We start from the raw sequence: 208,692 nt of genomic DNA on the forward strand, positions 1-208,692 counted from the left end.
CTTTGAATTTTCGCTCGGTACGCGTGCACTTTATCACGTCTCGTTATAACGGATCTCACTGTAGATCGTTGTCTCGATGGAAAAATTAAAAAAAAATAATTTTTATTCTACATTTTCGACTTCTTTTTTCGCGTAGAATCGCCCCCTTTCCGCTTGTACCACCAGTTACCAATCACCCTGTATAATCGAATCTTAACCAAGCGAATTCGAGACAGACATGAGCTTTTTCTCGTTACAATGATTTCCTATTTTAAGTTAATCGAAGAGAAAAAGAAATGATTAAACAAATAAAAAATATGTAGGATATATGTTACCTTTTTTTATATTTATCAACGTGTCAAATTGATTATAAGATCTGGATCATTTTCAATTTAGAATCCTGAAAAGTTTCTTTCTACGATATTCGTTTTAGTATTACTAAATCACGAAACAGTCGAAGAATTGAATATATCTTCTTTGAAAATTTGTATCTGTTTTAGCTATGAACGCAAAGTGCTCTCGAACGACAATAGTATTTCCAGATGGTCCACAAATTCTTGAGGAAAAAAGAGAAGCTCGAACGCACGAAAGCTTTCAATACTGAAGCTTCGTTACTTTCAACCTGTGCGTATCTATTGAACATTTTTTCACTCGCGTCCTTTTAAGATTCTCTAGAAATTCGGACTTATATGAAATCTGGAAGATTCCGGATTTCCAATATCTTCTTTGTCGTTAGTTAAAGGACGAAACTTTCGAGGTTCTACAATTTCCAGATCCGTAAACTTTTCAAATGGTTGATGAATCGAATGTAAAAGCACAATTTGAATGTAGAAACGTTGAGAGAATTTTCTTTCAAGAACTAAAGCAAAAGTCCTGGAAAATTAGAGAAGTTCTCCGTCACTTGTGTGACTTGCTTTTCGATAATTTCAAATATCTCAAATGCAACCAGAAGTGATCCATTTTAAAAGCAGATCGATGCTTCGCAACGCTTTGAAAGCAACTTAAATTATTCCAAACTATCCGCTATTCTAAATTGCACTGATAAACTATTATATTTAACCCATAACTGCTACGTTGATATAGAAACTCTACGCGAGTTCACTAGTTGTGAACTGTTCTGTTGTTAAGTTGTGAACTTAAATAAAAATTTAAATTTTATATTCTTGTAGGCTATAAATAAATATAAAATCCAATATCGTAATATTTTTAATTAATCGACATCGTAAATGTAACATTGTAATATCGTAAATAATGTAAAAATATCGTAGCTTTAATGTTACACGGTTTGTAATTATTAATAAAATAGTAACCGAAGGTTAGCGACACTCAATGTCATTTGTTACTTGAAAACAAAATTACGACGATATTTACAACATTCGAAATATCGCGTTATCTTACGTAGCAGTTAAGGGTTGATCATCCCTCAATCGCAATCGAATGATCTTAAAAATGAATTGTCATTCGTCTAAACTGCATTCTTTTGAAAATCATATAATTTAAAATTTCTGTCTTATTCTAAATACCAAATTGATCCGGTTAATACAATAAATAATCGCTGACAGATTACTCAAGCGTCTTGGTCGCCATGAAAGGTCGTCCTTGTCGAGATTCGTGAACGTTGGTGATCATCATCATCGACGTACGGCCCAACCGATGGTATAATTGCGGGAAGACCTTCCCGTGCGGTGTAGACGATCTGTGGAAAAAAGTCGCCCATCGATGGCCTTGTGTGAGAACATGTGACCAAGCTTGCTGATCTGGGATCCTCGAGTCCACTGAATCGATCGATCATTTGACGAAAAACACGGCGATTGCGTTTCTTTTCGAAGAAAATTCGACGTATCGTTATTTATATAATTGTGTCATGGAGAACGTGGCTGTTGCAATATAAGGCAGAATTTGTTTAAATGATTTCAACGTGGAGAAAACGGAATTTGAAAATTCATTGGATACTCTTGATTAACCTCGATTAACTAAAATTAGAAGTCAAGTATTTATTAATTATTTTTAACAGTGAACGAAGATAATGAATATTATAGAAACTAACGATTTTTTTTAACAAGTAAAAATATTGGAAAAAGTCTTCCTTCTTCTAAAAATCCAACAAGTTAAGATCTTTAAACTTGATTTTCCAAAGAATAAAAGTCATATTATGTCGTATTGAAGGATTCTTGTCCGGTATGAAATCACTATTTTCATTTATATCGCTTGTTTCAGGAAACCACTTCGTATCACGAAGATACTTTTCAAATAGTTGGAAGAGATTACAGGAGGATATTTTTGAACGTGGGGAAACGTTGAGTATTTTAAACAGTTGTTGAAGTGGAGGATCGAGGATTTCGGACGAGACTAAATGACTTACGGAGCAGATAATATTGAACTAAATGGGAAAGGAGGTTTTTAGAAAGGTAAGTTCTAAAAATAATTTTTACTGAGCAAATAGCTTTTTTGCATTCGGTCTCTTTAAATGAATAATCGAACGGTAATTTCAAAATAGAGCAGCATATGGTCCCAATTGAAGAAAGTAACAATTATTATTTTAAGTGTGCTTCGAGGAGCTTGAAATTTCTTTAAAAATAACCTCTTCTCATTTATTTATTCGGTTCACGACATATGAAACTCGCATATTTTAAGCGATAATGGGGTCAGAATGCACATATAGATCGATGTAACATTCTTGAATAATTTAAAACTTCTCAAACTACGAGATTAAAGGTACGAGCAATAAAGGAAAATTTGTTCTAAGGCAGAAAGAATTAGAGTTAAAATATAAAGCAATTTAGCCTCGACATTCTTTTGAATATAACATCGCTTGGCTGCAACAATTCTCCAGATAGAACTGTCTTGAATTATTTCGATTGGAGTCGTTCTCTAGACGCGAATTTCACTGGAGACGTTGTCGTGGAAATGTCCTGCTTCTGCATTCAATTGCATGTGATCTAAGTAATGATAAACACCGATAATGGAAAATTCACGGCGAATAATTTACTTAGTGTATCTAACTGGATTCTTAGCTGGATTCGTTTCTCGATTATAGAAAAGATGTAAATTAATTCGAGTTTTAAGAAATGCGAGTAGCAGGTACTTTTAACGCAAACACGACGATTAAGGATTAAAAATTACTTGTAAAAAAGAGCTTCAAAAAATTTTACAGGAACTAATTTTCTTCAAATAATTGAAACTTTGAGAATTTCATTGAAATATATTGTGTAACTGTATACTAATATTACGCGTATAATATTAAGAACAAAGTATTTCTACCTTTAATTTACGTTCAAAAAATTTCTTTTCGTTAAATAATGTAACTTTCAGATATGGAAAATCTTGCTAGCTCGGAATAACTCGAGGCAAGCTCTTTTTTCCACTTTCAGGAAATGTTTCCCTCTTAGGAAACAGGGATGTTCTACATGTGTATTGAATCGTAACATCTAATGAACACGTGTTTGCTTGAAAGCACTTCCTGAGTTTTAAAATGTGCACTTAAGAATATATAAATAGGAACGGTCTGTATTTCAATTAGCTAGTTCCTGAAAAAGAATCATCGTTCTTGCAATCGGAAGCTTAAAGTTTACATTCACAGTAAAATCCATAAACCAGCTACCCTCTGTTACTTGTTATACAAAATAACGTAAAACTAACACTCAATAGGAGACAAATTCTACAACGTTTCTTTACTATTTCTGAAGTTTAAACTATTTGTTGTTGTTTTTAAATATTCCAAGTATTCCTAGACAAATATAAATCAAGTTGAAGATAAATACTCCATCGAGTACAAACTATAGAAACCTTCTTCTTATTTGGCTTTCTTTCCTTAATCTTTTGACAATTTATTTCCAATAAATTTCATCGAAGATTACCTCAAGATCGTTAACTTTTTCTCAGATGTAGCGAACATCTTCAGGTTAGCACAGATTAGATAGCAAACATGTTATAGATTATGACATATTATTATAGGATTATGATTATATGATAGTAAACATTAGATAGATAACAAATATTCCCAAAATATACCTAAATAGCATTTTCAAATATCTAACACATTTTTAAACAGACGCAAACCAATTTAAATACTCGATCGACTATACTTTCCAATTCTTCAAATATAATTCAAGCGCAATGGAAAGATCCATCAACTCCCCGAATATCCCTAAATACGTTCCTGAACGCGAATAACAGTTTTCACGCTCTCTGTCGCTTAACGTCAACGACATCGAAATTTCAAAGGTTCATCGAAACGATAATTGTGCACGAGATCCGCGAGTTACAAACAGCGACGAGAGCGTAATGAATGATTTAAATTCCAGCGAGCTATGCTCGCGTTCAACCTCGATTCGTAGCTCGCGGAGATATAAATGGACGCGGAGGACTCTGAGGCCGAGGAAGATCAAAGCGACGCGACGCGACAGGGACAAAGCACGAAACGTGAAAAAACCGTGGCCACAGAAAAATGTCGGCCGACAGTTTGCAGTGACAGCATCTTTCGGAGGGATAATCCCAGCGGATACAGTATTCTCTTTTATTCCGTGACGCACGCGATTCCTAAAGTTTCAGTAATTAACGCGAACGGTTGTACGCCAGCCAACGTTTGTTTCACCGTGAAAATCTTCGGTTTTGAAAGGCTTAGGCTATCCCTGCTGTTGTGCGGGAAAATTTCGTCGGGAAAAGTTACGAATAAGTTGAAACGATGGCGAAAGTCGACGATTGGAATATAATTCTAAAGGATAGTTTATTGAAGAATGTGAATATGAAAAGTGTGTGGCGTTTCTTGTGTTGGAAAATGGAAATATTAATACATTCTTTTTGTTTCTCTTTTTTTGTTAATTGAGATTTCGTGAAAATAATAGAAATAGAAATTTTGTTAATAAAGATGTTACATAGAATTTTCATATATTATATATTATATATTATTATACAGATAGTTAATATCTAAATATTAGTATAAGAAGCCTTTGATTTTCTTTCAACAGATTAGAGAATAAATTAAAATTTTAAAGTGTCTTTATTATTTTCTGGTATATAATGTATTTCATAGAAAGAAAATAATGATAAGTAGTGGAGATTAAAGTTACCTTTTAAGAATGTAAAGCATATAGAGAGATTACAGCTAGATTACAAAATCATGCAACGTGTCTGTATGATAGATACAGATAGATAGGAAGAGATTATACAATAAAAATATATAGATTATATAAAAAAAAGGATTGATTAGGAGATTATACAATCTATGTGTATTTATCTCGCTGTTCATTATCTTATTACGTAAAATGTTTGTATAACTGTGCATTTTATACACACAGATTGTAGAAAAGTTAATTCAAATTTAACTCGTCGAACATAATTTAGAAAATGAAAATAATTATATTTGCTACTGTTTCAGTTCCTTATCGAAACGTATGTACCTGCTTTGAAAAAGAAGAAATCAATACGTATTTAAACCTAAACAATAAGTGTTTAAGTGTTTCATTTTGTAAAAAGAAATGTGATAATAATATCTGTATTTCCAATAAGAATATTGCAGACAATGTAGAGGATTTCGAAATCGTATTTAATCGTATTTTATCGTATTTAAATAAATACGATTTCTGCCTATAAAAATAAATACTTTTTCTTAAAAGGAAATTTATATCGAATATTTGTATTATAATTGTACTTATGTATATACATTTGTCAAATGTAGCGAATCGTTCTGAAATTTATTTGCGCTGAACGAAAATTAAAATTGAGGAAAAAGGACATCGGGTATCGAAGATTAATTATACGAAATATATTGCTCGAACTAGAAAATAATTTATCAAGGCTTTATCTTCGCGACACGCTTCGAAATTCCAGCACGGACGCATAAAAATTTCAAATTTTTCTTATACTTGGAAAACGGCTCTCCGATCGTGTAAACCAGCAAACAAATTACAACTTCGACGGAAATTACTATCTGGGATGTGCAAGCGTGGTACGCGCATTTTTAACGTGTCACCAACGTTTTCAACGATCTCGATAAGCAAAAAAGGTCTCCGTGCCGTTGGCAAATCGATTCTATCGGCGAGCGACGCGTTATTATGCAGAATATTGTTTAAAGTGCAAACACTGGCTCGGCCTGTATGCATTGGATGCAACATGTATTAATTAAAATCAGCCAGTCGTGACAATTTTAGGGAGAATCGATGAAACATTATGAACATTTGCTCCAGTTGAATTACTATTTTCGAGAATATATTCAAAACAGAGTTATACTGATTGAACAACATAACGTTGATTTTTATCGAATATTTTACGATCTTTCTGTCTATCTAAAGGAAGCTGAAATAATTTATGTATTCGTATAATGTAACGAAAAAATTGTCACACTGATAAACATCCATCTATAGCACATTCGATGCGTTATATACAATTTTTTATTTTTTCTTTGTCTTTTAAAAAGTACGATATTTATTTACCTTTTATTTATGCACAGCGACTACAAAAAGTATCTACATACTATTGTATTTATTATAGCATTTACGTACTAATTAACACCAAATATATTATATTTCGTATCAGATAGTAGTATTTTCAGGATTACAAAAATTTTATGTTATGAACGTACGAGTAAAATTGATATTATAACGTAAAACCTGATTGGAGACTAAAGCTACTATATGCAAATAGTTTTTATAGCTATTTTTACTCTTACGCCTGAGGTGGTGTCACTGAAGCAAAATTTGCTTTTTTTTATATATATAATTCTTAATTATTATTTTTAAATAATTATTAATTATTATTATATAAATAATTTTTAATTTCACGATCCCTAAAAAAGAAAAAACGAATTTTTAGTTTGACGAATCTTGAAAAGCGTACTTCTAGTTTGAAGTAGCAGTTTCCTCTTCCGATCTGGTCATAAATCAAAATTTGCGTTTCAAAACAGGGAATAATATGTAAAATTTTCAAACGAAAGCTACCAGTTATTGAAACACTTTAGTATTTGCAGTTAACAAAACATTTTCCTCCAAAATTATACAAACATCTATACATAAATAGAAAAATCTTATTTTTTTATCTTAACTAAATTGAAGCTGTGAGAACTACAAATATAATGCGATATATCAAACTTTTAATTCAATTTCATTAATAAAATTTTTCTTTGGAAAAAGCAATTACATTATATCGAACGCGAGTCACACGAAAAAATCTATCATATTACGAAAGGATTTCAGCTGGAAACCACAACAGTGACAGCGTCAATATGCGAACAACATTGATATTTGATATTTAAACAGCAAACTGTGGTTCCGCGTATTGCTTTTACAAACACAGTCTTGATTTTAGTCCGGTGTAAACGAAACTGACAGATTTCATGAATAAACTGTTTGTTATTCGACGACGATAAATGCATCAATTTTCAGCATTTCACCTCGAATCACATACCCTCCGACATTCTGTCTCGTCATCTTCCTCCTTCAAAATTTTTGACGTTTGCTTTCGAGAAAATAGTTCAGCCAATATTTTACGGTATTAATTTTAAACAACATACGGATCGCTATATTAGAGGAAATACAGGATAATAAGTAAAAAACTACAATTACGATTTCATTTTATTTATATAGAAAATATCGCCGTTTATAAAATAAAAAAAGTGTTAAAAAGTAATTAAAACGAACAAGGAAAGTGTTATTACGTATTCCTAGGTAAATGCAATGTATTAAATTTGAAAGACTAATTAACACGTTCGAAATTATACAATGCAGCAATTGCAATATCTTTTTTTGCAAAAATTCGACTGCAATAAATTCCCAATAATACGTATCATCAAAAAACGGAGTCGAAAGTCGTTGGAAATGGAAAAAAACAAATTCAGGTTGACGCGAATGGTAAAATTTGTCCGTCGATTTCCGAAACATTTCCGTTGATTTCTCATCAGGATGCCACCGTTGAAAGGGAGGGCCATTTTTTCTCCACAAATCATGAGGAATCGCGAACGACTATCGTATGGAAAACTTTCGGTAGAAATCAGATTTATCGGTGTGCCGTAATTTTTTTACAGAATAGGAGCGGCTGTGTCTGCCAGCGGGAGATAAATGAAACGCAGCCACGAAAAGTTTCGCGATCTGAATGGCGCATCCCGAATGTAGTCAAAAAGTATTTCGAGTATCGATCCACCGTTAGAACAGTAGCAGAGTCGATGCGTGACTACCTTTCTTCTGAAATTACACAATTCAAACCTCCATAGAGGAATTAAACTAAAAATTCACTTCTCCAAATTCCTTCCACCGAATCGTAATTTTTATCGGGAAGCATATAAAACATTTGACTTAACAGAATTCGCACAATGTAACGGAGACATTAACGATCACTTACGAAGTGAAAATATCACATCATAGAATTCTCATCATAGAAGCAGAATATTAATAACTAATTCATCAGTGATGAAAATCGTGAAAGATTTAATGAAAGTTCGTGATAATTTGTCAAGCTTGTCTCTTCTTTTCTAAGTGTCCTAATTCTTACGAACGAAGGTATACCTGACTTGATAGTTTTATTTCCGTATCGAAACTATAATAAAAATGTCTAAATATCCATTGAAAGTATTACCAAACCAATATATCGAAAAATTGCATATAAAACCACTGTATCTACCTAAAGGCCGTAACACCAATCCATCGATAAAATCTTCTTAAAAACAGAAACCCAACGAAACGTCTTACGTGTCCTTTATAAAATCATCGTTTACGCAACCGACTAACCAGATTCTCCGGAGGAAAAGCCACAATTTTCAAGAGGATATTCTATTAGCGAGTGTTCGTCAGCGAAGCCCGCGATGTCGTTTTACGCGGTTGCAACTGTACGCGTAATGATAAAGGGGGTGAGAGGTGGCGAATTCGGAAGCAAGCCGGACGAGAGAAAAGGCTCGTTTCACGGGACATTAAATTCCGACGTGGCACGTCCACTCGCGGATATATTCCTAAAAGGTTGTTGCGTCTAGGAAAACGCGAACACGAAGGAAAAATGGATGAAGAGAAAATAGCTGGGTGAAATTGGTGGAAGTTTCTCCCTGGCTGAGCGAGAGGATGAAACCCAGTGACGTGTCAATCGAGTGTGAAACGTTCGACTTCGTGATTCGAAGAAGTTTTCTTCTCTTCTCGTTTGCATTACGTCACCGGGTGAATCCGGTTGCCTGGAATCGTGAAACGCTTCCGTCGACGATCAACGTCGTCCGTGCGCATCGCTGCTTCAGTTTCGATGGCTGTTTGCAACCGATTTCCCACGCGAAAATAGTTCCTTCATTGGTCATCGTTTGAATTTCCAGGGCAGGGAAATCTTCGCTTGCACGGGACGAGTTCGATTGGTTCGCTTGGAAAGGACTTACGATGGGATTGCCGACGCCAGGATCGTTTACTTTTCGGGCTGTCTTTGGAGCTTGTAATAAACGTGAGTGGAATTGTAGAATTTGATGAGAGTTTGGGTAGAATTGTATTATTGTTCGAAAATTGTTCACCCGTATTGATTGGTGCTTGATCGACTAAGTTTCTTCGGCACAACGAAACTAATACCATTAGAGAAATATCACTAGCTGTGATCAGCGGCAATACATTTTTCTTGCGTAAGAGGAACGAGAAAGTTTGATAAATAATTCGTTTAACAATTTTTTACCTTTCAGAAATTGTTCGTGTTCGTTAACTGGTTAAATTTTGGGATAGAAATTCTACTGGTGTGACAATTGGGAACAATCGAGCTTCTAAAGTTCTCCATAGAATAACTATATTAACATACGACAAAACATGACAAGTCGTGGGTAAGAAACTAAAAAAAAAAAAAGAGAAAAAAGAAAAAATGATGTATTATATACTTTTAAAGTCAAAGATATATTAAACGATATATTAAAAATGGTATATTATCGAACGTGTTTTAATATTTAAACAATAAATTACGAATAATATCGAGTCGAGTTTATTAAAATTTTGATACACCTTAATTACAATTGAAACTGATTGAATCTGACCGAATAAAATCTGCGTTCAAACGAATAAGTGTATGAAATCGAATGAATTGCACTTTATTTTCCTAACGATATTGAAATCAACATTCAGCTTGATTTTGATTCAGCGAAACTTTTTTTCCTTAAGGGAAAATAGATCGTGTAACCATTAAGACGCCTTTTATAGTGGAATCGCTAATCTAGGTGGTCCATCACTTTTCTTCGTCGAGCTCGGGCAGAAAGCTTTCCGATTGACGTGCAACTTGCTGAGCAGAGTAATTAAGGCTAGTGTGTCGATGATCGGACTTAACCCAGCTCGGAACCAGAAAGAGCGCATCGATCGATCTTGACGCCACACTAGATTAATCGTAAGGGAAGGAAGCATCGTCTGGATTTGAATGGTACAAATTGAAACCCTTGTAACTTCCTACTACTCGAGGGCCAAGGATTTCCCAACTTTGGAACATAGAAATTCGCAATTTCGCAAATTCAATGAACCGCGTGCAAGACGAAATGGCTCCTCGTTCGAACGAATTATGTATATTAATTGGAATATTTTTAAGCAGGGATTCATAGTATTACAGTTTCAACCTTTACGATCCGAATCGTCCTCCTTAAGTGAAAAAGATATTAGTTTCGTGTAGCTAAATCTCGGGCCTTAAGAAATGAGAAAATTGAAAAATTGAAAACGTTGCTGCGATAAGGAGGCAGCTTCATTTTCTATAATAATTTGAGTTACGTAAAGAAAACCAGCTAAAATCGATCGATCGAGATCGATTATAAGTATAAATTCACGGTCAATCTAATAACCGTACCAATAAATTTTTGTAGCTTTCGAGACGAAACCTACGTCTTTCTTTCCCTTCTAAAAACTATTAATAACTATAAATATTATTTCAATGCTATAGCTGCCTTCTTATTACTGCAAATGAATCTAAAATGATTCTAGTTGCAGTTAGATATATGGAGCCTTGAGGCTTTTCATACGAATTATAAATTATGAGTTAATTGTTCCAAATAAAAGTCTACGGTTGAAGAGAGGGAAAGAGGTAGAAAAGAGGTCACTGTCCAATTAAGAAAGAAATTTTTGACATTAATTTAGGATAATCAGACAGCAATTCTATAATGGAATGTAGTTGTTATCTGAAGCACGATAATTAAATTTTATATGTTGTAAAAATAGCATAAAGTAATTAAAATTCTTATACTGAAGAAGGTTTAACTAATGTCTTACAAAAAAATTGCTGTTAGAACCTAGAAAGTCTGTATTTCTGTAGACAATATAAACAGATGTGTCGAAGGATAGACAGACGTATTGTAAACTCGTGACGTACGAGCAATTTATGGACACGGGGTATGTTGTCCCTTGGGCCTGGTCCTTACATTGACCTACTATCATCACCTAATCTCCCAATGATCAAGGTAGATTACATACACGAGATCCTACGAGAATTACCTAATAATTACCTAAGGTCAAAGATGTCCACTGATTCGTGAAAGATCTGGAATTATTTTGCAATTAATTTACATTTACAGTAGATCCCTTGCTAATTCTATTAAATTAATGCGACAAGTATCCAATCACAACTTTCTTTATTTCAATAGCTTCGCAATGAAAAAGTATTCCAAAGTGGAAGAATTCTAAGTTGATATCCCTTTCGATTGACTTAATTTGATTTCCCTATACAAAGAACAAATTTATTTCTATTGCATATCCTAATATTAAACGTACGAGTAACTTCATAACATTTAAATTTTGCTCAATTGAAAAATCAAATTCGTAACATAAAATCTTAGTAATTTCCCAATAACTGGATCAAATATCTCTAAAAATATATATATTTTTATACAATTTAATGCAATTAAAGATCTGAAACCCAAGCATTTGTTTTACCCACTCGATGTTGCAACGAGTATTCTACTCGTCTACTATTACGTATCATATTCATCGCGTGCATTTTACCTTTAAATTCCCCATAGATGCATTAAAATCCATAATCCGCTAATAACTTTCCCAATTTCCTCGTAAGCGTTATCGTTGTAACGATCACAAACGAGGGTGTGCCCCTTTCAAAGTTCGCTTAAAAATAATAAAAGCGAAAGAGCAGAAAAATTACACGCACAATCGCTTCCCAAGATACTGGAACAGAAAGAGTAGAGGGGTTGTAACGTGTGCCAAAAAACGCGGCCGGTAAAACGAGGAGGGGGAGATCGATCGTCTGGTTTACGCAAACGTATTGACGTCACGTGAATGCGGCCGTGTTATCGGATTGAGGCATTGCCGCGTTGTTACGTAACGCGTGAGCAAAAGGCGAGTTCCATGACGACAGGATCGTTAATAACCTCGCATTACAGCTTTCGCCGCGATATACGACCGCTGCGGCGCTCTCAGCCCGCGGGGAGACCCTCTACGATCCCTATTTCACGGCGAATTAATTATCAACGTGGCCGCGTAGACTGTGAAACAGAGACGACGCCAGTTTCACCGCTTCCACCGATGACAGTGCATCGGAAGCGCAATAGAATTACGGACCTCAATAATCATCCTGATAAATAATTCTAAGCCTTGTTCTCTACGTTTCGTGCACCTGTTTCGAGACACATTCGACCTATCAGTAGCTCATCCTAGTAGTCGAAACTAGTAGTGGAAACCTTTCACGTATATGTCATGCGTGTTGTATGAAACACTTTTTCATTGGCGCTGTTGCGAGTAGATGGCAAATTTTTATGCAAATTCATATTTTCATAAATACAAGTGAAAACAAAGCAAACACTTGTTTCATCCATCGAATGTTACAACGAGCATTATATTTTGAATTCTTATGTATTTTTACGTTTTAGGTATGTGAATTCGATGTTCGTGTTTTTACATGTTTTTTAAATGCGTATTAAAAGTCCGCGGTCCAGTTATGAGACTCGATCACGATGATTATATTGACAGAGTTTGGAAGAAATTTGAAGATACGTATGGAAATTATATTTATGATCATTAGGATCACAAAAAGTATGTAACAAGTTGACTGTCATGCAACTTTTATATATTTCTCTCTGGGAGCAAATACATTGAAATATGCACTGTAACGTTTAATATTTGCAAAATATTATATTGTAGTTGTGTCAATTTTTTTTGGCAATGTTATTTATATCATTCACGTTGATAAAAATTTTTTGTTCCATAAAATTTATCTTATCTTAAACATTGTACAAAATTTACTAATCACCGATGAGCATCGTGGCAGTCAACGTGTTAAACAGTCAACTATTAATAAAGCACGACATTCAACCTTAACATTTATTATAAAAGATTATTTTAAAATATTTAAGCCCATGTACCAAAGTAACGGTGGATTTTTTATCCTTTTGGCTACTACGAGGACAAAATCTTGCTTGAATGGCTTGAATATCTTGGCTCGGCTAATGATAAGTTATCGTGAACCATCCATTAACCGTGGTTTCATTACAGGATAATCCTAAAGAACAGGAATTTAATATGACGACATGATACAAAAAATATTGGACGATAAAAATAATAAAACGTAGCGTAACGGTACCCACTGATATGATTTAAACTTTTTATTATCAATTCAATTTTTCTCTCAGCTTTATGAATATATTTACTGGTAATATCAACATACACAAGTACGTACATATGTACATATTTTATCACACATCACGAAGTAATCGTCGAATTCGAATAAAACAGCGTGAAATCGAGAATATTATTTTGAATTTTAATTTCATTATCCTGTTGTAGAGAAAACCCTCTTTTGTTTTTTGCAATGATTTTGATTGCTTATTATTTCGTTTATTCGTTGTTACACGATGTCTTGATTAATTTCTACCTCTTTACTCGTAACATTCACTTTATCACAATTTCATTCGTCCTTTTACCGACATTGTGGGGGAGAAAAGAAAAAACAGGTCACGAGGAACTATTATAGCTATAACTATGCCATTATGGAAAACGTATAGCTAAAATCCTTGGCTTCGACCGCAGGATTTCCTTGCGACGAAGACTTGGCTTATTCTGGATCAATTTCGCAAACTGAATCGCTTAACCCACTACTCTATGATCATAAGTATACTTTGTAATCATAAGTCGCATAAAGACTGTTACGTAACCACATTCACCAATCCTGTCTTCCTATTTCATATAGGTATATAGATTTATATTCCACATATAAAACTCGTAAATGTGTAAAATATTATAATGCGATCAATCTATTAACCGGAGAAGACGAGTTAACCCATCGGGAATCTTTATATTATTCTTTTTTTTTTTTTTTTTTAAGTTTCTTTAACATTCGTTTCACAGCTGTCTCAGTCATCGGCACAGATGTGTCGCTAAACTTACTTTTATGAATGTGAATTCAACATACGTATAGTTTCTACGAAACAAGAACTATACATATTATTCTACTATTGAAATATATCTAATTCCATGCGACTTCTACGTGTTTCTGACACTGAACATGAAGCTGAAAGATAACGTTCCGCCTCGGTATAGGAAGTTTCAACAAGCCAGGCAGGTTCCCAAGTCGAGCAAAGAATACACCTGCTTGTGTATGTCTAACAATGGCAACGTGATAAGTGCGTCTATATCGTCTTTCTTCGCGAGTCCAGTTTTCTTTGATTTACCGTTTCAATCTTAGAAAGAACCTTCACCTTACGCTCAGTATCTCTAAAGTTAAGAGAAACATATATTTTTTACTACTAACCGTATGTAGGAATAATTAATTCTCGGAATTATTTGAGTCTCTAAGAAGCCAAACAGATCAACTTTATTTTCTTTTTTTTTTTTTTTTGGTTCACTTTTACTAGCTTTTAATTTAACGCCATTAATATTCAATGCCAATTACACAAATGACTTATCTCTGTAAGTTTATTCATCGCGTTCGAGAAAATGGCACAAATAATATGGCGAACTCGAAGGTTTTGAAAAACACAGTTTGTAGCATCATCACTTTCCTGTACTTTCCAATTTATGGGCTTGTTCATTCATCAGCGTTTATAAAAGTGAAAGAAAATCAATTTTTATTATTAAATCTATGGAAAGACGGGGCACAATCAGCGCTGAGAATTGTTTCTCAAATATTGGCGCAAGTTAAAAGAAAAACAATTTTCATCATAAAAGCTGTGATGACGAACAATTAACTCTGACAGTTGTTTATTAACGTTCGCAAAATTTGAAAGGAAAATAAATTTTTTTTCATGAAACCTATAGAGCGTCGAAAGAATGATTCTTTTTTTAACTTTTTTTTAACTTAACTTTTTTAATAAACGATTCATTTTAAAAATATTTCCCTGCTATGGGGTTAATAAGAAAGATTGATTTTGCAAAATTTCTATAGATTTTCATTTATAGTGGAAAATGTCTCAAACGTTGGTTACGTTATAGTAGAAACATCACTGAAATTCTAACAGTGCATCATTACGTGGATTGAACGCACGCCTCGTAATGTCACAGACGTGATACGAATTATGATTTATCAATTATGATTATACTTGCAACAGATTGAAGATCTCTATATACAAATTAATATATCTGAATATGTTATTTCATTAAAACCATAAATACTGCGAAAACCATAAGGTACCTAGTAAAAAAATCGTGTAGCGGCAGCATGCAATTAAATCCTATAATGATGTGTAGCACATGATGATGTACGTCCATCGGAAAATCTAAATATAATAGAACGTGTCGCGGTATAAAGATTAAACTAACGTGTATAAACTGATATTTCCGATATAAAAGTTTCAAACATTCCAAAAACTGAATTCTAGCTTCAATAGACAAACTCTTAACTTTAAACGTTTGGACAAAGATAAACCAATGGATCACAAATATTTCACCAGAGACTTTTTTCATGACATCCGCTTGTAAAAACATCAGGAATAGCTGGTTTCAGGAGAAAAAAAGATCCAATTTAATCGGCTGTAGCAAGAGCCGCAGAGGGGCGTGAATATCGGAAACGCAGCTGAAATGGATAGAAATAGAGGGGAAACGTCGAATTTCCGAAAACTATGAAATTTCTCGAGATGAATGCGCGCACGGTGATAGAGGAATCGACTTTAATATCCAGCGAGGAAAAATTGGTTCACGGGATCTGATGAAAGGGAGAAAAACCGGGCAGCCGAGGAAAAAAGAAGTAGAGGCGGCATCGATGACAGCGTAAAATCCAAAATAGATGAGACGAAATGGTCGACGATTTCTGACGAAGGATAAAAACCGAGGACGGTAAAACGAGAAGTAAAAAAAAAAAAAAAAGAAAAGAGTAAAAAACGAAGGAATAAAAAAATAAAAAGCAAGGCACGGTGAAGAAAAAACTGAGCCGTACGCAGGCCGGCTGAAAAAGTAATTGAAGCTCCAATTGGCAAATAAATTGGCTCGAACTTCTATCGCGAGTCTTGCCGGTTCCGCCGTTTTTCCGCCGGACCTGGCGTTTACCCGCCAATTTCGCGGAACAAAGTAGCACAGCCTGCATCAATCACAGGTAAAACCACGTGAATTTCCCCTGTTCCGCGTGTCTTTGTGCGTGCAAGAATGAAACACGTTGCACCGTGATCGTAATTATTCGAACGATATAACTTTTCAACTACATTTAATGGGTTTGTCTGCAATTTTAACGTCCATTGGTATTTCGTTCGCGTTTCTAGATTGTGTATTCGGTTATAAAATTGATCGCGAATTGGTGGATTGTTTGATCGAAGATGACTTTTTCCGAATTTATGTTTTGTGATAATTTCTCCGTATTTCTTGTATGTGTGTGTGTGTGTGTTATATTAATATAATTTCTTTGAAATGATAACAGACATTAAAAAACGTTTATAATATCGTAAATAAAATGAATGAGATATCACTTTAGATTCAGGAAAAATTATTTTGTTTGCGTTAAATTACAATGAAATTTAATGGAAAATGATAGAAATGATGGAATTGCGAATAATAAGCATTTCTAATAATAGTTGTTTACGTACTATGTTAAGTTCGTATATATATAATGATTTCTCAAATAGGAAAAGAATACATGTATTATGTAAATAAAATTTTACTATCATGGGAAGAATCTCTTATAAGGATATGGATGAGAGATATTTTATATTACATTGTTATCACTTCTTATACTAGAACCATATGCTTTTATTCTCGTATGGGTCTTTATCTATTTTATTATTTAAAAACATGATAAACTGCTACATCGTTCTAAGTAAACCTTAATTTATTGTCTTGAAGCACGTTAATTCTTTTAGGGTGATTATTTAATATAAACATTTTAGTGTCATTACTTCTTGCAATGGAACCATATGCTCTTATTATTTCGATATACTTTATCATTTCAGAAACCGGCTAAATTTTTATATTATTTGAAATATATGTTAATTCACTTCATTAGAAATTCAATTGCCACTGGTCCAGAATTTCTCATTTTTAGTGCCATGCCTTCTATCTTAAGAAAGTTACGTCGATTTCAAGTCCCAGTTATCTCGTAAACTTTATTCCTAGTCGTATCAGTACCAGGGACTCTCTCTTACCCTGTTTTATTATTTCATTGACTAAAATTTATCTATCTTGAGATGCTCGCTTTCACTTTATGTTAACTGAATTACACGAACGTAAATGAAATATGAATTAACTATTACGACAAGACAAGTAAATTCTTCATCGAAATCCTAATTAGAATTTTACAAATATACAAAAGCTCAATATACCAAAATTCATATTAATGTAAAACTCCGTTATTCTATTATTACAATTGAATGCTTAGACATAGAACTATAACTTCGAATTATAACGGCAAACGTATCGAAAATTGCCGATTAACTATGTATAATAAGTCGACGTTATATCGTATATAATAAGCTAATACAAATACCAAGATAGATAAATCGACAATTTTATTCAATCTTTCCCATTTCTTCCGCAATGACCAGGTTGTTTAACTTTTATTCCACAGGACTTCTATCCCAAACAGCACCGTTTCAATATTTACGTATAATAATCCTCGAAACTGGAACTTTCGAGAGAATTTAACACGGACTATCTTCATCTTTTACGTAACTCATAACGCAAACAAGCAATTTGCTTCGGCGTATCAACGCCAAGCGCAGGGGATGAACCGGAAACGGCGCGAAGAGCGCAAACACGTGCAGGTGAAATTGCTCGTAATCGCGTTCCTATACTGAAAATAATCTTCTTCGGTGTATTCGTGGACCGACGTACTTGGCGTTCTAAAATTTAACGAGACCTTCTAGGCGTGGATATTGACCAGGGACGAATTAACCCTACGACTGAATACAAATGGGTTCATTTGCAAAGGAAAGAACAGAGAGTTCAGCGGACAAACAGTCGGCCAAACCTCATTATTATTCTCCCGTCCTTAACATCATTCGCCGTAGTCCTCGGATCTTTCAACTCAAAATCCACCTACAATCGAGTCTACTCAGCTGACAAACGTTCAAAAGGGAAATCGACATAAATTTAATTAACTCACAACGCCAGTGTTCTCCCTTCCACGTGGAACTTGCAGGGTGTCAAAGTATTTCCGACTTAATACCTTTCTGTCATTCGATCGTTCGTTCAGTGTTCTCTTTTAATATTTTCTTACTGGTATTAATCACGGTAGATTAGTCACCATTTAATATGAACCCGTCAAGGATCAATTTTGCATTAACGCAATATTTCACTTGTCATGTCAACTAATTTATCTCATTGGAGTTTGATAAAAATTATATCGATGTGCTATTACTTCATAGAAAATAATGTAATTAGTTGGTTTATATCATCGAATTCTTCGTTCTAACGTTACTGAATATTTCTTTCAGTCAGTATCTCCTCTTCCAACTATCTTCTACGATTTAAAATAACACATGCAGAAATTGAGTATTTGTAACGCTATGATGGTAGTGTTCTTTTAATTAAAACATCTCTTCTTTGTATTTCTGATTCGCGTGGTAAAGTTCTTAACATCATCTATCATTCTAATACATTTGTTTTATCTTGATAAAGCAATAAATTGCTTGTTAGGAATTATTTCATTGCTTGGTCCTTAATGGGTTTGCTATGTTTTGGTCCTTGTGAGACCTACACAATCTCTATCAGTGCATATACATAATCAGTTAATTCTAACTCGCATTCGACAATCTGATTATTTATTAACGTTGAAATAATGGTCAAATATTACATTCAACTTTTCTCTTCAACCCAATACTTCTATTTAATACTTGTTAAACATTTGATGACCATCTTACAGATTCTCTACTGCAAACCAATGCGTGCTACCAAGCACTAATTAAAATAACGTTTGAATTAATATTTAATCACAATGGCTGTGTGTAGAAAATACTACTCTTGAGTGCAGTAAACAAAAATATACATTGAACAAAAAAAGATAGTGTTACAGAAACAGAAAATCTGTTTCCACCTACGACAATGTTGGAAGGTATATCTAAAAAAAAAAGAAGTATCAGTGCCACACGGATAAAAAATATCTAGCAAAAATGAAAAACCGCGCGAAAACGTATCGTGCAGTGCGATTTCTGTCGAGATTCGATGAGACACAAATATTTTCACGGCTAACAGAGTATCGAAACCCAAAACATCGTGCTCCCACGTTTCGGTCGAGATATGTTAATCAACATGCAAATTTTCGTAAATTCGGGAGCTCTTGGAATTTTTTCGAACGAATAGAAAATTTTACAGCCGTAGATTTGTTATACGAATTTAATTAGCAGGGAGTGAAAGCAATTTGAGATGCTTTGAACGTTAATCTGCTGTTTGCAGCAAGATTTCAGAAGCTTCAAAAAGATAATTCTTCAGATAAATCTCGGAAACGTCGGGACATTAAATTTTTTAAGGGAGAGACGGAAGAAGTAATTTAATAAACAATTGAAGATCAAATAAGCTTTCTGGTACGTATTTTGAATTCTTGGGACATTTAGACTAAATATTTAGCTTTTCTTCAATATGAAAGAAGCTTTGAAACTTTCAAATTGTAATTTTAGAATTCTCAGAGTTTTGAAGTTATTAATCCTTAAATGCATACATACTGGGTTGACAGTTTATAGCGTACTTTTATTTTATAATATAAATCAGATAAGTATTACTTACTGTATGGTATGTTGAATATAGTTATGTTACCAATATCAAATACATCCGCATTATACAACACGAAGTATTAATCTAAGCGAATAAAATAAAAAGTCAACTATTTTTCCATTTCATTATCTTTGTCCATTATAGTTTCAATATCCGGATGTTATTACGTTAAAATAATTTAAATACAACTAATAAGATATGATTCGTTTGTATGTTCTATAATATATCTCGTAGCTATTTTGAAACAAATTCTTCTTACAACTAAAAAGAACCGAAAAGATAAAACTAGTTTCAGAGTAGACGAATATTTTCAAAATCTTTTGTTATATTTAAAGAAATCATGCATTCGAGGATTAATATTCGCACGAATTTTAAATTCCCAAGCTTTCCAGGACGTTCATAAACATTGAACGAAAACCTACAAAAATTCCTACATTTCCAAACATTCGCCAACAGGACTTCAAATATTCGAAATTTCTCTACATTCGCGATTTCAAAGCTTTAAACATCTTCAAACTTACCGAACGTAGGATTTTCGCTAAACCTCATTGCACAAAATTTTTCCAAATTCCATGAACTTCTACGTTCGGAATATCCAAATAAATACCAAAGCTCGGAAAACTCGTCTCCCGAAGGACCTTTCATCGATAGTCGCTCTTTCAGGAAAAACCACCGCGAACGTTTTAAAAAGCATCGACACGCGGTTTTTGAGCAGCGTCCTATCGATTCAGTTCTATAATTTGTATAAATTGTTTGGAAATTTCACGGAACGAAATACGTACTCCCTAGCATCCGAGGCAATAGTTACTATGCTGCAGAACTCGAGAAACGTTCAGATGGTCGTTTCTGAACGAAATTACAGGAGGAACGCGTTTTGTACGGACGATGGAACACGGAATCGCAGGGGAAGCTCGCAAACAGTGGCGGGCGAACGCTCATTAGCAAACGCGGCGCGTGTTCCGCGAGCTCTCCTCCTACGATTATCCCGGAAAACATGTATCAGAGCGAGCAGCTTTAAAAAAGTCACGGTGGATAGTTTTAAACGTGTTATTATATGGAGTAACACGTACGCCCTACCCCGTGTAACTTGGCTGGTGGCACGATACAAGCTGCAGGTAGTTAACTACTCGTTGGGCGCACAGGATGCAATCTCGAAATCGACCAGGCAACTTGGGAGCACGCACGCCGATAAAAAGAGCTCTCGCGTCGTCTGATATATGTAGACACCAAGAAAATATTTTCCTAGCTATCGCCACCGAATTTTCAACCAACAATCGTTTATATAGAGCCAGCGGATCGTACGTTCAACCCTTAAACTGAAATAGTTTAACATTAGGATTAGTTCACAGGTTAGTAATTTTGTTTTCATCATATTTTGTTAAATTCTGTTTTATTATATTTCTAAGTAATTATAATTAAAGATGTTTCTTAGGAATTGTATATTAGTTGTATATTACACTGTTACGATTAAAACACGAATGAAGAAGTAACTATAAGTTTTTACCGAAACAGGAGAGTACTCTTTCTGTATATTACAAGATATGAACAAAAGTATAAGTTAATAGAAACGTTTCTTAAACATTTCCTATATATTAAGTTACACTTTTCCCAGCTACGATCATGGTCATCGTTAAAATTGTCTTTTATTATTATTACGATTGTCTCACCTTATATAGTTCAAATAGCGGATGTTCAAAAATTTCTCGAATCCCTTATCGCATGAACATTATATACTCGTATAATGTTATACACATGTAATTCTTAAATTCACGTATATTACGTACCAGCGTATATTATAGCATTATAATATTATATACTTACACTTCGTCGAACCCATCACGTTACCTCAAACCATTTCCATTTGCAAACTCATTGATTATCACTTACATGTACCCACTTGTAAAGAAACATTTGGTCAATTTCAAAGAACCAACGAAATTAATCGCCAAAACGACCATCGTCGTACAATAATAATTCAAAGAAGAGATAGAGAATCGGTGGAGCTGATTTAAGGGTTGAAGTAGAACTCGCTGCTCTCATTACCAGAGAATTATCGCTAGGGGGATCGTACATGATCGAGGTAAACAAACGGGGGACGAAATAGTGTATGCCAGAACGGTTTATTTGCGGTTTAATTTGCGCCAAAGTACAAATACTCATGCAAAACGAACATAGTATGTAACAGCGTGAACGTGCTCGGCCTTCAATGAGGCAGAGAATCGTCACGTAAAGCGGAGAGAATTTACGAAAAAAAAAAGGGAACAAAGACAGAAAAAGAGAAAAAAAGGGAAAAAACAAGAAAACAACACTCGGTTGGTTCATTATTCCCGATCGTTTGTTCGACGAATTTAAATGGAACGTGTCCCATCACGGATGCGTTGCGATTGGAATTGAAACAAACGCCGGAGAACGACATCGTTTTATTCTTCGACACATATTGACAGAGGCATAATATTAATACATAAAATGGAAAAAGAAGCTTCGCCAAGAACGTCCGCTTATCGATTCTTGTTCACAAGTTACACGATGCGAATTATCATTTACGTGAAATTATCATTTATGTCGCGAGCAATGCGTGATAGTAAGTGGTGTTTTTTCTTTTCTTTATGTATCTATATATATATATATATCTTATGCATATTATATATGTACGTATGTATAACATATAGGTAAATAAATATATAATATATGTACAAATAATACCTAGGCGAACGCCACTTCGCGTTAAGATGTCGCCACCCCGAGCCGGGACTGCCGTACTGCAACAGACACCCGAAACACTGTCATCATCTGCGTTCAGCATTTTAGAATTAAAAAATCTTCACCGATCGGTTGCATGCCGGTGAAGAGAATGCAATCGTTCAACACGCAGCACACACTTTTTCACGTCAGAGGTTGAAATTGATTAATGAAAGTTTGTTAAGTGAAAGTGGTTCTTATGCAAATGGTGTCCTGTAGTGTAGGGGATGATTCTTCGTGAAAGGAATCAAAGATGTTTAACGTAAACTTTTCATATCTGGGACTTCGTTTAAAAAAAAAAACAGAATCTTACTTTTTGTTTTCTAATTATTAAGAAAACGACCCCTGAATTTTATTTTTTATATTTTGATTATTTCAATAGAGAAAAATAAAATATCGTTAAAAGAGAATCTGTTTAAGTATTTTGAAAAATCAAAAACCACATTGAAACGCTGAGAAGCTCTCGCATTTAATTAATCAGATAGAACTGTCAATGATTACTCACATCATCCTTTTTTTCTGAATTATTTATATAATTTTGACAATGAAGGTAAAAGAAGCTTGAAGATTAATCGCTTAAAAATTTCCTAAGATTTTGATCAAACACATATTCTACAAAGTCCCACAAAAGAATATTGGATTACGCAATTTGAATATATTTCTTTTACGGAGAATCATCACCCGTATTAATAGTTATCTAACTGAAATCAAAGTCATATTTCAACCCCTGCTTTATACATATTTTTGCTCCGCCGCAAACGTTGCAAAGAGAATAATTCATTTCCATCAAAAAATATTCCGAGTAAACTCAAATAGAACAGGATAATTGCCTAGCTGTCTTCTTATCGACTCGCTGATGAAAGGAAAATATGTACATATTTTTTTAAACTGGTTGATTGTAAATTTTCCTCTTCCTTTACATCTTCTATTGATATAACATTTCTGATAAAATTCCAATTTTTCATCCTACAATTAATGAAACTTAACAGAAGATGATCTGCGGAAAAAATTTTTCCATCGGCTATTTCTCTCGTAGAAATTTAATAAAAAAAGATATTCTCCACTACTACAATTAAACATAAGCAACAATAATAACAAACTAATATCATACAGCTCTAACGAAGAAGCTCTATTTTGACGCTTCAGCTGAATATTTACGGCAAACAACACGATGATATCCGATTTATCTCGATGAAAAAAGGGAAGCTTTTCGAATCAATTATCGCGATTTCCGGCGTGCCAAAGCGCGCAACCGTTACACGATTAAAACCGGCGGAACTTCGAATTAGAAAGAGAAAGAGAGTGTCCCTGGCCTCGTTCAGAACGTAATCCGACCGGGAAAATTGCAATTTCCACGCGAGCCAGGAATAACCCGGGCGACGACGTAAAATATATCCGCGTGTGTGCTTGGCCATGGATGCTCGTTGCTTTTTAATTGTCTTTCGTTCGTCCCGAATTCGGACTTTCTATCGCAGAAATTGCTGCTGCTTTTTCCTAGAGTCGCTGATACATCCATCATGGCGCCGAATTAAACAACTTTCGTCTCGAGCCAGCAAACAGCGCGCGTTCGTTCGAGCTTCGTTAGGACATGCATCGGAGGGGGCAAACTGTTGGAAAAGTCCCCGTAGAATTCTTCTCTTTGCAACGTTTCGATGGAATGAATGGTTGAACAAGGACGAACCAAAGAATTTTACGACATTTCTACATTTCCTTTTTTTTTTTTTATATGATTTTCCGCAATTTCGAAACACTCGTCCTATCTGTGGAATTTTATTTTCAACGGAATTATTTTTCATCACGATCTGCTGGAAATATGCGACATCATTTAAATTCCTTTCATTTATATCGAGGAATTTTTCGTGGCACAGCTCTTGTCCAATATGACAGCGAATACATGTGAAATATTAAATCAATAACTAGTTCGTTAAATTACAATATGATCATTATACTGGACAAAAATAATATAATATTGTAATCTTTATCCAATATATAATTAATTTCAACAGTAAGCACAAAATCAATCGTGAGCGCAAAATTCTTTATAATTCGATCCTCGCATAAATCATTGGAGCTCCTTCCTTTTTCTTCTAGTAAAAGATTTACCAATAAAACTCCTTCGTTCCCGAATGCAAAAAGGAACGATATGTATACTTTCCACGCGTTAGTTCCATGCAAGAAGAAAGAAGCTCCACAAACGATCTTAACCCTTAAGGGTTACCATGGGTGAAATCTCACACCAAACGTATTTTTCTTTAATATTATCGTCCCTTAATAATACCACCTTTCGTCTAATATCAAACGTAAGGGTAACATCAATTACATTTACTTGACTTCATTTATTTCTAAATTAAAAATGATATATTTAGATAGAATTTCACCCATGATAGCGCATCAATGTAATTTCTTTCGACGATAGCTTTTAAGAGTTAATTGTCCAATCTGTTAGTAAAGAAAGAAAAGACAGGTCCAACTGCAAACAAGACGATCGTGTTAATCGAAAATATCGTATATCACGCTGTTATTTTCAAAGAAAACGTTTCAACACGTCGATGCACGTCACATTTCAAACACTGAAACAGAAGGGGAGGAAAGGTAGTGGATTTACGTGGAAACTCGTACGTCACAGCAATCTTTTAGCCTGGTAATAACACGTCCATGACGTGTTATGACGGAAACACGAGCGATCCGCTGGAAATTTCGTCGATGCATGAACATCGAGCACTTTGGAAATCCGCGGTGCTCGACGCTCGTTTGACATTTAAAGCGTTAAATTCGGCTAATCGTGAAAATCGTTCGACCACTGTGATGAAGTTTATGCCCGCAAATAGTTATCAGAAAGGCGAAATAAGCTCGCGCATAATCGATCCGATTTGGTCGGGGATTTACCGTTTCAACCATGTAAATTGGTCCACTTTCGAATAATTTCGATTTTCACGATTATTTTCTGGTTTTTAAGCGTTCGTTGAATAGCTGAAACTCTTTTCGTCGATGGATTTATATCATTATGAGGGTAGAATTTAGTGTCTAAAGTGATAGTTTTCATTAGTTTATATGTACCGATGAGATATTAGTTGTAATTAACCCTTTATTGTTCCGTGTTATTTTTAATTAAATATAATTTTCATGTTGTACATCGTATGCAATATAACTTTGCAAACAACAAGATGAAAAATGGATCGATTTAACATTAAAATATAATTTTTTGTATTATTTTAGATGTCAAGAAACATTTGAAAATCTCTTAGAATATTTATCGACTCTAATATTATATTAGATAATTGTTCATTTCGGAAAAATCGAAGAACAAAATTTTGCTTGTCTACGGATAAATAACAGTATGATTGACTTTTAAGATTTTTTCATATATATAATATTTATTCTTCTAAAAAAACTAAATAAAAATTGTTGGGCAAGAAAGGGTTAATAACTTTTACATAATTTAAAGAGCTTCTAGAAGATTCCTGAATGAACAGATAACCCCTTGCGTAACCAATAAATTTTCTATCCTGAATTAATTTAAATTTTCATTCCCTACACTTTTAGATGTATGACACAATTGCAGCTGTCCTCTCGCATATTAAAAATGTCTGGTTGTCTCGTTTGTCGCAAATAAATGTTTCACCATAGCATATTTAATAAGCTAGTGAAAAAATACCATCAAACGCGTGTTTATATAAAAAAATGTCACAGGCATTTTCGTGAAATGAAATGTTATACATTGATGCAGACATAGCCCAAAGCGTCAAAGTTGAGAATTTAATTTTATACAATCTCCGTGAAATACGAAACCCGTCAATTTTCCCGTCTGTTAAATTCCCACAAAACTGACACGTAGAATAAAATCTGGCTAATCTTAATACGCTAAAAACGTTGTAATACCGTTGTACGAAAAATTGTACGACCGTTTCAATTTATTACGCATTTATGTAACCATAAATCGAACGATCAAAGTATAACAAATTTACGAAATTTACATCGCACGCGGTACTAATTTCTAACTCTGCTAAACTATTATAGTCTAATTGACCAATTGCTTTCAAACGACTCTCGAAATGTCTCCGCTCAAATCAATAATAACTTGGTTGAAACGCAAGGGGTTAACAATACGACGTAAAAGGGCAAAATATAACTTGAGGAACTTCTAGCTGGCTTTTAGGCAAAAACATTGTGTCCCGTAGCTAAGTTGGAAAGTTATTCGCGTGACGAGAAGAAATTACTCCCGTATTCCTAGGCAAACAGCTAATCTGAGCTGTAAAGCGGCGATCTGGCTACGAACTTTCCACCAAACGACCGGTTAATTGAGTTGTACCCTCGCGCAAGGGAAAAACTTTATCGGGAGCAGTTCGCGGTTGATCCAACGGAACAGTTTCATCGCGATCCGAACCTGCTGCCATGTATCAGCGTGTATGGTAGTTACACTATCGCTGGCGTGCACTATCGGCCAAAAGTAAGAGACCTGGGCTCACATGAAAGCATTAAATATCGTTTTTCGAACACTATAAATCGAAAAATAAAAGAGGATATTATATATGTTATATATTATTTATAATTATTACAAAGTTAAAATATTTACAGACGTAAATAATAATATTAATAAATTGTCTCTTACTAAATGGAAAAAAGATTATATGTATATACGTGTTTAGCTTTTAGTTGTAATTATGTTAATGAGATACAGATTAGATTCTGATAATTGTAATGTTAATTGTAATTATTATATAAACTATCCTATAATATTATCTGAACTCTTTGCATGTAACAGGAAGAATATGATTCTTGAATGAAAATAAAGAAGTAAAAGAAGGTTTAGTCCTTGTACTACCAACCAAAAAAATATGCTAATTATTAAGATCATTTTACTATGATTAAATAACTAGTTGTTAGTTGCTCTTATTAAGGGTACAGCTTAATTATCATAGATTTCATCATAATTATACAGTCTCGTACTTTCGGCTGCTAGCGCACATTTAGTGATGGGATCATGAAAACGGTTATCGGAAATAGTATCACAATATAAAAAGCTATGAAATATTGTAAACTTGTATAACACAAAATTATTATCTTTATATGTTAATCGATTGAAATACTTTGTTAAAGTTTTGACAGTAACTAAAATATATCGAATAATATATTGAAATATATTAAACATACTATTAATTCCATTAAATCTTGAAGAAACATTTTCTAGAACAGTAACATTCTATAACATAAAATAATTATTGAAAAGTAATCTAATCATCAACTAAAAAATATTTCACAATCTCTACAAAGTGTAGTAACAAATAATATAAATTTTCAACGAATAAGGAGAACAAGATTAATTTCGAGTCGCTTTTACGTATCCGTTGGGAATACTTGACGGAAAATTCGAAGGCAATTAGTCAAATGCTTCATCAGACTTTACGATGTTACTCGCGATACGGTTGATCCCATCACTAGGCACGTCGTCACACGTTAAACCGCTCGCTGCTCGACATTTAACGTCGAGAGGACGTCACGCAAGGTGAACCGAGCTTCTGGAAGCTTGCGTGGAAATTAACGCGTCACGACTTCATCGGGTTTGATAGGATGTGCACCTAAATCCTGAGAGCGAGGCCGTCGACCAGAGTTAAAGCTCGTCTACAAACACCATTCGCAGTTAACGACGTGTCAGATCAAGCGCAAAACTCTGTTTTCGACTTTCATTACGAACTAACGTGTCGTGATGCATTACGAACGAGATACTAACCATGCAACGAATGAATCCTATGTTTTGTGAGATCCTCCTTGACATAAATTCATTCATTCTTAATTTCAACGGCGCATGATTCTTTGTCATTCAAAATTGTAAACCCGATACTATTATAAATTTCCATTTACTGGAAAATCTTTGTATTTTTATTGAAAATTATGTTATTGAATTTCAGCAGATACCAAAATTACAAATAGTTCAGAATTTCTTAAAAATAGATTCTTTCGTTGTCATATATATTATCTTTGAATCTAGATACCTTTATTTATACTATAACGTATGAAACAATATTAATTACAAAAGTTTGAAGGCTTAAAATATAACATATATATTACCGTAAACTATACTTTAAATATCTTTAGTAGAAAATACCAAAATAAAATAAAATTTTCATTACAATTTTCTTCCAATAATAAACTATTGTTGTAACTCTTTCACTATTAAGAATCTATGTCACAGAATCTCATAAAACATAATTTCCTAGAAATTGTAGACCTCTCAAGTAACCGTAAAAAGTTCTCAAATACTTGAACATCGTTCGTAGCCCAAAACGCTTTTACACTGATCCTGTCTTCCTCTCAAGCGCACAAAACCTTGCATCTATCGAAAAGCAACGTTAGTTAAGCTGCAAAGTAACAAGAGCAGTTAAGGCTTGCCGCAAGAAAAACGCGCAGCATCAATCTGTTGATCGACCACCACTTAAGGGGTAGCTACCTTTCATTGAATCAAGGCAGGTTTCCTGTGGTTCATGTTAAAGAATCGGAACTGTAGCCGCAGCGTTAGGTCTTTCCGTACTGTTGGGAAAGAATAGAGGTGTCGTAAGTATACATCGCAGCTCTGACTCGTAGAGTCTCATATCGGTGGGTGGTAAAATCGTTATACAAACTAATCCATTCTATATGGCGACTAAACAAAAATAAGAGAAATCGAAGCGATCCAAATCGGTCTTTTTCTTCATCATTAATCCTGCTTACTACATGCATTCATTTTCGAAATTGTGATATTAAATAGTTTCTTAAGTTTAATGGAAATATAGACATACGTGATTTCTCGTTTTAATTTTGTATAAAAGTTTTGCTTGAAATGTTGCAAATTTTTGTATTTGTTGAAACGAGATTGGAATGTAAAAATTTAAGGACTGTAGCAAGTGTGACACAGATAGATAACTTCATTACGATTAATTGATCGTTTCGAGATCCCTAATCAGTTAAAATAGGCGTGGCTCGCCATCGTAATCCTTTGGGCTCATCGTGATCACTGTAATTGTCGTACAACCTAAACGTTATGTGACGCGCATCTACGCGACAATGAGACCATAAATTGCGAAATAGGGTGTGGACCATTGGCATACGTTGATTTGAGGACTCCGCCTGGAAAGACAATCTGAGATGTGTGTACTTATCATATCAATTGATCATCGCATTGAAAGATTCGTTTGTGTTCGAATAGATTGTCGTATTTCTCTTCGTGTACTTTCTTATACTATAGTTTATCGTTATTGCTTTAGCAGATGTGTGCGACAGATTGAAATGAGAGAAGAGATAATGCGAGCAACTTAAAATAAAATCGTGCGGTGGATGCATGAATGTTAATAATAGTGTACGTATAAAAGATTGTTGTCATTGTTAGTCATTGTTGTCACTGTTACCGTCAATACGCAGCTATTAGTGCTGCAGATAATATAGTTTTTTGTTATATTTATATTTGATAACTATCATTGCTGTAAATATTTTTGATAATTGGTAATTATTATACTGATATACAGCCATGATAATTGTGCCATAATATCATTATAATATCAGATATTAATTGAATAGAATTCTCAATCCTAATAATGCTCATGATTATCCGCTAGTTATTTATTTTATTGTTAAAAGTACTGGCTATTTTCTTTTTTACTAATATAAAGAATATACAAATATGAACATATTTATTGACTCAAACTGATATTTTACGCTCAATTTTAAGAACTGTTAGACCAAGGTCTATTCATGAATTAATCAAACCGGTACAAAATGCAGTTAACAAATAAACAATCACAAGCAAATAATTTAATTTACGAATCAAGGATACCGTTTTATCTGGACATTCACTTACATTCGACATCATGAAAATTGTACATTGGTCGAAAAAATCAGGCATTAAAGACAAGTTTTCAATACAGGACTTTCTTGCCTACAAATATTACTCACTGCGCTATAAAAAGTCAACGCTACGTTTCGTTTCTTACACCACCTACTGGGATAGCGAAACTTTTAGGAAGTTCACCGGCCTCTAGCTTAGCGCGTTGCACACGACAGACTAACAAAATAAATAATTCGTTAAAATCTTTCGAATACTATTATAGCAATTTCGTAAGGATAGAACAAGTTTCAGACAAAATATAAATCAATGCAGGCGTTTCACATATTTACGTGAAACATTTTCAACATTATAATTGTGAGATGAACGTGAGAATGATAAAACGAAACAGATAAAAAGCTTGCACTGGAAACATGAAACTATGTGAAAGATATGCATGCTGCAAGGTGAATATAAGGCAAGGTTTGGACCTAGAAGAATTTATAGTTGAGAAGTTGTCATTGTCTTGAAAATTCATCGTTTTTTATCCGAAAATAATTAGTGTTTTCATGTTTTTTCTAAACTAATACTATTAACAATCATTTTCCTTAGTAAATTAAATAAAGCGAAACTGCACAAAAGCATGAATCAAAGTTTACATCTGCTCTGCTGCTTATCAATGTTAAATAAGCTATATATAAGCAATAATGGGAAATAATCGCGACTTAAATAGACTCATACCAAATTAAATGCCTATGCACTTTAATCTTTGGTCCTGTACTTGGCTGAAAATTGGAAACAGATTATATTTTACACTTGTCGATGAAGTTTCTAGGTACAACATCTTCCTAGTGCGAGAAATGAAATGGAACTTTCAAAGTGGCTAGATGAAAGGGGTTATTAGAGTGCATAGATTGTTAGAGATATGAAGAAATGTTGATTGCAAATGGGTACACTCATAATTACCTCTATATCACTAGCTAGAAAAATAATAAATGAATTTAGCAGGATGAATGGATGAATGATGATGTGCTAATAAAGCGCTATGAAAGACTACGAAGCAGATTCGGAAGAGTTAGAAGCATTTCGTCATATAATCTCCATGGTCCCCCATACAATTGCTCCCATCTAAACGAAAAATTAACAGTATGAATATCACTGCAGCATGAACGACAGGAAAAAATCATCTCTATTTAGAATGTGAGAATAATTGTTTGAATAATATAAAAAGTACGATTCCAATGTGGCACATATCCCTCGATAAATAAATCATCTGGAAAAACTTTTTTCATTATAAATGAATATTTGAGACATGTGAACTGATATTTTAATTATAATATACCTGAAAAAAGATTAATTGTTTGATCTAATGAATAATTGATATCTCTGATACAACTACAAAGTTATATCAAGAATGAGACATTAACACTTATGATTTATTTGATGAATATCACTTAAGACTTAAATGATAAATGATCATTTTATGTTAAAGAACAGATTCTGTATACAAAAATATATAGAAAAAGGAATAAAGTTATTTCTTATTTAAGTTCAATATAAAATTTTTCACAGAACCTTCATAAAAAATTATTTTGATATGTCCAAAATTAAAACTTCCACGAAGGAAATATTTTTTATAAATATATTATTTCTACTTACTCCTATCAATGTTGCGTTGTAAATGTGCGGCCACGCGATGTCTAGCATCGTTAAACTCCAAGTGAAGACCAAGTCGGAGCAATGTCGGATTTTGTTCCACCAATTGTGTAATTTCCATCTCAATTTTATTTCCCAGCACCTGTGACCTCTACATATTAAATGCAAAAACAAAATATATTAATCATCACGAAAATTTTATTATATTTGGTAGATAAATTAATAGATGTAAAAATATAAAATTTTTACTGCATCTTACCTGATTCGAACATCGAAATTCTTCTATTGACTTTGTTTTAAGGAGTGCCCTGATGAGCCTCACTATCACAGCTGGGCTTATAAAGTTTGTTTCCACACTAAAAAGTTATAGGTTTAACATATTATATCTAATAAAGATTATTTTTACAATACAAAGTAGATAAAATGCATTATACTAACTTGAGTACTCTGAGCGTAGAATTTTTCTCTAAGGCATCTGCCAACCTTTGTGCAGTCTTATCAGTGAGTCCCACATTTGTTAAACTTAAGGATTCGAGATGTGTATTTATCTCCAGTCCTTCAAATAGTTGGATAAACTTTTCATCAGATATATTCTGGAAAATAATAATGTTACATATAATAACGTTATGTAATCATAAATACCAAACGTTCTGTGAGTGTACAATCAGTAATAGGTTTCATATACCTACTTTAATGTTATTCCAATTTAAATCAATTAGCGAAGTATCATCTTCTCGCACTTGTTTAATAGTAGCGTCAACGTCTGTATCATTAGGTGGCTCCATTGGATAAGGTTTTGGTTGACTAGCTTTCGTTACACCATCCCAACCCAAACCAACAGGTTGGCCAGAATTTAATAGGGAAGCATGATACTGATCTTGATTCATCATGGAATGAAATCCAAGAATAGCTACACGCAAAAAATTAATATTAAATGTCAAAATAAATCTACCATTACTAAAACTAAAAATTATATTATTCTATCCTAGAAAATTATATTCACCAGCAAGATCAATAATTTCTTCTTGAGTAGCATTAGACAATGCTTGCTCATATTCCTCTCCAAGATCAATAGCAATTTGCTCATCTGCTTCTTTTTCTTTTGCAGTTTCTTGAGGAGGAGGAACCCACTAAAAGTATACAACAAAAACATATATATCAATATTTTTCATTTCAAATGTATTAAAAACAAAATATTTGATTTAAAACAATACCTTTTTCCCTCTTATTACACCAGGTACATAAGGTTTTAATTCTGGTCTATCTGGTGTCTCTAAAGCTTGTTTGTTGATGTGTTCAATAAGTTTCTTGCGATTTAGCGGTCCTGTAGGACTCTTGTCACATTCATAGCTGCAACGTTGCGATGGTGGCATAAAGCTATCCTATAAGAATAAAGAGTGTATGAAATATATTTATATCAGCTATCATAAATTAAACATGGCAACGACAATTCTAGTTCTCTTACATCAGGATCCACCTCCTTTGCTAATATATTAATTTCTTCTGGAGTGAGTTGTGCCAACAAATCGTCCACATCCACATCATCGTATTCACTCAAATCCTTGCCATACAGCTTTGCTGCAGTTGTCATAGTGGTAGTTTTGGTTGATGAAGAAGTCTGGAAAGTTTCCCATGGTTCTTGGTCAACTACAGAATGCCTCCGTGACATTTTATTAGCAGAGTTATTAGTATAATTATCTAATGCTATATAAAACTGCTATAATACTATTAAAGTATGTTAATATTCTAACACATCCGCATTATAACAGAACACAGAGTATGAATTCTTAAATACTGATTACTAAATATATGAAAAAATTGATGAAAATTTTTCTGATAATTTTCGTAATATTTTATTAACAAATAGTTTCACTCTCCTTAAATTTGCATAAATAGACACACGTAAAGTTCAATGAATGATTGAAACAACCGAATGATAAAAACAATGGCCTTCGACGGATGACCAGAAAATCGAAGCCGAAACGACGAATTATATTTTTCCGTATACAATATCAGCGACAGGGTATTTCGTCACGGAACACGTTCATCACTACGCCTAAGAGTACACGCAGGCAATGTTCCTGATCGAACGATCAGCAAATCGACAAGTTGCATTTAAATTCGGCAACTGTCCAATCCGGCTGATGCCCTTTGCCCCAGATAATTCGGGATCGATTTTCATTGACAACTCATCTGCCAAATCGACAACCCACGCTAAACGACGATTCGTGACCGTCTCTCAAATATTAACATCTAAACAAGAATGAAACTTACTACTGACAAATCGTTCACAACAATGAACCACAATGATACGGTCCTTCAATGCGAAATTAGGTGAACCGCTCGCAATCAAATACCTCACCCACTTCTCACGACAAACACACACTTCACTGACCAGTTCACCGATTGCGGCTGATTGCGGCAGCGCCCTTTGACGCTTATACCATATTTGAACAAAGAACCAGCGAAATGAATTATCACTCCGTAGTATATTTCATAATTATTCGAAGAAATCTCAAAATATTTACTCAATATGGAATAGCTTTTCAAAACGCAAGAAATATTTATTTAATTTTCCTAATTGTTTATAATAATGAGAAAGTTTTCATTCAATTATCGCCTTAAGCCGTTTGACAACCGTACGGAGTATTAGTTTGAATGAAGTATACAAGATGCTAACCCATGGAGAAAGTTTCTGCGCGTCTAGCGTCGCGCAGGTATTGACGTTGATGTAGCACCCGTGGCGGTTGTTTTAAAACACCTCCATATACGTATAAGATTCGCAAATTGAGAGAGGTTGAACAACCATTTACCATTTTCGCTCTTGGATTGAATCATTCAATACCGTTAAAAGTAGCTGACGATTCAAGATCTTTTAGCATAAAAGAGTTTGTCTTTCACATAAAATAGCTGAATTATACAATATTAAAGTACTATATACAGTATTACGCGACAATCCACGTTGAAGAAATTATTCATTCTAACGACTAACATCATTCTACGTTTACATGATACCATAATTTGTGACCTTATGATCCACTAAATTAGCCATCCAACGAAAATGATCTAACTAATAAGGTGATAAATAACCGACGAGAGCGTTATAATTATGACACATGATACACATATAGCTGCAGTTTTCGTGCGGAGTATGTACAATATGTAATCGAAAAGAATTTGATGAAACACGTGGACCCTCCACTGGTCCGTGTCAAGATGATTAACGCGATAAATCAATTCTACCCAAGGTCGCGCAAAGACCGGTAATCGGTGTGTATGCTAAGAGTGGGGAAATTGTGCATGCTAGGTGGGAGCGTGTTGCGTAGGCCCGTGGTTCGCGGTCGGAAAAGACAGAGCGGCCATCTCTGTCGTTCTTCGGCCGTGCAGTTTTGATTAGAGAGCGTCTATCGCGCGTTGTAGCGCTCGTAGCGGCGACAGCCTCAAAAATAGCTGAGGCCTCCTCGCAGGCTGGCAAACTCCCAACGGTCTATACTTGGACATCCCCGCGCCATGATTATTTATAGTGAGCGCGAGCGCGGCCACTGGCCTTCCCGCGAACTAACTAGCCGCCTCCAAAGACGATCCGCCGCCCGTGACCTAGGCCCGCATTAATAACGATTACACCCCTGCGCTCAGGAATACGGCAACTTAATATCTGCTGCTACCACGAATACGTTTTTGTCGTTTGATCGTACAATTGCTATTATTATTTTTATTATTGTTATTGTTATTAACAGGCGAGTCAAATAGTCCATTTTTCGCATCAAATTAGCGTCATATTACGTCAAATTGTACAAAAGAAAGGAAGAGAAAAAAGAATGCAACAAGAAAACCGATTAATGTAATATAATACAAAATAGGAGCGTATAACTGAATATAATTTATAAAAAAAGTACAAGTCGGACATTAATCTCTAGTTATGATGAACTGTAAGTGAGATTGATATGACTGAGACGAAGTGGGCTATTATGTGACCATTAATTAAATTATATATAAACAATACTAATGTATATACGAAAATCATTTTATTTTAACGTCATTTGATGACTAAAGACGAGTATTTTAATACGCAGATCATATTCAACAACATGATAAGTTATGTCTTTTTCTTTTGTTGAATTTTTAAAAGGTTTTAAACCTAGTGTACCTTAAACTTAATGCGAATAACAACGTTGTTCAAGCAATAATTTATTTATGTTTTCAAAATATCGTTAATAATATATTGGATGATGTATCAGAATTTAAGAATTGATACGTATTGTACGAAGTATAAAATTAAAATACATGTTTTTTCAAACGAATAAAATACGATGTTCATTTAGAATTTTTATCTATTAGATAAAAATTGCAGATTTCTAATATTCATATTCATCAATGTCTTCGCTTCATCACCAACTCCCTATTTTCTCATACGCAATTCTAGAGTTACGTAATTTCCGAAGAGGATGCAACCGAATATTAAATTATTAGCACACTCTTTCCATGACTATGATGTAACAGAATGTATTCCATTGAACCTGCATACTTTCCTCTTTCAATGCAAATATTATTCGTCACTGCACTGATGAATAACCGGAAGACAATACCGGGAGGAAGATCAATTATAGTGCCGTGCATATCGACGATCAGATCTAGAATGAAACTTTCAGTGTTCCAAATAACGAGCGCGTGTGCTCTCACTGGCCGCGAGAAATCTGCCCGCTAATTAATTTGTACGGTTTCTTGGCAGGTTTATTTCTGTATAGCCGAATGAAAACCGCTCCTGCTTACTTTCACGGTCACAAAAAAAGGCGAATCGTTTTCTATCCGGGCGGATCACACGCCGACAATAATTTTACGCCACATAACAGGCTCGCGTTGGAAAAAAGCTTTGTGTGAAAGCTCCTCGAAGAAAGAAAGTGAAAGGAAAAGGAAGCAAAAAAGAAGAAAACAAAACGCAACATCGACGGACTATTTGGTTCTCGCGAATACAGCATGCGTGAAAAATTGATCAGAATCGCGCGAAATTTGGATGCCACGGATGTCACTGTTTCTAATAATAACGGAAACAAAGCGAGCTGCTTGACGCTCGTCCAGAAAACTACACAAGCTCACCAAAATTATTCGAACACTTTATGAATACACCTTTTATGAATATTACGCTATTTGTGTTACGCGAAACATTTTTCGAAATTTCATTAGTACTATTTTATTTATTATTATTTATGGGATTCGACTATTATAATTGTATTGGAGAAGTTTGTTACAGAAGTATAAGTCGATACATTTTTCAGTTTCTGATTTCTGCAATTTTTGTTTGAATCAATAACGTAGAGTATGCTGAAACGTAGTTTGAACCTTCCTCATTACATATCGTAAATTAAACTTTCAGAAAAATATATGCGAAATAAGTTATAAAATGATTATTTGATGAATCTCCTGTGGTGGAGCATTTTGATACGATTAATTTTATTGTTATTCTTAAGAACCATTTTTATTGCCCGAAATATACTCGTGTTGTTGTTTAAATTAATAAATAAATTAATAAACTAATCATTGATAATATAATATACATAAATAAAATAAGTATAAATATTTTTACTTAAAAACAACATAAGGAGATAATTACTTTCTAAATCCAAGTAGTAATTAATACATACATAATTGGGAATGTCTTTACCACATTCCACACATAGTATGCATTGAATAAATTATTCACTTTCCTCAGATTTTTAACATGGTTCAGTTAAACATGTTAAACATAAGGCATCTTCAATTTCCGATTTTGATTCATTTTCATCAGGCGTAGGCTTATTATTAAGTCTTTCTAACTGACTTTTTTATTTATACTTTTCTTACCGCTACTTGCGGCTTTAATTTCTTCATCATTGTTATTTCTCATTAAAGAGTTACACAATTCCTTCCGTGCTCCTTCTTATTTTATTAGTTTTCTATTATCTTTTCCCCTTGCTTCATTTTTCAGCCGTTTTTTCACTGACGAGTCAGCAAGGGTTATTGAGGCCATTCCCTTCTTGCCTCTTGAATTTCTTTTTCTTTTACCAGCTTTAGGATACTTAGAATTTTTCCTGGATTATTGCTTATCCAATTATCCATTGCAGCTATTATTTATCTAGTGGCTGCAGCTACTGAATTACGCTATTATCGTTACAAAAATTAAGAACAATTATAAATAGATGAGATTCATGATTATCCAGAACGAATAAACAAAGTTTTGATATTGACGATTTTACGTGGTTATGAAAATTGATGCACTGTATCAGCCTTCTTCAAAGGAGACGTATCAGTGTATCCTTCTGGTAATTATATAAAAACATCTCCATAAAAAAATATAAATCACATAACCCAACGTAATTACGTTATTTTCAAACGACTTAATGTCAAATTATGTAATATAAAGTTCTGTATAGTATCTCCAGATAGATTGAAAAGGCAACACGAATATTTACTTTATTTCTCTAGAAACGGAAGCTATTGAATAGCGACTACCAACGCCTACGTATACGAATGTACACTGCAGTGTGTAAAGTACTTGGCTAATAAACTTCAGATACCCAGCCATAATATGTACATATAACGTGCAGATAATTTCACTACATCAACTTGCACCGGTTTTCCTTATTTAAATGCTCAATTATACATTATATTAATATATTTCAATATCTCTTCCATGGGTCAATATGTAATACTCATTATACGCTTAAGATGGCTATTCATGCTGTATAGTAATTTTTTACCAAATATACAGTAAATATCTTACAATTTTTATATAGCCATTTTTATATACCTAAATTTTACAAATATAACCATGACAATCGTGTCTCTCTACAGTGCTAATAAAAATTCAAATGTTTTATACATGACACACAATATGGAAATAAAAGTTCGTTCAAATATTTGCATCAGTCGATATATCGCGACGTTCCTTGCGAAGGTTTTATCCGACGCGACAGAAATTCCTTGTGTCTGATTCGTTTGGGAAACTTGCGTCGTTTGGGTCCGGACCGTCGGCGATGAAAGTAAACGCGAACTAGTTCGCAAGAAATATATACGTTTATGAGTTATTCGGTCGCCCCCATAAATCTGCCTGAAATTCTTAAAACTGTAAAGTTTTAACGATTCAATAACGCGGGTTATGGTAATGGTAAAATGATATCGACAAGCATCTGGGAAGAACCTTAGATATGAAGTTCGTATTCTGAAGAATAGGATCTTTTCTTTAAACACATTATATTGATATTAATAGTATAATTAGTAGAAGTATACAAAAGGTTTCAAGATCTTCTTGAAAGATAGTCAATACGTTCTGCGAGAAGAAATAAAAGAAACATTTTACGAGAACATAAATTGCTTAAAACTTTAGTAAAAGACTGTAATGAATGAAGGGGCTGATAGCGGCCTTAATATGAGGCAATACAGGAAGTTTGTGAAGTTATAAATTTAACTGTTCATTCATGTTAACTTTAAATTAGCAGCAGGAGGATATATTTTTATCTTGAGTGTTGATAGCAAGTGATTATGTCGATCATTCAGCTATTTTTACCTTGTTTAATTCTAAATACAAGCAAGTTTATTTTATATATTCATCATGCTTTTTTCATAAAGTTGTAAAGAATCCATTTTTATATAAAAATCTTTGTTTCTGTTTTTAGCATTCCTTAAATACAGGCTATACGATCCTAATTTCTAAAAATTATTGAAATAGATTCGGAACATCTACATATTGATCCAACTTTCACTGTTCCTATACCAGAAATGTCTATATTGAATTTATTAACATTGAATTAAAGCAATTTTAAATATCTGTCAAACTAACTATAATCTTCCAAATTCATTTAATCAAAATAATAAAAAATCAAATTTCTGCAACCCAAGCGCAAGATTCTCTCTCACGTTTATTACAAACATATATCAAATTGACGCAAACTACCTCAGTTTGTTAACAACTATCTTATCTAAACTAGTATTGCTCAAGTCTACCACGAAATATATAAAATTCATATCAGCATTTCTCTGAGACATAGCCCTTTCACCAACACTTTCGCCCAAAGCTCATTAACCGTGAGTGGACTGGAAACCGCGCCAACAACTTTGCGTCACAACAAAAGACTTCGTTTCAACCTAACTGGCTGTCGTCAGTTTCGAAACTTCCGCTCGCTCTCTACAGGTTACATTTCCCACAAAGTTTCGCGGTGTCTCGAAATTAGGTCGATTTAGGTATCGGTAATGGCCATAGAAGAAGGTCACAATCGGGACGATATACGTATCCTGTGCGTTGATAGCCTACGCTAATAGGTAGTGCACGCAATTAGCAGTCTATGTTTCCTCAAAAGAGCGCCTAACGAGTCTACAAAACTAATTTCTCAGCGGAACGAAGCGGGATTCATGATACAGTCCATAGAGGAATTTGAAAAGAAACAGCGACTGGTTTCCGAGAAACGCGTTTAATACACTTTAGACCAGTTACCATCAATTAACGTGACACGAAACGTAAATCATCTACTGTGTTAATTGACGCGGAAAGGAAAATTTTGCTGCTACATAGAGAATATATACTTTCATAAAGATAAGATGAAAAGATTTAATTTTATTCCTTACGATGAATTCACTTTTTATCTTCTGTTTAAGTTTGAATGAAATTCGTAACGTATCGTGTGTGATTTTTAATTTTACTTGCACCAGATCATTGCATAGTATCGTAATAAATAGTGTTGTATTTTACCATATTTAGCTCTGATCTCATCTTTATTCCATAAGAAATGTTGTCTGTTAAATCTATTAATTATTCGTGGAGATTAGAGTTAAGTATCTTAATTTTCTTCAGGCAGCTTTCTGAGTGAGGAATCAATGCTTTTATACAGCCGTGGAGGTTGAATTTTATTAAAGGATTATCGCGGAGAATACAAGTACAAGATCATAGAAAAGACCAGTTATTAAGTCTGCAGAATGCTCCATTAGTTTCCTTCTTTGTAGAGGACAATCTCGTGAGAGGATCTTAAATGGTATAACTATTCTTCCAGCTTATTATGTATGCTTTGAATTATGAAATGTTGGCTATGAAGTAAGCGTAATTCTTTACGAAACTAAATATTTCGTTAATAGACCTTCAATACTGTAGAGATTTATGAACGAAATGTACTTATGGTACTTTAAATCTTTAAAAATATCAAATAAATTCCAATTAATAATAATCTTGATACCACTGAAATTATTATTACAAATAATAGCCGATGAAGTAAAAGAACTTAGTCGCTAAAAGGAAACATAAATGAATGAAATACAACAACGAAAAGCCAATTTCAATTTTTATGAAACTCTCATTCGATAATATCCTATAAAACTTAAATATTACTTTCTCGTAAAAAATATTCTGAAATCTGATCTTATTCAAATATTATACTACAGAAAGTACACGTTGAAAATATTGTAGAAACAAAATATTAAAAAATCGATTTTATATAACTTACTTATGTTAGCAGCGAAATATGAAAAAATATATAGGCAAGCGACTATAAGGATTAACAATTTGTTTCATGAATACAACTTCCAGCGTATTTTGAAGACTGAACACGAAGCAAGTGTCGTTAAAGTAACATTCAATTAACAAAACTTATCGACAAGTTCCGATAAACCGAGCAACAGGAGTGGAAGCGAAGACCTTCTATGGTCAATCGAGGAATTGCGAAACTTAGACTCTCGAGGACTTCGAAGTTAATCGATAAGGTACAGTAATCTCTCCGCCGTCAACGGTTTGGGATATTTAAACTTCTAGATAATATTGCACAATGATCTCGTGTATTACTCGCGTGTGTTATTGAGGATCAATGATATCCATAGTGGCGTCTACAAGGCATGATTATTCGCCACCCACGCGCAATCAAGTATTCTGCAAGTCAATCGATTACATTGAAATGGAATAACTGTTTATCTAATGAAAAAAAAATGTATATTTCCTTGTACTATGAATTTAATTTAATGGTAAAAGTATGTAGGTTAGTTATGGGAATATACGTTGATGTTATCAACGATCGTTCATTATGAGAAAATAGTTGAAAAATATTATGTCTTATCCAAAATGTGTATGATGATTTTTACCATTTGATATATCGTGTGTTGTTATCGTAGTATATTTCACACGTATATTCAGTGTATAGTAATTTTTTGTACTTGGAAACTAATTTAACAACAAATTACTAAATCTTCTACGTATAAGACAGAAAGCCCATTATCTTGTGTCTTTATATAATTGTAATTAGGCTGATCTAACAGTGATATTAATATTCCAGCAACAATAATCCCTTATTCTCTGAAAGAGAGAATCGTCTGTGAGTTTCACAACCTACGTACGTTCGTCATAGTTTCTCCGAGTATTGCGTAGCATGCGACCGGATTGACTCGAATTTCCATGCGTAGAAATCGGAAACTCGAATCCTTTCGTGTCTTTCTCCTACAACGGAGCAACTGCCAGCTGTTCGCGCTAACATTCGCAATTAAAATCGATATGGACACAGGTAACACATTCGCGACAGCGGGAAAAGTTGACCGAAGGAAACGAGATGTGACCAAATATAGAGACAAGTTCGTCGAGTCTTCCTGTTGCTTGTGTAACATCGAGTTTTGAAATGTGTTTACTGTAGGTTTTATAAGAGTACGTCACTCTTAGTTTCTTTGGTACTTTATTTTATAGACATGAAGGAAATTATATTTTTCAACGAGTTGAATCGGATATTTTAAGGCATTTTGAAGTTTTTATTACTTTGTTTCGGAAAACAAGTTGCAATATTCTTAAATTTTAATCGCGTTTACTTTAACAGAGGTCATTTCTAAAATCTTAAATATCATCTTTAAACCTGAATCTACGAATTGACGAAGTTGATAAAATGAAAAGAAGTTTCAGGAAACGACATTAATCGTATCCTGCGAATATTAAAATTTACCTTAAAATTAAATCTGCATTACATCTTACAATTTATTTTGAATTTATATATTTAATGATAGTTTCTTAACATTTAAGGATATATTCTAATTTTTGTAAATGTTATTAATAACTCGGAGAATAATTTTCCACGAAGGAATGTAACGATGACGAGATTTCTCTTTGTACATCTTTATTTTCAACGATAAATATGTATTTGTCAAAATATGTACATATGTACATCTAATCGAATCGATATCTTGTACCAGACAAGTATTGAATTCTGCTTATCGACGTTTACTGCCTATTTGCTGAAAGTAAAAAGAATCTAATCTGTAATTTACTTTCTCATGTTGCAAAACGATGTTCTTTCAATCTCACCGTAATAGAAGCACTTACACGGCACATGTCTAATAGAACAAGTCGAGTATGTACATCTGTAAGGAATGAATTTGCACTTTTTACAGGATCCGAATCTGAGATGAACGACCGTAAACTTATACCTGATATATATACGTTCTACCTGATCTGGTATTAACACAGTTAATTGACTAGAAAATATTGCATCGATACTGTGAAATTGAAATAAAATTTTTTCTGTAATTCCAAAATGAAAATCATGGTACCTAATAAGTTAATTTATTTGCAAATATATTACCAATTGTAGATATGCCAGCATTTCTAGAACATTTTTTATATTTTCTGAAATGGAAAATTTTATATCATTAAGTAAACATCATAAATGTCCGTGAATTTGTTTATCCATTCGTATTCTCTTCTTCTTTTATCTTTTACCAGTGAAAACAAAATCAAATAACAATTCTCGCTCTGGCTGCGTCGCAATTCTACAAAGAGTTAAATACTAAATTTCATTCCTAAAAGAATCAAAGCTTTTTCTAAATAAAGGATAATACCGCTAAGTGATAAATCATTTGGAAAATTTCCCCAATAAATATCTTATTCGCAAAACAATCCCAAACTCGGTTCTCCGAAGCAAAACAAAAGGAGAAAAGATAAAAGAGGAAAATAGTTTCATTGAAAACGAAAAAGCACGAATTCTAAAGGCGCCAATTTCGAAGCGTCATCGGCCATTCAGAAACACGAGGGTTATGCAACGCGGTGTTCGCACGGATCGACATCGCGCTACCTGTTGTCCCAAGATAGATAGCGGCCTGTACTAAACTGTTGGCCGCTTGGAAATAGCTCATCCTGCAACAGGAACCGTTGTTGCAGCCGTCACGGGTGCGTGGATTTTAATGACCGTTACGTCGCAAACGAAGCTCGAAAATCGTTCCACGCGTTCGAATTTTCATCGAGCATAGGGAATTAATGATACAAGATGCAACGTGACTTTATAATACCGTCGTGTTCTCTCTCTTTTTTTTCAAATCATAGGCGTTTCCTAATTAATTTAACATTGGAAGACTAATTGGCTCATTAGTACAGTCATGCCCTGACCATCTTCTATGCACCCAATTAATTATAACTTGACGTTCTATCGAAAAGAACGTCTCTTTTCAACTGACGACGAGGGTGAGACGTGAAAGTACTGTTGCCGAATTTAACTTGTTTTCTCTGTGTTCTCTTCCTTCTCTTTTTCTTTCTTTCCTTCTTTTTTTTTTTTTTTTTTTTTTTAATGCTCCGGTCATTTTCTATGCCTTTAATAATCTAATTGCAACTTGACGTTCCATCGAAGAGAAATGTTCACTTTCTTCTTCAACAGTGACGAGATCTGAATAAATCATGATCTGGTTTATTTTTTCTGTATCTTTTCTACTTTCCTTCTTCCTGATTTAAGTGGTAGCAAATGAGTTGTAGAAATTTACTCGCTAGTAATATCCATGTATAGATTTATACAGCTGTATTGCAAGATAGAAAGACCTACAAAGCTAGTTCGTTGTGAAATAAACTTGGATTTTTGTTACGAGTTGTATGATCTTTCTGGTTATTACTTTTTGCAGGAAAATGCAGATTTGCGAGAAAATTCTACATCGAAAATGTTTTGAAGTTTCAAATATTCGTAGAAGTTTGTTTAAACGTCGGGCATAATACAAGGGAAAGTTTCTATGTCTTCGCCTGAAATATTTTCACTACGTGAAATATTTTCTACGGTTTCTCTAGCTGTTACTTTTAAGGGGAGAATACGTATATGGTAGAAGACTTTTATATTGAAAGAGTTAGAAGTTTGCAATATTCTTACAAGCTGATTTAAAAGTCAGACGTAACTATAAACCACTATTAAATTTACGACTATCCACGATTTCAATGATCAATCTCGATTTTCTCGATGTACACGTGACTCATTTTGATCGAACAGCCAATAAACATTCAAAGATAAATCACCGAGAAAGATTCACTCGACACAATGATGACAACCATCTTCAGTTTTCTTTAAAGGTATTGCACAATGTGCATTAAGCGTGTAGTTTCACGTTTGTCCGAGTCCCACGATATTACAATTGATATACTGCGTGGAAAATGCGATCGATGCAAATTGTAAGCGTCGATTTCCTGCTAAACAGATCCTAATTGGCAATGGGCCAAAAGAGCTCCGATCGAGCATATTTGGCCCGTATGTACGCAAAAGGTCCCGTAATCGTGAAAGTGTATTGATTCCAGATTCGTGATCTGGGTCATCGTGTCAACTTTTCAATCTACCGACGATCAAGCCAAAAAACGAACGTTCTCTTTCAAATGGGTAGGATCTCGAGCGTTCTTTGAATTCGAGAAACTGGTTCGATTGAATAAGACGTTTAAATCGACGTTGAAAGTCACGCCGGTAAATAGTATACGATGCATCGAAAAATAGAAGGAAACGATGATGTTACAGATATTATTTTTTTAAATGAAACAAATTAGAAAGTTTAATATAATATTATTTTTACTATTTTTCTGTCGATGAATAAATTTATGAGAATCATCTGTTTCTTCAGAATTGGATGTTAGGTATAATCTTAATAAGGAAAATTATAAAAAGTGGCGTTGATCAGTTTGGCTTCTAAAAATAAATTTATCAATAAATGTTCTTATTGATAATTAGTAACAGCTTATGATAGTTATTAGATAAAGAAGTTGAATATTGTGCTGAGTTGTAATAAATTTTTATGTGTAACCGATATGAAGATAATTGTGAAAGTTGTTCGAGTTTATTGATGAATTGAGATATCAACACTAACTTATTTTAGAAATTACGATTGTAAGAAAGCAAATGATAAATGTTATACTGACTCGTTTCTCAATGATAGATTTGTTTTTGCTGTTAATTCTCATTAAGCAGTATATGCTCGTACGTTTTCTTTGGTCACGTCTATTAACGTATTTCATGGACAGAAGTGAGTTAAATACTTAAATCGAAAGTTCAGCCGATTAGAGCAGCAAGAAAAATAGTTGGAGATTATCTTCACTTTTTAACAAAGTAACTTTAAGAGAATAATTGTCAACTATTCGTCATAGCTATACTTCGTTAAGCATCATTTTTTTGTGATAAAAGATGTCTATGTATTACTTTCAAATATGTTAATATTAATAAAATTTTTGATAAACTTCGAGATAAATTAGTAAAAATAAACATCGAATAGGGATTATGGTTTTTCTACTTTTATCGATGGTGATCGTTAACCTGCAATAATCTTTGGTAAACATCAACTTTAAACAAGGATTTTAGATAATGATATTTGACAAATATCACTTCTTGAGAGAAAACAATAACTAAGTAATAATAACTCGCCATATAAGCTCTGAAGTATTATTGCTGTTTACTCGATCTCAGCAACAGACTTACGCATTCATATTATGACACATTATATAAGATATTGACTTTGTCTACCTTGTACAATATATTTATACCCGCATAGACAAAGTTATGCGACGTATTGTGTAAAACTATAAATAGTTACATACTACGTTACAAAGCATACCTAATAGGTAAAATAAATAAGCACTTACATGCTATTCATTCCTTTTTTTCCTGATCTTTTTCCCAGAGTGACGTTATTTATAAAAAGAGTTAGATAAAAATTTATTATTCAATGTTCGATACAGGTCCCTTTTCTCCCTACTCTTGACAACAATTACATGTACAACCACCGAAAGCGTCGTGAAAAATTCTTCTTCTAAAATACCATTTTATAGCGGATGTTGTTGCATTTACGAGAAGATCAAAGTTGCAAAAATATATAAAATACCCAAGGCATAATATTCGTTATGATATTTAATAAATAAATGAAATCTGTGCGTAGGTAAGTTTCATTTTACTCGCGTTCATGAAGCTACAAATTTGCATAAACATCCTTAGTCCGCTCATCACCATCGCTTCTAAGAAGTATTCTTTACCCACGACCAATTCGAAGTCGGTTGCCGTAGGTCAGCGATGCTCGACGCGATCTTCCGGTACTCGTACGTGACTTACAAATATAGCGTCAGGGTGTGTTCGCTTTTATCGGTGATCATGGATCGCTACGTGGTGCGTATCGAGCCATAGAACGCGGAGAACGCCCGTTTCGGTAATAATAACACGCGCTGACCGACCTAGCCTGTCCACAGTCCAAATTAAATCAACGAAATCACCGGTACTCGGACAGGAAGCCAGTCATTTCATAGATCGAGGCATTTGGACAATTAATCAACGCGAAAATTCCGTAGTGCGACCGCCTGTTATGTCTCATCGATCGCTACAATAACTACCGTGCGAAATCACCGAGTCGATCAAACATTGGTCGGTCGTTAATTAACTGCACTTTTCTTCCACGACTATTCAACACAATGGTGTCGAGCAATTATCGCAACGCGCTCTGCAACATAACGTTATTTTATCTAGGCGATCGATTAGTGATAGAAATGAGAGCAGAGAATAACAGAACAATGGTTATGAGATTTGTGGATAAATTTGTTGCGAATCGTTCTCAGAGCGATTTTGTGGATAAGAATTTCGTTTGAATCGTTTTCACAAGATTTTTGAAGTTTTTAGAATTATTGAACAATAAAAAGATAGGGATTGATTTAATGTGATACTTTTAATTTCAGATACTTATTTTGGAAATATTTTTGTATCTTTTTTTTTTTTAGAAAATATTTGTTAGCGAGTTATGCGAAAATAATATATGTAACTAATTGCGATGGGTCTATTGGTAGTATTGTTTTTCATTTGCAGAGTTAGTAGTTTCGAAATAATAGAATGGTAACTGGTTGCCTGCTACTGCTGTTAATTTGAATGTTTAGTGATTCGGAAAATATTTTAGTAATTATTCATGAGATATTTAGCAATGAGAAAGTGGAAAATGAAAGAATAACCATAGTTCTTGCTTCCAGCGTTTCTAAATAACTTCTAAGTTTAATAATTTTTTATGACAAAAATATATATATAAATTCTGACGAAATGCCGTGGGATGATTGGAGGGTTAAAAAGGAATATACACTCAGGTGTACATATATATATATATATATATATATATATATATATATATATATAACAGAGTAATAAGAATAATATAGCAGAAAAAAGCAAAAGTAACGTGAATGCTCGTTTACTATGCCCCTAATTTGAATGCACTATTATTTGTAGAATGTGTTAACAATTTAAAGAAAAGAATTATTAATGAAAATTGAAGAATGAAAGAATCGTATTTGGTTAATTTTTGGTATATTGCTAATTCGAATGAAAATAAATATTTCAATATAAATGTTATATGTACAATAAAGCAAATTGATCGGTACGTGTATAATGCAATTATAAATATAATGGAATCTGCGTTATTTGCAATCTGTTATTTAAATGTTCCTATATATATTCCATTAAAGTTCCTAATCTATAACATAACAGTTTGTTTGCTTCAATTAACGTTTTCCTATTATTTATACAAATAATGGATATTCTATTACGAAGAGCCACGACAAAATTTTCACACAAGCATGTGATGAATTTTCGTGAATTGTCGTCCCGATGTAGATACCTCGCAATAGAACAGGTGAATATTCTGATAATGGAATAACGAATATTCCGAAATTGATCAATGTGATACTGATTAGCGATAAAATAATCAATCCACGATGATACTTCGGAGAGAATAGTATTCGAAACAATTAAATGTCCACGTTTAATATTTCACATATTTTATCCCTGCTTTCATTCAATTTATCGATCTTCCCCCATGTTTGAAGTATTAATTATATTTTAATCGTTCAGATATAATATAAGCAACTTGAAAATAATGTATCAATGGCAAAGAGAAGAAAATCTCTTTCAAAACGTAGAAACGTTTTAACAAAAATTAGCACACAGTCGCGTATTTATTATTCCACTAATATAGCCCTGTTAAATGCGACGTAACAGCACAAAGTATCAAAGCTAAGATCAGTCCTCCATTCAATTTCCTAGATGTATTAAATTAACCTTGAACGACTAGACTGGAAAAAACCATCAAATTATTTCACGATTATGATTCCTAAATGAGGATTTCAATTAAACATCGTGATTCAATATCAACTAAATTATCTAAAAAATTCTCCTACAAAATAAAACATTCCTAATTTGACAATTCGTTTCTATTATACATTACATACTATATCGTTTCAAATAAGAATTTCGACGAAAAATCGGCATGAGTGCATCTTGCAAGTAACAAATTTCAGCTCATCTTTCAAGCAAATTTTCAAAAAATTACATTGTAAGATGTATCGGATATTATGAATGCTACAAAAATAAAACAATACAAAAGAATCACCTTTCAATCATTCTCTTACAAGAAAGGCATATCCAAGTTAATAACGACTACGCTACAACCGGAGCTTCAACCCCGAACGAACCTCAAACTCCTCAAACATTAGAACCTGAAGTTTTCTAGCATTTCGTACAATATCTTTTCTATACTTTATCATATCTCCACTAAAATCCAATGACTTACTCACGGAGAACGCACAGAAGAACGTCGATCTCCAATCACGAAGTATAGGTGGATATCGAGGAGCCGAGCGTCAGGTGAACGAGACTAGATGCACGAGGAAGACACTAAAGGAGTGGCACGCGAACCAAGACGAAGCCTCTGGAGCTGGAGCGCTACTAAACAACTGACTTTTATGCTGGAAGCTCGATGAGAGGACGGCCAGCACCAGTAGTAGTGGTATTGTACGACACGTTGGCTAGCAAAGTGTACGAACCGCCGGCGATTTCGTTCAAAACGACTTTCACTGGCCTGTTGGCGCGTCTCCATACACGGCTAGGTCGGTGTTTTTTCTTTATCGGCGTTTTCACTCGGAAAAACGCAATCGTAATCGTTACCCAGTCCGCTGGCAATTAAGAGCATCCGTCATTGAGACCAGCTTAACCTGTTTCGCGGCAATTTGCATTAATAGTGCCATGGCAATTGTCACGAGCGTGACGTACCTACGCGTGAGCCAGCCAATTTTCGCCAATGCGAAACCATTAAACCGCCGGCGGATGATTTTTAAATGGACGGATGAGAGATTACATTCCTTTGAATGTCTGGTAGAGTTTTTTAGCTGATACGTTCGTTTGTGTAAGGTAGAGGTGTTTTTTTTAATATTCGTCGTTTACGTGTACGTTAATATTAGAGCTTAGTGGAAAAATATACGGAGGAATAACGCGTGTCGTGATAAAAAGATATTCAATTTATCTAATTTCAACAGAATTTCTTCGATATTAAGGGAATTTACTTTTAACACGAGGTATGTACGACAAAGTGGACGGTTAAATAATCTTGATGGGTTTCTGAGGCGAATCGACTGCTATTAGCGTTATCTAATGAGCTTTCACCGCAAACAAAAACGAAGTCGTTCTAGCGACGTTCGATAGTAAACGCGATACGAAAAGTGACTTTTCAAATGAAAGAGAATAAATCTTCTTTAATACTCTGTATACTACATTTATCCACCGTGAAATCCTACAGTTTCACTTCAATCATAATCTCCGAAATCACTCTCGCTATTTCTTGTCTTAGGCAGCAAAAATTCTTAAACATTACTCTTACAGACATAAAATCACTACTATTACAATATAAATTCATATAATTTATAATGTAATAAATTACGGTATAATATTACAATATAAATAAAGTAAGAAAACTATTTAGTCTTTTACCAAATTAAATTACGAAATCACAGCTGAATAACTTGAAACGATAATAAATCATTATTCTCAGGCAACAAGTATCAGAATGAAATTACGTTATAATCTGATGAAATTCCATAATTCTTAGCAGGTTCAGAAAAGAATGGCTAGCGAATCGATATTAACTTATTACCATAGCTCATAATATTCTGCGTAAATGATAAACAAATAGCTTACGAGGTATAAACAGATAGACGAGGCATTAATGTTGATCATCCATCAAAAATGATGCAAGAGGACAACTAGACGAGTGCGTTAATCGCACGAAAGAACGTTGCGGCCATGGAAACCGGAGAAAATGTGCCGTTCATTCGCAAAGAGAGATGCGTTTGCAAAATATCTTGAGATTTCCGCGGTATTTCTACTTAACTGCGAATATGTAGGTGCGATGAGATCATTTCTCGAGCCTGCGGGATGATATCACTCGAATCTCGATGGGCAACTATTTGTTTGCCGGCTCGAAACAATTTCTCGGAATGTTATTATACGGTGTTGCTACTCTTACGTTGTTCACCAGCATCGTGCAGCAACAACAATATCATCGTGTTTCACACGCGACCATTTATGTTCCCGTTTACATAAATGATAGAAATAAAAATTTCACGTTTTTGTTGCACGTCACTGGCCGCGTGAAAGTGGACGATTGCCATGTTACGTTTCAACGAATAAACATTTTTACGATTGTGCAGTTTGCTCTTTTTTTAACATGCTAATGTGATATTTAATTTTGAAACACGTTGGACAGGTTTGTTTTAGGATTTTGAACCAGTTTCTTTCCTCGTTTACTATCTGCTGCTTTATCGTTGACAATCATCAATTTTTATGATAAATAGCCGTGACCGGCATGAAAAGATCAACATATCGGTGAATTTGTTTCAGAATAAGATACACCAACGCTAGGCACACCTTTTTTATTTAATTTATAGCTTGTTAAAAGGTTTATTGATACGTACGTCTGTTGTAAAAAAAAAAAAATTCTTTGAAATCTCAAAAGCATCTCTATCTAGACAAAAATTTGATATTCCTTCGAAACAGCGTAAGTTCTATTTGAAATATTTTTTCTGATTGGAAGATAACTGTGTGGACGGATTAAGACGAATCGTTCGATATTTAATTTTTTATGTAATTCTACTACCTTGTTTGTTTTATTATAATCGTAATTTTATAATAATTCTTTTAATTTTTGGGAATTGTGTGAATATTTTCCTGATAAATTTTGTTTCATCGCATTACCAATTTTATTCCTTCGTTAAAATTACGATTATACGTAAGGATTTTTTTATTTCTGAAGATTACTTAAATGCGACAATGGAAGATTTCACGAAAATCACAAATTCGCTTTTACTGATGGATTGCGTTGTAACGGAGTGTGATTTACGTTTGAAAATTTGACAGTTGTTTCTTCATCATGTGAGCAGTTGGAAAATGTGGAAGCGGTACATCATTTAAACTAATATTTATAAGCGACATGCTCGTCTAAGAAGAGTGCATTAACTCAATAGATTTATTATTAGGGTCTAATTGTGCAACCTACAACCAAATTAAACATTTGAAGGATGGCCAAATGAAGACATCGCGTGCCACTAATAACAAACAGATGTACTATTGGTAAACAGAATACATACCGAAATACGAACATTCCTCTTGCAAACAGCTCAATTTATATTTCAACTTTTTCCAAATCGTACTTGAGCAAGCTTGTTCAATATACAGAAAGAGAGGAATATTTTCTGACTCAAAAACAGTATAAGATGATAAATAAAAACGGAATAACGATAATAATATCCAGAGCATATTTAATTATAATTACTTGAAATTTTAGCAATATCAATTAAAACATTGGTGAGGGCAAGTACCTAGAACTGAAAGATTTGATGCCTCAAGACACTTTGTTCATCTTCAACGACGCACTTCCTGTTTTCTCAAAGATCCTCAACTTAGGATAGAAAGTTGTTGGACGATAAACAATTCGCTGTAGTCGTGAGAATCGGGTTGCCAAGTCTGATTCTAAATAAATGAAAGAGGTGCGCCCGGGTTAAATGAAAGAACGGCATTGTCGAAGGAACGTCTGCAACGAATTTTCGACTTTCGAAACGGTACGTTTCGTTTATCAGCTTGTGAAAAAGATACGAAATGCAAAAACGAGACGTGTTACTTTCACGGATATGTCTAAAAATATTTTTAACGGGATTTTATTTGTATTTCGCGTTAATGTCCACTTTTATCCGTGACAGGTTGCTCCACGTAAATTGTACATCGGCTAAAATGTCACTTTAAATGCCACCGTTCAGTTATTTAGCCGCACATTTGCGTCATTACGTCGATAACTGATAATATTAATTTCGCAAGCAAACGCACGCGCATGAAGTTGGCCTGCGTGGCGAGCATTTTATTGAATCACGAATAGAGTGAAAAATATTAGAAATAAGAACGTTAAAATAATGGTAATAAGAATGTAAAAGTACTCTTCATTCTGCCAACAATCAGGCTAGAAAAACATACTTAGTTTTTAGGGTAGACTTGGTTATTAGATACATTTTTAATTGATAGTGAAAAATAATTTTGTTTCGTTGAAAATTGTCTGCAGAATTGTGGTCGATGCTACATTAAACTCCAATTAAAAGAGAGAAGATTTCAGATAACAATATTGTGGTTGAAAAAAAATAAATCATTTAATTAAGTCAGATTTATTTATGTTCATTGCTAACATTCATTATATAGCTACAATGATATCTTTTAATAACTTTCTTATCAATTATGTCGTATAAGTCATATCAGACATTCATATAATATCTGATCGCCTGTATGAATTTATAACAGTTGAAAATTAGTTATTGGAAATTGTAATTAGCATTATTGTAGAAACCAGAGGCGAAAGTTAATTACTCGAATAAATTTATGTATTTATTCATGGAATTCGTTCATTGTATAAATTCAATATTTCATATGATGATCGTGTTTAGTTGAAATTTAATTGTTATTACTTAATTTTGAATGAAGAAAGTACAAGTCTTTTATTTCAAAATAATTAAAGTATCCATTAAATTAATAGATTCCTTAAAAATTCATTGAAAATTCAATAGAAAAGAATGAATCAACAAATAATCAAATAAAAGATCCTCATCTGCAAAAATCCTATTTAAATCTGCTCTTCTTTCGAAAAGCAAATAATGAAATATTTCATTTAAATCATATTGTAATATTATTATCGGCAGAGCGTTATATCGTTAATTATTATCAATGCCATTGGAATATTAAACTCTGAAAATCTAGTAAATAATAGAATATTTAATTTAACTTTGTCATTGTTTTAACATTATAATAATTATTATCAACGGTACTATAATATTCAAATACAAACATTTCACGATCACTAACGAACCCAATAAACATTTATCGCTCCTATTCCCATTCAGTGCAGATCCATACCACGTGTGGATGCAACGTTCGTTCCAAACCGTTTCCTATGCACCTGCGGCGTTATTAGCAATAGTATCGTCGTTTCCCTTCTTTAAAAAAAGAGAAAAATGACGCTGTTTTTTTTTTTTTTTTTTTTGGTTGAAATTCGTCTTCCTTTGAAACAATAGACAAAACTCCAGGAGCTGGCTAATTAATTATTCCAACGCAAACAAGAATATGTCGTAACGAAACCGGAGGGAATAGTACATGCGACTGACCTTTTTGCGAGTTGGTTTCCCACGCGTGGGTGGCAAACTGGTCCGGTTGATCGTGATCAGACCAAGCAGAAACGTGCACCGGTTCAACCATGAAATTTATTGTGACGAACGCGCCTCGATTCTAGTTACGCTAAATCGTTCGTCCAATGTTTAATCGATCGAGGAACCTGGGATTTCGTAAAAATCTCCCTGTCCCATTTCATTACGACGAGCTTTTGTTCTAACTTGAAACTTCTGTGTCGTAAATGGAGCGGTTGTTTGAGAAAATCGCAACATACCTATGTAGTTTTGTTAGTGCATTCCTTTTAACAGAGATTAGGAAGGATTTGAAATTGGAACGATTGGTTCTGCTGGAATTCGATTTAATTCTCTTTAAATTACGGTTCGAGTTTCGAGTAGTATTTTTATAAAATGATGAGATCAATAAGAAAAATATATTGCCTTCAAATTTTCAACAAGTTTCTTATCCTCTACCACATGTAAATATACAGGGTGGTTGGTAACTGGTGGCACAAGCGGAAAGGGGGTGATACTACGCGAAAAAAGAAGTCGAAAATATAGAATAAAAATTTTTTTTTTTTAATTTTTCCATCGAGACAACGATCTACAGTGAGATCCGTTATAACGTACCGCACGCGTACCGAGCGAAAATTCAAAGTCGGTTTTCTCGAAAACAAAGCCTCAAACGAAAAATTTGTATTCTATACTTTCGACTTCTTTTTTCGCGCAGTAACCACCAGTTACCAACCACCCTGTATACATAAAAATACACATACTTAAAAATTTCTTATCACATAACGAAAAACAACAACAAATTCGGTAACAGCCAATATCGTTCAACTTACTCAAAATGACAAATACATGGGAAAAATTGAGAATATACGCGTAGGTTAAAAATGAACGTTACAATTTTCTTGCAAAAATGATTGACACATTATTTGAAAAATAAGAAACAGTACAAGTAACTATGCTTTACGATTACATCATTCCTCTGTTAGGTCCGAGCTGCTACGACGACATTGCTTATGAAATGATCTAATAAATGAATTGCAATTCTACGTATATCGAATCAAGCTTATTTAAAGACCATCGACATTTAAACTCGTTCAAATGACCACAAACTGCGATATCCAGCTCACCCGAGAATCAAAGGACAATTTATTACTCCACTTTTGCAGCGAACCAAAGCACTGTGCCAACTGTCAAACAGTAAAACTAATACCGATTCACGAGGAGTAATCGAATGATCGGCGTCACACGGATCTGTTTGTCATTTAGCTCGTCGACGTTATTAGATTCGTCGGCCAATGCATTCTCAGGGTCTATTAATTTTGTCCACAAGGAGAGAAAAAGAGTGGGAGAGAGAGAATTGTTCACGTACGTACATATACATAGAATATCGCATATCGAATGCATCCGAGGTGCGTTCTGTTATGAGCGAGATAGATTCGACAACGAAATACGGAGCAAGGCTTTTTGCATACGATACGCAAGTGCGTTCAATGCTAAGCAGAATGGAATGTGAAAATACTGCGACAGCAACGTGCCATTAACCCAAAAATTTGATCTTTGTCCATGGACGTGGGACAAACGACGTGCACGTCGCGCAGAAGGTGCAGCTCTCTCGTGAAGTTGCTTTAATCCTCACCTGAGAGAAACGTCGGGTCACAGTAGCTTTTGCATTAGGTTAGGTACTTGATTTTAGAGTATTTAATTTTATTTGTATTTTAGTTAAGCTATATCTTATTCGGTGGAATTTATTTCATTCCGTATAATAATATAGGATAGAAAGTGGAATTATACTGTAAAATCAAGTAATCCAAGCAAAACCATGATCGCATATGACGCGATATCTCTCTCTTTATTAAATAAAGTGAATAGAGAATTACTTTTCCATAGATTGCTTTTTTTTATTTCGAATAGAAATTTTGTCACATTTTCACTCTCGTGTGATAGAATCAATTTACCGTGAACATTATCGTTATTCAGAATTCAAAATGAATATTTAAAATAAATGTCAAAAGTTCCAAATAAGAATAACAAAAATAAACGGCGAAGGAATTAAGGTAATGACCATGAGTATGTAACGGATAATAAATGAAATGATTCAGTTAAATCTGGAATTTTTTAAAGGTTCGATTTTGAAGTTTTAATTTAATTAAATTTTGAAATACTCGGATTATACAAATCGTTGAAGTTCAGCTGGCACGCGGAACCACGCTCTAACGATTAAAGTTTTATGAGTATATAACACTAGTTAATAATATTCCGTTTAACAGTTAATAGGATGAAATATCGCGAAACACACAGGCCGCGGTGGAATAATGAACGGAATTGAACGGGGAAACGGATCGTGGAATTCCATTCGTGCGGTATCAGCTGGCCGAAGCGCGCGGATTCCACGCATTTTTAACTTCTGCAACTTCGGTTAGATATTTACACGAGCGATTCTTTGGTATTTCAATTCCTCCGTACAATTATATTTTCACGGCCCAACGAAAATTCGATCAATATTTCCAAACTGTCCGGAATACTTAGCGATTCTCTTTAACAAAAATAAAAATAAAACAATAGATAGTAAATTATTCTTTCGTTATTACATTACGTAACCTTAATTTTCTTCGTTAAAAAATTAATTAATATTAAATAGATGTATTTTATACTTTATATTTCTTACTGCTACTTAATATGTTATAGAAAAAGTATTTGTATCGTAAGTTTATTATTCTTATTCTCTAATAGAGCTTCGTATCATGGTGTTCTACATTTCATTTTTATAGTAACAAATGTTTATAACTGTATCATAGCGCTACTAAATTATACCAAGTTTAATATATCTTGACCAAATTAATTAGCACGTAAGTGCTACAATAAATGCAATGGTATGCAAATACCTTTTATAGCCATCGTATTTAATTTCATTTAATTTTTAATAATATAGAATTATAATCCTAAACTCGTTCTCTTGCGAACTCATCACTTATCACGTTTCTATGTCGTGATCTTCATTTATCAACCACCTTATCGACCAAATTTCTCATCATCCCAAGCGTATTTTCGGTTTGACAGTAAGAAGAGATACCGCAACTACTGATATTATATCTACCGCAACTTCCGAAAGGGAAGACGAGATGCAAGGCAAAGAAAAATGACCCGACCTCGCTAGCCCACGGCCGAAACTCGACAAAGAGTCACACGAAACCTCGTGTATTCTCGCGTGGCTGCTTACAAAGCGCGCGAGAGTGACGCGCGTCAAATTTTATTTTGCCTCAGTTCGTCCGTCGAATTCATTGCGGCGAATAAAACGATACCTGGAATCAGTTCGCCGAGAGCCGCGATAATAGAAGTAAGCTTCCGGTCGTGAGTAAGCTATCGGTGAAAAGAATAACCGCCATTGTCCGTGCACTCATCGAAATCTTTTATTCTCTTCGAATCGACAGAATATCGTGGAACGACCAGAATCTCGATGAGATGTGACTCAGGCTATGGTGTGTCGATTGAATTATATATAGAATCTGACAGTATCGAAATCGACGACTATAATGGTATTATCAAACAGCGTTTGATAAATCCTACAAAGATTTATGAATGCTTAGTAATTTCGTATTATGTTTATTTTGGTGTATTGTTTTAGCGGGTGAATAATTGTAGGCGTTCAAAGTTTTGAATAAAATATACAGAATTATTAAAATATTCAGTCGATCTTTTGTTGCGTGAAAGTTTCAAGAAATGATAATTATATTTTTATTATAAAGTTTCAGGAATTGTATGTGTTCTTTTTTTATACTGTTTTTTGCCTCATTTCAGGTTGCAAAAATATCAAATATTTGCATCCGAACAAAGTATACCTAACGAATAAGCAAGCAGTTATTGTGTCAATAACTGACTTTTGTGCCTAACTTTATCCGACATAAAATTATAGAGGAGATAGAGAAATATACTGGGTGTGTAGAAGCATTTTTATTCGAATAACAAAAGATTCTTTATATAAAATTATTGAAAAAATAAATATCGAGTAATACTCTGTAAATGTTTAAGTTAATTATGTTATTTGTCAATAATATACTTTTATTTAATTTGATAAATTAACACATAACTGAACTACAACGTTTGAATGTTCTAAATAATAATCACTTTATGTATTTCCATTTTTAATTTAGGCTAATGAAAGTGTTCTTCATAAATTCGATCGTCACAGATAAATAAATTATTCTATTCACAATTTTATTCCCACTATTGATCGTTCCTTCAAAATATTTATCATCGTCATTGATATTTTCAGCGTTGAATTGAATTGAAAAAAGAAGATAAATAAGAAGAAAAATAAGATATTCTTTCCTTGAAATATAGTATTTACGTTGAAGAACCATTAGTAGGCTGTATAAATGTCAAAAAGAGATAAATCCACGTGTGATGTATACTAGAAATGGGAAATTTATGCAAATGTTTAAGCAGCTGAATGTCAATGATACAAAGCTAACCCACTGCTCTACATAACGTTGTACTCGTTTGCTTTCGTTATTTATGTCCATTACACGAAACGCATAAACGTAGAGATTCACATTCATCACGATCGATCGACCAACTGATTGAAATATGCTCGTATTATGTAGAACTTTTGCCATTGAAATCTAATCAAAATTCAATCTCTGGTATACTTATTACATAGCAGATAACACGTTTCATTTCCAATTGACGTTATTACTAATTGATAGTGCCACTAACATTTCCCTTTTTTGCAAGATTTATTACTATTTCTTCGTTAAAAAAAAAAAGAAATAAATGTTTGGCTAGAAGATATCTCAAACATTTTTATCAAAGTGTTATTAAATTTTATTCCAAAATAGTAGCTGACACCAACATTTATATTTACAGAAACTTAAAATAAAATTACATTTTAACTGGGATGATTTCCGATAGAATCAATACAATTGAAAATAGAAACAAAATGAACTAAGCTTTTCTTAATTCATCTGCGATATCTATAAATATAATACTATATACCAAAATAATATCGTATAAAATAACAGAGAACATTCGAAATTCTAGGAATTTTTAGATACTACACGAATTCCTCCAATAAATTCACTAATACCAATCCACCTTCTTTCAAAACTCGTTCTTCAAGCCTTCAATTTTAAAGTGCATAAAACGCACAGCAATAAATAAACATTTGGAAGAATGCAGTTGCAAATCCGTCTTCGAACCCATTCGGATAACCACATCACATGTGAGTAAAGTTAATCGTAAATCTGTCGATTCGCGAACACAGTAGAAGATTCTGTTTAGTCTCATTTGCGTCCTTTCAACAGACCCGAGCTGTTCGATCGACGATAAAAATTCACGTGGAAAATGGCCAATTTCAATTTATGGTTTTGTTCTACCGTTCTACAAAGTTACAGGCTGTCGAAGTTAAGTAAAAAATAACTTTAAACAATCGCCAGGCAGCAATCGACCGACTTTGATACTCGAGCCACTTCCGTGATGGATTTGCCGGTGCAACGGCTTCGCTCTGTGATTTGCCGGCGCTAAATTTAAATCAGATCGACACCCAGGATTATTTACGTGCCAGTTCAACCTACATCGACGACAAAACTCTCGCACCCATTGCATTCGATTCGTTCTCTTTGCCGATTTCACCTATTCTAGTTACATTTGTAAGTACAGAGTTTCGTAAAAATATAGGACAGAAAACATTAGACTATCGCCAAAAGTTTCGAATCATCACGTGTTTTATAAAGCCTAAGGAATTTTAAGAAAAATTCAGCTAAAAATTCTGTGTGCTTAAGAAAATTGTTTAGTCAAAAATCGATCGAGCTAAAGAAAATTACTGCTGATTTTTGTAATGTCTTCTAATTTAAAATTAACAGTGCAAAGTGAATTATGTTAGAAGGTATTGAATAACGATACTAGTTCTTAAATCGTTACGTGTGTTTATTTCCTCCGATATAATAATAAGATTTTATAATATTATGAAATATTTGAAGTGAAAATATTATTTCGTAAGAGAAGAGACTATTTGTATTTATGAACAGAGAAAAATGTATATTACACATATGATAATCTAATGTCGGCGCAATGTTTATGATAATTGAATTGACAATATTTGACAGTAGAACACATGAAATAAAAATTGCGATCGCTATACTTTTGATAACTAAAAATCACATTCATCGTTTATAAATTATATCGGAAGAAAAATTTTAAACTTCTTCTTCTCGAATATCTATAATACTCGCTAAAGATGTGTCGTAAATCTGATTCTTTTTGACCCTTGCAATGGAACAAGACATTTATGATGGGGCGTGATAAATATCAAGGAAAGAAGAACGTTTTAAAGGCGAAACTATAAAGCCTGAAGAGTGTACGAACGATCCAAAACAAGACGAATATCGTCCAAGCCTTTGATGTTATCTTTGTCGTTATCCTTTGCACGTGATCTTTCAATGTCCATACACATTTCTTAAAATCTACACCACAGTCGCATGCAAGAAAGATCTATTTTTAAACGAGTAGATGCTATAAAAATCTAAAATATCTCAAGCTGCTCGCAGAACTAGCTATAATGTGTCTAAAATGTCAAACTGCTTACTCAGAAGAATTCGAAACTATAAAAAAAAAAAAAACATAAAAGGCTACAGAATGTTGATAACAGAGAATTATTCCAAATAAAATTGGTATCTCATGAAGGAAGAAATTTCGAAGCTGTTGAACACTGCAAAACAGTTTACATTGAACATGTTTATCGATTACCAATCATCAATGTACTTGTACATATTCTTCATCAACTATTACAATAATTTCTCACTTAAATACTATTTTTTCCTATTTCTCTCTTTCTTTCTTTTTTTTTATTTCTCCATCGATATCCTACAATGTTATTCAGAATTGTCGTGAAAACCTTATCAAATATATAATATCCCTGTAACATGTAACATTATAACAACTAATAATATCGTTGATTCGCTCAACTCTCAATTCTCACCACGTCTTCCCTCAGTTTCGTATCTTAACATGTTCCTCGATATAAATTCGACACAGCGGTAAAAAGTCGATATAATGGAGAGATAAATAAGAAATTTTGCATTCTTCGCGAAGAATAAAAAAAAAATGTCAAAAGGTTGCAGAGAAATTGTTCTATAAATGACCGAACAAGATTATAATCTTTCACCGGAAAAGTTTGTCAAGCTGACACGAGAAACTAGTGAGGGTTAATCAGTCGATGGAAAGACCAAAGAACGAACGATAGGCAGGAAGATTTCGCGATAGAGGTTCCGCCAGTTCTTTTTTTACCCACGAAACGTGTGACATTCGTACGAGTAGGGAAGTACGGGGTATTCTCATCGTCCAAGGTCGTCCAGAATCTGAAAATACGCCCGTGAATCGATCGGACGCGTCGAAATAGCGGCCACTGTTCGTCGTATGTATTTTTATAAACGGCAGTTGGGGGTGGCGTGGAGAAGAAATGCTCTTAGAACGGCTCTTCTCGCAGGGTAAAGATCAAAGACCCGAATCTTCCACGAGAATTTCTTTCTGTCACGTCGAGGAGGCTGTACACGTTGCTTTACAAGCAAACACCAGCTGCCGCCTCTACCTTCTCCAATGAGTGTCACTGTGAATTAGTTCGTACGTCGTTCGAGGGTAAAGTTTGGCATTTGCTTTGGCACCGAAGGAAGAACGACGAACTAAGGGGAAGATTCTACTCTGAGGAACAAAAAGAATCTACATTTTCTTCTTATCGGTTGTCAGTTTTCTCGTCGTTTCGTTTCAAATTTCAATGCGACGTTTCCCAGGAATATCCTCAGGATCAATATCAACGGAAGCTGTAACAACCAAAACACCGATATTTCAACTACTTCAGAAAGCAAACTCTTCCCTAAGTGCAAAATGAAATCTCCGTATCGAAATAAAAAATCTGAACGACGATGCTCCACTTCCTTGTTTCCCTAATCGCTCATCAGAATCTCCTGTTGCTGTTCGAGCGCTAAGAACCTGGTGCGAACTAAAGCATCCCTCGTGCGAGGAAGTTTCATTGACGGAAGCTGATATTTCGACCCAAATTCGACGCCCAGCTCGCGAAAATCCCGCGGATCAGCGAGTTGCACGGCGAGCCAATAATAATATTGACGCTGGCGGGCGATGAAAAAATAAAGCGAGCCAGCTGCTGGTGGATTGTTGAACGTACGGGGCCACGTTTTCGAGCGTGTTCGCGTTAAAAATACGAGCGCTGTTATCCGGAAATCTGGAGAGAGAGGGAGAGAGTTACGATTTTTACCCAAGCAACTTTCGTTGATCCGCGCTTGGAGAACGATTCCAGGGGTTCAGACTGTTTTACCTTGGCGGAGATTCCTTTTCGTCTCTTAACTCTTCCATTTTCTTCCCCGATGAGAATCATCCGAGAAGATTAAAGGCATACGCCGGACGCGAGCAGACTTCGCGATTCCGAAACGCGATTCCACGGTTATAATTTTTTTATTTCATGCTACCCAGGATGCAGTGGGCTCCTTCTACCTTCGACCCGTCTCGTATTTCCACTCGACGAACCAGAGGAATACCGTTGCACAGTTTATTTGCTCGGATGCTTCGTGCTCTTGTTCTTCGACCCTACTCACTCACTGATGCACTCCTTGAATATTGAAATTGACGGTTTGCGAGCTGATGCGATGACTTCGTTTGCGCGGCTATGGTTATTGAGCTATGCAAACTTTTAACAAACTCTGTTTCCTTGTTTCAAACATTTCTTTTCTGTTCTCTTCTTTTGCGCGTTCGGTTATTTACTTAGTTATGGTGTTCCGGATAATAGAAGTAGATTTTTATGTTGTACCCACTTCCGCTTAAAATTTTCTACAAGTTTAGAGCAAAAGAAACAATGACTTTTCTTAAGCGAATAAATTATTTTATTTATAATTACGATATGTATCTTTATTTTTCAAACAAATGTACGGTGAGTTTTATTCGTCAGAAAGGCACAAAGGGTGCGCCAAATTTTTGTGCGGGGGTGTGTACTATCGGATTTTACATGTAATATATATTATCTTGGAGTTGTTTCAAAAGAGGAAACGATCCTTGTCGGTAAGCTTCCATGGGATAACTCACGTGCAATCGTCTTTGACGATATTTGGAAGCAAAAGAGGAATATTTACAATGTTATATATCAGAGTTTTGAAACTTCCAAAATTGTTTTGGTTTACGAGGATATCGTTAACGGATCTCTTGGAACCTTAACAAAACGTTTGACAATGTGTTAATAATTCTTATTTAAGTTTCGTGAAGTTTAGGGAACAATACTTGCCAAAGGCGAGATTTGAATGGCGAGATTTATAGTCGAAGCAGAGTGGAAGTTCGTACATCGTACGATAAATTTCATATTCTAGGTGGAATTCGCAGTTAATTTTCTTTATATTCAATTTCGAACGCTAGTTTTGTGTAAATTATTTCGAATCAGCTATGCATGACTGCACGCTGGCGCTGAAGATATCTGCAATCCTAATGCATTCGTTGAAAACCGTTATGTATTTATGCAAATGTATCGCATCGTCGATAAAAGTTTCTAAATTTTATAATTATAAAGTTCCATAGAAACTCTACTTTTGCAAAAATTGTTCATAAAAGTAAAAGGAATTTAGAACTATAATTTATCAAATTTATCGTAGTATAGTGCAACGTTAATATTCTACTTTCTATCGAAGCGAAACAAATTAATCGAACTGTTGATAAAAAGTTAGTTCGCTTCTGAAGCTTATCGTTGGAGCCTACGCTTATTCAACGATAAATTTGTGGTTTGGCACAGTGTTCTGTAATGAATCGGCATAGATTCATCAAAGTCATCTATTTCTTCTATGATAAATCTTGCTAAATGCATTTCTGCATCTCTGCTATAAGAATCTTTTAAATTAACCGATACAATAAAAGAATATTGAAATCTGAAACCTTTCGCCTGAATAAAATTTTTATATTTGGGACTTCAAAATATTCGAACATAAAAATTCTCCAAAACGAGATTCATCTGTCCAAAAATTACGTCATATATCTTGTCATTCGTTCAAAATTCCGTTTAAATTTTTTCTGAGATGCGGAACGTGTTAAATGGGATTTTAATCGCGTCGACTGGAAGAAAAGCGAAACGCTCGCAATGTCGAGCGCCAAAGAATATGTGCCAGGTATCGTTACATGCCAACGAGCGGAAACTTTGTACCGATATCGAATTAACGAGTTTCTAGCAATCTATCTCTACCAACAATTTGTCATGGTAAAAGGATCCGTCTTCTTCCTGGCTCATGCTCGATACTGTTCGAACGAACAGCGAAACTTCCTGCTGCGTTTCGTGGCGAAAAAATCACGCAACCATACTTACATATGTAAGCTCGGTTGCGTAATACACGTCGCTTCTTTCTCTTCATTTCTCTCGCGTTATTTCTGCCCGAATTCTGTGCCAGATGTCGTGTACTTTGACGCGGAAAATCGCGCATGTGCTGTTTTTTCGACGAGGAACCGAGATGCGGATTCGTTTGACGGGTACTCGGATAGACGTTGAGATTTTGCCTGATGATTTTTGCGAGATTCTATTTTAGATTCTACTAAGACGCAGGATTTGGTATGGCGTTGCGCGAATCGTAGACTTGGACGAAACCGTACGATGACTTTAAACGTGTTGCGATCATCGAATTTGTATATTTCAATCTCGTTGCTGTCTCGACGATGGAGAAGGTCTTTTACATTTTAGAAAAATGCTTAATATAAAATCGAAAGGAAATATCGAAAGGAGAACTAGATATGAAATTATTGAAATATTCGCAGTTCAAATTCTAAGGAGAAGCATCTACAATTTGCGTGTGTACATTTGCTCAGAAAATTGCCCAAGTCTAATCTGTGATATAAACAGTCTAAAGCAGACAAATAAACGGTGCAGCAATAATTCTCGCGTTTAAAAGCGAACCGTAACAGCATAGAAGATTACGTATTTCAGGTAACGGCAAATAAAAGAATTATAACCGCAATATCGTTTTCTCAATCGTAAACTTTATTTTTCCGGAATTGCTACTCTCCCTCTCGTAAGATTTATAATGCGAATGAAAATTAATTCTCTGCCTGTGTGTTAAAGGCTTATCTTATTATTATTTTTGTTTCATTTTTTTTTTCGATAAAATACGAAATTCGACTATTGGAAAAATATCTAAATAATTTTGCCAGAATCTTTCAAGTAATTTTACAACGATTCTGCTTGCTACAAAGGATGAATTTTTAATATCTGTAGATTTCTTTTGTAAAAAATACTATGATGGCTAAACATAAATATGTTTGCATCAGTTTTGAAGCATCGTATTAGCACTTATTAAATTAAATAACTTCTGCCCATATGAAATTTGAACGATGGATGAACATCTTTCACGTTGAATAATTTCGTTTTATATACAACAGTCTGGAAGAAACGATTCGCATCTTTTGAAGAGGCTTTCGTCTTAAAATATTGTACGCAGCTGACGGAGCTTACAGTCGCAAGGCTGATCGCAATGAACATTTAAGTTCCAAGCACGTGCATCTCGCTGAAAGTTTGTAGGCCATCGCCAAAATACCTCAGAACCGGTGACAAATGAGAAGCAACATCCGTCGTTGTCAATGCAGAAAATTTGCTAACAAGTGCACGTCACCGCTGGAAAAATCGGTGCATACTACACGGAAACTTCCATCTTTCATCATCAAACAAAAGCTTCCGATTTATCTTTTTCTTTCAAACATAACGATGTTTACTTGTCAGCTGCAATGTATTACATCGTAATACGTAATGAATTATATTTTATGACACTTTTGCAAATATGATTTCGTGTATCTTTGTTATAAGCTACAATTTATTACGAGCTATATCGTAAGCTGAAGGAGAACAATTTGAAAATAGATTTTCCAATATAGTGTATGAATGTAACTTTTAGCTTTGGACATTGCCTTGGTTCTTCGGAATATGTATATAACAAATAAACGAAGAACGAATGAACAATAAGAATAAATGAAGTTTCTCATATCTTTGTAAGTATGTTGCGTTTGGTTGATGGCAGATATTATTTCAAAGTTCAGAATATTTAAATACCAACGATAAGAATAAACGAGGTACCTTGTGTCTTTTACGGTGGCCTTTATTGAAATATTAATTTACATTATAATTAAGTAGATACTTAAACGGTAGAGTGGAAAAGAGCCAAGTAAGTTGTATGCGTTTTAGTACTTCAAGCATTATATTTCACTAAACCGTTTACGACCATTGCCCAACTATCTCTTTACTGGAAATGTAATAACACAAAAGCACGGATACTATTTTGTTTCTGGGGCGTTTCTAGAATTATTCATGCTTCTTAGGAGTTCAACTGCTTCAATGTATAGAAAATATCTCAGTAAAATTTTAATTTCTAATTTCTCTTTTGTAGAAAATATCGCAGTAAAATTTTAATTTCTAATTTCTCTTTTGCTGAAAATTTTACTCGATGCTTCCAACTAAACTAGATAAATCCAACAATATGAAAAATATTCATGCACTGGTACAAAATATTCTTCAATTTATGGAAGGTGTTCTTGCCATTGCAATGCATCGATCATGAAACGAACGGATATTTTCATATTTATATTTGAAATAAACTTTACAGGCGAATATTACATTAGATAATATTATTTTTATACGTACGTAAGTATGTAGGAAATTGTATCGAATTATTTATACTATTCGTGAAATATCTAAAATACTTTACCACTTTACACGTATACCGTAAAATAGCATTAGATGCATAACCCAATTGCGTTTTACTTCCTTCATTTACATTTTAAATAACGCGTTATAAATCATGAATTATGCACGGTAGTCTCTTGCTATGTTAAAAGAACATTGTGGCTAATAATATAAACTACTGCTAGGACTTACATAAATGCAAGACCGGAACATGTGTGTAGTCTCCATATCAATCGACACGCTATTTCTTATCCAAAATTTTACGAAAACTCGACGAAAATGGCGATGTTTGGCGAATTGCCCATCCACAGGCGTCCAAAGACTACGCCTCTTAAACTTTACGTTTAAAGGTTGCCTTAAATCACAATTTATTATTTATTAACGAGTTATTATTGAGAACACGTGAATTACATTTGGAGCACAAAGAAACAATATCATGTATCGTTTCCTATTACTTTCTACTGAACCCATTAAGGACACAAACATTTTATTAATACGACAATTTACATTATTGCATAACATAATATTTCATTAATAATATTTTCAAAAGCGATTTAAATTATCGAATTCTATTTTTCGTTATTGTGACTACAAGAAGGGACTCCAAGGATTTGCAAAATATTGTTTTCCTCGTCATTCATTCCTTCATTCGTATCTTTACAAACTTTCTTCAATATTTCAGAAATATTGTTTATTCGTAACATCGTGTCATTCGCTTGTTATGGAACCTCGTAGATATACAGGGTGGTTGGTAACTGGTGGTACAAGTGGAAAGAGGGTGATTCTACGCGAAAAAAGAAGTCGAAAATATAGAATAACAATTTTTCGTTTGAGTCTTTGTTTTCGAGAAAATCGACTTTGAATTTTCGCACGGTACGCGTGCACTTTATCGCGTCTCGTTATAACGGATCTCACTGTAGATCGTTGTCTCGATTGACGTTATTTTTTAAAATTTTTAAATTTTTAAATTTTTATTCTATATTTTCGACTTCTTTTTTCGCGTATAATCACCCCCTTTCCGCTTGTGCCACCAGTTAACAACCCTACAACCCTATATAAACAGTTTCTAAAAGGCCCGTATCTTTGGTTTTAACAAACCTCCTTCCCAAGTACCTACGTAAATATATTAAAATACTCTGCTCCAACCATCGACTAGCGTCGAAATAAAAAAATCAACAGAGACAGTTTCGACATATTTTTCCCACGTGATCCTCATAATAATCTTCTAAATCTTACATTATAAATTTTCCCTTGTTTTATTACATAGCCTAAGAATTAATAGTAATTCTAAATGCAGCCACAACTTCTATAAACCGTTCCAGTCCCACGACGCTACTTCAAAGCCTGTTCTTCATTAACGGTCGCACGAAATAGCCCGAACTATTCACTGGTAGCTCGTAATAGCAGCGGAACGTTGGCCACCGCAAATAATATCTGCGCACGGATTCGGTAGGCCGCGAGATTCCACCGCGGAAGGTGAATGTTAGCTCGCGTTGGCCGCCATTTATCTCATTCAGCCACGCATGCCTGCCAGTTTCCATTACGTAGAGGGGTTCTATCGTCTTTGGTGGAACGATTCACGTCTTCATTTTTCACACAATTCGATTGCGAAGGCAACGAACACGAGACGAGGAAGAAAATACGAATTCCACGACTATAAATCCTTTCGGCTAAACGAGTTCCTTTCTATTGGCCTGTTCGAAAGCTCGTAGCGAAATGGAAGAACAATTTGAAATCCTAACCCCAACCTAACCTCAACCTAACCTCAATCTATCCATGTAGGAGCTGTTAATTGTATTAAATAATCTAGGCACCACTTCTTTCATGCTAATTTTTTGCCATTTACAGAATATTTCAGAAAACTCAGTGCAAGCTTCGGTAGCTTGTTTCAAAAAAGACAAAAATCCTAACAAACGGTGGATGCAAGTATCGATTAGCTTTCGAGGTATAAGAACACCAAATGGTGGATAAATAATTTTTCGTCTTTCTCGAGCGATTTTTCCAATGATCCAAATTACTTGGTTTCTTGTGATTAACACAAATTTTCGCAAGACTAAAATATATGTATATTTGGCACATGAGACAGACAAAATCGAAGATCCACTTTCGCCTATGTTCTTCATAGATATAAATATAGGGCTTAGCGTCGTCTTATCGAAAAGAACGACAACAACAAACAATGCTCTTGTCTTTTAGTTAAGTCCAAGAGAAAGATAAGTCCAGTAGAAACCACGAAATCTTGAAAATCGGTAATTTCATCATAAGCATCGTTTGTTGGACTACGGTGACATCTGCAGATTTCTAAGAACGCGTTTTATCTGCGTCTCGAAGACTCGTCCGCGTGTCTCGTCCGCATGTTCGTTTATCATCCTCGCGAACGATTCATCGTTCCCGCTCGACGATGCATCATAAAACGGCTTAATTATCACCGTGACTATGGATCTCGTGGAACGCTCTTTTCCGACCGTGGTTTAAATGGCACAGAGCCGGAGCCGCTTTTATGGCCACGAAAGACTTGCCAGATGCACAAGTTCGGGACATCCGGGCCTTGTCCTACCGCTTTCCCCGGGATTCGCTAAGATAACATCAGATGCGATGTACTGTGACTGTGATTGATTGCTGGCTTGTGTCTCGCGATGCGACTGGGATGAGCATTTCTTTGTGAGATACTCTGGTAGTGTAGTTAGGGTCCGCAACCACGTAATTAGCATGCCAACCGTGTGCTCGAGCTTGTGACATGAAAGCACACGCGACGTCGTTTCTTCTGGTGCGATAAAGCACCTCAAAGGGATTCTTCGATCTCTTTATCCTTTAATCCGTGTTATTGTGCGTTTGCTTTGGACTATCACGGAAGATTGATTCTTCAGCTGAACACGTAAAGCTGTTGCTCCTGAGCAGATGGATCAAATTTACTCTCAAAATTCGACAAAGTCGATTGGATGGTTCGTTTCGTATTGCGACGTCAGAGATGAAATTCTTGGATCGTCGCGAGACGAACGAAAGCGAAAGCATTTGTACAAAACGGTTTTCATTAATCAAGAACGAAAGTTTGAGGTCTTGCAAGCAATCGGATACGTTCTGGTTGTATAGACGAGGATGTTCAATTTGATGAATCTATGGATCATCAATTCCAAAGAGATGTCTAGGTTTGCTAAAGGATTCCAGAAGGTATTATTTCTATAAAGGCTATTGTATTTCTATAAAAAGTTACGAATTGATCATCCTGATAGTGAATAATGTCTCATTACGATGCGATTTTAGAATCAATGATTTCAAGTTACCATCGGTTAGTTCTAAATATATCGTAAATATAGGTAACTTGAAACCTGTTTGAATATTTAACTGCGGGATATCGTTTTCTTTTCATGGTTTAGTGGTAGTGAGATCAAATATCAGCGCAACGACCTGTGGTGCAAGGTTATTCGAGGCCATTCAAGGTATCCGTCATGCTCTAAAAGTTGCCGCTGCGTCTGACCACAAGTGGAATCGTTCTACTGTCGCGACCTGAATTTATGATCGCAAGGTAACGATCCAGAAATTTTGTTATTTTTCAAATTCTTAATTGAGCACAGTTAAGCGATTGCTATTTTTAAATATAGAAAAAAGGAATTCTCGTTGAATTATGTTATCTGGAATGCATTCCGATATCCTGATTTACGTACAATCAAATACGTGAAACTATATGAGGCAGTTTCAGCAGCAGGTTCTTAAGTTACTTTTGGGATAATCATTGTATTTTAAATTTTCAGATATATATTTCGACAAAAAATTGAAATACGACATTACAGAAAATTAATTAGAATTTGCAAGTCCAAAATCCCTAAGAATAGCATAGTAGTAAAATGTCGAATGATATCTCGATTGTTTCTCGTTGTTTTCTTATCAATTTTAATATATTCTTGCTGTGTTCAATGCAAATTAATTCTACTATCTACGAAGCACATACGTTTAAATTTTATGCAAAGAAGAAAAATACGATTTTACTTGAAATATTTTACGAAAAATTCTTAATATTTTAATTAATAATCAGTTGTAATATTATTTCAATAATCGTATAAATTTCTGGCATATCTCGAAATACGTCTATTCGATATTTAAAGTCAAGTTTCCATTCATGATCCTTAAGAGAAAATTTATATTACATCACTCTCGTCTCTTAATGACAAGATTGGATTCACAGTATTACATTACCCATTGTTTCCTATCTCCACATTTACTTTTAGACCATTAAGAGGAAAATTCATATTACATCACGCTCGATAATAGTATTTTACTCAGTATATCGTATTATCCATTGTTTCCTTTTTTCTATTTACTTCCTAGTTTCATCGTTCGTTCTAAATATGAACAATTTATTCCAATAAACAGAAAGTTTGATTCTAAGCTTTTCTAAGCTTAAAAAGGAATATTCTCCAGTTCTAAAAAAGAATCGCTTAAATACTTTTAACGCCTGAATAACTCTCGTTCGTAGATAAGCCTATTAAAATATTTCGCATACAAAAATATACTTTATAAGTTTAATGAAAATATCCTATAATCGTAACATGTCGTTCCAATCCAAGATAAGAAACAATATTACAAAAAACGAATAATAAATATAAACGATATTCATCGTTTAATCAGTTAGATGACAACCTGTTCTAGATGCCAAAACTGTGTAGCATTCTTTCAATAATATAATTTATTAATCACTAATATAAATAAATAATATATAATCAATTATATACAATTATATATTTATCAGAATAAAAGTTAACATTACAATTTCGTCACAAATATCGCACTATTGGTTTAGTCTATTAGTATCAAGTTACTAATTGTATCTAAGTAGCAAACACTGCAACAAAATTTACATTCATTCCCACTAAACAGATCATTCATTTCAACTCCATAACAATCTTTCTCATAATCAACATTCAAGGAAACATTCTTCGTTCTTACAGAGGATTAAGAAAGAGCCGAAAGATCTCGTGATTTGCTGGAATTGCGGAAGGTAATGGAGGGTCCCGATTCACTGTTTACGATCTCGAAACGAACACGCGCAAACGTAACGGATAATTCATTAAACGGCCTCTGCTATTTCCATCGGCGGAGCCTTCGTGAGAGCAGGCAGATCGCGTCGACGTTGCTCCTATTTAAAATAAGCAGCTTTACGGTGCATTCGCGGCTCTCGTACGCCGCAGGCCTTCACTCTTGTGTCACTCTTCTATTTCCAGAGGCCTCGGCTACGCGTCTTTCGCCGTCGCGATGGGTCCACTTGAAATAATCGTTTACGTCTGACAGCGTTACCCTCCTGCAATAAGCCAACTCATTCCCTTTCTGAAAACGATCGTCCCTACAAACGAAAACTGTCATCGGTGCAAGAAATTCCTTCCCTTGCTTCGAGTTCATTTCTCCAGAAACGTTGCCACCGTACAGCCTTCATTATATTTTAGATATTTGCCTGACGCTGTGTAAAGCGTAATTTAATTTCGCATTTATTACCAATGAACAGATTGAATTTTTATGGAAATTCATACCTTCGAGAAGATGATTAAAAAGGTAGAGCCTCGGTAAAGAGATGTTTTTATCTGACAAGTATTACAGAAAGCACTGTAATTTACATATTTTATATATCTTGTCATGTTATGCGCGTTTCGTGCAATTTATCACTGTCAAATTTTCTATAGATGCATAAAAACTCGCGGGCTATTAATGAATTGCGTATTATCGGTTACTTTCTAGGACCATTTTATCATTTTGCCAATCTTTGAATTTCTGTTTCAGAAAATTGGTAAGATTTTTGAATTTCAAATATTTGATTATTATACTATAACTCTGTGATTAGAAAGTCAAGGTACGACATTAGGGAATCACCTGATGATCTTTCGTATATTCAAAAAGTATTCTAGTAAAAGAATTCTATTTATATTCGTTTCTATTTATCTTTCTCTAACCCAATCCACCCCTTGACTTATGAGTCATCTTACACGTGTATGTGCATACGGTAGGGTTCATAACGTTTCCTACTGTAACACTTGAATGAACGAAGAACATCGATATACTATACGGAACATGTGTTCATCATTCCTCGAGTTTGTGAACCAAAATTAAACTTCATCACGAGTGTGACTCGTCACACGTGAATCACAATCTACGCCAAGAGTGTGGTATCATAAAACAAAGCTAAGAGGTGTCTCATATAATTCATTATTACATCATGTACAACATACGAGCATACATCTTATACTATAAACAACGTTAACAGAATATTTATAAAAAATTGTTATTACGTATAACAATTCCAAACTTCCTCGCGAGCATAACAACGAATAATTAAAAAATCCTTCGCAATTCAACAATCCAATAACGTTATGAGCTAATTCATATCATTTTACAATAATATTTAAGAACATTTCTTTAAGTAAAAACGATAGAGGGATCATTAGTTATTCGATCATCGTGAGAAATATCGAATTTACCGAAAAAAGTGCAGCAACCTGATAGAGAAAAATGCAAATACGAAATGCAATGAACTTAATATCGTACAGGAAATATGTATACCGTGTGCAATGATAAATATATCAACGTCAAGATTTCTTCCAAAAATTGTACGTTGCGTCATATGATTAAGGATAAGGCTAGAATGGCACTTTGCCGTGAATACAACGTACAACTTTAATTTTGCGCAAGAAATTGCGATTTAAACTGAATAATTCTATATAACATAGCAATCTACGCTTGATCTTTGGCGATGCACTTAGAATTCTATAATTTATTGCATTGTAACATAAGCGATAACATAGCCACAATAATAGATAGAAAGAGAATGCAGGATATTTTGAATTTTATGAAGACAACGAAATAAATAGTAATGAATACTGATACAGATAAAAGAAATTGATCTCTTCGAACATTCAAAATATTCCCTACACTTCAAAATGTTCCAAAATGATACAGCACGGATAAACCATAACAAAGGTATTGAAAATCGAATACAAAGGATAAAAGGGATCAGTTTTGCGTACTGAATGTAACAAATTTTAAATGTCAGGATGTTAGAATATTGCAATGTCTGTTCTAAATTACAACACGTAAGCTATACAAGTGAAATTGGAAAATTTCGTGCGATGGTTGTAACTAATCCTAAATAACAGAACAGACATGTGTAAATGTATATGGCAAACAGAAAAGGATTAATCATCTCATCGATACAGCCATAGTAAACATCTGTAACTCATAGAAAATCATCCAGGAAAAACACCGAATGTATACAGAAGTTGAAACCGAAATAGGAAGGACGTGTAACATCGACACACTTCTTATCGATTCTACAATGTTTTCCATCATGTTGCAAAATTAATAGGTTTAATTCGAAACATGTGTAACAAACGCGAGGAATATCCACAATTTTCACCGCTGAATGGGCTTTGGTTCGTTTAGGAAGTTTTCGATGTCCTCTAAAACGAGAACGTTCATTGAAACACGTGTTTTGAGAACATTAGAACAGAGAGAACGAAGTGAAAGATATAAAAAGCGTGTAATAGAGCGTATGTATATCGTTGTGAATCATCAAGGTTGGTCGACTAAGAACGTTGCTCTAGCAGTTATTTTCCAAAAGTATTATTCATCAGACGTTTTCTCTCTTTCTTTCTCAAAACTTAAATTTGTAAAAACGGGAGATTTATTTGTCCAGCGACTAAAAATGAAAAGTAAGGACGCGTATATCTTTCTTTAAACATAGTTGAACGTAGTCGGTAGATGCTACGATAGAAGATTGTCGATTTGTTAAGTCTGAGTGAAACAGTATTTCGTGGTATTACAAACTAAATTGTTATTAAAAGGTATTCATATGTTTCTTACGTTTCATACATGATTCATTTATGTATATTATTTTATTACGTGTATATCTTTGTCTGGAAAGTAAAACCTCGTCTGAAAATTGAACTCGTCCTGCTCGTAAATTTTCGACGATCGAATTATCGTTTAGAAACTAGAAACAGTATCAATCGATATCCCAAAATTGTTCACAGTTATGTACTAGTACAAACGTACTGTCATAAAAGGCGCGAAAATTGAATTTTTGAAAGATTTTGCAGCATTTTGCTAAATTTCCTTCAAGAAATTATCATCCGCGATATTGTATAATATTAACAACAAATATTTTCAAACAACGCTAATATAAATTATGACCTGTCCTCCGATGACTAACATTTTCACGTCGACGACTGTGACATTCTAAAAATCATATGCCCGCATGCCTAACCAACAATGGCATCGTTCCACTGCTCCGAATTCCGATCTATCATTATCATTAAATTACTGTGCACACCATCCAACAACATTAATAATATTTATTTATGATGTCGTTTAAAATTGACCTCGAAATTGGCAACGATAATACAAACATGCTTGGAAGGCACATAGAAAGCATATGATGTACGTACACTGTCGAACAATGTCTTAAATGTATCATAAATAGTAATTCTTGCAAAATCCTTGACAAACATGATTCCTTATTTACACATTTATTTTTCATGTAATTATGTCATTGTTTTATGCGCATTATGCAAAATACAAAATAAACCCCTCGAAATGAAATTTCTATTTAAGCTGCTGATTTCTCTTTCATACAAAATGTACAACAAAAGATATAATTTATTGTTACACGCAACTCTTAATCAAAAAATATATCAAAAAATTGAATTAAGACATTCTATACAGCATTGTAATGAAATCAAAATCTATATTAATACCGAGGTGTTTGAATTTTTTATACATCAACCAGATGCATTAGGAAAAGATTTTCATTTCTTTTCTGTAATTACAAAACAAGATATGGATCGATCATTCTAATTAATCGCACATTAAATTTGTTGATATCTACTCTTACGAACAACGTCGATTTCTTTTCTAATTTCATTGCTTTCTTCAAATATAAACTACGCGTGACGAAATCTTGAAATAACGTGATTGAATCTGCCAATAGACGTATGAACATCGTTTAATAAACAAATCATCACGCGAGCAAAATCCAAACCCAATCATCGTGCGAATAATAACAATTCATATTAGATTTTGCCTGTTCACCGTGTATTAAGTAATGGTAATTTTCCTATACCAAATATTTCGAGCTTGTTTCAGTTCAAATTAGAATTTAAAAAATATAAAATTATATAAACAAACATATATCTATCTTAGCTGCTACTTTTCGCGTTTAACATGTTTATAAAATGCTATCCAAGCTTCTATTCCTGTGGGATATATGTTCTCGAATATACAATGATGTGTAAAAGTGTCTGATCAGATAAATATTTCGCTTCGCATATGTATATTCCAAAATTGATATCTGAAAGAATTTCTAGAATGACAACTAAAATAAACTAACACATTGGAAAAATAGTTAAAATTAATAAATAATACCAACGTTAAAGTTCTTACTAACATTACAAGACACGTTGATACAAAAATTCTTTAACGTACATATGAAGTGAACATTTACCTGATTCATAACTTTTGCGCGCCACTGTATATTACGAGCAACGGATATTAGCAAGAAAATGTGTTTCTCGAAATATTAAGAGATTTCACACGAAATTCGTTAGAATTTTTTATGTCTTTCAGTCTTCGTGGAAATGGACTATAAGCGGTGGAAAATATGTAAAAAAGCAGACGGCCAACAGAGACGAGATTACTCATCGTGTTCACGATTTTCACGGGTGTTTATCACGATTTTAGTCGGGGAGGCAGATCGGCCTTGGGTCCTGGCAACGCTCCTATGTACGCAGGAGCCTCGCAGAGAACACTGCTTCCAAAAGCTCGGTTAAGTTACGCAAATAATTGTGCGAATTGTTCGGTCACGGTTGTATTGTTATAATTATAACGACTTTATTTTCTAGACAGTCGTGCGCAGTATATATAGCGATGCTGCAACTACAAACAAATAAATAGAGCAGAGGAAATGTATAAATCCATCGCTTCGATGAGATACTTTTCGATGCAGAATGAGATATTGTTAATTAAAACTCCTCGGAACGGCGCAAATAAATTTGGTTTTTTCATAAACGAACGCACGATCGAATAGAGGGAACGATATTAAACACACACTTGTACAAGACGCTCCGTATTTTATACTTTCCACCGTTTTTTCGGTAAAATTTCAAAATGATTTATTTCTTGATTGTTCAAACTAGAATCTTCTCTGAATGTCTATACTTCATTTTCGTGATATTGAATTTAATAACTATATTTAATAATGTTCTTGGTACATCGAGGTTGTTTCTACAGATTGACTTGGAACAAAATGCACACATGATTTATGTCTATTTCAGGTATTGCAGAAAATGAAATATTATAATAAAATCGCAAGGAATTGTAGAAAATGAATATAGTGGTAAAAAAAAGGTAAGCTTGATACAATTATACTAAAGCTTCAAAGCTTCAGGAAACAAGAAACTTGGAATTATTGTAACTAAGAGAATGGAAAAGTAACATCTTTTACCTGAAAATAGCAACTTTTTCTTCAAGAATATAAAGAAATAACAACAATATAGATTCCATCATAGTGTATATTATTAAAAAGCACCTATAACATATAACTAATGCTTAATATTTATTCTACATTGATTCACAGAAAATCCTTTGACAGTCCAACTTTCCTTCAGGTTCATACAATGTACATATTTTAATATTTCAAGAGTACCTCAGACAATAGAAAAAATATTAATTGAAAAAAAGTTAATCTTAGCTACATCTTCGTAGGAAGATTCTTAAAGCAAATTTCTCTCATACAACACACTCCTCTAAAAATTTCTCTCGATCGTCTGGTTTTCACGTAAACGCAATGTTATGCTTGGCCTACTGGTCAGACAGTCATCCGTCAACAACGACAATCGCGTATTTTACGAGAAGATGAAGCGTGCACCACTCGAGACTCGATGTTTCTTCCTCGTGGAAAATGTTCGAGGTCGAGACAGAAACCGGAAGCTAATCTGTGCTTGCCCGTATCGTGACCAACAGGCAGAAGCAAACGCTATTTTCATGCTACGTTTTAGGCAATCCGACTGCAATATGTTTCGAGTTCAATTTGTTGGATCATATCAGGAGGCAGAATTATGTAACGATAAACGTTGTCCACTCGTACAATTTTCCGACAAAACTGTCAGAACGAAATGATGTGTCGTACGAAAATCGTGCAATATTATTTGAAATTTTCCGAGAATCAGATTAGCTGTGTTTGATCGCGGATGCTTCTAATTTTAGGCTGCACTCACGCGGCATAACATCGATTTGGATTTTGTGCATGCCTTGCAGGTTCCGAGGATATCGCTTATAGCCAATCCACACGCGATAATTTAATCCACAGGGAAACATATATTTCCATGCTTCACAGGCAATCTAGATTTGTTTTATCAAACTCCAAAAAGAAAAAAGAAACTCCTTATGAAGAATTATATACTAGCTTCTACACGAAGTTCTTTCATTAAATTCACTAAATTTACTATTTCTCGAAGTTCCCAGGCTTGTAGTATTTTAATTAGTCATTTCAGAATTTCTTATAAAATTTATGTGATTGTATCACATCGTAGAATCTAGTAACTGGCGTTAGAAGTACCATTTTTTGTAACGAAAGCGAAGAAGCTTCTAAACTTATAATTTTATTCGCGCATAATTAATGTTTATCCTAACGATATTTAAAATAGGTCTCCTATCTCCAAAACAATCGTCTCCAGAAACCATCACAAGACCTAGTTTCAGCTGTTGCGAAACTGCAGAAAACTGCGTTCACAATTTCTACCTACATAACAGCCTGCATCGTCTAGTTAACCAGAAACACGCATGCAACGGTAAACAGCTGGCTTACCAGCATCCAAACTTACTCTGCGTTTTAAATAAATTCACAGCTAACCCACTCTACGATCCAAAACTATCATCTATCGAATACGAACCGTGCATCAATGGAAAATAGAATTAACGCATAATTTTATCGTGCAATCTTTATCTCTAGCTATAATTCTTATCACTATCCTTTTTGTCATCACTATTTTGACCCAAAATAATCTTACCTCTCGCCTACTGGTAGTAGTGGTGGTAGTTTTACGAGTGCTTGACCTGGTCATGGAGCTGATGGTATCATGGGGTGAGTCCCAGTCCTGGAAGACTTGCGTGGTTGCCATGGCGACTGTTTGCGATCCTCTTCGCGTTTCACAACTTAAACTACACTGAGATCGCGTTGGTCAACGATCGTGCGGAGAAGAAAGATTGTAACCCTCTCACTGAATCACGATACGCACTCGAACGGTTTTGCTTCTCGAACGAATATCTCTCAGCGATTGACTCTCTCGTAGATATCGATAGCGTGATCGAGGAACACCTCTAAAATATCTGAGACTTTTGTAGCCTCTGTTCCAAGTACTCCAACTTGATACTTTCTTCAAAGCTAATTTCTATTCTTATTTTCAGTCACTTTCACGTTCATCTTTTTATCCAAAGACTCGTTATATTTATTAGAAATATTTTATTCAGTTATTAAACTCTACATCTAACATAGAACTCTAATTTTATAGTAATTTAATTTTATCACATAGAAGAAATATTTGTACGAGTGCAAGTGAAAATAATAGGAAATATTAGAAACAGAAAGGAAATTCTAATATTGAGATATTAGGAGCGTAAAGGACGAAGACGAGAAGGTTCCTCGATCAGCAGGATCGACGATCGATCGGTACTCGGGGCACGGATCGATACCTACGTGGACGCCCCATCGGACGAGCCTGATTGCTGCGAAGGCGCGACGAAGTTGTTCACGAAAGTAGCTTCTTCGTGCAGGATGAATGCGCGATTCGAGGTGGATCACGCGCGACTGAGCTTCAGAAGCACGCCTCCGCTTTACCGCGAGAGAGTCAACCGCGCCGCGCCCCATCCTCAGTCTAATTCCAGAAATACGGAGAAACACGTATAATTAGGACGACGATGGCCACCACGACGTCTCGTGACGACGGTACACGACGAAGAGCTACGCGACTACCCCTCAGACGCTGCTACTCTCGAGGATGGATTCGAGGATGGAACGTACAATGTCAAGGGATTATCGAACGGAACTCATTGTCTAGATTTTGTTCGATCGATTCTGTGATTTGATAAAAAGCGTATTGTGGTTTTAAATATAAAATAAAAATAATAAATATACAAAATTGTGGTTTTCTTTAAATTCCAAACTCCACCTTAAACCTGTGAAATAAATATCTCTAATAAATCGAGTCGAAATAATCAGGTCCGATTTTCGTCGATAATTTCATTTTCGCTGGACCTGTCGCGAAAAAAATTCCTACCGTACAATTCTATCCCCTTTGAAAATGACTAAAAAAGAGTCATCCATACCACGCAAATTACACAAACGCACGACGCTTCGAAAGCACAGCGGCCATCAGCCGCGCCTCTCTATCGTTTCAAACGTGACCAATTACTGCATTTTTCTTTTACTTACAATCAAACCCTGGCGCGCAAATCAATTTCCACGCTCGTATACAATCCGTATAGGCGGCACTGTCCCGCGATGAATTTCGATCGGAATTTATCACTGAAAACGGCCGATGGTTCTCATCGAGCGCGACACGTCGAGTTTTCAACGCCGGTCGAGTTTAAGGGAGACAAAGGGCGTTGATTGCGAGCTTCGCTCGCGGACAAAGGCTCGCGCCGTCCGGGGCTGAAAAACGAAACAAACAGAGAAGCAAGGTGGGGCGGTGACGCAGATCGAAACGCGTAAAGAATAATGGAGAACGCGGATCTCTATTTCGGCCACGCGGATCCGGCCGAATAAATCAAATATCGACGTTACGCGTTCGTAAATCGGATTCCTGTGTGGAACTGGCTCGTTGACAGCAGCGGCAACGTGAATGAACTCATAAGACATCGACGTCGTTTACGATCGCAACGCGCCGTCACCGAATTTATGGCCATTATATGCGTTCGTTCTCTGAAAGGCAGCCTTTTGTCGGCGAGGGACCGAGTGAAATTGTTGGACGAGCGCCTTCACAAGGAAAATAGTGTAGTTTATTGAAATCGTTTCCCTTTTCTATCTTTTTTTTTTTTTTTTTTTGTGATACGTAAACGAAGAATAAAGGAAGGAGCAATTTTTGTTTGTCTTTTTTAATTGATTGCTTATAGGTGTATCAACGACTAGAATGGATTGAAAGCATCGGCTGATTTCTATAGTCTTTGGAGAAGACTAGTTTGTTTAAATGTTTTGTACGATGGTTTGAATGATGAAAATGGCATCGTTTGTTGAAATCTGAATTCTCGGTGATTGGTAAAATTTTTCTTTCAATTGACTATTCATAACGACATCAGCCGTTATAATGGACTCCTATTTTTTTGAGCGACTCAGTTGGCATTTTACAATTCTTGAGGAAGAGAACTATTGGTTTGATATAAACGTTTTAACAGTTGTAATTTTTTATTTGAATTTTTCCGAGTCATGTTTTATGGGAGATGAATAACATGTTGCAGTAGGGTAGTTCGCAGCAATTTAGGCTACTATAGCAAATAACTTGGAAATAGCTTACTTGCGAATCTCTTATTTAATCTGTTTCAAACGTACTTTATACATTAATTTATGCACTATTTTTATTGTTCTTTATTTCGATCCTTCCAACGATAAATATTCATAGCTTGGCATCGTAATAATTATAGATCAACGGAACGAATATAAAAATAAAAATACAAGTACTACCGATTTGTATATGAACGTCTTAAATAAACAGGTACAACATTCTTCCATCCGCAACGAAATATTACGATTTCCGCACAAAAATATTATCACTTAACCTCAGTTATTTTTGGTCGCATCTAAAAAAAGCGTATTATAATAAAAATCCCACTAGAATTGTCGTCACGTAAAGAAAAAATAAAACAGAGAATTGATGGAAATAGATGCGATGATATCTCGTGTTTTAATATCATGTAATTGTACGTATGAAAATTTTATAATTGCATTACTAAATGTTAACGGTGTTTTAATTAAAATACGTTCCACAATAATTAGTAGTAACGGTGATAAAATGGTTAATTATTAAAACGTTGTTTCGTCCATGTGGTATTACCTGCATATTCATGAAACAGTTTTCTTCTAATTGAATTTTTTATTCCCTGCCGTAATTCACTGACTACGTCATTATTACTTTCTGAGCGAAATTCTAGTTATATCGTTTATTGATTACAACTAGTAACCCGTTTGCGCATCGAAAACTCCAAAAGTATTAGATTATTTTCCTGCTCAAAAACGTAGAAGAATAATGGGAAAGAATATATCTCGTTTTGTTCAGCGTCTAACAAATCAATTACTAATAAGGTATTGATGCATCGATGTCATCACGATAGGAAACTTTCTCATCACGAGCCAAACTCGTTTAACTCTCCTCACAAAAGTCACTTATTTTGTCTTCCAATCTTATAGTGAATTATCTTCGCAATAGATATGGAATCGAGTAGATTGTAGATATATCCCACTCTGACTTTATGAAAAAGAAAAATATAGAAGATGAACAATATTTGTTCCATAGATAAACTGGATCCTTTGTGTCTGACCTTTGTCTTTTATCGCACTAGGTTTGCAAAATGTCAACCTGTCGATATCTCTAATACATTAAACGTCCATTATTCGAGTGAATTACTTGCAACTTTTTCCAATAAAAATAAGAATCCGGAGAATAGAAATTCAAGCATGAAATTTCACTTACTGTTAGCATCTATTTAGATTCGCGAGTGCGTATGGAAATTAACCAATTTCTATTTTACAGGGTATACTCTCGAGCTTTGATCGAGAAGCCGACTGAAATTATTCTGATTATCAAGTCAAAAAGGTATGAACGTAAATGATAGGAAAGTGGAATATAGAAATTTTTGAAATGAAATTCAAGAAATAGATAGAAAGACGGATAAATGACGAAAAACTTCGCGGCATCGACTCATGAAATGTTCTTTCTGTGTATTAGATATATCTTAGTTCCTCTACGACTCTATGATGCCAACAACGTACGTCAATTTTCTTCGTTCCTTTTTGTCTGGACTTTGCCACGGAAAATTCTGTTTCGTGTCTCATCTATTTTCTGACTCGACACGTCTCTGACCTCTCTCGCTTCGCTGAATCCTCCCTTCGTACGTTTCCATTTTCTTACTTTTCAAGCTTTCTTTCTGCGTTAGTCGAGTTACCCTTTCTTCGGGTTTAATGGCTGAGATTTTTATTTTCACCTTCTCAGAGGCTTATACCATCTCTCTTTTGAGCCACGCATACAACGACACGCCTTTATCCATCTGCTCGGTGGTTTTGTAAATTCGCGTCTTTTATCGTCTTAAACTCCAGATTTCTGTCTTTTGTACTTTATAACGGCGAATCTTATCTCGGTTTCATTTCAAACGAATAATATGCGTTTGGATTCAACTGTGTTTTAGATTTCTTCGCGATTTCTTGCAAAACGAAGACGTTTGAAGTTTCAATAAAAAGAAGAAACGTAAGTATACTATATAGACAAAAATAAATGTTCGAAAGTTATTTCGAACTTTATGAACGTCACGTGCGAATAAATCTCCGATCTCTCGCCGCACACACCCTTTCTTTTCTTTTTCTCTTTTCTAAAGATTTCTAGTTTAAAAAAATTCAACGCTGATATATTGAAAGCACAAGACACAATAAGCGAGGATTACGATATTTTAATTCATGTAAAATAGTGTTGTCTACGACGTTCATGGAGTTGCATAATTTTGCGAATAACACGAATCTCGACGAAGATAAAAATATTGATTTAGCACGTAATAAAGTAGATTTCCCAAATCGTTTTCGCTTTCTGCAATATGAATCTACTAAACATAAATCAATGTATATAAAAATCTCGTCTAAATCAAAATAAAGTAGATTTTTATTATAAACCGATAAAATAGATTTATAGAATCGTTTTCTCCGGTTTCCTTCCACGAAAACGTCTATTTTTGGTAGCAAGTTAAAAATAATCCGTACAATTTCCTTTGATCGTTCACCAAGATAAACACTAGATGAGAATCTATAAATTCTTATGCAGCTTATATCGTTTACCTTTACCCGTTAACTAATACTCGAAGAACCATTAATTAATCTATTCAAAAGCCACAGTAATCAATTGGAACATTGAAAAACAGAGAGAAGCGATTTCCTTACGAAAATATTATTGCTTTGAATACGCCTAATTTACTATGCATTATTATTATGCCACCTGTCTACGATAAACAAACTCGTTCGATCAGAATATTTATTTTTCAAGAATGTTAATCGCGAACCTAGATAATTTTCAAGATGAGAAATTTCCGAAAAGCAAAGTTTGGCTTCTGAAAAGCACGATTATCATGAGGATAGATTCTAACAGTGGAACATAGTAGCGTTGACTTCAAAGATTCCTTACGGGCAATTTGCACGAATTGTACGGAGACTTAAGCTTGTGACTCGTCTTGATATTTACAACGAATTTGCATTGCAGAAGGCGATATTTTTCATCCGTAACCTGATTTGAAAGTCGTTGCGACGACGCCACCACGATATTCCGGAAACGATGGTCTGGAAGAAAACCAGCGAAATTACGAGACGAAGCTAGCCAAGTGCAAATCCTCTTCGTAAATCGTGTGAAGCTTCTTTGGCAATTGCCACAGAAAATAGTTGTACGTAAATATCTCTATATTCGATCTAGCAGTTCGAAAGGAATAAGGACAGCTGGGTGAGCAGATGAGAGGAGTGGGATTCTTCTCAAACGATGACTCAATTTTTGTCAATTAAATTTATAATGGATTTGCACGTATTTAGTAGCAATAAGATATTGGGCCGAGATATCGTTTTTTTTTTTCGAATGAATCTGATTATACTCGAATTTCTTATATTAGATTTTAACACGTGAAAGCTCTGATTTCATTGTATTAATTTCCTAAATCTTGCTCTCGTCAATAAATATTTTTATCTTTGTAGATGTATTAATATCATAGTTCAATTTTTGTTAATTCCAGATGAGTTCAATGTTTTAGCATTCCCGTATGTAAACTAGAATTTAGTAAAGTACGAATCGTTAAAATCGAAATGAAGTAAAAATCGAATAAATTAAAACGTATCTTAAAGATGCAAATCTATACAATGGCCTTTCATCGAGAAGGCAAAATAATTATTTCCAGCTATTCGACACTGCAAAACGTAAAGAATAAAATAAAACACACTTCAATTTTTGTTTACTGTTTCAGTAAGATTCAAGAAATTCCCTCGCAATATGGAATATATGTTACTCAACAGACCCCATAATGATGTTCTCCATAGATCCAGAGAGTTCATCTTTCTAATTCAAGCAGAAGAAAAGCAAACAGCCAATTTAACAAAGCACAGTGGACTCTGCTTCAACAAAGTCAAGGAACCGAGGGTTCTGGTCCTGACATCAAGTTAATATGTTCAAGATTCGAACATTCGAGAGACAAGTGCCAGGAGAATGAATTTTTTAATGTATTTACGAGGCCAATGGACGATCAACGTTAAACCACGAAGCAACTATTCAGCTGCAAAATGGATTATTTATAAACATAAAACCGGTTCGTCGAGATTCGTCCAGATGGCAACACCAGTTGAAAGCTTACGCGGGAACTTGAAAGCTCGAGAGTTTTTCCGATGAGGCCGCCAGATGGAGACGAGCTACGTCGCGGATGTAAAGCGTCGCTTTTGAAATTTAGCGTGGAGCTAACTAATCATATCACGCAATTTTGTATCATATAAAATATACTAACTTACGGAAAATTTTGAACTTTTATTACTTCTACTAGAATTTTCTTTCATTTTTCTTTAATTATTTAATTCAGATCTAAAGAAGTAAATTTAAAAATTGCGTTGGTGTGTCTAATGGAAAATACAGTGCAACATATGCTCGTCCCGTAATACAATTTCCAAATTCACTGCTATAAATCATAAAAATTACGATTGGCTGGCTGTTTACAGCTACTTGCGAAGAACAGCGAGACATAAAAATAGAATGAATGGTATACGAACGAAGAAGTTCGATTTTTATATTTTTCATTATACTCGTTACAGTATGATGGATGTTTTTTAACGAAATACAATGAAAAATAATGAGTTTGAGTTAATAGAGTATAATCCATCAATATACCTATGCTCTAATAAGAATATAATGCTTAATGTTAGAGAATATTATAGTGGGAAATAAAACTACCAAAGCTACGAAATTTGCACAGCTATCAATACGTACATATTTGTGAAAAATATATTTTTTTACAAAAACAAGACAACAATCCTGTACACTCTATTCATTTTATATAAAATTAGGTCTAATATCCTAATGGAATATATCTCTCTACTGAAATTTGCTTTTATTTCATACATTATTCCACTGACGATCAAATGTGTTACACAATTGGCAATAGACAAGCTGTTTATAAATTTTGTTCGGAAATTAAAAAATGGAGAATGGTAAATTAGAAAAATCTAGTTGGCTGGTTTGAATATCTAAATCGTTTTAATATTAGGTGAGTTTCTATGCGAATCAATGTTTTAATTGTTTTACTAAAACGCGTATGAAGAAGTAGAAAAGCAATATGGGGCTATCGGTGACACTAGTTTTATGAAATTGCATTCTGCAGCTGACTAAGTCAGAAGAATGCGATTTTTTCGTTAGAATAATGATTGCGGAAATTTAGTTGCCGAATATGTTGTAATTCTGTTCTTCAATTAAACAAATTAATTTTCTATGTTTTTCTCTACCAGTGCAATATTTCGACAGAAGGCAAGCGAACAGAATTCGGCAATAGTAGCAAAAAACTAAACAATTTTGCATACAATACTTTGACATTACTGTAATAAAAGTTAATTAGAAAATTATTTAATGAAGAAACTTGACTTATATCACGAAGAATTAATCATACAGAATTTGATCAAGATTAAGTTATTAATTACATGAATATTTGATATTTAAAGTTTCAATACATACGAACAAAATCTTGTTTCACATCAAATTACGTTGAACTCATCTACTTTGCTTTGCATTAACAACTGTGTTTTCAATTTAAATTAAACTGAATTGTGAAATGGAATTATATTAAATTAGATTTTCTACTGGTGGATGGATTCCACTTAATATTAATGTAAAATAAAGGAAGTTCTGGCAAAAGAAATAACAAAAATTCTAATTCAGTTAGAATTAGGATTTCAGTCAAATCGTGATAACATATTTCATGAAAGAATTACCTGATCTTGGTCGAATTATATTTAATATAAAGTACTAATTAACTGAAGCGTTGTATTAATAAACTGAATTAATTCTCAATCTTCTTTTCTTTCTTTTTATCTTAGGCAAACCTGCAGTTCTTCCCTTTCAAAGGAGTAATCTCAATCCTCTGTTTATTTTTACAACACCAAAAATTCTAATTAACGCGTACCATGCATCAATTCGATGGCAACGAACAACGAAAACATTTATTTGTCGAAACAAGAGAACTCTTTGAACCGTAATACGTTAGAACTGTCAACTTTCGAGCGGACACTTTTTTCGCCGAGCAACGAAACGCTGAAAAATGAAAATGTTCGCGACACGTTGCAGAAAGCTTCCAAACGTACGAACATAATCACAGACAATACAGGGCACTGCTCTAAACGAGCTTCATTCATAAAATCTTTGCTACATATGTTAATGCCGTAATCAAGATAATAACAATTTATAATCATTCAGTCTGCAAAAGGATATCGCGAATATTTCGGCAAACGAATTTGTCGTTGGCGTACGTAACCTCATTAGTTAAACAAGGAAGATACATGCATGTCCTCGGTTGCAATTTCGTCGACGTCCATTCCGCGAGTAATTAATTCCGCTCTCTAATTAGCTTCGCATTCTCCGGATTATTCTGGATTCTCGTGTTCAAAACGGTGTAGAAACTCTTCATTGTACAATTGTTGGTTTGAAACGCTTCTGATGTTCCTGCGCCCGCAACCGATCTTTCCGTATTTTACACTTTAGCTTCGTATTATAAACGATCATTTTGCAACGATTATATGTTATATTAATAACGATTACAGTGTATCTATCTTAACGTGTGTTTCCTTATTTCCATTGGAATTTTATTTCTTATAATTCCGTCATTAGAATTATTATGGAACTACTGTATTAGATTAAAAGAAGTTGTACTTCGTTACAGAATTTTTATTCCAACTTATAATAGAATTATTCAGGATTATTATGGTATATTAGATTGTTTTTAGTCGGCCTTTACAGTCAATTTGTTGGCATTATATGTAATAATTTCGTACAATAAAGTGAAAGATATTTTTCCTTATTTTTAGTGAGACAAGTTACGATCTGTTTAAAAACTTAACAAAATATTTAATTTCCGTTGAAAATGACAACGTGAGTTCGTACTCGCCATCCATATGCAGATGCGTTAGTTATAAGAAATAGTAAATAGAGGATGATCCTAGTTACAATCGATAGATTAAATCGATAAAGATGCCTTTTTGTTTTTATCCCTAGTTTTTTGTAAGCGCATGCAATAAAGGTTTTTTTGGCTCACAACGGTGTGATAGATTTATCCATTAAATAAAATAATAACTATTGTGATCCTACCTCTGAGTATAGAAATAACAACAATTTTCATTTGGTTTAATATTATATAATTTTGTTTAGTACATAAACTACAAAGCATCGTAATTTATCTAGACGCAATAATACATAGAATAAAGTATTCAAATATCTCGTACATACTCTTGCAAGTATTGAACTAGCTTCTGCAATATCCAATAAAGATCTCCATCTTTTCTTTTAAAAGAAATATAAGCGAAAATTGAACTGATCGAGTAGAATATTCTGTTACAAACAGGTATAAGCTACTTGAGAGAAGAAATATTCGTAAATATGAATATTATGTGAAATGTAGAGAGAAATTTAATTACAATATATTACAAAATTATGTTACATTATGTTATACGTTTTCACACATTTTTTATACGTTGTATTATAAATTGTAATATCAGGGTAATTTCAATAAACAACTCGTTGCACTCGTTGCTTTCTCCTTTGACAGAAAATTAATTTAAATTTCCGACGAATATCAAATAAAGTACAGACATGTTAAAACGCCAATAATTTTAATAATTCCGCGATTGGAAAATGATCGAAAGTATTCAATGAGAGCTTTCACGAATCCCTTCCTAACTTCACAGGTCGTTGGTGAATAGAGGAAACTTTCCATCCACGCAGCTGTTTCGAGTAGGATATTTTTAAGCTGCGCTCCAAAATTTGCGCCAATGTTGTTGCCCCTTACGTCAGAGCCTTCACGGTCAATATGATTGTTTCTTGTTATATTAAATCAAAACGAAAAAATAAGTATTTCGAGACAGAGAGCCTCCTCTATCGACCTTCCATTCCCTCTGGTCTTTAATTCTATTAGCATAACAATAAATCACCGCGATTTAAAATCGAACAGTTCGATATTGCGAGAGATGGAAAGCTTCCAATTATCGTTTGTAAAAATTACGAAACTTCCTTAGTAGTTTCGAAAGATTGCAAATCACTCCATACATCATTGATCAATAGATCCGATATTTGTAATTTGTTACAGTAATTTTACTTACAAATTTATTTCAATTTGCCTTATGCAAATTTACTTAAAATTTTATCTTCATTTTGTTTGTTGAAATTTATCTTTAATTTTATTTTAATTTCAGTAACTCAATAGCTCATAAAGTACTTGCAAGATTTTTGCACAGTCGAAAATCATTTCATGCGTGAAAGATTAAATGATTTTTTAACGACTCTAGTATCTATCTATTTTTCACAAATCGAATAGATACAAAACACTCGCGATGTATTTGCACCAAGTGAAATCGCCGACAATTTAAACAAGCAATTATTGCTTGTTGAAAGGAATTCGCCGCGCGAATAATCAGAGTAATTTTAATATCAGGGGCAACGTTTGAATAAAACGAATGATGGAAAGTTTCCGAGCGACGTTCGAGAATTTTTGCGACGAAGATTTTGTTGAACTTCGGATTCATTTAAAAGTTTTGAAGAACACATAAAGTAGCACCATTGAAAGATGAAAAAGTCTCAGTTAAGGATGTGATGAGTTTACACAGAGTTACAAACTTGGCCCTTAACGATTGATCGACAAGTTGCCATTTCTAGTTTCTGATATTTAGATTCTTAAAGCGATTAAGTCTTTAGTCGCGTATATCATTTAAAAAAAAAAGAACTAGAATTAATACTTCTATCCAAATATGTAAAGTATCTCAAATATTGAAATTATCTGTCTAAGAACTCAAAAGATCAAACTTGACACTTAATAAAAATAGGACAAAAATTGCATAAAGTTCCAATTTATATACAAATTTCAGTTCATATTCACAACTTTCGTCGATAAAGAATAAATGAAATGAGGTTTCTAAATCTGCATGATGGCTGAAATATTGAAACTGTCCGACTAATCACGTAAAAAATCACTTTGCAGGTTTCAGAGATACTAAAAATATTCCACAATTTATGCACGCCGCAATTATTCACAAGAGATACGTAAAATGAAGATTTCTATCTGCAGGATGTTGAAACTATCCGATAGCCCGAATTTTCAACATTTTCAAAAAACACAGAGAAGTTCGTATACGCGATGCTTTATCACAAAAAGAAAGACAAACGAATAACAATGCGAGCAGATTGGCATCGTTGAGACACGTGCGTGTCATTACATAACGTAACAACGAGCTTTTTATCGGGAACGCGTTATTTCTGTCACGAGGCTATTTTGCGAGAACACTTTCAACGGAATTGAGGAAAGTGTAAGCCGCGTCTCGCTGCGCGGCCTTTGATTAAAAATACGGGCATTCAGGCAAAAGGTGGATATCTTTATTTTTATTCATCGATAGACCACCATAGGCCACGGAAGGCCACCTTATGGAGCACTGACACCAATGTTTACGACACGTGCACGTCTTTTATCATTTTCAAGATTTGATTAAAAACATGTTCACGTCCCAACAGAATATCGTAAACTTCAGATCAGATTTTTAATCCATTCGTTATGATATATTCGCGACTGAATGCATTATTGACATCTACAGTTTCATTTATTAATATTGGACCAATTAAGAACAATTAACAATAAACACGGAAACTCACTGCGAAATTATCAAAATGTTTAAGAATTATTGTCTCGTTTGAAATGTTAGACTATAAAGAAATTATACAGGGTGGTTGGTAATTGGTGGTACAAGCGGAAAGGGGGTGATTCTACGCGAAAAAAGAAGTCGAAAATATAGAATAAAAAATATTTTTTTTTTTAATTTTTCCGCTTGTACCACCAATTACCAACCACCCTGTATATTCGGTATTATAATACTAATTCTATTGAGAGAAATAATCTGATGACATCTATTAAAATCAGACACGAACTTTTACAATGACCTAACAATTTTGTAGAAAATATGTTATTATTATTTGAAAATATATTGTAATTATTACTGCACTTGTTATTATTCGATTCTATGCAATACTTCGCATATTAAATGATTTTATGACGCGGATTCAGAATCTGAACAGACTTCTTGGAATTTCTAGTTCACTTGAGGTTTTTTCAATGGAACTTACGCTAGAAAAATGCAAAGATCGACACGTTCCCAGTTAATATAATTCACCAAACTACTCTTGCGATTGTTCTATGTACAATACATGTACACTTACATATATTGAATCGCAACCCTACACGAATACAAAGTTCTGTTCCATTAATTAGTTGTTACTGTTGTTTATACTAATATTAATGGCATTTATTAATTCCAATAACTCGTATCTTCGCTAATAATATTAGTTCGGTTCGGTTGATTTTTCGGCGCAACCAAAATTTCCAAAAGTGCTTGCCACGGATGCATAGGATTCCAATTTTAAACAAAGACAATAACAAGTATAGTAACGTCGGGTCTCATTAATTACTTTTACATGGAAAAAGGGTTCGGTACGCACGCGAAAACTTCCAGCGTGAATCAAACTATGGGACGTTTGCACGTCTTCGTCGCAACAGGGGTAAGAAAGCCTTCAAAGAGAAACGTAAATCTTATCTGCGATATGTATGTATCCACTAAGCACGTCTGGGCGTTTTATGAGCGGACTCGAGTGACCGCAGCAAAGAAGATCCTTTGTTTGAAGAGGAAGCAATGAAAACATGGTCGAGATACCAGCCGAGAAAAATCGTGGAAAGTCGCATGATGTGTGAAATTATTAATACTGGAACTACTAAATCTGTCAAAATTATGTATTGTAGGTTTATTTCCATCACATCATATTAATCATAATGATCTATGCACGGTATATTCAGTATCAAACAGTTGAATAAATTTTCGTAAATCAATAAGAAATCATCTTCGTATATAAAGAAATTTCATTTTGAAATTTTTATTATTTTATTCTGAATCTCAGTTCATTATATTCATTATATTCTTCTTGTATAATCCTCAAACACAATCGTAAAGAAAATTTACTAGAGTTGTAGTTCGTTTCACTATCAATTATGATTAAGGAAACAGTGCAAGTTTTTAAGATTCTTTAATAAATAAACGACGCCGTAATTTTAGTATTATAATTTTAGTAGTTAACGTGAAAGTTGCATAGGATATCAAGGTGTTATAGAATGTTCCAGTATATATGGAAGATCCAGCTTAATGAATGGTTCCATTTCTCCAGTCGCGAGACTTGTGCCTTAAACTTTAAATGGACCGTTAACTCTTAGTTAATAACTAATTGAAATACGCAAGGCTTCGTCTAAAAGTTTGTCTACTCTAAATAATTAAAATCTATCAATATCCGCTTTAACTGAAACTAAACTTTCTACATCTTATTTATACGAATATCACGTTCTAGGGATGTGTAACTGTAATAAATTTGACGCAATTTTATACACGTCTATTTCAACACAAATGAACAGCGATCCAAACAATATCTACGTTCGCACATCGTTTCATCCCGAGATGAACGAATGAAATTTATTTTCGACTGGATGGACAAACCTCGGATCGAATATATGAATACGTAAGTACACAAATAGCTATGAGTTACAATCGAAGCCAGATCCGTCTGCAACAATGTGTCTCTTCATTATTTTCCTGCAATGTGTGCGTGTCCATGGTTAAAAATATGTACAGTAGCTCACGAAATTATTCGAAGATTTTTATGAATAAATTATGTGTATCATTCGAAAGATTTTGAAGTTTCATTAGTATCGTAACAAAGTACGACTATCGTGACTATGTTGGTACAGTTTGAAATGAATTTGATAATATACGTAGAAGCTACAAAATATTTAATGTAGGTATATGTTTATTATATGTTTAAAATGGGTATATTAATTTTTTCACTAAATATATGTTTGCAGTAGGTATCTTGTAGTTCGTGTATATAACTTCTATTTATGTTATTGAACATGACAATACTGAAATTTGTTGACTCTGGTAATTATTTTGAACAGTACATTTATAGCGAATGCATATCTTTCCGACACGAACAGTATGTTTTTTTATTCGCGAGATATAAGTTGAATTTTATTTCACGCGAGAACTACTGCATTTATATTCCAGAGAAATATATTTGTATAGGAAATACGCATCAACGTGAATAATTTATGGTTTTATTCGTTATAAATGTAGTTCTGGGAATTTTTATATTTCATGCCGAGTTTCATATTGGATTTCATACTGTAATTTCCAATGCAAATATTACATTTCCAATTTGTTTTTCTTTTCCTATTCGATGTGATTTAAGCCGAGTTATTCGCCAGCTTAACAACGCTGCAATATTTTTTTAGTATATTCGTATTAAAATAAGCCGAATCTCAATATTGAATTGAAATTCGTTTATCGGATCTCGTTACCGTGGATTTTGTAATGTAGTCGTCAATCGTTTAAAATTATAACCGAGATATATTTTACTAAAAATAAATTTTCCTTCGCCGTCTGTGACAATAAATTTAATAGTTATTATATAGAGGCTCTCTTCACAATATGTTTCATTCCGTTCTCTATCGATAAAGATATTATCAATATTACACACCTGTTTCAATAATTGCGAATAAATCGTAACAGCAACATAAAATATCGAAGAATTTTTCTTCGTCGATGTTTCATTTTATTATCTACTTATTATCAACAAAAATATTATACTATATAAAACTCCAATTTAATTTAAAGTTAGTATAATAATTATGAACAAACTGTAAGAACAAGATATCACACATTCTCCATTTTTCAAGTATATCTAACATTTTAATATTTCTTCACATTCGTCAACATATTAACGCATTACAAACAGCTTGATCAAACTTTAATTAGCTGTTGCAATCAAGAAACAAGGTTCTTCCATCCACTTGAGATTAGACAGAGGACAATGATACTTATACGACGAACATGATGGCAGTGGTCCGATGCGACCAGCTGACGACGATTCGTCACACGATATATTGGCGCCTAAACCCCATTAAAATTGACCAAGGATTTTCTGTCACGAGTACGGGATCGCTGGTACCACTTACTATCGTATTTCTGTCCCGATTTGAACCACGTATCGTAGAAGCTGGATCTAAGTTTAGGTGTACACGATCAGTTTACCAGGTTCATCGACGGATCGAATAAAACGAACGCCCCAGTGTGAACAATAAACTGAACATTTCTTTCCACGCTATAGTATTTAATAATTTACTTAATTAGAGTTGACGATCATCTTTTAAAGATTTTTGCTTAAAGTAAGAAATAATTTTTTCTCTTTTACAAATACAATTTTTTATTTATAATTCGTGTTTAATTTCTGCGCTTATTTATCTGTATTTGATGTTTAAATTAATATTAATTCTTATGCGTTCTTCTAGAAAATAACTTTTTATTATATTATTAAACTACCCCGGGAAATATTTAAAATTTCAAGCCGCTTAACCGTAACGAACAATAAAGACGGAAAAGAATAAAAAGCATGGTATTATAATTAAAATTAGAAAGCTTTCCGAAGAATGTTTCCGTGAACGTACCTTCATACATATTCCGATGAACTATATAAAAATAAATAAGAAACAAAGCATTGGTTCCCAATCAACATTTTCTTTAAGTACAGACAAATAGATGAATTAACCTATGTCAAATAAATTTGTCTTTTTATAGATGAATCATTAAACAAATAATAAAGAATGAAATTAATATACTAGAAATAAAACAGTATATCTTCAGAATCTACAACAAAGCCAGCATTCCTCATAATTCACTTTCTTGAAGTACGAATCGCTAAATAACAAAGAATCACAAAGGATAATTTTATCTGTTTGTATATATGTATATCTAAAGTAATACGGTCTCAAGAAGAAATGTACTGTATTTAATAAATTGTTTATAGCAAAACAACCAACTGGTCAGGCAAACCAGCTTCTATGAAGCTTCAAGAAGTCAATAAAAGACAATCGATAATATATTGACCAATTTCCTAACCAGGATATCTTACATTCATAACGAAGACAATATATTCTTGGAAATTATTGAATTATTTAAAAGGAAGCGGATAATTGGACAGAAAAGGGGGAAAGGGGGAGAAGAAAAGACAGTGAGAAAGTTCCGAGTGAAACAAATAACGCTGAGTGTCCGAGCTATATAATCTATAGTTCCACGAAACTGGCAGTGAACGAGCGTCCGTGCTCAAATTAGTTTCCATCCAATAAATACCTTCAAAAATACTACCTTCATAAATAATACTTTTTGAGATGGAGCGCAACATTCTGTTAATATTCTAAGCATTTGTATCTATCACAAGAAAATGATGAAATAAATATGGATCCACTCTAATGCAACGATACTATCCCGTAATCCTCGAACACGTAGTATATCGTACCTTGTTTTATTTTAAGAATGTCTAGTCGACTGTTAAATTAATAAGCTCACTGTTTTCTCGAAACAAATACTGCAAGGATAATCAAAACGTACAAGAGACTATTCCTTCTCTAAACACGTTTGATTAATTCTCGAAGCAAATTCCTTGTCTTTAGCTTTTCTATGAAATTTTCTCTGTTCACCGTCTCGATATGCATAGCTGCTTGACGTTCTCTCTGAAATTCTCTTGTTAGGTTCCCTTGCGAACTTTCTGCGACAACTTTTGCACTCATTATGCATTGTTTATTCCTACGTAGCTACAGAGAAACGAGTCACACGAACCTCTAAATTCTCCTCTAAATTTGATTCTAGAATTCTCATCATCAGTACGTCATTCTCACACTTCTGAGAACTCCCATACTTTTACGACCTTATGGTTATTGCTGTCTTATTCGAATTTGTCAACTTCGATGGGAAGTCCTTCCGCGATAGTAATTACTTGCCACAGATCTCTCCACTTCGGCTTATTTATCGATTTAATATAAATACGATAATATAGATAAATCTATTTTTCATACAAATATAATGCAACGAAAGGTGAAATTTCTAGCAATCGCACCTACAACATTTCTAAGAAAAATTACGAATTGATCATTTTAATCAGTCTGATAATTCTAATGCTAGTCTCCACTTTTCGATTTAACTACAGAATTCTCCATAAAATTCCACTAATATCCTACAAATTTACCCACGTGCAAACCTACTTTCTCAAACTCCTCTTTCGTACGAAACAGGCGTTATTCAAAACCTCTTCCTCTCTTCAATAATTCCACCAGTGACCACCTTCCAACCCCTAAGCCAGCCAATACGCGACACATTCCACTGTACTTAATCCGATCGATTTCGCTCGAGATGAGCCCAAACAAAACTCGTACAACACGAGAGCGATCAATTCGCAGGGCAACTGGTATTCGGTAGATTCATGGGCCGAAGGAAGGCGGGATCGAGAAAAGGATAAGCAGCAAGCAGCGAGGACGGACAACGAAGCGAATCTATTTCGAGAATCGGCCACGGATCGGCCTCGGTGCGTCGAGCATGACCGAGCACCCAACCACGAAGAGAGAAAGAGCAAAAGGGGCGCAAGACAGAGAGAGTGTTCGCTAATTGAGACGCCAGAGGCATCGACCAGAAACCAAAACGGAAGCAGCATAGCCTCTCTACCCTCGTCACTATCTGTCTGTCTCTTTCTTTCTTGCACGCCGACAGAAACTGCCCCTGGATCCCAACTTGCAACGATACCACGCGATCTTAGTTTTCGATCAACGAAGCGAGCCCAGAAATTTGTCCAACGTCGCGCGTTGCTTATTTCTGTCGGCTTCGTTAAGATTTTTCCCTCAAAGTTCGTTGTGTGCCGGTATCTAAGCGTCAGAGCTCGGTTTGAGAATTTTTGAGGCAAGTTTGAAGCCATTCGAGGCAAGTTTGAAGCCGTTTGAGGCGAGTTTGAAGCCGTTTGAGGCGAGTTTGGGGCGAGTTTGAAGCCGTTTGAGGCGAGTTTGAGGTCGTTTGAGGCAAATTTGGAGCCGTTTGAGGCGAGTTTGAGGCGAGTTTGAGGCGAGTTTGAGGCCGTTTGAGGCAAGTTTGGAGGCATTTGAAGTAGAAGATTTACTTTCTGTTGTGTTGTAGCAGACGATCGAAATTTAATTTCGTTATATCTTTTATTAAATTTGGCTCCTAATACACATATCATAATTATAGTGAATAGACTGGGGTTTTCTATGCATTTAGGGAAAGTTTAAAGATATAAATTATACTAAATTATACTATTTACATTACGGACACCTGTCTATAGATAGATTCTCTCTCTTTTATCTTGTTTCACATTCAACGAATGATAACTATCCTCACTTTGTATTTAATTGAACTTAAAGCCAGATATGTTTGTTTTATGATTTATAATTCCTTTTGAAGATTTAAAATGTTTTTCTATAACGATGGGCTGGATCTACTCCTAAATAAACCTGTCAATTTCAAAAACAGTTGACTTCCGAGTATTTGGTCTGCGTATGTTACGGGCAATGCATCAAATATTTAAAGAAGAATGCACTCTGCTCTTAAGTGAAAAACATTTTGTTTAATTAAATACCATAACTTTGTCCTTTACTTCTAACTTTCTCTCGTATCTTACCCTCCATTCAACAGCTTAAAGTCTAAATCATGGTCGAAATATCATCTAATTTCACACTAATATTTCCCGGCCTACCATTCCATTCAACAATATTGCGCTTCTACGTTTGATCTTGCTTCTTCCTCGGATATGCATGGTACATCTTTTGACGTGTTGGCGTTACTCGGCTTGCCAACTGGTGCATTTCATTCAAGATTGCATGACCTCTGAATAAAGGCCATCCTATTTACTCCATTTCCAACCTATTATTCACAACGATTGCCGTTTACCTCAATAATCGCGGACAACTGCCGTGGAGACGCTAAATAGCAGAGATTCGAGTCACTTTTGGCACACGAGCTTCAAAAGAGAAATTTTATTCAAATCTGTTATACGATATCTATTGTATCGAGGAAATGTCATTAATTTAGCTTTTTAGTAGACTTGTAAATGGTTGGATTTATGTTCATATTGTTCATATTATTATATGTGAATAATAAAATACGTAAGTACAATAAAAAAATTAGTAAAAGAAAATCTATTTGGAGGTATTCAAATGTTTTATTTATATACGTTTACTTATGATGATTATTGTAGAGATATGTGATGTATATAGTGTTCACGAATATATTTGAACACTTGCAATAATTTATTTTGATATCTCACATTACGTTTCGCCTTAAGAAATAGAAACATTTTCAGATTTATTCAGATTATTTAAGTAAAAATTTTTCGTTGCTAGCAAATAATATATTCTAGAGACTAGAAACTAAATAAACTTCTAGAATTAATTAAACATTGGATGACAAGTTTCTGACAAATTTTAATGAAAGACTAAAATAAATCGTTGATTTATCTAATAGTTCCTCATTATGTGTATTTAATCGTTTCCTAATTTAAAAGATAATTCATCGTGCTGTCACTATGCATTAAACAATAGAGGTACGTTTCAGACACGTCGTTTGCTGTAGATCGAGTATGCTGAGACGTTTCGGTCTAATTAATGAGCAAGCAAAAGGACAAAGACGGAGCCAGAAAATTGCAGATTCGCGGCCAACGTTAATATTTGAATTCGCCGTATAAACTAACATTTTATCTACGTTGTAAACGGATTCAATTCCGAAAGGAATATTCCCAGTCAATATTTTGAACGAACTCTATATTTATATCTTCGCTAGAATTACAGTTTAGCAACTAGTGTTTGAATGAGAAAGGAAACACGAAAGTTGGTCAATGTAAATCTTTTGATTCGTTGTCTGTTATTCTGGCTAATGTACAATAGTAACTTTTAAAAATCCGAATAAATATAATTAAATAAATGTCATGTAATGTAAAACTAGTACATTTAAATCCAGAGATATTAGTAAGTATTACACATAATATAATATGAAAATTATTATCTTATAGATCTCATAGTTGTAAACGATCTATATTTAGTAAAATTCATACAAAATTATTACTAGAGTTCTTACTATGCGTATATTTAGATATTTAAATGTTTACGAAGGAAGGAAGAATAAGAAAGGTGCACTTAAAAAGTTGCAACACGATCTGAGTATACAACTATAAAAGAATGTATTACATTTTTGGACTAAAGACGCACATTAGATACATCTTACTACAGGAAAACAATATTATATCATATTTGAAAAAGAAATGATTAAGAAAGAGATAGAAATATCAATATGAACACGTTAAACGTTGAAGAAAGTAAAGTCTGACTATGACTGTCCATTTCTACTAGCGCGTAATCTACTTCCTCACATCTCTCTCCATTAAATTCGCGAAAGAACAATACACTTTAACACGCTTCGTGTAATATTTACTTCAACGCCATTAATTTATTTATAAATATAATATACAAAGAAATCAAGCGTTATACAAAATATCATTCTTTCCCAAAATGATTTACTTGCATCTTTCGAAAGAAATTTCCAAATCATTCTCCTTCATTCTCCTAATACCTACCTAATCAATGTGACGATCATTGACCGTTTTACATAAAAATATAATCACTCATCCTATCAAACATATTCCTAAGAGTATTTTCAAATCTTTTCAGACATCAAGAACTCCGTTATTCACGGGGAACGTACAAAGAAAATTTCCTCAACGCAGCGTCCTGAGTATATACGGCCACTAAAAGCAATTCTTACTCATGCTCTCACGCGAAACTGCATCACTAACCTACCATTTTCATCGCTATAATCAATAACGCGACTTACTATGTGTTCCCAACAAATCTGGCGAACTGCGTCCGAGTAGAACGAATATTTCATCGCATGTTCGCATAAACGTCAGTACTCTATGCTGTCCGAAGGTATATACGAGTACGATATAACATTGTTTCGAAGGGGGTCGCTAAAAGAATCGAGCAAAAATATTTACGTGTACCGCATTTCGTATCGACGCAGCCATCGACGTTGTAATTCACATTGGGAATGACGTTGCCAAGGAAGCGGCCACGATACGATGGCTGGCTAGCATCTGCAACGAGAATTTCAATTTCGACTGCAACAGGTCTAAATAGCGGCGAGCGCCTACCGTGTCGTACTGTGAATATAAATAAGTCAGCCCGCAAGCAATGACGTGGAATTGCTGCTGAAACAGACGCAGCTATCGACGTCACGATGATCGCGCCATCGACAGCCTCTGTAAACGACCACTCGAAATATCCGACCGAATCGTCGCTGGCCCACGCTATCCTGGCATCGATAACGACCGTCGTTCGAGGAAATTTTAGAATTTTATTGAGGTATTGAAATTTCGCGGCTTGGGGTACAGTCGGATGACCTGTTAATTATTTTAGTTCGTGCGTTATAGATTTGGAGAGATGAAGATTTAGGCGATTGGAAGAATGGATTGTTCAATATGTAAACAGTTTGCACTTTATATTCGTCGCTCCAGTTTTTCACCGCTTCACTGTCTCCGCTAGTTTTCAAACTGAAAAAACTGAGATTAAAGCTTATGGGGTTTAACATTATCGCGTGGGATTTAACACTTAAAAGAACTGAATATTTACTGTTTTCTATATGGCATTCTCGTCATATTATCGTGAATTTGTATTTCTTACGATCGATTTTATGGTCAATGAGACGTATGTAGTTAATTATATACAGGGTGGTTGGTAACTGGTGGTACAAGCGGAAAGGGGGTGATTCTACGTGAAAAAAGAAATCGAAAATATAGAATAAAAATTTTTTTTTAATTTTTTTAAAAATCTACAGTGAGATCCGTTATAACGAGACGTGATAAAGTGCACGCGTACCGAGCGAAAATTCAAAGTCGATTTTCACAAAAACAAAGTCTCAAACGAAAAATTTTTATTCTATATTTTCGACTTCTTTTTTCGCCTAGAATCACCTCCTTTCCGCTTGTACCACCAGTTACCAACCACCCTGTATATTTATTAGTGGATTTAAAACAGTTGACAACTAATTATCTAAAGAATTGTAACTTCGATAAATAATGAAGAATCATTTCAGAGCATTTTTAATATTTGATTAAGACTTGATGGTACCTAGTCCAAGATGAAAACTTCAATTTCACTGACGAAAAGTAGTAAATTTTCACTGACGTTCTAAGTGACGAAGCAAATGAAAATTACGAGTTAGTCGAGAGTCATTCCTAAAAGCATATGCCTGACTAAACGCGGAGTGAACATCCTGAAATTATTCGTGATAGCATCACCAACGCTGTCACGACCTTGTGTAGCTTCTACCTACGATGATGTCATCGTGCGCGATTAATGTTTCCGCCAAAATCGTCGACCCAGACTTCGTCGGCCTCGCGAGCGGCCATCGATCTCGTAATTGCTACGATTTACAAGAATACTAAGCTCTCAGGATATCGATAAATTATAAACTGAAAGCTCGGACGATCGTTGTCGACGTTCATCAACAAGGGATTAATATGCGCTTGACGTTTTTATCTTTTTCAATGATGAACAGAAATATAAGATTGAAGGGCGATTTAAATACATATAACAATATGTATCATGCGTAGTTTGCAGCTTTTGCCAACTGGTTTCGTACGATATCATATTCTCTTAATATTCTTGCTATAAGAAATAATTTTGGCCATCGCTTCAGAGTTTGTTTTGTAAACATTGATATAGTCCAATATTAAAAATACGAAAAAAATTATTATAGAAATTATTTCAAAATTATGAATTTTATCAAAATCAATCTTTCCTGTTGTGAAAAGCTCTTTTCTTCCTTTTCTGTATCATAGCATTTAAAAATACATTTCCTGTACTTTGAAGTACTATACATATGGAACAATTTTCAAATTCTTATTCTCAAGTGATAATTACAAACTAAATTCAATCGAATTTGATATAAGAATTTGTCCTACTTGCATGCTTGTCGTTGTATATTATAAAAATGTTAACTCATAATTGTAAAAACCCTTACTCTTCTCTTATACATTTAAACCTACACAGATTCAAATCATCGACACACCATAAGTACACGAAAAGAAATCGTTCAACCGAGTCAACAGTTGCTCAGCAACAGTCAGATTGCTAATTGCCAAAAGACATTGCGAATGTTTAGAATTTTATCGAAGGTGTGAATTGCAAAGGCCACGATGTCGTCACCTTAGGCTCCTCGAAGCACAAGGTCGGCCGAGGCGAGATTTTTGTCAAGACTCCTCGCTCGTGCCAAGAATGTCGCGAACCACGAGGTACGTACTCGAATGCATGCATCGTCCTTTGTACGTACGTTTACGTCTTTACGTATGCACACGAGGAATGCTCATACTCGAAGAACAAGAAATGATCGAGCAGTCGTTGCGAACTTCGTGCTCGTCGAAATTGTAGCAATCTGAATTCTTTCGATCAAAATCGATTTAAAGATTTGTTGCTAGATTTTTTCGTGTGATCTTTCTGTCAGAAAGAAATGTTTATCGTTTCATCGTTCTTAAGTCAAAGTGTTAAATTTACTAAATTTCAGTGAGCTTTGTGTTTAGAAAACAATGCAGAAATTTAAATAGTATTCTTTTGTATATTTAGAACCTTTCGTTCAATTGTAAAAGTAAAATTGTTTAATGGTAAACGATGTAGATATCAAAAATAGAAAAAATTACGGTTTTAGTGCATAAAAATGTGAATTTCAATATTTAGTAATTAATATTAACTGCAACTTCCTAATGTACAACTGTAAAGTAGCTAGCAGTTTCGCAGGGGACATAATTAAAATAACGCTTAATAGTAAAAAGATTAACGTTTTCCGATACATGTTATGCAAATTTTTTATACGCAACTTTTTACGGCGAAACATCGTAAAAGAGTTCCTGTTAATTAATCAATACCTCCGGACAATGACAACCAATAGAATGGTATGTAAAACAATAACAGGATGAGAAAGAGAGCGTAAGTAGATATGGTTTGTTTCTGGTCAGACACGTGCGAAATTCAATCTACCTTTCTATCCTATTTATTACTTTAATTCATAAACTATTTGTACTATTTATCCTCAATTTTAGGAATTTCTTTAGAAGAAAATTTGTTTAAAAAGTTTATTTCCAAATAGATTTTTTCTATTGCTTTTTTATATTGCCAATCAACAAAGTCTTGATCTTTAAGATTTCTTTCTTTTTTTCAGAATGCTTTTTAATTTCTTGCATGTTTGCTATTTCCTTTAAAAGTTATTGATATACAAAAACCTTAAGCAGCAAAATTGTTTGTCTTTTTATAGAAGGTTTAAATCTTCCTTTTCCATAAGAAGAAATCTCATCTCACGATCTGTAACTTGAACCTTCAAGGCTTTCAGCTTCTTGCAGTTAATACTATTTAAGCTTCCGGGTGTAAGTCTCGTCTTTTTTTAAGGGGTTTCCAACATCTTACTTACACTAGCACCATCAGCAGCTTGCAAAGATGAAAGCACAGAACTTCCTGTTTCCCGCTCATTTAATTCAGTTTTTGTCGTATTACAGTCAACCGTCCATTAATTATAACTGCTAATTATTTAGCTTTTATTTCAATCGATAAACTAATTCATTTTCACTAACAATTAAATAGTTATTATTATCTCCATCCTTTTTGTGATAACTTATAATATTCTTCATGAAATGAAATAATAATAAATGAAACGTATATAATTGTAGGAACATATTGTCACATTTATGAAAATAATTTTGTTAAACATATGCACGAGTATGTGGTTTGCAATTTAATTAATTAGCCCTTAATTCGCTTTAATCTCAATTTGCCTTTATTACCCAATCTACTGTAATGTATTATTTAATTCGTTATTAATCCATTTTAATTCACATTTACCACTCTTCCTGCAATAAAATCAACTTCCAAATTAACTTGTGTATAATAAATTAATCCCACTTTGATATGAATATTCATTTATTTTCAATGAAGGAAAAAAACATCATCTGACAAAGATTCACTTTCAAATTAAATACTAGCAACAAGACTAACAGAGAAACGCATCTTGTCATTAGTATTACATATCGAATCACTGTAAAGTTACATCGTTATGACAACCTACTAAACGTTTCAGAGTAACTGCCTACCACCATAAATCTCGCAGCTCACTGTCACCCAAGCCACAAGTTAAGACCGTTGAATAATTAGTCACGCGTAGATTAGATTCATTTCCATAAATCCTATAGCCAACCAAAGAGACTAAATTATCCAACAATTTTCATCGAGCAAATTTTACTCTTTTCCCTGATTTTCTTATCTTCTCCTTTTATTATTTTATTTTTCCTTCGCTTGTACCCACCGTATTGATTCGATTCGTTTTATTTAATTACGAGTCGCAGAGAAAACAAATCTGAAAAATAAAAGGAAAATGTGAAGAGGGAAGGGAAAAAGGAGAAAGTTTGTAATCGCGTTAAACGATGAAAGGAATGTGCAACGAAAGTTTCGATGTAATTAAGCGAAGAATGAGAAGCAAACGATAAGAAATAGGACGGAAACGTCCACGCGTAAACTGGATGGCTCTTTCGCAGTTTGCGAAATTCATCGTGCAAATTACTCGTCGTGATTCTGACGTTCAATTAATCATAGTAATTTTCAGTTACTTGTCTGGCAACCGTTGAACCGTTGATTCTCTGGCGCGACGATGACCGATTTCTCTCTCTCCCTTCCTTTCGTTTCTACTCAAAATTACATGATTCCATTAGAATTTTTCCTGATAGTTGAATTCAACTCTACAATTCTATTTCGTACAGTTTCATTCTTGCCTCTATACGTATATGTACACCGGTCAACCTTGTTATTGTTGGGAAGTGAAATTGGTATCGGTTAATCAATATATCGAACAATTAAAAGTATTTTGTGTTCTGTATTTTGAAAATTATTTCATTGCGCTGGATTCTGAAATAACGATTATAAAATATTAATCGACTAGTTATCGTGTATTTTTCATTTCCTAAATAGCAATATAATTCATTAGTCGCAACATTAAGAAACCTAAGCAATCAAAGATATCAGGGAATTCTTTTAACTTACTTTGGATTTTTCAATTATCGGAGTTATAATTCGGAGTTTTAATTATTCATTGCTAGAAGAATTGTATACCTTAATCAGTACTAAACAAAGTTGACATATTTATTTTTAGTTTTAAATAATAATTAAAGTACATCAGCAAATAGGTCCCAGAATGTTTGTAATACTTGTTTATCGTTTAGAGTACTGAAAACTATTTTTATTTCATTAGCGTCTATTTTAAAGAGTGAATCTGGGATATCAAAACATCATCAACATTTCCAGTATGATCTTGCAAACATCTTTAGTCATCATTCGTACGTTAAACTTTTTGTTTAAACAATAGCTCTGTTCGATCGTTCGCACTAGATCGCGTCAACGAGAGTCGTAAATTCTCGTTACGATTAGATAATCAACGCCACGAATTGGTCGATCCCCTATTTCGTTTAGGATAATAGAGGTGGTTGACTGATTATAACACTGAAGTAATAGATTATAATATATACTTTATTCCAACAACTTTGTAGATATAAATAATTACGCGTCGTACGTACAGACGTATTCTCAGAGACGTGTAAATAGTAAGTTACAACTGATGACTGATCAATGAACGAAAACCAGTCAAGACATTGACTGATCAACGGATAAAAATTAATCAAGAGATGTTGACTGATCTAAGGATAACAAACCAGTGAAGTTTGGTGGCGATGCTGCCGCAGAGGAAAATTATTGCTGGGGGTTTGCTCACCACCGGTGGCTTGCAGGTGGATATGACCATTGAACATGGGAAAAATCTGACCTTCCGATTTTTATAACAATTAAGGGCCTTAACGGTAAAATAAAAATGCTTAGTTTTTATTAGAATTATTGCGGTCCGACTAATTATATTTGCACAGTTAGTGGCCGTCTTGATCGAGGGATGGATTCTGGTTTATGTAAAGAGTCACCGGATGTAACAAGCACAGTGTTAAATATTATTATAAAAGTATTGATGAAAACTTCATAGTATTAGAAACAATGAACATTCGTCAAGAAGAGAGAAAAAAATAGTCTGCACATCAGGGTTTCTCCGCAAGAAATTGTCTATTAACATCATTGAAACTTTCTGGTACTACGCTTCTTGTAATATTGTCAATTAAAATATTTATAATACAACCGGTATGAAATATCAAATACATAGAAAGAAACTTAAAATAGATCTTTAAGAGTGTTTCGAAAATTCCTTTCCTTAAAAACCTGCAAAATTGATCCGAGAATAATTCAAAACAACTGTGTTCCTCCTCTTACAATTGAAAATAAATGAAAATACTAAATACTAGTGTTACTACTATTATTATTTTCTAACAGGGAACTTAGAAAATTTTTCGAAGTATTTCTTAAAAATTCCTTTTGCTCGAAATCCGTAAAATTAGTCAATCTGAAATCTTCCTCTTGCTCTTAAAAATATAAAATTAAATCATTAGAAGACAAATTGCTTTCGAAACTACTCCCTTTTAGTCTCGTCCAGACGAAAAAGGAAAAAGTCTACTTTGCCGCTGTGCAAAACTACAAATACGTTACGGACATCTAACGACAACGAATAGAGTATTCCTATTTGCCAGCTACAAAATCCGGATATTTGCGCGTTGTAAAGCATACGGCCGCGGATATACTCCGCAGTTTCGTGTGATTACGCTTCAACGCTTCTAGCGTTGCCAGTAATCTAAATTTCCGTGTTCTCGTTCGCCCGTTCATCTCACTTTCCATCGTGAAAATTCGCGAAAATTTCGAATACGCGCGAACAAGTATATTGTAAATGTGTTGTTGCCATTGTGCACGAAATATGCGAAACGTTGATTCGAAAGACGAATGAAATGTAGGACAAAAGATTAGGAAAAATGAATATGATCCGCGAAGACCACACAGCTTAGCATCACCTCGTAAATGCAACGTGTTTTACCTTTAGACCGAATTAATAACCAACCTGACATCGTATTTACATCTAAACGTGGATATAACGCGCATCAACTAAATTGCCGGGTATTTTGTCCCGGGTAGCACGTGCTTGAATAAATTTCCTCGGGCAATCTGCTCCTCGCCGACCATAGGATTTGCCGCTATCAAGGAAATCACTTTGCAGGCTGGATCTCTCTAAAACTATGGATGCTTGAAATAGAAAATACAGAGACATTGAAACTAACGTTTATTTTATGATTCGAATCTGTTGGGTTAAGTATACTAACGTAGGCTGCCTTAAGTAAGTAATTAGGATACTTGTTACAGGAGAATAGTTTCGAAAATTATTTGGTTTCTTATAATTGTCTTTCGCATTCCTGAAAATAAGAGAAAGAATTATTCGTGTAGAATCGCAGGTTCATCGATCTTGTAATTTTTAGGGAAAAGCAATTTCCAATTAACTGCAAACATTAACTATGGAATTAAAAATATATATGAATAACTCTACTGGAATACATTGCGATAGATTCAATATCTTTTCTATAAAAATATGAATATAGCTAAAATTTTATTGGATCCGAATATATTAAAAACTACGTTCAACTGAAACCTGTTTCATCGCATCGACTAATCCAAAATTTAATCAACCTCCAAATATTTACGGCACGCTTTATAACCAACACTCATTGTTTAATTTCACCTCCACGTTCCTATCAATGAAACGAAAAACAGATCGTGAGCTATTAAATAATCTCTGAAAATTCGTCGAAAGCTTTCGTTTGCCGAACCGGCAGAACGGCGACAAATCAAAGCAACATCATTTTTTTTTTTTTCGATTCAAAATCTTTTGGTCTACCGCGAGATAGCATAAAATTCGTATAAAAAATAAAAATTAAACTTAAAACGCAATCCTGTTGGATGAAATATATTTTTTAACAGATGTTGAGGATCCACGAAACGAAAGCTGAACGAAACCTCGCCCAGACCTTGGTTCTATTTTAAAAGCAAGTCAGTGCGAACGTTCGATCTTTCGAATCCGTTCCCGGTCGCAAGAAGCGCATTAACGACGATTTATCGACTTATTCAATCGGCGGATCGACCTGCCACTTTTAAGTCGATTATCGACCGATACGAACGAGGAAAGAAAACGATCTTCCTCTTCGTTCCTGGTTGCTCCTTCGTGAAAGCAATCGCCGATTTCGACGATGCTCCTGTTTATTCGACTTAAGCAGTGTCATCTGTGCAACAAAAGAACGATTATCAGTTCTTATTCGCTCCCAGACGACGATTCAAGTAACAAATTGCAACACTCCTTCAGCTAGGTCTCACGTTTGTCCTCTGTAATTGTTTCCGCGCCTCAATCAACGTTTGAATCATTCGTTTGTAGAAATTAATGATCCGATGTTTGAGACATTTTATTTCTCTGTATGATACAAGGAACGTGTAAGATTCACTAAAAAACATAGTTTCTGTTCGTTATGATAGTGTTCTTGGAATAATTTATTTCAACTATTAAGAGACCTGAAAATATGTAAAATTGTAAAAAAACTGAGAACGATATTCTGAAGATAGCATAAAACACTTATCTCTAGCGATTTCAATTTCAATCACTCGATGAAACTATACCATTTCCTTTACGCTATAGAATTAAAAATCTATATTATGATCACAATCTATTATAATAAGAATTGTAAAACCCTATAACGAAAATATGTCCATCTTCCACAAAGTAGGAAAAGGAGCATCATCGTTTAAAATTATAAAATCACTTTAAAATGCTAACTTACAAGCGTCTGAAATTTAGAGCAATTGTACTATTCCCTTGATATTCCAAAAACTCTAATAGAACATTCGCAAGAGGAAAACAGTCCTCATTTACCGTTAGATTTCCAAGTATTATCAAACCCATGCGTCCATCCACTATTACGCAAACAACTGCAAATATCTCCTTGGTCCAAATTTAAACCGAACGCTAAACCGCCTCAAATTTTTCAGAAACAACACTATCATATGAAAACAAAGCTACCGCCAACACGCCATACGTCATCCGCTACGCAAACCGGAAACGGGTTACCCCTGTCGCGATCAGTATTGGAGCACAGCTAATGTTAATTCGTTCTCTGATTTCAGTGTTCTGTTTCGTTAGTTCTCTGATTTCAACGTTCACAGAAAGCGGATGGATCCCCCTTGCAACGATGAAATTTATGCGGGTGATAATTCAACGTCTACCCTCGCGACACGACAATGATAATAACGATGAGCGTGATTTAGTTGAATTATCTGCGGCTTCGAAGCAGCAGGCCTGAGCGTACACACGTGTGTTTCAGGGATTAATGCTTCAAGACGGCCAAAACTATGTCTATCTTCGACACGTCTATATGGAACGTCCGGCGGAGAGAGACAGCCGGCTGAAATTATCCTCTTGCCAAGCCCAACCGATTCCGACGCGAGTTATTATTGAAATCTTCCGCGCGATGCCGCGCGTACCCGCGACGACTGACTTTAATTAAATAAATATTTATCGACGCGAGCAAAGGTTCGTAAAATCAGCATCAAGCAATGGGAAATCGAACGTTACTTTCGTTTGAATCGCTTTGGCAACCTTTCTACCGTACAGGCGTTTTCTATTGTCGTCGAAACGTTATCCCCTTATTTTCACCAGTATTTCCATGAAATGGTTGTTTTCACGATGAATTTTTTTTTTTTTTTTTTGTTTGAATGCATCCCAACTTTATGTAGAAAATAATTTGAAAGCGTGGAAAGATTCAGCGTGCAGAGAGAATTTTTGTATTGTGAATATTTGCTTTCACGGTAGAGAGCAATTTGTATATATTTTTATTCGGGAAGAGAATCTTTAAAAAAAGGACGGGATTTAGTTACTTTTTAAAAAAGGCGATTTATGTAAAGGCGATAGTGTATGAAATTAGAAATTAGAAATTTTGTTAGAAATTTGAATTAATTATCTTCTATAAATTAGAATTTTAAAAGTACAGATATACATCCTATTGACTGTAACAATTACTACATATACTTCAACGAAATAAAACAAAAGAACATGTTCTAATTTCTGATTTTTGTTCCCACCTGTACACAAAATTTTCAGTCCTTTATGCTTCAAGAGGGCAAAATTATATTACTGTAGAGTTCAAATAACATAAATACACTGAAAGACTTCACTCTGAGTTGCACTACTAATATCAAAATGCAGAACGTAGAACTTCCTTACAGGTGATCTATCAACAAAAATAGATTACACATACAATAGATTTTTAATATCTTCTCTTATTTATTTTAACCTTATGAAACATTTTTCCTACATTCTATCAAATTTACAGCATACAAATTCCACTAGACAAAATCATAAGAAACAAATCAAAAAATAGCAAGCACATATGAAGTCAACAGGTAATCCATTTCACTATAGCAAATTCTCCGCGAAACGAGACAACACCTGAGAGAATTGACGCGAAGCAAAAGGTGATTATCGTTAATCGGAAGTCCCAATCGTGAGGGATGTTCACCGGATATTCATCGGTCGGGATTTACATCGCATCCCCCCATCTTCGTTTCACCGTTCGAAACGAGTCCGTTGCCAGATCTAAAACCGTCGCGTCGTACCGACAATGACGTAGAATCTGAGTAAATCGCGCCCGTTGTCCGCTCATTTTGCATTAAACGCCGCCCGACTAATCTTTCTTATTCCACGTCGCGGCGTGTCGCCTCGTCGCGTCCATTTAATTTCGTGCCCGAATTACCCTTTTGTCTTTTAAAAGCTCGACAGTCTCAATGAATACCGGACAACTTCGTGAAACTGGTTCTGTTCCCTTTCCCTTTCTCGTTAGAGCTGTAAAAGAACGAAGCAATCAACTTTGATGAATCGTTTGAAACTCTTTGTCTCTGGATCTTGGATCGTCCGTTTCTATTTTTGAAAGATTTTGCTTGGATTTTTCGAGAGAACGTTTGTTATTGAAGAAAAATGTTTCTTGTTGAGTTTGCTGTAAATTTTGCCAACCGTCTGTAAACGTAAAGGGAGACCAAGGTTTCTTCCTCTATTGTTAATGTTCTGCGGCCTGTTTAGAATATGAGGAAACGAAGAATGTAGGTTTATGGCTATGTGTTACAATTGGTTTTTGGGTGAAGATTTAAATATCGGTAAAAATTTTGGATAAAGTACTCGAAAAGATTAATGAAATATTTATACGGATGAAATTAAGCATTTTCCTTCCTCTGTTAAAAGCAAATTTGATCTGGAGAAAATATTTTGGAAGGATACCTGAGTATTTCATAGAAATTCTTCTAATTCTTGTGTTATCAAAAATAAATGTTTTTAAAGAATCTTAAGTGCTAAAAGACTTTAAATCTTTATTTAATAGAAAATAAAATAATTGAAATTTAATTATAAAATCTTGAAATTTTATTATAAATTCATGATAAGGAATCTATCCAAATTCAAATTGCTATTGTACTAACTGCACTAATGTGCGATATTATCGCGCAAATGTGTTTAGATATGATTTCAACTAGGAATTAGAGATGGGCCGCGTGTGTGTTTACGATTGTTTTAGAACTTATGTTTAGATTTTCTTCGCTGATTTTATGCATTAGGCTCGAGTAAACTAAGTTGGGTTTTAATCGTAGCATCACGTGCAGTGAAATCTCGATTCGTTTCAAATATTATTAAACAACGACCGAAATTTATAGAATTCTTAACAGTCTAACTGTCGCACTAAATTATCGAATATCGAAATCTTTTAACTACCAACGTTAACACGCAATAAAAACAATAGAATTGTCAGAAATAATTATCTTTATACAGATTTCTGCAAATGGTATTTTTAGGGCCTATAATTTTACACACAGATAATGTTTGATGGTAATTAAATAGAATAATTAAATATTATAATTTCGCATTTAATTATATTACAATTTAAGGCCCGTGTACTTTAAAAAATATCTCTCCTCGAAAACTATATGTTATCATACTAAATATTGTGAAAAAATTCCAATACCTCGAAGCTACGAAATATTTGCAAGTATCGAATTCGTGTGTCGAAATTCAAATATTTGCGTGATTGGAATATTGAAGAAAAATCGGAAAGGTATATCTACGATATTAAAAAATTTTAGTTTGTTTTGCGCAAATGTTGAACAAAGTATACGATTAAGTTTATTCCGATTTTATCGATCACTCTTACTGGTAATATAGCAATATGCTATTTTCAAGAATTACCAATTTAGGACGACAACTTCAATTTATTGTTCCTATTATTTGTTTATAAAAGATATAAAATAAACTCACAGAAGATACCGGACTTCAGAGAATAAATTGACAAACAACATTGAAAATTATCTTTTAAAATTAGAAAACCACTAAACTCAGACCTGACCTGTGCATTTCATAACTATTCAATTTATCGCATCTTTGATCCGCCTACGTTCGACAATATCTTCTATCTTTATTTATTACGCGAGCCATAAAGCACTTCGTTAATTGCACATGACTCGATCAATCCTAATTCCCAAATAAAATCCACGAATAATCGACATCAATTTAAGTGTCATTAATTATATCACACAAGATTTTCAAGAAGAAACGTCAAAAATTTGTATCGTATCAGATACTAGTATACCAACATTATTATAGCATAAAAACAAATATTATTATTAAACGGCCGATATTTATACAAATTCATATGTTTATAAATATAATTAAAGAATGATACAGAATTGTTTAACTACTAAATATTATAACGAAAAATATATCATAATTATCGTTAATTAAAATGCCCTAACATTCCGAAATTGGGGAAAACGGAAGTTTTATCATTTTCTTTGTGTTATCTTTATTTTTCTTCATTCAGTTTTTAAACTGAGATATTTTAATATCTAATCATTATCTCGTAACAGTTTACAACCTATGTGATATAACTATTTAATAGGTAAATAACACAATGAACTTCAAATATTTCAATACATCCTGAAGAATGAAAAAGATAACAGATATCTTAACTAACCAAGGCAATATACTTTGGATGTTTTATATATTTCTGTATATTACATTTCACACCTGCATATTCGTCATAAAAGCATAAAAATTCACAGTCTAGTTATAACACAAAAATCACGTGAATTTTTCAGAGAAAGTATTCGCGGGAAATACAAATCAGTGTAGCGTCGTGTGCGGTCTACTCATTGTTGGTGGTGCCGCGGGCATCAACGAAACCGAATAAAGTTACGCGCCAAATAAAGTTGGTAAATCCTACGAAAATCCGCGGTTCGAAATAAGTCCATTTATCCTTGACGAATATCAGAATGAACCGAGATTCTCGAGCAAGCGTAGTCGAACACAAGTCTCTGCGTTTATTCTTGGCATGCACGAATGGAACTCTAAAAAAAAAGACCGCCTTAAATCTCCACGCACTTCATTCGATGTGTTCCTGTGATTATCCTATCGATTAGTCGTTTATCGATATATTGACGTCCATTTTGTATTAATTATGCAGAGGACTATAATCGTCCTGTTGGATATATCAAATAAACTGATTCTTCACTTCATTTTATAATTCCTCCAAATTCTATCGCTATATTTGTAAGTTGATGAGGTTATGGCATTTACAAATTGATATTGATGGAGTATATTAGTGAACCAAATATAACATGTATCATTTTTTAAACATTACATAAGTATTAAATAAATAGCATCAACTTAAATAAACAAAGTTATTTACTATATTTATCTAACGCTAGTTACTTAATTATGTGATTCTTATTATAATAAACCCATGAAGTAGAAATATTAAAACTCTAAATATCATAGATATTTTAAATTTATTATTGATATATAGATATTTATTATTTTATTATAGATATTATTTATTTCATAGATATTTTATTTTATCATTGACATCGCTTTTCTCGCATCCAACGGTAGAATCGAAAATTTAAAGCGGTGGAGGGAGCACGTCGCAACCGTTTGTAATAAACGCCCACGTAGGGGCGCCAGCAACGAATCTCAGTTACTGTAATCGCACGTGTCACTTATACATGTTGTCACTTACTTCTTGGATCTTGTAGCTCGTCCGAACGGTCTTGCGTTTGGTGGTGGTGACCTCGTACGTCTCCTCCACAGTGGGCGCTTCATCGTCCTCGTTGTTGCCATTATTGTTATCGTTGTTTACAACATCCTTATCGTTCGCCGACGGGGCGTCAGGACCGAGGACGTCCGTCACATCCATCCCCGCGTTCTCCGTATCGGCTTCCAGGTTGAACGATCGTGTCAACGAATGAACCGAAGAGATTCAAGAGAAATTCGATACTTTTTATTATACTATCGATATTTCCTCTTTATTCTCGATCGATACACAGGCAGGAGCCGCCAAGAAAAATTAAATTACGCGACGGTTGGAATTACCAGAACGATGACGGAATTCACGAACGAACACGCTCGCAACAAGTGAAAACTGGCCCGTGCAACAGCCGCGCGAACAACTTCAACGAGCAACCGACGAAACTATTCCGGGATCGGCGAAGTTCTGCACGAAGCAAAGAGACTGTCCGTACTAAAGCATCACGGCTCGAGAAACCCGCGGCGAACGCGTTCCCGCGCGCCTTTCAACGGCGAAAATAGATTCTCAAGTTTTCCAAAGGAACTACACACGTCGTAGCTGTGTACCCAGTGTCGAATTCGTCGTTCACTTCGAACGATAAATATTCGCCGCAAATCACGTTCAATAGGAATCACTGTTCGAGCGAATCCACTGTTTTCATTCAAAATCGCGACTCTCGACTAGTCACGTTGAAGTGGGTCTGCAAGAAATCGCGCCAAGAAGCCGCACAACTCACGAGACTTATCGATTATGGAAGAAATCGATTCTTACACTATGGGCTTCACTCGTTTCTATAACGTATATTCTTATTGTTGGTTATTTCACTCGTTTATTTTTGTTGTTTCTCGTACATTTGTGAGAAATTATTATATTGCGTGAAAGATGAATTTGTAAGGAGAATTAGTAAAATGAAACAAAAAAATGTAATTTTGAATTCGACGCGGTTCGAGACAAGAATTTCTGAAGGTTTGTTTTACTTAAAGATAAATTTGTAGTATATATTTATTTATCGTATTCCGCAAAACTATTTCGTAATCTACACTTATGTAAAATTCGTTTTATGATAAAATTAAGTTGTTTACGCGTTGGAAAATCGTAAGTTGCCGATTCTACACACTGTATTGTCGAAGTTTAGGTATTCGCGCCATCTGGTGGTACTCGGGTGGAGCAAAATTGTAAGAACACATGATTAAAAAATGTTTTCGATTATCTTATATTTTATGCCAATGATCCATTTGATCAATATTTGATTCTTTTTTCAATATCAATACAACTATTTGTTTGAGATATTCATCACTATAAATATATATATAAAAATCACAGCGGAGTAATAAGGCATTTAATACGAATATGTATATCCATGGTACATTTTGCTGCATCCATCAGGCTTAACGTGTTCAAATAAGCGTAATCTGCCAACAATTTTATTATAACTCGAAGTATTTAAATAAACAATGCCTGGCAACAATTTGTTGTAACATCGAAATTACCGATTAATTCGTTCTTATAAATGCATCCAGAAGATTCTTTGCTCGTAATCAATCGATACTTTATGAGTTTTCATAGTTCTTCAATTGTATCAGATCTTCGGGTCTGTATACCCCAACTTCCGTAATGATACCTTTAATCAGACTAGCTGGGGTTACATCAAAGGCTGGATTCCAACATTGTATTCCGGGTGCCGCGATTCGTTGATCGTTTATGTGTGTCATTTCCCTTTCTGGCCTTTCTTCGATGACTATATGATCACCATTAGGAATAGTAAAGTCTATGGAAGTCCGAGGAGCTGCTACATAGAAGGGAACATTGTGGTACTTAGCAACTATGGCAATCTGTAAAAAAACAAAAGTAAATAAGTATATTATAACAATTTTGAAGATTCCAATGGACATAATTGAAGCACGTATTACCTGGTAAGTTCCAATTTTGTTAGCTGTATCGCCATTTGCAGCAACCCTGTCTGCACCAACAACAACTGCGGAGATATTTCTTGATTTCATCAGTGCTGCCACCATATCGTCGCAAATTAAAGTAGCAGGAACATCTTCATAAACTAATTCGTACGCAGTCAGTCGCGCCCCTTGGTTATATGGCCTTGTTTCGGAGCAATATGCGTGTTCTGTAACAGTAATACACACTATATAACTTTATCGAATCCTGTCTACAGCTGGAGACTAGAACATGCAAACGTTACCAAGACTATTTCTCTTATGAAGGGATCTAATAACACCTAAAGCTGTGCCATAACCTGCTGTTGCAAGACTGCCAGTGTTACAGTGCGTCAAGATTCTAACGAAGTTGTCCCCAGACACGTTCTTCAGAATTTCCTGAGCTCCATAGTCCCCAATGGCCTTGTTATCTGCGATATCCTTTTCCAACATGGCTTCTATGGCTGCGATAAACCTACAAGCAGCATCATTAATAGTAACAACATTGCAATCAAATTAATCTGTTTGATTTAGACCAATTCTTATACCTTTCTTTCATTTCAATTACATTAACAGTCTCATCTTTACTAAGCTTATTAGCCAACTGAATTAATTCATCTGCTGCTATTTTCATATTAACAGCAGTTGGTCGAGCCGAGACCAAGTAATTCAATTTGCCTTCTATATCCCGTCGTAGACTTTTCTTGTCCATATATTCTTCATTTCTAATCTCAGTTGCTAAACTTAAACAGCCCACGATAGCTATCGCTGGTGCGCCTCGAACCTATGAATATTACAGAAAGTGGACTACAATTAAATGCAAAAACATCTTCAATTCTGTTAACTGAAACAGTGGCAAATTGTTCCATATACAACGAACAATTTAAGTCAACTAATTCTTCCAATTAAAATTCCGTTCGCGCGAATCGCCTTAAATTGTCACAGTTTACTACAATTTAACTACTCTGAGTTCTTATTGCTTGTCAATAAATACAACTGTATACGATATCTCTCACTATTATTCTCGTACACAACCTACGTTTGACACAAACAAAATCAACCATGAAAGACAGTAATTTTGATATTTTATAAAATCAAACTCTCAACTATTAAAAAAGAAGAAACGATCGGAAGTTTTAGACTGTTTGCATGATAAACGTACCTGCATGTTATTGATGACTTTCCAGCCATCCTCCACGCCTTTGACAGGGATGTATCGGGAGATTGCCGGCAACAATATCTGATCCAGTATCTCCAGCTTGCCGTTTTCCCATTTAATCGCTTGCAACGTCATTTTAATCCGTCAAATACGAAACACAAGTCCTGTAACACTGGCTGGGTAATATACGTGCAGATTCGAGACGCGGCTAGTAGAACCGCGGCTTCGTAGTTTCTGAATGAAATGAGTTCCCGTTCATTTGAAGCTCACGTGCACTTCGGACGACCGTGACTCGAAGTCTACCGTACCGTCGAATCGTGTAACTATCACGTGTATGTACGTAGCCGTATCTATGTATGAATTAGCCTCGTTCAGCGCCATCTGTCCACCATCCGGACAACTTTCTTAAACGGAAATCCCGTTACGCGAACCATTCAAATTATTCTGCATTTACAACACTTTCACGAAGATTTACAGCCCCATAAAGCAATCTGCCAGGAATCTTTAGAATATGTAAGAATGAAAAGAACAAACGAAATTCTACAGTAAGAGAGCGACGTACCTAACGCTTAATTATACCTACCTGTACCTAGCTTAACTGTACCTAAAACTTAATTTCATTAAGTAACTGGCGCTCATAAGGAGTGAAATTGTACAGTACGTCTCAAACATTTTATAAATTATTGTTATATTCAGTTTGTCAATATTGTCATGCTTATCATTGATTGTTGATACTTACGCAGAGATTAGAACTCGATAAGAGTTCAACTATGTTTATTTGTTTAAAACAAAAACATTTTATGATTTTTATCATATCTCGAATAATTTCCAGTTTTCAATAAATTAAAGATTTTACATTAAAATCCCTGTTTATCATACCACAGCTTAAGTACATATAAATAATCCTTCTTTACGAGTGTTCTACGTACATTGCAAGATAAGTGCAGCGTATTTTGCCAACGATGTCGTTGAAAACTGCAACCGAATAATATTATACAAAAAAGATACGATCACCGCATTTTTCTATGTTTGTTATTGTTGAATTGAGTACATATAATGTGTATACATTTATGTACATAATATAGAAGCGTGAACGAAAATTATGAATTGATATTTTTTATTTTATTGATATTTCCTCCAAGTATTAATACAATTAATATTTCCGTCATAAAAATTTATAATTCATTGGCTTCGTCGCAACGTGGTGCATATTTCGGTAGAGTTATTTCAACGGAATTCTAAAAAAACGTTTCTATATATATTCTATCCATCATATTTCAATTTTAACAAACCGTGAGTATTTTATCCGACGCAATTTTACTCATCCCAAAGTGAACAAATTCGAATTGTCGATAGAATTTTAAAACTATTTAAGGTTGGTACGTTCTTAATTCTAAAGAGTAAATTGATTGAATTAAATTCTTAATTAAATTATCTTAAATAAATTCTTCATTATTTGATCCCTTTTTCTTATTACTTTACTTGAATAGCGGATCGAAATAGTTTCATTTTAGCTTCATCAAAATTTACTTAATAACATAGAATTAATCATTGTTTTTCACTAATTATGAATTTTTCTCAATATACCTTCAAATATGCCTAAGTTTATCGTCTTTTATTTAGCTAGCGATTATTAACTATTTTCAATGATTTTTGCATTACAAGAGAGATAAGAACACAATGTTCTTGCAATATCACCGATAACAATATAATTATACATTAACATTAACCGAAGCAAAGTTTATTGCTGTACAAGAATTATGTTAAATAGCGAAGTTTCCAGTTTCTTAAGAAAAATTTCCTAATTATAATAGCCTGTAATAAACATTTTTCGATCGTAAAGTAAAGTTTAAATATAATACAGACATAACGTTTTATTCTACGGAATAGAATACCTGAGAACAATTTTATGACGTGTCTTTGAAAACAAAAGGCTACTTTCAGACCCTCAGAATATTAGTCAGAGTATTACCGTATTATCGGCATTTGTTATTGCTTACTATAGTATGCCCTGAAATTTTAGGACCCCTAGAATGATGTCACAAATCCATTATTTCCATTCGTACCTAACGGTTTATTCGTTTACTCAGTTGACTCAGTTTAATTGTTCGATGACCTGGGAAACCTTCGAAAGTCTTCTCTTATGTTTACATCAATGTAACCCTGTAATCTCCAAATCCCTTCAATAGAAACATAAATTTTGTAAGAATCTGATCTTCGATATAGATACAATTGTAACCATCTTTTTTATATTTTTCTCTACATTATCAAATTTCTTAACGAGGCGAATACACGATAGAAAAATCATCCAAGTTTCAGCATCAAGGCGAAACAAACGAAAACAATTTATTTCTCATCAACACAAAAAAAAAAAAAAAAAAATAACAAAACCAAACGTTGAAATCTCAACTCCAAAAATCAAACTTAATCGTATAACAAATACATACGATGACAAACGATAACACGTTGAAATTGTCGATAACGATCGCCGAAAGTTACAAGAATGATTTTCAATGACGTCTGACGCGCGCGTGCATTTCGATATAAAGAAAATCGTTCTCATTCGCGATGCTATTCGTCACTTTGATTCTTTACAATTTTCATGATCCCAGTCTTCTACGTATTGCCGCGTGTTCACTCGTGACCGAATGCTCGTAACATATTTCGAGCGCAAACTACTTCATTTACTTGCCACGTTTTAAAAAAACCTTTGCATTTCAAAATAGATTGCACTTTTCATTCGGCTTCACATACCTAACGCGTTGAAAGCGTAATGTCGCCAGGTGATTCGATCATTTTCCGTGGACTTTCCGTCTTTCGCGATGGAACAAGAAATATCGAGGAAGATGGTGTCCGAGTTTGATGAAAATTTTCGCACTGGTGCTTCGGAGTAAATTTTTATTTAACTTCATTGGAGAATCTAATTATCAGATTTAAAGAGAAATATATATCTTTTTAGTCGCTATGATTTCTTTAGTATAGTGTACGTGATTCGTTCTCTCATTGATGTAGTTACGATTACGTGACTCAGAAACATTGACTTTCTTATATTTATAATAATATGTATTGTGTTTCTTAATTGATTAGCGAGAACGTGATTATCGAGTGACACAGTCTAATTTCTGCACATCATTTCCGCCTGATAAGACATTGCACGGCATTGAAGGTAGAATTATCAAGAATTAATTTATTTATGACAATCAAAAAAGCGAGAACGTGTACTCAAGTTCGAGGACGTCTTGGCAAATTATGAAATATTAAATGCTGTTTCTTCATTCCTATCGCATACGGGATAACATACAAAAGATAAATAAATAAATAAATAAAAAGACGATTAAACTTCCTTTCAAAGCAATTTCCCTTCAGCAATCGGTAGTAAAATGTTAAAAACTGTAAATCTTGTATTAAAGAATTGTAAGTGATTTATATTTGTTCCAGGTACATAAAAGGAATACAGACCTATGTAAAATTTATTTATTTAATATATTCTATAAAATCAAAAATATTCTTTAAAAAATAATAATTATTAAAATAATTAAAATAATGCAATATTATTATCTATTATATCACTAAAATAATAATCTGCTGTCTTTCAATTAGACAAATAATTTTCTGATAAATTTATTCAATTATATTTTTAACTTACATTTGGTATTTGTTACCTTACAGCAGCATTTTGTCTTAAATTTCTCATCTTTATTTGAATCTTTATTTAAATCATGAAAACAAGAATTATTCGTAGTCGTTCAAGAACATTTGTTTGAGCAGCAAAAATAGTAGTGGATGTAATATAGATTTGCAAATTACCATAGATACGATGGAACGTCACATTCGAGCTTATTCAATTTTTGATGAGTACGCATGAAGCATGTGTACGAGGGTTGTCACCATGAAGAATAGGATCCTTTCCATTAATCATTGTAGCTCGTGTCTCGCTAATTTTTTATGAAAAATCTCGACTATACCCAACAAGACTCGTCAGTGATTGATTCGCCACGTCGTATGAGGCATGATGAACAGTATAAACCATTAATAATCAAACTTTTCGTAACTCAAATTATAGTGAAAAATTTGATGTAGTAAAAACTTTTCAACCTCTGACTAGAATTCTACAAATGTTAAAAAATCGACCGGTAATTATCTCGTATTATTCTTACATTTCAAAAATAACAATCTCTGGCATTGATAAAACGAACTATATTTTGTATCTTCAACTTTAATTCCTAACATATCTCCTATTTTTAATAAGAGAAAATGAAATAATACAGCTCATGTGAATAACACATAACACATTCATGTAGAAGCTGATTCAAAAGTGGAATGAAAAATCTGTGCGATAGCCTCCGGGAAAGTAGACAAAAAGTTAGCGTCAAGTGTTCCAGATCAGTTCCATTTTATTTTAACACGAGTCACTTCCTTTTATTCAGATACCAAGCAGAGGTTATCAATGGCCGCATATTTATACCATTCCAATGCGATATGATAGATTATTATGTGAAAACAATTTGCAAAAACAGAGTTATACGAGATAAAGATGGCTTAGCGTAACTATTAATAATTAATCTTGCTCGAATACAATTTTTCAACAATAGAAGGCTTGTCAATTACGTCACTGTAATGTAAAACTTCATTTGTTGATCTATAGTAATACGTATTAGATTGTAACACATGGAATATCTGTTTAATGTTTCCAAAGTCAGGAAAGGAAGATCGATCATAGCAAAACGTATGTATATCATTTGTCTAAAGCGCGGTTTATATAAAATTAAATTTCGATCTATGCTCTTTCAGTTAATTTTTCATTCCCCGAGTCTCTTTTCTTTGATCACCCTGTAGAATAACCTCGATCCCATAGCTGACAATTAACCAGTTAGTCATTGAGCCTGTTTAGAACAAGGCAAATAACTCGGAGATTCGTTCTCTCTCGTTGTCGTCGATGACGCAGGAAATTTTCGACGATCACGTCACGATATCTCGCTTTTCATATCATTACGCTTTGTGCAACGTACCCATCGTTCTTCGAAACTGTGTACTTAAGAAATAACCGGAGAAGGTAATCTTCCATTCTGGAAGAAATGCATTCAGCGTAGAATACGGTTTACCGGTCGTAAAACACTTGATTTAAAAGCAGCAGCTGCTACGCGAATCTTTTTGTTTTGAAGCATTATTTAAAATGAAAATGAGTCACTGTTTAAGTGATTCAGGAAGACTTTCTATACTGACTTTCATATACTCTTCGTCGATTCTCTTGGGATTTTCTTCGTTGCAAAGAAGTAGAAAAAACAATGCGTAAAACGAAGCTTATTGTGTTACGAAAAGTTAATACAGATTTTATAAATTACCAAGTACATATGTACTGGTAATTATTTATGCAATAATGAAACGACAGCTGATTACTTATGACTAAGCAGAAGTTTGTATCATTTTTGTTTATGAAAGGAATCAGTTGCGAAAAATTATCGAAGAAATCACGATTTTCTTTGATGTGTTACCTGTACTAGAAACGTTACTATTTCTTGATTAACCAGATCTTATTTTCAAGTAGATTTATCAAACGAATGAATAATATACTTTGAAAATTTATCTGGAAGATCAAGACCTTCTTCGTAGAGTTATTTCCATGTCAAAAATATTGTATTTTTATAACTAATCAAGGATTTAATTACCATTTATCTTTGTAAGATAAATCAACAATGAATTTCAAAAAATTACTTTTAATTTCGAAATTAATGACAAATTTCGGATTATTCGCGCGCTAAAATTCGAATTATTCTTCAAATTATGTGAAAAACAATTATTTATGATTAATCGAAATTTATTACTAATTTATACGAAAGAAATTAAAATTCTAGGAGTTTTGTAGAAAAATATTCGAAACTTGATTCTTCGAGTTATCGCCACGATAGGATCTACGTACCATTTTCTGTGACGGTGAAAAATGATGTTACGTCAATGTTGACTAAAAGAATTCAAGCTATTTCAATATACTAATACATAGCGTCAACATCGTGTTTGCTTAAAACGTTCGTCATGAAAGATTCGAATGGCCCCCTGAAGTATTACATGATCTTTGAACTAACGTAAAACTGCCGATAAGATAGCAACAAACGTGACTGTGCTACGTAATTTTGTTTCTAATTTTCGTTGAAAAAAGCAAAAAATCAACAGGATCTTGAACATTAAGTAAATTAAACTGAAATTTGAAACTACAACAGATATTAAAATCTTTCCTTGTTCTGTGCAACAAAAGCCACTAAAGCGTATAATTACCAAAGGAAATAGCATAAAACGACAGATAAAGGTGACGTAATGGCGAATTCATTTAATTCGATCGTAAAAGTTGCATGAAAATGTACAACGTACCATCTACATTATTATTTAAAATAAGCAAGACGTATATTATAGGCGATTTGCGTAATAAAAGTTGGAATCGAAATTATTGCGTTCGATCGCTACTTATATTCAGAACAGTCAAAGGGCAAAATGAATATCATCGAAAATATTTATAATCTCTCGGCTCATAAATCGTATTAAATCGCGATTAAATGGAAATAACGACGACAAAGAAAGCATCGTATATTCGAGTGGGAATCTGTTCTCTCAAATCTATCTGTTTTTCCCTCGTTTATTCGGGCAACGCTCGTTCCTGCCAACTTTTCACCCGAACAATCTCCCGGAAGCAGTTCTTACACTATCGAAAGAACGACTTTTACCCACCTTTCCCAAGTCCTACACAGTACATCCTTAAAAAAACGCACTACCTGTTCGAGACCTTTTGCCTTTCCTTTTTTTTACTCGGGGGTATTCTTGCTTGACCTGAGCCATCGGTTATCGTAGTTCGGTTAGAAACGATGGGACATTTAAGACGTAATTGATTTAAAAAAGTTTCGAATAGAGTTTAAAGTTTGTTAATGGCATGATTAGAAATAAATAATTAGACTTTTCATTTGCAAGTTACTCTTTATGTCGTAATAACATAAACTTGAAATGAACCTCGGAAAATAAGGGTATTAAATATAATTATATGATATATTAATAATTAATATATTAATAATATATTAATTAATTATCAATTAAATTAAAAATTGATTATTAAATAAAAAATTAATTAAAATAAAAATTAATAATTAAAAATGATAGAGGTTGAAGGTCAATAGCAGAATAATTAAAAATGAGGGATTGGTATATAGATGACTTTTGAAAATTTCTCCAACAGTGATCGAATCTTAATAATTGTACAGTTAATTACGAACAATTCAAACATTGTATTCTGTAGATCTTTTAATACATTTATGCGGATGAATTTTGGAAATTTTCAAATGAAGAGATTAAAGATTTATAATAGTACGATCAAAGTTGAGAAATTGAATATTCCATTCTACATATTTTCCATACAAACTTTCTCTTTTACAAATGAATTTCGGCATTTCCTCACTAATGATTCCCAATGGTAACGACGTAATTAATGATGCATAGATGGTATCTTTAATCCGAGTATATTTTATACGAAATAAAAAATCTGGAAAACGAATGGATACGAATTTCCGGATATTAAACAAAATTACGAAAAATGATGAATAAAAATGTCTATTCTATGTATTTTGTGTATTACGCGCCAAGAAATTAATTATCTCGAAAATATAACAAATTTCATGTCTGAAAGACGATAGCGCTTTAATATTGCGAATAAAATTGAAGGGTTCGCAGCAATAAGAAAACAGCTTCAATATTTAAATTGCATCTATTGAAAAAGGAAAAGAAGTGTAGACTTTTATATTCAAAGGTTTTATATTCGAAAATGTCAAAGTTTATTACTACGAATATCGATTGATTATGAATTTATACGACTTTCAGATGCTGTGATGCGACTTTTCGGGATTTTAAATTGCAATTTCTTAGATCCTTCGAATTACTTTTTTTTACATTATTAATTAAGTAAACAATATTAATTATTAAATGATATTATTCAAATAAAATGGAACTATCTTCTTACTGCAACATCCCCTTTAAATTACGACAGAGGGTGAAAATAGAAAACAGAGGATTTACACAAATTCATAGTCACTTTAATTAAATATATCTATGTACATTATAGGTACATCATAATACATTCACCATATGACGACTGTACATCTTAGCAGCACTTTCAATACTGTTCACAAAAATACATCGCATATAAACGAGCAATCGGTTTATACGCAAGGTCGGCCCAGGACTTGCGACCACATGGAGCGCTTTCATGGCAGGCTCCCACATGGAGCCTCTATTTCTCTCTCTCTTTCTCTCTCTCTCTCTCTCTCTCTCTCTCTCTCGCTTTTTCTCTCTCTTTCTCTCTCTCCCTCTCAAACACGGACTTTATGTACAAAAAAGATTTTCAGCTCGAGTCGCAGGTCGGGCCAAAAAAGGAAGGAACGTGCCACGAGAAAGTACGGTCTTTCACCAGGAGCCGAAACTGTTCACGACGATGCTGCTCTGAAATGACTTTATCAAAGTTTTCTTTGGAATTGTTGCCACGAACCGAATAATGTTATATAGATATGGAAGTTCCGGAAAGAATTCATCAGAAATGGAGTAAAGTTCTCTCGTAGGAAACTTTGCTTTCGAGATATCCAATTTTCGAAATTTATAGATTGTTCGTAACTTTAGTCGATGCATGTATAATGATCGAGAAGCATGGTTTTACAATATAAAAGATTATAACACGATTCTTGAAGAGACAAATCTGACATTAACGTTATTAATCATTTAAAAATTAATACTATAACCTACCATTAAAAATACTGCCATTTGTTGGTAAAGATACTAAACGCCTATGTTTTTCATTGAAGCAGAAGAATCTTTAAGTGGATGGCAACAAAGGTTTAAATTAAATTAAAATTGAAAAATATATATCAATAACGTGAACAACGCTTGCAGCGTGTTTTAAATAATTTTCATAGTCAATTTACCAAAAATCTGAATCTTCTATGAGAAACTTTTGCACTACATTTCCGATTCACTTTCTCATGAAAAATCGCTGCACACAGTCGCAGATCCGAAAACTGTTAAAAACACATCGACATTTTTAATATCATTTTTAACAGATCGAATCTCCATGGGAGATCGACTGTGTGAAAACCACTAAGTAGCATCGATCTATGCGATTGAAACATACTCGGTCGACACGGAAATCATTTTTAAAAATCGTCTCGAGGAGCGGAATCGCAGCTTTCAACCCCCGGATCCGGAAGTAATATCAACAAACAGCCGCGGCTGCCCGAGTGGGCTGCGGATTTATCTTAAGTACCATCAAGAAACACGAGATATTGACACTTTTGATACCGATGATATTTATACAATTACATAGAGTTGTGGTGCAATGAATCCGGCCTTTAGCTGTCGCGACGAGAACGTGTCGGTTCTGTGACTTCAAAATCTTACTCGCGATATATTCTCATCATATTCGTTAGACTATGATTACAGAGGATACATGGTCCGATGAACTGTCGTTCTGACGAAACGTTCGACAACCGAAATGCATACGCTCAGAAATAGATTGCGGACGTTCGTGCGAATTTATATTTTTGTAGGTACATAATTAAAAACAAGTAGAACTTGTACGGAGATTTATTTTCCCTACCACGTGTTATAACGAATATTTTGTTTTAAACGTTTTATATATTTCTGCTAATTATTTGTATTTCAGTATTCTGGAAGTTCCTATATTTTCAAGCTGCCGTAAGAATCTCTACAGAGCACGCATCTGTCGCAATAATAGTGCTATTTCCAAACGCAAGCATGGAGCCGCGAAATTTTGCCTACGAAAGGTGCTGAACCGACTTCCGTTCTTCACTCGCGTTATCACAATTTGTTATAATCCAATCTCTCTTCTGTCTCTTTCGCTCTCGCATTCTCTCGTTCTCGCGCTGTGTCACAATGTGCTTCAGGAGAGTTGTATGCGTTTCACAATTCACGGTTACTATGTACAGAAACGATTTTTTCATCCTTCTTATATTTTTTGTTTTTTGTCTTTTTTTTTTCTTTTTGTTTTTCGCGAAACAACTTAAGGAACATTTGGTATCGAGAGCAATAATTCGGTCGGATGGCGACGGCCTGTCGCGAGAAATCGAACCTCCTCTTCTTTTAAACGACCGCGTTTAATCGCGTAGGAACGTGTCTCTCTCTTTCATGTGCGCCGAAAACCGCGTTTCGTATCTCGTTGGCGTGTACAACGAGTGTACGAAGCACTCGTAGCTGATCGAGACACCGGTGAAATGGAATTCCAAGTCTTTAAAACGTTGCCACCGTGTGGAAGAGAATGAATTTTCTGGTATTGGAGGATCTGAATTGTGCCACGGTGGCCGGCTGAAAGCTTCAGGGTGGGTTGCTTGTCTGGAGAAAACCGAGCTTTTTGTTTTAGAAGAATGTTCGTAACACTGTATTCAACATTATTTGAATAAAATTTTGTTCCAGTTTTACTTAATCGACTGTGAATGTTTATGCAAAGTCGTGTTCTTACTCCAAGAGCAAATGGAATCTAAATACTATAGCGAGTATTTTATTTTTATATATGTGCTATATTTTTTATTAGTTCTGTGTATATATATACAGGGTGGTTGGTAACTGGTGGTACAAGCGGAAAGGGGGTGATTCTACGCGAAAAAAGAAGTCGAAAATATAGGATAAAAATTTTTTTTTTTTATTTTTCCATCGAGACAACGATCTACGGTGAGATCCGTTATAACGTACCGCACGCGTACCGAGCGAAAATTCAAAGTCGATTTTCTCGAAAACAAAGCCTCGAGCGAAAAATTTGTATTCTATATTTTCGACTTGTTTTTTCGCGTAGAATCACCCCCTTTCCGCTTGTACCACCAGTTACCAATTACCCTGTATATATACACTTAATATTTTGTATTAGTGATTGCAAAAGGTATTTGCACACCAGTGTATTTATTATATCATACATTAATTTATTAGGTCCAAGTATATTACATTTTGTATCGCTTAGTAGTACTTTCATACGAACAAAAATTAGATATCAGTTTGGAAATGAAATGTAGGGTCTAAGAGACAGGTGCTTTATTGGAAAATAGAAATATTTTTAGTTGTGCAGATTCGTGTACATTTAAAATTCACGCAAATGCATAAACCTTCGTAGATTACGAAGATTCATTAATTATTTAAATATTCGGAATATTTTCGTCTTTGTTGTGTTTTATGGTGTTATTAAACTGAATAAAGTTTGTTTAATGTTCTTTCGAACTGTCTGTTAATGATCGAAAGTTATAGATATTTTAACGATTACTTGTCACTAGTTAAAAAGAAATTCTATATCGAGCATTTTACCGCATAAACAAAGTATATTTTAAAGGAAAGAAGGTGCATCGAAAACAATTGAAAAGTATTCGCAGGAAATTGGAAATGTTTTATGTTTAACGGAGCAACAACGTTATTCAAGCGAACGACTCTTTGACCATTTGAAACGGTGAATAAAACTCATTCTAATATTTATTATTGTTTGCTTAATGTCGATCGTTATTTAATTCAGACTTTCCATAAGAAATGGTCGGAACGTGAAGCTGCAATTTTAATAATTTAAAATCCCGGTACCCCGTTTCCCGTGAAAACATTTAAAAACTTTGTACACTTGTCTCCGAATGAACGATTTAATAGATTTATGAATATCTATATGAAAAGTGGAGAAGCCACGGACTCGTCAGAAAATATGTAACGTGCAAAAATGAAAGACTGGTACGTAGAATCATTTTTACAATAATAAAAATCAACATAACCATTGCATTGAAAAAAGTTTGACGAATAAATACAAATTTATGCAACATTTCTTATCCAAGGCGTGACAGGACATTTCGGATGCGGAAGTAAGTAAAAAATGTGGAATACGTCCTTTTCGTTCGAAGAGGTCTGTTCGAGAATTATTCATCTTTATATATATAATATAAAGGAGAGTTCAAACGAACATATGTTTTATTTTACATTTTTTACTTATTTCTTCATATTTTCGCTATGCGCCCTGCCACTCCCTGTATACTTTAAAAAATGCTTCCTAAGTCTCAGATCCTTTCTTCGTTTCACTTTGAGAATTCATTCAGTAAATTGAAGCTTTTCGTAAATGCATAAACATGTGTAAATAAAAGTGAATTCTTAAACTATAGCAACACGATTATATGTTATATATGATAACTAAAAAATACATTTAATTTGATGTAAATAGAAAACTTGATTTTGCCTCTGCAGCTTCTTACCAGTCTCACTAGAGTTATTTTTAATTTTGTAAAAAAAAAAAAAAAAAAAAAAAGAAAGAAAGAAAGAAAGAAAACGCATACGAGATTTATTTGATATTCGCTTCTACTAGGATAAGTGTGTGCGTAGAAATACATGGTGAATAGATAGATGCCGCAGGCATCGGCATCGATGGAAAACGTTTATAATGCGTTACAAATACTGGATTGGTGAATTTCTGAAAGTATCCCGTCATGTGCATGGCGTGTATGCGTTGATGGAAATCTGACGTGAGTCAAAAATCAAAATACGTCTGGTGTCAATACTATTAAATCTCTCTGCTAGAAAAACTGAAATTTAAAATTGAAGCAACACAAAGGATACTCTGTTGAATATTGAAACGCGGCTACCAATTTGTCAATGTTCTTCCTACAAAAAGGAAAATGAAAAATAAATATTAATTTTAGAGTGCAAACGCTTTAACGTACAAGAGAATTCGTATCAACATTTTTTTTATTTAATTACAGTCTAATCTATCTTGTTACATTCATCCGAAAACCGATGAACGTTCAATGTTCTTCTCAAGGACAGCTTTTTTTTTCTAAAAATGTTATACAACCTTTCAACAGTACTTTTGATCCTTTAATTTCTTTAAAGGCATGTGCGTCTCTTAAGTTTTTGCAATTTGTAAATTTGCAAAAATGTGTTTTTCATAATTCGAAGATACTATAAATGAACTAATTCTATTTCGAGTATACACTTGATAAATATTTATCATGATTTTCGATAATCAGATGATTATCGCACGTAAAACTGAACGTGTTAATGGAAGTCATGCAAATAATAAAGCAAATGATAATGAAAATAAATAATATAAATAATATCACAAAATTAGTAACTTCTTTATAATAACAATAATTCATTAATGTTGTAAAAATACAAACAGTCAAGAAATTCTAATATCTACAGATTTATGTCTTCTCTATCAACGTATTCTTGCAATAAAATCACTAAAAACTTTCACAAAATTTAATTTATTTCTGGAAGACGGTTTATTTGAAATCGGCGATACGATCAAATGCTATTGATAAGTAGGGATGAACGTCAAACTCTAATTACAATTCTAGAGTTACCAAAAATTTTCCTATGTTTGAGACAAGAGAATCGTTTCAGAAATGTCATCAAGCAGAAATCGCTTGGAAATCTATTCGCGTAGGCAAAACTTTGCTTCGAAAGTTCCGAATATTTTTAATTCAGAGCAGCTTTCCAACCATTAAAGATCCAACGAAAAAATTGTCGCTGGAATTTTAAAAACAATGCAACGAGAAACAATCGATCATCAACGAGAGTCACGTATTTTCCACGAGGGGGAGGCGATTGTCAACTTTGTCGCGAGTAGGGTATAAAAGGAAAAATCAGGAAAAAAAAAATCGTTGGAACAAAGTTTTAATTTAGTTGTCAGCGTCTGATTGTTCGGAAATTTCGCGTGTCAAGAAAAATTCTCAGTTTAATTGGGGCCGAAACTCAAATTCACTGCTCTCCCCTTTCGCGTTTCAACGATAAATCTTTTATTAAAAATATGACAATTATTGGGTAACTTTACTTTTAAGAGGATAAAAGGGTTCGATTATGAATTACGTCTAGGAAGACTGGCGCAGGAATAAATAGCAAAAGACTTGACAAAGGGTGAGGGTAGATGAATTTGTAGCCGGAATAAAGAGACGAAGCAGCATTCCGAGGATAAAGGGAACTTTTTCATCACGAACATCTTGGATTCTGTTAATAACAAATACCCGAGAAAGTTATTAAGAAAAAAAAGGGATAATAATAAATAATAATGTGATAAAAAATACTAAAATTGACTTGTTTGAGGGGCAAAGTAACATCTCCCCTTGGAAGGAATAATGCTCAATTACTTTTATGAATTTTCCTCGGACGAATTAATCGTAATAAAGTGGAATTCCTTTTACTTGCGAGTTGATCCTCTTCGTTTCTATTAAAATATATCCTGTTTAATTTCATTCTCAACCTATATCGAATCTTTATCATTTACTCTATATTTCGAAACTTTATGAAAATAGCTTTATATCACGAAAATAACTTTATAATATTATAACAAATTTTCTAACTTTATGAAAAGATATGACTGTTCGAAGCTTTCTCTGTAAAATTCATTTCACGCAGCGAGATCTGAACTTTTTATTAGAAAAATTTTGTTTGTAGCGGTACTCTCTGATAAACGTCACTTTTCTTATCGAAATCTCAATAGAGAAGATGAGTATACTTAAAAATGCTAAGCTTTTGCTAATTCTGAGTTTAAGAAAAATGTAGAAGCGTCCTATAGCTGATATCATTATGTGAGAATATTTAATGTCGCTATCAATCATCTTCGGTGTGGCAGCTACGAATTCAGAAAAGAAAGTATAAAAATATACGACGTAATGAGATTAAACTCGAAGAATTCAAACGTAGATTATCATCATTGCACGTATTTTCCATTATAAAGCGTAATAAATATAAAAGTATCGTAAAATTGCAATACACGTGGCGAAATGAAGATGGTAGAAACTACGAAACTTTAAATTACTATTTTATTAGCTCGTAGTGAAAGGTAACGTGGAAAACTTTAATAAAACGCTGACTTTTGAAAGAAGACCGACTTTGAGAAAGTGAAACGAGCCGATATATTAGCTTCTAATTCGAGAATATGTAAAAGTTCATGTTCTAAAATCAGTTTGCGCTTCAAACGTGATAATACCAGTATCATCGATCATCACTTTATCACTTTTTAATTAAAAAGTGCTTACAGAAAGACATCGGGGTCTTGAAATTTTGAAACTTCCAGGGATCGAGCTCGAACCAATCCATCAATTTCTAGTTCAAAACAAGTACAACTTTCTAAAACTAAACTGATCCTCATCTGATGTTTATGTCGATATTAGTAAAACTGCGAAATTCTGCGAAAATTGCAAAAAATTATGTTTCTTTAGCTTCGTGATACATTTTTGTTTGTAAAATATTATCTTAATTTATAGGTTCTTTTTTTATTTCAAATTTCATATATTTAAGTATGCTATTTTATTAAATTACTGCATGCTATATTAGAGTTATTCATTTTTACTTTGCATTTATCAGAGCTAATCCATCAATTTTATCTCAAAATACATTTCGTATAGGTTTCATTACAAGTGACAAGAAAATGTTTCATTTAAGAGAAAGCACTTTACGACCCACGTTTCTAAAGTTCAAGCTTACCATCTTTCAATACTCTTCGTGGACATTACATAACAGAATCGTTAAAAGACGCAAAATAGGTCCTGTTTCTATTTAAAGTCGCTGAAGTTGTCTTATGATTTCATAATAACGAGCAATCTTTCAAATTAAAACCGATTGACGAATACTGGTATCAATATTGTTTTATGAACATCGCAATTTGAACTTGAAAAATATTAATATAAATAAGATTTCTACAACATCAAATCAATCTGTAATCTACAGATGCTGATATCGTATCTCGAGACGATATGCCAACACTAGCACGAAAAATATTAACATAAACATTAGGAAACAATTATATCAATCCCGTAAATCCTATAAATCCTATAAATAGACCTTGTTACTTTAAAATCTTTATTAATTACTAGTATTTCGTTGATTAATAATAATAATATCCAAAACTTTCGTAACAAAAATTATTCACAAATTAATGTCAATATCGACGATAATTAAAGTGTAGAAAAATTCATATCGATATCAAAGACAATTTGAAACCACCATCAAATCTACGTTACGATACGTGCGATCTTGAAATCACACGCAGGTTTATAATTTTAAGAGTCAAAATAATTTACACGTGTCGATATCGATAATTATTCAACTTTGAGGAGGAAGAAATATAATATCGCGTGTAATACGCAAGAAATAAAGAAAGAAAACAAATCGATAGAAAAATCCATCGACGTGTAATCTCGAAGGATATAAACGTAATGCATCTGGAAATTGTTGAAACTTTACCTAGTTGTTGGAGCGTTGAAACTCGGTTCTTCAGTTACTCCGTTGTCTACGGTAGTCGTGGGACGAAACAGGGATATTTGCTTCTCGACACCTTTCTTCGTGGTATCGATCGAGGAACGGTCGATAAATCCGGGGCAGTCAAACACTGTCTTTGCTCGAATTCGCGATTTCTGACGCGCCAGGCCGCCGACACGTGGATGTGTACACGTATATATCTATCTACCTATCTATATATAGTTCCATATTTATATTTATACGTTATAGGTAATGTGTGTTCGTGTCCTGTTCTATGTGTACGCCTTTCTGTCTCAGTGTACGTGTACCGTATGCATGTATACTCTACTTCCATTTTGGTCGTGTGCACGAGTTCCACTCGACGATACCGCGTCCATCCAACGAACGTCACAACCTTCTATTTTTGTCATTGCGATGACAGCTCGTCTCCATCACAATTCTATTTTTTTTTTTTTTTCTTTTTTTCTTTTGCATTTACAGTGATCGTAAAGCACAGGGCGGAACGATTTCGATCAGCTGGCCACGTCGTCGAAACGAGGAACTCCGAATCGAGCGCTAATCGCGGTCTCGGAAGCGGAAGTAACCACGCGACAACGTGTATACTAATCACTCGGATGATTCCAGAATAGTTCTCGAGGGTAGTTATATTTCACCTTCCCAACGGAGCTAAATTTGAGAATAAATATGACCAGAGAATCTCCGTACAGTGGAATTCCATTTATCTAAGACCGTCAACGAAGAAATAGTTCGTTATACGAGCTGCCTAGAAGCGAAACCGATCAACTGTTCGTTACACAATTTCGTTATCCAGGATCTTTCTTAGGAGCAGGTTGTTTACTTTCATAAATCAGTTTATCAAGGAAATAATATAAGTGCATGTGTATTTCCAGGGAAGTTTTTCAGAATAAAGTTCGTAATTTCTCTATTTTGCTATCTGTGTAGTTGATCGACGTAACTTCTGAATGGCTCGTACGTAGGAGAAATTCTCTTGGTACCCCCATGACGTAATTCTAAATAAATAAATTTTCCTTATAAGAACTTCTCGCGTGGTATTTCAAAAGTGACGTGGCTCTATGAATTATTAAAGGAATGATCTAGTAAACATATAACATTGGAAAAAAGAAAATAGATTCTAGGAGATAATAGTCAAATGTTACGTTTCTAATGTTCCACTGTTAGCCTCTGAATTTGCTCTTTGACGGTTTTGACGTTCTCCTAATGCAGGACAGAATTATTCCGAGTTATGACACTTTTGAAATACATGTGCGTTATACAGTGACTACAAAAATTATTCGCACATTTTTTATCATAGCATTTACATACTAATTAATTAGGTCCAAGTATTATTTATTAATAGTATTTTCATACGACGAAAAAAGATTGATACCATTAATTGTAGTACTTTCATGCGACTGTAAAAATCGATACCTCGTTAGAGAATAAAGATATGTGCAAATACTTTTTGTAATTCGATACGATAATAACGTATAAATATAACAAAATCGATCCAGCCTTCGTCGTTCAAAGTTCGTACAAGTTCAACCGAAACGATTTCTGAATTTAGTTTAATTGATTAATAATCAGATTAGAGAATTAATTAGATCTAAAATTTCGTTTAATTAATTAATAAATAGAGTTCTACTGTATCATACATAAAAACAAAAGGAGCTAAGTATACGCGGTGACGTACGTGGCTTCCGCTTCGACTGCCACTTGAAACATCATCGACGTTTTCGTTCCGCGCGTTTCGTAGAAACACGTTTTCTCTGCCACATCACAACACGCAACACGCAAAAGTAAAAGCTTAACTTATCGGCCCATAATACGGTATCACATAAGTTTCCACGCTGACTTGACTCGAGTTTCACTCGACCCTCTACGAGTTAACTTAGGAACCACACGCTCGAAGATCCTTACACCGACGAGAGACTTGTGTGTACTTGTGTTTGTTTTTCTTCGTTTTTAGGTACTTTAACGAGCCTCGACAACGATTACTTTAATAGACGAAGATTATTGGTCCAAAGAGAAATGTAATTACACGTATCGATGGAGAGGACAACGAGGTCGATTCGAGAGCAAGTATCGACGAACCTCGACGAATAAGAATCCTCGTCAAAATCCATATTTTCTAGAGTTTGACGAAAAGAAATCCGAACAGGATATCGCCTCGAATACACACCCGTTCCTCTCCAAATTATATACAGCTCCGTATTGTTGCTCAGGGACATCGCACACACGTACGCGAATACTGTCGACACCTAACAACACTCGAGAAGAAATATCTCCTTCCTTCTCTCGCCTGTAAATTTGCTTCTGTCGTTTGATTGTAGAACCGAGCTGTCTCGTGCCAGCTCAAAACGAAACGAACAACATTAAGATACACGTAACAGCGATTAAACGGACCGCAATCATAATTCGTAGTACCCTTTGAGTTTTCGGTGTTCATTAATCACAGCGCGCGTTTCAGCCTTCCATTGCGTAAAGAATTAGACCGTTTAATTTTCAAGCTCGTTGGACATTCGTTTGTCGCATCTATCCCCTTTCTCTTCTACTTTTATTCTCCCTTCTTGCTTTTTCTTTTTTTTTTTTTTTGTTTTTACAGACACTCTCTATCGAAATCGTAGATCTAAACGTCTCGTAGATCCTTTGTTTATGGATCTTTCGTTCCGCTTTCGAACGATCGTACGATACGATGAACGTTCCAAAGTTAGGGGTATCGACGCAGAAGTTGAAGAGGGAAGAGAAGGAGGATCGAACGCGACTAAGAGAATCAAAAACGGTGGGGAAACAGAAGTGATCGATCGACGATCGATCGATCCACGCGCGACCACCGTCCAGTCCAAACGAGCCAGTCTACAGAAACTTCGTTTACTATTTACACGAATCCTAGCGAGTTTCGGTGTCTCCCGATTTGTACGATCGTCTACACGCGAAGAGCTACAATCGATACCACTCAAGAAACGAGAATAACACCGCACCGTTTTGTCCCAGAGGAGACCATTCGAAACGCTATCATCGATCGATTGTCCTCGCAAAAATTCGGACTCCGTGCCAGCTTCCATCAATGTGTTTCCTTCTTTCTTCTTATTTCCGGTTATTCCGCTTCTCCTTTTTCCTTTTTTCTTTTGGTTTCTCTTGGTTTGATCGTTCTTCGTCCAAGTTCAGCCTCCTCTTCGGTTATACGCGATCACGCCGACGATCGGAGAGACGTCGCAGTGAGAAGTTGACGAAACGTTCAACATACCTATTAGAAATCATTCGTTGCATGAATTTACCCCGCGAACTGCGTCTTTCTTTATGCTTTTTCGTAAGAAACTGTCCCCAACGTGAACCTAAATATCTCGAAGGAAAACTAGTTCGAGATGTCCAGACACTCGACTATGCTGTTTTCTGTTTGTGAAAAATTGAATTCTTGAATCGCTCGTCTTGATAGAAGGTTTGATCAATTCGAGTATTCGAGAAACCTTCGCGAGCTTGCCAAAATCGACTAAAATTATCTTTAAACACCCGAGGCTTCTTGAACATTTTTGGAGCTTTGAGTTGCTGAAGTGCCTCGAAGGAAGCACAGCGTGGAAATTCTAAACGGTAGAAACCAGCAATGGGACGAAACGAATCAGCTTAATTTAACGCTTTAAGTTTGTTGAAAGTGGCGTTTCAACTAAATATATTTCTCGGTATTAATAATTATAATAATTAATAATATTAATAATATTAATAATAATTAATAATATATATCTCGGTATAAATGCACCAAGTTCGTGATCAATTTCCGCTCGATCTCTAAATTTCCAAACCACACGCGTTCCAATAAATTCTTCCAACATTTACTACAAGTATATACCTCGTCCCATCACTGATAATATTTGCACACGCGACGAACGAACTAAATACTAAAGAGTAATAGGAGGAATTTGATAGTCGAATATCGTTGCATAGCCATCCACTTGACGATTCTACCGTTTCAAGCCTCCTCGAACCAACTCTCGAACTCTCCATCTCGTGGTCTTGAAACGCGAGAATCCTCCGAATAGCATTACCACTCATCCTCGCGTGAAAATCTTCCTCTCTCTCCATAACTTCGAAATATATATATACCCCGTGCCACTATCGTCGTGTTTATACTCGAAAACTCGTACCTCGCTTCGAAGCCTTCAGAACTCCAAGAACCCGTCAAGGTGCCATTACCGACACTCAACGACAATAATACGCGAATTACATTGGAAAAAGTAAGAGTCAGACGTGGAAAATATCAAAGCAATCGTACTAGAACGAACCACGAATTTTCCCAAACGAACGACATTTCGATTGCCTTCGAGGGAAACCGCAGAGACAAAAAATGGAAAAAGATCGGTCGAAGGTCTGATTTAAAAGTGCTGTATGCGTTCTCCGCGTAGATAAGGGTTCAAAAATCGAGCGTCAATGCTCGGTCAGGGCAGCCCGAATCCGAAGAAAGGCGCGATGGGCCTGTCGTCGAAGAGACGAGGAGGCGGAAGTGGCGGTGGCCTCTTCCTTCGCGGGGCAATCAGCGTCCTCTATAAGGACCCTTTGGCGAACACTATCTCCCTGTGCTTGGTGCGTATGTGCGAGCGGAGGGTGTCGATCCTGCTGTATGTAGCCGGGCAATACGGGCACAAGGACCTTTGGGCGGTGTGTATGTGGAAGTGGTGCCAACGATTGGTCACCTGTTTGCCGCAGGCTCGGCATCTCCACAGCGCCGGCGAGCCGAGCGACACGGCGAACATCTCGTGATAAGAAAGACCGACCGGCACGTTGGGCACCATACCTGAAAACCCAACACGCCGTCATTTCGATTTTGCTTCCTTTCTAACCATCTATTTCTCTTTCTTTTTTTTTTTTTTTTTTTTTTTTGTTTTTGATTCTTGATGGTTTTGATTTTTTTTTTTTTTTTTTACTCTTTCGTTACTTGTTTGAGCGTTTGGTGTGTATGTATTTCTGTCTGCTTGCTCGCTCTCGATAGTTCGTGAAGTAGGCGAAGAATTTTTGGAAATATCATAAATTTAATACTTTGACTGTTATGTAAGATATATTTGCAAGGTATACAGAACGCCTTGCATAATGTAGCGTGTGCTATCAATTAGAGGATAATCCGTGTGTATGTGAAAAGACAAGACAGTGTAGAATTTGTTCTACATTTTTTTCGATGGGGTAGGTTGCAAACATTCGATCGTTGGTTTATCTGTCTCGGTGCGCGCCCCTTTTATTTAACCGATCGCCTACTGTCGTGCGAATTACAATAACGAGCTATTAACGACTCGGTACGACACGTTCAAAGGCATTTCGACTTTTTAGAGAATTAACGCGTAACATCTTTTCGTGTAATATGGAAACGTATAACAGAACAGTCAAGGTGTTAAAGGTAGGTTTCCGGTCAGTTTTCGGAGGAAAAGCTGATCAAATTTTAAACGTCGACCTTCTGGCTTGAATTCTTGCAGCCCTTAAAATGATTAATGTTTGTTAAAACAGGGATTGTTCCCGGAAGAAAACTCTTAGTCTCTTATAACGTGTAACAAGGTATAACAACTGTAGAGTTTACAAATTTTGGTTGGTTAGAGCCACTTCTCAACGAGAAACCCAATTAGAACGTCTCAAGCTTCAGGTTTCTAAGCTTGTAATGACAATAATAAAGGCACGAAGAAGTTTCCTAATCAAGCTCACGAAATTCACCGAGTTAACCAATGTGATAACATCACATTTATGATAGAAATTTGTGTAAAAGCGAAGGGAAGAATTTTACCATCTACATCTTTGTATTATCGAGAGGGCAAGTGACAATGGTTCACGAATTTATATGAACACTTACCATGGAAAACTTTTATGTCTACGTATGTTACACGAAACATTTTCAAATTTGATTAGTAACGCTACACGACTATCACGACTATATTGGCAACATTTAAAGCCAACCGAAAAATATATACAGAAATTACGCGCCACTTATTGCAAACATATATTTAGTAAAAACTTAATATACAGTATGAATAAACACACGACAATTATTGTTAATACGGTCCCACCGAACATTGCGATATAATTGATCGTTTAAATGTGATTTTGCCATATCTACGAAACATATACACTAGTTGCTCAATTTACGAAGTTCCGCGTGGAATGAAATTCGCATAATTAAAGTCTGTCAATATAAAAGAAACACTAATTTATTTCAAATAGCTTAACAAAAAAAAAAAAAAAGTAAGAAGCGTAAAAAAAGTGCCGCATAAACTGAGGGACCAAATATCTAATGATTTCTTTATTTCCAAATTTATGACAAACTTTTGCCAGTATAATTACAACAGCCGACATAACATATCTCGTAACATAACAACGTTAGGAAAATTTCCAAATTTCAAGATGTTTCGCATAACGGATACGATATATTCGTAAAAGTTTTTCTACAAAAGTTCGAATACATTCGTAAGCCTGTGTATGATACAGATACGTAGCGTAAGTGTGTGAAAGCTGGCAACGTGTACATGGAAGCAACAAACAAAGAGGCTCTCAACTCTCAACAATTCATTCACGCGCGTACAAGCGTCATCCCTCTCGCATCATCTCTCCAGGATACAGAAGCCTCGGCAAACGTGCCGAGATGGGATACTCACGTTTCATAGCGACGCAACCATAGACACAGTCGGCGAGGAAAAATGCTCGAACGTTTGCCGATATTATCGAGGGATTACCTGAGAACGGTGCCCGGCTTCCGTACGCCTCTAATCCTTCTGACGAGCACGTGGCAAAGTTATGATTGCGCTAGACGATGATCGATACCGAAAGAATTATCGTATCGGTCGTAGAATCGTTGAGCTATGGTGATAAGTCCTCCGGTGTGGCTCAAGGTATAAGTGGCTGGCGTTCACCTGCTTCTTGTTCCTTGGATAACACGTGTATTCTCGTGGTGTGTAGGATTTCGTGGAAAACATATATCGAGGAACATACTCGAGCAGGAGGATTTGTGTGATTGGTTCGAGTGGCGAGTCGGGGGATCTTAAACATTTGGTAAATAGTACGATCTTAAATCGTAGCGATGTTCGTTCAGGTCTAAGCAACATTCGACATTCTATTTCAAATGATTCGTAGTCTACATCAGACACTCTGTAAATTAGTTTCGAAAGGAGTTTAGAATTTTCATTTATTTGCATATTTCCCGAGCTGAATGTCTACGTTGGTGTGATTTTATCGAGTTAACGCGTGATGTAAAGAGATATGTTTTATATGTCACAAATAAAGGAAGATCGAATGAAATAGAATTTCGAATTTAGTTTAACAGAGGATCACTAACTATATGGAAACTGGTGTGTATAAAAGGTAAAAATACTCCAATATTATACAAGGAATCTAATGAATTGCAAGTAGTCTGTGAGGTTCCGAGAGATTGAAAAAGGATTAAACAGATGTCCGGAGTGTCAGATTCGAACAGATGAAACCTGTTGATTATCTCAATTCGATTTTAAAATTCACAAGAAATATCCCAGATGCTCTGACCAGTTATAACAATCATAAAACTTAATTCAACTTTTCTTTTTACCATTTCTCGAAATTTTCTCTCCTTTAATTCCCAACATTCCTATAACCCGAGAAGAAAATGCCTCAACGAAATTGATCATACTTTTCAAAGTAATACCACCCCTGTCCAAATCCTGATTCAGCAAACTTTAACCACACAACACTCTGCATAAAATTGCCAAACGATATTCATAAACTGTAAACTATTTCTGCCCCCCACTTCTACGGAATAACCTTCTTCGTGTATTTTTCGTGATCGCAGGTTGTACTAATCTCTAACGCTCACGAGCTCTAAGCTAATCTGAAATGGTAAACAACGACGTTAGTCGCAAGGAAAACTGTTCTAGCTGCGTGGTAAAACGCGATCGATCGTTAACAAGGGCTAGAGAATGACGGTGTACATAGAGTATCGGACTCGATTGAATATTTCACTCGAGCCAGAGTTATTCGAAGGCGGTGCTCTGCCACGGCGCCGCCGTTTCTGATAATCCGTGCCGCGTGAACACAACTATACCGTCACGTTATGCCGTCTGGTTATCGACATCATGTACGGAGAAGTTTGCACACGATCTATCGGGCAACGCGCCACGAGTAATCCTATTTGAGTCTGATCGTTGAGCCTCGACTACACGTGAGCCGGTCGTGATACACGCTAAAATTATATACATACATATATAAGTACTTTCTCGTACACACATCTCTCCAGTAGCAACTGCTTCTCGGATTCTTGTGAATTTTCGCGACTCAACCATCGTTCACGCACGTTCTTCGACGAAATTTCGTCTTCAGTGGAAAACCGAGGGAAATATTGTGAACAATGGGGGAAGGATGAATTTTGTGTAGGTAGTGAACTCTGATTTACTTTGATGGAATTACGATTAGGATTTTTCGAAGTGTGCTAATTGTTTTCCATGTATTTCTTTTTTTTTTTTTCTTAGAACGAAACTTAAATTTCAATTGCTCTTTTTAAAAATAAGGATTCTTCGAATTTTTAATCGATTTAATCGATTTCTAGTCGTCAATTGAAAATGTATATTTTCATTTTATACGTTTCTAAAGAATGTTTGATTTTTAATCTCCAACGTGCTAAAATAAAATAAAGTTGGAATTATCGAGAAAGCGATTAATCTCATCCAGTTCGATTTTCGTTATAATCTGGTCGGTGTGGTATTCCTAAATACTTAAACGATTCTTAATCAATTTCCCAAAGTACCCGCAGACTTCCAGTCGAAAGCTTTTAAACTTGAACCAACTATTTTCATCTTGAAAATTATTTATTCCATAACCACATTTTCGTATATCTATTAATCCACAGATATGCGTACATTTATACAATTCAAGTTTCTCCATAATCGTTTTGTAAATTCGCTTAGACCTAACGTTACCGATAGAAAACTCTCAAAATGGAAGGTCCTCGGCGCAACGCTAAATATCCTCGAATTTTTTACCGTACAAACTTTTACATAGCTGCTAGATACAAGTACTGAAAAGTACAGTTAACCACAGTTACCGTTCGATTACTTTAAACCAACGAGCTTGCCAACCAACCAACTAACTTCCTCCAACAATGCTTAACGTCTATCCTTAAATCTCTCCAAGATCTGGTTAAAAAATTGGTAAAATCTTACATTTTTAGGAATTACGAAAACTTTGGAAAATTTAGAATATCACGAGTCACGTCTGTGAAATTTCATTGATTTTCACGTTGTTAGTTTTTACATTGTTAACGTTAATTAAGTGAATCTCTTCTGTCTGCTATTTCCTTTAAGAGTATAACATTCCCCCCTTACCCCATAAATTTAAATATCACTTTCCGTATGTTCCGACGAATATTTTTAGTTCCACTGTTACTTTATTTTTATCTCAATTTTTTTTTTCTGCTTTTATCAAATTTATATCCTTCGCTCGCCATTCTTTCAGCACGTTGCCAATTTTTCTGATTAAAGATCCGACACAATTAAGAAAACAGTAATTTCGATACACAGAGAACTACTGTGCATTTTTAATTCTCTCTCTCTCTCTTTATTTTAATGTTTTTTTAGACACTTTTTTAAGCGTAACGTCACGTTTTCGCGGGTAACTTCGCGATAGAATTCCAGATTACGCTCCGCACTTTCATTCTATCACGCTATATTCGGAATTCTAAATTTAATTCTGAAAATTTGCTCGACAGCAAAGAACGGCGGAACTTATGAAACAACTTAATAATAACTTTTGCCGATTCGTTAATAGGCCAAAGTAACCCGGCTAGTTCTTCTCATGTTAAACTACGTGTCGTAATAACCTGTACGCGAACCGAAATCGCAAAACGCGACCGTATAATCGTGCTTTTGCGATTTTAGATGTCGAACGAGTGACGCTCGTTCTAAAAAGCCGTAATGGAAACGTCGCTAATCGACGAAAGTTTACGAGCAAAAACTGGGCGGGTAAATGACACCATCAGATGAGAATATTAAAGCGGAAGCTTTCGAAAGTTTCAAACGATATAAAACCGGAATTCATTGCAACTGCAGTCTTAAAGATATGGCCGAACCGTTCGCCAAATTACGTTCGTTAATTAAAAATTCTTTAAGTATGCGCCTGTTCGTTCGTCAATTAATACAGGGTGTTTAAAGAAGTGGGCGATATTTTCCGCGCTGATAATCATAGCGATTTAAGTTAAATCTTTGAGAATTTTGAGATTTTGTATTAAATTACCTACTATCTTATTATTTAAATAAATATTATCTCGTTAGTTTCATAATTAATTAAAACGTAGTGTAGCTTTCTTTTTTCTGTGTTTTCACGCCTTGAAAAAATATACTCACTTTTTGTTTGTAATAATCAACGCGGAATATTATTTTATGAAAGATAACATTGGTCTAACTTAAACCGCTATGATTCGATTTCAGAATTATATTTCAGCGAAACGATTTGGATTCTACTCTAAAACACATCCTGCACGTTTTTCTTTTTATTAACGACGTTTCCATTATGGTTAGTTAATGGGGATGTTAGTAACACAATACGCATCGTCTTTTCTCGCTTAAACTCTATTTACGTTAAATTTTATATATCGTTAAATGTTCAACGTGATTTATATAAATCGGAAGTTCAACTTTCGCCAGTTAATAGTAATATTTGCGTTATAATTATTCGTTTAAAAAATTAATTTCATCGATAAGAAAAGGAGGAAAGATGCAGATGCTTTATAAGGGAGGTATTTTGTTTCTTCGAAAGAAACGTTATTTAAGGGAAGCTTTCGAACGAAGCGGTTTCTGGCAATTTCTCAGAGTTCCGTTTCACGTACTTTTTCTCAAAGACAAGTACGTTTAATCGCGGCTAGCGTAATCAAAAGTTGTTTGTATTGATTCTTTTCATTTAACCGCAACATCCTCTTCGACTAAAAAACGAGGAACGTTCTTCGAACTGAGCTTTCGAAGATTTACGTAGACACGTGAAAAATTCAAGTCGCGTGGCTATCGAGTCAATTAAAAAATTAGGAAGGTTCACAGCGAAGATCTTCTTCTGTGAAATTCTTATAATTTCGTATTTAGTTACTAATCAGAATATCGTAAGTAAAAATAGAATTTTTTATCCCTGTAGACACTTCTAAAATGAAAAATTTCTATTAAATAGATTCTAAGTACGAAAATGAATACGCTCGTTCAATATTTTTGCGTAAAAATAAAAAATCAATGCTTCAAACTATTTAATCCTATCACACAACCAACAACGTGTTACGCGAGTCTCTCGATGTGGATTAACCCTACCAAACATGGACAACGTGTAATCGGATTGTTTCATACACACGAAATGCCTCCGTTCAGGAAACCAGAGAGCAAAAGCGGTCGGAAAAGCGAGGAACGTGGGTCACGAAAGAACCAATATTTGTGCGAATCACATGGTCACTGCTATTAATGGGACGAACTACTAAATTCACGATCGACAAAGAGAGAAATAATCTCTCGAAGACGCATTGGAATTCGGTACCCAGCATCTTGATATTTTCTTCAATCCTTTTGAAACTAACAGGATAATGCTATCTATGAAAATTTTTACAAAATCTTTTATTAATTTCTACTATATGAGATACGTCTATAATTTTACAGCAATTTTTTTGCAGTTGATTTTGAAATTAATTTTCGCCGATGAATCGCCCTTTTTCCTTCGCAGATTATTTTGTATGTTATTTGAAAATCTTCAACTTTAACTTGCTTCTGTTAACTTGCAATTCCGTAATTATAAAAGTTTGCAGTTAAGGGACGACCCAGTTAGCAAGTTAAACAACGTGTCTACTAAATGTCTGCTTCTTATAAACTCGTGAACAACGGCGAGAATTTGTTCCTCAGATTGGATTAGAACGCTTCGATGGATACAGGGGGTGAGGACATCGATTTGAATAGGTTCGCGTGTTTGTGTTAAGGCAATGTACTGTGGCGAATATAATACGTTCATTTGTAATTCAGAGCGTTGAGATGTAAAAGGTATTTTTCAATACTCGTTGCCATCGACGAAGTTGATATTAACAGAATTTCAATTTTGCCTATGGAATTTAAATAAAATTGAAATGTGGGGAATTTAAATGCAGAAAATTCAAATTCGGATTGTGTATGCGATTGGAAGTTTGATGATACAAGTCTTTTATTCCAACCACGAAAATAGTAAAATGTCCAACCAATGAGCATTGGTATTTAGAACATTGAAATGTAGGAAATTAGAATTTGAAACATGAAAAATTGAAATTTATAATCTACCTGCGAATGCAGATGAATATCGTAAAACATTAAAAGGCTCTGATTAAGTTTCATTTTACGCTGGTGCGAAGGTATTTGCATTTCGCGAAGTGAAATGCTACAACGCAGCAGAAGTAGCGCGAGTTTAATGGAACTTTATTTTCCGTCCATATTTTCGACATAGAACAACACGAATGTCATTTTACTCCTTTTACTCTACCAGTCTCGTGCGTATAGCAAATAAAGATTTAATTAAACCTTTCGCAACAATTATAAGTTTAATTAGAAAAGCTGCTTAATCGCTGTTTTCGTCTCTGTATTACTGGAACGCCCTTTATGTAATTGCAATTTTACAGAAAATCGTACAATCTATAAAACTTCAAATTCTAAAGATTAAAAGCACGTGAAAGGTACAGTTCGTTTACATTTTATAACAACCTCTTTCGCTTTGACATTTTCTCTTGTCGCTGGGAAACTTAACATGTATGGATCTTGACAAAATGTATTTTAAAACGGTGCACGAAATAAGAGATTCTTACTATGAGATACGTTTCGTCATTTTCTGAATATATTTCATATAATGAAAAATAATTACTGATAAAAAGGGAAGCGAATTTTGTTACATTCTTTAACGAGCTAATTTCCTACGTTTGACGTTACACAAGAATCATACCATAGCATACGCGAGATACGAACTTTTAAAAATCTAGGACAGGCCGAAACGAATTCAATTTTCAGTCTACCAAGTCAGGGGCTATCGATTTCACAGTCACCGCCTGTCCCTTTTCCCTTTTACAAAGCTGCAGGGTTAAAAATTTGATAAAGTTCGACGAAATTGATCAAACGAGTAATCCTGCGGATCTACTAATTTTAAGGAATATTTGCATCCGTTCAGAAAGATAATCTTTCAGACACAGATACGTAACTAACGTGCAATAAACTATCACCTGCTGTACGAAACTACAACTTTTTTACAACTAATAAACTCGAGCAATCCAGGTTTTACTATGCCGGAGGAAACCAGATACCAAAAGCGCTTATATTTAATTAGTTTGTTAAATTTGATTGTTTGTTGTCAATCAAAGTTGCGTAATCGCTGTTTCCATCTCTGTATTACCGAAACACCCTTTATGTAACTACGATTTTACGGAGAGTCACACGTTGCATGAAACTTCCATTTCTGGAGATTAAAAACACGTCGGAGGAAAGTTCATGGACATTCTTCAGCCAGCAATTTCGCTTGGATTTTGCGGATCTAACCGAAAGCAACGTGCACGATCGATCTGCCTAACCACCTCGACAAAGCAGAAAAATATCGTTTCCACGAGGAACATAAAACTCGGCATAGCTTTATCAAATTTTCCATTATCGAAATCACTCGGTTTTACAGCGAGACCGGGCGCGATACGAAGGAAACGTTTAAGTTGAGGCGAGCCAGACAATATCTCGACACAAGGGACCCGGTCGCTGGCTGGTCTATCGTTTCCAGTTTGTAATAACGTTTGAAACTAAGAGTGCCAGGCTATCAGAAGACCCGCGGTTGCCGCGTCGAACCGTGGGACAGGAAATCCGTGCACCGAGCGGAATTCGTCGAGTTTAGGAGAGCGTAAAACGTTTAAGTATGGCCATCAAATTTTCCGCTCGCACATTTACGATGTTAGACCCAGCACGTTGGTCCGCTGAGAAGCTGAGTCGAATCGAATCACCGCCTGTCTCAGAATTAATATCACCTTGGTGGGAACGTTGATGCGAATCGGCACTGCAAACGATTGAGAAATTTCGATTTTCGGTGCCCTCCAACAGCTGGCTGGATTAGAAACACTGAACGCTTCAGAGACGAAATTTCATGAAATTGTGTTTGTAAGAAGGGATTGTCTAATGGATTTTACACGCCTGTTTTAGACAGAGAAAACATTCTTCTACGCTGTGTACTCGATCTTCTAAATAATATGTAGGTCTTTGTATTACGAAATGATCGTCAGTGTGGTAACGATATTTCCTTTCTACATCTAACTTAGAATATGTTATAAGTCACTTACAGAGTTGCGAGTAATTTATTTAATTAATTGAACAAACGATGAAAGAACAGGTTTATTAAAAAAAGTTGGTTTCACGTGCGCGTATATTGCTGAACGTAAGTATTAAAATATGTGTCGATTGATCTAAATTGTTAAAAGATTTAATTAATAAAACACATGTTTGACGTTATACTAAAACTGCCAGACTCGTCGAAATGATTGATTTCAGGGTTTTTTTTATTTTTGCTATTATTAAAAACATGCAGGTGGTTTCAGCGAAGTTAATATTGTCTTTTATTGAAACAGAAATGTAGCTGTATGTAATATCGATATATTTTCATCACATCACTCTAATTTTTCATTCGTCCACAATTCATTAACCCTGCTGTATATCGTTTATATCATTATCGATCTAATTATACTTTTTCACCGTTAAAAATTTCATTCAATTTGTGAAAAATGCGAGAGAATATTTATCAATATTTGTTTAATTAATTATCAATAATTTCATATCATAAGAGTTTCTTCTAAAACAAGTTAATTATCGATTAAAAATCTTTTTATTCTTAAAACGAGAGCAAGATTATAAAAATAAACATTCGAGGAAGCAAGGCAAACGTAGGCATAAAAAGATTTAGGGTTCAGAAAAGTCCCTATTAGAATTTGTCTGTATAATTAAATATCGCTATATATCTTTGGCTTTGTTTCACAATTCTGTCGTCATCTCTAATTTTTTTTTTCACAATATGAAACGCGTTGATTATTATAATTCTAAATTTATATTATCCTACATATACAATCACTACTGAAGGGGTAACTGTGTTTAATCTGTACAAAACTTAAGAGTACTGATTCTTAAACTTAACCACGCTACTCAAGTAGCTACGTGAATGTTTAAAATACACATACACCTTCGCTGAAAAGGCTTAAGATATTTTACCATTTTTTTTTTCTTTTTATAATTTGATAAAGCCTGATATTATGAACCTTAAACTACTTTTATTTTTTAGCAAAACCGTTCGTATACCAGCAGCGTTGTATACCTATTTTAATGCATAATGCAGGTAACTCGAGTCCTTACGAGCGAAATAATTCCCATCATAACCAGTTTTTCTGTGATGTAACGTTATATGAATATAAATATCACGAGTCTCCTAGAAATAGCAAAGGAGCTGGAAATAAGATGCAAAATAAGTATCGAGCGCTTATAGCAACGTATATTAAAAATTTCTCTAATATTCTCCTTTTATAGGCTTACAGCGAAAATACGTACCTCTACGTATAAAAGAATTGTAATTAAATGTTCTCGTTAATCGCGTGAATTAATATTTATAACAGACGCTTACAAGTTAAATATGAAAAATTCAGATGCTTAGGATATAACACAGCTTTATGCAAAGGTGCATACCAAACAAGTGGATTAAGATTTGTGAAAATTGCAGAACTGGAAATTGTTGGAAAATGTTTGCTTTGGCAAAAGTGACAATTTAAATGCGCGAGAGAATATCTTTCTAACGAACGCTTGGACCCACGAGAATCTTAAATTGACTAAAAGCGAGCTTTGCTCAATTTTACGAATTTTTACACGACAATACGTTCTAGGATGATTCAACTACTAGAAGAAGATAATATCTCTAAAGTCCATTTCTTATGAAATCTTCGATTACGACTAATGAAAACATTAACATGCACAGCTATCAGAGTTTTCTTTCCACGAACGAATATCTGAATGAAATAGACTGAAACTGAAGAAATTAAATAACAAAAATTCGACGATCTAACGTAGATTTCTATGTGTATGTAGCCTATACATAACAGTAAACGACAGAAAATATGATATTCAATATTGGCAGAAGTTTTCTCAATTTTAGGTTTCTGCCAATAATAAACTAACTTTAAATTCTGAGCCTTGAATTGTAGCTCGTATATCTATAGATATATCTATAGATATTTATAAATAATCTCTAGAAATTATGAAATTCTTCGTCTTTCTAAAATTGTATACAATTACAGCTAACTTTGGGCAATGAAGTTTGAAGGACAGTGAATATTTAGATCGTTTAAGAGTTAAGATCTTGGAGCAGGATAGAATATCCGTACGTCTCTATGAATCTTTGAAACGAAGACGCCATTGATCTACGGAAGTTGGTAGAAGCTGAGATACCAAGATACGTAACACAGAACATCTGAGTGTCTTATACGTATCATCCAAGTGTAGATATACGTGGTTTACGTAGAAGTTTAAAGGACAGAATGGTGTCTATAGATTATTTAGATCTCTGTGTGAATCTTTAAAGCGTGTGCTTCATTCTGTAGAAGACTTGCAACTTTGTGATAGGAAGAATGATATAATTGTGGTTGATACAAAAGTTGCAAGACATATAGCCTACGCAAGTCTTTGAAACATTTTTATATCCAATTACATAAACTTACGAATGCGATTAAAGAGGTAGAAATTAAATAGAATATCAAATATTAAAGCGAATATTTAATTTATGTATATCGTACGTTCCAAGTATTAAATTTTGATCACCATAATTGTAAAGATTCATATGTCATTGAATCCCTAAAAAAGATGCTTCTATATTTTATATACAGGGTGGTTGGTAACTGGTGGTACAAGCGGAAAGGGGGTGATTCTACGCGAAAAAAGAGGTCGAAAATATAGAATAAAAATTTTTCGTTTGAGGCTTTGTCTTCGAGAAAATCGACTTTGAATTTTCGCTCGGTACGCGTGCACTTTATCACGTTTCATACTTTAAAACAATCGAATACGTTAGAAAGTGTTCGTAGAAATTTAATTAGAAGAGCAGAAGTATGTGTTCGGCAGAATGGGCAACATTTTCAGCAATTTTTGTAATAATGAACTTTATGATTACTTCATATTATTTCATTATGTATTCCAAATTTTCCGTTACGGCAAAAACAAACTTAAACTGCGATAATGTCCATCGAGACAACGATCTACAGTGAGATCCGTTATAACGAGACGTGATGCCTCAAACGAAAAATTTGTATTCTATATTTTCGACTTCTTTTTTCGCGTATTTAGTAGCAATGTGCGTGGAAATTAAAATAGCAGAACAAGACAGCAGATCAGTCGAAATTGAAACGACGAAGGAATATCTGTATCGAATAACCAGGTATGATATATCCACAGTTTGAAACCATTTATTTAGTTTGTATAGAAATTAAACCGGTGAAATGGTAAATACGAAATTCTATAATTATCCATTTGAGTTTTTGGACAGTTTACAACATACAGAATATTATTACAAATTACCCGAAACCTAACGTACTCTAGGAAACCCAGCTAGAAATTGAAATATAAAAAGTATATAATATGAAGAAATATATGCAAATTCTTAAAAGGTAACTTTATTCTATATAGAAATTATGTTGTAAGAAAGAAAAATCAACGTAATACTTTCCATACGTGCAATTTCACGAATCACGAGGAAGAGATGTATGAACATTGCATATTTCACGGCATATCTTAATGCAATGCAACGCAACTGAACGCTTAAAGTCTCACGATGAAAGTTCAACGAAATATACAAGTGCACAACGTAACGAAATATCTTTGGCAGTCACAAAATGACAAATTCATTACGTACATCGTGTTTCGCACCGAAGCATCGACCTAGAGGAATAAATCGTCTACCCTATTAACGAACGCCACTGAGGTACGATCCTATTAGATAAATACATCCTCTGTCATTATACCTCACTTTGCTTTAATCTGAACACATACGAGTGGTAGCAAGGTGAGTTTTAGACTCTAGACACGCCCTTTCATTTAATTGTCAAGCTCGAACATTACAAAACCTAATACGTACTTATACATTGAAAAAAAAAAAAACATATACATACTTCGTACGTGACATTACATCTTTCCAGTTAAGTTAGCAACTTAACATTTCTCCTGAAAACACCGCATACAAATTCTTCGTCACGAAACGATACGACGTCGACCTTTCTCCTACGCAACAACTTGCTTCTAGTGAAAAATCATTTCACTCATTTTCAACCACGAAGACCAGGAAATCAGCCAGAACCGTTTCAAAATACAAATAATCAAAAAGCAGCTGCATCTTTCGAAAATCTGGAAACTCATCCTAAAACGCGAAAAAACGTGTAACCGCGATGATATGGAGATATCATTTTGGATGGTAAGAAGAGTCTTTGGAATACGATCGATTGTAAAGGATCGTCGCGCTAGATCCGCAGTTGTCGGTACGCACGCGTGCGCTATTGCGCGTGCGCGTGCTTGGTACGCGTGTGCGTGAGCAGCGTGTCGCTACGCGTGTAAACCGCAGGACAGAGCGGGCAGGCGTACTTTCCCGGGAAATGCACGTAATAGTGATTGCGCACGTTCGACACGACCTTACCGCACAACGAGCACCGCCTCCTCTCGTCGGTGTTACTCTGTCTCTCAAATATTTGCGATATCCGCCAATTTTTCAGCTCTGCAACAACAGAAACCACAGGGTCAGCGCAAGCCTGACGAAAATGCGTCGCCGCGTCATCTCTCTATTTCTGGCTTTCTCTTTTCTATCTCTTTCTCTCTCTTTTTTTTTTTTGGTTTTTTCTATTTTTCTTTGTTTTCTCGCTTCGATTCGAATTTCGATTCTGTTTCGCGTTCTCTCCGCCCCCAGCGTGCGCACGTGTGCGTGTAAGGCTGCATGTTAAGTCGCAGGAAGTGGATACAGTTCTATTTATTAGTCTTAGAAGCTATTTGCAATTTCTAATTTTCGTCGGTGCAACATTGTTCACGAGGTAGAAACTGGTTCGTACGAGACGATCGAAACGATGGGAGGAATCGAAAATGTTGGAGCTTCTCTCGTGCAATTAGGAATCGATTAGGATCTTTGCCGTTTTCGCAGCTTCAGATCTCGTTCGTTACAATTAGACGCGTAGTATTTAAGTGAATCGTATCGTTCATCAAGTCCAGGTAATATGGTACCTTTGGTCTGTGAATTCCTCCGCCAAGAAGAAGCTGGCTCGCATGTGTTTATCCGTATAACGGGATGATGAAAACGACGGTAAAAATTGAAATATTGGAATTTTTCGCGAGAAAGACTATCCAAAAGCATTCTTGCACAAGCTATTTTGTAACTTGAAGTTTCGTTCCTAACACATATAGCACTTGGATCGTATCGTTTGTAAATGATCCACCTACGATACGGTGATGTCTGCGCTACGTTTAAACTTCCACAATATAACGGTCGAATTGCGGATTGCGAAAAGACAATTAAGAAAATTTTATACTTCTATATGTTCGATCACTAAACGCTGCATAAACATAAAATCCTGCAGGATGACATAATATAATAGATGGATATCGATACAAAATCCTACAGACACTAAACATGTTAAAATACAATCTTTTGCCACGTAGCTTAGCACAGGATCTATACAAACACTCTCAAACAAAAAAACAAAAAAAGAAACACACATACACACATACACACACGAACGATTCATAGGAATGTTACCACGCGTGTGAAGTTTTGGAAAGGTCATGCATCGATTCGCTATGGAATTGAATTAATAATTCAAGCGGGACAAAATGCCTTTCGCGTTGAACGCAAGAACACCTTTTCACGGCTTTCAGGATACAGATCGGAAGTATCAACGTGAAAGAACGAAAGAGAAATGGTCTTTCTCTGTCACTCGTTCTACTTCGACGCTCTCGACGTCTTTGAATCGGCAGCGAGGACTTGTTGCGTTGCTGTCAGGAAACGAAATGCAAATGTAACTTGTATCGACGATTTGTCTCGATTTTCTGGATGGTTGCGCGAGGACCTTCTGTGAAGTATTTTAGCGACGACGTTTCTCTTATTCCTTTTGTTATTGATTGTTCAATTTTTTAATTTCTTAATGTAATTTTAACTCAACTTTTTTACGAATTATAGGTGTAATTTTGTGTTGGAAGATGATTTGACGATAAGAACTTACTTTCATGAGCAAATTATCACACAGTTCAGTTCATCCTAATTGAATAATCGTTAATTATACATAAGTGTACAACTTGATATAGAAATTTCCATCTTTAGAGTCGAACATCATATTTCAATATAGATAGCAATTAGATGCGATTAGAATGAAATTAAACAGCAGTTAAACATACGTTAAAAAAAGATTAAATATCAATATCAGTGAAAAGTAATTATTTTTACAAGCTGTAACTTACGTTAATCTACAAATACCTATAGTAATCTGCGATTACATTTGTATACCTTAAACTTTTTTTCTCCTCTAAACAGTCTTGCGATTACTCCAAATCCATACCATTAACCCTCGAGACAATTATGCTTCTTATCAGACAATTATGCTTCTTATCAGACGATTATGCTTCTTATCAGCTAACACCAGAGATACAAACTCCATAACATCGCCCTGTATTTCAAATACCAATAAAAGGAACGATAAACCTGACTCTCGGTTAACAAGGAATCCTCTCCACTCGTTCCAAAGCCAGGAATCACAAAACTGTCGCTTTGTTTCGTCGCGGATAACAAGCCAGCGAGCGTTGGAGCGGCAGGGAAAATAAAACTGAAGCGATGCACGCGGAGTCGGTGGACGAAGGAAAATTGATCAGCGTGACAACGATGGGACGCGAGGATCGTCAGAAATGGTGGAAAGTGGATCCGGCCCGGGCGAATTATCGGACGTTTGAACGCGGCCCCGATAGTTTAGTTTTTCCAACAGCGATACGTCCGACCACCGGATCCGACGACAGCAGCCGGATGTATCGGCAGAGACACGGGTACGGCAAACAGCGTCGCGACGCCTCTGCCTGAAACTGACGATCGACACATACAGTGATCTGAAACGAAACGCTTCAAACGAAATGAAACTGTTGCTGTCGACCGTCCCTAGAGACGCGTGCCCTGGTTAAAACCAGGTATCACAGCTGGCAGAAATTACGATGATTCGGACGCTCGATGATCGCATTCGCACGCTAAACTTGCCCCACTTGCGACTGCGTTAACCTCCGTACGATGATCGACGATCGTTTCTCGATTGACTGGAACCCAAGTTTTGCATTATTGATCTTATTATAGACACAGTGTGTTCACAGTTTGAACTGTTAGGTGAAACAACGCGAACGATACTTTCAAAAATATCATTATCACCGTAACGAGACTCGACTATCACGATTGTATCGTTAAAGTTTGAGAGAAATTTGAAAATGTACGTAGAAGTTGCAAGGTATTTAGTGCAAATATATATTTCGCAAAGTTTACGAAGATATTTAAACAAGCATTCGTTGTATTTTATAAAGAATCCGATATTCACTTTGGGATTACCTTTAACGTTTATTATACGTTTAACCCTTTACGAGAATTAATTTCTTATTGAATATACAGGTTGGTAACTGGTGGTTGGTAACTGGTGGTACAAGCGGAAAGGGGGTGATTCTACGCGAAAAAAGAAGTCGAAAATATAGAATACAAATTTTATTTAAATTTTTCCACAGTGACAACGATCTACAGTGAGATCCGTCATAACGTACCGCACGCGTACCGAGCGAAAATTCAAAGTCGATTTTCTCGAAAACAAAGCCTCAAACGAAAAATTGTTATTCTATATTTTCGACTTCTTTTTTCGCGTAGAATCACCCCCTTTCCGCTTGTACCACCAATTACCAACCACCCTGTATAATTGCTGCGAATATCTTGCAACTTTCATATACACGTTTGGATTGATTGCGAATTTTATCGATATAGAGTATCTTGAATTATTTTCCTTTTTTGTGTGGGTCAATGCTGCGTGTTATATAGGAATTTTAAGACTCTCGCTGTAAATCTAATTTTAATAAATTTCACACTTAAGATTAGCAAATGTTTGACTTATGGGCGGGATAACGTCCGATTACGTGTACGTAAGTTCGTTCGACGTCGAGTAGCGTACGGACGTTAACGGGCAGGGAGAAGAACAATGATCTGGAAGAAAAAAGAAAGATAGACGGCTCGGTTAACACACAATTATGTTTAATCAAAAAATTAGTATGAAATACATTAAATGCACATGTGATTAATTCTCCATAGTTTTTTTGTTGGATTTTTTTTTTGCAAATTTTTGTAATGTTTGCTTCATTTATCCTCATCATCCATATATTATCTATACACTATATAATAATTAAAGGTGTATATAATAATTGCAATCGTAACATAACACTTGCAATGTTAGAATAACCATAAGAATAAGAATATAATCGTAGTAACAATAAGAAGTAGTAAGAATAATCATCTTTTTTCCCATTATTATTAATTATTTTACTTTTTTTCTCTCACGTTTGTCTTCTCGGTAATAAAATCAATTACGCCCTATGATCGTTAGTCCTCGTTTGTATCGGCATGGTCTGCGGTTAGTTTTTCGCTTGCTCGATTTCTTTCCGTGTATTCCTCTTGTTTTTTATTTTTTTTTTTTTTATTTTCTTTTCGTGCACGATTTCCTTCAATCGTTTTTATTGTTTCCATTTTTTTGCGATTTTGTTCTTTTTTTTTCTTTCTTTCAACGTTTCTTTTTTTCTATTCTTCTCGTCGATAGTGCGCCTATTGTACGTTTGTCGGAGCCGAAAATGTAACTGATACCCAATGATTCGTCCGATCTTAAACCAGAACGACGGAGACCATAGCGTGCCACGTTTCTTACGAACCTTTTGTGCTCATCGACCATCTTACACGCGACAGATTCTCCGAGCGTCTTCTTCCTCGTCAATAAACGACCTTAAGGTGTTCCCTATAAGCGTCAGTCGTGTGCGTGTCTAAGGCTACAGTGGATGCGTCTTCTCACGACTATCGAGTGTTCCACCCGTCGGAACGATAGCCCATCAGAACGTAGATCCACTGTAACCGTGGCTTAACGCAAATCGAACACGGTTGTTGAAGGCCGATACCAATTTTAGACCAATGTTTCCTCGACGTATTACAATACGAACATCTCGCACCGATGAAGATTCCTTGCGCGAACGATATCGTGTAAACAGCTGTAACGAACGAAAGCATCTAGATGCAACGTTTAACGCTTGCAGGGGTAGTTCCACCTTTAATCGTGACAATGTCGAAGACGATCGCTAACGACCAACGCTAACCTTTAACGTGATGCAGGACGCGCCTTCAATGCGAATGGAAAGACAGACAGACAGCAGCTGGATGATCCGACTGGCCTCGTTCCCTCGTCATCGACGCGTCCTTCGTGTGGTCGACGTTGTCCGATTGACGATGAGACACAGAAGGTTCTCATAGTGGCCGACTATCGGTCATTCGATCAGATATGTGTATACAACACTTTCGTCTAGCTAGGTTTGACTCTCTGTTCTGATTTTCACGTTTTGTATTGTGTGTCTGTGCATGTAGAGTGTCGCAACGAAGTATAAACGAAGGAACGGAAGAAAAAAGGAAGAGAAAGAAGCGAGATGGTGCTGGAGGAGCTCCACGTAACGAAAGTGAAAAAGAACGAAAGGGAAGCGAGATGCTTTCTTATTATTTCCAGGATTCCAGGGGATGAAGGTGAGGGTATGGGGGTAAAGGAAGGACATTTCGCGTCGATTTGGTTCCTTCTTCTTTTGTCTGACATGCATACTAGTGTATATTCACTCATCGTTTGTTACTCTTTCATACGCATATTCTCTCTCTCTCTCTCTCTCGTTCGCACATTGCTCTTTTTCTGGTTCATTCTCACACACGCGAAAATGCAACGGTTTAACGAATTCTTCATTTTCATTTTTCTTCTATCCTTTAAACCCTTCTCGCCTTTCTCACCTATACCATTGAATCTACATACACAGAGGTTTTTATTTCCCCCCTCCCCTTTTTTCTGGTTTCCTCTTTCCCTATATATACACTTGCCATGCAAAATCACAACTTTCAGTCTGACAGTCGCGTCAATTCTTTTTCTTCTCTCACTTGTTAATCTTAAGTTTCTCTTCTTATTTTCCCCTCTTTTTCACAATTGCCGTCGTTTTTCCTTTTAATATTATTATTATTATTATTATTATTTTTACCTATTACCATTATTAGTACTCTTTTGTTTCCTTTTTTTTGTTCGTTTTTTCTTTTCTTTCTTTCCTTTCGAATGACGAGTAGAACACGCTCAGTTAGTACGCGCGTGGAGAATCACGATTTCCGCGCGCGCACGATTTACAATTATTACAGTATCTTTTTTTTTAATATATATATATATATATTATCCCCCGAGAAAAATAACAAAATGTATATATATATATATATATTTATATTTATATTCATACGAAGATAGATATATACATATACCGTGTGTGTATATACATATATATCCATGATTAATTCGTACTTTGTATATATTAATATACAATATAAAGAGATATTAATAATAGTACTTTTTTTTTGTTATTTAGTTCGGTAATGTACAAGGGCGAAACGGGCAGCTGTCGCTCGCCGAGCTGAAAACAAAACGCCATAAACGTGCTCCTTATCCTATGATCAGCTAAGCCTAGACCCTAGGTAACACCTACACCTATGTAACTACACTCATAATATTCACTTGCACAGCCATAGTTTCTTTTCTTCTCGTCGCGCGTTCGTCGACTTCTTTCTCGCACCCTCGTCTCACCTCTTCGTTTTCCCTTTCTCCCTCTACTTTCTCTTGCCTCTTTTTATCCTACGATTAAAGCAACGAATTCGTCTGTCAAATTTCCCCCTATCGCGCTTCGATCGCACTTGATTCTTCGAGTGCCACTCGATCGAATGGATCACGCCGTATCGCGTTGCTTACACGTGTCAATTTTTCTGGCCAATGTCGCTGTTCCCAGCAATTTCGAGGACACAGTAACGAAAATCGAAGTTGGTCCCGAGATTCTAAGAGTCATCGTGAAAAATGTTAATTGATTTTAAATGTGAAATGATTTCTGAATGGCTACATTCGTCGGATATCGATTACTCGCTTGTAAAACGATGTACTTTTAACGCGAAAATCAATTGAACTATACCACTTGGATTTAATTATCTTCATTTCTCACGAACTTGCCCTGATCGAATTATGAACTTTTATCCTAGTTACGATCAGCGTAATTCTACGTTACAACAAGGCAGATTAATTGCGCAAATTTGGCATTCAAGTGATTAAAACAATTGCAATAACCTTTAGCACCCTTGTTCGTTACTGTATGTCGAAATCGCTAAATTTGTTTTAAACTGTCAACACCTTTGGAGATGTAATTACAAAGTTACATCTGATTATACAAAAGACAGAGTTAACGTTAAATATCGATAAAATTACGTTTTAACGTACGCCACAATGCCAATAGCGAACATTAAGCGTTAGATCCACTGATCAATTAAAAGTTGGACCATTTAACGAATAATAAGTGACATCTTCTACATTTTAACTGATCGAAGCTTAAAAAACCAACCTCGTGGAAACATTTGCAATAAAAATCGAAATATTTCGTAATATATTTTTCGCATTAACAAATCCTCCGACTAAACCCTTTTTAACTTGGAGTAATGTTGACTGAGTCAGACGAATTCCATATGAAAAATATCAAGATATCAAGATAGAGATAACGAGTGCTCGAAGGAAAAAGGGAAAACGAAGCGTGGAAAGAAGCGATTGGACAAAGAGATCCCCGATTTCACAGACGAACAAAACGATACGACGATCCGGTTCCGTTTTGGCGAACAACCGTATTTCTTTCTTTTTTTCTTTTTTTTTTTTTTTTTCACTTTCTTCTGTCAGACGTCGGAAGAATTTGCGCGAACGGGATCGACCGGTGCGTTTTGTCGCGACGCGACGGCTTGGAAAAGTGAACGGAAACGTGATTTTCATTCGTCTTGTGCCTCGCTCCATTCTCCTCGTCACGGTTTTAACACCACGGAAAACTTAACGCGCGTTTCGGCCAGTGACAGCTGCCTCGGCCCGCATTTTTCCCCTATTCTCGCAAATATTGCACGATTTCTTCATCTTCATTTTTTTTTTGTCGTTTTTTTTTCTCTTTTGTTTCATTTCTTTAAATTCATCTTCAATTTCAATAAGGTGTTAGCACCAATCTATTATATCACAATGTTCCACTCCACACCACGCAATTGTAAATATATAAATACCTATTATGTAATAGTAGCAGTAGTAGTAGTAATAGTAGTAGTAGTAGTAGTAGTAATAGTATTAGCAGCAGCAGTAGTAGTAGCAATAGTAGTAGTAATGGTAGTAGTAATAGTAATAGTAGTAATAGCGGTAGTAATAATAGTAGTAGTGTAGTCGATAGTAATAATAGTACATAGTAGAGATTTCCGTTTAATTAATAAAAGTTCCGATATAACAGCCAGATGATCCGTGACCAACGTATCTGGGACAGAGGCCGTCAGACCGGATTAATTCGATATTTTGTGGATTCAATGTGTGCCGAGTATTTCTTTCCCCTTTCGCGCCTCTTTCACCCCGATTCATCCTTCTCTCTTTCGACTAGTCGATACATGTACGTACGTCATGTTCCCGTGTGTTTTCTACGAGTTCCATAGAAATAACTTCGTACGGATATGTTTTCTGGTCTCTCTCATCTGATAGATGAACTTCTCGGTATGTGTACGATTACGTATACTACGTGTGAATGTATGTGAGAGTATGCGTCTGATTTCGTTTTTCCTGGTCAAACCTTGCCCAGTCAGATACCGACTGCGAACGAATAAGTGCCAAAAATCGCGGCGAGAAAGAAACCGTATCCACGATGAAACTTACTGGCAAAAGGAAACTCGATTCTTGCGATCGCAACTACTATAGAACTCCCCCCTTCCGTCCTCCTCCACTCCTGACTATCGAACAAAGGTTTTTCGCCGAAGAACGCGGCAAACTTCTATCAAAGCGTTATTAACTCCCTTCTGGAAAGAAAGAAACGAAATAGAATAGAGTGGAACGTCCAAAGTAGGTAGGAACACGAGGATGTGATTCAAGATATTTCATCGACGAGATAGCTAAGTTTTTTGTGTCGCAATTAGTGGGGTTGACGTCGTTTAAACGATGTTCAGCCAGTCTGTATTTGTTAACTCGAAAGTCCGTTACGAGAATTAAAGCTCGAATTAGGCGTGTGAAGTAGATAATTGCCGCTCGACGTCAAGAACGCACGCGAAAAAATTGTCAAAACTCTGTTAAAACGTGGACTATTCTTGAAGAAGATTTACAGATTCTCTGTGATCCTCTGCTCGCAGATACCCTATATGTATATATCTCGTAGGCCTTGTTTCAATCGATTATTAATTTACTATCGAATTCCTACTACCGTACTATTGCATTGCTACTAATCGATGTACTCATCGCAATGTTTAATTCCTATATTTCTTCTAAAGAAACCACGTAAACAACAATGTTATTCTAATAGAGGATTCTTAAAGGATTGATGACAATTACAAAAGACGAAGAATCTGTTTTTTTTTTTTACGTTCACGTACAAATAAAAAGCTTACTAATAGCAACTGATAATAATTCTTGGCCGTAGATGAAGAAACATTTGCTGTTAAAATTAACACAAGATGGAAGAGACGAAGAATTTCTTCGTTCGAACAGACAAACAGGACAATTTTTATTATCCTCATCGATGAAATATTACCACCAACGATAATCTCTCTGTCCTGAAAAATTCGATGTTAAAATGGATTCATGGAAATTATAGAAGACGTTTGACGTCGAAAGATAAATCGACATCGAGATGATAATTTTCATCGATCTCGTCAATGCTTCGACTCACGATAATGCCGCATCGAGATCCTTATGCAGCATGTTCCTGGCGCCATTCTCCATCCCCTCCTTGTTTTTCGTCCCGTCAGCTCGAAATACGCGTCGCTCTTCGAATGGTTCGCATAGCGATCGAATACTAAAGGCGTAACGAGCAGCCCTGTCCGTCGATCTCCGCAAATACCTTTGGAAATATTTCTCTAACCCTGTGCGTGCATGCATGTGTGTATGTGTGTGTGTGTACGTATAAAACGCTGTACGCATAGGGGTTGTCTTCGAAATAAGCTATGCTTTTCGCTTTCTACCTTTTATAGCTTCGTAATTCTCCAACTTTTATCCTTCACGCGTGGGTCCTTTGGTAATTTATTATTTTTCTACATGGATATTTGATAAAAATTTGATCGAGTGAACGGAATGACATTCGTTACATCGTGTATGGTCCGGTAAGTTTCAATGATGATTCAGTTTCATGTAATTAGACGTTTATAGAGATCATAGAATGGTGAGAATGTTAAGCTGATCTGCAATTTGTACGTCTACGATAGCCACGAAATTTAATAAGATTTGTAATAAGAAGAATTTCAAGTTTATTCGTGAAGTTTCGTGTGAAGGTTTTCGTAAATGAAAGGTTTCTAATAACAATATGGTTTGTAATTTCTGCTTCCTATATTTTCAGAGAACATCATTCCAAAATAAATATCGTTACAGTTAAAGAAACTTCAATTTCCTATTTACCATGCATTTGATCCGCGAATATTTAAATACTCGATCTAAATATTTTCTCTTTCCTTTTACAAGCAACTATCAAATATTAAGAATTATTTCATTCCTCGATTGTTTTAATTCAATTAATTTACAAATTTCTTCTTTACCATATCTCGGTATCGAAAATGTCGAACGCGTAATTAAAAAAAAATTTCGACGTCATTTTTTACAACATCCCATATACATACAGCTATCTGCCACGATGAAGTAGAACGCATATTGCGGAAGTTTGGCATAAATTCAGGACAATTTTCTCTTGTTCGAGCTGACCGAGTTCGATATTGAGAAAAATAAGGTTCAAAGTGAGATAAATGTATGCGGAGAACGAAACGGGGAGCAAACGGAGATCAAGAATGGAAGAAGAGAAGAAAATTGTTGGCGGTACAAGCGATCGAAATGAAAGAAATATCTTTCTGACGCATGACAGTATGACACCTCTTCAAAGTCCGTGTTACGTTAAGAGGAAGCTCACGTAAAATTGCATTTTTCAGTAAAAAGTTGACAAATTGGCGAAGGTGAATGAGAACTGATCGAATATACGAATTAATGATTTCATTCAAAACGCTTTGTTTGAGAATTTATTGCTTCGACGTTATTCCTTCGTGATATTTTCTTGAGTCCATTAAATCGTTTTTGTCAATATGACTATGTTCGAACGATACTCCTAATTTAATTATCGACTATATTTATTAAACACGACGTAGATTAAAGAACGTGTAAATTTGTGAAATATCTTGACCCACATTTGATTACCAAATTACCATACCAAGAATACGGGAATACGATATATTAAGCCAAAGCCGTATTCTATTACATAGTAACTTTTAATCAGTACCTACGAACCTACAGACGAAGTTAATCGCCAGTTAGAACCAGCCTATTTACAATTAACCTTCTCGACATTTTGTTCGATCGATTTAATCTCGTTTGACGAGCCTTCATTAATACTCTAGAGTAATTACCCTGCAAATCATAAGGCAGTACATAAAGCATTTCCAATTTAGCCCACTAGTTCTCAGTATAATCGTATTAGCTACACATTTACAATTACCAAGTAAAACGTCGTTTTCGTTAGAAGCTAATCGCAGAATCACAAGTAAGTTATATTCCATTTGTAAAAGATTCTTACACGTTTCTAAATATCGACACACTTGCACCAATTACCCATGCTCGTCATTGAATAGGAAACAAGCTAATTTGTTTCCTATTCTACGCTTCGTAAAACGTAAAAGTCAGTCGAGTCAAACATTTGGCCGTTTTCCCGATGAAACCGAAAATTCGTTCGAGAGAAATTCAGAGATGAAATTTCGTTCGCGTCGCCAACGACCCACTGAGTTTGTCCACTGAGGGTCGAATAATTCGGAAATGAAAGCTTTTAATCAAACAGTGGACGACCTCCAACCCTTACGAAAACACGATAGTCCTCTCCTAAAAAATCAACCAAGGAAAAAAGAAGGAAACAGAAGAAGGAAAATAAAAGAAACGAGAAATACAATAAACCAATGTGAGTGGAGAGATTAAGCAGCGAGAAAAGAAACTGCGATCGATGCTCGTTTGATCGTTTTCTCCTGCCGTTGAATGTTCAACGTCGGCGTTTACGCTTCTCTAAGTCGAGCGTGTACGCCTCTCAACCCCTGGCGCTGAGAGGAGCGCGCGCGAAGAAGAAATAGGGCCGCGAGTGCGTAACAACAGAACTGCCACGGTACGACAGGCACACACCGTGTGCTCGTGCAAACGGAAAAGGCCTGGCTGCTCGACGATGCTCGTCTGGACGGTTGCTAACGATCCCCCGCCGCGTTTTCCTGTGGCTGGCTCAAGGATCGGCCAAAGTACCGTTTAACTCACGCGTTCTAGCCACCAAGTGCATCGATCTCTCGCCGAAAAACTTTCTCACCGCGATCTCTATTCTACAGCGAGCCATTGTGTGTGCATGCACCGTTAATGAAACAATCAATAATTCTCCACTGTTCCCACAGATCTCCTTTTCTTTTTCTTTTTTTCTTTCTATCGATAGAATTTCGTTCGATCGCACGGAGAATTTAACCGACTTATGGTCAGTCGTCTATTATACAGTCAGATTTGTAGGTAATAGTCCCAATATTCTGTACAATGTTATACCAAAAATACTAATATTTGTGTAGTGTCGTACGATGCAGAGTCGCGAGTTTGGGATTACAGTGCAACGGTAAAGGATCTAGTTGGCCATGTAAAAGTATGGAAGTGGAGAATGTAGAATAAGGTCGTTCCGTATGGCAGTTTTTGAGAAGATTGAATTTAGGAATTCGTAGAGTACGCGTGCACCGGAATATCGTTAGAATTATTGAAAATTAATTTGATTTGCGAATAAATTGGGAATAAGGATATAGGACAAGATCTGTTCGTATAGGCCGTCGTTTTTCAGGAAACTAAATTTGAACATAGGCGAAACACACACGCACCGGAACTTCGAATTCGCAAATCTCTTTGGCAGCGCGTGAAATTGAAAATCTTTAGGACAAACGCATTCCAAGTTACACGTGTATCCGACTGATTTTACGTAGTTGCGTTGATTTGAAAGTAAAACTGGTGCGTTTTATCCGGTACAGCTACGAGATGAATCATAAAACAAAGCATCGATATCTTATTTATATAATGAAATCGAGAAATCAACAAAGTGTCAGCTTGGACTCAGTTTGGAAAAACTTCGAAGAAATTACCGACCTCAATTTCTTTTTTTTTTTCTTTTTAATCTCTCGACGACTCCTAAGAAACAATTTTATTCTTACACAACGTTACAAAATCTTATTTTTACGTGAGAAGTCACGTTCTTTTCGGTCGTATCACGAATCACCCTGTACCTTGTTAATAGAATATGTATGTGTGTGTGTGTAGTTATTTGGACGCGATAGATGGTCGCATCCGTTTTTGATAAACTGCGCGCGCCAACAATTCCGCAATTGGCAGTGCTCGAGAACCGGCGAACATGTGCAGCCGTATTAACACGAAATTCAAAAAGGGAACGACAACGTGAAGAGCGAGTTGCGATCGATACGCATGGTCGCGGGACTAATTATACATCGCATCGCGTCGACGGTGCGGTTCTTGTAATAAAAAGCCCGTCCAGCCACGACGACACGCGTCCGTCGCACCGTGAAATTATCCGCCGGATGAATCCGTGACGCGGACGACTAATTCCTCTAAACCGCTCTCTGCGAGTGCATTTCGTGAAGCGTTTCAAGAATGACCAATTTGACATGATAACCTGATTTTCGAAGTCTCTGATTGATTGCCGGAAATACAATTTCCATCCACTTTTTTTTTTTTTTAGTTTTGTTACTCGTGGAATTTATCAGATTGGAATACGTGAAACGTTATCTTTCCGGAATTTGAATTCGATGAGCAAATATCGCATATTAAATCTCGCGCTATCGTCGATTATTAAGATACCAAAGAGAAAGACATATTGCTGCAAGTCATTCCGGCCGTGGTAGCCAGAAATATATATATATATATTTCTTCTTGTTCCTTCTTCCGTTTTTCCTTCTTTTTCGTGGAAATTTATTAGATTCGTAAGTATGGAATATGAGTTTCTTCTAAAGCTTGAATTTGATGGGCTAACGTTACGCGATTAAGTTTTTGTCCTATCGTCGATTATTAAGATATCAAGGAATTATTCCGATCGACAGCCAGAAATATAAATCTCTTCTTTTATCTTCTTTTAACTTTTCTTCAATATGAAAATATATATATATATATATATATGAATGAGCAGAGGTGATTTTGGATGTTTAAGACGTGAGATACCAATGCTAGAAACTTTCGAACATAAGTAAACGGCTCGATTACGACGAATTTTAATTGCCAGTAGAACGTACAATTTTCCTGCTGTTTATTTTCTTTCCAATTTTGAATGTATGAAAATTGAGATCGTAGATATTTAAAATGTGAATACGAATGATCTTCCAAGTTTTAATCGTGAGTTAATATCTTTTGATGAATGTCGGTTGAGGTACCAGAATCCAACATTAAAAGTTTCCATTTGAGAAAGTCAAGCATCAAGAAGGAATTCCTTTGTGGAAAAGTGAATCGAAAATGTGATCAGCCTCAAAATTCTTCAACTTTCTTAAACTTTCTAAACAAAAGGAACGTGAGTTATAGCTTTCAACTAACTTCCTCGTAATACTCCGTTCCCTTGATCTTGCCTTCATCAAAATTAAACGTCGAAATTGCAACTCCAGAAAGATATCTACTCCAGAAACAGCTATTTTCGCTTTCGATCTATCGGAGATAATTTCACGAGTGCAGATAAGAGATCGAATGACAAAATGTAATGTACCATGCAACGCGGACATGAAACATAAAAGTCGTTGGAGAACGTCGCGGGAACACGAAAACTTCGTTTCGTTCGTGTCGAAGTGGTTATCGCTTCTAAAAAAGAAAAAAAAAAAAAGGAAAAACACTACATGATCTGTTTAGTCTTCTAGTTTTTTTTTTTTTTTGTAATAAATTAATCTGAATGAAAAAGAGGAAGGCGTCTGGCAAATGTATTTGCGAAGGCATTGACAAATTAATTTTCAGATATTTACGACAAGAGTTAGAAAAATATTAAGAGATAATTTGTAAATTTGAGAAATTTGTAGGGATGTAGAGTTTTAGGGAGGGTTAGGTTGGGGTTAGGTACTAAACGACATTCTATACAGCACAGCAATCTGGCCAATTAATCGAATATATTCAAAGTAGAAAAATAGAGAATCGAATTCTTGTCGTAGTATTTCTTCCGGCAATTTCTAATTCAGACACTCGAGTCGTTTATTATTTCAATTTCCGAATAAATCTATGATCGAGTGGAAATGTGTGGCGGAAGAAATTGCTCGCCGACGAAGATCATCGCTCGAAGATTTCGAGTCTCGCGAGGATCTAGGACGACCCGGGTGGTGTCTTAATAAATTCGGAAGGTTTTTTAAACGGATCTCGAGCTACGAATCACGGCCACGTAATAATTGTAACTTTTTACTCGCGCGGAAAGCAATTTTAATCCTTTCTAGCCCCCTCGTCGGTTACTTCGCTTTAATCGTCCTTATTTCGAACCCGAACTATGATATAAAACTGTTTTAGAAGAATAAAGAGAAAAAGAACGTGCCACGACGATGCACGCTCGAATGTTTGCTTCGTGCAGATTCGAATTAACCCTTCGAGCTAAGCGCGATTTAAAACATTTTCTTAAGCTTCATTTTAATACTTGCTGCTGTTTCTGTCGATTTCATTGGACTGTTCGGAAAAATCGTAACGTTTCTGACAACGAAAATATTCCACTGTGTATTTGGTGTGACTGGAACAGGATTATTCGATGTTATACCGCGAATGTTTCTTCGAATTCGTATTTCTATAAGTTTTGCAATAATCAGAAATTTGTTTCATTCATTAAATGTTGCAAACAGTACGATGCTTTGGATACTTTATACTTTTGTATATTGTGTGCTTCGTATTTCTTATGAAAAATGAAATTCTAAATTCAGATACATATTAGGATTAATTGGATATTAAATGGAACGTCTGAACATTTTAATTGTTTTCCAATATGACGGGATTGAGGAAAGAAAAGCGGGCAAGAAATATTCAGCCCCATCCGTTCCATTCACGAGCATCGTCTGACTATCATTCATTCCGGTCTTCACAGAACGTTCATTTCTACGACAAAAAATTGTATAGTCTAGAGGACTGCAGGAACTATTTCAAAGAACCCATTGTCGGCAGAAGCGAGCTTTTTGGAAAAGAGATTATAAAGCTATCCAAGGAACGGCGGAATGCCACTAAAAAATGCATATTATTATATAATAATGCGTTTCTTTTGTAAAATTGCGAATTTTCCGGACAAGCCATTAACAAGCTATTTTGAATAAATTACTCCGACTGAGGATCTTAACGATTTTCAACGATTATAAAAATACAAACTCGGCGAATAAAAAGAGCTAAAACTACTAAAAAGCTAATAGAAAGATGTCGACGATTTCAACAATTTGAATTTCCAATTTACAACGAAGTTGGTCGACTTTCTCCATTTCTTTAAAGCTCGAACGAGCTACCAATATTACTAGAAAATATTCGACAGACTGCACGGCACACGTGCTACGAGATCGTCGTCCGCAATCGAGCTGCAATTTCACCGACGCGATAGTAGTTCGGCTGCATTCATGCTTCAAGGGCCTTGTAAGGTCGTGATGTTGGATAAAAATCGGAATATTACGCGAAAGTCGGACATCGTTAACTAGTAATTACGTGCAACCGTAGCCTAACATGCTACTCAGATGTAATTTTATGCGCTGCCCATCGATCTGCTGTGAAAGTTAGCCAATGAAGCCCAGGTGTACATGTATCGACTGCGAGAACAGCAGGGAAAATGCCCGTAACTAGTCAGACACGCGAATTCCCGGTGTACGAGCATGATAGGACGAACACGGTTTCTAAGTATTTACTACGAAGTTCTAGAACCACGTGAAGATCGTATAAAACAATTCTTAACTCTGCACAAGTGGATTGAGAAATTAGAGAATAGTTTATGTAGTTTTTTTCAGTATAAATGTCTATCGAACGTATCTTTCGTTTTCAGAGTAACTGGAGTGCATTGTTGTTTCGTTGGTAATGCAACTAAGAAAAATAAATTCTTCGGGAAATAAAAGATTTAGAGCAAACAATTATGAATTACTCTACTATGTTTAGCAATGAAAATAGTATCGTTCCTTTATAATGTAATTAATAGTTTCTGGTTTCCGATCACCTGTAATAAAACTGTTTATCGTTAGGAAAGAGTTGAATGGTTTGTAGTGAGTTGTGATAGCGTTCTTCTGTTCTATCGATTAAATTTCATTGAAGAACTATGACATAACGGTGACCTCTACAATAGCGAATAACGTGTTTCTAGAATGTATTTTTGCAGATGCTATTTCAAAGTTGACAATTTTTTTAGACGTGTCACTTCTCCAGCAAAGCAACGATAAATATCTTCGTATGGTATGCGTGAGAGTGAATGGCCTGGCATTTCAGAGATAAAGAACTGCGAATGGAAAGTGAGTAGTCGGGATTACGCGTTGCGTAATTTCATGTATGTGAATTACAAAGAATGTGATGAAGACATAAAGCGTGTCACAGAAATTACTTCAAAATGATTTTATACAATTTTGTTTCACTTGTTCTTTAGACACCAGGTGCTTATAGTAAGACTCACTTTTAATTTAGATGGTTTTTATAAAAATTCCAAGCCATTTTAAAGATACCTAGGAGGATTTTCAATTATTTGAAAGTGATTTTAAACAGTTTTATTCCACGATACGCACCGTTATATAAAGATAGCTCCATTCTTTCTCGGAGTGAGAAACGCTAATTCAGCATAGAATTTTACAAACAGACGAAAATCCACTTATGTGAGTTAAGAAAGAACTCTTTAACATAACCACAGCAGACGTAAATAAAATTAGCGAATTTCACAATCATTCTTTTTCTACCACCAACTTCAACTTCGGACACTGCTAAAATTTCGCTACACCTCCACTGAACGAATCATAAAATTCCAAAGAATAGATCACGCCGCGTTAAAAATTCTTCTGAGAATGCTCCGCGACCTAAAAATTTTATCTCACCCCGGCGTCTATTAAAAGAGTCATAAAATTTCAAACTACAGAGAACTCACTTGTCCATCATGAACTTTCCACAATCTCGGCTCTTGAAGTTTTATCTCGACGACCGATTTATTAAGAAACTTGTAAACATTTTCAAACTGCACAATTGTAATTATAATTCAAACGCCTGGCACGAAGATAGAGCCGCACAGAGTAGTACTGGGATCGCGTTCGAAACGGAAAACAATGATATTTCGACGAGCTCGAAGTCGTAGACGTATGTAGATGGAGGACGGAAGGATCGAAAAAAATTTCGTTACATTTTCTCCCTGTGAAATCCTAAATTCTAATACGATATCGTTTGGATCGTCTAACGGATTTTCTCTTTGACCAGCACTCGGAACACTCGGCTATCGTATATAAATATTTGGTGTGAGATAAAAAGAAAAAATGTAGGTATATATATATATAAAGAAGAAGAAGAAGAAGAAGAAGAAGAAGAAGAATAGAAAAAGTATGTATAGACGCAAAGACGAGCAGAGATTTGAATCTCATAGTCGTATCGCAACGGAAGTCGATATATGAGAAAAGAGGAAAACAAGGAGACGACAAGAAAAGAAAAGTCGAAAGTTTTAACGTTTACAAGACGCAAATTCGCCCCGCCCCATCCGATAATAATAAATAATAAATTCTGCATATATCGTGTTATTGTAATATAATTATAATATATGTATATAATATATATATATATACGCGTCTGTATGTATATGTATGTTTCATGTTTGTGTCCCCGTGTATATAACTGTGTATTGGCGTGATAATATATAAACAGTGAATAACACATATATAAAATCATTAAAACGATAAAACAAAATAAAATAAATTATCCAATATATTAATTAATATACTTAATCATCTGCGTAATATATTAATATTCTGGTTATTATATATATTATATATTATTAAATTATGTATCTATATATATATATATGTTTAGGTATATGCGTGTTCGGTTGTAGCCTTAACTATGCAAAGTGCCCTTTTTTGCAAAAGAGAGAAGATCGACGGGTAATATCATTTGATCACAATGTAGCAGTTTGGCTCTTTGAATAGCTAGCGGATTCGACGTTTCAACTGAGTCGACGTGTTACCCGACGCGAGTTACACGATTTCCTAAGCTTCGAAACACACGTACCATCCATATGCGTTTTCGTCCGTCCGTCCGTCCGTCGGCTGTAAACGTTATCCATTCATCCATGCGAAATACGAATCCGAGCGTGTACGCGTGTATAATGATCGCGTCACGCATCCACGCCTGGACGTCTGCGCAACACGGCTCTACGCTATATCTTTCTCCTTCTTACAATCCTTCTCTTACTTTTCAGAAAACCCCTATATCGTTAATATAATATTATAATGTGTAAGGAAGTAAATATATGTATATATAAATTTCCTCGCGTAAAAACAAACAAAGAAGAAAGGTAGAACAAAAAGATTGCACCCCAACCAATTAAATATCAACGTGTAACGATGTATTAGGTTTTCCGAAAAGTTTCTTTCGTTTTATATAAGGATATAATAGACGCACAATGTTTTTTTGTTTTATATTAGTTTATTGAATTACGCATAGAAATAGAACGAAATGGATTATACCTAATTCAATAAAATAATATAAAACAGAAATTGTTGTTCATCTATTATCACCTTATGAAACGAAAGAAACTTTTCGGACAACCTAATAGCTGTGAAATATTTCGTAACCAGCCCTCTTGAATAAAAATTGACATCGTTATTTTAAAACGTATAACACTATCATTACCGTCCGGCTACCGGATTTTGAACCGCGCAGTAACCGGCCGATTAACCATAACGTATTAACGTATATAATGTATAATATAATAATATAGTATAGTACTATAAAATCAATCCGATTACAGATAAGATTCTTATTGTGTTCGCCTATGCACTTAAGTTCCGAATTCGTGGAATGTCTCGCGTGATTTTCCACTATTTATTTGCTGCCGATATTGCACCCGCGGTGGTTTGCAGTTTAAATTGTAAATATCATAGACTTTTAGGTGTTCAAGTAACAAACAACGCGTTTTATAGTTCAGAGCTCATATTAGAACTGCAAAGCGCCACTACGTACTTCTTCTTGCGCCTTTGTCTTCTTCTAGTTTTTTTTTTCTTTTCTTTCTTTCTTTTTGTGTCTTCATTATCATCGTCATTTCCTGTTCTTCTTATCTCTAACAAAAACAAAAGACCGCTAGAAACGATGCATAGGACTAAAAGATTTCGTTGTTAGTCGATTAATATTGCGTGTCGCCGTACTTCCGGTGATCCCGGAAGTACACGAGGATGTCGTGTGGCTGCGTGTTCCGTGTCTTTGTCCCCGTCGCTGTACGTCTACAGACGTACATGTGCGTGTATTATGTGTAAGTGCAAATTAACGTGTGGTGTATCAAACGCCTGCCTCTCTCGTCGTGTACATACATGATGTGTCCGTGTTTCCTGACTGTACCTATGTGTGAGAGTGTAGAAGTGTATCCATGTGCCAAATACTCCCCGAGAATCCCCCGTAAATTCCATCCCGCAGAGGTGAAACCCCGCGAACTGGACCAGCACGTACATACGTGGGCGTAATACATTGCCAACGATTCCCGATGAAACGTCGATGAAACACACGATTACACTCTAATATGAAGTCCAACTATAAACTCTTCAACAACTATACAACTCACCCTGCGTATCGAATGAATTACTTCCAGTAATTTCGCATTAATAATTAATAATTAATTAATTAATCGATTAATCATAATTCTTTTTTCCGGCTGTCGAGCGGCATGTATCGGCCGCTAGGCAGCGGCAACTACGGGAGGAATTGGCACCACGTTTGCTCCCACTTTATATATATATACATATATATATATATATATAATGTATATATATATATAATATGTAATTCCATTAAATCTCCCATTATCAATATTTATAATATATATATATATAGAGCAATATATGCGCGAATCGTGAACTCTCCCGAGCTAACTCTCTTTAGTATCGTCGATCGGCGCAGCGCTAGTTTACCACAAAAAAAATAAAGCTGCCCGGTCTTTGGACAATGTTCGAAACATCGTTTCGTACGGCAGCCGGCATGGCGCGAGTTTACGTGTGCGCGTCACGGGGCGCGTTCGTGTGCGCGCATGCGCGCCCGCGCGTTACCGATCGGCCCGAGGATAACGCGAATTCCGCGAGCCTAATAGCCGAGATATAGAAATAAGCGACCCGCGCCAACCTTGATTCGTCTCAGGCTCTCTCTTTACCTCTGCCTCCGCTTTCGATGCGCCGATCGTCAATAAGAAAACAACAACAAACAACAAACGGCTAACGCGCCAGCAATCGAGAAGGAACTTTCATCGCCGCATCGTTTATCGATCGTGAAAAACCTGGCTGGTGTCGTGCCAGAGACGAATCGAACTTAAAAATCGGCCCTCGAAGAAAAGTTTCCCGCGACAGCGACGGTGGCGTATCACGCGCATGCGCGTGCCCCCTTCCTCCAGCTGACCGATCGTTTCCGCGCGTGCGCGCCAATCGCCGCACTCGCCTGCCCCCTTACAATAGATTCTAGCGCGCGCGCAACTCGCCATGCGCGGCACTCGGCTCGCTCGCTTTTTCTTCTCAGAGAACGATTTTGTTAACTAACACGACAAGCCCACCCCAAAAATGTCGCTAAACATCTTACATACCACGTGCTTACAAAAAAATCCCCCTTCCCGCGCGATAGGAGAATCTCGTCGATTTCTTAAGCGTAGAACCTATAAAAGATTTGGTGTTCGAAAAAGAAAAAAGCCGAGAGAGACCGGCCTTTGTGTGGCCGTGACATCAGGGCCGTATCGTATTATGATCTAAAGTGCGACAATACCCCCCTGTCGGCGCAGCCACTCGCGCTCTCTGTATATCATTTTCTTCTTTTTCTGTTCTTACATATATATATGTATGTATGTATATATATGCATATCCATACCCATATATATACATGTATATGCATACATATATATATATTTGTATATATATGCGTGTGTAAATTATTTATTTATATATTATTCATCGTTACTTTTTTCTGGTTTTCTTGCTTCCGGGGCGCAGTACGTACGTATAAAGTAAATATATATATATATATATGTATATATATTTTTATATATTATATATGTAGGAATGTAGTATAGTGTAGTATCGTGGATGGATTGCCTGGCAATCAACACTGACCTCGTACCAGATATTGGCAAATTCATCTGTGCTAACTTATTCCTCAATTCTCTCAGCGTTAGACTTTCGTCACTTGACAATTGTTCGTCTTCAATATTTGCCATTTTATTTTTGCAACACTATTATTCAAACGACACACTACTACACTGTGTCAACAATTTCAACGATCAACGATATTGTCTTTTATCACACCGCACACCGGAATTTAATACTAGCACGATCTGATCCCGGACGAGGCCCCAATTTGTAGGAAAATGGTATTCAGCTAGTAGGTTTGGTAACGGTATGATTGTTACAATATCGTTTGATGCTCCGTATGTTTACGCAATCACTATTCGCCATTAACTATCTTTCTTACAACGATTCTTTTTTAAATACGCTGACAACACTGCATGACAACGTTGACAACACACACCCGATATCTCCCAGACAATCCGTCTTCGATACTACACTATACTACATTCCTACATATATATATTTATATATATATGTATATATATTTATAAAATATATACAGACGCGTGCACGGTCCATCCGCGTTTTAGGACAGCGTGTTCATGGTATCGTTAGTCATCGCGGAAAGCGCCAAGGTGCCTGTCACGAAATCGTTTAGATCGATCTTTCTTGCCTCGGGGTGTTTGAATTTAAAGTGCGTGCGCAGGTTGTCGCTACGTGTGTACGTGGCACGACAGAGAGGACACTCAAACCTGCCGGGGAAGTGGACGTGGTAGTGGTTCCTGATGTGCGTCACGACCTTGCCGCACAGCTTGCACCTGTGAAGGTTGCAGCCGCCTGGCACCCGGTCAAAGGTCAGCCGCATGTGCCAGGCTTTTGAACCTGCAACATCAACACAAGACAAGTCACTTTCAACTGTTGGCCACCCAACACGACCTACACGACGACGAGCCGCCCGCGGCCCAGTCTGTGTCGACGGCGGCTCGATCGCTTCTTTCTCTCTCTCTTTTTCTTTCCTCATGTATACGCTCTCTCTCTCGTACTCTCAGTCTCAGTTTCTCTCTCTTTGATTGCCTCTCTAGCCTCCTCCACCTCCTTCCTTCCCATCATCCTCCGCGTTCGCCGCCTCCTCCGTCACTCCTTTTTTCCCCACAGTTCACAGCCTCTTCTTTTACTTTTTTCTTTTTTCTACCTCCCCACTAATTTTCCCCGCATTTACCCTCCTACTTACGAATCAAGGCCGTGATCATGCGACCGTGTCACACGTACTCTATATGCTTTCTCTTTCCTGTCTCTCTACCGAAGAGAAGAGAGACCTTTCCTCCGCCTCGCCTTCGAAACCTCTTTTTCCTCCACCCCAAGAAGCGAGGTCGTTCACGCGTTACCCTTGTCGAGCGTGTCGTGCAGCGTTTGGCGCGCGAGAGAGAGGATCGAGGAACGGTTGATGGATCGATCGAAATCACGGGACCACGAAGCAGAGATTCGAGAAAAGGGAGGAACACACACGCGTACGAAGAAAGAAAAAGAGAAACGAGACGATGTTTGCCACTGGAATTTTGGCTGAGAATTTGACGCGCGGCGATTTACAAACGCTCCGGTTGACCAAGAGTCCAAACAATTTCGATATTTCGTATAACGTTTAATCTATTTCAACGAATTAAGTGTCTCGATATACAGATACGATCGCTGATGGGATCAGGCTTAATGGCGTTTTTAAACGTCACCTTGTAATTGTATAAATATCAAATATTATTTTTTGCTCGATTCGACTGATATGTAGAAAGATAATTGTTTCGAACGGATCTATCGCAATATATGTAGCTGGCATTACTTTTATCATGGCGTAATCTTTCGTTTATTTCCATATCTTATTCACATTTACTGTAACTGTAACGCGGTCTTTTATAAAATTCTGTCGTACGAATACTATAATAAAACTGGAGCAATAGCAACTACTAACAGTCAAATAATTGTAGTTTGAACATAAATATACCGATAGGAAGGATATTTCTAGATATACGACGTATTAAAAATTGAAATTTAATATTACTTCAAGTATACCACAAGCTATCGAGTCGTATCGTATGTCTGAGTTAACGAAGGCTTAACGTTTCTATTTGTCATTAATTTTATACGTACAATCAAATTTATTTTTTACTTACGGTAAGTTTGATCCCATCATTAGTCACGATCGTGTTTCGTCTCTTTTTATGGAGCTATAGTCCTTTTACAATAATTACTTTCCACGTAAACGTTCAACATTTATGCGAATTATCAATAGAAATTACTACTACATTCTTAAATGTTAACGAATAAAAAAATTGACCTTGGTCAAGAGCGTTGTAATGCGTTACTATCAATCGATCACATTTATTTTAATATTTCGTTTCTTTCGAACCTTAGAGAACACTCCATTATGTTAAACAACGGTACCAATCTCTTTCGTATCGAGTGTAACTCGTGTCAATGAAAAATTTTAACCGCGATAACGCAATGTCCGCGGAGGTTCATAATACAAACGTTAATTATACCACGACATGTTCCTCTTACTTATAACAAAAATATGAAAATACAAAAACGAGGTGAAGCAAAAAAAAAAAGAAAATAAATAACATGAACGAAAAGGAGGAAGAAGGACAATCATAATTATATCGCATAAGTAAAAGGACACTCTGTACATCGGGATTAAGTGCAACACACATTTACTTTTGCGTAAAAAGTCCTCTGTAAAAGAAAAAAAAAAGAAACGGTCGTTCAAACTTTCAAACCAGTGCAATTAACAAGAAAAAATGCATGATGGGTGACGTGTACAAGTTTGCTACAAGTTCTGTGCGTAGGCAAAGCGAGCTTTCCAGAATAATTAATTCGAACTTGGTTTTTGCGTTAAGGGATTAATCGTAAATAAATAAAAATACATAAGATTATACACTCCATTCGAGGAGAACCAAAATTAAGAAAACCGAACGAAAGGCGACGACAACGAAAACAAAAATAGAACCAGAAAAGGGAAAGAACAGGTAATCGATGCCACCGAAATCGATCGTTAATCATAAATAACAAAAATAAAGCAGCGATTGTTTGTCGTCATGAAGGAGAAAACTAGTAAGGCGGAAAATTGGTGTTGTTTTATCCAATATACATTATACCTACATATGTACAAATATACGAGGTCCTGCAACCTCTCGAATAAGTTGAGGATTGGCATAACGCGTAATGGAGTACTCTCTAAGCGGCTGAACCAACTGGTTAATACAGTTACGAACTTGCCAACCTGGTGACACACAGAACACCTCCAAGTGTCGGGTTCGTTTGTCTCCATTCAGCGTTTTTGCACCGACAACGTGCAACACGTCGGCATAATCTTTTCACCGGAATGTTTTAAGCACGGAAGCTGCCTCGAATGAAATTGCAGCCACCTACTCCGAATACGTTTACGGAATAAGAATTGTTATTCGCCGGGCGAATCTGCGCGGAGGCGGATAGCGATGGGACTGAGTCTATCGTAAGTTGTTTCATTAAATGAGCGATATGATGAGATAATTAAGAATATTTGATAAAACGATTTAACAGTAATTCGATGGTATGTGTTCAAACCTTGTATTATATAGCAGAAGGAACAGTAACATTTAGATATATTTAGAATGTTTAAGTTGAACTTATCTGATTACTTTGTATAATTTAGCAGTGAATATTAGTTATAGTTATTCGTTGGTACTTATTAACTTATAAAACATTGTTCCAATATATATATATATATTTATTTTTAAGTTTTTATTTACCAATAGAGTAGGGTACCCGTTTAATCAGCCTCTATGGGATTATATTTCTGGATGTAATAAAAATAAGATAGAAAATACGTATATACAGGGTGGTTGGTAACTGGTGGTACAAGCGGAAAGGGGGTGATTCTACGCGAAGAAAGAAGTCGAAAATATAGAATAAAATTTTTTTTTTTAATTTTTCCATCGAGACAGCGATCTACAGTGAGATCCGTTATAACGTACCGCACGCGTACCGAGCGAAAATTCAAAGTCGATTTTCTCGAAAACAAAGCCTCGAACGAAAAATTTTTATTTTATATTTTCCACTTCTTTTTTCACGTAGAATCACCCGCTTTCCGTTTGTACCATCAGTTACCAACCACCCTGTATATATAACATCTATTATATATGCTTGTATATCTACGTGTTTATGCGAAAGTTGAATGTTATTATACTTTTTTATTACATTTGCGATAAATATCTAAGCTACGAGTGTGAAATACGCAAGGAGAAATATGTCCACTATACTTCCAACTTTTTTACTAAACTATATTATTTTTAGCCGATATTCTCTCCTCTCTATATCTACACACAAGTTCTTCCCCACAGGTATCTGTCAAAATCACTTTTCGCATCAAAAGTTTCCCATAAATAAAAACAGTAGAAATTCCTGAATATTTGTATGAAATTTCACGTTCGAAAACTATCACCATCTTCAACATCGCCAATTTCACAGTGCATTTCTCCAAGCTGCCCGAAATAACTCAACCTCTGACAATCACTATGAAACAACTATCCAATAGCAAGGTTCGAACATATTACCAGCCCATTGATCGTGAACACTGCACGGTGTCATTTATTTCGAAAATATTGCCCGATCCTGTTAAACTAGCGTTCAGCCACTAAATTGATCTACGCGTCGCAATCGCATATACCGAGCTCGTTCCCATCGCTAACTGCCGGCGAGGCTTCGTTTGAGGTGTTCTACGATCTGTGAAAAATGCAGTCCCACGGGGAATACGGAGAAAGAGAGAGAGAGAGAGACAGACAGGCAGACAAAGAGAGAGGGAGAGAAAAAGAGAGAGAGAAAGGGGGATATCTCATCTGGATGGACCGATCGATATTTTCTCAAAGAGTTAAACGCTTTCGGGGTCACACATGTTTCAAGGTGCGTGCACCGTTGTCGATAACGGGAAAAGGGTAATCTTTTTATTCTCAGCACTTCGAGGTATCAAGATTCCGCGATTCGGGATTCAATGAACAGAGAGAGACTCGATTTCAATAATACCCGATGCTCGAGAGGGTGTCAGTGTGCGCAAGGTCTCGTAACACGACTCACATGTCACGGAGATCGATGCGAACACCTATATAAATGTATGCGATCCACGTGCTATGTATTCACAGGGCGTTCCGGTAATTATGGTACGATCGACAAGGCGGCGATTCTACGTGTGAAAATAAGTCGGAAATGTGGAATGAAATTTCTTCGTAGAACGTTTCGTTTCCGACAAAATGAAAATATCGCAACAGTCAACTAAACACGTGGAAATGCAACTTTCGTGAAAACAAGGCTTCAAACGGAGAAATTTTGTTCTACATTTTTGTCTTATCTTCGCGAGTAGTATAACCTTCTGTTGATTATAAACTCGGTAATTGGGCAAGTTCGCACATACCAACGAAATTTTCAAATTCCATTTGATCGGAAACGATGCGTGCGGAAACGAAGAAACGTCATTCTATATTTCCGACTTATTTTCGCACGCAGGATCGCCCATCTGTCGATTCCATCATGATTTAGAACACCCCGTATACATATGCGCGTGTATATATGCGTATATATGCGAATATCTGTCGCTGATAAAACGATTCCACGGCGAGTCGACGTATCGATCTACTGCATTCACGCTACCTTTCTTTCTTTCTCTCTCTCTCTCTCTTTCTCTCTCTCTCTTTTTCTGTGTTCCCGATTAACGTACAATTTAAATAATATTTGCGTGATAGGCTAGATAACGGGCGTTTATGGGGAAAAGGTAAAAGGTCATTTCGTTGAACTTCTCGATCGATCAGCTCGACTAACGGTAACGTTGGTGAGAAGGGCGTCGACGAGAAGGGAGAAAAAGGGGAGGAAAAAAGGGGGAGGAAAAAGGGGAGGAAAAAAGAGGAAGAGAAAGGGAGCTGGATTGGGGGACGAAGGACGGAGAGTGACGCTAGGTGAAAGAGGGGCGGAGAAAACGCGTTTCAAAGACGTTAAAACTTTTGACGTTCTGCAGCTGGTTCGATTTTCAATAAAATCTGATTTCCGACGAGCACGCCGAGAGCACGTTTTCATTTCGCGAGATGCTCAAAGAGGTAACAGTACCGAGCGCGCAGTGGAATACGGTTTAAACGTCGAATCGTCGACGTCGTCCCGCTCGTTGTAAGAGAACTTTGTACAATCTTATTCCTTTACACATTTATGTACATATATATATAAATATATATATATAGGTAACCGTGGCCTCTTTACGTGATAACAGGTGGCGTGCGCGGGAAAAACGGCTAATTCTTTGGGGGAAAAAGTAAATCGAAAATGTGGAATGAGATCTTTCAAAGCCGTGGATAGTCGAACAGTTTGGCGTCACTGCTTCGAGTGATTTTAAGCCCCGATACCTCTAGAACATGAGCAACTTTCACACACGTTGTATGGGAAAGTAGCACGAATTTATATAGATTCTTCGATTTTTAAGAGATATATTTATCGTGACTCATTGAATTTGTTATTAACCAGTAATCAGAAACGGGTATCTTTCCTTTCAAATGTAAATATGAATATGTCTAGTCAAACAGAATTTTTTATCAGAATGAAAAAATAAATAATTCGATTAATTAAATTATGGCCCGTTCGAAGAATGTTAATATATGAGAGCTATGTTTGCAGGAATTTTAATGTTTTATCTCATATTCTCGTCGTATAAAATAATTCGAGAGCAAATCTCTCTGGTTCACCGTCCAGTTTTATGCATGTTACTGTAATACTGTTTTTCATAATACTTCTTCTTCCGTCCTTCCGTGATACTTTATTGAATTTTTTTTATCGAATATTTCTTACGATTATATGTATATTATTGCTGATATATACAGGTATTCTTAATACAAACGATTCATCGAAAATGCAGAATTACGTGTTCTTTGAATTACGACATCCACATAACTCGTCCTATCCAGTTAATGCATTCGCTGCTACATCTCGAACCCGAGTAATTTCATTGAGGAATGAGGAGTTTCGTCACGTACTTTTATGATATGCATGTGACACTCCCTTGAAAACACCTATATGACGTCTTTGAGAATTACGTAGCATAACTAATGGAAATTGTTCCAATTCCACTTATCTACAAACTTCTCTCATCTTTTTAACACGCCACAGATCAATATGCACGCAGGAAAAACACGTCAAGTCTAATTTTTATGACGCTTGCCCGAAGAGATGTACTTTAATGCAACGTAGTTGGAAAGGGAAACTGTTTAGGTCTAAAAATACAAGCCTTTTAAAAATAGGCTACAAATCCGATCAATATCTTTTACACATTCAGGAGGATACCAAGAACACATATTTACATCGAAGTATGGAATTAACTATTGAATTTTAAAATTACTGTTCTATAAAAGATAGGATTTCACATAATGGGTCTCCTCGACACTTACTCGAACACCTTAAACATCTCACCTATTTTTTACGGTCCAAGTGACGTATTAAATTTGATAGTCGTTATTTCAAGTACATGTTAAAATAACATTTCGTTCAATAATCTCTCTGATATAGTTGTTCCATTAAGGATCGTATGTAGGTCATGGCCATCGTAAATCGTTATACGTGGCCTCAATATTGACTATTACTCTATGATAAAAATTATTGATTATTCTAAACTGTCGCAAGATACAACTGTACGAAAAAATTGTTTGCTTGTCATAATATTTACTCCGTCTCGAAACAAATAATATTTTTCACTATAATTGAAAATACCATCACACGCACATTCGGACACGCATCAAAAACAAACGAATTATTTTAAGTGCTCAAGTTAATCAGTATCAGTATCCATACAAATCACTGGACAGTGAACGCACTGAAACTATTCTTATCGAGATCTCTCCGCATTTTCAAAGTATATACCATTCCTCAAAGAAAAGTCATCTTTTTCCTGTACGACCTGTTACCAGAACCGAGTAATCTGCTTCCATGGAGCCGACAACGTGTATAAAAAATAATGCTGTATATATTTTGTGTTAGTGCAGGATATTCTCGGTTAGACTTTGTTAGACTCTTTGCTGGTAATATGCGTTAGCGTGAGTTGCTTGTTACACGGTTACATTGCGTGTGATCCTCTCTCTGCTGAACAACAAAGGCATGATGTACAACAGATCGTGTTCCCAAACAAGAGGTAGACAGTAAGAGAGAAAGAGAGAGAGATAGAGAGAGAGAGAGAGAGAGATGTACGTGTAATGAGCAAGATAGAAGAAGATTAATAGACACTGAAAAAACGAAAACACGAGAGAAGCAGCTGTTCGAGGAGAGATGATACATATTCCTCTGTCCTCCGATCGAAACGAGAATCTCCTCTTTTTTCCAAAGAGAACAAATAAAATAACAACGAAAAAGAGATATATATAAAAAAAAAAAAGAAAATAGAAGGGAAGAGAGACTGGTCGCTTTTTCTTCCGTAAAAATCATCCGCCGAAAGAACAACTCTCGCGTGTATCAGCACAGCGCGTCGGAGCGCACCGACCACGAAGCACACATCCCCCTCTTTTGCATGTCTCCTTTTATCAGTCTTTTATTACATTCTTTTTTTCCCCTCCCCCACCCATCTCCGTCCTCCTCTTTTCCCTCCAGCCCTTCCCAAAAATAGCAGCCGACTGACTCGAGGTGTTTTTGCAACGGTATCGAGCGATAATACCTCGCCGTACGATAAAGTACAACACCCGTGGTCCACGGTTTGGAATTGGCTTTGAATCATCGTTATTTATTTCACAAATCTGTTCAGTACAAAAATATTACAGTATATATATATTCTCGTAAATATATATATATATATTTAAGTATATGTATATATTTTGCTTTCATTTTATTTCCTTCGAATCCTTGTCGCTTAATTTACACCTACCGTGTAATGCTAGGATAAAAATTCTAATTACTAGGTACATCGGGCGTGTGTTCATTCTCCATAGCGGTTTTCTTTTTTTTTAAATATGCGTGATAAAGCGATCTACGCTGGTGCAGACGTAGACGGGCGTATGGCGCGTTCGGTTCTTTCGCTACTTCCATCAGCAAACAGAAAATTTATGTTTGTAAGTGACAATGAGCACGCGTGATTCGCGATTGATCGATTTACAATTTAGTCGAGTACGACGCAGTCTGTGGAATTTAATTTTTCAAATTATCGTTAAAAGGAAAAGTCGTTTATTGACGAGATTGACAAATAGTTTCATTATATGTAGCTTATTCGTGCAAAATTCAAGTTTAAACTTTGAGTATGCGGTCATCGTTCGAATTCTCAATGTCTGCAACTCGATCCCATAATCATTCTATGAACGCATGACCAATCGGTACTTCTCGCCTATCGTCCTCTATTTTCAGAGCGAAATAGAGAAAGAAAGTGATTGTATTAGATTTATTAATCTGGAGAAGATCAAATTGTTCTTACAAATGACTCTGCTCTACGTCAACTACGTCTACGTTGCTCGTACGTTACACCGTACTCATTACCAGTAATATAATAATCCTAAACGAATGTTCAAAATTTCCGAGTTCGTTCATTCGTCTGTGTATTCCGTATGTACGTCGAATCCGATTCGATATACTCTGGACGTACTTACGTAAGTTGAACTGAGAAATTACCAGAGCCAGCGAATTTCGGTCATCGATATTACTCTGTCTCGTATCAGAATGCAGTATGATAAAAGTACGTAGGATGGAAACGCGTTCTGAAGAATGAAAGATCGATCGAGGCAATGGTACGAGCGTTTAATCGCGTGGAGGATTCGGAGCTAAAGTAGCAAAATCCCTTTTCGAGCTTAGAGTCCTGGTATATCTAGTACACGTGCGATGGGAGGCGAAGATCGATCGACCAGAGATGAACTTCGAAAAGAATCGCGAAGCTCTGGCCAACGCGCTACGAACGGGAAACTGGCACATTCAGGGCGAGTGACCAGTCACAGCGTTGCAAATTCCCGGCTACGAACCTCTCTGGAAGTGACTATCGCGACTTTTGTCGGCCATATTAGCTAATCAAGCGAAACAAGCAAGAGCGAAAGAGGAGAAAACAACTGGACGAAACGGTCTGTTTCAATTGAACGGCGCGCGTAGGTGTGCGGTTTCCCGCAAGATCGCCGTGTAGGGAGATGAAGTCATTCAAACTCCGCCTTTTGTTTCGTCCTTTATTTCCGCGGAACTTTTCCCACCGGCTACAACGTACGGAAAATACAGGGGGAGAACTCGATCTAGCAAGCCAGCCACAGAGAAGAGAGCAGAGTATCTTTACCTCTGCCTCGTCGATTCGATCATGCACGTACTTTGAGAGAGCATGCATACGTGCGTTGCAGAGCCAACGATATTGACTAAAATGAAATCGAACGAAGTAGAAAACGTTCATCATTTGGTGATAACCCGAGCGGACCTGTCGTCGATCGTGTCGATACTCGAGCGTTTATAATTATACGCCTCGCGGAATCTGCTCCGATCCAACTGCTTCCCTGCGATGTTTTCGAATCTATTCATACGTTTATACCTCTACGTACACGCGTCACGGCGGTGGAAGTGGTACGACGAAAATAGAAAGATCGTCACGTTCGTTAGAAACCAAGGCAGAGGAGAGCCTGAGAAATCAGAACCCTGACGTTATCGAAGACCATCCTCGCCTTCGAATTTCTTGCGAGAAAGTTCTTCGGAGGAAGTTCTCGAAAGTTTGCGCCACCTATCCAGCTGCTGACTTGTGCCGAATCAAACGACTTCCGTATTTCGATTGACGAAACGTACCAGAAACCTGGAAAAACTTGCGAGCGCGTAACTATAATGAATGAAGCCAGAATAGCCGTGGATGAAAGGATGATGCTAAATGAGCTGGATTGGCAGTTCGTGTATACATATGTATGTACGTAGAACAGAATACGATGTAACAGAACGCACTAGTAAGTGGAAGGGAGGGACAATATTCCAATAGAGCGACAATATTCGACGTCGATGTGGCGATCTTACGCTGTGCCATCGGTTACTGGCCGATTTGTGCCACAATGGCAGGCAGCTGCACGCAGTTGGGAACGACAACCGTTCCTGGTTATCCGGACAAACATACGACGGCTAACGGCACACACGACCAGTACCAACACCACCACTGCCAGCACACCGCCGCCCGTCGTCACCCTCTCTGCACGAGGATTCCTCGGCTCGTGAGAGGATCGCAAGGGCGGAGGCATCCAACAGGGCAGCTGGAACTCTGACCTTGTCGGGGCGCAACCCTCTCTCTCTTCTCCAGTGAGACACCACTGGCCAACACTGTAACAGAGAGAGAGGAAGAAAGAGACTGGACGTTGATTAGCGTGCATAGGGAGAGAAAAAAAAACGTGAAAGGCGGGATGGATGGATCCCTTTTCAGTATGCTCTAACCAACGCAAGACGATCTTTTACAACGCAAGGCCCGACATTTGCATTTACGCCGACATCGATAACGGCGTTATATTTCTCGCCAACTGCGCTCTGCAGAATTAGAGTATAATAAGAGAGACAGGCAGAGAGAAAATAGAGAGAGAGAGAGAGAGAGAGAAAGAGAGAGTTACGTGGAGGGAACACGAAGCTCTTTACGTATAAGGATGGTAGGAACTAGGATAAAGAAGGTCGGTGAGTAGCATTATATCTCTCAAGCTCTCTCCCTCTCTCGTATTTCTCTCCGCTATGCCACTGCATTCGAGGCTATGTAACCCCGTTTACGTATGTATGTACAGCAGCCCAGTCACTATGATACATGTGTGCGGTTTCAACGAAACAACCGTACAACTGTCATAGAAACTGTTTTGGGACGCCAGTTTTCTCTCTCCCGGCGACGATTCTCCCAACGATACCGACGACCAAACCCCTCCAACTACGTTTTACCCCATCGTCGTTCCCTCTGCCAGGTGATACTCGCGTGAAAAGATTCGCTGCAATGGAGAAGAGATTATTAGCTCGACGAGGGAAAACTAGGAACGAGAAAATTCACAGTTATGAGAAACGGCGATTTATTTTCAACGGTCGTTGGATAATTTCAACACGATGAACACGTTAGACCAATTTGATACTCGTGGAAAAAAATCTATTGTCTTCTAACCGTCGATGAAATTTATATCTACGTTGATTTAACTTGCACCATCTCCCTGTTCCGTGAGACAGATATCGGTTAAAAGCTACCTTGGCAAATTGATTCATTTTTAATGGCCGCAAAAGGTCCGGTGCTTCGCCTTGTTTCACCTAGCACGAAACTCGAAATGGATGGAAATGGGTTAATAATAATTTCACCGTCTCATGCCGGAGATTCGTAAGTTCCCTCAACGAAGCGGAGTGTTCGTATATATTTGGATTTAGTCTCGCATAACCTATCGCCTTGTCTAGGTCAAAATCAGAGGAATATCGCGCCGCTGCTGGATAGAACCAATAACTAACGTTGATTGATCGTACCAACCTACCAAAACGAAAATAATGACACGCTCGAGACATCGGATGAATGCAAACAAAGGGGACATCTAAAGCGAAGGATAGATGTTTGAATGCAATAACCATTCGGACGTAAGATAAATGCATCCTGCAACGGATCGCTACCATCGCGTGTAAAAAAATTGGTATACGCGTAAAAAAGAAAAGACGAGATGAAATATTTTCTACGGTTGAAAGTTCGCTTTAGGATATAACAGTATCCATCAAAGAGGATTAAGAGGATCACGCAGCTCAACCTTAATTTTCACAATTCATCATATAGGATTTTTTATACTTTTTTCTAATCTTTCGTTCTATAATTATTTTTCTATCCTGTTTTAATCAATTCGAATATTGTCTGATTTTATATCTGATCTCAGATATGAAAAAGTTGTTTATGGGTATTTAAAATTTACTTTTTCATTCCTACTAATAAAATATGCATAATACGAGAAATATAATATGCATATAATTTTAATATATGTTAATCTAAAATGGCTTTCTGTAACATGTTTCATAAAAGTACACTACAGCATATAAATCAATTTTTTAACAAATAAAATATATAAGCTAAAAAGTTGAGTATTCACAAATTCCGAAAGCTTGGAAATTGCAGCGATGAAATTGTAGAATGAAGCGAACTTTTCGAAAGAAAATTTCGAACTGTACAATCATATTCAACAAGAGACGTTCAAATTATCTCATTACCGACGAGTATAAAACATAAAATTTCCATATGTACACAGACATATGTATATTTCCAAAGTAATTTTTAACTTCCATGAATCATTACGTCGTGTTATCACATCAAATATGGTCTCACAATACAAAGGATTAAATAAAACACTTTTGTTCAATTAATACATCGTATTCTTGAAAAATCGTCTTATCTTAAAATATACTTATCGAAAATATACTTATAAAAGTATCTTAATTACTACAATATATTGCAGTTATTTTACTTCGTTAAAATTAAATATTATTACGAGATTTAATGTTCCATAAAGAATCTCATTTTTCGGACTTATATCGTCAGATTTCCGAAACACCCGGTGCAATACAATAATCTCACGCTTCAGCCGAGCACGCGGTAATAATGATAGAGCTAAAGAAGACAAACGTTACTCTGAACATTTGAAACGCGCGTTTAAATCCGAATCTCACATTATCCGGACGTTTCAGCACGCAAACATTTCGTTTGAACAAACGTATACGCCAAATACTACGAGAGTACGAGTAATGCCCGCTATTTGAATAATTCGCGATCCAAATATGACGTGGTATTCCAAAGAGATTAGCGATCATTAAATATTGCATTAAATCTAGTTAAATCACTGACAGGAATAGATGAACGATTTAAAACCGAAATGAAACAACTCCAACTGCATCCATTTGTCCGTTTCAATTAAACCACGCTATCTTTTCCAACGATCTATTACTATAGATCAATTTTAACTTTCACGAGTTAATTCTAAAGAGATATATTCACGGTACGGTAGATTTCAGGGGAAATCAGAAGGGAATGGCAGAAAAATTCGCACCATACACATGCGGAAACTTCGCGAAATAATGCTGGCGAGAGGTTCTCCAGGAGTCGCGACCGGAAGTCGAGCGGTAACTGCGGCGTGCGTATGTTCCAAGCATTGTTAATGCTTCAAAAACAAACATATTCGTGTGCACAGAAATCATATTGTTCACGTCTCGAGCGAACATGAAAAACTTAAGGGAGTATTGTAGCCGAATTAAATAAGTCGAATTCTTTTTCTTATTATCCTGAAACAACGTAGTCTCGGAGATATCTATACGAAGTTCTGTATCTGAATTTTCAATATTCAGGGAATTGTGGTTGTTTGGAAAATGTTACAATAAATAAGGTAGTTTACATGAAGCCAATGTTCCTTGAAATATTTTCCATGTCATGTTAAAGTCTACTTGACCTATTGCCTCTGAACTTCGAGCGCACCTATTTTTATTTCTTTCAGTCGGTGAAAGGTACGGAAAAAGTAAAAATTCATTGAAAGTAACAAAAGTGACGTGAAAACTTTCTCTTCAAAATCCATTCGAAGAATTATACGACCATTAATTCTGGATATATCTTCTTAAAAAATTTACGAATGTTCTAAAACATGGATAAATGTCCCAAATTCCTACGGAATAGATGGTGTAAATATTTCATTACAAAGGCACTACAAGCCTAAAGACTATAGAACTATCAATCCCGGTTATATCTTCTTAAAAAATTTACGAATCTTCTGAAACACGAATAAATGTACGTTCTAAATTCCTATTGAAAAACCGATGTAAATATTTCATTAAAAAGATACTAAGTAGCTGAAGAAACGCTTTACAATAAAATACTATCTTTAACGAGAAGCTAAACCCGAAGGAAGTTCAACAGAGCAGATATAATTCTCCTGTCTCTGTCTCGTGGTATTTTCGACAGATCGCGAAGCAACGGAAAAGAATCCAGTTTCTACAACTTGGTGACGACTTGTCTCGGCGCCGCGTGATCAGTTTCGAGTACCTAGTCTGCAGACTCTTCTCCTTCATTGACTAAACTAGCGAAGTTTAAAGCGAAGGCGAATGCGAAAGAAAGAAAGGCAGCAAAAGCCTCTTGCGTGCACAAGAAAACGAAACTCTTTGCAATAGCTACGTGTCCCTAACCGGTGATCCTCTTATCGAGCAGCCCGTCGATTCCTACCCTGGTCGTTCATCCGTGAAGTACGGCCCTGTAATAAGGGCGAGAAGATATGCCATTAAGGAGCTTATCGCGAAAAGGATCTTCTCTTGCTCTCAGTTTCTTAGTTGTACTCCATCACCCTTTTCTCTCACCGATCCTTTCTTTACCTGCCTCTGAAACTCCCCCTCGCCCCTCTCGAAGATATTAAACAGGTGATAGAGCATCGCGGAACCGTCCACAAGTATAATACACCGTTTCGAAGCCGCTTTGCTCGAGATCGATGAATGGTCTGCGCGAATATCGGACGCTGCGAGATCGAGCGGCTGATTTTCCAGGTGGAAATAACTGTATAGTGGAGAATAAAAAGAGGCGGAAAGAAACGAAAGGAAAATAGACGGCGAGAAACATTTGACGAATAGCGGCTCAATTAGCGAACAAGTGGAGCCAGCGTTGAGATTGTTCGCGTACTAGAAACGATCGAGCACGCTTGACACAAAGGCTCCTGTATGTAAGAGGATTCCGTTAGTTAGCTCGATAATGTTCCTAGAGACTTAGAGAATCGGGCATCCTGTTTGGAAGTGTCGCGAAATCAAATTCTCCCATTGGTTAAATTTGGAACGGAGAATTTTAATAGAACTCTGGCGGAGTCGATCGCGAAGAATATCGCGCTGACAGGTAACTAATAGAATTTTCATGGAATCCTAAGTGCAGTATCGGGATGTCCAGGTTTATTTTAGAAGCGCATTTTGGTCTGAAAATATTTCAGTAATGTGTATTTGAAATTATTTTACATGGATAGTGCAGGTCGGTTAAGATTGAATCGAACCTCACACGTTCTTTTCAAATGGCTCTTGTTAACGTTGCGTATCTTAGAAACGTTTAATCCTTTACAATTAGAGTGATGTTTGAAAGAAGAATTTAATTCTAAGATAAAAATGCAGAAGCTAGTAATTGTTATAGGCTGATCCGTATCAGGCGAATGATAATATGTAGCAATAAAATAGCATGAAACAGGCGAGTAAAAACGGACATAGAAATGATTTTAGGAATTTTATGTACAAAGTATAGTGTGAAAAATATGTTTTAAATACTAGAAGTTCTTGAAAAATAGCGTGTCAGTCTCTTTTAACTCCTCTAGCAATGTCTATTTCGATGGGCGATAGATTGAAATATTTTCCACAAATGAAACATTTTAGCATGCTTGTATTCCCTAGAAATATGGAAATAAATCGATACTTTCCAATTATCTGCAAAAAGTATTGGCAATACACAGTCTTATTTTCCGATGAAGCGTTGTTTTTTTTTTATCAGCTTCTATGTATATTTCATTTTCATACTATCAAACGTTTGTAATCATATGAAAGTATTATAAAGTGATACAAAATTTACACTCTGGCCTAATTAGTTATTACATAAACGTTACATTAAAACATAATGATATGCTAATAGTATTTTGCTGTAAATAAACACGAAAACTTCCGTATTTACTATTTTTCCAATACACAAACTTAAAGTTGGCTGCATGTTAAGTGATCGAAGTTTCCTTAACAGCAAGATTACTCGCGAGAGAACAAACAGTACCGGTTAACGAAATTAAGACAAGTCCGGAACAACCACCTAACAAACGCCAGTATTTATAAGGATATTTTTTGCAAAGTGGCGTGAACAAAGAAGTTATTTAAGCCGCTAATTTACAGCAACTCCACCTGCATAGCTAACAAACCAGCCAGACGACAGCAGCGTCGAGGTTGGAAAAATAAAACGGAGCTTGGACGGAAGTTGGCGAAGGAGATCGATCGATCGTCAAAAGAACGGTGCAAGAAGACGTGCGCAAAAAGAATAATTACGCTAATGAAGGGAGCACGATGTAATTAAATGCAAGGAGGATCGAACCAGTGGACTATGTCGTCGTCACGACTGGACGCAAAACGACGAAACACTTTTTATCGCCAACCGTGAAACGTCCTTTGACCAAGAAACGAGCTACCATCGAGACCAATAGAGAAATGTCGCGTAATACTAATTTCCACTTCGCCTCTACCAAGGGTTTCTCTACTAATGTACAAGGAAACCCACTGATTCTCTACGCCAACCATGTGTTAAGGTCGACAGAGTTGTGACACGAGAAACTGTTCCTTGTATCAGAGATGTGACATAACGTGTCTCGTCCTATGACACCACACTCTCTCCCTCTAAAGTCTCTCTGCAGTGCAACGAAGAAATTCATGGGATTAATCTGAACGTGTCTAGAAGATGATTAATTATTTACTACGAGACGATGTACCAGCACCTTCATTCTTCACTGTTTCAAATTTATTATATAAGCTATTTTCATTTTTAATTCTTAGTTACAAACCATCCATTCCGCTAAAATCTCCACTTAGTACAGCGGGCTAATTCATAGAATTAATCTCAAGATATCTAGCAAACGATCAATAATTAATCGTAAAACGATACACCATTTGGGCCTCTTAATTTACAATTATGTATAACGAATCTATTACCGTTTTTTTTTCTTTTCTTTTGGAAACGACTTTTCCTTTTGTAGTTTCGTTTTTAGTGTTCGGTTACAGACAAAAAACTATAGGCGTTGATCTTGGATCGATTTGATCGACGAGTATACAACACGTGCGTCGACTATTCGTCAATCGTGAAATCCGCTTATCCATCGCGATACTAACGTCGATACGAACGATTGCACATTGTTGGACAACCGATACGGAATGGGGTGGTTTCTACGAATTTCACACCACGATCCATTCGGTTTGTAAGCAGAGAATTACGAGCCGATACGCCGCGTCTTTCGTCTCGTTCGCGTCGTTAAAGTCTCGTATACTTTCGACCACCTTGCGTGACTAAAGTATCACCATTTTCAAGAACGGGAACGCTTCCCGCGCACCTATTCATCGCTGAAACGGCGCACACAATGCTGTTCTTGGGGTTAAGAGCCTATCGAACGAACGAACGGGCCGGCGAAACGGTTCTTGACGTTGACTGACGAGACACGAAGGAAGCGGATAAGACGAAACGACCTTCGACCGTGCTACCACCACTCGTGAAAAAGGGTTCTAGGTGGATAGAGCGAACGTTCGAGGATTTAAGTATCGTTACGGTGCTCGCTGAAATTACTAAAAGATTAAATACATTTTTCTGCGATACTACGTAAAATATGGATAACGTTACAATACCCTCTAGAGTCTCTAATAATCCCAAAATAGGGAGAGAGAAATTAAACCTAAAAAGTAGTATAAAATAAGTACGAGTTCTATAATACAGTAGAATACTATTTATAATTATCTAATGATATATCGGTTATCGATTATCTGGATAAAACTCTCAGATAAAGAGAAGTGGAAATTACACATTCAGCTTAACGTAGGTTTTGATAAGAATTGTATTTAATTTGCATTGCTGTACAGAAATATAGATGATCATGTGTAACGGATTATATTGACATTTTTATCGTTGAATAATTAATATCCGGATAATCAACGTTCTACTGTAATAAATATATCACGTGGTATATTCCTAAAGAAAATTCACAATTGAAAACAATCGATAGCTGTGCTTGCGATTTCAATGAATGCACCGTGGTGCTCGTAAATGCTCGAACGCTCGGCGTACCGTGCAAAAGGGGAAGATATCACGGAGAGAATTGCTAGAGACAAGACTCTGTTCATGTCTGCACGGTGCCGCTGGACTTCTGCAGTATCTGTATCTCAGGGTGTTTCTGTTTAATGTGACCCTTCAAGTTATCCAGTCGAGTCCTACGACAGCCACAGAGCGGGCACACGTAATTTCCTGGATTGTGCGTCAAATAATGATTCTTTAGATTCGACACGACCCGACCGCATAGTTTGCATTTGCTAGTGTACGTATACGGCAGCTTTTCGAAAAACTCCGACAGATTAACTCTCTGAATGTATGTAATCGGCGCGCACTCAATGCCCTGAGGGGTTAAAAGTGTCGTATCTGCAAATAGAGAAAAGTCGTGTGTGAAAAACGGCCATCGACGTGATTCGATCCGGAGAGACTGCCTCACTCCGTTTACCCTCGAGCTCTTTTCTTTTCGCTTTGATCAGATTCACTCTACTAGGAAAGGGTTACATAGGTAGCCGACATACGGCGTGTCTCTGTAGTCTGCACGTATCTCTGTGTGTATGTATGTATACTGTTCTTAGGTATTCCGCGTAGGTAAGTCTCTCTGTATGTATTCGTGCAGGTGAGCACGCGAGCACAGAGAAAGATCGATGTTCGATTATTAGATGTCATGCACTGTCGATAGAAGAGACTGGTCGCACACGTTACATATTTACGCATGTGATATCATAGCTGTGTTTATTATATTATATGTATATAATATATATAATATTATATATAATATGATATATATAATGTATATAATATAATATTATATATATAATATATATCTGTTATCGATCACTGATTAGACAAATATTGTACTTTAAATGGAAAGGCACCAGAAAAAACCTCTATGGAAAAGTCTGCTTTTTTTGCAATAGCCTTCGGGCCTCAGAGACTAGTTCATAATGACTATTTTATCGAGCCACATCGGCCCATGAGATTTAACGTTTCTTTCATTATTTTTTCTCTCTTTTACTTTTTCTTTTTTTCGTATACTCAGTCTTCGACGTCTTTCATAACCTACGATGTATGTATAAATATAAATATAATATAATATAGGATTTATAAATAAGTGTATAAATAGTTACTTAATACTGATCTTCCTCTCTCCACCTGCGGAACAAGGCTGCCATTACGAGATACAAAGTTGCGCGTAAGTATTATAACAGTGCACACCGGGCATGGAACTGGATGAAATACCCTAGACGCGTCGATGTTTCGTTAACAGGGGCGTTTTACGAGCAATTTCGAGGAGAATTTCCTCGCGGTCTGGAAATCATCCCCGCGCCTGTGGTAAAAGCCGGGGCTGTACAACGTTTTGCCGGCCAAAGTATCGCTCTTATGCAAATCTAATCAAAGGCAATATCTCGAGGTTTCTCTCTGGCCCGATGGAAATTCAGTTTTGGTCAGAAATGAACGAGTGGGCTCGCGGGGTGAGCGCCGCTGTGTTAAAAGTCAGTTCCATGCGCCGCGTGCATACGAAAGAGCAGCGGTGACGGCAATTTTTGAGAGGGAAAACCTTTCCGTTTCGGAACGTAAACACACTTTGTTAGACTTAGAATTTTCTCGCTTGCTCTCAAGAGGAAAAAAGATTAAAATCCTCGCGTGTACGCGAGAACACACGCGCGGGAGGTAGTATTCTACGAACACGATATTTTTTTTTCTTTTTTTTTTTCTCTGAAGAGACATTTGCACAATGTTCCTTTACACTCTTTGTACTCGAATTGATTCCGTGAACGTGAGATCTAAGTGATTCTACGAACACTAGTAATAAAAGAAAAGGAGATACTAGCGACCGTTTCTTTTGGAAACGGCTAGATATTCAATACGCTTAACACTTAGCCAACCGAATGGGGAGATCTCCCCTCTGTGAAAAACATCGCAGCGTGACCAAACAGGGAGATCTCCCTTTTTGACTTTAGCAACGTGTTTTATTTGTTGTTGTTGTTGTTGTTACTATCAGTTATTGTCTACCTGGAATTGTTCCCAATTAATTGCGCCACTTTTTCTGCTTTTATAAAGTACAGTGTATAATAGAATACACCAATTTAGTGATGTCAAAATTAATTAAAACGTTGCATTGACTAAATAAAGTTATAATCGAACGATGCCACACTGCAAGCAAATATTAAAATGCATTATGAATTTTCAATTCATATTCAAGTCACGTTATTTATCTTTAGTCATTTTTAATGTTTTTAATTTTACCTATATTTTTTTATACTTATAATATATACTTTTAGTTTGATATTCTGTACAAACAATATGTGATATTGTTAAATAAAATCATTACCACAAAATATAATTAAATACTTAAATAATTTTTAGACTTCTTTGTCTTTTAAGTAAGTAGTGAATATTAGTCTTCGATGCCTGGAAAAGTGCGCGGTGGAAACGTATGGCTCGCTGTGGCGCGCACGGTTGGCTAAGCGTTAATTATTTTCTTAATAATAAAAACTCTTAAATGTTAAAATATAGACGTATAATAAATAATTAGATTCTCTTAGGAAAATATCAAACGAAGAACACGATTAAAAATAATCGAGCGAAGCGTCGCGATCTTCGCTCGCTGATTAGGGAAATAAAGCAAATGATTGCCAGTAGTACAAGACAAACACGACGAAGGGCGAATTTCATATGGAACTGCGTCCACGCGTTCCATCTGTGTCATGGAATGTGCAAGCAACGCGGCCGTTTTACGCGACAATCTCGGGTTCTGCTTCCTCTCTGTCCGATGTCCGTCTATCGCGCGTATCTTTTCGATGTTCTATACGACCGCTGTGTATAAATATAGCCGAGCACACGATTTGCATCAGCGCGTGCGCACGTGTGTTTATTTCTTCTTTTTTTTCTGAATTTCTTATCACTCTCCGTCGTTCGTATTTCGCGAGCGTAACGTATGGAATTCTAGGTGAGGTAAGCCGGTTCCGATTTCGCTAAAAAGTGTTTATGCTCTAAGCGCATGAACGGCGATATCAATGATCCCTCTCGTATTCCGTGCTTCAATTTAATATGCCTTTTCAAATTATCGGACCTCGTTAACGATATCATGCAGATTTGGCACTGATATTTATCGGGGAAATGCGATTTCATGTGCTTTTTTATGTTCGCTACGCTCTTGCCACAAAGCTTACAACACTCCGTACCGAGGTTGGAGTGTTCTAGCTTCGACTGACTCTCTTTACTTATATCCTTCTCTTTTTTGCAAGTTCCTGATGTTCCTGGAATTACAAGATCCCGTTTCAATTAAATTGCTTAGGCGACTAATTATGATTACCGACAATCTCTACCAGACTCATGATAAGGTATATATATATATAAAGAGAGAGAGAGAGGAATATATAAACGTGTATATGCCTCTCGTATAGTATCACACTCTACGGTCAAGTCAAATAGGTTGCAGAAAAGAGGGGATTCTCAATTAATTACGTTCTCCAATCAATATTACGATGATATTATTACGAAACACCACACTCGTATATAGTAATATTACGCATGTCTAGAAATGCCTACTCGTAACCAAAGATATAAATATAAAACGTTCATATCACGTAAAGAAGAAAAGCAAAAAACGCACACCTACGATCTCATCATCGTCCAGAATAACAACACAAAAACGCAAAGCTAAACACAACACGTCGTCACACAACCGACGAGAACAAACCAACATCGAGAAAAGAGAAAGAGAGAAAGAGAGAGAGAGAAAGAAAACGTATAAAAAAAAAATAGGACGACATGTAAAAAAGTAAAAGGTAAAAAACAAATACAAAATCAGATATTAAAACGGGATACGAAAGGTAAAAAAAGAAAGAGTTCCGTTTAAAAGACCAACGCAAGCGGAAGAACCCTGGTTGAAAAGGTTTGCTTGTAAATGCGATACTTTCTCGAGACGAGTGCTAGTATAGTCGGAGAAAAAAAGTGGTGCGAGTTTGTTCCGCTGCTACTTTCTTTTATCGACGTACTAGTTGACACACACACGCGAGATGCATCCTGGAGATTAATCGATATTCAACGTTTGCCAGAATGGCGAAATTCTATGTCAACATCCTTTGCCATTTGTCGGGCATCGATACGAATTAATACAATCGTGAAACGACGACGACGACGAAGACTATGACAACAACGACGACAGCGATGATGTTACTGCAAGATCGAGCGCCAACAGTTTTCAAGAAATGGTAAACGGACCGTCACGTTAGCAACAAAATCCTTGCATTCTTTGATAACATTATATGGATATCGTTTAGACAGCGTAACGTGTTTCTCTTGAGTCAGTCACACGACGAAATTCGTCTCAAGAAAAATCACGATTACAAACGAAAACGATTCGGGTTATGTAACTCGCTTTGCTACCGAACCGGTGCGACGCTCGTGTTCGATCCATCGATCACTTACGTAACAAGAACGCAGCACGTGCATGTCCGTATTTTGTTGCTAATATTTCCATTTACTTATGTACTGGTGATACAGGTTAAAACAAACAGGCGCAAGAGAGACGCGTGAGAATGTAAGATTAAGATCGCTGGTTACGGTGACGTAAGAACGTGGCAAAAGGTATTTGTAAGAGGATAGAAAAAACAGTGTGTAAAAAGACATGCACAGAGAATCCCGCCGTAATGATATACGTATAATATATACATACATACACACGTACATATAATGGAATATGCATATCTACATATATATACGTGTATATATGTATTCGTTTATAAATAAAGTTTATAGCTATGCAAAACACACGTATATACATTTGTTCTCACGCAGATGAGACACACCCACACGCACTCACTCGCTCTCGCGCGCAATCACACCGTGGATTCCGTTATTTTGTCACGCACACGCAAATCCACCGATGTGTTAGATGTAAAGGTGTGAGTAAATAGGTGTATGTAAATACACGTGTGTATGTATGTATGTATATATATATGTAATATACGTAAATATGTATAGAGTAACAGAAAAAAAAGAAGGAAAGAAACTCAACACATACGAGACCTTATGTACAATCATCAACCATACAGCCGTCTCAAGAATCTCAATCAAACAGGAGTACTGTCCATTTGCTGATACCAACAGAAGAAATGTCCACTTTGCCGATACCACTTCCCAAGGGAAAAAGCAACTGTTTTTTTTTTTTTTTTTTTTGTTGCTTTCTTTTTACTTATTTTTTGTTTTCTCTTTTTTTTTTTTGTTAGATGTAATGTAGTTCCTATTGCTTTATTAACACATTGACGGGTTTGTAACTACTATAATGACATAGCAAATGCACGATACCATCACCACAACACCAAGGATGAATATTGTGTCATCTATACCCATATATATATATACATATATATATAATACACGCACACATATCGTCAGTTCATGTATGCATATATATACATACACATATACAGGATACATCGTAGCAAAGAAAGTTGTTCGTGTTTTCTAAAAAGAGGTTACCACTCACTACGCTTGCCAGACTTGGAAATAGAGGGATGCTCGCTTCGTACGCCTATATGTACGACTCGACGCGCAAAAATTCTTGCAAACGTGCATGCACATCTCCCTCGATTTCTTAGATCTCCGGTATTTCCGTCGCTATCTTTTGCCATTATTCATTTTATTATTCGCAATTGTATCAATTACTACAAAAAAAGAAGCGAGAAAAAAAGAAGTGAAAAAGGAATGTATCCTCGAATTATTTCAAGATAAACTCACTAAAAACGACGAGAAAGATGACTTATCAAAATCGTCGTTGCAATAACGGTGTTCAAAGGAGCTAAGGAAATACGTGAAATCTAAATGTAATTTTGATCATAATGATAGATATTTATAGGTCTTACCATCGAGTCCGTCGAGCATTTCTGGGGGATTATGGTGTTCAGACGATTCAATTGTTGACACACCATCGCTTAGCGTGCCTGTTGTTGCTCCTCCTTCTTCTCCTAGCAGTCCAACTGGATGACCCTGCACACGTCACGATTATACATTATAAATTCAACTGTGAACAAAGACACTTCGAGGGATTTATCTACCAATTCTTCCGTCTCGAAAAATATCAGTTACTTTACTGCTATCGCGTTCGTCTACTATGCTAAATTAAGCAACGATTAAATAGAACGAAATATAAGAGGAACAAATGTTAATTTTCGAATAATCTGACCGGGTAGGGATTCATTTTAGATATATTTAATTTACTTGGAAACATGAGATGGTGAAAGAGATAATATCGAAAATAGAACTGAAATCGAAATGTTATCTTTAGATCTTTCCTAAGAACTTTTTTTAGCTCGTATAAATAAAATCAACTATTGAAATTGATTCAAATTAATAAAACGGAATTACGTCGTCTTTTATTTACTATTTGCATAATAAATAATAATAAGTATGGGAAGAAGGGAGAAGAAAGTATAATTTGTCAATTTCATGAAAGACAATTCATTGAAATCTTAAATGCATGCTTAATCGTACATTTCATAGAAAAAGTCAGCATTCTCTATAATAAAAATATTGGATCTTCACATTTATTTACATTTCACGCGAGAGATATTCGTCACAAAAATACACATGCTTTGGCAATTCGTTTCTTTCTAACAACACTTCAATGTTAATAACACACACTGGCAGTGTAAATGTTATTACATAAAAATATTGAACCCGCAAATATACAAATATAAATTTTAACATATAACTCGTAAAAGTGTAAATATTTTTTCACGTTAAAGATATCAATAGATACATAAACATATTTTTCGCTTAAACATCTATGTATTAATTTTATAAACTTGAACAACGGTTGCATTTTAACGTAATATTAAAAACAAATATTTAAACAATTTATAATTTTCATAAAATATTTCGTTATATATCTACTAAGATACATAAAATTTTAAAAAAGGATTTTACATGAATCAAACAATTTTATAATGACTAATTAACCATGAAAAAATAACAGCCTTAATTATACAAATATAAGATATTTAAAAATATCGTAATAAGAGCTAAAATTCTCAACTCAATTGAAAATATATGTATAGCACGAAATATTAAACACATCATTATTTAAATTTAGTTCGTTTCAACAACAATTAATTACAAAGATTTTATAAAAGAGATAGATCGTGTAAAAAATGTCAGTTTTAAAACTATATTGAAACTATATATATATATATTGAAAGAAGGCAAACTTCGTAATTTACGTTCACTCACCCAAAATTGCATAGACAGTTTAATGGTTTAGTAAAACTGAGTATAATATAAGGAAGGATATATATCCTTTTGAACTGCTTTCAAAATATGTATTATGGCATGAACATGTTTTTAAGAGCAAATAAATAACACAATTAAATTTTATCAAAATGTGGTATGGGTGGTAAAGTTTGTACAGCCTTAAATAATTGCAGACATATATAAAGATATAGGCCTTATAATAATAGGAAGTAAAAAAATGTTGAAAGTTTTTTATAGCATTCATCGAACCTTCTTTTGCGTAATCAAAATATTTTGTTAATGACTGAAATTAGATTGAATCTTAATTGAGCAAAATTAATCAAAAATCAGCTGTTATTAAGATACAATTATAATGAAAAATCAACAGGTTTCCATGATGTAAGAATAATTTTCTTTTGCTTTGCTTTCTTTAGCTACACACAAATTATGAGCCTTGCACTTATCATGATGATTGACAATCTCGAGTCTAAAATTACCATTCCCAGCAGCAAATGAAGTACGTATTTCGGGAATTGAATCACTCCATTTTCTACAATATTTACAAAACATAAGATTCGTTCTTTCGTCATATTCAAGCCAAGAGTACATATCTAACCACCCAATTTTGAATCTACCAGCCTTTCTACTTTGAGTAATAGAACGTTGTGAAATGTTACATAAACTTGATTGAGTTACTGACATGCTTGGCTGTGGATTTACAATTATTGATCTATTTACATCATTATTACTGTTAAACTTTTTACCACTGGCATTACTTTCAGGAAGTGAACCAAATAAAGAATTGAATTCGATGTTGTTACTCTTGTGCGAATTAGACTTTAAAGATATAGATTGATTCTGTGAAGCTTTGTAAGGATTATTAAATGCAGTCCCTGACATATTGATAGACATAGAACCTCCAGCCATGATAGTGCTTTCGCGAGAAACTTGTATCACAGCAGGATCTTGTTGATTTTGGGTCATGTTCTGTACATCCATAGTTTCGTCACTCTTCCCATCTCTTTGAACCTCCCACTCCACACTAGTCTGTCAACAGAGAAGGAAAGGATATGTGTTTAATCAACACATCTTTGATTTTGTCTTTTAGCACATAAGAAGCCAATTTCGTATCTCTATTTAAATATCCCTTCCTTCCCATGTTTGTTTGGACTGAGTAGTTGTAGGAAAATAGTAGAAAATCATTGATTACAGGAACAGTAACGAAACTTCACATTTTTTGTACAATCTACTCGACATATTGTATAATTTCACGAATAGCTTACAAGCTATGCATGTGTGTGTTAAAGTTTTTTTTTAAAATACAATTTGGTTACACAATACAACGATAAAATAGAATAAAATAACATTCTGAAATAAAAGCAATACGTAATATAAAAGATTAATTCCATTACAATGCATAAAATATCAAAATTTACACTACATTAAAGCAACTTTTAACTATAAATATGGAAAAAGAATAATTGATTTGTTATATATATTTAATATTATAAATGATCATAGCAACTTTTATTAAAACTATATGGACGAATTTAAATATTCTATTGAATAGTTAAAAGTTATTTATTTTTTGAATTAATAAGTAATCTAATATAATACAGCAATCATAGAAAAAGAAATGTTACAACTTACTATATGAATTTCACATTACAGGAAGCATATAACTACATATTGTTAACTATTTACATGCTATCAATTACACTACATGCATGTTGTAACTCTTTCTCATAAATATTTAAAACATACTAATAAAAAAAAAAAACTGAAGGGTACTTACTGGGAGGGAAATGTTGTCATGGAAGTCTGGCAAATGATGATCTAACTCTTGCTTGATCGAAGGTTGTGGCTGTGACGCAGGAGACATAGGTCGACCACCATCTTCCATATCACCTCCCATGGCATTATTTAACTTTGGAATCACGGGAGGGCTTGATTTGTAACTACATTGTGATGATGCCTGAAAAATAATAAATTACAAAATTATGCACTTTAGAAGCATTACAAATAAAATTATTTATAATTGTTGTAATAATACTTGTATCTAGCATATTTAAATTTACAACATAAAGGAAACTTCTTTTTTATAATATAAAAAAAAGGTTCTTTTGATTGACTAAAATTTTGATTTTCTTTATTGTACATTATTTAGAAAATTTCTATCAAAATTAAAATATGCAGAACAGTTACTTAAAGAGAGGAATTATCCAAAACATCATTAATTCTAAAGGATTAGTCTGTGACGGAAATGATATTTTAAGATCAGCATTTGCTATATACCTCAAGGTTACAAGTACAGATATTTGGAAAGCTGTCCAATCATATAGATATATAATTTCATGATAATAAAGTGCGATCATTATCTTCGAATTTTAGGCGCTACCTGTAAGAAAATTTTGAGCATACACACGTGACTACACATGTATACGTGTACGCATGCATGCACAACGCACGCGCGCAACTTCGCGGGAGCATATGTTTTGAAAACGATTTATTTAAAAGCGATAGATTTACATGAAACCAATACTGCAACATAAACTTGCATATAATATAAAAAATGCGGCAATTAGATAATAAAATAAACGTACAATAAAGAAAACAAAACACATATTTTATGTACTCCATTTTCAAAAATACACAATATATATCATTATTTCACCACTATTGAAATTTCTGTTTACTTTTTTTTATACTGAGACATAATTTTCTTCTTGTTTTATCATAATTTATTTCTCAAGCATTGTAAATAGGATACAGATTATCTAGAAATGGAATAGCTAGTACTTATAGTTATCGGAGTACATAAAAATCTTAAAACTGATACAAATTAAAAGAAAGTGACCTACTTCATAATTGTTATTATGTTTACAGAAAAATATTGACAAATTTTGTACACATATTTTGAATACATATTGCAAAAAAATATGAAAGAATAGAAAAATAGAAAAGAATTTAAAGTTTCTTATAAAGAAATATTTTTGACACGATTAAAAGGAATGAATTATTCTATTTCACTATTTTTATTCTGTTATACTGTTGTTGTAGACATTTTATTAAATAATTGCTTATTATGAACTCGAAAATGAAAACAATAATAACACAAATTATGACAGAGGAAAAATGTATGGTTTTTGAATTATTTAAGAGTAAAAACATAACTCTCATGATACTTACATGCATAAACTAATAACATCGATATAGAATATTTAAAATTACGTACCTGAGAATCTGACATGAACCGTTCACTGGGTGGACCACTAAGGGAAACATCATAGCTGCCCGAGGCCTTTCGTTTCCTCTTTTCAGGAAGAGGCTGAAGGTTAGGCGATTCAGTATGCCTAACACCAGATTGTGATTCTGGTTCTGGCGATGGACTTTTCTCTTCTGCCTTGTTATTTACACTATTATCAGTGAGGCCTCTAATCTGTAACGCCTCAGCTGTTTTAAGGAACATCGGTAGCAGATGCTGACTAACGTTAACTTCTCCCTTATACATAAAGTGCAGCAATGCCTTCATTTCCGTTTCATTGACATCCTTCAGGAATATAATTGGATGGGGATGGGTATTCTGGAGGAAAATGCTCTCGAAATATGGACTGCATGCAGAGAGTATCGTCTGGTGTGCCTTGAATGTCTCTCCAACACACGCCAGGGTAACGTCGCAGAGTGCCTCTCTGGCAAGCAAGGAGCTGAGAACGTCTGTGAGGTTGGCTGGATGATTGTTCCACCGTAGGCAATACTGTTGGTCCATCTTGTCTATCTCCAATCCCAACCCTACAACCAAACTAGCTGCCCTGAACTGTCCACACTAGAGACTTTGATCACCCTGACTACAGAATGACTCCCTAACCCTTAAAACGTTAACTCACACGCCTTCTTCACGCACACTCTCCTATATCGGCCTGACGATATCTCCTCAGAGATTATATCGCAACTCTAGACCCACACAACTTCCTCCGTGCTTCTGCAAATGTGCCACATTGCAGTATAACTGTAAAACCCTTCAGGGTTCACGCGTCGCTACTATACGTACCAAAAACATTTTTTCGCATAACCTCAGTAACCGAAAAATAACAGCGTTCGCGATTTCACTTCGACAAATGTAGCGCGAATTAAAAGAAGGTTAGAGTATTAATTGCGACGCAGTATGTGTCACCCACGGATATGATAATATCCTATATTCGAAGATAATGTTTTCGGCAATGTCAATATTCGCGAGGCTTGGGCGCCATTGTCGGCCGTACTCGTCTAACCACGAGCCTTCTCGCGAAAACTCGATTTGTTGATGCACGATTTCTAACCATTCAAACACGCTTCACACGCGGCTTTATTTACCTAAACCCAGCGCCAGCTAACTAACGCATCGTATACACTAACGACCCGAGTTTGTTTATCGTCCCGATGATTACTCACCTTTCGCAAACTTTTTGCCATTACAACGCCACCCGACCCTTAACGTCCACTACCATACCAATCTGCCAATGCCTACGGCCTTATTTTTAAAATACTTTTGACCTTCGTGCATCTGCCGGGGGGAATGGCGCGAAGGGCGCTCGAATTCAAACGTTGCTAGTCACGTAATACGACTTCTCTCGATAATTTCAGTTTAATTGAACGTTTGTTTCACTTTATATTTACATACTTTTGTATAGATATTTCCAATAATGCTAATTTCAGTCTAAGATGCAACGACAAACTAATAAAAATATTATCTGTTTTTCGAAAAGTAGAAAACAATGACTTATATTAAAATATCATTATGCAAAAGTTTATTTTTCCGTTTTCAACGTTCGTATACAATACGATATAATAATAATAATAATAATAATACGATTATAAAGCCAAAATGGAAATAACACGCGATGCATAATTTACCCAAATAAAATTACTGTCGAAATGTATAAATTATAGAATACGTGAACGTTAAAAGTTAAAAAAAAGTAAACAAATTCCCAATTCAACTACTTTTACTAAACGAATATCGAGATAAACACATTTATCTTATTGACAGCTTGAAACGCCTTATTTTAGCAGAACTTACCCTTTGTTCAATAGACTCTTTTCTCTTGTCAACAAAATTCTTATCATAGTACTATCACAAATATAAATGATTTCAATCGTCATATATAGCGTGAAAGTTTAAGAGCTTAAAATGTTTCCATAATAATCAGAATAAACGAAACAACTCCTATTCATTTTACAAAGCTAATCATGTGATTGAAAACCATTATCATAGTAAAAATTAATTTCTCTTTCTATGAGAAATTCAAAAACAAAAAAGTAACTTTTGTTTTACTTTTTATAAAGCATTTTTTACAAAAACGTTTAGATACATCGTGTGATACTTTTGAAAGTGTTACACGGAAATTCGACTTCCCGTGAAACGTGGCAAACTTATACCCTGTTACGATATTGTAATGCACGTAATGCATGTAAAATTCATAGATCCTTGAACCAGATGCTATAAAAAGAAAATCTTAAAATCCGTTTCATTCTTGAACAAATCCCACCCTCCTTAAAAATCGAAATCTAATCTAAAAATTTGTTTGCACAGTTATTATCACGTAACTACTTCCGCGAATAGAACACGATTGATGAACACGAAAATGTTGCTATTCTTTTTTTCATAAGCACGCTTCTTTTTCTGCTGGCCCATTAGTTAAACGGACGTATTTGCGCTACGTTATACGAGAGGGGATTACATTTCACGGAAAATCATGCAATGTAAAGGAGTCGATCGACTTCATTTGACTCCACTAAACGGTAATTCGCGCAAATCGTAAGCTTTCTGATATTAATTTCGAGCCGAACGATAATCGCGTTAACCATTCAAAATCAATAGGTAGCGGGAAAATTGGAAAATCTCCTTAATCGGTTTCCGAATATGGATTTACAAGCTTTGCCCGACCATTAACAGATTTAATCCGCACTTTGATTGGCACTGCGCAAAATTACTATTCGTCTGCTTGTCCCCGACGAAGATACGGCCGTGTTGGCAAATAGGAATTCAGTGTATTAAGCGGATAACACAGTGAATATAATTGAATTTATCTCGGGCTCGTGTGTTTCTGAGGATTTTAAACGATTGGCCTGGCAATGAAGACAATAGATGCTGCCGTTAGGGCCGCAATATTTTTACTGATTCACCGACTGAAAACATTTAAAACTTAACTTAACTTCGTTTAAAGAAGTTTGCTTCGCGTTTTGCTTCGTGATGTACTTTCGCTTCGCGGCTAGGCGTTGTCGTAAATTATAACAGATATTACCCCGATGAAAACATCTTGTTTAAGAGAGTCCCGTAAATAAGCGAAAGGAAGAATATTATTAACCGTATCAGGACGTATAGTGAATTCGAAAGTATTCTGCGGAAGGGAGAAACTTTAAATGATTCGCTGCTCGAATCTATTTCTTGTTCCGTCTCGCGTACTCGTAGAAAATTTCTCACGATATATATATATATATATATATCTTTTTTCCTCAGTTTTTCCTTCTCTTTACCCTCGTTCGGGTAACTATGGCAGATAGTACAAACGAAAGAATTAAAGGAAACAGAAGAAGTAGAAGAGAGAACGAGTAATCGTATCCGGTGGTATCAAGTCGGATTTACTCGTTTCATCGATGAATAACTACTGGAAAGGCTGCAGTAGTTAGCTATTAGCGCGTTTACACGGACTTCTTTAATCGCGTCGGAGCCGATTTTATCGCATCGAAGAACGCAAACCTATTGCTAACAAAGAGCCTTCTCGTTTACTAGACATTAACAACATCATCCTGGGTCAACTAAATGGTTACGCAATTAATTGTGCGAACCGGTTCCTAGAGCGAGTTGTCTATAGATACCGTTCGAGAAAAGAATCTGCTTCTAAAGTAATATACATACATATGTTTCATATGTAAATATGACATGTCTACATGATCGTCAGCAAAAGTTAAAATCAACAAGAATGTTCAACACTGAATCATGTGTATGCGTATGTGTGAAAGAGCAAAGATCGGCGATATTAAAGAACAGACATACAGAGAGAAAAATAGTAAAGCAAGGAACGGACCTGTAGATCCTCCTACAGCTGGGATATCGGCGAGCATCGCCGTTATCTGCATAATTATCTCGCGATGGCCTTGATTGTTCCACGAGGAAAACAAGTGGAAGCAGGTATATCGTGACGTATTGTGGCTGAATACGTCGCTGTTTTTCGCCCTAGCGCGTTGAGAAGTCGCGCGGCAAAAAAAAAAAAAAAAAAAGGAAGAAAAAAAGACATGTTTCTGTCTTCCGTGCGGCTGGCAGATCTTCAGGGACGATCTTCGCGCGGTGCATACCGGAAATGCAGCGGTGCCACGCGGCTTGCGCGATCTTCTCGCGCTGCGCTCATGTTCGCGCGTTAACTGCGCGCGCGCCGATTCCTCGTAAATTACCCAACACAGACTATTAGCGCGGCATTTCGCGATAAAACTTCTAATTATCTTTTCTTCTCTTTGTCATGATGAATAATTAATGGATCGACACATGTACGTGCACGATCGTTCTTCAAGTATCTTCGATTTTTGTTCGGTACTTGGTCCGATCGTTCGGACTAAAACTCGCAACGAAAGGAGCGTCGTACACGATGGTATACATAATTCACGCTCGAACAAAACGCAACGGATTCACGATAGCGCAGTAAAGTTT

At 35.3% G+C, this 208,692-nt stretch overlaps 4 protein-coding genes and 1 long non-coding RNA gene across 31 annotated transcripts; 1 reads left to right on the top strand and 4 right to left on the bottom strand.

Annotated features, from left to right (window-relative positions):
* Positions 1-1,433: 1,433 nt before the first annotated feature.
* Positions 1,434-115,761, bottom strand: LOC117234457 (tropomodulin). 14 transcript variants are annotated; one of them, XR_004493528.1, is made up of 11 exons: positions 115,097-115,761; positions 33,677-33,829; positions 33,426-33,593; positions 33,215-33,341; positions 32,901-33,121; positions 32,650-32,804; positions 32,471-32,567; positions 32,215-32,362; positions 30,687-30,795; positions 22,728-22,783; positions 1,434-1,675 (listed from the first exon to the last, which is right to left on the bottom strand). XR_004493528.1 is itself a non-coding variant. In XM_033495750.1 (11 exons), exons 2-10 carry the CDS (start codon positions 79,787-79,789, stop codon positions 30,707-30,709), a joined length of 1,269 nt encoding a protein of 422 aa, XP_033351641.1. In that variant the 5' UTR covers positions 79,790-79,988; positions 80,365-80,470; the 3' UTR covers positions 22,129-22,783; positions 30,687-30,706. The 14 variants fall into 14 exon arrangements, 12 of the variants coding, with proteins under 12 accessions (XP_033351612.1, XP_033351594.1, XP_033351622.1 ...); XR_004493531.1 differs by lacking the exon at positions 30,687-30,795 and adding an exon at positions 29,209-29,288 and having other exon boundaries at positions 115,097-115,751; XM_033495750.1 differs by lacking the exons at positions 1,434-1,675; positions 115,097-115,761 and adding exons at positions 79,679-79,988; positions 80,365-80,470 and having other exon boundaries at positions 22,129-22,783.
* On the top strand, positions 8,796-10,898 carry LOC117234513. Of its 3 annotated transcripts, none has more exons than XR_004493535.1 (3): positions 8,796-9,168; positions 9,260-9,381; positions 10,077-10,898. XR_004493535.1 is itself a non-coding variant. In XM_033495821.1 (3 exons), the coding sequence occupies exons 1-3, from the start codon at positions 9,021-9,023 to the stop codon at positions 9,665-9,667; spliced, it is 327 nt and encodes a 108-aa protein (XP_033351712.1). In that variant the 5' UTR covers positions 8,796-9,020; the 3' UTR covers positions 9,668-9,789. The 3 variants fall into 3 exon arrangements, 1 of the variants encoding a protein (XP_033351712.1); XM_033495821.1 differs by lacking the exon at positions 10,077-10,898 and adding an exon at positions 9,611-9,789; XR_004493534.1 differs by having other exon boundaries at positions 8,796-9,381.
* Positions 115,762-116,333: 572 nt separating the features above from the next.
* Positions 116,334-118,580, bottom strand: LOC117234504 (methylthioribose-1-phosphate isomerase). 2 transcript variants are annotated; one of them, XM_033495806.1, is made up of 5 exons: positions 118,235-118,580; positions 117,621-117,856; positions 117,393-117,547; positions 117,055-117,263; positions 116,334-116,976 (listed from the first exon to the last, which is right to left on the bottom strand). In XM_033495806.1, the coding sequence occupies exons 1-5, from the start codon at positions 118,364-118,366 to the stop codon at positions 116,695-116,697; spliced, it is 1,014 nt and encodes a 337-aa protein (XP_033351697.1). In that variant the 5' UTR covers positions 118,367-118,580; the 3' UTR covers positions 116,334-116,694. The 2 variants fall into 2 exon arrangements, with proteins under 2 accessions (XP_033351697.1, XP_033351688.1); XM_033495797.1 differs by having other exon boundaries at positions 117,339-117,547.
* A 19,639-nt stretch (positions 118,581-138,219) lies between these two features.
* On the bottom strand, positions 138,220-208,231 carry LOC117233018 (sex determination protein fruitless). 11 transcript variants are annotated; one of them, XR_004493255.1, is made up of 8 exons: positions 208,076-208,229; positions 204,247-204,800; positions 202,807-202,986; positions 199,646-199,769; positions 177,734-177,751; positions 175,245-175,909; positions 173,300-175,213; positions 172,994-173,212 (listed from the first exon to the last, which is right to left on the bottom strand). XR_004493255.1 is itself a non-coding variant. In XM_033492943.1 (6 exons), exons 1-6 carry the CDS (start codon positions 208,125-208,127, stop codon positions 196,722-196,724), a joined length of 1,506 nt encoding a protein of 501 aa, XP_033348834.1. In that variant the 5' UTR covers positions 208,128-208,231; the 3' UTR covers positions 196,658-196,721. The 11 variants fall into 11 exon arrangements, 8 of the variants coding, with proteins under 8 accessions (XP_033348823.1, XP_033348813.1, XP_033348834.1 ...); XR_004493254.1 differs by having other exon boundaries at positions 172,994-175,213; XR_004493256.1 differs by lacking the exon at positions 177,734-177,751 and having other exon boundaries at positions 172,994-175,213.
* LOC117233047 lies at positions 194,804-195,956 on the bottom strand. Its single transcript, XR_004493257.1, has 2 exons — positions 194,903-195,956; positions 194,804-194,834 (listed from the first exon to the last, which is right to left on the bottom strand). It is a non-coding gene; the product is annotated as an uncharacterized LOC117233047 (long non-coding RNA).
* Positions 208,232-208,692: the final 461 nt, after the last annotated feature.

This window comes from Bombus vosnesenskii, unplaced genomic scaffold, assembly GCF_011952255.1.
Source record: "Bombus vosnesenskii isolate JDL3184/JDL3185 unplaced genomic scaffold, Bvos_JDL3184-5_v1.1 scf7180000013263, whole genome shotgun sequence".
Lineage (NCBI taxonomy): Eukaryota > Metazoa > Arthropoda > Insecta > Hymenoptera > Apidae > Bombus > Bombus vosnesenskii.

What these genes read in the sequence shown, in the direction of transcription:
- LOC117234504 (XM_033495797.1), bottom strand. Translation starts at nt 118,366, where the DNA reads ATGACGTTGCAAGCGATTAAATGGGAAAACGGCAAGCTGGAGATACTG. An exon ending in AAGTCATCAATAACATGCAG is followed by an intron (nt 117,857 to 118,234) that starts GTACGTTTATCA and finishes TAATATTCATAG; the next exon opens with GTTCGAGGCGCACCAGCGAT. An exon ending in ACAAAATTGGAACTTACCAG is followed by an intron (nt 116,977 to 117,054) that starts GTAATACGTGCT and finishes GTTTTTTTACAG; the next exon opens with ATTGCCATAGTTGCTAAGTA.
- LOC117234513 (XM_033495821.1), top strand. Translation starts at nt 9,021, where the DNA reads ATGAAACCCAGTGACGTGTCAATCGAGTGTGAAACGTTCGACTTCGTG. An exon ending in GTCGACGATCAACGTCGTCC is followed by an intron (nt 9,169 to 9,259) that starts GTGCGCATCGCT and finishes TTGAATTTCCAG; the next exon opens with GGCAGGGAAATCTTCGCTTG. An exon ending in CTTTGGAGCTTGTAATAAAC is followed by an intron (nt 9,382 to 9,610) that starts GTGAGTGGAATT and finishes TTTACCTTTCAG; the next exon opens with AAATTGTTCGTGTTCGTTAA.
- LOC117234457 (XM_033495677.1), bottom strand. Translation starts at nt 115,273, where the DNA reads ATGGATGTGACGGACGTCCTCGGTCCTGACGCCCCGTCGGCGAACGAT. An exon ending in GTGTAATAAGAGGGAAAAAG is followed by an intron (nt 33,342 to 33,425) that starts GTATTGTTTTAA and finishes GTATACTTTTAG; the next exon opens with TGGGTTCCTCCTCCTCAAGA. An exon ending in AGAAATTATTGATCTTGCTG is followed by an intron (nt 33,122 to 33,214) that starts GTGAATATAATT and finishes TTTTGCGTGTAG; the next exon opens with CTATTCTTGGATTTCATTCC.
- LOC117233018 (XM_033492943.1), bottom strand. Translation starts at nt 208,127, where the DNA reads ATGCAGATAACGGCGATGCTCGCCGATATCCCAGCTGTAGGAGGATCT. An exon ending in ATGACAACATTTCCCTCCCA is followed by an intron (nt 202,059 to 202,806) that starts GTAAGTACCCTT and finishes CTCTGTTGACAG; the next exon opens with ACTAGTGTGGAGTGGGAGGT. An exon ending in TGGTTCACTTCCTGAAAGTA is followed by an intron (nt 199,778 to 201,784) that starts ATGCCAGTGGTA and finishes TATAATCGTGAC; the next exon opens with GTGTGCAGGGTCATCCAGTT.